This window comes from Lepidochelys kempii, unplaced genomic scaffold, assembly GCF_965140285.1.
Source record: "Lepidochelys kempii isolate rLepKem1 unplaced genomic scaffold, rLepKem1.hap1 scaffold_32, whole genome shotgun sequence".
In the NCBI taxonomy this organism is placed as follows: Eukaryota; Metazoa; Chordata; order Testudines; family Cheloniidae; genus Lepidochelys; species Lepidochelys kempii.
In genome coordinates, this window is record NW_027621934.1 from 1,256,170 (window position 1) to 1,544,527 (window position 288,358).

General features: G+C 49.8%; 1 long non-coding RNA gene across 1 annotated transcript; it reads right to left on the reverse strand.

Moving 5' to 3' along the window:
• Nucleotides 1-195,305: 195,305 nt before the first annotated feature.
• Nucleotides 195,306-196,550, reverse strand: LOC144930051 (uncharacterized). The gene is made up of 3 exons (XR_013635138.1): nucleotides 196,293-196,550; nucleotides 196,163-196,195; nucleotides 195,306-195,365 (listed from the first exon to the last, which is right to left on the reverse strand). It is a non-coding gene; the product is annotated as an uncharacterized LOC144930051 (long non-coding RNA).
• Nucleotides 196,551-288,358: the final 91,808 nt, after the last annotated feature.

A 288,358-nucleotide genomic window follows, 5' to 3' on the forward strand; every position in this document is an offset into this window, starting at 1 on the left:
GTCCCGAAGAACTTTAACCCTGAAGTGAGGGTGAAGCTAAAAGTGGCCGGTAGGAAGAAGCGACAATAAACTGAAATCAAGCAGTGCCTAGCTCCTGTTTATAGGATCCATGGGTTGGAACCCAGAGTTAGGGGCAGGCCCAGGTTCCCCTACCACCAACAGTGGCATAAGCCCCATGGAGGGGACAATGCTAATGGAGAGCTTGAACAAAGGGCAGAATGTAAAGGACCCAGAGTTGGGGCTGGAGACCCTAGTGAGGGCAATGGGACTGTTCTTGACTACCCCAGAAGGGTTCATTTGGACTTTGGGACTCAGCCAGAGGCCTGAGCCACAGAAGACTCACTGAGGACGGCTGGCAGGGTGCACCAGGGGTGAGAAAAGGACTGTGATACCATACCCAGCCACTAAGAGGCTCTCAAGAGGTGAGTGGATCCCTATTCTAGTGCCCAAAAGGAAAGCTCCATGTTTTGTAGACCTTTCTCATTTGTGAGGAATACTAAAGTAACAGTGTATTATGTGCCAAGTATCAGAGGGGTAGCCATATTTGTCTGTATCCTCAAGACTGGGGCTGTAGGAGGACTCCTTGTTGTTTTTAGTGTATGAGATGTCTGCTCAAATTCTATTCCCAATCTTAATGATCATATTGGGGCTAATGGACAGGTTGATTTTCTTTCAGCTAATGAGTGATCCCATGCTCAGGGAGAAGAAGTTCCTTAAGCCAGTCTTACACATCTTGGAAGAAAGGTCACATGATAGGAACAGCATTGTCCATCAGATGGCTGTAAGAGGCCTGGGAAATTTAGTCTATGGGGCGCCTGAGAAGGTAAGAAAGAATACTGACTAGAATGCAGCATAACTAGAGAAACCAAGGGAAATAGTTCTTCGGAGTTTACAGAGTTCTGCACACAATGCACTAGGCCAAATTCTGCTCTCTCACATACCCGAGTAACCTCTTTGCAGTCAATACAGAGCAAACTGGATAATTTGCTAAGCTGGGCATAAGCAAACAATCTGTGCACTTTAATCTGACCATGTGTAAATGTCTACATCTAGGAACAAAAAATGCAGGCCATACTTACAGGTTGAGAGACTCTATCCCAAGAAGCAATGATGCTGAAAACCACTTGAGTCATGGCAGAGAATCAGTTGAACATAAGGTGTCCCAATGCAAAGTTGTGGCCAAAAGGGCTGAAATGATCCTTAGAGGCATAAAGAGAGGAATCTTGAATAAGAGTAAAGAAGTTCTTTTCCCTCTGAATATGATGCTCATGTGAGCACTGCTGGAATGCTGTGTCCAGATCAGGTGTCCACAATTCAAGAAGGATGCTGATAAATTAGAGAGGTTTCAGAGAAGAGTCACAAGAATTCTCAAAGGATTGGAAAAGATACCTCTAGTGATAGACTCAAGGAGCTCAATCTATTTAGCTTTACAAAGAGAAGGTTAAGGAGTGACTTGAGGACAGTCTATAACTACTCACATGGGGAACACATTTTGAGAATGGGTTCTTCCCATTAGCACACAAAGGTATAAGAAGATTCAATGGGGGAAAATGAAGCTAAACTAATTCAGACTGGTAATAAGGCATTGATTTTTAATGGCAATTTTAATTTACCATTGGAACAATTTACCAAGGGTTGTAGTGGATTCTCTGTCACTAGCAATTTTAAAATCAAGATTGAACGTTTTTCAAAAAGATACACTCTAGTTCCAACAGAGACTATTTCAGGGAAGTTCAATGTTATGCAGGAGGTCAGACCGGATAATCACAAGGGTTCCTTTTGGCCTTGGAATCTAAGTAACTAGGAATCTAATAATAGGATGACACAGATGTATTATGGCACCAAGTTTGGCTTATTGTAGCTCGAGCCTGGTCTGAAATATAGCTATAGGTCTCTGGGGGGTGAGGGGGGAGATGAAATTCCCACAGCTTCATAACTGCTAAAGAAAACATATTAGAAGTGTGATCAGTGATAAGTGTTCTTTAATGTCGTATGTTTGTCCAGGTGAAAAAGCACAAGAAGTTTCTTATGGTCATACTGATCAGGGCCTTAAGTGACCCTTTCAGTTCTGAAGTCATTGGTGAGAGCATGAAAGCAGTGGCCAAAGCCCTGAAGGAGCTGAAAGAGAAGGACATAGATTCTTCCTTCAGAGACCTCACCCAACAGACCCGGACCTACTTTGACAACGTATGTGACCAGAACTCTCCAGCCCCAGTTCAACTGATCTTGATTAGACTCCATTTACTCCCTGGGCATTGCTCATGTCAGAGTGAAGAGATGTTTCGGCCCCAGGGAAGAGAGGTGTTTTATGGAGGAGGAGAACATTAGGAGGATGGGGATGACATCCCTGCTCCCACAGTCTCCCCCTTCTGTTCTTCTTTCTTGCCACTGAGAACCTCAAAGAAAGTCTGAATACTAGATTAGGTAGCTAGATAACCATGAAAAGGGGGTTCCAAGGTACAATAGAGAGCGTTGGGCCTGCTCTATACCATTTTTATGTGAGAGGGTTGGAATGATTCCGTTTTGCAGAGAATTTTGAGATTTCAAATTTTGCTTTTGTTCCTATTTGTGGGAATCCCTCTCCCCAAACTTCAAAACTCTTTGTGAAATAGAATTACTATTCTCAGCCGAGCTCTACTGAAAGCCTTGGGTCCGGGCAGTCTGTTCTCACACTACCCGGTGCTGGGAACCCAGGAAACTGTGGGAGCTAGAAGTGCCAGGGAGTTGCACATTTGAGAGCCAGGGTCCCAGACGCTGGGGGTTTGGAAGCCCACGATCCCAGTCAGCTTGCTAGATCGGCTTCCAGGGAGCTGAATGGGTGCACTGGCAAGACAGCAGGCAGGTTTCTAAGGACCCCTGCCTGGCTTCTGGAGGAATTTCATCAAAATGGAACTGTCGCTAAAATAGTTTGATGAATCAGCAAATTTGAATTAAAAATTAGTTCATGAAAGTGTTTCCGACTAGCTGTAGTTGGAATCCCTCGACTTTAGCGTAGAAGAGATGGCTGTGCGAGGTACGTGATGTGATTGTCCCTTAGTAACTAACTTGTGGGGCTTTCTTGGCTGTAGGAGGACGATGCTCTTTGTTTATTGTCCTTTGTCCTATTTGGCATCCTGGCCCGCCTGACAAAAAAAAAATGGAAGGGCTATTTTGCCGACCAGGTTAGACAGAGCTGGGTCACACTTCTGCTGCACCTGCAAGACCCGAACCCCAGGGTTTCAGTGGTAAGACCAAGAGTGACTTATTTACTAAGCCAAAGGAATCTTCCTCCCAATGCCAGGGGAGCTCTGCTATTCCTGCCTGCTGTGGAGGCCCAAATTCTCCCCTCAGTTCATTGCCCTCCTGCTGAGTCAGTTCCCGCCAGGTTGGTCCATGGCTGCCTCACCAGAATCCAGGATAGGTCATGGGTCTGAGCCCGACAGGTCTCTGTTCCTGTCTGTGTCTGCACCCCAGGCCCTTGCCTCCCCAGAACAGAAGAGACCTGGTGAAGCAGCTTTCATAGGTAGATCCGTTCCAAAAAGACATTGATGCTACCTCCAGGTTGCAGTGGAAGCTCTCCCCTCTATTAGTCATTCCTGCATGTTTTTTGCCAATTACATCCAGATGAATCCCTTTTTATCCTGGAATAGATGAGCAGTGAAGCAGATGAGTTCCCTTTGAATGACCATAGCACTCACTAGGGAACAATTAAATGGTGTGACACGCTTTCTTTTTTCAGGAATGCAGAGCTACGTTTCACCTCTGTATCCCGTTTTTGGGACTGAAGAGGCTCCAAACTGCAGTGAATGAACACCGTGATGGCACAGCCGAGCTGAAGCCTGAAGAGCTCCAGGTGGACATTTGCAGACACCTTGTGAGTGAGCTGTTGAAGTGTCTGAGATTCTTGACTGGAGTGGCGTGTGGTGGTGTAGAGGTGTGGGGGGGATGTGTGATGGGTAATGGAAATAACGGTCAGAGTGGGATATATGACTGAGGGTGACGGGAAATGTAAATCTGCCACAGATCCCCATTTTTCCGACGTCCATCCAGTCACCTGTTCTTTCTCTGATTTACCTGTGGCTCGTAAAAGCATGTGCTGGCAGTCAAAGGGCACTTCTAGCCAGAGAGAGCTCATGTGTCCCTGATTTCCTCTAGGCCAAAGAGAATGCCGCGCTGCTGGAGAACTTGTACAAAAGCACCATCACGTACTTCTGTAGCAGCTGGGAAGAGATCCGGGCAGTTGCAGCCAAGTTAGCTGGTGAGACATGATGCCCAGTGTCCCTTTTGGTATTCCCATTGAGGGAGAGAGAAAAAAATCCCACTGTGCAGCACTGAGCTGCCATTAATCTCTCTGTGCCTCAGCTTCCCATACATAAATGGGAATATCCCTACCTCTCCAGTGTGGTGGTCGGAGGAAATCATGACTTGCTATAAAGTGCTTCAGGATTGTTGCAGGGAAAGCATGGAGCAGTCATACTACGCTAGTGTCTTAGTCTAGTGGTCTGAGCAAAGGACTGGGGCCAGGTATAAGTGAGTTCTAAGCAGGGATCCCACAAGGTGACCGATAGGTGAGACTTAGGCCACAATGCCTGCCTGTCTCACCTGGGTATGCTTGGGAGAAGAGGGCATAGGGCCAAAGCGGAGGAACCTTTTGCCTCCTTGACAAGGTGGTGTGGCCAGGAATTTAGCTGACAAGCAGCAGTAACCGAAAGCACTGGTGCAAAGTGCATCAGCCACACAGCAAAGGACAAATTCACTCTTGCCCAGTAGAAAGTCAGCTTTAATTTTCCCTGAAGGAGGCAGCTGCAGAGGGTGTGATGTGAGTCCGTGCATCTCCTGGTTATCCTGGCAAGGCCCGCTCCGCAGCCAGTGCTATCCACTCTTTGGGCTTTATTGGCTCTCTGTGGGCTCCTCAGGTGAGGAGAAATTGTAGCCACTTTCTGCTACCCCAAATTTCCCACCAGCAATTTTTCTTCCAGTAGGTGCCCTGCATTGTTAGGATATAGATATTCAGGCCTGTCTGCAAAGGCCTGTACTTTAAGAATTTAGGTGTATTCTTATCACTTGGCTAGTTAGAGGTATAAAAGAAAGAATCAAAATCACTCTCTGCCGGTGTAAGGTCCTTCTCTTACTGTGACAGTCTGAGGCCCTGTTCTTAGGCTCAGGCCTTTGGCTAAGCAGCAGAGGCAGCCATAAGCTGGGAAGCGAACAGTCACATCCTCACATTCCAAACTAGTCACATTGAAATAAGGTGCTATTGGGCTGTTAGGCACTATCAGGACAGGATTGTATTCCTATCACCTCCAGAGAAAGGGAAGTGCCTAGAAAATGTAAAAGGAAACTTAGTTTGATAGCATCCTGTCTGGCAAGAACTCACTTATCAATAGCTGGGATGTGAAATCCTCACTTCTGTATTGTTTTGTCATTATAGTTCCCACTTTGCTGTTGTTTGTCTGTATAATCTCTGTCTGGTTCTGTGATTGTTTCTGTCTGCTGTATAATTAATTTTGCTGGGTGTAATCTAATTATTGTGGTGGGGTATAATTGGTTAGCTAATCATGTTACAATATGTTAGGATTGGTTAGTTAAATTTCAGTAGAATGATTGGTTAAGGTATAGCTAAGAATATTACTGTATAAATTAGGGGCAAACAGGAAGTAAGTTGGGATTCGAAAATGAGGAAAAAGGAACTTGTATTTAAGCTTGCTGGAAGTTCACCCCAATAAACATCGAATTGTTTGCACCTTCGGACTTCGGGTATTGTTGCTCTCTGTTCATGCGAGAAGGACCAGGGAAGTGGGAGAGTGAAGGAATAAGCTCTCTAACACTCCTGACTTTCAACCTGTCTGTCACATCTTGAATTTCACACATTGACCGATGAGAATGAACGGCTCTCAGGTGACCTACAGACCAACAGTTGTTCATAGGAATTACTCAGCAAGTATCTTAGATGACCTGGAACATTGGAGGAAATCATCAACTGCTAAGAGACAATTAATGGAGAAAAGCAGCAAGAGGAATCCCATACTTTGGATTGGTTGTGTCTTATTTCCCTGATTTGAAAAGAGACCAAAAGGACCTGAGTCTCCTCACTGTGGACAGCCCCCTGCTCGGCCAGTCAGCATTGAGACGCTGAGGGGAGGGAGGCTGAGAGGTCTCACCAGATGTCTCAAAGGATGGCCCTGGTCACCATCAGAGGGGATCACTCTCAGATCCGGACCCACCCCTTTGGGAGGACCTCCCAAAATGTGAGCAACCCCCCCTTCCAGGGGTAGGAAAGGAGAAAACTCCACAGAGGCTCCTCCTCACGCTCACAGACGGGAATCCTAATTCTCTCCCCATCCTCGAGAGGAGACCTGGAGAAGGAGACGTGCGGCTGCAAAGCCGGGGGGGGGTCTCCGAGACTGCCCTGGCCCTGCACCTCGGCCCTGCCCGGCTGATGTCGGGGTCTCTCGGCGAGGTCACCCCCTCCCCACCACCTTTGCCCAATGGGCTGAGTTCCTCCAAAAGGCCTTGGTGATGTCACTGCCCCACCCACCCTGCCCCTCCAAGCTGATGTCCTGCCCCTGCCCAGCCTCTTTGGAGGTTGGAGTTGTTGCCCCTGGATCTAGGGTTGCCAACTTTCGCACCCAACAAAACTGAACACCCTTGTGCCCCCCTTCGCCGAGGTCCCGGCCCGCTCACGGCATCGCCATCTCCCTCCCCTCCGTCGCTCCCTCTGCCCCACGCTCCCTCACTCGCTCATTGTCACCGCGCTGAGGAGGGCTGGGGAGGGCCCCTTTTCAACTGGGTGTTGTCGGGACGCACCTGGGAAGGAGGGCTGCCTGCCAAGCACCTTTAGGAGGAGGTATCCCTCCCTGTCAGAAAATCATCTCCCTCCCTCAGCTCAGTGATGGCCTGAATTGCCCCTTCTCCCGGCAGAGCCAGAGGATGGGAAGCCTCACTCATTGCCACACTCAGTGCTTCCGACACACACAGACTCACACACACATCTTGCAAGGAAACCTCCCCATGGAGCCACATGCACCTGTTGCTTCTCTGACCCCTGCTCTCCAGAATCCAATCCCAAGGAAAGCTTGTTGGGCCCAGAGCTGGCAGGGCGCCCGGTGCTGGAGCATTGAAGCTACCGTGACGGCACTCAGAGGAAAGATGCGGAGAGAGTGCAAGTTAAGAATTGGCCGGTCAGGTTTCCGGTCCCCTCCCAGGTCATTCCCTCACTCGAGCAAAGGGGCACATCTCAAGTCTCAGATGGCTCAGTCGAGCTGCATCGTTCTTGTTTCCACTCAGTCAGGTTTGAGGCCTGTTTCGCACCCTGTCTTTGAGAAGACAGTCAGAAACTACTCTCTGAAACAGCCAATGCAGGAGGACGTGTTATCACTCCTGCCCCAACACAGACAGACAAAGAGAGAAATGTTCTCGCTTTGAGGGTGGGACTCCCTGCCCTGGGCCAAAGACGAGCACCTCTCTTTGACCTTGGTCGCTCCTTCAGCTTTTCTTTCAGCAGGGAGCCCGAGAGCTCAGGTGCTGGAGCGCTGCATTGGTCAGTGAAGCTCGGTGAGCTCCAAGGTCACTCGGCTCTTCTACCAGCAAGTCAAAACACAGGCAGGATTTCCTCATTTGACAATACTGGGGTTGTCTGCGGGTCTGTCCACACTGCACACTGAGCCTGTCTCTATGTGGCCTGGGCTTGCTGACTTGTGTTGCCAAGCCGGAGTTTGAGCATCCAGACTGCAGGGGAAACTTCCGCAGGGTCAAATTGGCCAGCTGCTTTACCACTGGCCCTTATGGATATTCGGTCATCCCCATCCCAGAGACACAAATTGAGTCCATTTGAAATCATCATAGAATCATAGAATATCAGGGTTGGAAGGGACCCCAGAAGGTCATCTAGTCCAACCCCCTGCTCGAAGCAGGACCAATTCCCAGTTAAATCATCCCAGCCAGGGCTTTGTCAAGCCTGACCTTAAAAACCTCCAAGGAAGGAGATTCTACCACCTCCCTAGGTAACGCATTCCAGTGCTTCACCACCCTCTTAGTGAAAAAGTTTTTCCTAATATCCAATCTAAACCTCCCCCACTGCAACTTGAGACCATTACTCCTCGTTCTGTCATCTGCTACCATTGAGAACAGTCTAGAGCCATCCTCTTTGGAACCCCCTTTCAGGTAGTTGAAAGCAGCTATCAAATCCCCCCTCATTCTTCTCTTCTGCAGGCTAAACAATCCCAGCTCCCTCAGCCTCTCCTCATAACTCATGTGTTCCAGTCCCCTAATCATTTTTGTTGCCCTTCGCTGGACTCTCTCCAATTTATCCACATCCTTCTTGAAGTGTGGGGCCCAAAACTGGACACAGTACTCCAGATGAGGCCTCACCAATGTCGAATAGAGGGGAACGATCACGTCCCTCGATCTGCTCGCTATGCCCCTACTTATACATCCCAAAATGCCATTGGCCTTCTTGGCAACAAGGGCACACTGCTGACTCATATCCAGCTTCTCGTCCACTGTCACCCCTAGGTCCTTTTCCGCAGAACTGCTGCCTAGCCATTCGGTCCCTAGTCTGTAGCTGTGCATTGGGTTCTTCCGTCCTAAGTGCAGGACCCTGCACTTATCCTTATTGAACCTCATCCGATTTCTTTTGGCCCAATCCTCCAATTTGTCTAGGTCCTTCTGTATCCTATCCCTGCCCTCCAGCGTATCTACCACTCCTCCCAGTTTAGTATCATCCACAAATTTGCTGAGAGTGCAATCCACACCATCCTCCAGATCATTTATGAAGATATTGAACAAAGTAATGAGATGCCTTCTTCATTCTGGCAGGTGCAATTCTTATGGGCCCAACTGCCAGCAATCCTGGCCAAGTTTTGTGACAGGGATGGAAGGCGTGTCAAGGAGGCCATGCATAAAGCTGCAGACATCATCTACCTCCTCAACAGGGAAGGGCTTGGCTCCATCTCCCAGGACATTGCTGTCAGCCTTCGCCCCTTCATTGATGACGTAAGGCTTGGAACCCGCAGAAGAAGCCCATTCCCCCGCTCCAGCTGTCTGTGATGCCCTTGTCTCTCTCTCCCCATCCCCTTCCTCCCGCCCCTCAGGCCTGCCATGGAGCCTCCAAGGAGTGCCCCCGCCATGGGTGGGAAATCTCCTGCTGAGCCACCTCCCTGTCAGAGCTCTTCTCTCCAAAGCTCAGCCTCAGTGCCATGCTCCCAGCCCCTGCTGCAGCCTGGCCTGGGGGAGAGGGGGCCTGGCACTGGGCAGATGACCAGCTGTCTGGAGAACACAGGCCCCCAAAGAGGTGGAGATTCTCAGCAGGAAAGAGGTGGGTCGGGAATGGCCCGGCTCTCAGGGGCACCCAAGAGCCAAAGAAATGCTGTCTTTTGGAGCAGCCAGTCCCTGCCAGGCTCCAGCAGCTGCTTCTCCCCTTCCCCACACCAGTCTCCAGCAGCCTGCCCGCCCTCTCCCCTCATCTTCTCGGGTTCTAGGATTCTGTGCTCTCCAGACAGAAACTGCCTCTGGGACACCCTGGGCTGCACTGTCCCGCACAGGGTCTCAGGCCCTGCACAAGATGTCAATGGCGCTGGCCTGGTGGCCTCCCTGCTCCCGCCAGCCCAGGTCGTTCACACAGGGGGAACCGGAGCAGCGTGAGCATCACCACTCAGTGGCGTTCTGCTCTGATGCTGCCTGGCTTTAACCGGGGGTCCCCACCCCTGTGTGTCATTGCCAGGAGAAGGGCAGTGTGCGCTCAGCTGCCATTGTACTGCTTGGCAACGTGGTGAGCAGGGTGCAGGACCCCGACAAACCCTTCGTGCAGCAGGAAATCATCCACTGCTTGCTCCCCCTCCTGCTGCATCTTGAAGACCAGGAGGAGAGTGTGAAACTGGTAAGTGCCATGGTCATTATTGCCTGAAGAGCAAAGAGCCAGTATCTCCTGGGGCCCCCACTCCACTCATCGCCAGAGCCCCTTGCCCAAGCAGAGTCTTCTCCTCCCTGCTTCACTCCATGCTGGAGCCAAGTGCCTCATCCATCCTCACAGCACACAGCACAATTGGGAAGAAAAACCTTCTTCTAGGAAAGAGGTGGGGCATAGCGTAGCGGAGCCGGGAGTCCTGCTGCTGGCCCCGGCACGGCCCAGGGCCTGCGTCCCCCTGAAGTGCAGGGCCCCCCAAAGCACAGGGCCCTGGGCAACCACCCCAAACCATCCAAAGGACAGGACGGCTCTGGCTCTCTCCAGCCAACTCTCCCTTTCCTCTCCTCAGCACACTTCTGTGGAGAACAAATGACAGGAATCTCCACTGGCAGGAAAAGCAGGAGAACAAGGGACGGGGAAGGTTCCATGTCCCCCAGACTATCCCTCTCTCAGGGAGAACCCTCTTGGTCTCCTCTTCTCTTGCAGTCATGTAAACTGATGCTCTTCCGCTGCACAGTGTTCCTCAGGTGGGCTCCTTTGAAGACACTCTCCCACAGCTTGGCCTGGGATGGCTCCTCGCAGCTCTTGAAGTGTGTCTGGATCTGCTTGGTAGGTGAATTCCTTGTGCCTTGAGAGTGCTGAATGGGGACTTGAGGAAGAACTTTCTAACTCCACACCCTGAGTACCCATCCGCTTCGGTCGGGCTGCAGGACTCCGTTCCAGGGTCTCTGCGGCTCATTTCGGCAGGACCTACAATCCATTCACATTGTTGACATTTTTCTCCACAATTCTCCGACCTTCAAACTTTTGTCTTTTCAAAGGAAAGCTAAGGTTCTGGAGAACACAATAGGAACTTCAGAGGGGTGCTGCTCTGGTGTATGGGTTCATATTGGCGGTTGCCAGGGCCTGGCTATATGCTTTGGCTTTTCTGGACTATTTACTGTGGGAAGAACATGTCATTTGTATATTGTGCATTTCTTCCTTCTTTCTTCCTAGATGCAGAACAACGAGAGCCACATCCCCAAATTCCTGTTCCAGGCCTTACAGTACCTGGAAAGCTCACAGACAACAATAAGACATTCAGCAGCCCGATTCATTGGTAAGCAGAGCAAATTCACTTGATCTTTTCTCAATGCTTCCTTCAGAGCCCTTTTCTGGACGGCTGCTCTGTTCCCTCCAACAGCACCAGAATCCTAAAACGGGGTGTGTGTGTGTGAGTGTCTGTGTGTGTATGTGTCTGTGAATTAACATGTATTCCAAGATGAAGGGAGCAACTTAGCTGAATCGACTGCACCAACTTCCCTCGCCCACAACAATTCTTTGGCTGCGCCTAGGGGAAACCAGCAGGATGTGAATTCAGTCTCCTTTGGAAATCAGCCTCTCAGTAACTTCTGGGCCTCTGATGCTTTCTGGAATATGCTTTGTGAACAGATGTAAGGAATGTCTGGAATTTCCCAAAGGTGTCTTGGGAGAATGGCTGCATCATGAGCAGTTTTCAGGAAAGGATCTGAAAAGCCATGAGAGCCATTGTATTCATTGTTTGTCTAGGAAATACTATCCACCATTACTGTGATTTGTTGTCTGAAACCGTGAATGAAGATGGCATCTCCCGCCTGTATGAAGGTAAGGAAATACCTCTGTGTGTTTGGGCCTCTGTGGGAAGCACAGGGGTGCAGCACAGGGCCTGAACACAGCTTTGAATGTGTCCCTCTCAGTCTAAGGACAGCGTTGAAGGAAGAAGGATGGTCACGTGAGCTTTCATCGTGGTCCCACAATCTGTGTGTGGGAGCAGGGGAATTCCATCCCGAGCTCCTAGTGTAGACATAGCCTTAGAGCTGTGTGGGGAGACTGTCTTCATCAAGGTCAGAAAGTCTCTAAAGGAAGGCCTGACCCAACTGAAAAGGGCTGTTGGTATTAAGGATGATGATGATGATGATGACGATTCCCCTCTGTCGGGAAAGATTCATCACCTGCCCTCCCTGGAATGGAGTGATTGCAGGCCAGGGACCTTCACTCCGAGATTGGTTATCAGCTCCTAGGAAATCCCATGAGGGCACATGGGTAACACTTTTCCCTGTGAGCTCTTCAGGAATGAAGGCACAGGGCCACAAAGGATTTCAGGAGACGTTAGGAGCCGAAATCCCTTTGTGGATCTCGGCCTAAATGTTGTATGATTTAATGTGGCTGCCGCTGTCACTTTCCTGTTCCATCCAAAGAACAAGTGCCCCCAACCGTCTGTGTGTGCGGGTGTGTGGAGGAGTGTCTGCCAGCAGAGGGGGAAGTTAGGCAAGAATGGGGTCTCCTCTCTGTCCAGGGCTATTTTGGGAGGAGCGGAGTTGTTGTTCTTGTGCCCTTAGACTCTTGGGGAGCTAATAGCAGGGGGCAATGGCCATCGGAAGTGGAGGTTTCCTAGGTACCAGTCACATCAGCATCACGGGGTTTTCAACCCATTTCCTCTTGGTTTCAGCTTTTCACGAAGTGCCTTTGAAATCAGACAGGACCACGTGGTACATCCTCAACAGATATTATAAATGGTTGCAGAAGCTTGGAAATCTCGTGTCGGGTTCTGCATTTGACTAGGGAACCGGGACCGACACAGACGAGCTCTTTGTCCTGCTATGGTAAATACAACAGACGCTTCTCAGATTTTGGTGTCCCTGGCCTCTGTTTGCCAGAAGTTGGGAATGGGGGACAGGGTTCTGATGACTAGATGATTGCCTGTCCCTTCATTCCCTCTGGGGCACCTGGCACTGGGCACTGTCGGAAGACAGGGTACTGGGCTAGATGGACCTTTGTTGTGGCCTGTCTTATGTGCTTATGTTTGGAACCGGGGCTGAACAACGAGGTGGATATCAGCAGATGACCCAAAATTATGTCGATTAGTCGGGCCTAGAGAAGACTTGGAAGAAGCTCAAAGGGATCTAAGAAAGCCATGTCACTGGGCAGCACCATGGCAGATGAAAACCAGCGCTGACCAAGGCAGGGCCATACACATGGAAAGCAGTGAGGTGAACGACTCCTCCATATCGCTGGTGTCAGAGGCCAAAGCCCGGCTGGTTGGGCCCAGTGGTTGGAGCAGTGGCTCTGGGGCCTCGTGCTCAGAGTGGTGGAGGCCGAGCGGAGGGGAGCCAAGGGTTGGAGCCGGAGTCAGGAGTCAAGAGCAGGATTGGAACAGGCTGGGGAATAGGGCAAGGGCCGGATTAACAATCCCCGGACAATGGAAGCTGCGGGGAGGCAGAGCCTACAGGCAAGATCAGCCCCCGGGACAGAGGTTCCCGGTGTGGTGCTCGTCGTGGTGACATGGCTGGCGGGGATGAGGAATGGCAGCGTGCGGAGCCTCCTCACCCCCACCCCAGCCAGGCAGAGCCGGCCCGGCCGCAACGCAGCACTCAGGGGTTTAGTGGCTGCAGCCTGGGCCCCCCTTAGCCCTACTCCTTTCCTGAGTGCACCATTGCCCCACTTCTGCCCCATTCCCACACACTGGTACAGGGCAGAACCCCGGAGCTGATCTCTGAAATCTCTCTCACTAGAAGGAAGTCACTGCAAAGGCAGGACAACCCCACCTTTGGGCACCATGGAGGACATCTCATCCCACTGCACAGAGCCCTACATTCACACAGCTTCTCGCATGTGGTTCCCTCACTCATCAGAGCCAGGTGGAGAGAGGAGAAATTCTCCCAGACTCCCTTTTACCATTGCCAGCCCACAGGGTAGCAGAGGTTGCAGGGGGTTGGGTGCTCTCTTTAAGAAATGCCAGCTCTCAGGGAAGTTGCCAATGAGCATCAGCAAAGTGGGGTGGGGTTGTGCTGTGGAAAACTACCCTGCTTGAAGGTTTTGTTCTTCTCATTTGGGTTCCTGCCCTTTCTCTCTCTTCCAGACATCGAGAGGCCAACAGGAGCCAATTGAGCCCACCACTGATCCCATCTCTTGTGAGATGGCAAAGCAGCTTTGCATGGGAAGGAGGAGACAGAAGAGGCCGAGCAGCATGTGCCGGGCTGAACCAGCCACACAGAACCCCATAGTCTAGGTGGAGAAAGCCAAGCCCCTCCCCAGCCCTTCCGGACATGCTCCAACTGGAGCACCAGTGTGTAAGCGAGCAGCTCAGACCGATGAAAATGGAGAATGCACACTGTAGGCTCCAGTCCAGAAGCAGCTCAAGCCCCTGACTGCAGAGCTCTGAGGTGCCGAGACCCAGCCACGTCCCTGGGGGCCTGCAGACATGCAAGGGAGATCGGAGACTCTGGGAGTTTCCCACGCCGGGAACCCAGAGACCCCCAGCCCATGGCCTAGAGACATCTCCAAGGAAGTAACCTGGGAGAACTAGCCATTCTCATCCGCAGTGCTGGATCCCCACTGACTCAATGGCACTGAAGGGCAGCTATACTGACTCCGTCCGTTGGGCCACACAGCATTGAGAGAGAGAGTAGCCATATTGTCCATTGCCATCGGGCCACACGGGCGTAAGAGAGAGGATAGACATATGGACTCTAAGCGTTGAGCCACACAGCCCCGATGGAGAGGGCAGCTGCACGGACCCTGGTCGCTGGGCCACACAGCCCCGACGGAGCGGGCGGCCGCACGGACTCTGGTCGCTGGGCCACACAGCCCCGACGGAGAGGACGGCCGCACGGACTCTGGTCGCTGGGCCACACAGCCCCGACGGAGAGGGCGGCTGCACGGACTCTGGTCGCTGGGCCACACAGCCCTGACGGAGAGGGCGGCCGCACGGACTCTGGTCGCTGGGCCACACAGCCACGACGGAGAGGGCGGCCGCACGGACTCTGGTCGCTGGGCCACACAGCCCTGACGGAGAGGACGGCCGCACGGACTCTGGTCACTGGGCCACACAGCCCCGACGGAGAGGGTGGCCGCACGGACTCTGGTCGCTGGGCCACGCAGCCCCGACGGAGAGGACGGCCGCACGGACTCTGGTCGCTGGGCCACGCAGCACCGACGGAGAGGACGGCCGCACGGACTCTGGTCGCTGGGCCACGCAGCACCAACGGAGAGGACGGCCGCACGGACTCTGGTCGCTGGGCCACGCAGCCCCGACGGAGCGGGCGGCCGCACGGACTCTGGTCGCTGGGACACGCAGCCCCGATGGAGAGGGCGGCCGCACGGACTCTGGTCGCTGGGCCACACAGCCCCGACGGAGAGGGTGGCCGCACGGACTCTGGTCGCTGGGCCACACAGCCCCGACGGAGCGGGCGGCCGCACGGACTCTGGGTGTTGGGACACACACACTGCGTGGGAGGGCAGCCATTTTGACACTGGGCATTTGGCCAAACTACCCTGAGGCTTAAGGAAGTTATTTGCTGTCAGCCATGGGACCTCGCCCCTTCACTCCTCAGACATCGCTCATCTGTCACCATGAGACCGACCCCATGACAGAAGACATTTGGGGTCAAGATGCAAACAGGAGTAGAAGCAAGGAGTGGCATGTGACCCCTCTAAGAGATCCTCCCACTCCTTTACCAATCTGGGGGTGTTTTATCTCCATCCACCTGCCCCAGGAATGGATTTGAGCAATTGGGGAATGTTCTGGGGCAGAGTGACCCATCCGGAAGTGGGTCACGTGACCCTCCAAGAGCTCCTCCCACTTGGGGTGGCCTCAGCCCCTTAGGACCCACCAGAGAGGGGATTTCACCAAACAGGGTAAGTGCCATGGTGGGGCGACCTGCCCGCAAGAGGGGTCCATCACCCCTCCATGAAATCCCCGCATCGTCCTCTGCTAATCAGTCAGGGTTTCGCACACACGCTTTAGGCCATCCCAGAAGGGAAACGTAATGATCAGAATAGGCAGTGCCCAAAGGTCTAGGCCAGAAACCGCCGATCTCTGGAGCTCCATGTTTGGGAGGCTGGCAGCATCGTCCTGGAAGTCACAACACAACACTGCGGGGAAGAGCCCGTCTCGTTCCAAGGATGTCTTTTGAAGAAACCGTGGCCTAGACCTTCGGGCTATACCTGTTCTGGATTGGTACACGTTTCCCTTCTGAGATGGCCTAAGGTGGGAGTGAAACCCTCGCCAACTGCTAGAGGGTGGTGTGGGGACGTTTTAGAGGGACCACGGGATCCTGTTGCAGGCAGGTCACTCCACTGAAGCACTTCCCTTCTTTGGTCAAATCCCCTCTCGGGGTGGTCCTACGGGGCTGACGCCCATTTCATTTGGTAGAGGACACAGGGAGGAGTTCTCAGAGGGGATATACAACCCCCTTCTGCGTGGGTCACCCTGCCCCGCAACGTCCCCTGATTGGTCAAATCCAGTCTCCAGGTGTGTAAAATGCTGCTTGCCCCTGCCAAATTTTACTAAAAGAAAGGAAGAAAGGCATGTACCTTTTGGGTTATCTGTCAGGTGGCCATCTTGGACTTGGGAAAAGAATCTGGTGACCTTTAGCCATTTCCTCTATTAGTTTGGGTTGGGAAGCACACTCCCACGCACGGATTGAATCCGCGTAGATAGGGTCTAACATCCAGGCAGAGACGACGCAAAGAGGGATAGGGAGGGTTTTTAGTGAGGTCGACTCACCCGTTCCTGTGTCCATCATGGAGTCCCTCCCTGACGTCCAATGTCAAGAGAGCAGCAGCCGTCCATCGCTGTCCCTGCAAGAGAAGGGAGAGAGAACATCAACCTGACCTCCTGGGTGTAATTGTTTGGGAGACTGGAGCACTTCCAGAGTTCAAGTTTTGTTAATCCACCCCTTCTCTAGCCTAGCCTAGTCCTTTTCCCTCTCGTAAATAAAGTCTTGTTTGTGTGCTTACCACTGCCTGGCGTTATTTTCTTGTGCTAAGGCAAGTTCTGACAGACTGGCTTTACAAAGGGGATCATGTGGGAAGAATTTACTGTAAGATTCCCTGCATCTTCTGAATGGGGTTTGGGTTCTGCCCTTTTGAAAGGAAGGAAAAATCCTTCCAGGTGATCCTACGGGGCTGAAACCCACTGGGATTACTTAGAAATCTGTCCTCTTCACTACCATGTTTGTGACCCTCTGTGTCATAGGGAAGTAGCCCATGGCTCATTATGCATCTTTGGATTTAAAATGGACACGTGTGGTGTACAGATGAAGAAGGACAACTTTTCAAGTCCAGTGTGCACAGAAATGGGATGGACACTTCAAAGATTGAATACAATGCTTTGATCTTCCATCTGTTCATTAAAGAAAGACAAAGGTGCAGATTTGGGAGGCTCGGCACTGAGTTCCCCAGGATCATTCCTCTCCGCGTAATTCCCATGAGAAATCTCCTCTCAAGGAAGAGCCTGAGGAAGTGTGATCAGGGGAACTACCCAGAGCACCAGATAAATCAGGGCCCTGAGTTGAGAAAAACCAAGCCTTGGAAAGAGGCCCAAGCAGCTCAGCCGTCTTGTCCTCTGCCGTCTTGTGTGTGTGTCGCGTGTCGGTGTCGCGTGTGATTTCGGTGTCGTGTTGTCTGCCATCTTGTGTGTCGTGTGACGTGTCCTATGTCGTGTCGTGGGCGTGTGAGACGTCGTGTGTGTGTATGTGAGACATCGTGTGTCTCGGTGTCGGTGTCGTGGGCGTGTGAGACGTCGTGTGTCGTGTGTGTGTGTGTGTTGTGTTTCTTGGCGTGTGTGAGAGATGTCGTGTCCCGTGCGCGAGCACGTGAGTGTGTGTCGGCACGTATGAGAGCCGTCGTGTGCCGTGCTTGTGTGTGTCGGCGTGTGTGAGAGACGTGTTTCTGTGTGTGAGGCGTTGTGTGTCATGTGGTATTGTGTGTGTGTGAGACGTGGTTGTGTGTGTGTTTTCTTGAGTGTGTTGTTGGGGTGTGACGTGTTGTGTGTCAGTGTTGTGTGTGTGACAGGTTGTGTGTCGTGTTGTGCGTGTGCGACGTGCAGTGTACGCGTGACGTGCGGTTTACGTGCGACACGCAATGCGCAACGTGCCTGCAACACGCACTGTGTTGTGTGTGCGACGTGCAACGTGTCAGTGTCATGTGTGTGTGTGTCTCAATGTCATGTGTGCCATTTTGTGTCATGTGCCATTTTGTATCATGTGTCATGTGGTGTGTGTCATGTGTGTGTGACATGTAGTGTGTGTGTGCGTGTGACGTGTTGTGCGTGTGCATGTGCGTAGTGTGACATCTGCGTGACATGATACGTGAGACATGCAACAAACTGTGTGTGCGACTTTGTGTGTGTGTGACGTACGTGCAACGTGCTCTGTGTCATTCAGTGTGTGTGAGACGTGTTGTGGGTCATGTCGTGTGTCATGTTGAGTGTGGGACGTGTTGTGCATCATCTTGAGTGTGTGAGTGTGACGTGTTGTGGGTTGTGTTGTGTTGAGTGTGACATGTTGTGCGTCGTGTGTGTGATGTTTTGTGTGTGATGCTTTCCATGTCGTCTTGTGTGTGTGTCTGTGGTGCGTGTTATTTTTGTGTGTCGTGCTGTGTGCCGTTTTGTGTCATCGTGTGTGTGTGACGTGTGTGCGTCCGCGCCTTCGACGTATTGTGCGTGTCCGTGTGGGAAGTGCGAAGTGGGATGGGTCAACTTGCCACCCCCTTCCCCAACACCTTAGCCCCCTGTCGTAAACATGACCCTCCCCCCTCCCCAGGGTGCTACTGACACTAAAACGACCTAAAAGACCCCCGAATTATCACTCTTGGCTGCACCCCATTGCCACCCGCACTTCTATGCTGCTGCTGGCCAAACCCTCCCCCCAAAATCTAAACCCCACCCCGTACCCGGAACCCAACTGGAACCCTGACCCCATAACCTGCCCCCCAACTCGAAACCCCTGAACCAAAACTGGAGCCCAACCCTCACCCCAACCCGAACCTCCAGCTCTGAACCCAGCCCCCCGAAGCCTGACACCGCTTTAAGCCAGAGCCCAGTTCCCCATTCCCACCCTGGGCAACAACAGTGCAAACCACCCTCCTGCCCCCCGCCCAGGGATCCTGCTTCTTACCACCCCTTCTTTGGAAATGAACCTTTTCTTCACTTGCATCCCACACACCTTCATTCTCCTTTGAGGGGTTCTTTAGTGACAAGGGTCTACACAAGGCAACTCTTTGCTATCACAGCGTAACAGGACACAGAGACGTGAAAACGGTGCAAACAACATTCCACGAGTTTTCAGGAGGTTTAAACACCCAATACAGTTGAACATTGAACAATCGCTTTGATCTCTACTAACACACACATCCGTTGGCCTGAATACACTCTGACACAAGCTGCTCTTTCAGCGTCACGCCTTGTACAAACATTACTGCAACAGCGTGTAGGGCAGCATGACCCCCGGGGGTCTGTGAGCTGGTTTCAGGGCGTCCGCAGGACCCCGCAGCTTCGCCTCCCCGCCTGTTCCACCCACCGCCTGTGCTTCCCCGGAGGGATCTCCAGACTGTCAATGCTGCCCGGAGCTTCCCTTCCCTGCCAGGCCTGAGCAACCAGCGCTTGTAACCAGGCCACTCACAGCCTCCCCGCGGGGAGCGTATGGACACAAACCGGCTGGAGAGCAGTTAGGGCAGGAATCCCTGGAGACTCGGGGAGCATCTTCAGCGGATGAGGGTGACACACCCGACAGGAGCTGAATTTCCCACTCGGGTCTAAGTCGTGCAGCGTGGATGGGGCAGCGCGGTTGGGAGGCTCTGTTTGCTGCGGTGGATCCACTGGGGGTTGATGTCGTGGGGGTCGAGTGAAGACCCACTAAATTGACAGCAGAGCGCTCTCCGGTCGCTGTTGGGACTGTGCCGGGAACGGCAGGAGGAAGGGAAGTCGACCAAACAGCGTCTCCCGTCGACCCAGCCCAGTGTAGACACAGCAGGAAGTCGACTGAAGCGACGTCAAATCCAGCTCTGTTATTCACGCAGCGGGAGCAGCGTAACTTAGGACGACTTCCTGCGGTAGGATAGAGTCATAAATAGAAAGGGAAGGCTAACCACCTTTAAATCCCTCCTGGCCAGAGGAAAAAGCCTCTCACCTGTAAAGGGTTAAGAAGCTCGGATAACCTCGCTGGCACCTGACCAAAATGACCAATGAGGAAACAAGATTCTTTCAAAAGCTGGCGGGAGGGAGAAACAAAGGGTCTGGATCTGTCTGTGTGATGCTTTTGCCGGGGACAGAACAGGAATGGCGTCTTAGAACTTAGTAAGTAATCTAGCTAGATATGCGTTAGATTCTGATTCCTTTAAATGGGTGAGAAAATAAGCTGTGCTGGATGGAATTGATATTCCTGTTTTTGTATCTTTTTGTAACTTAAGGTTTTGCCTAGAGGGATTCTCGGTGTTTTGAATCTAATTACCCTGCAAGGTATCTACCATCCTGATTTTACTGAGGTGATTCTTTTTACTTTTTCTTCTATTAAAATTCTTCTTTTAAGAAACTGAATGCAAATTGATGAGGATTTTCACAAAACCTTCCCCAGGAAGGGGGGTGTGATGTTTTGGTGAGGATATTTGGGGGAAAGACGTTTCCAAACGGCTCTTTCCTAATAAAAAACCTGGTTAGACTTTTGGTGGTAGCAGCGAAAGTCCAAGGGCAAAAGGTAAAATAGTTTGTACCTTGGGGAAGTTTTAACCTAAGCTGGTAAAAGTAAGCTGAGAAGGTTTTCATGCAGGTCCCCACATCTGTACCCTAGCGTTCAGAGTGGGGAAGGAACCTTGGTCAAAGAGAGGTGCTCGTCTTTGGCCCAGGGCAGGGAGTCCCACCCTCAAAGCGAGAACATTTCTCTCTTTGTCTGTCTGTGTTGGGGCAGGAGTGATAACACGTCCTCCTGCATTGGCTGTTTCAGAGAGTAGTTTCTGACTGTCTTCTCAAAGACAGGGTGCGAAACAGGCCTCAAACCTGACTGAGTGGAAACAGAACGATGCAGCTCAACTGAGCCAGCTGAGAATTGAGATGTGCCCCTTTGCTCGAGTGAGGGAATGACCTGTGAGGGGACCGGAAACCTGACCGGCCAATTCTTAACTTGCATCTCTCCACATCTTTCCTCTGAGTGCCGTCACGGTAGCTTCAATGCTCCAGCACCGGGCGCCCTGCCAGCTCTGGGCCCGACAAGCTTTCCTTGGGATTGGATTCTGGAGAGCAGGGGGCAGGGAAGCAACAGGTGCATGTGGCTCCGTGGTGAGGTTTCCTTGCAAGATGTGTGTGTGAGTCTGTGTGTGTCGGAAGCACTGAGTGTGGCAATGAGTGAGGCTTCCAATCCTCTGGCTCTGCCGGGAGAAGGAGCAATTCAGGCCATCACTGAGCTGAGGGAGGGAGATGATTTTCTGACAGGGAGGGACGCCTCCTCCTAAAGGTGCTTGGCAGGCAGCCCTCCTTCCCAGGTGCGTCCCGACAACACCCAGTTGACAAGGGGCCCTCCCCAGCCCTCCTCAGCGCAGTGACAATGAGCGAGTGAGGGAGCGTGGGGGAGAGGGAGTGACGGAGGGGAGGGAGATGGCGTGAGCGGGCCAGGACCTCGGCGAAGGGGGGCACAAGGGTGTTCAGTTTTGTTGGGCGCGGAAGTTGGCAACTCAAGATCCAGGGGCAACAACTCCAACCTCCAAAGAGGCTGGGCAGGGGCAGGACATCAGCTTGGAGGGGAGGAGTGGGTGGGGCAGTGACATCACCAAGGCCTTTTGCAGGAACTCAGCCCATTGGGCAAAGGTGGTGGGGAGGGGGTGACCTCACCGAGAGACCCCGACATCAGCCGGGCAGGGCCGAGGTGCAGGGCTAGGGCAGTCTTGGAGACCCCCCCCCCTGGCTTTGCTGCCGCACGTCTCCTTCTCCAGGTCTCTCCTTGAGGACGGGGAGAGAATTAGGATTCCCGTCTGTGAGCGTGAGGAGGAGCCTCTGTGGAGTTTTCTCCTTTCCTACCCCTGGTTGTGCCAGAAAACGAACGTCCCTTGGACAAGGGCAGAGGCTCCGAGAGGTTTGGAACCTGTTGGGTCTGATGCACCTGCTGCAGGCAGAATTCTCGGCACAGAAAACACTGGCTTAAGGGGCAGAATTTGATTTCCTACCTCGGACTGTGACCCTTGGAATCACTGGGGACCTGGGGGTTTATCCTTTTTGGTTTCCCTTTTCCTCTTTTCTCCTATTCGCTTGCTTCTTTCCCCCCTTTTCCCTGCTTCCCTCCCTCGTCCAAGGAGGGGTGTGTGTGGAGTGTGGGTGAGGGCCAGGGGGTTGCTCTCATTGTGGGGGGTCCTCCCAAAGAGGTGGGTGTGGATCTGAGAGTGATCCCCTCTGGAGATGGTGATGGGGCAGAGGGTTGGGGTGCAGGGGGGGGTTAGGGCTCCATCTGGGGGTGTGGGGTTCAGGATGTGGTTGGGGATGAGGGGTTTGGGGTGCAGGTTGCCCCAGGCAGAGAGGACTCACCCCCACCCAAGCCCTCTCTCACCACAGCAGCTCAGGGCCAGGGCCGAGGCACCTCTCTCCTGGCCACAGCACTTCCTGTGGGGCTGGTTTGGGGCTGCGGGAGGGGACAGAATTTATTTTTCTGAAGTCAAATGGGGGTAGGGAAGGAGTTACGCTTCATTTTTTACCATGGAAACTGAGGTCCCGTCTAATCTCCAAGACGCTATGGAAATAAGACACCACATCACGTGGGGACCTCCCAAGAGCAGAGGGTGCGAGAACTCCAGCAACTGAGAGGGCAAGGGATTTACCATCAGATGGTTTCAAATGCTGCATTCGTCGGCTGACATTTAACAGCAACGCTCAGCTAACATCGTGGAGAAAGGAATTCTCTGCTAAGGATTCAAGGTGCCCCTTTGGCCAACTCCACCCCTTCCCTGAACGGAGTGTGCTCAGAACAACCACCCCCCCACACACACACACAAAGCAAGGGAGGGGCTTGCTTGGCTTGTTTTACCTTTTATTTGGCAGCAGCGTTTTCAAAAAGCATTTCCTGCCCCTGTTCCCCATGGGAAGGAAGCGGATGGTTGTGGGGAAGGGAACCTCAGCATGGTAGAGCTGGGATTTGGGGAGAGGCAGAGGGAGGGGAGTGGGTGAGGGGGTGAAGGGGCAGTTGCACGGGAGGGAGGCTAAAGGGGGTCAGGTGGGGCAGCTGGGTAAGGGGTTCGGGGGGAAGGCTGAAGGAGGGCAGTTGGTTGTAGGGGGGGAAGACTGAAAGGGCAGCTAGGGAGGAGCCTGGGATTGGGGGGAAGGTTGAGGGGACGATGAGGGGAGGGGGACTGGGGCAGTTGGGGGAGGCTGAAGGGAGTGATGGGGGGCTGAAGAGGTGATGGGAGGAAGGGGATATTTGGAAGGAGGCTGAAGGGGTGATGAGAGAAGGAGGCCTGGGGCAGAGAGACAGTTGTGGGGGCTGCTCATCCCCACGGAAGGGGAGGAGGAAGAGGAGCTGTCCTGGTATCAGAAGCTGTTTCTTTATTAGAACTTGGTACTTCCCTGTTCCTGAGCAGGGTCCTGGGATCAAAAGGTTTGACAGGGAACTAGAGAGATTCCTGGCGGCTTGGTCCATCGATGGCGATTAGCCAGGATGGGCAGGGATGGTGTCCCTAACCTCTGTTTGTCAGAAGCTGGGAATGGGGCGACAAGGGATGGATCCCGGCATGATTCCTGTCTGTTCATTCCCTCTGGGGCACCTGGCACTGGCCACTGTCGGCAGACGGACACTGGGCTAGATGGACCTTTGGTCTGACCCCGTCTGGCCGTTCTTTGCTCTTCTGTTCTTATCACCTGCTCAGTGACATCTGCAAGTTGCTGCCCTCACTCACCACCAGCGTCTGCTCCCTGCAACCAAAGGCAGGGAAAATCCCCCTGAAGGGGGGAAATTGGAGGGGAGGGCTGGGCAGAGGGACAAAACTGGGAGCGGATCAGGGGTTAAGACAGGGGGGCTGCCCTGCCAGATAGGCGCAGAAGAGAAAACCCCGAGATAGAGGGTGGCAGAGGGGATAACAGTTACCACAGTTGGGGTGAGCCATCAGCAGCCGTTCCAAAAGAGGGTGTGGTGGATGGTAGAAGGACTTGTCTTCCTCACTGGATGGTCCCTCTCAGCACCCCCTCCCCAGGGCTGTGGTGTTAAAGGCCCCAGGGGGCCCATTGCCCAGGGACCATAGCTCTTCTCTCGCTGACATGGTGGACTGAGCTGCCAGTGGAAACTTGATTCAGGGAAATAGTTTACACCCTCCCCCCAAGCCCCCTCATCCTAATGCAAACGGATATTTTGATAAGTGTTAACCCAGTTTCCAAGAATTCCTGGCCAGTTTCCGTCTCTATAACATGTCTGCTTGGAGCCTCATAGGAGCTCAAAATGTATCATATCTGCTGTTCTGATTGCCTGAATTGGTCTCCCTGTCCCGAAACCCCCTGGATTTCTGTCGTTCCACATCTTTTCATGATTGATTTCGAACAATGTTATTTGGATGACACTGTCCAGTAGAGCAGGAACCCACCAGAGAGGTCAGAATTAGAAAACCCCGGTGATCCAATCCCCGTGGCCCGAGTTCTTTCCTTATTTAGCCTCAGAGAACCAACTTCCACAGGAGTGCGGGAGAGAGCCCCACCACAGCACCGTGCTTCACACACTGACCTGAAACATGGGGACCCTGGTTCAATCCTTCCTCCCTTGCAGGCAGTGGGGGGTGATTCCTCTCATGTAAGTGCTTCAGGATTGATTCCTTGAGGACCTGCTCCATGAGGAGGCAAGTGATCAGGCACAGTCAGCATGGATTCACCAAGGGAAGGTCATGCCTGACGCATCTAATCGCCTTCTATGATGAGATTACTGGTTCTGTGGATGAAGGGAAAGCAGTGGATGTATTGTTTCTTGACTTTAGCAAAGCTTTTGACACGGTCTCCCACAGTATTCTTGTCACCAAGTTAAAGAACTATGGGCTGGATGAATGGACTATAAGGTGGGTAGAAAGTTGGCTAGATTGTCGGGCTAAAGGGGTAGTGATCAATGGCTCCATGTCTAGTTGGCAGCCGGTGTCAAGTGGAGTGCCCCAGGGGTCGGTCCTGGGGCTGGTTTTGTTCAATATCTTCATAAATGATCTGGAGGATGGTGTAGATTGCACTCTCAGCAAATTTGCGGATGACACTAAACTGGGAGGAGTGGTAGATACGCTGGAGGGCAGGGATAGGATACAGAGGGACCTAGACAAATTGGAGGATTGGGCCAAAAAAAATCTGATGAGGTTCAATAAGGATAAGTGCAGGGTCCTGCACTTAGGACGGAAGAGCCCAATGCACCGCTACAGACGAGGGACCGAATGGCTAGGCAGCAGTTGTGCAGAAAAGGACCTAGGGGTGACAGTGGATGAGAAGCTGGATGTAAGTCAGCAGTGTGCCCTTGTTGCCAAGAAGGCCAATGGCATTTTGGGATCTGTAAGTAGGGGCATAGCGAGCAGATCGAGGGACGTGATCGTTCCCCTCTATTCGACATTGGTGAGGCCTCATCTGGAGTCCTGTGTCCACTTTTGGGTCCTACACTACAAGAAGGATGTGGAAAAATTGGAGGGAGTCCAGCGAAGGGCAACAAAAATGATTAGGGGTCTGGAACACATGAGTTATGAGGAGAGGCTGAGGGAACTGGGATTGTTTAATCTGCGGAAGAGAAGAATGAGGGGGGATTTGATAGCTGCTTTCAACTACCTGAGAGGTGGTTCCAGAGAGGATGGTTCTAGACTATTCTCAGTGGTGGAAGAGGACAGGACAAGGAATAATGGTCTCAAGTTGCAGTGGGGGAGGTTTAGGTTGGATATTAGGAAAAACTTCTTCACTAGGAAGGTGGTGAAACACTGGAATGCGTTACCTAGGGACGTGGTGGAATCTCCTTCCTTAGAAGTTTTTAAGGTCTGGCTTGACAAAGCCCTGGCTGGGATGGTTTAATTGGGGATTGGTCCTGCTTTGAGCAGGGGGTTGGACTAGATGACCTCCTGAGGTCCCTTCCAACCCTGATATTCTATGATTCTATGCTCGCAGCACCAGCTCATGCTCAGGCCTCCCTGAGCCACAGATCGAGCCCAAAGGCAGGCTTGCCTCGGTGGCAGGACAGAGCAGAGGGCCCAAGGGGAGTGTCTGGGACTCCCTCTTCAGGCTGTTGCCCTGCCTGGGGAGTTGGCTCTTGGTGGGTGAAATCAAACTATCGAGCTCCCAGTCCCCATGGGGTGTGTGCCCTGGTGTGCAACACTCTGCCCTGAGGTTGGTACTCACGCCCCGAGCTACGCTCGGCAGCTGGACACAGCCCAGGTGAGTGCTGTGAGAGAAGGGTCGGGCTCGGACACCTCCCCCTCCTCAGTCTCTCCCATTCAAGGGCTTGGCTGGCTCCCTGCCCTGTGAGCTGGCTTTCGGGAGTTGTATTGTAAGGTCCCTGTGTGGCCCATGCGCCGTACGGGGAGTTTAGGCACCTAACTCCGCTGTGTGGATCCATGTTGTTCCTGTGATTTTCTAGCAGGTGAATCATTGAATGGGAGCTTCCTTGCTGGGCAATGGCTATTGATGGGCTGTTTCACACCTCACCCGGGGGTTGCTGACCTTCCTTGCTGGTACCTCTGGGGAAGCTAATTTTTGGCTGATCCCACAACTTACAGCATGTTTCAGTGAACACCGAACAATTCTTGTCATTTCATAAGCATTGAGGAGACACAGATCTAGACAGAGAGAAGAGTGACTTTTGACAGCTCCTCACCTTTCCCCTGATCCCTTGCATGGCCTGGTTTATGTGTAATATCACAATTCAAGACAAGATGAGGAATATGGGGGTTACAGGGCACCTAGAGAAGGAGGATTTGATGTTTGCATTTTGCATAATGAAAGAGAAGGGATAATCATGTATTAAATGGATTGATGTATGGTAGGATGTGACCATATTCTGCCCGCCACCCTTTCTGAGAGCAGGAAGGAACGGCCTCGTGGGCCATTGGTAAAGAAGCATCAGCCAGATTCTGATGTCTGAAGCTGATTTCAGGCAGGAATGGACCAGAACAGTCCTGGTCACCTTTTGTTTTAGGATAAGGTTTCATTATGATATTTGCTCTAAGGTCTTGTTTCTTATCTGCATTACAAATTAAGTTGTCTGCATTGGAAACTAAGTTGCCTAAGGTTCTTTTGTAATCCCTTTAGTAACCATATCATCCTTTCTAAAATGTTATCCTGTCTGAAAGTCTCCATCAAATTGTTTGGTGAGAGTGAGAAATGTGTGCATAGTTCAAAATAAAGGTGGAAAGCCATCACAAATGTCCAGATGGTCAAGAAGACATGAGAGACTTGGAAACAGCAGGAGACAATCAGAAAACATCCACTGTATCTGACGCTAAACATGTTAGCAGCATTGATGACCTCAGAGGCTAGGCAGGCTCCCTGAATGCAAGACAAAGAAGAGCTAAAGATGGGAAGCCAACAAAACCACCAAATGATAACAGCAGAAAACCCGGAGATTAAGCCCATTTAAGAACTAACGATTACAGAATGACACTGCAAAATCCGTAAACGAAAGTGGGAATTTACAAGTCTAAAGCTGGGGTGTTTTGCCATAAGACTCTGGGTTCCGACCTGCAAAGCCTCGGAGCATGGGATCGCGACCGACAAAGCCCAGCTCCTCGCTTGTGTTCAATCTAACTGGCCATTAGATTGACAAGAGCTACAGCAAACTGGTAACTGTAAGACCATCTGCAGGACGTGTGTGTGTGTGTGTGTGTGTGTGTATGATGAAATGTGTATGCTTACAGTTGTATTTTCAATAAATGCGTTGTATTGCCTTTTCCCCTGAAACGATCCCGTGTGCTTCTTATCAGCATAAGACGCTCCCCCAAGGTGTAGAGTGTCACAAACACATCTCATGACTCTGCCCCCAACAACTGGAATTAGGACATGAATGTGGGAGAAACAAGAAGAATTGTTTTAATGGTTTATTTACAGTAAGTGGAAAGCAGGAAAGTAGAAGGAGCTGAGAAGGAGCTTTCATAACGACAGCATAGGGCAAGGAGACCCAGAGATTTTGAGAACAGTTTTCTTAATGGCACTAAAGTGACAGAAATGGCCAGGAAGTAACCCAGGGAATTAAGGAATTACCATCTCACATGAATAAATCTCTCTGTCCCGCTCACTGTCCCGTTCCTTCTCCTTTTGCTTTGTTGTTGGTCCAGGAGTAGCTTTTTTTCCCCTGCTCAAGAGCATGATTGGCTGTCGGTTGCCCCATCCTCTTCTGGGAGCATATGCAGAGAACTAAAAAAGCTTTCAAAGACTGGGCTCTTTCCCTTTTGATTTTCCTTCCACTCTCTGTCGGCCTGTGTCTTTGCTGCCCTTTCGCTGCTGCTTCCAGGTGGTTGGTTTGAGGTCCATGGGGTCTGTGGTGTCCCGGTTTGGGTGGGTTATTGGAGGAGGGGGAGGACTAGTCTATGGCAACAGCCTGCGATTTGCCTTGCCTGCACGGCTTGCGCTTTTGCCTTCGCTTTTGGTTTTTGATTTTTTCCTTTCACTATCATCAGTTCATCTCTTCACCACATAACTGTCCAGAGCCTGGCTTGGAGCTGGAGGGAGGAGGAGAGAGACAAGAGAGAGATTTCAGCATCTCCAGGTAGGGACCATGGCTCCAGGAGATCCCAACCAACACTGTGGGGTTTTTAATTCATAGATATTAAGGTCAGAGGGGACCATTATGATCATCTAGTCTGACCTCCTGCACAACGCAAGCCACAGAATCTCACCCACCCACTCCTGCGAAAAACCTCTCACCTATGTCTGAGCCATTGAAGTCCTCAAATCATGATCTGAAGAGCTCAAGGAGCAGAGAATCCTCCAGCCAGTGACCCGTGACCCATGCTACAGAGGAAGGTGAAAAATGTCCAGGGCCTCTTCCAATCTGCCCTGCAGGAAAATTCCTTCCCGACCCCAATTGTGGCGACAGCTAAACCCTGAGCATTTGGGCAAGATTCACCAGCCAGATACCCAGGAAAGAATTCTCTGGAGTAACTCAGATCCCAGCCCATCTAACATCCCATCACAGGTATTGGGCCTATTAACCATGAATATTTACAGATCAATTAATTGCCAAAATCATGTTATCCCATCATCCCATCTCCTCCATAAACTTATCGAGTTTAATCTTAAAGCTAGATCGGTCTTTTGCCCCCACTGCTTCCCTTGGAAGGCTATTCCAAAACTTCACTACTCTGATGGTTAGAAACCTTCGTCTAATTTCAAGTCTAAACTTCCCAGTGACCAGTTTATAGCCATTTGTTCTTGTGTCCACATTGGTACTGAGCTTAAATTTTAATTCCTCTCCCTCTCCGGTATTTATCCCTCTGATATATTTATAGAGAGCAATCCTATCTCCCCTCAGCCTTCTTTTAGTTCGGCTAAACAATCAGGGCTCAGCTTCTCCCCCAGCACAAAGCCCTCACAAGCCTCGACACGTACACATAATCCCAATACACAACCAAATACCAACACCTTCTCCCCCACACCATTCACTGCTGTTGGTGGGTCTTGGAGAAACCCTGGTGCACCAGCGGGGGGGGGGTCTGACGGGGTGGGTGGGGTGGTGGGGGGCGGGGAGGGGGCCCAGCTGGGAGGTGGAGGGGTCTGTGTGGTGCGAGCTGTGGGAGGGTAGGGGATGGATTGGTGCTGTGGGAGGAGGAGAGGGGGGTTGTGGACAGGGGGCGATTGGGTTGTCGGGATGGGGACTGGGTCTGGGAGGGATGTGGCGGAGGGAGAGGCTATAGGGGACTTGGATCGGGGACTTGGGTCAATGGCATGGCCGTGGCTGTTGGGTTGGGTTGGGTTGGGTTGGGAGGGGCAGCACCATGGCCACCCCCAGGGGGACACAGCATGGCTGTGGGGAGCTGTAGGGAGGGGAGGGGTCTGTGGGGTGGGGTGGCTGCAGCCTGGCTTGGGGCGAGGAGGACAGTCGAGGGGGGACTGTGGAAGGGCTCAGCCATACTGGGGCCTGGGGGCTGGTGGGGAGGGGTAGTGGGGTGGCAGCCGGCCATGGCTGTGGTTCGCTCTTGGGGCATCTCAGGTGGGGGGCCCCAGTGGGGGACGGGGGGTCTGGCAGTGCCCCAGAGGAGAGAAGGGGAGACCTGCCCCACAGTGAGCTGCTCCCGGTGCAGCCCGTGTGGGGCAGGGGGGCCCAGGCTGCTCCCAGCGGGGGGCTGCGAGTCCCTGCCCCGGGCAGAGGGACGCTGCGGCAGCTCCCCGGGGTTGGGGGGCAGTGACACGTGGGGAGCAGGGGGGGAGCAGAAGGGGGGCCGGGGGCTCTGAACCGCTCTGCCCTGCCCTGAGCTCTGGAGAGCCCCCGGCCCCGCCCCTGCTGCCCCCCCACCCCACAGCCTCCGCTCCCGGCGCCACCGGCCCATGATCCGGGCAACGCGGGCAGGGGGCAGGGAGCAGGGGAGGGGTGGGGTAGAGGGCAGGGGAGTTCGGGGGGTGGTCAGGGGCTGGGGGACAGATGGGGTCGGGGCGGTGAGAGGCGGGGAACAGGGGCTTGAATGTGGGCAGGAGGTCCCGGGGCGGTCAGGGAGAAGGGGTGGTTGGATGGGGCAGAGGGTCCCGGGGGCAGGCAGGAAGGAGAGGGGGGTTGGATGGGGCGGTGGGGGGCTGTTAGGGGCGGGGGGATCTGGGGGCAGTCAGGGGACAGAGAGCGGGGGGGTTGATGGGGCAAGGGTCCTGGGGGGCCCCTCAGGGAACAGAGGGGTTGGATGGGGCCGGAGGCCTGGGGCGGCCGTCCGGGGGCGAGAAGCGGGGGTCAGATGGGGGTGGGGCCTGGGCCATGCCTTGCTGTTTGAGGAGGCCCAGCCTCCCCTATCTGTCCCTCCGTACAGTTTCTGAAACCCGATCCGGCATCAGGCCAAAGTTTGCGTGCCCCTGGCTTAGGGCCTGATTTATGCAAAGACCCATTGGGAGTGTGTGAACATTGCCCCATTTCTGAAACTGGAAACAACCCCCTGCACAGGGCTGGGAAAACAGAGCAGAGCACTGGAGCCTGAACCCCCTCGTCAGAGACTGCGATGAAATCCTCTCAGGCATTGGCATCCTGACAGCAGGAGTATCTGGCTGTGTGGACTCTCTCCTCCGGCCCTGAGCGACCAGCACCCCTAGCCAATGCCTGAGATGATGGGGCGTCCAGGATTTCCAGGTTTATGAATCTTGGGTAGCAGATAGAAGACCCCTGGTCGGGGTTCCAGGGGCGGGTCTGTGCAGATTTGTTCTTGTGCTTTTTCAGGGAGTTTCTTGAGCAGATCCTTTGTCTACAGCCAAGCTCTAAGATACAACCGCATTTGCTCCAATCCCTCAGACAGTGACAAACATCTCCAGGATCTCTATCAAGCATTCTTCAAACTACAATCCCCACCTGCTGAAAGGAAGAATACCCAGAAGTCACCGACTCCAGGACAGGCCCAAAAAAGAAAGGAACAGAACGCCACCAGCCATCAGCTTCAGCCCCCAACTAAAAGATCTCCAGCGCAGGATCAAGGATCTACAATCTATTCTGAAGGACGATCCCTCACTCTCACAGATCTTGGAAGACAGGCGAGTCCTCGCTTACGGACAGCCCCCCACACTGAAGCAAATACTCCCCAACAAACACACAACAAAAACACTAACCCAGGAACCTATCCTTGCAACAAACCCATTGCCAACTCTGTCCACATATCTAGTCTAGGGACACCATCCTCGGACCTAATCACATCAGCCACACCATCAAATGTGCCCAAATACATTTGTTAGTCTCTAAGGTGCCAGAAATACTCCTCGTTTTGTTTTTGTTTTTTTGCTGATACAGACTAACACTGCTCCCACTCTGAACTAAATGATTGCGTTTCTCCCCAAAATCGATCTAGAAGCACAAAGAACACCCTGGAGACCAGGCCTTTAAACGTTAGGAAACATCAGAGTTAAGGTGATGTGTATATACTTTGCGCAGTGCTGTTGTGCATGTGTGTTATGATATAGACTCACAAGTGTGGCCTTGGGGTCAATTCCCTGCCCCGCACAGCATCAATTTCCTCCAGACTCCCAAGGGAAGTGGTTCTTCCTCCATCCCTTGATGAGATGCCTTTCTCGAGTCTGCTTTGGTCCAAAACTCGCGACTGCATGACATGACAACACGACACACAGACAGACACAAACACACACGACACAGAACTTGTCAAGCACACAGAACACTACACAAAACACATCTCACAAACACACACCATGTCATATGACACTACAAACACAATAAAACACACACAATCTACACAACTCTAGTGACACACAAAATGACACACATGTCACACACACACAAAACGACACACACACACACAACATCTCACACACACACAAAACACGACACACAACCCGTCTCACACACAAACATAACATGACAAACAGAACACGACACACACCATGACACACCATGACACACCAGGACACCTCCTACGATACACTGCTCCGAGTGACGCTCTCAAACAGGTCCCCACAGCTCCCCAGCCACCCCCCACCGGGAGGCAGGTGTGAGAGGATTGTTCTCCCCAACTGACAGAGGGAGAAACGAAGGCTGAGAAAGGCGAAGGGCCTTGTCTTCCATCACACAACCTGTCGGGATAGAGTTGGGAACAGGACCCGGGTGTCCTGACTTTCAAACGAACCATCAGTCTGGAGTTTCACACACTGAAAGATCAGAATAAAGGGACCTGCAATGAGCTACAGACCAACAACCATTCACACTGATTCTTCAGCAGGTGTTTCAGAAGCACGAGAACACCAGCGAGAACCAGGAACGGCTCAGAGACAATCAGCAGCGAGAAGGAGAACAATTCACCAACCAGATGATTGGTTCTGGCTTATTTGCTGGGCCTTAAAGGAGAACAACAAAGTCCTGAATTTCCACCCTGCCACGAGACCCCCTGCTCAGCCAATCAGCGTGGAGACTCTGGCGGTGGCTGAGGGTTCCCCAGATGGCCCAGGGATGGCTCAGGTCACCGGTGAGGATCACTCTCAGAGCACACTTCCTGTCCCATCTCTTTGGGAGGCCTCCCACCATGAGGGCTACAGAGCAGCCCCCTCCTCGCCAGTGGACGGAGGAAAGCAGGAAAAGGGAAACCAAAGAAGACAAACCCCAAAGACTCGAAGGGACAAAGGCCTAGCTGGGGGAAAATTGTCCCACCTTAACCTCCTGTTTTCCGTGCCGAGAATTTGGCCAGCACCGGGCGGATCAGGCTGCCTCGGTACCAAACCTCTCTGGGGCTCTTCCCTCCTCCACAGGGACGTCTGTCTTCTCGCTCAACGAGCAGTGGGAAAGGAGAAAACTCCAGAGAGGCTCCACCTCGCGCTCACATACGGGACCCTGAATTCTCTCTCAGTCCTCAAGGAGACACCTCAAGAAGGAGACTCCCTGCAGCAAAGCCCCGGGGGTCTCTGAGATCCCCCTGCCCTGCAGCCTGTCCTCCCTGGCCGTTGTCGTGGACTCTCTGTGAGGTCACCGCCTCCCAACCGCCTTTCACCAATCAGCTGAGTGCTGCAAAAGGCCCTTGTGATGTCACTGCCACCCCCACTCCTGCCCTGCAGGGCTCATGTCCTGCCCCGAGCCAGCTCCTGTGCATGTTTGAGCTGCTCCCCCTGGGTCACCCCCACACACTCAGTGGTCGTGCAAGGGTTCACGCAGGCCACACGTGGAACCATCAGGGGATGCTCAATGTGCCGCACTTGGTTTTGCAGAGGTTTGGAGACTTGGAGGCCAGAAGAGACACATCTCATCTTGCCCCCTACACATCACAGGCCTCCTGCATGGCGCAGTAGCGAGTTTTGGACCAAAGCAGACTCCAGAAAGGCATCTCATCAAGGGATGGAGGAAGCACCACTTCCCTTGGGAGTCTGGAGGAAATTGATGCTGTGGGGGGCAGGGAATTGACCCCAAGGCCACACTTGTGAGTCTGTATCATAACACACATGCACAACAGCACTGCGCGAAATATGTACATGTCACCTTAACTCTGATGTTTCCTAACGTTTAAATGCCTGGCCTCCAGGGTTTTCTTTGTGCTTACAGATCTATTTTGGGGAGAGATGCAATCATTTAGCTCAGAGTGGGAGCCGTGTTAGTCTGTATCAGCAAAAAAAAAAAAAAACAACCAACCAACCAAACAAAAAAACAAAACGAGGAGTAGTTCTGGCACCTTAGAGACTAACAAATGTATTTGGGCACATTTGATGGTGTGGCTGATGTGATTAGGTCCGAGGATGGTGTCCCTAGACTAGATATCTGCAATGGGTTTGTTGCAAGGATAGGTTCCTGGGTTAGTGTTTTTGTTGTCTGGTTGCTGGTGAGTATTTGCTTCAGGTTGGGGGGCTGTCTGTAAGTGTGGACTGGCCTGTGAGATTGAGGGATCGTCCTTAAGAATAGATTGTAGATATTTGATCCTGCCCTGGAGATCTTTTGGTTGGGGGCTGAAGCTGATGGCTGGTGGCGTTCTGTTCCTTTCTTTGTTGGGCCTGTCCTGGAGTAGGTGACTTCTGGGTATTCTTCCTTTCAGCAGATGGGGATTGTAGTTTGAAGAATGCTGTCATAAATATAAAGGGGAGGGTAAACCCCTTTAAAATCCCTCCTGGCCAGAGGAAAAATCCTCTCACCTGTAAAGGGTTAAGAAGCTAAAGGTAACCTCGCTGGCACCTGACCAAAATGACCAATGAGGAGACAAGATACTTTCAAAAGCTGGGAGGAGGGAGAAAAACAAAGGGTCTGTGTCTGTCTGTATGCTGCTTTTGCCGGGGATAGAACAGGAATGGAGTCTTGGAATTTTTAGTAAGTAATCTAGCTAGGTATGTGTTAGATTATGATTTCTTTAAATGGCTGAGAAAGGAACTGTGCTGAATGGAATGACTATTCCTGTCTGTGTGTCCTTTTTGTAACTTAAGGTTTTGCCTAGAGGGATTCTCTATGTTTTGAATCTAATTACCCTGTAAGGTATCTACCATCCTGATTTTACAGAGGGGATTTCTTTACTTCTATTAAAAGTCTTCTTGTAAGAAAACTGAATGCTTTTTCATCATTCTCAGATCCAAGGGTTTGGGTCTGTGGTCACCTATGCAAATTGGTGAGGATTTTTACCAAACCTTTCCCAGGAAGTGGGGTGCAAGGGTTAGCAGGATTTTGGGGGGAAAGACGTGTCCAAACTACGTTTCCCAGTAAACCCAGTTAGAGTTTGGTGGTGGCAGTGGAGATCCAGGGACAAAGGATAAAATTAATTTGTACCTTGGGGAAGTTTTAACCTAAGTTGGTGAAAGTAAGCTTAGGAGGTTTTCATGCAGGTCCCCACATCTGTACCCTAGAGTTCAGAGTTGGGGAGGAACCTTGACAAATGCTTGATAGAGATCCTGTCGGTGTTTGTCTCTGTCTGAGGGATTGGAGCAAATGCGGTTGTATCTTAGAACTTGGCTGTCGACAACGGATCGTGTGATGTGGTCTGTATGAAAGCTGGAGGCATGTAGGTAAGTATAGTGGTCCAGGATAGGGTGGTGTTTATGTGACCATCACTTATGAGCACTCTAGTGTCCAGGAAGTGGGTGTCCTGTGTGGCCTCTCCTTCTGCCCCTCCACCCCCACCAACATGATACAGTTCTGTGGTGACTTGGAATCCGACTTTCCACGTCTCCGACAGAAGGAATATTTCCAACACACCTCTAAACAACACACTAATCCACAGAGACCTTCCTACCAACACGACAAAAAGAAGGATTCTGCCTGAAGGTTGAAACAGTAGACTGGACTTCAACTCGAGTGCTTCAGCCAACAAGCACGGGCTGAAGTGGTCGAAAAGCAGCATCACTTGGCCCAAAACCTCAGCCGTGCAGAACACAACACCGTCCACGGCCTCAGGAACAACTCTGACATCCGAATCAAAAAGGCTGACAAAGGAGGTGCTGTCGTCATCCTGGATAGGTTGGAATATGATCAAGAGGCTGCTCGGCAGCTCTCCAACTCCACATTCTCCAGCCCATTCCCCTCTGATCCCACTCAGGGTGACCAAGAGAAACTGCACCATCTGCTCAAGAAACTCCCTGAAAAAGCACAAGAACAAAACTGCACAGACCCGCCCCTGGAATCCCGACCAGGGGTCTTCTATCTGCTACCCAAGATCCATAAACCTGGAAATCCTGGACGCCCCGTCATCTCAGGCATTGGATAGGGGTGCTGGTCGCGCAGGGCCTGAGGAGAGAGTCGACACAGCCAGATACTCCTGCTGTCAGGATGCCAATGCCTGAGATGATTTCATGGCACTCTCTGACGAGGGGGTTCAGGCTCCAGTGCTCTGCTCTGTTTTCCCAGCCCTGTGCAGGGGGTTGTTTCCAGTTTCAGAAATGGGGCAATGTTCACACACTCCCAATGGGTCTTTGCATAAATTAGGCCCTAAGCCGGGGCAGGCAAAATTTGGCCTGATGCTGGATCGGGTTTCAGAAACTGTACGGAGGGACAGTTAGGGGAAGCTGGGCCTCCTCAAACAGCAGGGTATGGCCCGGCCCCCGCCCCCATCCGACCCCCACTTCTCGCCCCTGGACGGCCGCCCCAGGCCTCCGGCCCCATCCAACCCTTCTGTTCCCTGAGGGGCCCCCCAGGACCCTTGCCCCATCCACCCCCCCGTGCTCTCTGTCCCCTGACCACCCCTGGATTCCCCCACCCCTAATTGTCCCCCGCTGCCCCATCCATCCCCTCTTCTCCTTCCTGACTGCCCGCCCCCCCGCAACCCATGCAACCACCTTTTCTCCCTGACCGGCCAGAGACTCTCCATCCCAACTGACCCCTGCCCTAACTGCCCCCCATCGCCCCATCCAACCCCTCCTCTCCTTCCTGACTTGCCCCAGGACCCCTGCCCCATCCAACCACCCCTTGTCTCTGACCGCCCCGGGAGCTCTTTCCCCTGTTCAACCCCCTGTTCCCCGTTGTCTGATGGCCCCGAGCCCTATCCACCCCCCAGCTTCTGACCACCCCCCGAACTCCCGTGCCCTCTATCCCACCCCTCGCCCACTCCCTGCCTCCTTACCGTGTTGCCTGGAGCACCGGTGGCTGGGGGGTGGTAGCCATGGCCTGGTACCACCACACTACCCCTCCCCACAGCCCCATGGGGCTGCCTCCCCACAAGCCCCCAGGCCCCAGTGTGGCCGAGCCCCTCCACAATCCCCCACCGACTGTCCTCCTCGCCCCAACCCAGGGTGCAGCCACCCCACCCCACAGACCCCTCCCCTCCCTACAGCCCCCACAGCCATGCTGTGTCCCCCTGGGGGCAGGCATGGTGCTGCCCCTTCCTCCCTACCCAACAGCCACAGCCATGCCATTGACCCAAGTGCCCGATCCAAGTCCCCTATAGCCTCTCCCTCCCCCACATCCCTCCCAGACCCAGTCCCCATCCCTACAACCCAATCGCCCCCTGTCCACAACCCCCCTCTCCTCCTCCCACAGCACAAATCCATCCCCTACCCTCCCACAGTTCGCACCACACAGACCCCTCCACCTCCCAGCTGGGCCCCCTCCCCGACCCCCACCGCCCCACCCACCCCATCAGACACCCGCCCCCGCTGGTGCACCAGCGTTTCCCCAAGACCCACCAACGGCTGTGAATTAAAAACCCCATACTGTTTGTTGCGGCCTCCTGGAGCCGTGGTCCCTACCTGGAGATGCTGAAATCTCACTCTTGTCTCTCTCCTCCTGCCTCCGGCTCCGAGCCAGGCTCCGGGCAGTTATGTGGTGAAGAGATGAACTGATGATAGTGGAAGGAAAAAATCAAAAACCAAAAACGAAGGCAAAAGCGCAAGCCGGGAAGGCAAGGCAAATCACAAGCTGTTGCCATAGACTCGTCCTCCCCCTTCTCCAATAACCCACCCAAACCAGGACACCACAGACCCCATGGACCTCAAACCAACCACCTGGAAGCAGCAGCAAAAGGGCAGCAAGGGCACAGGCCGACAGAGAGTGGAAGGAAAATCAAAAGGGAAAGAGCCCAGTCTTTGAAAGCTTTTTTAGTTCTCTGCACATGCTCCCAGAAGAGGATGGGGCAACCGACAGCCAATCATGCTCTCAAGCAGGGAAAGAAAATCTACTCCTGGACCAACAACAAAGGAAAAGGAGAAGGAATGGGACAGTAAGCGGGACAGAGAGATTTATTCACATGAGATGGTAATTCATTAATTCCCTGGGTTACTTCCTGGCCATTTCTGTCACTTCAGTGCCATTAAGAAAACTGTTCTCAAAATCTCTGGGTCTCCTTGCCCTACACTGTGGTTATGAAAGGTCCTTCTCAGGTCCTTTTACTTTCCTGCTTTCCACTTACTGTAAATAAACCATTAAAACAATTCTTCTTGTTTCTCCCACATTCATGTCCTAATTCCAGTTGTTGGGGGCAGAGTCATGAGATGTGTTTGTGACACTCTACACCTTGGGGGAGCATCTTATGCTGATAAGAAGCACACGGGATCTTTTCAGGGGAAAAGGCAATATGCCACATTTATTGAAAATACAACTGTAAACATACGCATTTCATCACACACACACACACACACACACACACGTCCTGCAGATGGTTTTACAGTTACCAGTTTGCTGTAGCTCTTGTCAATCTACTGGCCAGTTAGATTGAACACAAGCGAGGAGCTGGGCTCTGTCGGTCGCGATCCCATGCTCCGAGGCTTTGCAGCACTGAACCCAGAGTCTTATGGCTAAACACCCCAGCTTTAGACTTGTAAATTCCCACTTTCGTCGATGGATTTTGCAATGTCATTCTGTAATCGTTAGTCCTTAAGTGGGGTTAGTCTCCGGGTTTTCCGCTGTTATCATTTGGTGGTTTTGTTGGCTTCCCATCCTTAGCTCTTCTTTGTCTTGCATTCAGGGTGCCTGCCTCGCCTCTGAGGTCATCAATGCTGCTAACATGTTTCGCGTCGGATACAGTGGATGTTTTCTGTTTGTCTCCTGCTGTTTCCAAGTCTCTCATGTCTTCTTGACCATCTGGACATTTGTGATGGCTTTCCACCTTTATTTTGAACTATGCACACATTTTTGACTCACACCAAACAATTTGATGGAGACTGTCAGACAGGATAACATTTTAGAAAGGATGATATGGTTTCTAAAGGGATTACAAAAGAACCTTAGGCAACTTAGTTTGCAATGCAGAGAAGAAACAAGACCTTAGAGCAAATACCATAATGAAACCGTATCCTAAAACAAAAGGTGACCAGGACTGTTCTGGTCCATTCCTGCCTGAAATCAGCTTCAGACATCAGAATCTGGCTGATGCCTCTTTACCAATGGCCCACGAGGCCGTTCCTTCCTGCTCTCAGAAAGGGTGGCGGGCAGAATATGATCACATCCTACCATACATCAATCCATTTAATACATGATTATCCCTTCTCTTTCATTATGCAAAATGCAAACATCAAATCCTCCTCCTCTAGGTGCCCTGTAACCCCCATATTCCTCATCTTGTCTTGAATTGTGATATTATACGTAAACCAGGCCATGCAAGGGATCAGGGGAAAGGTGAGGAGCTGTCAAAAGTCACTCTTCTCTCTGTCTAGATCTGTGTCTCCTCAATGCTTATGAAATGACAAGAATTGTTCGGTGTTCACTGAAACATGCTGTAAGTTGTGGGATCAGCCAAAAATTAGCTTCCCCAGAGATAAGGAAGGTCAGCAACCCCCGGGTGGGGTGTGAAACAGCTCATCAATAGCCATTGCCCAGCAAGGAGGCTCCCACTCAATGATTCACCTGCTAGAAAATCACAGGAACAACACGGATCCACACAGCGGAGTTAGGTGCCGAAACTCCCCGTACAATGCATGGGCCACACAGGCACCGTACAATACAACTCACGAAATCCAGCTCACAGGGCAGGGAGTCAGCCAAGCCCTTGAATGGGAGAGACTGAGGAGGGGGAGGTGTCCTAGCCCCACCCTTCTCTCACAGCACTCACCTGGGCTGTGTCCAGCTGCCTCGCGTAGCTCGGGGCGTGAGTACCAACCTCAGGGCAGAGTGTTACACACCAGGGCACACACCCCATGGGGACTGGGGGCTCGATAGTTTGATTTCCCCCACCAAGAGCCAACTCCCCAGGCAGGGCAACAGCCTGAAGAGGGAGTCCCAGACACTCCCCTTGGGCACTCTGCTCTGTCCTGCCACCGAGGCAAGCCTGCCTTTGGGCTCGATCTGTGGCTCAGGGAGGCCTGAGCAGGACCTGGTGCTGCCAGCATCACCCCCCACTGTCTGCAAGGGAGGAAGGATTGAACCAGGGTCCCCATGTTTCAGGTCAGTGTGTGAAGCACGGTGCTGTGGTGGGGCTCTCTCCCGCGCTCCTGTGGAAGTTGGTTCCCTGAGGCTAAATAAGGAAAGAGCTCGGGCCAGGGGGATTGGATCACCGGGGTTTCCTAATTCCGACCTCTCCGGTGGGTTCCTGCTCCACTGGACAGTGTCATCCAAAGAACATTGTTAGAAATCAATCATGAAAAGATGCGGAACGACAGAAATCCAGGGGGTTTTAGGACAGGGAGACCAATTCAGGCAATCAGAACAGCAGATATGACACATTTGGAGCTCCTATGAGGCTCCAAGCAGACGTTTTATAGATACGGAAACTGGCCAGGAATTCTTGGAAACTGGGTTAACACTTATCAAAGTATCCATTTGCGTTATGCTGAGGGGGTTTGGGGGGAGGGTGTAAACTATTTCCGTGAATCAAGTTTCCACTGGCAGCTCAGTCCACCATGTCAGCGAGAGAAGAGCTGCGGTATCCGGGCATTGAGCTCCCCGGGGCCTTTCACACCACATCCCTGGGGAGGGGGTGCTGAGATGGACCATCCAGTGGGGAACACAAGTCCTTCTACCATCCACCACACCCTCTTTTGGAACGGCTGCTGATGTGACCCCCCATCTGGGGTAACTGTTATCCCCTCTGCCACCCTCTATCTGGGGGTTTTCTCTTCTGCACCTATCTGGCAGGGCAGCTCCCCTGTCTGAAACCGTGATCCACTCCCAGTTTTGTCCCTCTGCCCATCCCTCCCTTCCAATTTCCCCCCTTCGGGGGGATTTTCCTTGCCTTTGGTTGCAGGGAGCAGATGCTGGTGATGAGTGAGTGAAGGGTTCATGTTTAGCTATTCCACCTGGAAGCAGGCGGGGCACACCCTGACTGTTTCGTAGAAGCAATGCACACATTGCTCTATCCAAGGACAAGGGCTAGATATGAACCATGAGAACTTGATTGTTTGGACAGCAACTGTGGGAGGCTTTCTTAGCCTGGGCTCAAGGCCTGAGAACCAGGATTGTAGTAGATAAAGGATGGTAACTAAGTATATTAATCAACGTCATACATTCCTTTGGGTAGCAGTGTGTAATGCTTAGGGGGAGACATATAATAAAAGGAGAAGGTGGAAGGCGGGGGGCAGAACAGCCCATCTCCGCTGACCAGCCTGTTTGCTTACATAAAGCTGTGTTCTGTCTGATCATTGAACCGCCACAAGTGAGGGCAGCAACTGTCACTGAGCATGTGATAAGAACAGAAGAGCAAAGATCGGCCAGATGGCGTCAGACCAAAGGTCCATCTAGCCCAGTGTCCGTCTGCCGACAGTGGCCAGTGCCAGGTGCCCCAGAGGGAATGAACAGACAGGAATCATGCCGGGATCCATCCCTTGTCACCCCTTTCCCAGCTTCTGACAAACAGAGGTTAGGGACACCATTCCTGCCCATCCTGGCTAATCGCCATCGATGGAGCAAGCCGCCAGGAATCTCTCTAGTTCCCTGTCGAACCTTTTGATCCCAGGACCCTGCTCAGGAACAGGGAAGTACCAAGTTCTAATAAAGAAGCTGGTTCCGATACAAGGGCAGCTCCTCTTCCTCCTCCCCTCCCGTGGGGATGAGCAACCCCACAACTGTCTCTCTGCCCCAGGCCTCCTTCTCCTCATCACCCCTTCAGCCTCCCTCCAAATATCCCCTTCCTCCCATCACCTTTTCAGCCCCCCATCACTCCATTCAGCCTCCCCCAACTGCCCCAGTTCCCCTCCCCTCATTCCCCCCGAAGGCTGAAGGAGGGCTGTTGTTTGTAGGTGGGAAGGCTGAAGGAGGGCAGTTGTTTGTAGGGGGGGAAGACCCAGCTGCCCACCTGATCCCCTTTAGCCTCCCTCCCCTGCAACTGCCCCTTCACCCCCCTCTGCCTCTCCCCAAATCCCAGCTCCACCATGCTGAGGTTCCCTTCCCCACAACCATGCACTTTCTTCCCATGGGGAACAGGGGCAGGAAATGCTTTTTGAAAAACCTGCTGCCAAATAAAAAGTAAAACAAGCCAAGCAAGCCCCTCCCTTGCTTTGTATGTGTGTGTGTGTGGGGGGGGGTTGTTCTCAGCACACTCTGTTCAGGGAAGGGGTGGAGTTGGCCAAAGGGGCACCTTGAATCCTTAGCAGAGAATTCCTTTCTCCACGATGTTAGCTAAGCGTTGCTGTTAAATGTCAGCCGAGGAATCCAGCATTTGAAACAATCTGACGGTAAATCCCTTGCCCTCTCAGTTGCTGGAGTTCTCGCACCCTCTGCTCTTGGGAGGTCCCCACGTGATGTGGTGTCTTATTTCCATAGCGTCCTGTAGATTAGATGGGACCTCAGTTTCCACGGTAAAAAATGAAGCGTAACTCCTTCCCTTCCCCCATTTGACTTAGGAAAAATAAATCCTGTCCCCTCCCGCAGCCCCAAACCAGCCCCACAGGAGGTGCTGCGGCCAGGAGAGAGGTGCCTCGCCCCTGGCCCTGAGCTGCTGTGGTAAGAGAGGGCTCGGGTGGGGGTGAGTCCTCTCTCCCTGGGGCAACCTGCACCCCAAACCCCTCATGCCCAACCACACCCTGAAGCCCACACCCCCAGCCGGAGCCCTAACCCCCACCCTCCACCCCAACCCTCTGCCCCATCACCATCTCCAGAGGGGATCACTCTCAGATCCACACCCACCTCTTTAGGAGGACCCCCGACAATGAGAGCAACGCCCCACACACACTCCACACACACCCCTCCTTGGATGGAGGAGGGAAGCAGGAAAAAGGGGGAAAAGAAACAAGAGAAGAGGAGAAAAGAGCAAAAGGGAAACCAAAAAGGATAAACCCCAAGGGCCCCAGTGATTCCAAGGGTCACAGTCCGAGGTAGGAAATCAAATTCTGCCCCTTAAGCCAGTGTTTTCTGTGCCGAGAATTCTGCCTGCAGCAGGTGCATCAGACCCAACAGGTTCCAAACCTCTCGGAGCCTCTGCCCTTGTCCAAGGGACGTTCGTTTTCTGGCACAATCAGGGGTAGGAAAGGAGAAAACTCCACAGAGGCTCCTCCTCATGCTCACAGACGTGAATCCTAATTCTCTCCCCATCCTCAAGGGGAGACCTGGAGAAGGAGACATGCGGCTGCAAAGCCGGGGGGGGGGCGGTCTCCGAGACTGCCCTGGCCCTGCACCTCGGCCCTGCCCGGCTGATGTTGGGGTCTCTCGGTGAGGTCACCCCCTCCCCACCACCTTTGCCCAATGGGCTGAGTTCCTGCAAAAGGCCTTGGTGATGTCACTGCCCCACCCACCCCTCCCTGTTGCGGTTCAATACAAGACAGGACACGGCTTTAGGCGAGCAAGCAGGCTGGATCTCCCCTGTCAGCTTTTCCACCTCTCTTTTATTTCTCTCCCCCCTGTGCATTACATACTCCGACTGCAAAAGGCATCAACAAAGGAAATAATATGACTTTGATTAATATTCTTATTCACCAGCCTCTATCTACTACAATCCTTGTTCTCAGGCCTTGAGCCCAGTCCAAGAAAGCTTCGCACGGATTATGTTCTCTGAGCGACTTCCCATGGTCCATGTCCTTGGACGGAGCAGTGTGTGCACCGCTCCTACACAACAGTCAGGGTGTGCCCTGAATGTTTGCAGGTGCATGAACTCGACATGAACCCTTCACCTCCCCTCCAAGCTGATGTCCTGCCCCTGCCCAGCCTCTTTGGAGGTTGGAGTTGTTGCCCCTGGATCTCGGGTTGCCAACTTTCGCACCCAACAAAACTGAACACCCTTGTGCCCCCCTTCGCCGAGGTCCCGGCCCGCTCACAGCATCGCCATCTCCCTCCCCTCCGTCGCTCCCTCTCCCCCACGCTCCCTCACTCGCTCATTGTCACCGCGCTGAGGAGGGCTGGGGAGGGCCCCTTTTCAACTGGGTGTTGTCGGGACGCACCTGGGAAGGAGGGCTGCCTGCCAAGCACCTTTAGGAGGAGGCGTCCCTCCCTGTCAGAAAATCATCTCCCTCCATCAGCTCAGTGATGGCCTGAATTGCCCCTTCTCCCGGCAGAGCCAGAGGATTGGAAGCCTCACTCATTGCCACACTCAGTGCTTCCGACACACACAGACTCACACACACATCTTGCAAGGAAACCTCACCACGGAGCCACATGCACCTGTTGCTTCCCTGCCCCCCTGCTCTCCAGAATCCAATCCCAAGGAAAGCTTGTCGGGCCCAGAGCTGGCAGGGCGCCCGGTGCTGGAGCATTGAAGCTACCGTGACGGCACTCAGAGGAAAGATGCGGAGAGAGTGCAAGTTAAGAATTGGCCGGTCAGGTTTCCGGTCCCCTCACAGGTCATTCCCTCACTCGAGCAAAGGGGCACATCTCAAGTCTCAGCTGGCTCAGTCGAGCGGCATCGTTCTTGTTTCCACTCAGTCAGGTTTGAGGCCTGTTTCGCACCCTGTCTTTGAGAAGACAGTCAGAAACTACTCTCTGAAACAGCCAATGCAGGAGGACGTGTTATCACTCCTGCCCCAACACAGACGGACAAAGAGAGAAATGTTCTCGCTTTGAGGGTGGGACTCCCTGCCCTGGGCCAAAGACGAGCACCTCTCTTTGACCTTGGTCACTCCTTCAGCTTTTCTTTCAGCAGGGAGCCCGAGAGCTCAGGTGCTGGAGCGCTGCGTTGGTCAGTGAAGCTCGGTGAGCTCCAATGTCACTCGGCTCTTCTACCAGCAAGTCAAAACACAGGAAGGATTTCCTCATTTGACAATACTGGGGCTGTCTGAGGGTCTGTCCACGCTGCACACTGAGCCTGTCTCTATGTGGCCTGGGCTTGCTGACTTGTGTTGCCAAGCCGGTGTTTGAGCATCCAGACTGCAGGGGAAAGTCAGGCCTCACACTGTGTCTATCTGTCAAGGCTCCTTCCCCACTCTGAACGCTGGGGTACAGATGTGGGGACCTGCATGAAAACCTTCTCAGCTTACTTTTACCCGCTTAGGTTAAAATGTCCCCAAGGTACAAACTATTTTACCTTTTGCCCTTGGACTTTCGCTGCTACCACCAAAATTCTAACTGGGTTTTTTATTAGGAAAGAGCCGTTTGGAAACGTCTTTCCCCAAAAAATTCTCACCAAAACATTGCTCCCCCCTTCCTGGGGAAGGTTTGGTAAAAATCCTCACCAATTTGCATCGGTGACCACAGACCCAGACCCTTGGATCTTAAGAACAACAAAAAAGCATTCGGTTTCTTAAAAGAAGAATTTCAATAGTAGAAAAAGTAAAAAGAATCACTTCTGTAAACTCAGGATGGTAAATACCTTACAGGTTAATTAGATTCAAAACATAGAGAATCCCTCGAGGCAAAACCTTAAGTTACAAAAAGACACAAAAACAGGAATATCCATTCCATTCAGCACAGCTCATTTTCTCACCCATTTAAAGGAATCAGAATCTAACGCATATCTAGCTTGATTACTTACTAAGTTCTAAGACGCCATTCCTGTTCTGTCCCTGGCAAAAGCATCACACAGACAGATCCAGACCCTTTGTTTCTCTCTCCCCCCAGCTTTTAAGTATCTTGTCTCCTCATTGGTCAATTTGGTCAGGTGCCAGCGAGGTTATCCGAGCTTCTTAACCCTTTAGAGGTGAGAGGATTTTTCCTCTGGCCAGGAGGGATTTAAAGGTGGTTAGCCTTCCCTTTCTATTTATGACTCTCTCCTACCGCAGGAAGTCGTCCTAAGTTACGCTGCTCCCGCTGCGTGAATAACAGAGCTGGATTTGACGTCGCTTCGGTCGACTTACTGCTGTGTCTACACTGGGCTGGGTCGACGGGAGAAGCTCTTCGGTCGACTTCCCTTCCTCCTGCCGTTCCCAGCGCAGTCCCAACGGCGACCGGAGAGCGCTCTGCTGTCAATTTAGTGGGTCTTCACTCGACCCCCACGACATCAACCCCCACTGGATCCACTGCAGCAAACAGAGCCTCCCAACCGTGCTGCCCCATCCACATGGCACGACTTAGACCCAAGTGGGAAATTCAGCTCCTGTGGGGTGTGTCACCCTCATCCGCTGAAGATGCTCCCCGAGTCTCCAGGGATTCCTGCCCTAACTGCTCTCCAGCCGGTTTGTGTCCATACGCTCCCCGCGGGGAGGCTGTGAGTGGCCTGGTTACAAGCGCTGGTTGCTCAGGCCTGGCAGGGAAGGGAAGCTCCGGGCAGCATTGACAGTCTGGAGATCCCTCCGGGGAAGCACAGGCAGTGGGTGGAACAGGCGGGGAGGCGAAGCTGCGGGGTCCTGCGGACGCCCTGAAACCAGCTCACAGACCCCCGGGGGTCACGCTTCCCTACACGCTGTTGGGAACACTGGGGCATGGCCACTAGGTAACTCGAGGGGATGGAAGACCACAAGTGTCGATGAAGCCCCCTCGCACTAGGCCCCTGTGTCCTTGCCCCACCCCCTCCTGCCTGGAGGTACTCACAGCAGCTCTGCGTGCTAGGCCCAAGTGTCCTTGGCCCCCCCACCTGGAGGCACACACAGCAGTTATGCTGAGAATCTGCAACAGTATGTTGCAGAGTCAGACTGCCTGAAACTAAGCAAGGCCAAACAGGGGAGATATGGAAGAACAATGCTGAATAAAGCAGCTTTATGTATAGTTTAACAAATGATACAGAGAATCAGGGAACTAGCTGGGAACTGGATTGGCTGGCTATATGGATACTTGGAGCAGCTTGCTATTGGATAAGTATGCTGGGAAAAAGGATGTATAAAAGCCTGTGTAACTTCCTGCTCTGTTGTGCAGGATTTGAGATTTTATTCTCCCTGTACCTTTTTGAAGCTTCAAATAAACTTTTCTGCTTCTCCACCCCGTTGTGATTATTGGGTGCAGCACACCGGGTAACGAACCAACTCAAGCTGTTGTTCAGCCTCTCGGCACTGGGTGCCGGCAACAGCTTTTGGCGTCCCTGGGTGGGCTCGAGGCTGCAATTTAGCCTTGCCCGGACCCCTCCTGGAGGTCGAGGATTGCGGCGAGAACCGACGCCCAGCGCGCACCGGTGAGTTCATCGGGGGCCTCAGAGGAGACGCGATTTGATCGACCCCAGAGGGCACAACGGTGCAACGCACTCATATAGTGGAGAAGCTGTTGTGGACCACGGTGAAGAACCGGTTCCTTGGACGTGGGGGAGGAGCAGCTGCAGGCCACGGTGAAGAACCGGTTCCTTGGATAAGGTAGGATCCTTTAAAATCCGGATTATATGCTCTGTTGGAACCTGGGGACGCCCAGAGTTACCCTGTAGGTATGGGACAGGGACAGAGCTCAGAGGTTAGGGCACGGTGTACGCCCCTAGAGTGCATTCTAGCAAACTGGAAGGTATTTGGTGCGGATCCGATGACTAAGAGCCAATTAAAACGATTCTGTACAGTTGACTGGCCTCAATATCAACTTGAGGACCAGGAGTGGTGGCCACCAGGAGGGTCAATTAATTACAACACGATCCTTCAGTTACTCCTGTTCTGTCAGAGAACAAGGAAATGGAATGAACATATGTATGCACATTTGTTTCTGACTTTATGTACTCGACCAGATATTTTACAGCGCTGTAATCTGACTCCAACTGGTTTGGTAGCAGCTAATGTTAGTCCCCAGACCCCCACCCCCACTGTAATGGCAGAGCCGGTGTCCCCTTCGGCCCCTACACCCACACCTTGTAAGTCCCCAATGGTTGGCCTATACCCCTTAATCACTGAAACTAAAGTCGCCCGGTCTGGATCAGACAGGCGTCCTGCCACAACTATGCAGGTTTATACTCATGTGCCCTTTAATCCTGTGGATTTGGCTGCTTTCAAAGCACAGGCAGGAGAGTTTTCCACCAACCCAAGCAGGTTTATATCAGTCTTTGAGGGGTGCCTCAGTAGTCACAAGCCGGACTGGGATGATTGTAACGTCCTCCTGCGAACCCTATTGTCTGAGGTTGAAAGACAACAGGTTGTGTCCAAGGCAAGGGAGGAGGCACAGAGACGGTACGACCGGGATCGTATTAATGTCCCTGACCCGGATGCACAAGTCCCCCGAGCAGACCCCAGGTGGGATCCAAATGATCATGGGGATATGACCCGCCTTACCTCCTATAAGGAGTTGCTTTTGCATGGACTCCGTCACTCGGCTGTCCGACATAATAATTGGGCAAAGCCATATGAAGTAATGCAGGATTTAAAAGAAAGCCCAGGGGCCTTTCTACAGCGTATTCGGGACACCATTCGACAGAACACTAATGCAGACCCCGATGATCAGGCAACTGAGTCAATTATTAAGGGAATTTTTACGAGCAGAGCAGCCCCTGATATTAAGAGAAAGTTACAGAAAAAGGAGGATTTAATGGGTATGACCATGGCACAAATTTTAGAGACTGCAAACCGAGCTTATAGTCTGAGAGAGACAGAGAAGGAGAGAAAGCAAGTGAGATTGATGGTAACAGCGGTACAGGCCGGCACTAAGAGAAGTGGCCGGGGAGGAAGGGGCCGTGGACGCGACCGTCCGGGCCTGCAGGAGAGACGACTGGGTCGCAACCAGTGTGCCCTGTGTCGACAGGAGGAACACTGGAAAAATGAGTGCCCAAAGAGGAAAGAAAAGGGGGGTGCCCCTATGATGGCGATGGTGGAGCAGGAATAGGGGTGTCAGGGGAGATGGACCACCCTACCCCCGGAACCCCGAGTAAAGATGCGGGTGGGAAGCTCAGAAATAGATTTTTTAGTGGACTCTGGAGCGGCCCGAACTGCCGTAAATCAGCCTCTTCAGTTGCCAGTAGCAGATTCCCTTACTGTGGTGAGAGGCACAGGCAGGGACACCAAGTGCCCAGTGTATGCCCCAGCGGAATGTGCTTTGGGAGACAGGACTATATCCCACAAGCTGGTATACCTCCCTGAGTGTCCAACACCTCTGCTGGGACAGGATCTACTTTGTCGCCTCGGTGCCACCCTGCATTTTACTGAGGACGAAATAACCCTTACCTTACCCCCTGAGAATGCCTGGATCATGACCCTTGCAGTTGAGCCCTCAGCCATGCAATCCCCAGAATGGAGCCCGTGGGAAGACCAGGTGTACCCCCTCGTGTGGGCATCAGGGATTCCAGGAAAGGCCACCCACCAGACCCCTATTACTATTCAGCTCATACCAGGGAAAGGCCCAGTGCAAGTAAAACAGTATCCAATCAAGAGGGAAGCCAGAGAAGGTTTACAGGAAACTATAGATCGATTCCTAATGTATGGTATTCTCCGGGAATGTCAGTCAGCCTGGAACACTCCCATTCTACCCGTACAGAAGCCTGATGGCACGTATCGGCTGGTACAGGACCTAAGGGCAGTCAATGAACGGGTTAAGACTCTGCACCCTCTTGTCCCTAACCCGTACACCTTATTGGCTTCTATAGGGGGACAGTATACCCATTTTTCAGTCCTTGATCTAAAAGATGCTTTCTTTACCATCCCAGTTGCCACCCCATCACAGGAGATCTTCTCCTTCGAGTGGGAGGACCGAAAAAGGGTTAAAAAGCAACTTTGCTGGACAGTGTTGGCCCAGGGATTTAAAAACTCTCCCACCCTTTTTGGCCAGGCTCTGGCCAGGGACCTACAGGAGTGGGATAATGAGGAGGCTCTCCTTCTGCAGTATGTAGATGATTTGTTAATTGCCACTGTGGGCCAAAAACCCTGTCTTAAAGCCACCGTGAGCCTCCTGAATTTTATTGGACTTCGGGGATATCGTGTAGCATGGAGTAAGGCTCAAATTGCCCTCCCAGAGGTACGGTACCTCGGGTTTCACATACGGCAAGGGGAGCGTCAGCTTTCAAGCGAAAAAAAGGAAGCTATCTGTCAAGTTCCTACCCCAAGTAACCGTAAGCGGCTCAGGGCATTTCTGGGTATGGCAGGCTTTTGCAGGATATGGATCACAGAGTTTGGACTGTGGGCTAAACCCCTGTACGACTGTGTAAAAGGAGCAGATCATGACCCCTTCTATTGGACCCCAGAGGCTGACAGGGCATTTAAAATCCTGAAAAGAAAATTGATGGAAGCCCCGGCTCTGGGCCTGCCAGATCTCTCTAAGCCGTTTCAGTTGTATGTACATGAACGAAGGGGGGTGGCCCTAGGAGTGCTTACACAGCTGTTAGGAGCATGGAAGCGTCCTGTGGCTTATTTTTCTAAGCAACTGGATCAGGTTGCAAAGGGTTGGCCGGCATGTTTCCGGGCGGTCGCAGCTACTGCCCTATTGCTTGAGGAAGCCGAGAAGCTAACATTGGGAGGGGTTATGCAAATCTATACTCCCCATATGGTCCGAGCCTTATTGGATGCAAAGGGAGGGCTTTGGCTCACCCAGGCTCGGATTGCTCGGTACCAGGCTAAGCTGTTAGAGAACTCTGAAGTCACCCTACAACCTTGCCCCTCCCTTAACCCAGCCATTCTCTTGCAGAAACAGAGGAACAGAAACATGACTGTTTAGAGATCATAGATGTCCAGTACTCCAGCCGTCCGGATTTAAAGGATGTACCCCTCCCAAATGCAGATTATGAGTGGTACACTGATGGTAGCAGTACTGTAATAGATGGGCAAAGGAGGGCGGGTTATGCTGTCGTGACCCTCCATAACACTGTGGAAGCTGAAGGTTTGCCTGCTGGGACCTCTGCCCAGCTTGCCGAACTAATAGCCCTGACCCGTGCACTTGAACTGTCAAAAGGAAAGCGGGTCAACATTTTTACTGATTCAAAGTATGCTTTTGGGGTGCTGCATGCTCATGCTGGCCTATGGAAGCAAAGGGGAATGCTGACAGCCCAAGGCTCCCCAGTCAAGTACGGGCCCCAAATCCTCCAGCTCCTAGAAGCCGTACAACTCTCCTCGGAAGTGGCGGTGGTACACTGTAAAGCCCATCAAAGGGAGGATCAAGATGTGGCCAGAGGTAACGCCCGGGCAGATAGAGAGGCTAAGCATGCTGCCACCCTGCCATCCCCTCAGGCTAAGAACGCCCATATGCATGCCCTTATCCCATCAGTAGGGGAGCTTCCAACCCCTCAGTACTCTGGGGAGGAGAGACAGCTAACTGACAAACTCGGTCTCTGGGAAAAGGAGGGATGGCTCCATTCCCCAGAAGGGAAGGTCCTCCTACCAAAGGGCCTAATCCGGCCAGTGCTGCAGAAACTACATCAAACCACTCATGCTGGCAGGGAAGCACTTATCCAGCTAATGGGAAAATACTTTATCACTTCCGGACTCCGACCCCTGGCTGCCCAGGTACAAGCGGACTGCTTAGTCTGCCAAAAGAATAATCCCCGACCGGGACATCCTGTGCCACCAGCTGCCCTAGAACCCACTCCGGGCCCCGGACAAGTGTGGCAAATAGACTTTACTGAGTTTCCCCGGACCCAAGGGTTCAAATATCTCCTTGTCTAAGTGGATCGGTTCAGCGGATGGCCGGAAGCCTTCCCATGCTGTAACTGCACTGCCAGAACAGTGGCCCTCAAGTTTGTTAAGGAGATCATTCCTCGCTTTAAACTCCCCCTGTGGTTGGAATCTGACAACGGGACACACTTCACGTCAAAAATCATCCAAAGCATCTCACATGCCTTACAGATCCCCTGGAAACTCCATACGCCCTGGAGACCGCAAGCCAGTGGGGTAGTGGAGCTTATCAATCAGACCCTTAAACGGCATCTCTCAAAAGTGTGCCAAGAAGCCTCACTGCGATGGCCTGATGCTTTGCCCCTCGTCCTACTCCATATCCGCGTTCTTCCAAAGGGTAGATTAGGGCTCAGTCCCTTTGAAATTATGTTTGGAAGGGCATGGCCTATGAATGGCACCCCGGTTCTGTCAGGGGAATGGGAGTTGGGTAATGTTTTTTTGTCACAGTATATGTGTTCCCTGCCTGCTGTTCTCTTGTCTCTTCACAGGTATACCAAGGATTCCCAGCCTCTCCCCTTGGACACTCCCGTCCACTCCTTACAGCCCGGTGACTCCGTGCTTGTTCGTACCTGGAAAGACTAGCCTCTCCAGGAAAAGTGGAAAGGACCCTGTACCGTCCTGCTGATCTACCATACAGCGGCAAAGGTCGAGGGACACAAGAACTGGATCCATCACTCTCGTCTGAAGGCAGTACCCGCCCCCTTGTCAGCAGAACAGTGGACCGTCCAACCTGCTGAGTTTCCCCTGCAGTCTGGATGCTCAAACACCGGCTTGGCAACACAAGTCAGGAAGCCCAGGCCACATAGAGACAGGCTCAGTGTGCAGCGTGGACAGACCCGCAGACAGCCCTAGTATTGTCAAATGAGGAAATCCTTCCTGTGTTTTGACTTGCTGGTAGAAGAGCCGAGTGACCTTGGAGCTCACCGAGCTTCACTGACCAACGCAGCGCTCCAGCACCTGAGCTCTCGGGCTCCCTGCTGAAAGAAAAGCTGAAGGAGCGACCAAGGTGAAAGAGAGGTGCTCGTCTTTGGCCCAGGGCAGGGAGTCCCACCCTCAAAGCGAGAACATTTCTCTCTTTGTCTGTCTGTGTTGGGGCAGGAGTGATAACACGTCCTCCTGCATTGGCTGTTTCAGAGAGTAGTTTCTGACTGTCTTCTCAAAGACAGGGTGCGAAACAGGCCTCAAACCTGACTGAGTGGAAACAAGAACGATGCAGCTCGACTGAGCCAGCTGAGAATTGAGATGTGCCCCTGTGCTCGAGTGAGGGAATGACCTGTGAGGGGACTGGAAACCTGACCGGCCAATTCTTAACTTGCATCTCTCCGCATCTTTCCTCTGAGTGCCATCACGGTAGCTTCAATGCTCCAGCACCGGGCGCCCGCCAGCTCTGGGCCCGACAAGCCCACAACGGCCTCACAGAGAGTAAAGTTACCATGAGCTTTGGGTTTAGGGAACCCCGGGGAGCAGACCAGGCTCCCTGCAGTGCAGGAATCACTTCATGGGGCGAGGGGTGCTGCGTGGAGTTTACAACATGGCCACTGCGGTCACTGTTGCAGGGAATGGGGTATTGCGGGACAGCTGCTGGAGGATGGTTAGGGTAGATGTAGGCCAATGCCATCTGGAGAGGTGGTTTTACGGCATCACCGTAAGGGAGCAATTACATTGGCCAAAGACAAATTTGAGTGCAGACATGGGCACAGCGAGGTGAATGCAAGGCAATGTATGCCAGCCTAACTGTGGTGTTGACAGGCCTAAGGGGCTTGGTTGCTTGAGGCACAGCTAGCCATGCCATGGTGTAGGGGCCATGACCAGCTGTTCTGCCCACACTTCCCTTGGGGAGGAGAGGCCTGGCCCATCCCTCCTCTCCTCTCTGCTCCCTCAGGACCGGCAGGAAACCCCAGCCAGACCCAATGGGAGGCGAGGGCAATAGAGCAATGACTGCAGCACTAGGAGAGCCTGGCAAAGAGCAGCCACCAGGGGCTGTCGCCAAGGGACCCACCGAGGGATGTCCCTGTATGGTAACAAACCCCAGAGCTGCAGGGCAAATCTTGCCTTGCCGACAGGCCCTGTCTCTCCCTCTTTCCCCCCTCCCCACACATGTCCCAGCCCCAGGTTCTGCATGGGCTGGACCTGGTCCCAGAGGAGTCAGTTATGGGGCCTTCGCGGCCAGATGGTCTATATCCTTATCCCATTGCTGGGCCAAGCCAGCATCTCTGCCCCCTGCCACCCTGCCCTCCCCACAACTGCTCCTGGCTGGGCTAGCTGCTGCTGGTTCCTTGGCCCCCCAGGGGCACCGTCAGCCTGGTCTTGGAGATACCCAAGCTCTGGAAACTCCAGTGACAGCTCCTGAGTCTAGCTGGGACCAGGAGCCAGCCAGGAGAGCTTGGGGCCAGCTGCCCCCAGTCTGCAGAGTGGGGCTGGCCATGTCCTGGGCTCCCCTGGTCTGAGGTGCTGGCCCCAAGGGCATCACAGTTACTTTGGTAAATGCACCCTGCTGCCCTGGTGAGAGAATTTTGGGAGAAGGAGGTGATTTTGTGGGGCCCCCTCTAGGGCTTTGGGTGCCTCCCCCAGCCATGTGCTGCAGGAGTAGCAGAGACCAGTGGCTGGTGCCAGGGCCTGTGCAGAGCAGCCGCTCTCTGATGGTGCGGGGAGGTGGCCTCTGCCTTCTCTGCGCCCATTTAACAGAACACTGAGGCACAGTGGGGGTCGGCCAAATCCTGTAGGGGATGAGGATGTGAGTGCTTTAAATGTCAGTGTTAGCCTCCAGGGCCTGGTCCCCACAACAGGCCCAATGGCCTCAACGATCAAACCTGGGGCCTCAAAAGAGGCAGCTCATTATGATTTTAAGGGGAGCTGAAAGGGTTGGGGTCTGCTCTGGGCGCTGCCTTAACGGGGAAGGGGGGCACTGAGTGCCCTGTATAGGCCACCCCACAGCCAGAGGTCGATTAAGGTTTCCTGGGGCCCTGGGCCAGAACAAGTGTGGGGCCCTTCCCCACCCCTTCTAACTGTGGTCCTGCCCCCATTCTGCCTGTGGCCCTGCCCATGGCCCCACCCCTTTCTGCCCCTTCCCCAGGGCCCTGCCCCTGTTCCAGACGGCCTCCCCCCACCCCCGCTTCCCCCATATTGGAGAAGCTGAGGCCGGGGCAGGCAGCAAGAGGTTTTCCAGCCCCGGGGCTGCAGCACGGGGCAGGCTCAGGGGGCACTCGGGGCTTCTCCGGCCCTCCCCCCACGGCTTCCGCCAGGGAGTGGGATCAGAATGTGGGGGCTTTCCTTGCCCGCCTGCCTGGCAACCCCCGGGCACAGGCTCAGTGGCTAATCTGCCATTGCCCCCGGCACTTCACCCTGGGTTGGGGATGAGACCTGCCCCCGGAGGTACCCGCTCTGCTGGTTCAGCCCTGGCAGGGTTTGGACTGGGAGCAGGATCTCTGAAGAGCTGCTTGCGATGAGGGGTGCTAGGGTCTTTGTGTGAAATCAGCTGTCGGGGGGGCTCAGCCCTGCAGGATGGGCACTTGTGTCCCAGAAGCCAGCACGACGAGCGGCACCGACAGGGTCCCACAGCAAAGGGGTGAATGTGCCCCTGAGACTGAGCTCCCCTCTCCGGGGCTGCCCCGGCAGGGCACTGGATGAAGATAGAGGCTCGAGGGCAGGATAGCCCTGCCCTTGCCCTGCCAGCGCTGCCGGCCCTCGGGGCTCAGGGGATTGGCTCAGGGCTGCCAAGCCACTAAACACACACCCCACCCCTCAGTTCCTGCTGTTTTGTTTCACTAGTGTTGGGGACCCTGGGGCATGGCCACTAGGTAACTCGAGGGGATGGAAGACCACGAGTGTCGATGAAGCCGCCTCGCACGAGGCCCAGGTGTCCTTGGCCCCCTCTCCCGCCTGGAGGCACTCGCAGCAGCTCTGCGTACTAGGCCCAAGTGTCCTTGGCCCCCCGGCCTGGAGGCACTCACAGCAGTTATGCTGAGGATCTGCAACAATATGTTGCAGAGTCAGACTGCCTGAAACTAAACAAGGCCAAACAGGGCAGATATGGAAGAACAATGCTGAATAAAGCAGCTTTATGTATAGGTTAACAAATGATACAGAGAACAAGGGAACTAGCTGGGAACTGGCTAGATGGATACTTAGGGTATGCTGGGAAAAAGGATGTATAAAAGCCTGTGTAACTTCCTGCTCTGTGTGCAGGATTTGAGATTCTATTCTCCCTGGATCTTTTTGCAGCTGCAAATAAACTTTTCTTCTTCTCCACCCCGTTGTGATTATTGGGTGTAGCACACCGGGTAGCGAACCAACCCCAGCTGTTGTTTAGCCTCTCGGCACTGCATGCCGGCAACAATAACAATTATCAAAAAGTGTCATGTTTTCTCCAGTGACGTGCTAACATATTTTGCCACCAGGATAAAGATGGAATAATTCTAATGAATTACCACAGATTTACATTGGTGTAACGGAAATTATGCATTCAATATCCTGTTTCAGGTTAGTAAAAATAAAAGAATGCTGTGGGTTTTGCGGACGTATACAAGATACAGATTTATAAAAACAACATAAAAACAGGTAGTTATGCTGGGGAAAGGGGAAGCTTTATTGAAGCTGGTGAGCATACCAGTTGTCCTTTATTCAGGATCAATGTAAAAACAATCAAGCTCTTTTGTGGAATAGATGGCTGACTTAATAGAAGTCACCATCAAGTAAAGCTGGAATAGGAGTTGAGCCATACAGTGGAAGGGGCTTTCACTAGGGTCTGAATGCAAATGCAGGGGGATGGGGTTCGGGGCGGGGGGGAGGAAGAGAGGGAGTGTGACACCGCAGAAGCACAAAGGAGCCCCAGAGAAGTATTTGTAGTGTGATCTCAGAAAAAGTTGAGAGAGAGAGAGAGAGCTTTAGGGTAAACTGCTGGATAGAAAGAGGCTTGGAATTGTGAGCCAAGAAACTATTCCTGCTGTCGTTAGGGAAATAGAACTTTGGGTACATTCTTTGTAAATAAGCAGGATTGTGTCAAAAAAATACCTGACTCCATCATCCATTTCCCCTCCTAATGGAAACAACTCACAAGACCCAAAATAGTCACTAATTGCTCAGGTCAAAAGGGATAACAATATTGTGAATTCTTTTGTTTTCCTGTTCTTAGATAAAGAATAGACCTGCTTCAGTAAAGAACCATAAACACTGAAAATACTGTTTTGTTCTCTCAGAGCTAGCTCTCAGTAGATCTAGAAAATAAGAGTGTTTGTTGTTACACAATCCTTAGAATTCAATTATTTGCACAAATCATTTTAATTTTTCTCTGATTAGGATTTAAAAATAAGCAATTAGATAGTCTGTATAGTGTTTAGGAAATTTGAAGGATTAAGATCAACATGTATTCTGTATACATGGCTTTACCATATATGTAACCTCACATCTACACTTGTAAGAGGACCACATTTCCTGAAGCAGTTTCAAACCACTTCAAGCTAGGACAGTTTTAAGCTACTTTATGTTTCAAATGTGAATGGTGTCCAGCTGTGTCAATTAATTTTTTTAAATTATGACCGTGATCTAAGATCCACATTTTCAGAATTTTCTTACATCATTCATATACTCGGATGAATAAGGCTGCTTTCCTGAACTGCGGTCCATATTTGGAACTGTCTTTATAGTTTAGACTCAAACACCCTTCTTGAACAGTTTGGAAGTTTTTCGATACTCCCTCTGGTAGATTTACTCTTCTTTATACAGATTTGGGCCCTAGTCGGGGAGCGACGTACTCATGTAACCGAGGAGCAGAGTTTGGCCCTAATATGGGTTCAGTGTCTCAGTTAGGCCTGTTTTTTTATCTTATCTATTGATATGGCATCCATCCCGAGAGTAGAAGAGCAGCTGTCCCATTTCAGACAAGATACATCAATACCTATATTGATTATTCACAATGGGGTTTTTATCTTTGTTGTACTGTTCCTTTTGAGAAATAAGAAAATAGAGTAAAAGTAAAATGTACTTTTTCTCCCAAATCTATGTGCCATTCCTGATCTTGATTGAACAGGAGAGAGCGTCTTCCCTCTGGATTAAGAATCCAGCTGAGACAACTACTCCAGCCCCACACATTCTACAAGGGAATCCAAAGTCAGAGCAGTGGCGTTCAGTGAAGGGGAGCTGCTCTCTTTGAACATCCTGATAGATGAAATAAAGGCTTGGGGGTCATCATTAAAAGTACCTTAAATGGGAGCTCAATCCCCAGAACTATGATTGCCGAACCAGAAAAAAACAAGAAAGTATGTCCTCTCAGGGATTGGCATATTCAAGTTTACAAGAGAGACGATAAAGACTGGCCATGACGTAGAAAAATCAAAATTCAAGTTTGCCAGTAAGAAAAGAGCCTGAGTAATAGTCAGTTAAAGAATGGAAGGGACCAGTTTACCCAGGAAGTTACAAGAGCCTTTATTAAAATGGACAGCTACATTTGTCCTTCTGTCTGCTTGCTTCTGGCAAAGGTTGACTCAGGAATAGAGGGGGAATCTCTTGGGGTCCAGCAATTCTGCTGGCTTGGGAAAGTGTACACTGCATCACCCACTCCTCCCTGTGTGAGACAATCTCTGGGCCTCTGTTTCGACAGTTCAAAACCCTTAAAAATATCTTTCTTTACAGCTCAATACAGAAATTGCCAGAACCTAGTCCTGTACTTTTTTCTTTAAAAACAAACAATGAAATGGGGATGTTTGCACGACAATTATATGAATCGATGTCTGTATTTTTATAACTTTAGTCGCCCAACAAATATATAAAAATCTGCATTAAAATAACAATTAGTAAGTTTGCAAAACTGAGCAATGGAAAGTTCGGAAATGCCAGGATTCAGGGAGTCTGAGAACTGTGCACGTGCTTTTTGACACAGTCTTTAATTGCACAATTGTACTATTTTTTTCCACAGGCCCCTCATTCAGTGACCATTGAAGTGTTGTTTGCTTTCAGACACTGTGTACATACTTCTGCAACGTGAACACATCAAGTCAGGTTCCAGGTCGCAGTCCTTCTCTTCCAGGGGCTCAGTAGCCAGGGCCCAGTATATCTAAAATATCAGGTAAATCCCTGGGATTAGGGTTGTGGCTGACAGGGCCTATTTCTCAGGCACCATGAAGTTTTCTACTCTAAGGATGAGGCTTGTCTGTGCAGTAGATAGAGCTTTCTCAGGGGACAATCTGTGACAGGAGAACACATTCCCATGTCATTCCGAGGATATTAGAAAGACAAGGTGGGTGAGGGATAGGGTGACCAGACAGTAATTATGAAAAATTGTGATGGGGGTGGGGTGGGATTGATAGGCGCCTAAATCCGGAATATCTGGACTGTCCCTATAAAATTAGGACATCTGGTCACCCTAGCTGAGGTAATATCTTCTGTTGGACCAACTTCTGTTGGTGAAAGAAATAACCATTCAAGGACCTGAAGGAGAACTCTGTGCAGTCCTTTCACCAACAGAAGTTAGTCCAATAAAAGATATTACCATGACAGATGTGAGTCATATTATTAATGTACTAGAGGAAGCAGCTCAGATACTTCATTGGTGAGAACAGTATAAAAACCCATATAGAATAAAGTGAAGGAGAAAGAGAGAGCCTCTTTCTGAGATTATCCTTTTCCTTCTCCCTAATGATCCTATTTGCTAACAAATATATACATTCTTAGTGCTGTTGTGGCTTTGTGCAGAAGTGTGAATTGTCTCAGTAAATTCTGATGTATTTTATCTTTTAGGCAAAGATATCAAAAACAGGGAATACAAACAACACATGTTATGCAAACCCACACCACTAGGTGGAAGCAGATATTTTGAGTTGTCATTAATTGAGAAATGCTTTCAAAAAGTGAAGTAATGTTCTTGGAATTCTGCTTTAAGCCACAAGGCACACAGCTAAGCAGAGTCATCTTTTGAGTGCTGGATCTTTAATTTTTTTTCCATAAGAGAACCTGCTTAAAATCCCATTAAGAAACTGTGTTCTCTTCACTCGCCTATTGATCTGTGCTATGATGGAAAAATATAATTGTCTGTCAAGAATGGCTTTTATTTGAAGCAGAGAGTTAGAAAACATGTGTGTAAAATGCTTTGAAGAAAAAAATCTCTCTAGAAATGCAAATTATTATTATTGTTGTTATTGGGTCAAATTTTACAGTAGGTATTTAGGCTCCTAGCTTCCACTGATTTCAGTGGAAGTTGGGAGTCTAAAGACCTTTGAGGAGCTGGGCCTCATACCCTACTCAGGCAAAACTTTGACTGACTTTAATTCAGCCTAGCCCTGCGTTGGGTTAAGCCTAATATCTTATTGTACATTGTACAGAAGCTTCTTGCTAGCAGGAGTCAATCTGCAGCTGTTTTTTCAGTAATGCTGTCAAGGTTCCTTCCCCACTCTGAACTCTAGGGTACAGATGTGGGGACCTGCATGAAAACCTCCGCTTACTTTTACCAGCATAGGTTAAAACTTCCCCAAGGTACAAATTAATTTGACCCTTTGCCCTTGGAATTTCCACTGTCACCACCAAACTTTAACTGGGTTTACTGGGAAACATTGTTTGGACACGTCTTTCCCCCCAAAATCCTCCCAACCCTTGCACCGCACTTCCTGGAGAAGGTGTGGTAAAATCCTCACCAATTTGCATAGGTGACCACAGACCCACACCCTTGGATCTTAGAACAATGAAAAAGCATTCAGTTTTCTTACAAGAAGACTTTTAATAGAAGTAAAGGAATCACCTCTGTAAAATCAGGATGGTAGATACCTTACAGGGTAATTAGATTCACAACATAGAGAATTCCTCTAGGCAAAACCTAAAGTTACAAAAAAGACACACAGACAAGAATAGTCATTCTATTCAGCACAGTTCCTTTCTCAGCCATTTAAAGAAATCATAATCTAACACATACCTAGCTAGATTACTTACTAAAAGTTCTAAGACTCCATTCCTATTCTGTCCCCAGCACAAGCAGTATACAGACAGACACAGACCCTTTGTTTTTTCTCCCTCCTCCCAGCTTTTGAAAGTATCTTGTCTCCTCATTGGTCATTTTGGTCAGGTGCCAACGAGGTTACCTTTAGCTTCTTAATCTTTTACAGGTGAGAGGATTTTTCCTCTGGCCAGGAGGGATTTTAAAGGGGTTTACCCTCCCCTTTATATTTATAACAAATGCATTTTCTGTATTTACCAGCTTTGTTTTCTTGCATCCTCAGTCATTTTGGGCCGTGTACAAAATGTGTCTAAATGGAATATTTATCATCCTCTCTGACGGTAATGTGTTTTAAGTGATGGTATATTATCAAGCTGCATTCAGTATGGGTTGATCTGTTGAACCTCATTAGTGAGAGAAGCGTATGAATTACGAGCCCAAGCAGGATCCAGCTGCTCATTGCTGCAGCTCAGCTTGCACTGCTGCAGAACACTATTTGTGTGTGTGCACAAGGCTTGTGTTGTGAAAACGTTGCCCCCTGTAAATACACTCAAAGTCAACCTATGATCCAGCTCTTGTGAAATGCAGCCAGTTAACATCACAGTGACCACGGGTGTAAAGCTGTGGCCTCCTCCTTTTGAGGGTCTACTGTTGCCCAAGCTCTAAGACAAGCTGAGGCAGTGTTTGGGTGATGATGTGCTAATTTATGAGCTCCTTGATGCCTGCACAGTGTTTGTCATGGCTTTGCCACACATACTGTTGTTCTGTTCTTGATCTTAATTTGTTCTGTGGCATTACATAGTTCACGGTGTTACTTGTCACATGCGTGAACACTCTTCCCATCACTGGTCCGTCCGTAGTGGACTTATATGTGGATGCCTTGCCCGGATGGTAACAGCTGCAATGAGCAAGCATTCTTACAATTACCTGTGCTCCTACCTGATGCTGCATTTTTGAAAGGCCTGACTTTATGGAGTTAAGTGTAGACAGTGAGGGGTGCAGAACACCAGCACAGAGACAGGCAAACTCTCTGTGCTGACCATGCCCTTAGCTTCTTGCAGAGTGGCCTGCTGTTTATGTACTAAAAATGGAGTAGGCCTCAATGGTGTGCCACTGTATACTTTCCATCTTGTGCAAATGTACGAGTCCCCACTTTACACAATGGCATGGAACAGGGGCTGATTCACATCAGACCCTGACTCAGGAAGAAAGTTCCCGAAATAGGTAGCACTATATTAGTTATCTGCTGGTACCTGGTCAAAGGGAGCTTTTTTGCTTGCTTTATTATCCTCTTGTCTGTTTGTTGTGCTGTTAATATGTGTTAATTAATGACAGTTAAGGACCATCTTGTTCTCTGTTTGTACAGTTCCTAGCGCAATGGGATCCTGGTTTGTGACTGGGACTGTGAGGCTGTACTGCAATACAAAGAATCACATGCTGATCTCCAGAAATATTTTTATACCGTGGCCATCCCCACTAGCTTAAGAGATTAGTCATGGAAAATGGAAGTATGTGAACCTGACATCTGCAGTTTAACTCAGTCCCCTTGTCTCCTGCACTGAGTGTTCTTTCTGCTCATTTCACACTCAATGGTAGGCATGCCCACAGAATAGGGTTATGAAGATGGGTCTCTGGGAGGGTTTGACTTCCTCTACCATGGGATGCTATTGCAGGAAGGAGGTTTGCTGGGAAGAGATGGGGTCCGTCTGACCAAGAAGGAGAAGAACCTCTTCATGCACTGACTCACCAACCTTAGGAGAAGAGCTTAAAACTAAGTTCAGAGGGGGCAGGTGAAAAAAGCCACCAGGTAAAAAAAGGTGGCCTTAATAGAGGACTAGCTGTGTGGGGAGAAGTAGATGTGGAAAATTGCAGTAGAATTATAGGAGAAACAAGAGGGAAATCCATGGGGGCATCTGCTTAACATCTTAGATGTCTGTACACACAAGCAAGGAGGAATAATAATGGGGAATAAACAGTAAGAACTGGGAGTTTTAGTACATAAATCTTAACTGAGCTTAACTGCATCACGGATACTTGATGGGATAACTCTCATGAGTGGACTATTGGTATAGAGGGCTATAGCTTGTTGAGGAAGGACAGGCAGGAAAAAAGAGAGGACATACTGCATTGTAAACCTGTTCTGAGGTCAGAAGGAGGTGAGAAGCAGACCAGTTGAAAGTCTCTGAGTAAAGATAAAAGAGGGAATAAACAGGGGTGAGGTCCTGGTAGGGATCTATTACAGACCTCCAAATCAGGAAGAGGAGGGAGAGGAGGCATTTCTAGAACAAACAACAGAAATATGCAAAACACAAATCCTGATCGTAATGGGGGACTTTACCTACCCAGACAGCTGCTGAAAAAGGAATATGGTAAAACCCCAAATTACCCAAGAAGTTCCTGGAATGTACTGGGGACAATGCTTTGTTTCAGAAAATGGAGGGAGTCAGCGGGGGGACAGCCATTTTAGACGTGATTCTGACCAGCAGGGGGATCTGGTGGTGAATGTGAAGGTGGAAGGTGATTTGGGTGAAAGGGATCATGAAGGACAGATTTCATGATTCTAAGGAGTGAGAATGACAGGAGAAGGGCTGCCAAAAGCTGACTTGAACATCCTCAGAGAACTGGTAGGTAGCGACCCCTGGGGAAAAAGTCGAAGGCCTAAAGGAGTTCAGGAAAGCTGGCAGTTTCTCCAGGAGACCATATTAAAGGCACAACTGCCAATGCAAAGGAAAGAGAGGAAGAACAGTAAGAGGCCAATGGCTCCATCAGAAGTTTTGTAATGACCTGAAAATCAAAAAGAAATCCTACAAAATGGGGAAACATGGACGAATTACTAAGGAGGAGTACAAAAGAATAGCATGTCCGTGTAAGGGCAAAATCAGAAAGGCTAAGGCACAAAATCTGTTATACATAGCAAAGGACACATGTAATTGGAATTCTTTTCCCATATGGTTTACTGCAAAGAGTGTCATCACTCTGAATGCTTTAAACATAACATAACATAATCTCCAAAATCAAGTGTGGGCTCTACGTATGGCCATACATATGACACCACACTGTATTAAACACAACAAAAAATAATTTAGTTGATTTGTTTGGCGGGACATGGAAATTAAGAATAAATTTCAATTCATTGTAATACAATATAAAAATCAATATTTGTAATGCAGTCCAATAAGATTTCATCAAGCTTTTTAATCAACCGAATTAAAAAGCAAAGGAAACCAACCACCCACACTCAAGTGTCACTGTGCATTCTCCAAGGCAGTTTCTTCTCTTTCTTTGTTCGGTGCTTTTCTTTTCTATCAATTCAACCAGGAGCAGATTTTCCAATAAAACCAATCTTGGAAAGTGTGGCAAACTGAGAGAGGGACGGAACCAAAATTCAAAATGATTTAGAGCGAATGAGAAATTCTACACTGGAGCAAATTTAGCCACCTATTGGACTGCGTACATGGATGGGCCCAGATATTGAAACGTATTTAGGTTCCTCACATCTATTGATTTCAGTGCGAGTTAGGAGCCTAAATACCTTTGAGGATCTTGTCCATGTCATCACAGCACCAACCTGGCCAGCAGCAGTTTATGTGCTATGCCACAGTCACAGGGATGTCATAATAGTGCTTGCATAATCTGAACTGGCTATCCTGGACAGGACAGGACAGCCTGAGAGGCCAGATGCTTATCAGTACTGGAGCTCTTTGGAGAAAGGACTGGAGGAAGTGTTGAGGAAAGATTAAAACATGAATAAATTTGTGAGTGAGCGGGAGGTAACCGACAGAGGTAAGGGTCAACATTGTATTCTCTATATCCATTCTATATTCACACACACACATTTAGAAAGCATAGGCATACAGATTAGCTATAATGTTCTCCATTTGTATGAGCAGAACCTCAGCTGCTGTAAACCAGTGTCCCTCTGTTGACTTCCTTGTAGCTGAGTTGATTTACACCAGTTGAGGAGTTGGCCTACAGCCTCTGGACTTGGAAACTTTCCTGAGAATCTGAGTTTCTAGGGAATGTTACGGGGGAGGTCTTCCTTCTTTTCTCCCAGTTGTTTTATGTTTGTTATGGGTCCTCATTTTGTGTCTTCTGCATCCATGGAGCCAACTCCATCAGAGACAGGGGAAATTAGAACAAAAAATGCAGAAGGACTTCTCCTCTAGCTGTCTAAATGAAGCTCTGCTAATATCTTAAATGGAAGAGAACAAAGCATGGGGTCACATTTCTTAGCAACACTAGTGCTCCTCATCCCACACAGATGGGCAGTGTAGGTTACAGTTATGATTCCGTTTGCATCTGGGTGTTACAACTGAAGGATGCAATTTGCATAACGGATGGGCAATCACCTAACCTCGAGCAGTCTTTCCTGGGAAGGGGAAATCTTGTTAGTTCCTCCTTCATGCTTGGAATGCTGTTACAATGGAGACAGATAAACACGGCATTTCAGATTTCTTGTGAAATATTAAGTTTCCTGGAGAATTTCTGCCCAGAGCGAAGAGATACATGGGAGATCAAATCCTGATTTTTTTAATACACCAGCTATTTCATTGTTTCCTAGAGTTTAAGGCCAGAAGGGACTATTAGATCATCTAGTCTGACTTCCTGTATTTCACAGGCCACTAAATTTCACCTAGCAACCCTACACTGAACCCCAAAACTTGTCTTGGACGAAAACATTTCAGTCTTTAGGAGACAAAACTGTTGTGTGCCATCGGCAGAGGACAGGAGAGACTGAGGTTCCACCAATGCCTGAGGCCCTTGCCATGGTCGAGAATTGATTAGGTCAGATATACTCAGATTATCCTAGCAGGTGATCAGTGCCCCATCCTCCCACTCAAAGGGCCCTGCCAATCCGACCAGGAGGAAATTCCTTCCCACCCACAACTCTGGAGATCAGTTGGGCATGTGAGCAGGACAGCTAAGGAAACGATTCCCTGAACCTTCTTAGAGCACTGGTCCACCCTACCAGGTGTCCCATCTCCTGCTATGGTCAATCCCTGATGCTTCAGATGAAGGTTGGAGGGACCCACCCCACCCCACTCACAGCATACACCTCGCCAATTGTGCATGGGGGTGGGGCGGGGGCAGGGGAATTCCTTTATGACCTCTACAGGCAACTGTACAGGGATAGCTCAGTGGGGTTTGAGCATTGGCCTGCTAAACCCAGGGTTGTGAGTTCAATCCTTGAGGGGGCCATTTAGGGATCTGGTCCAAAAGTTGGGGATTGGTCCTGCTTTGAGCAGGGGGTCGGACTAGATGATCTCCTGAGGTCCATTCCAACCCTGATATTCTATGAACTGGATGAACTCCATTCCATGAGTCTTCTCTGCAAGTATTTAAACTACCATAAAATAAGATTAAAGGCTTTCTTCAAAACAAGGGGCCTAAAGTTAGGCTTCTAAATTCATACTGAGGTCTACAACATTGGCCTGATTTTCAAGAGATACCAAGCCCCAAAAGTTCCCAGCATAGGCAATAGGTACATCTGGGTGTTCAGGATTTTTGAAAATGAGACTCTGACTAAGCAAAACTCTTAAGCATGTGCTTAGCTTTAGCTCTATTTCTTGGCTTAGAGTTAAATTATTACTCTGTATGCTATCAAAACTCATCAATTGACAGTAAAGAGGGAAAGGAAGATTATTTTACGTGGGGATCTACTTGAAAGGAGCAAATTTACTTCATTATGATTTCCCCCCAGGCACACTGGGTAGTTCAGCAAACAAACCTGGTCATGAGGAGGAAGGAAGAGGATTTCCAGGATTCCCAGGTCTACTTCTCTCAGTGTTTGGGCTCCTGCAGAATCTTTACTGGATAGTGAATTAAAGAGGCCAGCACTAATTTCTACTATCAGTGGTAACCAGCCAAATCCTTATATTTAATTTCAGGTGTTTATAATGAGGTTTTTTCCCTCCTGGCACATATGGATACCAAAATAAGGGCAAAATTGCCCTCAGGATTGCCTTTATAGCCGAGACCAAGCTGGCTATCGTTCTGACAGTTCTGCTTGAGAAACTGCAAAAGGATGAGGTAGGGCAGTTTCATGAAATTACATCCGCTTTCCAGGTGTCCACACCAAATTCTGCCTGACTTCATGGGGGTACAGGGGACTGCACGGGGGTAATTCAGTGTAGAACTTGGCCTGGCGCATCATCAGTAGAATCAGTATTCGCCCTTCTGTCCTCAGGCGTAAATTCATCATGCAAAATGCTGTTCTTACAGATCAGGATGATATAATGCTCTATAAAGAGAGCATTGTCCTTTTACACAAAGTGGAGTATATGGGCTGTAGACAGTAAAAGTACACGATCGGACTAGCAGTAATCTCTTCTAATAATACTTTGCCCTTCTTTGGCATCTTCATCCAAAAATCTCAAAGCACTTCCCTAATACTAATGAATTAAGACTCAAAGCACCCTTGTGAGAATGGGAAGCATTATCCCCATTTACGGATGACTTGTGTCACAGGGAATTAAGTAATTTGCTCAACACCACTTAGCAAGTTAGTCAAAGAATGTGAATAAAACCCAGGTGAACTGACTCCCTGCTCTAAATCCTAGCCAACACTCCTTTATAATGATGACATATTATTGAGATTATAGCATTGAAGGGACCCTTATCTATATAGTTTCTACTGGGGGAATTCTGCAACAAAAAATAAAAATGATGCGTACAATATTTTAGAAGTGCTGCAAAATTCTGCATATTTTGTTTGTCAAAATAATACAATATAATTACACCCGTTAACATTATTTTTGGTTATTTATTTCAAAATACCTGTCAGCAAGTATGTCTATATGAATACAGACAACAAAAATGATTCAGGAAATGTTTTTTGACAAACCAATTCCTTACTATGCATGTTAATAGAGAACTCTGAGTAATAATTCATTTAAACTCAATACAGAACCATATTTCTTGCACCCCTTAGGCTCAGTGCAAAGGCTTGGTAGAGTCAAGGGTAATGGAGGAGCTGAGGGAGAGGGAAGTAAATTGCTGGGAAGGAGCCTGGGTGTGAACTTGGAGCATTGCTGGGTATGGGTGGCAAAAGAATGGAACAGTTTTTTTGGGAGGGGCGGGGAAGAATTGTTAGGCAGCTCCCCCCATGCAGACCCTGTCTGACCCCTAACCTCTCCCATTCAGTAAGGCACATCTGCCCCTGGCTCCATGTGTTCCTGCACACTCATGGGTCCTTGCACCCCCTGTTCACATGTGTCCCTCCACCCCCACTCAGAAACCCACTCCCCCCATCCCCATGTGTGTTAGGGGGCTTATTCCCTCATCCACTTACTTCCCTGGTCCTTCTCGCATGAACAGAGAGCAACAATACCCGAAGTCCAAAGGTGCAAACAATTCAATGTTTATTGGGTGAACTTCCAGCAAGCATGATTCCAGTTTCCTTCCTTAGTGTCCCCCTTCCCAGCTCTGACACCACAGAGCCTTACAGCTGTGTCCCTGTTCCCATTCCTGCCCTTAGCCAAACATGATTCCAATTTCCCCACCCCCATTCCCTGTTCCCATTTCCCCCACCCACACACCCACCCCCTCACTTCCTGATTGACTGCTGACTATATAGTAAAACTCGAGTTTTGCTTACTTATACCTTAACCAATCATTTTCCTGAAATTTAACTAACCATTCCTAACATATTGTAACATGATTATTTAACCAATTATATCCCACCACCTTAATTAGTTTACACCCAGCAAAATTAATTATACGGCAGAGAGAAACAATCACAGAACCAGGCAGAGATTATACAGACAAACAATGGGGAAATGGGGACTACAGTGATAGAACAACACAGAAATGAGGATTTCACATCCCAGCTAGTGATAAGTGACTTCTTGCCAGACAGGATGCTATCAAACTAAGTTTCCTTTTACATCGTCTAGGCCCTTCCCTTTCTCTGGAGGCGATAGGCATTATCAGGACAGGATTGTGTTCCTAACAGCCCAATAGCACCTTCTTTCAATGTGACTAGTTGGGAATGTGAGGAGGTGACCTGTCACTTCCCAGCTTATGGCTGCCTCTGCTGCTTAGCCAAAGGCCTTAGCCTAAGCACAGGGCCTCAGACTGTCCCAGTAAGAGAAAGACCTTACACTGGCAGACAGTGATTTTGATTCTTTCTTTTATACCTCTATAACTAGCCAAGTGATAAGAATACACCTAAATGCTTAGATTATAGGCCTTTACAGACAGGCCTGAACATCTATATCCTAACAATGTGTCCCTGTACCCCCTCCCCCTGTCCCCATGTGTCTCTGTGCCCCCAGCCAACCACCCCCTGTCCTTATGTAGCTCTGCAACTCCTCCCTCATCACTATGGGGCCCTGAACCTCCCTCCTCCTCTAACTCTGTGCTTCCACTCCCATTCAGCCCCTGCCCCAGTCTGTCCTCCCTCACGAGCCCTTATGAGCCCCTGACTGACCCCACCCCAGCATCCCACACTGTCTGTCTCCCCATAGCCCCTGTCTACTGACCTGGCCTGCTGTGAAGAAGACAGGCTCTCTCTCTTCCTTCGCTGATAGGGAGTTGCTGCTTTGTTCTATTGCCACAGCACCCTTTGGTGGGCAAGAGATGGAACGGCAGCAGCATTTCAGCAGAAGCTTTTTACTGTGCAAAGAAATAAAAATATGCGGGGCTCATTAATTATGCATGTGTGCAGTAGTGCAGAATTCCCCCAGGAGGAATATTCAGACCCCTTTTTTCCATTGATTAATACTTGCATCCGACAAAGTCCATTTCTCTATTAAGGGCCAAGACAGAAGGCATTTTAGTTTCCATTAAAGTACTAGGAGGCCAACTGAACTGCTTGTCTTGGCCTCCGACTCCTTTAGTTATTTGAATTACTTGATTAATTATAAAAAGAAAAGGAGGACTTGTGGCACCTTAGAGACTAACTAATTTATTTGAGCATAAGCTTTCGTGAGCTACAGCTCACGTCATCGGATGCATTCAGTGGAAAATACAGTGAGGAGATTTATATACACACAGAACATGAAAAAATGGGAGTTATCATACTCACTGTAAGGAGAGTGATTAATTATGTTAATTCATTTGATTAATTACTTGAATTATGTAGTGCTTATGTATTGATAAGTTCTCAGAGACAATTTTCAATTAAAAAAATCCTCCTTACATTTAAAAATGAATGGAAGGGGCTTCTCCCCAGTGGAGCTGTCTGTTATGATTGCACTTTGCAGAAGCATGCCTTTTAAAGCAGAACCACTGGAACGTTTAGCCAATCAAGAGATCTGATGCAGGCCCTGTCTGATCCCCTAACCTCTCCCATTCAGAGATCTGATTGGCTTTGAACATTCCAACGTGGGTTATGACCTTGGCATGCAGGTCACACAGATGTCTAGACTCACAGGAGACCGAGATGGACAAGACCTATTGGATCATCCAGTCCATTTCCCGGCTAATGCAGGAGCATTCCCAGCAGCCATTTTCCACAGTTTTGGCCAAACTAATTTGAAAAGCCCCTAAGGACTGAACTTCCGCCTCTTTCCTAGGAAGACTATGTCATAACCTAATAGCCCTGTCTCACAGTTGGGGCATTTTTCCTGTTAGCAAAGTCTAAATTGAATGTCCTTTTTTAGCTTACTCCCGTTACTCCTACTTTTACCGAAATGTATTATCCTAAAAAATTCCTCTCCCTCCTTGGTGTTCACACGCTCCAGGTAGTTGTATGGTATTATTCTCTCTCCCTCCGAGTCATCCCTTGGCCGCATCGGACACAGACAGCTCTTTCCATCTGTCTGCAGATGTAGGGGTCTGCTCGAGCCCAACCTGAACTGGCCCCCGGCCCACTCACCTCACCCTGAGAGGCTGACTCATTTTCCATCCTGGTCCCAACCCTTCCCCCAGACCGGATCCTGCCTCTGCATCCTGCTCCTGGGGCTGGTGCAGCGGCCACTGTGAGCAGCAATGGCTCCATCCTCTGACACGGCCCCTGCTGCGCTGGGTCTGTGCTGCAGAGAGCGAGGGCGATGCTGTGACTCCTCGGCATCCTCGCTCCACAGCGCGGGCAGCGCAGGAAGGAGCTGGTGGCTGGCAGGAACACGCAGTCCCGGTTGTGCCGATCCCAGGGGCTAAAGGAGGAGAGCCGACCTGACCCCACCCCAAGAGGGCCCAGTTGTTTTCTCACCCAACCTGACCCGGACGCCTGTGGTCAGGTCCCCTAGGATTTGGGTCAGGTTGCAGGGCTCTATCCAGAAGTCACTTCTGCCAGCCCCCTGCATTCTTTTTTGCTCTCCCAGGAATGACTTCCCATTTGTTGATCTCTCTGGGAATGTGGTGCTAGAAAAGGCACTCCTCCAGCTGCAGTCACAGCTCAGCTGAACAGAGAGGAACTGTTGTCTTCCTGCTTTGTGCCATGAGCCCTGTGTGTAAAAGACCCAACCCACCTGGCTCTTTGTGGTAGCCATCACACCTTGCATATACCTGTTGACTTTGTTTTCCACTGTCACCCCCAGGGCACTTGTTGCTTCCCACTTTTCTCCCTCCCACTATGTCAGTTACTTCTACCTCCTCTCCAGAGGTGCTAGTTTGCAGTTTTCTGAAATGAATCTTGTTCTCACCTCAGGCTTTTCATTTCTCTGTGTCCTGCTTTATTTTTTGTCGGTCCCAACTGATCCTACAGCTCCTCTATAGTTAGTCTCATCTGTGAAGTTCTACACTGATGGGCCGCATAAAAGACACCTTCGCACGTGCTACTGTCCGTGTGGACCTCACGGCTGAGCTCATTGCCCCGGGGAGCTGCTGAGGACTCACTGCAGGAGTTGGGTATTTTCTATTCCACATTTGCAAATTCTGCCTGGAGCGGCTAGAGCAAGGGCAAGGTGCTCATTTTTATTGTTTGTGCTGAATAAATGAAACTAGAGAAGGGGGCAGTGAAGGGCGCTTCCTCTGGCTCTTGTCTCTCCAGGAAGATTAAACGATGTCACTTGCTCGGCTGCTTCTGAAGCGCTGCTGAATGCAGTGTGTGTGGAGGGCAGGGCATGTTTTACGCCAATTAAGCCGCCAATTAGGGCAGGGGCTTATTAGCCAAATTACTGTCTGGTCGGCAAGAAAAATTTTTCCCAATTCTTCTCCTTTATGTTTTGTCCCAAGCAAAGCAGAGTAGACATTTACTGTGCCCTGGAGAAAGTCTTACAGAGAGAAGGCTTCTGGAGAAAATAATAACACTAGCCTCCAACCACATGAGAGAGACTCAGGTAAGTTAGTTCTCCCGAGATACCAGTCAAAGGATCCAAAGCTTTAACTCATTCAAACTCTCTTTTGGGGGGATAAACTATATACTGAAAAGAAAATGTATTCTTCTGTTAGAGGTCCACACCTTCCTCCAGACCAAAGCCCAGGTCCTAGACAGCACTTGTGCACATGCATAAGATGGGACAATTCACATGCTGACAGTTACACATGTGCTTAAGTGCTTTGCAGGATCAGGACCTGAGACACATGATCTCAGACCCAGAGACAGGCCTATGGTGTCTTAAGGAGCAAGTCTTTCCTGAAGTCTACTCGGGATTTCATTATTGATACTGATTTTATGTGGAAGGTGCTCTGATACTGTACCGATAAGTGGCAGTATAAAGCCCCAAGACAGACAGAATCTGAGCTATCTCCAAAAGAAGCAGCATTGGATTTAGAATATAGTTTGCCAGCAGGAAAACCCATGGGAAAATCCCTCTCTTGTTCCAAAGGAAGTCAGCCTTCTTTTTGGGGACAGTTTATTCCAGGAAAGCTCTCGGAATATCTTGAAGCTGCCCAGTCTGTGTCTCACTTACCGCCTCAGGGAAGGGCAGGGAAAATATCATGTGACTGTGGTGACCAGTCACCCACCACAAGTAGCTAACAGTGAATAGGCTAACGAAGCAGCTTGCAAGCAACTCAAAGGCCGAAAACTGTTTAGCCAAGTGACTCGAGGAATATTTATGACGAATGACTCTACCCTCAGAAAGTTGGGTTGGTTCATTCACAACTTGTGCACAGAAATAAGGACTTGACTCATGTAAAGAACTCTGGCTAGTGCAACCGGCTTCAGTCACCTCAGTCTCTCTCTTTTGGTTTTTGTTTTTAGGAAGCAACAAATGAACTAAAAGTGGCAGCTAGCAACACCTTAGTGACTCTGGCACGCTGCTGTTTCAATGATGTCATGTGCGAGCTGCTGTATCGTCTGGAGCTGCCTGAAGAGTTTATTTTCATTACGTTGGGCAACCTGTCATCCGCCTATGGTACGGTCACTTCCCTCTTTTCTTTCAAGGTTATTGTTTTTCATTTAAGGACAGGGGATTGTCTCTCTACCTAAAAATGTTACCGCTAAACAGAGCTCTGTTTGAGTGTGTGTGTGTGTGTGTGTGTGTGTGTGTGTGTGTAGAAACACAAGATTAACTGCCGTTGCTAGTTCTGGCCTCCAGACCATGAGCCATCCAGCCGGAGGTGCAAGCTCTAACGTATGCCCCTGAGTGAAGTACCTTAAGGATGGGAATGAGTGGAAGATCAGGTCTAGTGGAGCTCTTCTCCACCCCACTTCCCATCCCGCCACAGTGCTCTCTCCCCTTACTCTGGGAGTGAGTGGGGCATGGGGCCCAGCTGTACACTTGTGGAGGATTCCCCTCTTCAGGGTGAACCCCCCACTGGCTTTCAATGGCTGCTTTAAAGCCATTCTGCTCTGCTTACGCAGCACCAATGGCCTCGGAACCCATAGCATCCTGCCCCACGGTGTTTCTACGTGTGTTGTCAGAAGGCAGAGAGCAGCTGATTGTCTGTCTTCCTTCTCTTCTGGCCTTTCTCTGCAGCTCTTGAGTGTATCCCTTTTGTGGGAATGATCCTGAACGTCATGATCTCCATGCTGGAGTTAGTCAAGGACAGCAGGATGAGACAAGCATTTTGTGGTGGTAAGTGCCAGCACTTCCTGTAGGTGCCCCAACTGGATATTTAGGGGGTCTTGGTACAGATTTAAGTGACTGACCAAGTTTGCAAACAGGCCCTGAACTGTGCTCCCTTCCCTGGATTGCACCAGGTGCTGCATTCCTTGGCCCCCGTGGCACTCAGTGAAGTTGAGAGTGCTCCTTCCTTTGCAGGAGGTGCTGAGCATTTGTAAGTTCAGGCCCTTTATGACTCACCCATATCGTTTAAAATAAACAGACACAAAGGCTGAAGCTGCCCCTCTGCCAGGAGGCTCCTGGGGGAGGAGGTGAAGGGAGCAGATTTCATTACTGTACATTTAAAAAACCCCTGTTTCCCACTCCTCCACCCATTCTCTCTCCTTAGTTTCTTCATCATCATCATCTCCTTTCACCCTATATCTCTGTCTTCTCTTCTTCTTCACTTCTCTCTTCCTTTGCTTTTCAGGTGATGCTCAGTAAGGGGTTAATCCTGTGCCCTTGAGGGAAATGGGAATTTTGCCATCCACTTCATGGAGAACAGGGTTGGGCCCTAATTCGTCTTAGCAAAGACACTAGATATACCTACTTTTAGGGCAAAGTGCTCCCCACTACCTTCAAATCCCAGTAAAGCCAGTGGCAGTTAGCGGTACTAAACATCTTTCAGATAAACTGTAACTCGAGATGAAATCATACAGCGTTCGGGTTGAATAAATAATAACTGCAGAGGACGCGAGTCTTCAAATGATGGTAATTGAAAAAAGATGGAGAGATGTACAAAGAAAAAAGCCTGTTAAGAAACAAGAAATGGAATGGGGGAAAGAGAAATAGCTCCAAATTTATATGGGATTTCAGCATCTAGTCCTGCACTGAGCAGTAGCTGCCATGGAATTGGAGTAAACAATAGGCCTGGGTGTCTTCTCTGAGAAAGCAACTTCTCCTCATTACTTCTATGTCCTTTTCACATTGCCTGTCCTCTCTCCTTCCGTGCAGTTCTGGAAAAATGCTCAAGGGCAGTAAATGGATATTTTACGAACTGGGGAAAGTGCCCATTCCCCAGAATGGGTGAATCACAATTCTGCAATACAATTCTTCCCTTATATTGTCATGTGACCAGCAACTGGCTGATCTGTGAGGAGCTGGAGGTGAGAATTGCTGGCTTTCTAAACCTTTAGTGTAAATTGTGATGTTACATTCTGTGTGTCTGGCACTCTTTGTGATGATGGCATTTAATGGTAGGTCCTTTTGGATGGAACAGATTGTCATGTAAAACATGGAAAACCCATACGTTTATAATGTCACCACATCATGGAAATTCTGTCTGTACCCAGTGTACATGGATTCTAGTTTTGTGCACCTAATGTGCAGATGAACCCGGGATAGTGGGCTAAATTAATTCCTGGTCTAAGTCCATTCAGCCCCAGTGGAGTTACAGCAGGGATGATTTGGACTCGAATGCACACTAATCTGGGGAAATATTTTACCTGATCTAGTTGTGAGGTGCATTAGAATATAATCCTGACACCAAACCTACGAGTCCTGGTTCTTTACCAGGAAATATTGGGATAGGACCATTCCGACAGTGGAACAAGGAAATTGCACTCATTAGAAGTAGAAAAGGTGTGCCTATTGGAAGTTATTGAATGAATTCGTAGGAACATAAATTCTGTGTCTCATGTATGCAGCTCAAGCAGGCCATCATCAAAGCCCTTGGTCCCATGATGAGCCTCCTGCTACACAAAAAGGAGCCGCAAAATCTGATATTTAAAGAGATCTCATGGCTCCTTGAGCAATATAAGGAGGAAATGGATGTTTTTCACGTCACCAAGGTGAGGTGCCGCTTGTGAAGGTAACTGTCTCTGTGTGTGCATGTGTGAACTGCAGGAGGAATTTGCTGCCAGTGGGGGTTCCTGGTCTAGATAGTGACTTGTTAGATAATAAATATGCACACAAGTTCTGGGTTTATACACATGGTGACCCAGGCCACAAGATTTGTAGGTAACTGCCTCTGATGAAAAGCATCCTCTGTTTCCTGGGGAGGAGGAGAAGGAGATAAAAAATAAAACACCTGCACAACAAGATACTCCCTCCTTGTGATTTCCCAAAACATCCTGTCAACTCTGTGTCTCTCTTTTAGATCATAAGCTCCTCAGAGCAGGGGCTACCATATGTTGTCTCTGGTCGGTACCAAGCCAACTGTCAACGGTTGAAAATTAATAAGGAGGCTTGAGGGTCATTGCTTTGCATTGCATAACTAGATAGATATAAAATCATTTCCTGTCTGTTTCATCTACCGTTCTATGCAGTGCTGTTGTAGCCATGTTGGTCCAAGATATTGGAGCGACAAGGTGGGTGTGATAATCTAATTGAAGATATTGTCTCACTCACCTTGTCTCTCTATTTCATCCACCCTCAGTACCACATGAGCGAGAAGTAAGGGGCCCAATTCTGTCTTCAGTGGGGCTACACAGTTGTAAATGAAGTCACGAGACAGCTATAACTTCTTGGTAGTGATATTTACTCACCGTCTATGTTGGTTGAAGATTTCTAGTACAGAATATGTGGTCACTTTGGGGGTTGAAATACCCATGATTTGGAGGGAACCAATGCATCATGGACTTGTTTGATAGCATCAGGTCACTACACAACTGTGTAAACATAGTAAGATATGTAGATGGCATCCGAGACATTCTGGAAGCTTCAAGCAGCAAAGGAGAAAAGTGTGTTAGATGCAGGAAGGAATTAGATTTTCACCTTTTTTTTAATCAATAACCTGACAGAGGACATAAAATCATCACTGATAAAGTTGGCAGATGAGATAAAAATGGGGGAGTGGTAGGGAGTGGTAAATAATGGAGAGGACAGCTCACGGATTCAGAGTGATCTAGATCACTTTGCAGACTGGGCACAAAGAAACAATATGCCTTTAAATATGGCTGAATGTAAATGTGTGTGTCTAGGCACAAGGGATTTTGGCCACACATACATGATGGGGGATGCTGTCCTGGGAAGCAGTGACTCTGAAAAAGATTTTAGGGGTCATGGGGCATAATCAGCTGAACATGAACTCATGCTGTGGCCAAAAAGCTAAAGCTGGGATACATCAAAAGGGGAATCTCAAGGAGGAGCACAGTGGTTATTTTACCTCTAAATCTGGCACTTGTCTGACGACTGTTGGAATCCTGTGTCCAGTTCTAGTGCCCACAATTCAAAAAGGGTGTTGATAAATTGACAGAAGAGCCAGAGTGATGAAAGGATTAGAAAATATGCCTTACAGAGGTAGAATCAAGGAAGTAAATCTATTTAGTTTAATACACAGAAAGTAAAAGGGTGTGTGATGGGGTGTAGCTACCCCACATTGGTTCAGCAGGGGTTAATCATGCTTTGTGTGCCGAGGAGGCCATGCCCCCTCATCTCTGCTCGGCATGCTTCAGCTGGACCCAGCATACAAAAGAGAGCCGCTCAGCTCAGGCTGGGATGGCTGCCGAAGGGAGCAGAGGCGCATTGCAGGCTCCTGCAGAGAGACTGCCAGTGCTCCAGGATTCAGAGGCCAGCCGGACTGTGGCTGCAACTGACCCCCAGCCACCCAGTGCCAGAGATGGAGGAGAGACCCCAGAATCCCTGAGACTCCCAGCTGCGGAAGAATGGGTGGGAAGCAGCCTAGGTGGACGAAGCATTGATCCAGTTGAGGTAGCGGGCTTGACTCAGCATGCTTTGGAAGGATCCCCGCTGAGTTGGTGGCAGATACCCCTGCGGCCTGGGCTGGGACCCTGTGGAATAGGTAGGACCCAGTAGAGAAGGGCTCACCACTAGGCAACACTTCCCTGCCTCAAAAGGTGGTTCTATCGATGCTGGCCACTAGGCCGCATTGCCCTGCAGCCAAGGGTGGGTCTATTGACTTTGGCCACTGGGCCGCACTGCCATCCCGAGAAGGGCAGCCCAAGTGACTCAGGCTGTTGGGCCGCGGACCCTCACCCAAGGGCTGCTGCACTGATCCCGACCATTATGCGATGCTGCCCTAGGAGCCCGGACTGCTGTGGTGACTAGGGAAACTAAGCCAGTTGGGCCACTCCAGATCTACTTCAATTCCTCCTCAACCTGATACCACCCTGACGGGGTGGACCTATCCTGTGACAGGGTGACTTAATTACAGTCTATAATATCTTACATGAGGGACTCCTATTATATAATGGGCTCTTCCATCTAGCAGAGAAAGGTGTCACTTGATCCAATGGCTAGAAACTGAAGCTAGACACTTTCAGACTGGAAATACGATGTACATTTTTAATGGTGAGATAATTAACCATAAGAGCCTTTTACCAAGGGCTGAGGTGGATTCTGACGATTTTTCAATCAGGATTGGTATGTTTTTCTAATTCTGCTCTGGGAATTATACTGGGCAAGGTCTATGGCCTGTGTCATACCGACCGGAGGTCAGACTAGATGATGGCAAGAATCCGGTCGGGCCTTGGCTTAGGCTGAGGAATGTGTATGATTAGGTCTCTCTCTCTCCACCCTCTCCTGAGACACACTGTTCTGCATCCTCCTACGAGCTAGAATACTTTCTTCTTCAGGAAGGCCCTGCAGTAGAAGCAACAACTCTCTTGGATGGTCTCCACAATGAGAGTCTCTGAACTATTCCCTCCCTCAGGAACAACCTGGTATTGTGCTGGCAAAACTTAGCCTGTTCTTTCTCTCTCATTGACAGGTAGTAGCCTCATCCCCTTATGAAAGAGAAGGACACGGATGTGCTGCCTTGCAGTTACTAAAGGCCCTGCACCAAACTATCCATGCAGCAGTGGGTGAGATGTGGGGAGTAGAGATCCCATCTCTGCTGCAGTACATTGGAGGTAAAGTGCTAGTTAGGAGGAGCGTGGTCCATGGAGAATAGAAGGTAAGCCAGAAAATGCAGCTTTGTATTGACGTGTGTTGTGCCGTTCCTGTTGCCGTACGTGGGAACAGTGGGGAATTGAAATGGGGCTTCTAGGCCCACACTTTTCCTTCCTCTGGATAACTGTGAACCACTGAGGCCAATTCAAACAGGGTAGAATCAGGCCAGGAAGGTTTCAGTTGAATGGAAATTTCACAGCAGTTTCCCCCACACCTTTGCTAGGTTATTTTTTGGGAAGGTCAATACGCATGAAGCTGGAGGTTAGTGAAAGGTTTTGGGGTTACATATAGAGTCTGATTTTGCAAATTGACTTTTTCTGAAAATTAAACCCCAGGTTTACTTTCAAGGGGGATTCGATTAAAAAACCCAGAGTTTGTCTTTCTGTAAGGAAACCTGAGCCATAAAAGCTAGGCTGGCCAAATTGGTGCCCTCGGGAGAATCTAGGTATTGTGGGCCTAATAATGTCTTTCACCCATTTTACAGTGGTATGACTCTATTGACGTCCATGTTAAAACCCTTCAGTCAGCGCAGGCTGCGTCTACACGACGGCGTTATGCCAGCAGAGCTGCAGTGACGTAGCTGCGCCTGTCTAGTCTCTGTGGAGTAGGACAGACCCTAAGCTCGATAGGTTTCTCATGAACGTCGAACCCCCCGATGGACAAGCGGGTTTGATATTCCAAAAAAGATTTAAAAAACTGAGCTGCATCTTCCCTCCTTGCTGCGGCTGTACAGAGTCCCCAGCACGACATTGTGCCGACATTAAAGAAGGCTAGGTTAGAGCTGGACACTCAGAAACAGGGCCAGATTCTCACTGATGTAAATCAGTATAATTCCATTGACTTCAGTGAAACTACACCGATTTACAGCCAGTTCGGATCAAGTCCAGAATCTCTTATTCTGCAGGAAAAGTTTGTATTCCTATTAAACCCAGCCTTCTGATGTGCTGAACAGTTTTGTGAGGTGCTCAGCACCCTCAGCTCCCATTCAAGTCAAGAGGAATTGGGAGTGCTCAGCATCTCACTCCTGGTGGGTTGACGGACCCTGAATGTAGACGGCTGTATGTAGACTGAGTAATTATTCACAGTGGATGCTAATCAATAGAGCAAAATTCTAATCAAGTGATTGCAAAGTCTCCAGGGGAGATTTGAGACAAGAAAAACAAACAAACAATAGGGGGTATTCTGTTTACAAGCGGACAATGGATGCTTGGAACTATATCTGGAGGTCCAGAGGTATCCTGCACCAGGTATCCTTCACCTATTGGACAAATTGCCAACTGGCTTGTCTTATGAATGGAGGATGACATTTGGTCTGGGTGTTTCCTGCTGGGAGAGAGATTTGGGGGAGCTATCCCTTGTGAGACAGGGGACTGTTTGGTTATTTAAGTTGAAGTTCTAGAAGTGTGTTAGGATTTTATTTTTATGTAACCATTTGTTTATATTAATTTTTCTTGCTGCTTCTCAAATCTCTGATCTTGGTGAATTAAACTCTACTTGTTTTCACTGTCAATGTATCGAAGTGTGTGAAATGGAGCGGTGATGCTGAGGTGAAACTGGTAAGGTGGTGTGCAGCAAACCTCTGAATTCTGTGAGTGTCCAGTGGAACAGGGGCTGGACATTCTGGGGATGCCCAGAGGGCTGGACGCTTGGAGTGTACCGATTCCTTATCTGTAGGAGGACAGTGGAGCCTGGATGGGGTGAGAAGGGTGTGCTTGTGTTTCCTGTGACTGGCAGAGTCAGGAGCTGACACTTGGCCGGCACAGAGAAGGCTTCCTCATGCTAAGGGCAGGTGGCAGTGAGGTACCTCACAACCCTGGGTACCCTCGAGAGGTGTCATAAAGGGTCCATAGCACTTCAGAGAATGTGCCTGGTCCTTCATAGTCCAGGGCCCTTTGTTCAAAGTTGACTAGACCCATCGTCCATTCACTCGAAAATCACTCCTCAATGGTCAGATGTCTTGGCTCCATCTCATTCTCCAATTCACTGTCCATCTGGGTTTGGGGACTGAGAGGAATCCTCAGGCAAAGGTTCAAGAACAAGAGGCAGAGGAAGTCTGGGTTGTCGATGTTTATAGTTCTCAATAGGGAAATAATCTTCCCATGACATCTGAATATTGGAAAGTTTACAACAGAACAACGAAGCAAAAACCAACCAAACAAACAAAACCCCAAACCCCACAACAACCCCCACATTCTTGCAATTAACCATCTGCTTTAACTCTGGTTTTACACTCAGTTCCTAAGAACATCTCTGGAGGTAATAGACGACAGTGCCTGGAGCAGCCAGATATCCCTTGAGTTGAGCTGGCAGATGGCTGGCTATGCCAGCCCCTCCAAAGAGAAGGTTTGTTCTCTGTTAAGGTTTAGTTTCTAGTTACTTTCCCCTGAAATTCTGATTGGAGGGCTGCATAAGGCTTCTCTCAAGGCTTCATTATTTGATATTTTATTCTGAGTGTAAAATTTGTTTGTACTTATTCCCTGCTCTCTTGCCCCCCCGCCCTTCCAATATTTGCTTGGACAGGCTGCTTGTCTGTACTGCATTGTTGGTTCTCTGGCTGGGCTAGACGATGGGATGTTTCTGCAGCATGGGTGCTTGGACTTGGCTATCTTGTTCCTTCCTGAGTGTTGCTGAGCTGGGTCTGTACTGACAGGCACGTTGTGTTCCTGATATCCCAGGGCTGGTCTCTTTCTTTCAGAGTTTCCTGTATAAGGCGCTAGGAACGTCCTTAGCAGCTTGTCAGGTCCTGGTCCATGTTAAATCACAGATTCATACACTTCTGATGACAGCAGATTATATGGAAGCCCCTGAGAGACAGGTGAGGCCTCTGTCTGTCTTCCCATTTTACCAAGTAATCCCTGAATGCTCCCTGTGGGGCTCAGCTCTGAGTTGGCCTGGGACAGATGCCATTTTGCTTCCTATCCTCTTGATTGCTATTTCACTCAGTGCCCGCTCCCCATGTGTCTCAGGCCTGATTGGCACTTTACACCACTTTGGGAGAAAGGAATGGACTCGTGGGATCTATCAGGCACCTGGTTCGATCCTAACCTGTATTTCTCTTGGGTGACAGGGAGTCGTTTCCATCCTCGCAGTCTGTGCTGCGAGCCACTTGGACCTCACCTTGAAGGCACTTCAGGAGTTTGGGGCTGCAATGAGCAAGGTTAAGATTTCTGGGTTTGTCAGCCGCCTGAAGGTAAAGGAGCCGGGGGTTCTCTCAAACTTCCTCTCCCTCTAAAGCAGGGGCAGCAGCCCCATCTGCTCCGGTCAGCTAACATTGTCCCCCAGTGTATGCGTTCTATGTGATGCCTGCCGTTAAGCAGAGAGGAGCACAATGCGGAGCTGGGGTTCTCTCAAATGATTTTTATCGTCTGATGTCTCATGGCTTGAGCACCCCTCCCATGCACAATGTGTGGGAACTACATCAGTTGCTTGCATGGAAAAGCATTGAAGATATTTTTAGCTGTTTTTTATTCCAGGGTAGTAGCTGGCAATGAGGAGGTGTTGCAAGCAACATGTGGCTTACCAACCCGCTTTAGGTAGACCACCAGTGGTCTATGGATGACAATTTGGGAACCTCTCATTTAGAGCAGTGATTCTCAACCTTTCCAGATTAGTGTCCCCCTTTCAGGAGTCTGATTCGTCTTGTGTACCCCAAATTTCACCTCACTTAAAAACTACTTGCTTACAAAATCAGGCATAAAATTATAAAAGTGTCCTAGCACATTATTCCTGAAAAAAGACTGCTTATTTTCCCATTTTTGCCCTAGAATTAGAAAATAAATCAACTGGAATCTAAATATTGTACCTGCATTTCAGTGGGCAGTATATAGAGTAGTCTAAAGAAGCCATTGTATGAAATTTGAGTCAGTAACTTTGCAAGTGCTTTCTTTGTCGTCTGCTGTAAAACTAGGCAAATATCTAGATGAGTTGATATACCCCCAGAAGACCCCTGCAGACCCTCAGGGGTACAGAAGTCCCCCTGGTTGAACACCACTGATCTAGAGGATAGAGCAGGAGACTAGGCCTCTGGGCTCCCGTTGCTGGCTCTGCCATTTACTCACTGTGCAGCCTTAGGCAAGACATTTAGCGCCTGATCTTGTACCCACCGGTGTCAATGACTAAGCTCCCGTGTACTCCACTGCTGTAGGTTCAGGCTTTTCGGCTCTCTGGGTCAGAGTTACCCAGTGGGAATGATGGCGACGGGGCGGCGAGGTCTGTGGGCTCCTGGTGCCCGGGCTCCAGCAGTATTCAAGGCTCAGGAGCCCGGCTCCACCAATGTTTGATTCATTCCAAGGCCAAAGGAATCAGAAGAACTTGTCTCTAGTGACGTTTCCTATTGTCTAGGACTGCAACCGTGGGACAAGAGGCAAGACTCGCCACACCCTGATGCTGACATACAGCAACGTGGCTGTCCATGCTCCAAAAGAGCAGCTTCTCTCCCGAGTAGAGGCAGACATCACAAGGAACGTCCTTCACCATTACAGAACCAGTTGTCAGGTAAGAGCTTTTGCGTGACAACTGTGAGGGGCATTACCCTGAAGTTATAGCATTGCCTCTGAGTTTACAGAGAGAGCGCTTGTATTTTCTAAAACTCTCCTTTGAGCAATCATTTGTCACATAACTCACATTTAAAACTGTAATGGATGGAGCGTGAGATGTCACACATTGTATCTCTTTTGTTGCTCTTCTTTGTGTTTTCTCTAGTTTTTCTATATTCTTCTGAAATTCTGTCGAGCACAGCTGCACAATAATTCAGATGCAGTCACACTCAGGCTATTCAGAATAACACTCTAACTCCCCTAATACGTACGTGTATCTAGCTCTATCTTTTTGCTACCCAAGAGAGAATGGTGCTAACTTGTATTTAGTTTCTTTGCTGTCACTCTGTTTCTTGGACTCACTACTTCCCTTACCTCTTCTCTGTTGTCTTGTTTGTCTGTGTGCTCATTATTTCTGTTCCCTAGGTGTCTGACTGCTGGTACTGACTCTCCTCTCAGTGCAACCTCGCCACCTCACTTTGCCATTCAATTCTGCCCTGTCTAAGTGAGAATCTCATTTAGCCTTTGTCAAAAAAGTTGATCACAGTTGAACCAAACGGACCTCTTCCAAAAGTTCACAAATGCAAATATTCCGTAGGATGGCCCCTGATCTTGACCTCTGCAAAACACCCCCTCTGGATACGTTTCCTGCCTTTTGGAAGATTTAACAATCATGATTTCTCTCTGCTCATTATTCACCAGCCAGGCCATTTTGAGGATGTGTGTTATGTGGGACTATAGACATCGCTAATAGCTGTTTTGCATTTTGTTTTTCAGGTGCTGGGCATCACTGTTACAAACAAGGTAAATTCTAAATAATCTGCCCTCAGCTCTTGCCTTTTCTATCCACAAGTTGCTTGTTTAAATTGCACAGAGCTTTATTTCCTTGCTACATCAAGCAGGAGTCCTGGTTGCTCTGGTGTAAGTGGCCCTGGATTTCTTTCATTAACCTGGGTTTTCTCTTCTTCTGAGGTGGATGCAGAGCCAGGGTCCTCTGCCTTCTGGGTCTGTGGACACCTCTCTCCTCTCCTGAGGCTAGATTTAATTCCTGATCTTTATCTTCTGGGCCCTGGTTCTTCTCTCTGTTTCTCATCCACATCCTCGTGTTTCTCCTTCTGGACTATGTAGGACATGCACCTAAAATTAACCCTCATCCAGGCTGTCACAGAGATTAGCTGTGCCATTTGGGAGACCAGAGACTCCCAGGAGTTCGAATTCTCTTACAAACCGGAGCTCCGTGGCTGCGTGCTGGTGCGTGAGGAGGAGCTTTGAGGACTGAAGTGCAGAGGAGTCTGTTGTAAGGTCGTAAGGCTGGTTTCCAGGTGGACGTTGTTTCATCCATTGGCTGTGACGGTACCACCGCAGTCTCATGAGCTACCTGCACGGCAGCCAGAATGCTGCTGGGTCCACTCTGAGCTCGGCAGGGATGCCGACCTCTTGTGGGCTGTAAGGGGCAGGAATGGCTTGTGTCTGGCGAGTTATCTTCTGTCCTCTGTATAGCCTGCAGATGGCCCTACGGTCCATTTCTGAGGCAGAGAGCCTGCCGAGCACGGGGTCTGTTTATTACAGACCTGGCATATGGCCCTGTCCAGGGTGTGAGAGGAAGGCCTCTCTGCCTTTCAAATCCATTTCCCATTTTTTTTATTTCCCTATTCATGCATTTCAGGACTTCATTAAAAAGGAACCACTGGATTCCCTGGCATCTCCAGTTTGCTACAAGGCAATTCTCGCCATTAGACATCTGAGGTAAGCTATTTTCTGCCATATTTCCTGGCACTGTGACGTCTTCTTTGTTAATTCATGAGTGTCAGTTTGGGAGCAGTTTGATGCCTGCAGGGTTTGGCTCACATGCTGCTCACCAGCAGAACTTTAGTTCTTGAGGGTTTGAACGTGTCCATTTGGAGGTTTGTGCTTGAAAGACACAAACTTGGCGGTTGTGGGGCATGCAGTACAATGCAGGAGAGTTCAGATGGGGAGGGAGGTGTCTGGCTAGCTGGCAGGGGGAAGGAAGCTTGTGGGTTTCTCTAAAAAGGGGACTTGAAGCTTTAGCTTTACTTCTAGATGAGGCAATACTTAATAGAGGTGCAAAGAGGTGCTCAGCTGCAAAGTGAGGGGTTGTTTGCATTTGGGGTTTTAGATTGGGACAATCTCCAGTCATTGGACACATTTCTTTTACTTGGAGGTGGTACTGAGTCTAATGCATGACTTTTCTCTCTCTCTTTCTTCTGTCAGCAAACTCAAACCGTCTTTGACCTCGGAGGCAAACCATGAGCTCCTTCATCAGTGTCTCAAAAGTTTGTTTTCCCTCCCTCCCTTAGAGAAGATGATGAAAGAGGAAGGTGAGACAGCAAAGGATGCTCTGCCTATACAGGTACATGACAACAATTCTCCTCAGGCACCATCCACTGTAGTTCAGCCCAGCAGGCACTGGGTGATGGCAGTCACACATGGCCTCCCTGGCAAGGTTATGGTTAGCTTTCCCCAGCCCCCAGTTCCCCCCCACACACACAAATTATCTGTGCTGAGCCTCACTCCTTCTCTTCTGGTTTCAGTCACTATACGTCGAGTCCTTGGAAGCCCTTGGCAAGCTAATGAAGACTTTGCTGGAGGAAGAACCAACCGCACACTGGTTCCAGGAAATGTTTCAAGTGAGTTGACCATTGAACCATGGTGGAGATTGTTGGTTTGTTTGTTGTGTTACTGCAGGGAAGAGTCAGAGATTTAGGGGGTCAAGCTTTAGTTGTGGAGGAATTTTCCACAATGGAGTGAATTGTCAGGGAAAAAGCACCAAATTCTTCCTGGGATAAGCAGGCATGTGCCCCGCTGAAATCCACAGAAGCTATGCCATTTTATGCCAGGGCTGGATTGGGACCAACTTCTTACAATGTAGTTGACACTACTTGGACCGGCAAGAAAATCACCACTGTAGTAGCCAAATCCAAGAGAACCAGTTGAAACTGATCACTTCTTCAAAGAGGAATTCATTCATATTGAGTTAAGCCCTGTGTATGGAAACTCATCCAGAGGAGACTTCCTGTTCCTCAGACATGAACAGAATATCTTGAAGAGCTGAGGGGTGGGGAGTTTGATGCACCTTCAGTATAAAAATGAAGTTCTAAAAGGAGCTGAGCTGGGGGGGATTTCTCTGCTCTTCTTCAAATTAATAAAAAGAAATGCTCCTCTCTGTCATTTGGCCACTCAACGTGGGAGAAGTTGCCCAGGAAACAGAACACAGCAGCAGACATCAAACAGCATGCAATGTGGTAGACAGCTCCCATCAGACAGTCTACAGGAGACATCACATACACGGGCCCAGATTCATCTCTCATGTAACTCCTTTGGCTTCAATCACTCAGAGGTGAATCTGGTCCCTGGGACTTCCATTAGACATGTAATTCCTTCGCTCCATGGAGGTCGGATGCTTTGGAGGGGGATTTTAGTGACAATTAAACCTGTTTAAGAGGAACTTTTGGGAGGGATTTTCTGGTACTAACTCTGTCCATTCCCCTGCTGTACCAACAGCTACTAGAAACATGGCTCAGTTCAGAGAAGGAGTGGGAGAGAGAAAGGGCCTTGCAGGCCACCATCCAGCTGCTGACTACCTATCAAGAGACAGTTCATAGCACAGTGAGCATAGCCTTACTCTGCCTTGAGCTGACTTCCCTGCTTATATCCGATCTGACACTTAACGCAAAGGCATGAAAAACGCTTCCAGGGCAGCAGCTGGGATCTCAAAGTGACTAAGATCCTTCTGCTTCCATAAGAGAGAGGTTTACACAACAATGCTGTGACCACACTCCGGGCAGATTGCAAGAAGTAGAGGGCAGACAATCCCCCAGCTGATGGCTTATTCTAGAATTACATTCACCAAGTCAACAGCAAAAGAGTTTCCATCCTAGTTAACAAAATGCCAAACACGGTCCCCTTTTGGCATTCCAGACCTAGGCTCCCATCTAAACAGCCCAGTCTAATATAGTGAGGGGTTACTGAAAACCTGATTCACCATATGTGAGGTTCACCCATCATAAAGGACCAGATGCTTATCCCCAGGTCAATGTGAATCTCAAGTCTTTCCCAAATAGCATGCTGTCAGCCAATCCTTAATAACTAAATGGAAGATTTCTTCTTAAAAGAAAGAAGAGAGTTACAAATGGTTAAAAGATCAATATCCATACAAGTGACTGTCAATGTTCATAGTTCAGGATCACAACAGTGATGGAATAAACTGCTGGCTTGTACAAGTCTCTCTGGAATCATCCCGCCAGATCAGACTCCAAAGGCAGCTTAGATGTAAAGTCTGTTAGTTTTTCCATGCATTTTCCAGGTTCTTTCAAATGATGATTTGGAAGCTCTCTGTCCTATGGCTTACACTTTCCCTGTTCAAAGTTTCAGCAGACCAGAGATGACAGGATGAGGCCCGAGCCTTCTCTTTTCTAGCTATTCTAGCAGGCTGACAAGCCTACCTCACAAAAATGGTTACAGCAGGACCTTCCCCTGAGAAAGAGTAGGCAATGCAGATCGCCTCCTGTACTTTGCTTTGAAGCTAATCTTCTATTTCCTGTGCATACACAGTAAACTAGTTACTCATTCGCATAAGGTGATTAGCCGTTCTTCCATTATAACACAGATAGTTAAGCTGAAGACAATGTAGAAATTATAAGTTTCCTGCAGTATCTTACATCTTTGATTTTAAGGTTAACTGAACACCTTGCATGCATAATGAAGACCTGAAAGGGAATGAGCATCTACAAGCTAATTTGGTTACATGGTGAAACTTCTAAGCCCGTATAGATCAACACAGACAAATACACTTAGCATCTATTGTTCATTTTTGAATGAGTTGATGATTGCTAGTCTAATCCATCTCTTTGAAATTCACATGCAAGTGAACTGTCTTGATACAGTGGAAGTGCCTCTTGTTAAGTTATTATGGGTCATACACAGGTTGCCTGGTCTGCCAGTGTCACAAATGCATTCTTGGTTCTTATGCTCCCAGGGTGGTAAAGGAAAATTTCTATTTAACCAGCTAAGAACATAAAACATAAGAATGGCTAACCTGCCTCCCGCAAAAGAATGGTTCATCTGGCCCAGTATCCTGTCTTCTGACTGCATTGTGTGAAGAAATTGGTTTGTTTTAAACCTGCTGCCTATTAATTTCATAGGGGGACCCCTTGGTCTTGTGTTAGGTGAAGGGCTAAATAACACTTCCTTATTGACTTTCTCTACACCAGTCATGATTTTATAGACCTCTAGCATATTCCCTCTTAGTCGTCTCTTTTCCAAGCTGAAACGTCACTCTTTTTTTAATCTCCCTTGGGTGAGAAGTTATCTCATAGGCCTAATTTTTGTTGCTCTTCTCCGTATTTCTTCCCATTCTAACACATCTTTTTTTGAGATGAGATGACCAAAACTGCACGCAGTATTCAAGGTGTGGGGGTCCTGTAGATTCATATCGTGGCATAATGATATTTGCTGTCTTCTTATTGATCCCTTTCCTAAGGGTTCCTAACATGTTAGCTTTTTTGACTGCATGTTGAGCGGATGCTTTCAGAGAACTGTACACAATGACTCTGAGGTCTCTTTCTTGAGTGATAACAGCTAATTTAGACCCCATCCATTTCTATGTACAATTGGGATTATGTTTTCCAATGTGCATTACCCAGTACAGTACAGGAATCAGGGGCACAATGTTACCAGATGTGCCTGTTACTTTGGGGTAGGCTCATTGATTAGGGTTACTCTTCTTGGGGGGTGGGGGGGGAGGGTCTGCAATTCTGTCAATGTGCTGCTTATGTCACTTGTGTGGAGCTCTACTCCTTCCTTCTGCAAGTCCCCTCCCAGTGGAGCTTCCCTGCAGGACCTCGGTGCCCCAGGGCTGGGTCCCTCCAGCCTAGAACTAGACGAACACGCGCGCACGCACGCACTAGCAGAGCGAGTCTGAGCGGACCAGGTCCATCGGCCCTCTCCAGCTGATCCTCTCATATGTCCCTGGACTCAGTGGGCTGGGTTAAGCAGCACTTTCAGCTGCTCCCCTCTTATGTGCCCCAAGTTTAACACGTCCCTGTCCCACTTTCACGTTACACTTGTACTGGTAATAACCCACTTCATGAGCAAACCCCACAGTATTTTTGGGCACTACCGGGACCGTTAGCTTAGGTAAAAGAAGGGTTGCTGCAGAGTAAATGGGGGAAGCGGAAAATACAGAGTAAAATTTGGAGAGAGAGAGAGAGAGAGAGAGAAGCAACCAGCTGAACCATAAAAGTTATTAATTGAATAATAGTGATAACTACACAAGGAGGGCTAAACAAACATAATGGTTACATTTGAAAGGTTAATAGCTGCGGAAGAAAAGAAAACGGAGGGGCGAGGGGGGGGGAATCTCACCCACTCCATGAGGCTTGAACTGGTCGGGGTTCCCAGGTGGTGTTGGTAGTTCAGGGTCCTGAGTTCTGGAGACAGGCAGAGCCCCCCGCACGATCAGTCAGGAGATGGAATCCCAGTGGAACTGATGCAGAGTTTGGGTCTATACATCAGAACCCTTCCTTGGGCATAGGTAGGGGGTTTTGTAGAGAAAATACAATGGTTCAAGGGAGAACTCTAGATTTGTTTATGGGTAAACTGATGACACAAGGGTTTTCTTTAGGCTAGACAATAGGAGCTGATCACTCTTTGCTATGGGTGGTGGTTTGTTCCAGGGAGCTCACAAGGCAACTAGGCTGCTTCAGTATTTTTGGAGAATAAAGATTTATTACTAGAATTGGTCTGATAATTGCTGAGCTAGGTGTGTGCAGGCATAGGTTCATTAGCATTTGGAGCAGGGATTCCCATGATGCAGTGCGTCCCTGCTTTTCTGGTCCCAGAGTTCAGTGCGGTTCTCTGTTCCTCATTCTTCATGCTAATTCCTATCCCATCTTTCATGCAGATGAGGCTAGGGGAGTTGTCTCTGTTCTTCATTCTGTATGCAAATGGAGATGTCTTAATCTTGTCACCCTTCTCAGGAGAGGTCTAGGTGTGTCTCCCAACACCCTTCATTGTTCTCTGCAAGCCTTTTCTCTGACGGGTTTTGGTTCAAACAGAGACTGGTGGGGGCGGGGGTGTCTTTCATGAGTCAGACGGGCTAGATACTGTGCCCTGGTTCCCCAAAAACACAGAGCTGACTGGTCTCAACAATAAGGATGGCAAGTGAAGTCTAGTCCAACTGGAGAACATTCATTCTTCGTTCTTCTTTCTTTTTTCATTAGACTCAGGGAACTTTTGATCGGTTTGGATCTCTGATTGGACTAATAGCACCATACAGCTGTGATTCGCTGGCCACGTCCCGTCAGTGGGTGGTTGACTGTATCAGCTGCCTTCTCTGTATACAAGGTGAGGAGACCATTAGCAGGTATAAGGAATTCTTCACCTTCTTTCACTATTGTAATGTCCATTTGTCTGCCTATCTAGTTCTTTCTGTCCTGTCTGTTGTCGCTTAGATAACCGAATAGTGGGCATCTTGTAAATACCTCATTAGAAGAGAAGATTCTGATGTGTAAAGAGCCTAGCACACTTTTGGGAACTGTATAACTAATAAATGATCTGCATACAGGTAGATAAGCGCTAAATTCCTTAGGGCTTGTCTACACAGGGACACTAAGGAAAGTTAATCCAAATGAACTAAAGGTGTACATTTAAAGTGCATGAGGTAAATGGCATTAAACACGTGTGTGGATGCTCTGATTCTGAATTAAAATGGGCCTTATTAATTGTAGTGAATTCCATGAATGAAACTAACCTGAATGAAGGCCATTTTAATTCTAAATAAGTGTGTCCCCATAGGTGTTTAATGAAGTTTAACTAATGCATTTTGAAAATGAATGGGGATTAGCTTTCTTGAATATCTCCATGGAGACAAGCCCTTGGTACTAAACATTTTCATTCTCTTGACCCTGCCACTGGCTGTACTGGAGGGGTTTCCTGGAATAATTCTGTAAACAAAAAGTTCTTCCAGCAGCCCTCTGTCATGAGCATTCAGAGCTATTGGAGTAAGAAGAGGCCATTTTTCCCCTTTGTGAAAGAGTAGGATATTCTTTTCACCTAATGGTTAGATGTTAAGGGATAGAGCTTGGTTATCCTTTAAGGCCATTTCCAATTAGGGTGACCAGACAGCAAATGTGAAACCTCGGGACAGGGGGTGGGGGATAATAGGAGTCTATATAAGAAAAAGACCCCAAAATGGGGACTGTCCCTATAAAATTGGGACCCCTGTTCACCCTATTTCCAATTATTATTAATCAGTCCTAAAAACAGTGTTGGTGATTCAGAAACAGAATAAGGGACTCCAACCTTTGAATGTACAACATAGTAATCCCAGCATTGTTTAGAAGTGACTGATGAGCCTGGGTTTCTTGCCGAAGTTTTTTGTCTATCCCCGTCTCTTTTACAAGGAGAGTTTGGTGGAGGGATTCACCTCTAAACTGGAACCTCTGATCTACCTGCATGAGTTGTACTTGAAAAGGAGCTTAGATGTAAATAGTGAGAGCAGAGAGACTACTGAAACCAGACACACACAGAAAGCTGCTCCAAGCTGAATACAGTGCTTGTTCAATCCTGGATCGTTCACAATAACATACCACTACTGTTAACGTTCAGACATTTTAGGGCGTAATCCCGACTCCATTACAGTCAACAGGAGTTTTGCCATTGACTTCAATGGGGCCAAGATTTTACACTATGCTGATGACAACATAGCACATGGATCCTCCCGTATGAAGATCCATGCAGTAGGGATTCAGTTTCCTTAATCGTGACAGTACTTTTTCTCCTTTTCTCCACTCCAGGCCAGTCCATAAACCTGGGCTCAGCAGAGGAGGAGCTGAGATGTCTCCGTGAAGCATTAACAGCTCCAGACCCCGAGGCTCTGTTTCAGGCATCTTCCAAAATGGCCAGGGTAACTGACTCAAAAATTGTGCGGATGTGCGAGTGACCGGGCACCGTTCATTTGACATTTGCTCTTTCATGATGCCTTTCCGTATTCGGAGCGAGCTGTGGGAGCGGGGCGTTGGTTGCTAGTAACCGGCAAGATGCTTTCATAGATGTGTGCTCTGAATGCCACGTAAAAACCAGATTCCACAGAACGTTGCAAGCCCATGAAAATGCGCACACGGATGCACACACATGTACCTATCCAGCAGGGCCGGCTCTTGCTTTTTCACTGATCCGGAGCAGTGAAGAACAAAAAATAATGACATAAAAGAGCCGCCATGCCACCCTAAGATTGGCCGGAACACCTCCCCTTGCAATCTGCCGCCCCAAGCACGAGCTTCCTCGGTGGGTGCCTGGAGCCGGCCCTGCCATCCAGCCGTGCAGGAGAAAAACTGTGTTAGTGGAACATCAAGCTGAGAAATCACCCAGGATTCATTCTGTCACCTTGTGGGTTTGCCTTCACTGATATTTGTGTGCACGCCTTTCTTGACTGACTTCTATATGCTGTAAAAAGATGCAGTGTATGCAAGAGACTACAGATGGGAAACTTACCTCCTGCATATCCAGTACAATGTTGTGCTAACCGTGCGACAGAGTCTTTGCCTCTAACCTGATATCATTAGTGTAGAATACAAAAAACGTAGTCTATAGACTAGAGAGAGAATTGTAATCCCAAATGGTGAGCTAGACAGGAGGCTAATTCACCATTTGCTGATGCAGGTATCTTTTTTTCCATTTTTAAAAGTGCTGGAGCCAAACATCATTGCGGTCTCTCCTGTTTTTGATTTGTTCCCAGGTTGTTAGTGAGTACTTGCCCTCAGAACAGGCCGCAGACTTTATTGAGGCCACATTGGGTGGTCTGCTGTCTGCTAGCCCCACCTGTGCCAAGGCAGCTGGACTGTGGATGAAGATCATCCTGAAGGAGTGTGGAGATGCCATGCTGGACAAGGTAAAACTGGGAACCTGAGAGCTTTTCTGCCTAAACTCTAGGCTTTTTGATCTTTGCCCTCATGTGTAAGGAACAAAAATCTTGCTGTTTCTCCCCCTCGGACATAGATTCCATCTCTGTTCCTACCCTAAGATAGGCAATGGCAGAATCAATAGCAGTAGACCGAGATAATCCAAGGGAAAAGGAAGATGGTTGGTTATTTATTGGTCTAGCTTGTTGCAACAGTATTCAGCCAAGAAAGGCTTGAGAAAACAGACTCTGGGGAAAATACAAGAAGACAGAATGACTGGCACTTGAAGGCCTCCAGGTATTAGGAGGCCTATGGCTAAGGGCTACATGGATTAAAAAGAGCACTGGGCTATTGCCACCCTCTTGCCAGGTTTCTGAACCTGGCCTCCAGCCCGAGCAGGAACAGCTCCACTTTTAGCCCCATGGTGCAAGCCCCACAGGCCCAGGTTGACCTGAGCTCTGAAACTCAGTGCCGTGGGATTTTTTTGCTGTGTAGACCTACCCTTTAAGAAGAGAAGGAGGGAGGGAGAAAACTCTAGTGTCTTTGGGATCCACTATTTATATGCCTTATTCTGGAGCCCAGTGCATTAGGGCTAGATGAAAGGAGCACTCCACAAATCTTCTAACAAGGCTGGTGAAAGGCCTCAGGACAGGGAACCCTCGCAGCAGAGCTGCCATGTTTGCACAGTGTTCTGAAGATGTGAAGGGCTAGGAATGAATATGAGAGGTAGTCCCCTGTTCATAGTCTCAGGCATTTACACACTGTCTTTAAAGCACTTGCATATTTTGTGCTTGTGGTTGTTGATGAGCTCTGCATTCTTCGAGGCAAATGGTCAGATTTGGCTGCTTAAATCACACCTGCAAAATCTGGGCAAGCAAAGCCGCCTTTCGTGCGTGTGAACTGGTTTCTGTAATGCATAGCTGGGCACCACCACATTAAATTACCTGGTATGTCTGTGTGTGTGTCAGGGTTAATTTTTACAGCCCTGTGTGGGCAATTTGTGTGGGTTCAAGTTACACAGACGTATTTGAACATTTGCTTCTCGAAGTGAGGCATTTCTAAAAGAGCAGCAAATGGCTAAATCAAGGTTTTGATTCTGTAGACTGAATGGAGAGAAAGAAAAAGGGACATTTCTTTCTGGTTTTGTTCCTTCCAGGTGCCAGATATCCTGGCTATACAATATCGCCACATGCCTGCTATCCAGGAGGGCAGCTTGAGGCAGTTCCTGGTGGAGGCAGCGTCCATTCTAGCTCACCATCACCAAGAGGCAGTGATCTCCAGCCTCCTCAGCAAACGTCTGCCGATGGACAGGTATATACCGCTACCTATTGCATTCATCTTGGTAAAACATGGATCCCACAGCTTCACTAGGAGATGTAGGGCTTCATTTAAGCAGCAGACAGTTTGGGATCATTCCTAAGGGTTAATAGCCTGGCTCTTTCTGCAGGAAGGTCCAAGAACATGTTAAGGTGGGGTGCGGAGAGAAATTAAGTGTCATTCTGTTTCCATTCATTAATAGCTGCTTTGACATCCTAAAGACCTATCTTTACTGGTATAACTGGAGTGTATTGTTGGAAACATCTACCTCTCTAGACACCTGAATTGAGCTCACTCTGGAAATGAGCAGTGGCTGTTGGGTTCCTGGTAGCATGACAGCTTCAAGTGCAAATCCCTGGCTGATTGCAAAGACGAGGGCCAATATTATCATCAGACCTCTGCTTGGTATCAGTGAGGGTGTGGCTGCTAGAGCAGAGTTGCCATCCTTGGTACTTAAAAATGGACAGGAAGCAGATCCATCATTTCGTTTAAAGATCCCTAACTGAGTTATCAGTTATCAGTACTGGAATCTAAGACCATAAGAACAGCTATACTGGGTCAGACCAAAAGGCCATCTAGCCCAGTAGTCTGTCTTGCGACCGTGACCAGTGCCACATGCCCCAGAGGAAATGAACACAACAGGTCATTGTCAAGTGATCCATCCCCTGTTGCCCAGTCCCAGCTTCTGGCAAACAGAGGGTAGGGACACCATTTGTGAAGGGGACATAGGATGGCCATGAATATTCGTTCTCATAGTTGTATGTCCGTCTAGTAGAAATCTGGCTTTTCTTTCATCCACTTGCCTTCCAAACCCTAGATCTTTAGGAGCCATATGCTCATGATTCCATATTGACTGGGAAGTGGAGAAAACAGGAAGTGAGGTTGGCGCTCTGTGTCCTGTCCTTCTGAACTCTAGTATTAATGGTTAGGCTGCAGGAAGACTAGGTCACTTAACTTAGTTCTGTAACTGGAAACTCAATATTTAAACACGAGGAGCGTTAAAGGAGGACGGGACTCCTAACTCTCTCATCATAGGCAAGGAGAACATTTGGTCTTTACTAAAATATGACACATTCAGTGTGAGCCACAAAAGTGTCCAGGGCTCACCTGTAACTTCTGTTAAACTGCAGGGACACCGCTGAGCTGTGGAGATCTCTGGGGCGGGGAGACCCCCCTTGCTGGACACTCAAGTCCTACGAGCCATAATAGAGAAGATAAAGACTCCAACAAGAACAGAAGGCAGCATCACCTCAGAGACAGAAATTGACAGACATTTGGCAGCTGCTGAACCTCTCTTAGTAAGTTAGATGACAGACACGTCTTTCAGGCTTTCCTGTGCCCTGTGACAATCCTGCTGATGGAAAGCGGGAAGTGTGGTATAATACTGCTATGTGGGCACTTCTCCTCTGATGGACTGTTTCCCTGAGTCCGGCTCTGCTGTCTGTGGAACAAATACGGCAGTTTTAGATACGTGACTGATTTACTTAATACTGTCTGGCCATTAGAAAGTCTTTGGACCAGGTTTCTCACAGTGCTTTGCAAATCTTCCTTTGGACTCCCAGCATGCCTTGGGAGGTCATACGCATTTGTACAGATGTGGGAAACTGAGCCACAAGTTAAGCAAGTTGCTCGCTGTCATTCAAGTTACCGGCAGAAGGGAGAATTTAGTACAGCCGATATCAGAAGGGGAGAGAGGGTGTGATGGTGTTGGGAAGAGGTCTCCTTTTTCACCATGCTCTCATTTCAGGCAACATGTGCCATCTTGGAGGTGGTGTCAGCCCTGCAGTCGATCAAAGCTGTGCGGGAACTGCTCCCGGAGTTGTTTCCTGTTCTCCTGCAGCAGGTCAGCCAAACCCTCGGACAAAAGCTGCCTTTGCCAAAGAGAAGCAGCCCGAGCCAATTCCGAAAAGGGCTACAACTTCCTGAGGGCAACCCTTGCCGGTCATTAGAAGGAAGGGAGAGAAACAAAGAGAATTCCAGTAGAGCTGTGTGACGCTCCCGAGGAGTTCCCAGGGTTACGAGGCACCTTACCATCACGTGCCCTTCGAGTGAGGAAGTCTTGTCTGTGCCTGCTGTGGGTCAGTTCCCTGAAATGACCAGGCTCTGGCAAAACAAACCCTGCTACCCAGGCCTCCTCAGACCTCAGTCTCTTTGTACAGGTTAATGACAGGCACACACCCACCCCCGAGTCCTCTGACCATTCCGTATCGTGTCCAGCCCTTTATCCACTGAACTCCCACAGGATGATCAGGCCTGCTGTTCCCAATGAAACAGTACACACTCATTTATTACTTCTACTTTAGACTCTGTACTCTATACTTTATTCCTTACACTCTGTACTGCAAAACACACAGCACTGAGATACATTTCTAGTGAAAACAAGCACCGAGATTATCAAAGAACAGAGATTCCAGTGACCGTGAGTAAGAATGCAAGCAAAAAATGGTTACATTTCAAATGAAATCATAACCTGCTCCTAGAAACTAAACTTAACTAAGCAGGTTAACCTCCTGTCTAAAGATGTTTCTCACCCAAAGTTCTCAACCAAGCCTGATCGCGACCCCTCTTTCATCAAGCAAACTCACTGTCCATCTACTTCCTAAGTGAAAGATGTCCCCCAAATAGACTAGAGCAAACCTTTGATGTGTACCCCAAAATTGGGTCCCCACCCCCTGTCTACTTCCTGCTACTTTTCTTTCTTTGAAGTTCTCACAGTCCTTCTCAACTGAATGTGAACCCTACATGCTTAATGTACATGTAAACAAACAGATGGATAAACATTTCTTGCCTGAAAGAAAACCCTTTTGTCACCTTTCCTGGTGACTAGCCCTGAGACACAGATCCTAAGAATGTAATTTTCAATGCATATCCATGACTCTTTACATAGCATCTGTACATGCGTTTCACAATGATATTGGTGACATGGGCTTTTATTTGAGATTCATGGGGCAATCTTTTCGTGAACTAGAATGTACGTACCAGGCCCCTCGGCACCCACTCTGTGCCCCTCGCCAGTTAACACTAAGATTCCTGAGTCCGCAGTTGACTTCAGCTCTGGTAGCACATTAATGTACATTTCCCACCACTCTCACAACATTATTAGTTTCTCTTCTTGTTGTGTTTCTTTATTCTGTGCCAACAAGGTGCTCAAATTACAGACTTCATGGTTTTATAATGTGTCTGAATTTTCCTAGGAAACCAGGATCTCAGCTCTGTTCACGGATGGGCAGCAGGTATCAAATAAACATAAGGAAGTACTACTTCACCCAACACACGGTCAACCTGTGGAACTCATTGCCAAGGGATGTTGTGAAGGCCAAAAGTATAACTGGGTTTAAAAAAAAAAGAATTAGATAAGTTCATGGAGGACAGGTCCATCAATGGCTATTAGGCAAGATGGTCAGGGATGCAACCCCAAACTCTGGGTGTTCCTAAGCCTCTGACCGCCTGTCCAGAAACTGAGACTGGACAACAGGGATTGGATCATTTCATGATTGCTCTGTTCTGTTCATTCCTGCTGAAGAAGATGGCATTGACCACTGTTGGAAGACAGTGTACTGGACTAGATGGACCATTGGACTGACCCAGTAAGGCTGATCTTATGTAGTGGCCGCAGTGGGTCAGGTTTTCAAGATGGGTGCCTCAGTTTTGTCCACAAAACTTGAATTTGTTCAGATGGATGGGTACCTAGCTATGTGATTGCTGGCGCTGCAGACACGAGTATATATTCTGCTCATGCTGTTGGCCCATGTGCAGGCCCCTTTTAGGTACCTATATGTGAGGGGGTGGTAGGCTGTGCCCCGGCCTCTTCCATGGACACAGACTGCTCCGAGTCCCTCCAAAGTGTTCTAGGGATGCCTGCTCCTGAGATCCTGGTGGTAAGGGCTCTGATGACTGTTTGACCCCAATGGATGATCTTAAGTCACCTTTACGCTTGACCTTTGTTTTCTTTCTCCTCCCTCTTGTCTATACTTCATGTCTAGGTTCCTCCAGCCCCTTTACATATATTTCCTCTTTACCTGGCCCTTCAGGTTTTATTTCCACCCTCCTGGGCCTCCATACCTGCCTTGGTGTCCCTGTTAGAAAGGGATTCCAGTCCATGCCCAGTAGAAGGCAGTGGGGCAATCCATCCACTACCCCTACATGTTTCTGCCTAAACTTCCCCTTAATTTTCAGTCACCTCTGCCATTGGGCAGAATTTATTGTCCCCATGGACCTGGTATTCAGTTTTGATCCTACCTCTGGGAAGTATCCAGTGGGGTTTCACTAACTCCTGCCTGATTAGCAAACAGGATGAAGCTGTGTCCATTAGTCCCTTTGGTGGCTCCTCCCTACCCAGACCGATATGGTAGGTACTTTCTTTTTTCTTCCCTGCCTGGGAGTCTTGTCCCAACCACAAAACTGGGCAAACCCACAGTCCATTTTCGGACAGTCTCTTTTTAGATGTCCTTCACGTCCATGACGGAAGCACACCGTAGGCCAAGCTCCCACTACAGTTCCTTGAGGCTCCTCCCTCTTCTTCTTGCTGCCCTTCCCATCTGTAGGCACTCTGGTCCTTCTCAAATCTAGTCCCTTAAACCACTGACTCACTCGGGGAATGTCCGCCTCTGCAAATTCCTCTCACTTTAACTGTGGGGTCCAGATGAACTGGCTGGCACCACAGAACCCATACTTGGGTATGCTCAGGGAGACTCTGAAGAAACTTCCAGAACCATGCAGTCCATGATCTCCCCCACGGTCTGAGTATCTGTCCTTACCAATGAGTGGCCCAATCTTTTAATTTCTGTCCAAATGCACAGAGGCATAATCCCTCAATCCATCTTTCAACTCTACATTTCTGGCAGTACTTTTCTGTGGACAGGCCCCACCTCGTCCAGCATGGCTGCCTTAATCATGTCCTAATCTCTTGCCTGCTCATCACTAAAAGCCCCAGATGTGCTTTCCCGGTTAAATAGGGTGTCAGTTGAAGGGCCCACATTGTTCTGTCCCTAGGAGGTCTCACTGCTCCTCCTTGAAGAGTCACCAAAAACACATGGGGGTTGTTCGCGGGTCCCATTTTACAGTCTGATCTCCTGTGCCTGGCTTCCATTTCCTGTCACGGGACTCACCAAACTTTGGAGGAGTTGTTGCCAGACCTGGGCTTGCTCCCGTATAAATTCCTGCTGACTCTTTTGCTGTTAAACCTACCGGGCGAGGAAAGGCTGTTTTTCTGCCTGGTGGGATTGTTGGAAGGTCTGTCGGGTCTTCTACACCAGTGGTCTCCAGACTGGGGTGTGCGGGATGATCCCGGGGGGTGCGCGGCAGCAGTAACGCCGCCAGACGGCACGCCGCCGTTTTTTTCCTTCGGCGGCAGCTCTGCATGCCCACGGCTGGTGCTCCCCTCTGGCGGCCCGCCTGAGGCAGGTCTTCCATCGGTGGCGCGTCTGCGGCAGGTCACCCTGGGGGTGCGAGAGCCAGAACGTTTGGAGATCACTGTTCTACACCAGCAGTTCTCAACCGGGCCGGTTTTAGGGGGTCTGCCAAGCAGGGTTGGCTTTAGACTAGCTGGGGCTCAGAGCAGAAAGCTGAAGCTTTGAGCCCAGCTGGGCTGGAGCCCTGAGGCCCAGCACCTGCACTAAAGCCCTGAGCCCCTGCACCCTGTGGGGTTAAAATCCGGAGCCAGGAGCCCCAAACTCTGATGTGTGGCAGGGCAGAGGCCTGGAACTGGGCCATCGAGTATTTCTGGCATGTTGAGGGTGGGGGGAGGCTCAGAAACAGAAAAGTTGAGAACCCCTGTTCTACACTTCTCTTTGCTCCTTCATCACCCGTTTCAGTGTTCCCTCCATCACCCGGACTGCCAAACCTCTACACCGGCTTCTCCAACAGGCTCTCCATTTGCACAGATAACAGGGAAATCCCTGATGAGCCCCCAGCTGTGACAGAGAGGGGTGTTGCACCCCCACATCTTCCACAAACACAGACCGTGTTGAGACTTTTTTGCTTGTAAACACCAACATATAGTCTATTTAATCCCCCTACCAATACATAGTACCTTTACATTGTATCTCAACTTTCTAAACTCTTCTTCAAAAGTCAGGTGGGGGGTAAGGTGTTTCCACTCAGAGACCTCACTTTGTCAGGCTCTCCTAGCTTTTTGTCTTTCTGTTTCTCTCACGGTGACCAGACAGCAAGTGTGAAAAATCAGGACGGGGATGGGGGTGGCGGGGGAGGGAAGAGGCACCTGTATAAGATAAAGCCCCAAATATCGGGACATCTGGTCACCCCAGTTTCTTTCTCTGTCTGTTCCCCTCAAAGGGCTCCTGCCCATGTCCTTTTATACAGTTTCCCTGTTAATGGAATGATTGGTTCCTTGACTCACTAGCCCCAGTCTGACCTCGGAATCAGGTACACCTCTGTCCAATTAGGCCTTCTGTGAGGAACCGAATTAGTACGAATAGTGACCAGAGTGCTGACTCAAGTGCAAACCCTCAGCACTCTGTCACCTCATATCTGGAGATATGACCCCAAAATGTCCATTAGTGATCACCACACTCTATGCACCCTGTTTTTTGGGTCCTGATCATGTATCTTTTCCATATCACTGTACCCTGCTAGTGCCCATACTCCTTGCAGAAAGAGAAAAAGGACTGCAAAATTTTGTCCCTAGCAAAACTAGTCCTATGAGATGTATGAGACTGAAACTTACCTCCCAGGATCAAGTCCTTCCAGGGACACTGGTGTCCAGGACATTGCCAATGGGTGAACTGCTGATTGAACAGCAGACCTGAGAAGTAATCGGGGCTTCCCGACTCTCTGTTCAAGCTGCACCTTCCTCCTGATTGCTGCAGTTCTGTGCCTCTCTTTCCCCACGCTTTCTATCAAAGCATTAGAGTCTGTGCTTTCCAAGGGTGGGAATGAGAGACTGGTGAGAGCGCTCAGGAAGCAGAGGACTTGGATTCTTCTGGAAAACCCCAAGACTCACCATGAGGGAGTGTGTCTGCTGGTGAGGTAAGAGATCTAGGAGGCATCATTTTATCCTTGGGAATGAGTAGCCAATAGAGTGGCTGAGAGGGAACCTCCCGTTTATAGCTTTGTGGGTGGGGGTGGGGGTGTCCTGGGTGGAAACACACAGCTCCCACTCCTAGATATCCGAGCTGTATGCTCAGAGCAGCTGAGTTTTTGAAGTGTGCAATCTATCCCATGAGCGGTTTCTTTTGTCTTCCAGTCTTCTGCTAAGATCTGGACTCATAACACCTGAGATCATACAGAGCCTCCTCCCCTGGGTGAATTCCCCCTCAGAAAACCACCACGTCACCAGCACAGCTTTCCTTGCCCAGGTAAGACACAGGGCTCTGAAAAGCAGTTTCACCATTAGACTCTTGTCTGCCTTTCTTTCGGGAGTTGTACAGTTCAGTTCGTAGGAGTAATTGTCATTTTAGACAGTAGAATAGGTCTTCCTTTATATGGAAACCTCACCAGGAACTTCACAACACCTTTCTGAGTCCTTCTCTCTCTGTGGTTTTTATTGTCGTCATTGCCTATACTAGCCACGCAACCACTGGTGCGGGTGGAGAGAGATACGGACAGAGTTTGGATGACTGGACCTATTCTGCCAAGTCCTAGTGCTGGTCCTAACCAACAGCTCCTGATTTTGGTTTTGCTCAGCAGATCTTCTGAATGAACCTAGTGTCCTAAAACTACCAACCAAGCAACCTACAGCTACATTAATGTCTATCTTAGGTTCTCATTACTCTAGTATCTGAGTACCTCCAAACTCTTTAATGTCTGTATCCCCACCACACTCCTGCAAGGTAGGGAAGCACTATGTTTCCTATTTTACAGGCAGGGAACTGATGCAGAGAAGGGCTAAGTGACTTGCCCAAGGTCACACAGGAAGTCTTTGAGGGAGCAGGAAATGGAACCTGGGTCTCCTAAGTCCGAGGCTAGTGTGGGGATACCTGCTGGAGCATCCTCCCTTTCCACAGCCTTCCTCCAACATCCGCATCATATTTCCCACTTATGCTAAGCAACTATCTTTTGGGGCTCATCCGGTTCTAAGAAAAACAACCTCTCTGTGCCTGTGATGGGCTGTACCTGGGCTTTGAGGCTCCTTACAAGAGGCCCCGTGGTCCTACTACACCCTGCCCCAGGAAAAGAGCCCCCAGTCTGGGTCTGTCTAGAGAGGCCTCATGAAAGCAGCCAATCCGAGCCCATGAGGCTCGGCTAAAAGGAGCTGAAGGGCTTTAGCAGGTCAGTTCCTGGCAGGAACTGGAGGGGCAAGAAAGGGCGCTGCTCTCTGGCCACAGAAATTCAGGGGACAGCCAGAGTTTGATTCTGGCAGCCTTTACTTAAGCTGGGTTTTCAGGAAGAGAGTCCCGAAGAACTTTAACCCTGAGGTGAGGGTGAAGCTAAAAGTGGCCGGTAGGAAGAAGCGACAATGACCTGAAATCAAGCAGTGGCTAGCTCCTGTTTATAGGATCCATGGGTTGGAACCCAGAGTTAGGGGCAGGCCCAGGTTCCCCTACCACCAACAGTGGCATAAGCCCCATGGAGGGGACAATGCTAATGGAGAGCTTGAACAAAGGGCAGAATGTAAAGGACCCAGAGTTGGGGCTGGAGACCCTAGTGAGGGCAATGGGACTGTTCTTGACTACCCCAGAAGGGTTCATTTGGACTTTGGGACTCAGCCAGAGGCCTGAGCCACAGAAGACGCACTGAGGACGGCTGGCAGGGTGCACCAGGGGTGAGAAAAGGACTGTGATACCATACCCAGCCACTGAGAGGCTCTCAAGAGGTGAGTGGATCCCTATTCTAGTGCCCAAAAGGAAAGCTCCATGTTTTGTAGACCTTTCTCATTTGTGTGGAATACTAAAGTTACAGTGTATTATGTGCCAAGTGTCAGAGGGGTAGCCATATTTGTCTGTATCCTCAAGACTGGGGCTGTAGGAGGACTCCTTGTTGTTTTCAGTGTATGAGATGTCTGCTCAGATTCTATTCCCAATCTTAATGATCACATTGGGGCTAATGGACAGGTTGATTTTCTTTCAGCTAATGAGTGATCCCATGCTCAGGGAGAAGAAGTTCCTTAAGCCAGTCTTACACATCTTGGAAGAAAGGTCACATGACAGGAACAGCATTGTCCATCAGATGGCTGTAAGAGGCCTGGGAAATTTAGTCTATGGGGCGCCTAAGAAGGTAAGAGAGAATACTGACGAGAATGCAGCATAACGAGAGAAACCAAGGGAAATAGTTGTTCGGAGTTTACAGAGGCTGCACACAATGCACTAGGCCAAATTCTGCTCTCTCACATACCCGAGTAACCTCTTTGCAGTCAATACAGAGCAAGCTGGATCCTTTGCTAAGCTGGGCATAAGCAAACAATCTGTGCACTTTAATATGACCATGTGTAAATGTCTCCATCTAGGAACAAAAAAAAATGCAGGCCATACTTACAGGATGAGAGACTCTATCCCAAGAAGCAATGATGCTGAAAACCACTTGAGTCATGGCAGAGAATCAGTTGAACATAAGGTGTCCCAATGCGAAGTTGTGGCCAAAAGGGCTGAAATGTTCCTTAGAGGCATAAAGAGAGGAATCTTGAATAAGAGTAAAGAAGTTCTTTTCCCTCTGAATATGATGCTCATGTGAGCACTGCTGGAATGCTGTGTCCAGATCAGGTGTCCACAATTCAAGAAGGATGCTGATAAATTAGAGAGGTTTCAGAGAAGAGTCACAAGAATTCTCAAAGGATTGGAAAATATACCTCTAGTGATAGACTCAAGGAGCTCAATCTATTTAGCTTTACAAAGAGAGGGTTAAGGAGTGACTTGAGGACAGTCTATAACTACTCACATGGGGAACACATTTTGAGAATGGGTTCTTCCCATTAGCACACAAAGGTATAAGAAGATTCAATGGGGGAAAATGAAGCTAAACTAATTCAGACTGGTAATAAGGCATTGATTTTTAATGGCAATTTTAATTTACCATTGGAACAATTTACCAAGGGTTGTAGTGGATTCTCTGTCACTAGCAACTTTAAAATCAAGATTGAACGTTTTTCGAAAAGATACACTCTAGTTCCAACAGAGACTATTTCAGGGAAGTTCAATGTTATGCAGGAGGTCAGACCGGATAATCACAAGGGTTCCTTTTGGCCTTGGAATCTAAGTAACTAGGAATCTAATAATAGGATGCCACAGGTGTATTATGGCACCAAGTTTGGCTTATTGTAGCTCGAGCCTGGTCTGAAATATAGCTATAGGTCTCTGGGGGGTGGGAGGGGGAGATGAAATTCCCACAGCTTCATAACTGCTAAAGAAAACGTATTAGAAGTGTGATCAGTGATAAGTGTTCTTTAATGTCGTATGTTTGTCCAGGTGAAAAAGCACAAGAAGTTTCTTATGGTCATACTGATCAGGGCCTTAAGTGACCCTTTCAGTTCTGAAGTCATTGGTGAGAGCATGAAAGCAGTGGCCTAAGTCCTGAAGGAGCTGAAAGAGAAGGACATAGATTTTTCCTTCAGAGACCTCACCCAACAGATCCGGACCTACTTTGACAACGTATGTGACCAGAACTCTCCAGCCCCAGTTCAACCGATCTTGATTAGACTCCATTTACTCCCTGGGCATTGCTCATGTCAGAGTGAAGAGATGTTTCGGCCCCAGGGAAGAGAGGTGTTTTATGGAGGAGGAGAAAATTAGGAGGATGGGGATGACATCCCTGCTCCCACAGTCTCCCCCTTCTGTTCTTCTTTCTTGCCACTGAGAACCTCAAAGAAAGTCTGAATACTAGATTAGGTAGCTAGATAACCATGGGGGGTTCCAAGGTACAATAGAGAGCGTTGCGGGGCCTGCTCTATACCATTTTTATGTGAGAGGGTTGGAATGATTCCATTTTGCAGAGAATTTTGAGATTTCAAATTTTGCTTTTGTTCCTATTTGTGGAAATCCCTCTCCCCAAACTTCAAAACTCTTTGTGAAATAGAATTACTATTCTCAACCGAGCTCTACTGAAAGCCTTGGGTCCGGGCAGTCTGTTCTCACACTACCCGGTGCTGGGAACCCAGGAAACTGTGGGAGCTAGAAGTGCCAGGGAGTTGCAAATTTGAGAGCCAGGGTCCCAGACGCTGGGGGTTTGGAAGCCCACGATCCCAGTCTGCTTGCTAGATCGGCTTCCAAGGAGCTGAATGGGTGCACTGGCAAGACAGCAGGCCGGTTTCTAAGGACCCCCGCCTGGCTTCTGGAGGAATTTCATCAAAATGGAACTGTCGCTAAAATAGTTTGATGAATCAGCAAATTCGAATAAAAAATTAGTTCATGAAAGTGTTTCCGACTAGCTGTAGTTGGAATCCCTCGACTTTAGCATAGAAGAGATGGCTGTGCGAGGTACGTGATGTGATTGTCCCTTAGTAACTAACTTGTGGGGCTTTCTTGGCTGTAGGAGGATGATGCTCTTTGTTTATTGTCCTTTGTCCTATTTGGCATCCTGGCCCGCCTGACAAAAAAAAAATGGAAGCGCTATTTCGCCGAGCAGGTTAGACAGAGCTGGGTCACACTTCTGCTGCACCTGCAAGACCCGAACCCCAGGGTTTCAGTGGTAAGACCAAGAGTGACTTATTTACTAAGCCAAAGAAATCTTCCTCCCAATGCCAGGGGAGCTCTGCTATTCCTGCCTGCTGTGGAGGCCCAAATTCTCCCCTCAGTTCATTGCCCTCCTGCTGAGTCAGTTCCCGCCAGGTTGGTCCATGGCTGCCTCACCAGAATCCAGGATAGGTCATGGGTCTGAGCCCGACAGGTCTCTGTTCCTGTCTGTGTCTGCACCCCAGGCCCTTGCCTCCCCAGAACAGAAGAGAGACCTGGTGAAGCAGCTTTCATAGGTAGATCCGTTCCAAAAAGACATTGATGCTACCTCCAGGTTGCAGTGGAAGCTCTCCCCTCTATTAGTCATTCCTGCATGTTTTCTGCCAATTACATCCAGATGAATCCCTTTTTATCCTGGAATAGATGAGCAGTCAAGCAGATGAGTTCCCTTTGAATGACCATAGCACTCACTAGGGAACAATTAAATGGTGTGACACGCTTTCTTTTTTCAGGAATGCAGAGCTACGTTTCACCTCTGTGTCCCGTTTTCGGGACTGAAGAGGCTCCAAACTGCAGTGAATGAACACCGTGATGGCACAGCCGAGCTGAAGCCTGAAGAGCTCCAGGTGGACATTTGCAGACACCTTGTGAGTGAGCTGTTGAAGTGTCTGAGATTCTTGACTGGAGTGGCGTGTGGTGGTGTAGAGGTGTGGGGGGGATGTGTGATAGGTAATGGAAATAACGGTCAGAGTGGGATATATGACTGAGGGTGACGGGAAATGTAAATCTGCCACAGATCCCCATTTTTCCCACGTCCATCCAGTCACCTGTTCTTTTTCTGATTTACCTGTGGCTCATAAAAGCATGTGCTGGCAGTCAAAGGGCACTTCTAGCCAGAGAGAGCTCATGTGTCCCTGATTTCCTCTAGGCCAAAGAGAATGCCGAGCTGCTGGAGAACTTGTACAAAAGCACCATCACGTACTTCTGTAGCAGCTGGGAAGAGATCCGGGCAGTTGCAGCCAAGTTAGCTGGTGAGAGATGATGCCCAGTGTCCCTTTTGGTATTCCCATTGAGGGAGAGAGAAAAAAATCCCACTGTGCAGCACTGAGCTGCCATTAATCTCTCTGTGCCTCAGCTTCCCATACATAAATGGGAATATCCCTACCTCTCCAGTGTGGTGGTCGGAGGAAATCATGACTTGCTATAAAGTGCTTTGGGATTGTTGCAGGGAAAGCATGGTGCAGTCATTTAGTAGTAGAGGCTGGGGGACACTGTCTCGTAGGGCATGTTTACACTTGGAACTGGGGGTCTAATTCCCAGCTTGATGAGACATACCCGCACTAGCCCTGAGTGCTAAAAATAGAGAGTAGCTGCGATGGCAGGAGCAGCAGGAGGTTTAACCACCCCAAATATGATCCCATCCAAACCCCAAAGTCGCTTCTCCAGGTGGCTAGCTCCTCCCACTGCTCGTGCTGCTTTAGCTACATTCTAATTTTAGCATGCGAGCGCCGTCCGAGCTAGAGTGGGCCTGTCCCATTGAACTGGGAGTGATCCCCCTCGCTCAAAGTGCAGACCCACCCACAGTGCTGCTCAGTGCTCTTCATTACTACTTCATCATTGGGAGGCATGCAGCCCACCTGCCCTCAGCGCCTGCTGTTTCTGGTTCCTGGCCACACCACCTTGTCAAGGAGGCAAAAGGTTCCTCCGCTTTGGCCCTGTGCCCTCTTCTCCCAAGCATACCCAGGTGAGACAGGCAGGCATTGTGGCCTAAATCTCACCTATCGGTCACCTTGTGGGATCCCTGCTTAGAACTCACTTATTCCTGGCCCCAGGCATTTGCTCAGACCACTAGACCAAGACACTAGCGTAGTATGTCAGCATACTGACAGCAGTGGCAAGAGGAACACAGACTCTTTAAAGCAAATGGGTTTTGTGTAAACATTCTTTAAAAAAAAAGTCTCTCATTCTCTTCAGTGTGGACTCTAAACTGCACTAACATCCTCTTGCCCACAACTCACCCTTAGGCCCACAGTAGGAGAGGCCAAAGACCTGTCTAGGGGCTGCTAATATCACTTTGCACTCAACAAGGGAAGGTTTTATTGTTGTTGTTTGTTTTCCATTGTGTATTTAGGCATCATCCTGGAACACACAGACAGGCAGCGTATGAAATGGCTGGACCTGGAACACCTGCCGATGGGTAAGTGATAAATACAGCTGAAGTTCTGCCCATGCGTGAGTTCTAAAGGAATTTAGCTGACAAGCAGCAGTAACTGATACCACTGGTGCAAAGTGCATCAGCCACACAGCAAAGGACAAATTCACTCTTGCCCAGTAGAAAGTCAGCTTTAATTTCCCCTGAAGGAGGCAGCTGCAGGGGGTGTGATGTGAGTCCGTGCATCTCCTGGTTGTCCTGGCAAGGCCCCCTCCGCAGCCAGTGCTATACACTCTTTGGGCTTTATTGGCTCTCTGTGGACTCCCCAGGTGAGGAGAAATTGTAACCACTTTCTGCTACCCCAAATTTCCCACCAGCAATTTTTCTTCCAGTAGGTGCCCTGCATCCTGCACAAACCAGCTTGGACCTGGCCTCTGTTCAATTCCAGGGTTATTGGAGCTCAGACTGTGGCTCCTGAATAGAGATGGAAAATAAACTTAAAAGTGGAAGCTATTGAAACAATGGACCTTCTTCCATTTACAGCAGAGTGGATGACTTTCTGGTCGAGTCAGGGCCTCCCCGCTTGTTGGGAGCATGGAAGGGAGCCAATGGAGGAAAATAAAGCTTTCTTTGTATAGGAGAGCTTCTGTAGTGTGGTATTCAGAGGTAATAAGTCTCCAGCTATTTCAGGCACAAGTGACAATATGAAAAGTGAAGCATATTCATCTCTCACGTATTTTCCATCCCAATAGAAGGACTGAGCCCAGTTTCACATTCTACCATGTGATCATTCTGCTCTGGTATTTCAAGATTCTGTGATCACGCTTAGCTGTGATTTGACAGTCTGTACACTAACATGTTGTCTTCTGTCATTTCAGCTCTCCAGGTCCTCAAGAAAGACCCAAGTCCCTCTGTCCAGCTGGTGGCAACTGATGTCATAAGTGTCCTCTGTCCTGGCGGAGTGCTTGGGGAATGAAGCGGAACGGAGACAAACAGAACAAGGCACTCCAGTAGTATAAGGGCCCTACTAGGCTAGGGCAACTGGGCTCAGTTTAAAAAACCTGCAAGCTCCCTGTCTGTTTCTTTCATCACTTCCCATTCTTGCTCCCAAAGAGTCCTCACTACAAAACCAAGTTGTTTCAGATAGTCGGTCTTGAGCTGCGTCTTGTAATAAAGAAACCCAAAAGTTGTCCCCGTCATAGGGTTTTGTGCTCTTTCACAATGACAGGTGGCACAACCGTGGAAAAGAGCACCCGTTAAACTCTAAGGCTGTGTGTACCCTGTCAACACTGGCATAACCGTCTAAAGAGTAGGAGCCTACCTGTAGTTCCCCACCCTGTAAAGCATGCCCTATTTGTATAGTTTCTTTGTGAGAGGTATACAACAGCCACTGAATAGATGGAGTCGAATATCTTTTTCTGCCTGTGATCATTGTCTGGAGGGAGAAGAGCTACCGTGTTAGGCTCCAGAAACATAAACCTGTACATAGCCATGCAGGCAGATGCCAGTGTTATGTACCAGAATGGATCTATACACAGTTTTATCTCGGTGAATTTACCAGGTTCTCTCTCTATTAGATCTCCCTTCTCCATCATTTTCATCATCTCTTTTCTGTATAGGATACAAGGCTGTCTCAAAATTTTGACATCCTGCTGACAGTAATACGTGAGCTCTTTCTGCAAGTCAAACGTCTCCTACCTGTGGGCCTGCTACCAGTCGAGAAGCTCTGCTTTTTCCCTGGGCATCATACTTTCTACACCATAGTGCTCCACACCGGGCATAGGCCCCACGTCATTTTGATTTTCTAAAGTGTTCAAAAAATGTGGAAAATACCCTTTGCACCCTTCAAACCCCATCACCTGCGGGAGCTTACCAAGCTTCATGGGCAAGAAGTTTAAAGAGTCTATAAAACGAATGCCCAGGGCCTTAACTTCCACACACATTAGTTTACTACCCTGAGTGATCAGTTCTAGGCACATCTTTTCCTTCAGTAACTGTCTAATGATGAAGTATGCATCGTAACCTTTGGAATTGTGCACCTGGAATGTGTAGACCCGGAACTCTTTGCCAATAAAGGTCTGAACAAACATAGAAAGACACTCATCACCCTTAAATTCCCAGGACTTTTCCGGCTTGAGGGACATAGCAAAAATGTAATTGGGAGTGTGCAACCCAGTCTCCTGTGTGTATTCAGAATCATAACAAATACACTTTTCTGAGGATTCGGGCTTTCTAAGGCTGTCCATAAAACCGAGGTGACCGTCTACATCACCAGCGATCAAACCCTGACCGTGCTTACAGCGCCTCCCTTTACACCTGTGCCGCTTGTCCACGTAAGACTGACCCTTATCGCACAACATTTTAGACAGGCATTCAGCTTGTTCTGTCGATGCCCAGTCGATGTGTCTGTCTAAACGCTCTCTGGTCTGACAATACAGTCTACAGCGAGGACACCTCAGCTGCACGTCCACGTGTCTGAGCAGGTTACGCTCAAGCAGAGGCAGCAGCTGGACCTGCAAGAGTGGCCGTGACTGTGCACCGGGGGGCAGAACTCACCATAATTTTTTGCTCCGAACAACTTTTTCCCAACCAGAACCCCCTAGTAATGCTCATCATGCAACAGGATGAAATAAGTCTTGGGGTAAACTGCCCCCCCCCCGTTTTAAAAAAGCCCCTTTCGCCGCATACAGCACCACCTCTATGTTGACTCCTAAATGCTGTTCAGACATTGCTACGTCACTGAGCTTACTCTTCTTTTGATCTGACCAGCCCAGTTTCTCATGCAACTTTCTCGCCCCCGCTAACGATTCCGCGTCCGTAAGTTTATGGTCGGACATGACGGCCAAGAGCCCACGCGCAAAACACAGATGGGTACCCGTGTAAGTCAGGTCTACTAAACATTGTCTCTTTTCTATGGATGATTTGACTACTGAGGATAGAATTTAAAACTCTACGAGCGGCCCCACCCCTGTTTTTTTACAACTGTCACAACGAGGTGCAATGTCCCATTGGCATGCAACTCTATTGCTCTGTGGCAGCTTTGAGGTCTGATTGAAGAAATCCTCAGCAGACAGCTCATCCCTAGTTCTTCAGACCGAAAACAACGGGTTAGTTAAATTACGGCTCTCTAAATGTAACTGAACATAATCATCAGGGCCTACCCTACCATTAACGTCATCGAGAACTAACTGTATCCCTCTGTGTATGGCTTCAACAACCTGCTGAGCTGAATTTATTCGCTCAAGATTGACAAAATGAAATTCCTCACAATACACCGCCCCCCCCCCAAATCTAGGTAATTCACGTTGCCAACTTCTCACTCTCTCCATACACACCTCTGCATTTTCAGGGTTACTTGGGGGTTCCTCTACGGGACCATCAGCGGCATCTTCTACGTCAGATGCTGTTTGAGAGTCAGACTCCGAGGCACTTCCGTGAGGGTCATTGGGAGGAGATGGGGACCCATCATTCTAGAGAGCCCTCTGGGGAATTTTCTAAACCAGACTCTGTGTGAGAGTCTGATTCCACCTCCCCATTTTCAGACATGCCAGTTTGAGAGCCTCCAGTCGAGGGCATCTCTTTTTGTCCCCCCTCCCCATTACCTCTTTAGCCCTTATTAAAATTTTTACAGTGACCCTGGCCTGGAACTTTTTGGCAGCCATTTGTTTGTCCACCAAGCGCCGTCCCCCCTTTTGTTTACACCTGAGCTGATGTGTATCCTTGAGGGTGCCCCTCTACGTAAAAGAATAAATGGACACAAATCAGATGTCAAGAATTATAACATTCACAAACCAGTCGGAGAACACTTCAATCTCTCTGGTCACGCAATCACAGACATGAAGGTCGCTATCTTAAAACAAAAAAACTTCAAATCCAGACTCCAGCGAGAAACTGCTGAATTGGAATTCATTTGCAAATTGGATACTATTAATTTAGGCTTAAATAGAGACTGGGAGTGGCTAAGTCATTATGCAAGGTAGCCTATTTCCTCTTGTTTTTTCCTACCCCCCCCCCCCAGATGTTCTGGTTTAACTTGGATTTAAACTTGGAGAGTGGTCAGTTTGGATGAGCTATTACCAGCAGGAGAGTGAGTTTGTGTGTGTATGGGGGTGAGGGGGATGTGAGAAAACCTGGATTTGTGCTGGAAATGGCCCACCTTAATTATGCACATTGTAGGGAGAATGGTCACTTTGGATGAGCTATTACCAGCAGGATAGTGAGTTTGTGTGTGTGGTTTTTGGGAGGGGGGTGAGGGGGTGAGAGAACCTGGATTTGTGCAGGAAATGGCCCAACTTTATTATCATGCACATTGTGTAAAGAGTTGTCACTTTGGATGGGCTATCACCAGCAGGAGAGTGAATTTGTGTGTGGGGGGGGTGGAGGGTGAGAAAACCTGGATTTGTGCTGGAAATGGCCCACCTGATGATCACTTTAGATAAGCTATTACCAGCTGGACAATGGGGTGGGAGGAGGTATTTTTTTCATATTCTCTGAGTATATATAAAGTCTGCTGCAGTTTCCACGGCATGCATCTGATGAAGTGAGCTGTAGCTCACGAAAGCTCATGCTCAAATAAATTGGTTAGTCTCTAAGGTGCCACAAGTACTCCTTTTCTTTTTCCACAACTAGTCATCCTGCGCAGAGCCAAAAATTGAAGTATTTTTCAAAAAGTCACCCAACAAAGCTTTTGCTTTGTTGATGTGCTTTCCAGCCCTCCTTTCTTTCCAACCCTGAAGATACACCGTTCACCGGTATTCTGAACGAAGCATCAGAATTTCCCCAAACCTTTTTAGAATACCGTTCTTTTAGAACCCCCGAGGATACAGCCTCCCTCAGTCTTCTGAACGAAGCATCATAGGTGGGCGTTTTCACTGGTGTGGAGGTGGCCACTGAGGAACTGGAGTTGTGTTTGCGTGGTTGGTTTTTACCAGAGTCTTTTGTTTTGTCCTTGGGTTTGACGTATTTGAGGTTTGGACTGCCCTGATGCTTCATCTGCACTCTTGTGCTGTTTTGTGTTGTTAAAGGTCTCAAAGCAGATTTCTGGTTCTTTGGCTGGTCTGGTGGAGGTGTCCCTGTAGCTCTGAGTACAGCATTGTCAGGAGAACTGCACATTCCCGATTAGGGGGGAAGGAACATATTACAAAACTTAACTTTACCATCTTTCTCACCCACACCGATGTATTTACTTAAAATACAAAACCTCATAACCTCGCAAACACAATATATTTACTGGGCTTCATCCATCCAGCTGGTGAATTTTTCTTTTCAGCTGTCTCTTTTCTTTTTCTTTTAAGCTTGTTTACCCTCTGGTCTAAGGGTCTCTCATGTTTTGACCGTACTGTGGAGCAGACAATATGATGATGATGATTGATGATTATTATTATTATAAATCACATGAAACTGTCTTGTAAACTTAAAAATAAAATATTCATTAGGGTGTTTTTCTATTTAAAAAGTCAGAGCTTTAAAATAAAATAATCCATTTCAGGCTGTACAACAAACAGGAGTTTTGAGTTTATTTCTACCACTTTAAAACAAAAAACAACAAACCCGCAAACATTTTTTTTAAATGCACCTCATTTTGCAAAATAAAAACCAAACTGCTTTTAAAATCAACTTTTAAAATCCAGTTTAAAACACATTTTGCACAGTAAAAAACCACCCTGTTAGTTTGAAACACACCATTACCATCAGTTTGCAGCCATATACTTTAAAAAAAAACCTAGCTATGTTTTTTTACACAGAGAGAGAGTGAGAGAGAGGGTAAACACATTTTGCATCAAAATACTTTTCAATAAACCCACATGCATTTAAAAGCCAATTGCAGAAAGTTACGCCCCCCCCCCACCCGACCCCCATGTGTGTTTGGGCCTTTGGATTAAAGAACAAGCAAAAATGTTAGTTAGTATTACCCCCAAATCCCTATCCAACCTGTGTAATACCTGAAGTTATTAAGCAAAACTACAGATAAAATGGTTTTTACCTTGGCCCGGTGATGAAATACAGTTTAAACTGACTGGTTCCATGCTAAACAGATCACACTGCAAGAAACATAGGCACCATTATTTACTAACACAGCATGGCCAACGAGTGATATAATAGAATATATATTTTCAGAGTTAAAAACAGGGAGCATGGCTCCTCTTGCAGTCCAGCAGCCATTCAAGAGAGTTTCTGTTGAAAGAGTCTCTCCAAAATACCTGAGGTTTTTACACCATCCTAAGCCTTTGTTTCAAACAGACTTCAAAATAGGAGCTAGCAGGTTGATTTGATCGCTACTCTCAAGTAATAGCTACTTAAGGACGTTAGGCACCCCACCCTAACATTCCCTTTTGTGATCTGGGGTGGGGGAATTTGTTATACCAATAAAATAAAAACCAGCAGGATCTTATTAAAGGGGAAAAGGCAAAATGCCACATTTATTGTGAATACAGAAAGAATCATAGTAAGCAGTTAGTTATAGCTACAACATTCCATTCAATTTCATATTTATTCACACATTCATTCATACACACACACACAGAGGTTCTGCAAGGTTGTTATCATAGTTACCAGCCTTAGAGTTGCTCATGCCAAGCCACTGGCCAGGTGGCCTGGACACGAGGAGGGAGCAGGGCCTTGTCTGATGCACATCTGACGCTCCTGGAAGTTGGTTTGCAGAATCAGACCCCAAAGGTTTCTGTTTCTAGAGTCCATTTTTATAGGAATTTATTCCTATGCCAGCCTATGGGAATTGCTTCATCATGCTGTTGCTGAATCAATCAGCAGATGGCACATTCCTGACGGCTCCGTCTTGTTCTTCGGTTCTCCCATCCTTGAGGCTGTTGGGTGGATTCCAGTCTGCCCTCCGGGGGTCCTCTGGTTGACGCCTTCTTCGGCCGATGGACACTGGATTCTTAGGCTGGCACTTCCCTATCATTCAGTTATTATCCACACCAAGCATCCATCCACATACATCCTCTATCTCTATTTTAAAGCACAATTGTTAACAAAGCCAGATAAATACGACAAAAGGGCGGGGAGTCTCTGTGTGCTGTTTCTGTTGTTACAAAGTGTTGCTTTGAGAACAGACTCTGTCTAGGATGTACTAACAGAATTAGCAGCTTGCAACTTTCACACGGAGAGGGAGAGAAACAGTACCAAAAACCAAGAGACCTCTTAATTAGTAATACCCTGGAATTTAAACTATGGGGAATCAAACTCATTTGTGATTTTAATACAGAACTTCTTTAGTATGATCCAACAAATTAAGCTGTCTGCACAACCGAGCTGCTTTTGGCCACATTTTTTTTCCTTTTAGTTAAAATACATTTTTCTGTAGGGCCTTCTTACAGCATTAAACAGTAAATCACCAATCCGTAATGTAACTGTACGCATTTCCAAGTGGCGACCCTTTGCAGATCTCAGTAAATGTCTTTGGGGCTTGTTTTTTAAACATGTTTCTTTCATGCTTAGAGTTTGGGGTGGGGGGTTGAAATAAAATGGTTGTATCACAACCATAATAAGCACCCACAGCTTTTAAATGTTTGTCTTTCGAGCAAATGCTTGTTCTAAAGCACGGTGAAGATTTGTGAACCCGTCAAACATTTCAGTTTTGGGTTAGACCCGTGTGTGTGTGTATGTGTGTGTGGTGGGATTTTTTGGTTGGTTGTTTTGGGTTTTTTGGGTAAATATAGTATTTTAAACTTTTAATGGCTTTGAATTGCTAGAAAGAGTGACCCATAGCATTTGAACAACTCCTGGGTCATATGTAAACTGTCCAGTAGAGTTCTGCCAGTTCCTGGGTCATTTTCACTGTCCAATAGTGCTCTACCAACTTGGAGGTTGGAGTTCTACCAACCTCCAGGGATTATATTTAAACTGCCCAATAGCATCTGCGAATTCCTGCGGTTTTATTTCATTTCATATTAATCCAAACTCACCCACCCACCTCCCTTACTAGGGGTGCACACCCATCACATTTATCCCTATAGCAACAAGGGTAAGGAATCACAGTTACCTTCACTATTCAGTGGGGGTGTGGTTAAAACCATTCAGTTCAACAGGATGAGTCAACTCTATTGTACTCAGACACATGTCTGAACCATCCCTGTTTTGTTTTCCTGTTGTAAGCAGAGTCGGGATGAGCTCTACCCTGACATCTGGTGGTGAGTTGTGGAAAAGGACTTCAGGAGCTGATCTCCTTTGCACAGACACTCTCACCCCGCCTAGCATGAGCCCACAGAAGCCCAAATGGTCACTTTGGCGGCTGTGGGATCCCCAGTGTCTCTGTTATTGGGGCAGGAAAAATAAAGTGTCGTTATCCTGATTATGTGAATCAAGGACAGTAGAACTGTCCTTGGCCTTTTATGACGGAGGGACTCGCCATCAACTAAATAGCACTCGCTAGGCAAGGGACAAGGATTCCAAAACCCAGGGAATTGAGAGAGTTTGAGGATGGAGGTTTGTGCCTAGTGGTGTGAGCCCCTTTCTGAGGGCCCCAAACACCAATTGCACCTTCTCTCCATTGTGTAATACCAGAGGTAATTTTGATTCTAGTAGGAGTTTGGTTACAGACTGCAGAGCTGAATTCGCTTTGGGTTCATGGTGCCCCAGCTCTGAGGCCCCCTACTCCTTAACACAGTATTCAGTGATTTCAACTTGTCGTAGGGGAACTTCAGTGCCCCACTGGTGGGGGCTTGACCCGGTTTTGCATTGTGTTACTGGAATGGAACTCCTAGAAACTGAACCTAGCCCCTGTTGTTGCCAACTCTGATGGGCAGAACACATTTTTAGGATTTGTTCCCCTCCCACTTCACAGCTTTTTGCTGTAAATGGGTCTCTTTTACACAAAGACACAAGACCTAGGTTCTCACAAACCATTTTTTTTTAATTTAAAAGTCATACAGCTTCTTGAAAACAAACCCAGATGCTCCATTAAAACTTTTAGCTCACTTAAGGGCCAGAGACCTTCTAACAGAAACACAGATAATCACAAAGCCCTTTCCATTCGATTTTTTAAAATGTACAGCGACCAAGTTTTATATTGCATGTTTGTCCCCTCATCATTCTCTCAATTAATCCTTTTAGATTTCTTACAAATAGTCTTTTTCTTAAGCAGGGTTCTGTCACTTTTCGTGTGGACCAGACGGTCAATGTAACGCAGTAAGCAGGCATCTGCCGGTTTGGACATTTTCTTTAAAACACGGTCAGGGTCTCCACTGAATTGCACAGCATTTCTCAAGGTCACCGCTTGCGCTAAATCTTCTTGGGTTAGGCACAGACGTTGCATAACATAACCTATGGCAATAACAGTGTTCAATAAGCTTTCCAAACACAGCTCAGCACACAGGCCCCAGAGCTTGCAGTTTCTATCCATTGAAGTCCAAGTCACACAGTCATGGTGCCGTTGGGCTGGGGCATCTATGACACAGCCCTCACCATTTTCAAAAAACTTTTCCCTAAGACAGTGATGAAGAACAGCATAAACAGCAATGCGTACAATAGTCCGCATAACATCTTTATGCTCGTAACGTGGCATTGGCTCAGCGAGTTCCATGCCAAGCCTCCTCCTAAACTCCTCATAGCCGTCCTCCTCGGAGTCATCTTCAACAATTTCTAGCAGCATTGAGCAAAAACAAGGTGGGCCTGGTTCACCTTCGCTGTTTGATGCAATGCTGTCCAGGGCCTCCGGGTCCTCTAGAAAGGCATCGTCAAGCTGTCGAGAGATTTTCAGACAAGAAACAAGGGTAAGTTCCCACTGCTTGTTTTTAGATTTACACAACCCCTGGTTCCTAACCCCATTACACCCAATCATCGACCGTCGCTTCTTAATCATTCATGTACCTGAGCTACGTCTTTTCCATTCACCTTGTCTGCCAGTGCCTCCCCCACGCCATGATCGCCTTCCTCCTCCAGGGTGGCGGATGACGAGAGGCCACCATGCTCATGGGGGTGTCTCATGAGCAGTTGGGCTTCGGGTTCGGATTCTGGAAGATCCATCAATGGCTGGGCCAAAGGAATCCCCTTGGCTTCTCTCTCATCCTCTTCAGAACTGTCGCTGCTGTAGCGCGTTCTCCACACAACTCCAAAGGTCCTCGGGGCTAAAACAAAGTCTGAAGTTCTCACAGGTGTGGTAAAGGAGTCCACGTTTCCTATCAGCCTTTCCACAATTTCTAAAACACGTCTTCTTGGTAAGAGATGGCCTCCTCTGCCCAGCACTGGGACTTATGAGGTGATGGTGCTGCACTCTGATTGGCAGAGGGTATTGGAAGGAGTCCTTAGAGGGGTCACACGACGCTCTTCTGCGTGGTTGACCCCGTCCCAGAACCCTCCCTATTTTGGTCGAATCTCCTTTCGGGGCTGTCCTCCATGGCCAAAACCCATCACGATTGGTAGAGGGTGGTTGGAGGAGTTCTTAGAGGGGTCACACGAGCCGCTTCCTGACGGGTCACCCCACCCCAGAATTCCCCCCATTGGACAAATCTCCTCTCAGGGTGGTCCCCAGCGGCTGAAACCCCTCCTGATTGGTAGAGAGCAGTAGGAGGAGTTCTTAGAGGGGTCACACAAACCCCGGAACTCCTCCTGATTGGTCAAATCTTCTCTCGAGGCGTTCCTGTCGGGGCAAAATCCATCCTGATCAGCAGAGGACAGTGGGAGGAGTTCTTACAGGGGTCACATGACACACCTTGCTTCCGGACATGTGTCCGCCTTGGACCCCAGAAGTAATACTCCCATGAGGTGGAACTTCCAGTGACCTGTGTGCAGGGCTTATGGGGCCAAGGGGTGGGGTTAACGTTTGATTGATGGTAGGGCCCTTATACTACTCGCTCCCGCTACCCAAAATTGGAACAAGAGAGACGAAAATACTGGAGAGAAAGAAAGGAATGTTTTAAATGTTTTAAATCCTTGTACTGTGCTGTAAATTCTTTCCCCCAAATTAATTAAAACCATTAAATTGTATTTTTTATTTTTCTATTTTTGTTGTTGTTTTATAACACGATACAGCAAATATAATACTGGCCAATATTCTACTTTTATAAATAGAATACAACAACCATAGCACTGGCCCGTATTAGCCATTCTCCTACTGCTCAGATGCTGTAAGGGAGAGAAGGATCAGGCCCTGAAAAGTAGGCTGGGTTGATATTTTATGACTCAAAGTGTTTTTATTACACATCAAGACATCTAGTCATTCTGACGGACGTGCAGCCTCTGGACAAGCTTAGTGATAAGCATGTACATTACACTGCTTGCTCAGGGGTCATTACTATAGAAAGAGCCAAGTACTGGCCCAGATCCTCAAATACACCTGAGCTTTAGACTCTGGGTTGTTCTAAATTATGCTGTCTTCTTCTAACAGCCATTGCTGTACGGGAGATTGCTGTAGCACTGGGGTTGGCAATGTTTGGCACGCAGCCCCCCATGGTAAGCCCCCTGGCGGGCCAGGCCAGTTTGTTTACCTGCTGCATCCTCAGGTTTGGCCGATCACGGATCCCACTAGCCGCGGTTCCCCACTGCAGGCCAATGTGGGCTGCAGGAAGCCGTGGCCAGGACATCCCTCATCCCGCACTGCTTCCCGCAGTAAAACAGAGGTTTATTACACGACAGGAACATGGTCTAACACAGAGCTTGTAGGTGCAGAGAACCGGACCCCTCAGTTGGGTCCATTTTTGGGGGGGGGTGCAGTGAGCCAGACAACCACGTCTGCCCTTCACTCCATGTCCCAGCCAGCCCACAACTGAAACTCCCCCCAGCCCCTCCTCCTCTGGGCTTTGTCCCTGTCCCCGGCCAGGAGGGCACCCGATTCCTTTGTTCTCCAACCCTTTAGCTCTCACCTTGCAGAGGGGAAGGGCCCATGGCATCAGGTGCCAGGAAACAGGGTGTCGGCCATTCTCTGTATCCAGACCCCTGCACACACCGGCCCTCCAGAGCTCTGCAATGATCATACACCCTTACCCCACCCCCTAGATCCTTAAGAATTGCATAGGGGAAACTGAGGCACCCCCACACTATTCAGAGGAAACATTAAGAACAGTCCCACTTCATCACAGCAGCCTGGAGCTCCTCTGACCTTTCCCCAGCCCTGCTTCACTCCCACTACCCTTTCTGCAGACAGCCAGGCCCTACGTCCTCCAAGCCTGGACAGAGCCTTTCTGAATGCCTGGCTCCCAGCCTTTTCATACAGGTCAGCTGTGACCTGCTTGGGGCATGGCCGCCTCTATGGCTCTTTCCCCAATCAGCCGAGGCTCGCTGCTTCCCTAGCAGCAGCAGCCCTCTGGCACTCTCAGCCCTCTGACAGGGCTGATTTCAAGCATTGCCCAGGGACTCCGTGACAACTTCTCCCCCTCTTTCAAGATCAAACTGAGCGGGGTCACTTTAGCCAGTGACCTGGGGAAGTTTGAAGCCACCAACGTTCCCATGGATGCCAGAAAAACAGAGGTTTATTAGATGACAGGAACATGGTCTAACACAGAGCTTGCAGGTGCAGAGAACAGGACCCCTCAGCTGGGTCCATTTTGGGGGGCAGTGAGCGAGACAACCACGTCTGCCCTTCACTCCATGTCCCACCCAGCCCACAACTGAAACTCCCTCCAGCCCCTCCTCCTCTGGGCTTTGTCCCTTTCCCCGGCCAGGAGGGCACCTGATTCCTTTGTTCTCCAACCCTTTAGCTCTCACCTTGCAGGGGGGAAGGGCCCAGGCCATCAGTTGCCAGGAAACAGGGTGTCGGCCATTCTCTGTGTCCAGACCCCTACACACACATGCCCTCTAGGGCTCTGCCATGATCATACACCCTTACCTCACCACCTAGATACTTAAGAACTGCCTAGGGGAAACTGAGGCATCCCCACATTACTCAGAGGAAACATTAAGAACATTCCCACTTCGTTACACACTCTCAACAAATTTGCGGATGATACTAAACTGGGAGGAGAGGGAGATAAGCTGGAGGACAGGGGTAGGATACAGAGGGACCTAGACAAGTTAGACGATTGGGCCAAAAGAAATCTGATGAGGTTCAATAAGGATAAGTGCAGAGTCCTGCACTTAGGACGGAAGAACCCAATGCACAGCTACAGACTAGGGACCGAATGGCTAGGCAGCAGTTCTGCGGACAAGGACCTAGGGGTGACAGTGGACGAAACGCTGGATATGAGTCAACAGTTTGCCCTTGTTGCCAAGAAGGCCAATGGCATTTTGGGATGTATAAGTAGGGGCATTGCCAGCAGATCGAGGGATGTGATCGTCCCCCTCTATTCGACATTGGTGAGGCCTCATCTGGAGTACTGTGTCCAGTTTTGGGCCCCACACTACAAGAAGGATGTGGATAAATTGGAGATAGTCCAGCGAAGGGCAAAAAAATGATTAAGGGTCTGGAACACATGAGTTATGTGGAGAGGCTGAGGGAACTGGGATTGTTTAGTCTGCAGAAGAGACGAATGAGGGGGGATTGGATAGCTGCTTTCAACTACCTGAGAGGTGGTTCCAGAGAGGATGGTTCTAGACTGTTCTCAGTGGTAAAAGAGGACAGGACAAGGAGTAATGGTCTCAAGTTGCAGTGGGGGAGGTTTAGGTTGGATATTAGGAAAAACTTTTTCACTAGGAGGGTGGTGAAACACTGGAATGCGTTGCCTAGGGAGGTGGTAGAATCTCCTTCCTTAGAAGTTTTTAAGGTCAGGCTTGACAAAGCCCTGGCTGGGATGATTTAATTGGGGATTGGTCCTGCTTTGAGCAGGGGGTTGGACTAGATGACCTCCTGAGGTCCCTTCCAACCCTGATATTCTATGATTCTATGAATATGCCTGGAATATGCTTTATGCTAAATTCCCCATGTAACATATCATTAGAAAGCTTAAAATCTACTAAGTGTGTACTACTAGGGGCAGATCGGGGGCATCCCAGGTGCTGGGGGAGGAGGCCCGGGACCCCACTCGTGCTGGGGAGGGGGCTGCAGTGCGCAGCCTAGGAGTGGGACCCCTGCTGGTCCTGGGGGGTGGGCACAGTTCCCATTGGCCAGGAACCTCAGCCAATGGGAGCTGTGGGAGGCACGGCCTGCAGGCACGGGCAGAGTGGTGTGGAGACCCCCCCTCAAACCCCTCTGCCACCTAGGAGCTGCAGGGCTATGCCGGTGGGAGCTGGGGAGCCCCCCATCCCGAGGTAAGCCGCCCCGCATCCCTCAACCCCCTGACCCAGCCCCCTCCCACACTCCTGTCAAGGTTCCTTCCCCACTCTGAATTCTAGGGTACAGATGTGGGGACCTGTATGAAAACCTCCTCAGCTTACTTTTACCAGCTTAGGTTAAAACTTCCCCAAGGTACAAACTATTTTACCCTTTTGCCCCTGAACTTCCACTGCCACCACCAAACTTTATCTGGGTTCCTGAGAAAAAGTAGTTTGGACACATCTTTCCCCCCCAGATCCTCCCAACCCTTGCACCCGCCTTCCTGGGGAAGGTTTGGTAAAAATCCTCACCAATTTGCATAGGTAACCAAAGACCCAAACCCTTGGATCTTAGAACAATGAAAAAGCATTCAGTTTTCTTACAAGAAGACTTTTAATAGAAGTAAAAAGAATCACCTCTGTAAAATCAGGATGGTAGATATCTTAAAGGGTAATTAGATTCAAACATAGAGAATCCCTCTACGCAAAACCTTAAGTTACAAAAGAGACGCACAGACAGGAATAGTCATTCTATTCAGCACAGCTATTTTCTCGGCCATTTAAAGAAATCATAATCTAACACCTACCGAGCTAGATTACTTACTAAGTTCTAAGACTCCATTCCTGTTCTGTCTCCGGCAAAAGCATCACACAGACAGACACAGACCCTTTGTTTTTCTCCCTCCTCCCAGCTTTTGAAAGTACCTTGTCTCCTCATTGGTCATTTTGGTCAGGTGCCAGCGAGGTTACCTTTAGCTTCTTAACCCTTTACAGGTGAGAGGATTTTTCCTCTGGCCAGGTGGGATTTTAAAGGGGATAATGCTTCCCTTTATATTTATGACAACTCGCTACTGTGCCATGCAGGAGGCCTGTGATGTGTAGGGGGCCAGATGAGATGATCTAAGAGTCTCTTCTGGCCTTCAAGTCTCCAAATCTCTGCAAAACCGAGTGCGGCACATTGAGCATCCTCTGATGGTTCCACGTGTGGCCTGCGTGAACCCTTGCATGACCACTGAGTGTGTGGGGGTGACCCAGGGGGAGCAGCTCAAACACACACAGGAGCCGGCTCGGGGCAGGACATGAGCCCTGCAGGGCAGGGGTGGGGGTGGCAGTGACATCACAAGGGCCTTTTGCAGCACTCAGCTGATTGGTGAAAGACGGTTGGGAGGCGGTGACCTCACAGAGAGTCCACGACAACGGCCAGGGAGGACAGGCTGCAGGGCAGGGGGATCTCAGAGACCCCCGGGGCTTTGCTGCAGGGAGTCTCCTTCTGGAGGTGTCTCCTTGAGGACTGAGAGAGAATTCAGGGTCTCGTATGTGAGCGCGAGGTGGAGCCTCTCTGGAGTTTTCTCCTTTCCCACTGCTCATTGAGCGAGAAGACAGACGTCCCTGTGGAGAAGGGAAGAGCCCCAGAGAGGTTTGGTACCGAGGCAGCCTGATCCACCCGGTGCTGGCCAAATTCTCGGCACGGAAAACAGGAGGTTAAGGTGGGACAATTTTCCCCCAGCTAGGCCTTTGTCCCTTCGAGTCCTTGGGATTTGTCTTTTTTGGTTTTCCTATTTCTGCTTCCCTCCGTCCAGTGGCGAGGAGGGGGCTGCTCTGTCGCCCTCATGGTGGGAGGCCTCCCAAAGAGATGGGACAGGAAGCGTGCTCTGAGAGTGATCCTCACCGGTGACCTGAGCCATCCCTGGGCCATCTGGGGAACCCTCAGCCCACCGCCAGAGTCTCCACGCTGATTGGCTGAGCAGGGGGTCTCGTGGCAGGGAGGAGACTCAGGACTTTGTTGTTCTCGTTTAAGGCCCAGCAAATAAGCCAGAACCAATCATCTGCTTGGTGAATTGTTCTCCTTCTCACTGCTGATTGTCTCTGAGCCGTTCCTGGTTCTCGCTGGTGTTCTCCTGCTTCTAAAACACTTGCTGAAGAATCAGTGTGAATGGTTGTTGGTCTGTAGCTCATTGCAGGCCCCTTTATTCTGGTCATTCAGTGTGTGAAACTCCAGACTCATGGTTCGTTTGAAAGTCAGGACACCCGGGTCCTGTTCCCAACTCTGTCCCGACAGGTTGTGTGATGGAAGACAAGGCCCTTCACCTTTCTCAGCCTTTGTTTCTCCCTCTGTCAGTTGGGGAGAACAATCCTCTCACACCTGCCTCCCGGTGGGGGGAGGCTGGGGAGCTGTGGGGACCTGTTTGAGAGCGTCACTCGGAGCAGTGTATCGTAGGAGGTGTCCTGTCGGGTTGAGTCATTCCAGAGGATGATGTCGAGCAGCAGAACCCCGTTTTCCCAACCTGGCATGACACAGCTTTGCATGGGAACCGAACCAAGGGCACACACAGGTCCAGAAGCCGGCAATTTCTCCTTTGGCCGCTAGATGGCGATGCAGGCTCCCACTTCCCCCTTCTCCTGGTCAACGCAATGGGGGTTAGTCTCCCCAAAAAGAACGCCCTTCTCGCATTGAACGTTCCTTGACGTGCACCCTGTGGACTGTCGGGATACGTGTCCAGAAGTTGCAGGGCTTGTTTCATGGTATACACAACGACAATCTTTCTTCCTTTTTAGACGTAACGACCTTTTTGGTCAAGATCCTTGATTATTCGGGGACTTATCCCGGAAGACCCAAAGTATTTGGGACATAAGACTTGTCTGGAAGGGCGCACAGGGCTAAATTGTTTTTGGCCATAGCAGGTGCCTTGTCGCAAGAATGACGTCCATCCCCCTTCCAAATATGCCCCAAATGAGCTGTTACCAGAATTGCCCTTTACCTTGGGGTACGCCCATTTGTTAGGGTTACTCTTCTGGTGGGGGGAGATTCTGCAATTCTGTCAATGTGCTTCTTTTGTCACTTGTGTTTTCCTATGGATCGCTACTCCTTCCTTCTGCAAGTTCCCTCCCAATGGAGCTACCCTGCAGGACCTCGGTTCCCCAGGGCTGGGGTCTTCCAGCCCCCAAATGTGATGAACACGAACAGACACACAGGCACACACACATGAACATAGCATGTCCGAGAGGACTGGGTCATCAGCACTCGCAAGCTGACCCCTGATATGTCCCGGGACTCAGTGGGCTGGATCGAACTGCAATTTAATGCTGGTCCCCTCCTATGTCCTTGGACTCAGCAGGCTGGGCTGAGCAACACCTTCATCTGCCACCCTCCTCTGCCCCCAGGTTCAGCACCTCCCTATCCCCGCCTTCACCCCACAACCGTTCTGCTAGTAACCCACTTGCTGAGCAAACCCCCGAGGACTTTTGGGGCTGCAGGGATCTTTAGCTTGAGTACAAGGAGCGTTGCTGCAGAGTGCATGGAGAAGTCAAAAACACCCATGGAGGTGGGGTGGGGGGCTAGCAAACTATAACTGATCACAGGAGGCAGGGTCAGGAGGCTATACCTAGAGAGAGACAGAGGCACAGAAAGAGACAGATGGATCTCAGCACTCCTTGAAGCTGGAATCGATCAGGGTTCCCAGGTGGCCTTGGTCGCTGAGGGACCGGAGCGCTGGAGCCAGGCAGAGCCCCCAGCACAATCAGTCAGGAAAAGCGAATGAGGAGGACTTGTGGCACCTTAGAGACGAACCAATTTATCTCAGCATAAGCTTTCATGGGCTAAAGCCCACTTCATCAGATGCATGCAGGGGAAATACAGCAGGAAGATATAGATATATCGATACAGGGAAGACGAGAAAATGGGGGTTGCCATAGCAACTCTTAACGAGACCAATCGATGAAGGTGGGCTGTTAGCAGCAGGAGAAACAGAATTTTGTTGTGATAATCAGGCTAATCTGGGGGGACTAAAACTGCAGGGCAGAGAGACCAGTCAGTGTTGGGGGGTCCCGATCCAGTCCCCCATCTTCTAGCCACCCACCCCCTTAAGGCTGCCATTGCTGGGAGCCCCCTCCATCTGCAACTTCAACTTGTAAAGATTGTAGATAAAACCTGTACAGCTGTGTGCCTTTGGGCAAAAACTTACACACAGGTACATGAAATCCATGCAAAAGGAACCACAGTGGGTAAAACCAGGGAACAAAAGCCTGAGCAGCCAAAACCCAGCTAGCTGTTGCTCCCACGAAGAGGGAACTGTTCCAATATCTCGTCCTTCACATTTCTCATCGGAACTACCAGGGGCCGATTGAAAAGTGTGAAAATATTTTTTCAGAGAAAAAACATCCACAACTTGATTCCAATTTATTGACAGCATCATTGTTCGTACTGGCCTGGCTTGCCTTCTCTGGCAGAAGAGAGGCCGACAGACGCGGATGAGGACCACCAGCTGTGCCCCCACAAGACTGGCCTCTGGGCCCATCCTCCAGATATCTGAGACCCACATCCTTCCCCAGAGCAACCGCCTGCAAAGTGGACCAGACCCACATCCCTCCCCAGAGTGACCATCCGTGACCTGGACAGCGCCCCCAGCTCAGCCAGGAAGGAGAACTCTTGAAACTTTCTTTGGCTTTTCATCTCCCTGTTCTTCCCCTCATTGTTGGGGGCTGAAAATACCTGGCCGTGGGAAGCGAAGAGGCAGGCCCTGGATTCTACCTCTCGGGAGCCCACAGCTCACCCCCAGAGGGTCGCCGACGGTCTGGTGAGACGCTAGAAGGGCCATTTGCAAGTGCTTCAATTTTCCAGCTCGATTTGGCTGTTGGTTTCTGGCCCAAAATGCGGAGGCCTGACAGCGTCAGCACTGGGCAAATGTGGCTCGTTGCTGGAAGAGTCTGATTCTCCCGTCGTCTTCTCCCTTCCGAGGGATCCTCCGCGTCTCTCAGCAGCTCCTGGGGTCCCCAGCCGCTGTCCCCCCAGCCTGGTGGCAGACTGACGGCAGGGCAAGAAAGCGGACGCCGAACCCTCTTTGCTGTTGGCCTCCGGGACATCGCAATCAGCTTGTGCAGAAACACACACAGACCCCACCCGGAGCACATCGCACGTCACACACACAACACGTCCTGCGTCGCACATCACACACACAAAACATTGCATGTCGCACACACACAACACGCCTCATGTTGCACGTTGCACGTCGCACACGCAAACAGAAGACATCGCACCCCACACTTCACATGTGCGTCTTCTTGTTTGCCGTGTTGAGTGTGTGTGTGATGTTGTGTTTTTGGTGTCATGTGACATGGTGTGTGTGTGTGTGTCTGTGTGTGTGTGTGTGTGATGTGTTTTGTGTAGTCTTGGGTGTGTCGTGTTGTGTGTCATGTTGTATGTGTTTATGCCTATCTGTGTCATGTGTTGTGTGTCGTGTTGTGTGTTTGTATGTGTGTGACGTGGTGTGTGTGTGTGGTGTGTTTGTGGTGTCATGTGGCGTGTGGGGGTGTGTGTCTGACATTTTGTATGTCATGTTGTGTGTGTTTGTGTCTGTGTGACGTGTTGTGTATTGTGTTGTGTGTGTGTGATGTGTTGTGTTTCATGTTGTGCGTGTGAGAGACCTGTTTGTGTGTGTGTGATGTTTTGTGTTTGTGACGCATTGTGTGTTTGTGCGATGTGCGACGTGTTGTGTGTGTGATGTGCGACGTGCAACATGTGTGTGCGACATGCAACGTTTTTGTGTGTAACGTGCGACACGCGACGTGTTGTGTGTTCAAAGTGTGGCGTGCAATGTGTGACGTGTGCCATGCTGAGTGTGCATGCGACGTGTGACGCGTTGTGTGTCCGACATTCAACGTGTTGTGTGTGTGACGTGCGATGCGCGATGTGTTGTGTGTGCAGGTGTGATGTGCAACATGTGACGTGCGATGTTTTGTGTGTGTCCGTACGATGTGCGACGTGCGATGTGTTGTATGTGTGACGTGTTGTGTGTCATGTTGTGTGTTACATGTTGTGTTGTGTGTGTCTGTGTGAGACGGGTTCTGTGTCATCTTGTGTGTGTGTGAGAGAAGTGTTTGTGTTTGTGATATGTTGTGTGTCACGTGTGTGTTTGTGTGTGACGTGTTTCTGTGTGTGTGTCGTGCGACTTGCATACATGTGTGCATGTGATGTGTTCTGTGTATCCGTGCAACGTGCGACGTGTTGTGTGGGACATACGATTTGTTTCTGTGTGTGTTGTATTGTGTGTGTGTCATGTTGTGTTATATGTGTGTGTGTGACGGGTTGTGTGTCGTGTGTGTGTCATGTGTGGTCTAGAGTGTTGTATGGATTGTGTGTGGTTGTGTGTTTGTGGTGACATGTGATGTGGTGTGTGGGTGTGGGTGTGTGAGACGTGTGTTGTGTGTGTGTGTGACGTACTGTGTGTGTGTCTTTGTGGTGTGGTGTGTGTGTGATGTGTTGTGTGTGATGTGTGTTTGTGTTGTATTGTGGGCCGTTTTGTGTCATGTTCAGTGTGTGTATGGTGTTGTGTGTGTGGTGTCATGTTACGTGTTTTGTATGAAGTGTGTGTCATGTTGTGTGTCGTCTTGTGTGTGTTGGTGTGTGTGTGACGTGTTGTGTGTGTGAGACGCGTTGTGTGACGTGTTGTGTGTGTGTGAGACGTGCTGTGTGTCGTGTTGTGTGTCTTTCTGTATGTGTGACATGTGTGTAGTTTTTTCTGTCTGGGTGATGTGGTGTGTGTCGTGTTGTGCGTGTGTGAGATGCGTTTGTGAGTGTGAGGTGAAAGGTGCTGTGCGTGCGACGCGCAAGGTGTTGTGTCTGACCGTGCTGTGTGCCATGTGCATCATGCAACAGGCGGCGTGTTGTGTGTGTGTGTGTGCGACGTGCAATGCTTTGTGTGTGTGCGTGCTACATGCAACATGCTGTGCGTGTGACGTGCGACGTGTGTGTGAGACGTGCTACACGTGACATGTTGTGCGTGCGGCATACAATGTGTTGTGTCTGTGTGTGCGACACACACCACATCACACACAACACGTCTCATGACACCACAACCACACAACACACACTCAACATAACACACAAAACGTCACACAACACAACACACAACATGTCACACAACACTACACACACACACACACAACACGAAACACAACACAGCACACACACACTGAACACAAGACTCTGGCCGACACACAGCACACGCACAAGACATCACACACACACAGACGTGTCTCACACACACACGTGGGCAAACGTGGCTGGTTGCTGTCAGGGTCTGCGTCTCCCTGCGGGTCCAGGGGCCTGGCTGCAGCTCCCGCCCCAGCCCTCCCCCCGGGGGCGTTGGCTGCTGCCCCTTCCCGTGTCCCGGCCCCTCCGGCCTGGGCGTGTGGCTGGTGGCTGGGCTGTGGAAACGCCTGTGGGATGCGGCTTCCTTCGAGTTCCCAAAGGGTTGGTTGGACTCGGGCCCGAGTCTCCTTTCCCGTGCGAGAGATCCCGGCGTCACCTTTCCACCACGTCCTTGCCAAGGCTCCCTGCGCAGCTGAGCCGGGAGGGTTTTCTCACCTGTGTTTTTCTCCACCATCCTGCCTGCAGAGGGAGAGCTGCATTCGGGTCTCACTGTGGTGGGTTGGTCAAGGGGTCGGATTCTCACTCGGGGCGGGAGAGAGTGCGGAGAAGTCCTTGGAAAGGTGAAGTCGGGGGCAGGACTTTTCAGGTGCCTGTTTTTGTGGGGGTTTGTTGAATGTTGTTTTTTGCTGAAATGGAAGGAAAGGTTGTTGGCTTTTCGGCCTGAAGGCTTGTTCTGTCCAGCAGCCCAAACTGCCAGCCTCGTTTCACCACTTTAATGTTGGACAGTGTTGCCGGCACCCAGTGCCAAGAGGCTAAATAACAGCTGGGGTTGGTTCGCTACCCGGTGTGTGTCACCCAATAATCACAATGGGGTGAAGAAGCAGAAAAGTTTATTTGCAGCTGCAAAAAGGTCCCAAGGACACCTGGGCCAAGTGCGAGGGGGCTTCATCAACACTCGTGGTCTTCCATCCCCTCGAGTTACCTAGTGGCCATGCCCCAGTGTCCCCAACAACTCCCTCCTTTGAGAACACTCAACAGCCTTGGCTCTGAGTTTTCTCACTTGGGCTACTTATTTCTTTACAATAGGACTTTGCATAAGCACTTTGTGATAGCCCTGAAGAGAATGACTTATTAACTTTTGCAAAAGGGCCCTGACACATGAGACTGCACAGCATAATACCAGTAATACAAGCAATACAGGAAAGAGAATTTTCAATAACAGACTAAATAAACCACCCAGCCAAGACGACAAATCCCAGCCTGAAAACAAGGTTTGCAACCAATCGCTCTCGGGGGCAGTATAGGCAACCTGTGCTCTGGCTCGGGCCTGGGCCTCAGCCTGTACCACCTTTTCATAGATCTCATAACTGCTATCATTGATATATACACAACATCGGGGCCCGACGAGGGCACAAACCCCTCCTTGGGATGCCAAGAGATAGTCCAAAGCCAGCCTGGTTTGGAGGGAAAACGTCCTGAGCTGCTGTACCTCTTTATTTAATGTTTTTACTGCTGATCCTAAATCACTAACTGAGTCCTCTGACTCTAAGGCCACCTTCTCAAGTACCATTTGCAGCCTTACAGTATAGCGGCCTATGCCTGCCATGGCTGGTCCGGTAAACAGTGGCGCTATTCCCAGTACAGAGCACCCTACCAGCTTCTCGGTTGTGAGGGGATTCTTCATCTTGCCCTCCAATGCCGTAGTCAGTCGCCGCAGGGTCTTTTCTCGTGACTCAACAGAGGTGTCTCGGGCATTTCTAATCTTTCCTTTGGGCAGCGTGGCAGTTATGGAAAGATGAGGAACTCCATGAGCTATATAACAGCTACCTGTCCAGTTGGCTGGCAGCACCTTGTAAGCCTTTCGGCCACATACAAAATAGTGACTCTGTAGGGCCCAGTAAAGACTGTTTCTTAAGGGGATTCCTGGGATATTTAAGGCTGCTTTGGCTGCTTTTCCAAACAGTTCATATGCCCCTAAGGGGGCATCCCATCCTCCTGATTGGGTACAAGTGGGGGCATTTCTAATTGTGCCGTTCAAATTACACTCAACAAAGGGACCACTACAAACCCACCATTGGCTTGCTACATTGGAGATATTAACTGGATGGCAAGTTACATTTCCAAACCTTTCTTTTGTGGTAAGATTATTTGTAAGAGTTTCCCTAAAAGGGGAGGAACCATTACACCCACACTGCTGGCCTCCCTTTTTGGTCTTTATCCAGTACCCATCAGCCCGCTGTGTAATAACAGAGGAGCTTTTTCCCACAGGACGCCCATAGTGATCAGATTGGCTTCAGGTAAAACATAACACTCCCTCAGTGAGTACTGCAACTGAATACTCCTGGTCCTGATAGGTGGCCTGCTGTAAAGAGGTCTTGTTCCAGAACGGCGAGTCCGTTCTTTCCTGCTCTTTGGTGGCGGTTAATTCTGCTAGGGTCAAGGGCAGCATGTCAAGGGGCATTCCCGTTTTGGGGGACAGTGGAGCCGGAGCACATACCCAGCAATCAGTCTGGTTTATTAAATTAGCAACATGGTGCGCAAGCAAAACAAAGGAGTTATGCTCCCGATATGCACAGTTTGGAAATACCAATACAGAGAATAACAATGTTACCCAATTAATTATCACCAGAGTCTTCCCAACCCAGGGTCTCCAGTACCTGGGTGGGCCCATTTTAGCATTAAGGTGCCCGCTATTTGTGTCTTTTAAACAGTAGCTTCAGCCCGAGATCGTCACTAGATGAGGAGTCAGCAGGTTGGACGGTCCACTGTTCTGCTGACGAGGGGGCGGGTACTGCCTTCAGACGAGAGTGATGGATCCGGTTCTTGTGTCCCTCGGTCTTTGCCGCTGTATGGGAGACCAGCAGGACGGTATAGAGTCCTTTCCACTTTTCCTGGAGAGGCTCGTCTTTCCAGGTACAAACAAGCACGGAGTCACCGGGCTGTAAGGAGTGGACGGGAGTGCCCAAGGGTAGAGGCTGGGAATCCTTGGTATACCTGTGAAGAGACAAGAGAACAGCAGACAGGGAACACATATACTGAGACAAAAAACCATTACCCAGCTCCCATTCCCCTAACAGAACCGGGGTGCCATTCATAGGCCATGCCCTTCCAAACATAATTTCAAAGGGACTGAGCCCTAATCTACCCTTTGGGAGAACGCGGATACGGAGTAGGACGAGGGGCAAAGCATCAGGCCATCGCAGTGAGGCTTCTTGGCACACTTTTGAGAGATGCCGTTTAAGGGTCTGATTGGTACGCTCCACTACCCCACTGGCTTGCGGTCTCCAGGGCGTATGGAGTTTCCAGGGGATCTGTAAGGCATGTGAGATGCTTTAGATGATTTTTGACGTGAAGTGTGTCCCGTTGTCAGATTCCATCCACAGGGGGAGTCCAAAGCGAGGAATGATCTCCTTAACAAACTTGAGGGCCACTGTTCTGGCAGTGCAGTTACGGCATGGGAAGGTTTCTGGCCATCCGCTGAACCGATCCACTAAGACAAGGAGATATTTGAACCCTTGGGTCCGGGGAAACTCAGTAAAGTCTATTTGCCACACTTGTCCGGGGCCCGGAGTGGGTTCTAGGGCAGCTGGTGGCACAGGATGTCCCGGTCAGGGGTTATTCTTTTGGCAGACTAAGCAGTCCGCTTGTACCTGGGCAGCCAGGGGTCGGAGTCCGGAAGTGATAAAGTATTTTCCCATTAGCTGGATAAGTGCTTCCCTGCCAGCATGAGTGGTTTGATGTAGTTTCTGCAACACCAGCCGGATCAGGCCCTTTGGTAAGAGGACCTTCCCTTCCGGGGAATGGAGCCATCCCTCCTTTTCCCGGAGACCGAGTTTGTCGGTTAGCTGTCTCTCCTCCCCAGAGTACTGAGGGGTTGGAAGCTCCCCTCCTGATGGGATAAGGGCATGCATATGGGCGTTCTCAGCCTGAGGGGATGGCAGGGTGGCAGCATGCTTAGCCTCTCTATCTGCCCGGGCGTTACCTCTGGCCACATTTTGATCCTCCCTTTGATGGGCTTTACAGTGTACCACCGCCACTTCCGAGGGAAGTTGTACGCCTTCTAGGAGCCGGAGGATTTGGGGCCCGTACTTGACTGGGGAGCCTTGGGCTGTCAGCATTCCCCTTTGCTTCCATAGGCCAGCATGAGCATGCAGCACCCCAAAAGCATACTTTGAATCAGTAAAAATGTTGACCCGCTTTCCTTTTGACAGTTCAAGTTCACGGGTCAGGGCTATTAGTTCGGCAAGCTGGGCAGAGGTCCCAGCAGGCAAACCTTCAGCTTCCACAGTGTCGTGGAGGGTCACGACAGCATAACCCGCCCTCCTTTGCCCATCTATTACAGTACTGCTACCATCAGTGTACCACTCATAATCTGCATTTGGGAGGGGTGCATCCTTTAAATCCGGACGGCTGGAGTACTGGGCATCTATGATCTCTAAACAGTCATGTTCCTGTTCCTCTGTTTCTGGCAAGAGGGTGGCTGGGTTAAGGGAGGGGCAAGGCTGTAAGGTGACTTCAGAGTTCTCTAACAGCTTAGCCTGGTACCGAGCAATCCGAGCCTGGGTGAGCCAAAGCCCTCCCTTTGCAGCCAATAAGGCTCGGACCATATGGGGAGTATAGATTTGCATAACCCCTCCCAATGTTAGCTTCTCGGCTTCCTCAAGCACTAGGGCAGTAGCTGCGACCGCCCATAAACATGCCGGCCAATCCTTTGCAACCTGATCCAGTTGCTTAGAAAAATAAGCCAGGGGATGTCTCCATGCTCCTAACAGCTGTGTAAGCACTCCTAGGGCCACCCCCTTTCGTTCATGTACATACAACTGAAACGGCTTAGAGAGATCCGGCAGGCCCAGAGCCGGGGCTTCCATCAATTTTCTTTTCAGGATTTTAAATGCCCTGTCAGCCTCTGGGGTCCAATAGAAGGGGTCATGATCTGCTCCTTTTACACTGTCATACAGGGGTTTAGCCCACAGTCCAAACTCTGGGATCCATATCCTGCAAAAGCCTGCCATACCCAGAAATGCCCTGAGCCACTTACGATTACTTGGGGTAGGAACTTGACAGATAGCTTCCTTTCTTTTCTTTTTTTTTTGCTTGAAAGCTGTCGCTCCCCTTGCCTTAGCTGTAACCTGATTCCTCTTCACCTCAGACAACAGGGTTCTCAGGAGGATATTACAGTCATCTCAATCTGGCTTGTGACTACCGAGGCACCCCTCAAAGACTGAAATAAACCAGCTTGGGTTCATGGAGAATTCCCCAGCCTGTGTTTTAAAAGCTGCTAGGTCTATTGGATTGAATGGCACATGGGTGTAAACTTGCATAGTGGTAGCCTGACGTCCGTCTGCCCCTGGGCAAGCCACAACAGTCTTGGTAAGCAAAGGATAGAGTCCCACTGAGGGGGCAATCTCTGTAACCCGAGGCATCCTACCCTTATAAGGTGGGGGTGTGGGGGCCGAACCAGCGCTGCCATTACAGTGGGGGTGGGGGTCTGGGGACTAACATTAGCTACTACCGAACCAGTCGGAGTCAAATTACAGCTCTGCAGAATTACAGCTCTGTTCTGTTTCTTAAAGCCATAAATGTTTGTGCATACAAATGTTCATTCCATTTACCCATTCACTGACAAAACAAAACTAATTGGAGGATCATGTTGTAATTAACTGACCCTCCTGGTGGCCACCACTCCTGGTCCTCTGGTTGATATTGAGGCCAGTCAACTGTACAGAATCGTTTTAATTGGCTCTTAGTCATCGGATCCGCACCAAATACCTTCCAGTTTGCTAGAATGCACTCTAGGGGCATACACCATGCCCTCACCCCCGAGCTCTGTCCCTGTCCCATACCTACAGGGTAACTCTGGGTGTCCCCAGGTTCCAACAGAGCATACAATCCGGATTTCAAAAGGTTCCTACCTTATCCAAGGGATCAGTTCCTCACCGTCGTCCGCAGCTGCTCCTCCCCTATGTCCAAGGGACCGGTTCCTCACCATCACCCACAGCTGCTTCTCCACTATATGAGTGCGTTGCACCGTTGTGCCCTCCGGGGTTGATCAAATTGCGTCTCCTCCGAGGCCCCCGATGAACTCACTGGTGTGTGCTGGGCGTCGGTTCTCGCCGCAATCCTTGACCTCCAGGAGGGGTCCGGGCAAGGCTAAATAGCAGCCTCGTCGCCCACCCAGGGAAGCCAAAAGTTGTTACTAGCACCCAGTGCCGAGAGGCAAAACAACAGCAGGGGTTGGTTCGCTACACGGTGTGCTTCACCCAATAATCACAACGGGGTGGAGAAGCGGAAAAAGGTCCAGGGGTAATAGAATCTCCAATCCTGCACCCACAGCAGGAAGTTACACAGGCTTTTATACATCCTTTCTTCAGCGTACTTATCCAATAGCAAGCTGCCCTAAGTATCCATCTAGCCAGCCAATCCAGTTCCCAGCTAGTTCCCTGGTTCTCTGTATCATTTGTTAACTTATACATAAAGCTGCTTGATTCAGCATTGTTCTTCCATATCTGCCCTGTTTGGCCTTGTTTAGTTTCAGGCAGTCTGACTCCGCAGCATATTGTTGCAGATCCTCAGCATAACTGCTGTGAGTGTCTCCAGGCCGGGGGGCCAAGGACACTTGGACCTACTACGCAGAGCTGCTGCGAGTGCCTCCAGGCGGGAGTGGGGGCCAAGGATACCTGGGCCTCGTGCGAGGGGGCTTCATCGACACTCGTGGTCTTCCATCCCCTCGAGTTACCTAGTGGCCATGCCCCAGGGTCCCCAACACTAGTGAAACAAAACTGCAGGAACTGAGGGGTGGGGTGTGTGTTTTGTGGCTTGGCAGCCCTGAGCCAATCCCCTGAGCCCGGAGGGCCGGCAGCGCTGGTAGGGCAAGGGCAGGGCTATCCTGCCCTCGAGCCTCTATCTTCATCCAGTGCCCTGCCGGGGCAGCCCCGGAGAGGGGAGCTCAGTCTCAGGGGCACATTCACCCCTTTGCTGTGGGACCCTGTCGGTGCCGCTCGTCGTGCTGGCTTCTGGGACACAAGTGCCCATCCTGCAGGGCTGAGCCCCCCGACAGCTGATTTCACACAAAGACCCTAGCACCCCTCATGGCAAGCAGCTCTTCAGAGATCCCGCTCCCAGTCCAAACCCTGCCAGGGCTGAACCAGCAGAGCGGGTATCTCCGGGGGCAGGTCTCATCCCCAACGCAGGGTGAAGTGCCGGGGGCAATGGCAGATTAGCCACTGAGCCTGTGCCCGGGGGTTGCCAGGCAGGCAGGGCAAGGAAAGCCCCCACATTCTGATCCCACTCCCTGGCGGAAGCCGTGGGGGGAGGGCCGGAGAAGCCCCGAGTGCCCCCTGAGCCTGCCCCGTGCTGCAGCCCCGGGGCTGGAAAACCTCTTGCTGCCTGCCCCGGCCTCAGCTTCTCCAATATGGGGGAAGCGGGGGTGGGGGGAGTCCGTCTGAAACAGGGGCAGGGCCCTGGGGAAGGGGCAGAAATGGGAGGGGCCACGGGCAGGGAGGCAGAATGGGGGCAGGACCACAGTTGGAAGGGGTGGGGAAGGGCCCCGCACTTGTTCTGGCCCAGGGCCCCAGGAAACCTTAATCGGCCTCTGGCTGTGGGGTGGCCCATACAGGGCACTCAGTGCCCCGCTTCCCCGTTAAGGCAGGGCCCAGAGCAGACCCAAACCCTTTCAGCTCCCCTTAAAATCATAATGAGCTGCCTCTTTTGAGGCCCCAGGTTTGATCGTGGAGGCCATTGGGCCTGTTGTGGGGACCAGGCCCTGGAGGCGAACACTGACATTTAAAGCACTCACATCCTCATCCCCTACAGGATTTGGCCGACCCCCACCGTGCCTCAGTGTTCTGTTAAATGGGCGCAGAGAAGGCAGAGGCCACCTCCCCGCTCCATCAGAGAGCGGCTGCTCTGCACAGGCCCTGGCACCAGCCACTGGTCTCTGCTCCTCCTGCAGCACGTGGCTGGGGGAGGCACCCAAAGCCCTAGAGGGGGCCCCACAAAATCACCTCCTTCTCCCAAAATTCTCTCACCAGGGCAGCAGGGTGCATTTACCAAAGTAACTGTGATGCCCTTGGGGCCAGCACCTCAGAACAGGGGAGCCCAGGACATGGCCAGCCCCACTCTGCAGCCTGGGGGCAGCTGGCCCCAAGCTCTCCTGGCTGGCTCCTGGTCCCAGCTAGACTCAGGAGCTGTCACTGGAGTTTCCAGAGCTTGGGTATCTCCAAGGCCAGGCTGACGGTGCCCTTGGGGGGCCGAGGAACCACCAGCAGCTAGCCCAGCCAGGAGCAGTTGTGGGGAGGGCAGGGTGGCAGGGGGCAGAGGTGCTGGCTTGGCCCAGCAATGGGATAAGGACATAGACCATCTGGCCGCAGAGGCCCCATAACTGACTCCTCTGGGACCAGGTCCAGCCCGTGCAGAGCCTGGGGCTGGGACATGTGTGGGGAGGGGGGAAAGGGGGAGAGACAGGGCCTCTCGGCAAGGCAAGATTTGCCCTGCAGTTCTGGGGTTTGTCACCATACAGGGACATCCCTCGGTGGGTCCCTTGGCGACAGACCCTGGTGGCTGCTCTTTGCCAGGCTCTCCTAGTGCTGCAGTCATTGCTCTATTGCCCTCGTCTCCTATGGGGTCTGGCTGGGTTTCCTGCCGGTCCTGAGGGAGCAGCGAGGAGAGGAGGGACGGGCCAGGCCTCTCCTCCCCAAGGGTAGTGTGGGCAGAACAGCTGGTCGTGGCCCCTACACCATGGCATGGCTAGCTGTGCCTCGAGCAACCAAGCCCCTTAGGCCTGTCAGCACCACAGTTCGGCTGGCATACATTGCCTTGCATTGACCTCGCTGTGCCCAGGTCTACACTCAAATTTCTCTTTGGCCAATGTAATTGCTCCCTTACGGTGATGCAGTAAAACCACCTCTCCAGATGGCATTGGCCTACATCTACCCTAACCATCCTCCAGCAGCTGTCCCGCAATACCCCATTCCCTGCAACAGTGACCACAGTGGCCATGTTGCAAACTCCACGCAGCACCCCTCGCCCCATGAAGTGATTCCTGCACTGCAGGGAGCCTGGTCTGCTCCCCGGGGTTCCCTAAACCCAAAGCTCATGGTAACTTTACTCTCTGTGAGGCCGTTGTGACGTTGCACTCATATGCTTTATGAAAATATGCTTATGAACAGGAATATAACATGCCTGGAATATGCTTTATGCTAAATGCCCCATGTAACATATCATTAGGAAGCTTAAAATCTACTAAGTGTGTACTACTAGGGGCAGATTGGGGGCATCCCAGGTGCTGGGGGAGGAGGCCCGGGACCCCACTCGTGCTGGGGAGGGGGCTGCAGTGCGCAGCCTGGGAGTGGGACCCCTGCTGGTCCTGGGGGGTGGGCACAGTTCCCATTGGCCAGGAACCTCTGCCAATGGGAGCTGCGGGGGGCACGGCCTGCAGGCATGGGCAGAGTGGTGTGGAGACACCCCCCCTCCAACCCCTCTGCCACCTAGGAGCTGCAGGGCTATGCCGGTGGGAGCTGGGGAGCCCCCCATCCCGAGGTAAGCCACCCCGCATCCCTCAACCCCCTGACCCAGCCCCCTCCCACACTCCTGTCAAGGTTTCTTCCCCAGTCTGAATTCTAGGGTACAGATGTGGGGACCTGCATGAAAACCTCCTAAGCTTACTTTTACCAGCTTAGGTTAAAACTTCCCCAAGGTACAAACTATTTTACCCTTTTGCCCCTGAACTTCCACTGCCACCAACAACTTTATCTGGGTTCCTGAGAAAACGTAGTTTGGACACGTCTTTCCCCCGCAAATCCTCCCAACGCTTGCACCCCACTTCCTGGGGAAGGTTTGGTAAAAATCCTCACCAATTTGCAGAGGTGACCACAGACCCAAACCCTTGGATCTGAGAACAATGAAAAAGCATTCCGTTTCCTTACAAGAAGACTTTTAATAGAAGTAAAAAGGAATCACCTCTGTAAAATCAGGATGGTAGATATCTTACAGGGTAATTAGATTCAAACATAGAGAATCCCTCTATGCAAAACCTTAAATTACAAAAAAGACACACAGACAGGAATAGTCATTCTATTCAGCACAGTTCCTTTCTCAGCCATTTAAAGAAATCATAATCTAACACCTATCTAGCTAGATTACTTACTAAGTTCTAAGACTCCATTCCTGTTCTGTCTCCGGCAAAAGTATCATACAGACAGACACAGACCCTTTGTTTTTCTCCCTCCTCCCAGCTTTTGAAAGTATCTTGTCTCCTCATTGGTCATTTTGGTCAGGTGCCAGCGAGGTTACCTCTATCTTCTTAACCCTTTACAGGTGAGAGGATTTTTCCTCTGGCCAGGAGGGATTTTAAAGGGGTTTACCCTTCCCTTTATATTTATGACAACTCGCGACTGCGCCATACAGGAGGCCTGTGATGTGTAGGGGGCCAGATGAGATGATCTAAGAGTCTCTTCTGGCCTTCAAGTCTCCAAACCTCTGCAAAACCGAGTGCGGCACATTGAGCATCCTCTGATGGTTCCATGTGTGGCCTGTGTGAACCCTTGCACGACCACTGAGTGTGTGGGGGTGACCCAGGGGGAGCAGCTCAAACACGCACAGGAGCCGGCTTGGGGCAGGACATGAGCCCTGCAGGGCAGGGGTGGGGGTGGCAGTGACATCACAAGGGCCTTTTGCAGCACTCAGCTGATTGGTGAAAGGCAGTTGGGAGGCGGTGACCTCACAGAGAGTCCACGACAATGGCCAGGGAGGACAGGCTGCAGGGCAGGGGGATCTCAGAGACCCCCGGGGCTTTGCTGCAGGGAGTCTCCTTCTGGAGGTGTCTCCTTGAGGACTGAGAGAGAATTCAGGGTCTCGTATGTGAGCGCGAGGTGGAGCCTCTCTGGAGTTTTCTCCTTTCCCACTGCTCATTGAGCGAGAAGACAGACGTCCCTGTGGAGAAGGGAAGAGCCCCAGAGAGGTTTGGTACCGAGGTAGCCTGATCCACCCGGTGCTGGCCAAATTCTCGGCACGGAAAACAGGAGATTAAGGTGGGACAATTTTCCCCCAGTTAGGCCTTTGTCCCTTCGAGTCCTTGGGGTTTGACTTTTTTGGTTTCCCTTTTCCTGCTTCCCTCCCTCCACTGGCAAGGAGGGGGTACTCTGTAGCCCTCATGGTGGGAGGCCTCCCAAAGAGATGGGACAGGAAGCGTGCTCTGAGAGTGATCCTCACCGGTGACCTGAGCCATCCCTGGGCCATCTGGGGAACCCTCAGCCCACCGCCGGAGTCTCCAAGCTGATTGGCTGAGCAGGGGGTCTCGTGGCAGGAAGGAGACTCAGGACTTTGTTGTTCTCCTTTAAGGCCCAGCAAATAAGCCAGAACCAATCATCTGCTTGGTGAATTGTTCTCCTTCTCGCTGCTGATTGTCTCTGAGCCGTTCCTGGTTCTCGCTGGTGTTCTCGTGCTTCTAAAACACTTGCTGAAGAATCAGTGTGAATGGTTGTTGGTCTGTAGCTCATTGCAGGTCCCTTTATTCTGATCATTCAGTATGTGAAACTCCAGACTGATGGTTCATTTGAAAGTCAGGAGACCCGGGTCCTGTTCCCAACTCTATCCCGACAGGTTGTGTGATGGAAGACAAGGCCCTTCACCTTTCTCAGCCTTTGTTTCTCCCTCTGTCAGTTGGGGAGAACAATCCTCTCACACCTGCCTCCCGGTGGGGGGAGGCTGGGGAGCTGTGGGGACCTATTTGAGAGCGTCACTCGGAGCAGTGCATAGTAGGAAGTGTCCTTTCGGGTTGAGTCATTCCAGAGGATGATGTCGTGCAGCAGAACCCCATTTTCCCAATCTGGTGTGACACAGCTTTGCATGTGAACCGAACCAAGGGCGCACACAGGTCCAGAAGCCGGTGATTTCTCCTTTGGCCACTAGATGGCGCTGCAGGCTCCCACTTCCCCCTTCTCCTGGTCAGCGCAATGGGGGTTAGTCTCCCCAAAAAGAACGCCCGTCTCGCTTTGAACGTTCCTTGATGTGCCCCCTATGGACTGTCGGGATACGTGTCCAGAAGTTGCAGGGCTTGTTTCATGGTGTACACAACGACAATCTTTCTTCCTTTTTAGACGTGACGACCTTTTTGGTCAAGATCCTTGATTATTCGGGGACTTATCCCGGAAGACCCAAACTATATGGGACATAAGACTTGTCTGGAAGGGCACACAGGGCTAAATTGTTTTTGGCCATAGCAGGTGCCTTGTCGCAAGAATGACGTCCATCCCCCTTCCAAACATGCCCCAAATGAGCTGTTACCAGAATTGCCCTTTACCTTGGGGTACGCCCATTTGTTAGGATTACTCTTCTGGTGGGGGGAGATTCTGCAATTCTGTCAATGTGCTGCTTTTGTCACTTGTGTTTTCCTATGGATCGCTACTCCTTCCTTCTGCAAGATCCCTCCCAATGGAGCTACCCTGCAGGACCTTGGTTCCCCAGGGCTGGGGTCTTCCAGCCCCCAAATGTGATGAACATGAATAGACACACAGGCACACACAAATGAACATAGCATGTCACAGAGGACTGGGTCATTAGCACTCGCAAGCTGACCCCTGATGTGTCCCGGGACTCAGTGGGCTGGATCGAACAGCAATTTAAAGCTGGTCCCCTCCTATGTCCTTGGACTCAGCGGGCTGGGCTGAGCAACACCTTCATCTGCCACCCTCCTCTGCCCCCAGGTTCAGCACCTCCCTATCCCCGCCTTCACCCCACAACCATTCTGCTCGTAACCCACTTGCTGAGCAAACCCCCGAGGATTTTTGGGGCTGCAGGGATCTTTAGCTTGGGTACAAGGAGCGTTGCAGCAGAGTGAATAGAGAAGCCAAAAACACCCACGGAGGTGGGGTGGAGGGCTAGCAAACTATAACTGATCACAGGAGGCAGGGTCAGGAGGCTATTCCTAGAGAGAGACAGAGGCACAGAAAGAGACAGATGGATCTCAGCACTCCTTGAAGCTGGAATCGATCAGGGTTCCCAGGTGGCCTTGGTCGCTGAGGGACCGGAGCGCTGGAGCCAGGCAGAGCCCCCAGCACAATCAGTCAGGAAAAGCGAATGAGGAGGACTTGTGGCACCTTAGAGACGAACCAATTTATCTGAGCATAAGCTTTCTTGGGCTAAAGCCCACTTCATCAGATGCATGCAGGGGAAAATACAGCAGGAAGAATTATTTCAGAGTAACAGCCGTGTTAGTCTGTATTCGCAAAGAGAAAAGGAGTACTTGTGGCACCTTAGAGACTAACCAATTTATTTGAGCATAAGCTTTCGTGAGCTACAGCTCACTTCATCGGATGCATACTGTGGAAACTGCAGAAGACATTATATACACAGAGACCATGAAACAATACCTCCTCCCACCCCACTCTCCTGCTGGTAATTGCTTATCTAAAGTGATCACTCTCCTTACAATGTGAATGATAATCAAGTTGGGCCATTTCCAGCACAAATCCAGGTTTTCTCACCCTCCGTCCCCCCACACACAAACTCACTCTCCTGCTGGTAATAGCCCATCCAAAGTGACCACTCTCTTTACAATGTGGATAATCAAGGTGGGCCATTTCCAGCACAAATCCAGGTTTTCTCACCCCCCCACACCTTCCAAAAACCACACACACAAACTCACTCTCCTGCTGGTAATAACTTATCCAAAGTGAACACTACATTGTAAGGAGAGTGATCACTTTAGATAAGCTATTACCAGCAGGAGAGTGGGGTGGGAGGCGGTATTGTTTCATGGTCTCTGTGTATATAATGTCTTCTGCAGTTTCCACAGTATGCATCCGATGAAGTGAGCTGTAGCTCACGAAAGCTTATGCTCAAATAAATTGGTTAGTCTCTAAGGGGCCACAAGTACTCCTTTTCTTTTCAAGTAATCACAGTGGGTTTCAGCCCCGTAGGATCACCTGGAAGGATTTTTCCTTCCTTTCAAAAGGGCAGAACCCAAACCCCATTCAGAAGATACAGGGAATCTTACAGTAAATTCTTCCCACATGGTCCCCTTTCTAAAGCCAGTCTGTCAGAGCTTGCCTTAGCACAAGGAAATAACGCCAGGCAGTGGTAAGCACACAAACAAGACTTTATTTACGAGAGGGAAAAGGACTAGGCTAGGCTAGAGAAGGGGGGGATTAACAAAACTTTAACTCTGGAAGTGCTCCAGTCTCCCAAACAATTACACCCAGGAGGTCATGTGGATGTTGTCTCTCCCTTCTCTTTCAGGGACAGCGATGGACGGCTGCTGCTCTCTTGACATTGGACATCAGGGAGGGACTCCATGATGGACACAGGAATGGGTGAGTAGACCTAACTAAAAACCCTCCCTATCCCTCTTTGCGTCGTCTCTGCCTGGATGTTAGACCCTATCTACGCGGATTCAATCCGTGCGTGGGAGTGTGCTTCCCGACCCAAACTAATATAGGAAATGACTAAAGGTCACCAGATTCTTTTCCCAAGTCCAAGATGGCCACCTGACAGATAACCCAAAAGGTACATGCCTTTCTTCCCTTCTTTTAGGAAAATTTGGCAGGGGCAAGCAGCATTTTACACACCCGGAGACTGGATTTGACCAATCAGGGGACATTGCGGGGCAGGGTGACCCACACAGAAGGGGGTTGTATATCCCCTCTGAGAACTCCTCCCTGTGTCCTCTACCAATTGAAGTGGGCATCAGCCCTGTAGGACCGCCCCGAGAGGGGATTTGACCAAAGAAGGGAAGTGCTGCAGTGGAGCGACCTGCCTGCAACAGGATCCTGTGGTCCCTCTAAAACGTCCCCACACCACCCTCTAGCAGTTGGTGAGGGTTTCACTCCCACCTTAGGCTTTCTCAGAAGCGAAATGTGTACCAATCCAGAACAGGTATAGCCCGAAGGTTTAGGCCACGGTTTCTTCAAAAGACATCCTTGGAACGAGACGGGCTCTTGCCCGCAGTGTTGTGTTGCGACTTCCAGGACGATGCTGCCAGCCTCGCAAACATGGAGCTCCAGAGATCGGCGGCTTGTGGCCTAGACCTTCGGGCACTGCCTATTCTGATCATTACGTTTCCCTTCTGGGATGGCCTAAAGCTTGTGTGTGAAACCCTGACTGATTAGCAGAGGACGGTGCGGGGATTTCATGGAGGGGTGATGGACCCCTCTTGAGGGCAGGTCACCCCACCACAGTACTTAACCTGTTTGGTGAAATCCCCTCTCTGGTGGGTCCTAAGGGGCTGAGGCCACCCCAAGTGGGAGGAGCTCTGGGAGGGTCACGTGACCCACTTCCGGATGGGTCACTCTGCCCCAGAACATTCCCCAATTGCTCAAATCCATTCCTGAGGCAGGTGGATGGAGATAAAACACCCCCAGATTGGTAAAGGAGTGGGAGGATCTCTTAGAGGGGTCACATGCCACTCCTTGCTTCTACTCCTGTTTGCCTCTTGACCCCAAATGTCTTCTGTCATGGGGTCGGTCTCATGGTGACAGATGAGCGATGTCTGAGGAGTGAAGGGGCGAGGTCCCATGGTTGACATTAAATAACTGCCCTAAGCCTCAGGGTAGTTTGGCCAAATGCCCAGTGTCAAAATGGCTGCCCTCCCACACAGTGTGTGTGTCCCAAGACCCAGAGTCCGTGCGGCCGCCCGCTCCGTCGGGGCTGTGTGGCCCAGCGACCAGAGTCCGTGCGGCCGCCCGCTCCGTCGGGGCTCTGTGGCCCAGCGACCAGAGTCCGTGCAGCTGCCCTCTCCGTCGGGGCTGTGTGGCCCAGCGACCAGAGTCCGTGCGGCCGCCCTCTCCGTAGGGGCTGTGTGGCCCAGCGACCAGAGTCCGTGCGGCCGCCCGCTCCGTCGGGGCTGTGTGGCTCAACGCTTAGAGTCCATATGTCTCTCCTGTCTCTTACGCCCCTGTGGCCCGATAGCAACGGACAATATGGCTACTCTCTCCCTCAATGCTGTGTGGCCCAACGGCCGGAGTCAGTGTAGCTGCCCTTCACTGCAGGGCTGTTTGGCTGAGAGTTCAGAGGCAAGATGGTTGCCCCTCCTCTTGGGGCTGTGCAGTCTAGTGGGTCAATGGGGACGTGGGCAGCCACCAAAGGATGGATGGCAGCCAGGGCAGGTGGACCCAGGCCCTCGTTACTCCACCGGCTCCTTGCCCAGAGCCTCGTCCGTGGCCAATGGTTTGGGTCTGTGGTCACCAAGGGTTTGGGTCTGTGGTCACCTATGCAAATTGGTGAGGATTTTTACCAAACCTTCCCTTTATCTTGTCTCCTCACTGGTCATTTGGGTCAGGGGCCAGCGAGGTTACCTTAGCTTCTTAACCTTTAAGAGGTGAAAGGGTTTTTCCTCTGGCCAGGAGGGATTTCAAGGTGGTTAGCCTTCCCTTTATATTTATGACAGTCCACAGGGGGCACGTCAAGGAACGTTCAAAGCGAGACGGGCGTTCTTTTTGGGGAGACTAACCCCCATTGCGCTGACCAGGAGAAGGGGGAAGTGGGAGCCTGCAGCGCCATCTAGTGGCCAAAGGAGAAATCGCCGGCTTCTGGACCTGTGTGCAGGGTTAGTTTGGTTCACATGCAAAGCTGTGTAATGCGAGGTTGGGAAAACGGGGTTCTGCTGCACGACATCATCCTCTGGAATGACTCAACCGAATAGGACACCTCCTACCATACACTGCTCCGAGTCACACTCTCAAACAGGTCCCCACAGCTCCCCAGCCTCCCCCCACCGGGAGGCAGGTGTGAGAGGATTGTTCTCCCCAACTGACAGAGGGAGAAACGAAGGCTGAGAAAGGCAAAGGGCCTTGTCTTCCATCACACAACCTGTCGGGATACAGTTCGGAACAGGACCCGGGTGTCCTGACTTTCAAACAAACCATCAGTCTGGAGTTTCACACACTGAAAGATCAGAATAAAGGGACCTGCAATGAGCTACAGACCAACAACCATTCACACTGATTCTTCAGCAAGTGTTTTAGAAGCACGAGAACACCAGCGAGAACCAGGAACGGCTCAGAGACAATCAATTCACCAAGCAGATGATTGGTTCTGGCTTATTTGCTGCGCCTTAAAAGAGAACAACAAAGTCCTGAATCTCCTCCCTGCCACTAGACCCCCCCTGTCAGCCAATCAGCAGCGAGACTCTGGCGGTGGGCTGAGGGTTCCCCAGATGGCCCAGGGATGGCGCAGGTCACCGGTGAGGATCACTCTCAGAGCACGCTTCCTGTCCCATCTCTTTGGGAGGCCTCCCACCATGAGGGCTACAGAGCAGCCCCCTCCTCACCAGTGGAGGGAGGGAAGCAGGAAAAGGGAAACCAAAAAAGACAAACCCCAAGGACTCAAAGGCTGCCTAGGTACTAAACCTCTCTGGGGCTCTTACCTTCTCCACAGGGACGTCTGTCTTCTCGCTCAATTAGCAGTGGGAAAGGAGAAAACGCTAGAGAGGCTCTACCTCGCGCTCACATAAAATCATAGAATATCAGGGTTGGAAGGGACCTCTGGATGCCATCTAGTCCAACACCCTGCCCAGAGCAGGACCAATCCCAACTAAATCATCCCAGCCAGGGCTTTGTCAAGCCTGACCTTAAAAACTTCCAAGGAAGGGGATTCCACCACCTCCCTAGGGAACGCATTCCAGTGTTTCACAACCCTCCCAGTGAAAAAAATTTTCCTAAATCTCCCCCACTGCAACTTGAGACCATTATTCCTCGTTCTGTCATCTGCTATCACTGAGAATAGTCTAGATCCATCCTCTTTGGATCCACCTTTCAGGGAGTTAAAAGCAACTATCAAATCCCCCCTCATTCTTCTCTTCCGTAGACTAAACAATCCCAGCTCCCTCAGCCTCTCCTCGTAAGTCATGTGTTCCAGACCCCTAATCATTTTTGTTGCCCTCCACTGGACGTTTTCCAATTTCTCCACATCCTTCTTGTAGTGTGGGGCCCAAAACTGGACACAGTACTCCAGATGAGGCCTCACCAATGTCGAATAGAGGGGAACGATAACGTCCCTCGATCTGCTGGCAATGCCCCTAATTATACACCCCAAAATGCCATTGGCCTTCTTGGCAACAAAGGCACACTGTTGACTCATATCCAGCTTCTCGTCCACTGTCACCCTGAGGTCCTTCTGTGCAGAACTGCTGCATAGCCATTCGGTCCCTAGTCTGTCGCGGTGCATTGGATTCTTCTGTCCTAAGTGCAGGACTCTGCACTTGTCCTTGTTGAACCTCATCAGATTTCTTTTGGCCCAATCCTCCAATTTATCTAGGTCCCTCTGTATCCTATCCCTACTCTCCAGCATATCTACCACTCCTCCCAGTTTAGTGTCATCCGCAAACTTGCTGAGAGCGCAATCCACACCATCCTCCAGATCATTTATGAAAATATTGAACAAAACCGGCCCCAGGACCAACCCTTGGGGCACTCCACTAGATACCAGCTGCCAACTAGACATGGAGCCATTGAACAGTTCCCGTTGAGCCCGACAATCTAGCCAACTTTCTACCCACCTTGTAGTGCATCTATCCAGCCCATACTTCCTTAACTTGCTGACAAGAATACCATGGGAGACCGTGTCAAAAGCTTTGCTAAAGTCAAGGAACAACACGTCCACTGCTTTCCCTTCATCCACAGAACCAATTATCTCATCATAGAAGGCAATTAGATAAGTCAGGCATGACTTGACCTTGGTGAATCCATGCTGACTGTTCCTGATCACTTTCCTCTCCTCTAAGTGCTTCAGAATTGATTCCTTGAGGACCTGCTCCATGATTTTTCCGGGGACTGAGGTGAGGCTGACTGGCCTGTAGTTCCCAGGATCCTCCTTCTTCCCTTTTTAAAAGATTGGCACTATATTAGCCTTTTTCCAGTCTTCTGGGACTTTCCCCGATCGCCATGAGTTTTCAAAGGTAATGGCCAATGGCTCTGCAATCACATCCGCCAATTCCTTTAGCAATCTCGGATGCAACGCATCCGGCCCCATGGACTTGTGCACGTCCAGTTTTTCTAAATAGTCCCGAACCACTTCTTCCTTCACAGAGGGCTGGCTACCTCCTCCCCATGCTGTGCTGCCCAGTGCAGTAGTCTGGGAGCTGACCTTGTTCGTGAAGACAGAGGCAAAAAAATCATTTAGTACATTAGCTTTTTCCACATCCTCTGTCACTAGATTGCCTCCCTCATTCAGTAAGGGGCCCACAATTTCCTTGGCTTTCTTCTTATTGCCAACATACGTGAAGAAACCCTTCTTGGTACTCTTAACATCCCTCGCTAGCTGAAACTCCAGGTGTGATTTAGCCTTCCTGATTTCATTCCTACATGCCCGAGCAATATTTATATACTCATCCCTGGTCATTTGTCCAATCTTCCACTTCCTGTACGCCTCTTTTTTGTGTTTAAGATCAGCAAGGATTTCACTGTTAAGCCAAGCTGGTCGCCTGCCATATTTACTATTCTTTCTACACATCGGGATGGTTTGTCCCTGTGACCTCAATAATGATTCTTTAAAATACAGCTCTCCTGGACTCCTTTCCCCCTCATGTTATTCTCCCAGGGGATCCTGCCCATCAGTTCCCAGAGGGAGTCAAAGTCTGCTTTTCTGAAGTCAAGGGTCCGTATTCTGCTGCTTACCTTTCTTCCTTGTGTCAGGATCCTGAACTTGACCATCTCATGGTCACTGCCTCCCAGGTTCCCATCCACTTTTGCTTCCCCTACTAATTCTTCACGGTTTGTGAGCGGCAGGTCAAGAAGAGCTCAGCCCTTAGTTGGTTCCTCCAGCACTTGCACCAGGAAATTGTCCCCAACAATTTCCAAAAACTTCCTGGATTGTCTGTGCACCGCTGTATTGCTCGCCCAGCAGATATCAGACATATATGACCCTGAATTCTCTCTCAGTCCTCAAGGAGACACCTCCAGAAGGAGACTCCCTGCAGCAAAGCCCCGGGGGTCTCTGAGATCCCCCTGCCCTGCAGCCTGTCCTCCCTGGCCGTTGTCGTGGACTCTCTGTGAGGTCACCGCCTCCCAACCTCCTTTCCCCAATCAGCTGAGTGCTGCAAAAGGCCCTTGTGATGTCACTGCCACCCCCACCCCTGCCCTGCAGGGCTCATGTCCTGCCCTGAGCCGGCTGTTAGCCGACGGCCAAGGATGTTTGGTGAGGTGCCAGCTATGCCCGTTTATACCATCCGTGACTTTAACCGCTAGGGCGCACTGTCCCTTCGCGGCGGGCAGCCCGGGCTAGGCTGACGGATGCCCCAAGGTCCTAACCACCCGTGACTTTAACTGCTAGAGCTCAGAGCTCCTTCGCAGCGGGCAGTCAATACTGACTGACAGGTGCCCCAATGGCAGCACTAAGAGCCTCTCCACACCCGTGACTTTAACTGCTAGAGCTCAGAGCTCCTTCGCAGCGGGCAGCCAGGATTGACTGACAGGTGCCCCAAGAGTTTGCCCCGTGGAGGCGGCACAACTCAACGCTAGGCTCTTAGTACTCTCACCTAATGGCCAGGCTTTAGAGCCAAAACGGCTGAGGTTCTTTAATTGTGTTGGCTGCTTTACAGTAAACCAGAGAAAACAAGTCAGGCTTATGCACAAATGGTTACCAAAATTTATTAAGCTAGATTCTAATCATGTGGTTACAAAATTGCTAGTGCCTACTTATTTAAATGTAGAGATGTTACACACACAAACAAGTTACAAAACTGAAGCCACAATCCCAAAGAAAGAAAACAAAGTATAGAGCTCTATTTCAAAATATGTGTACACTAAAGATAGGAGATCAGGTGTGGGTGCTTCTTACCCTCCTTGCATCTCTCGATTCCAGCGGTGCCAAGCCAGGATCGGTCACTCAATTCCGCGGAAAGACGAATAAGGGACAAGGCGTAGGGACCCTCTTAGCTGCAGAAGCCTTGGGAGGCTGTCACTTATCTGACCAGCAGACAGATAGTGAAAAGCACTCAAAAATCATGGTGCTGTAGGTCCCCTACTTATACCTCTGTACTCCTTTATTTTCTTTCTCCTTTCTTATGCCAAATTGAGGCTGGTCTGTCTGGGTGACGCCAGCTTTCGCAAGAGTAGTTTACTCTTGCAAGGGAGAGAAACAATAAGTTTTGACTACTGGACATTTCTTTTATCAGGGTAAATATTTTCCCACCTCGGATGTTGGGGTGTGTGCATCACGCTATTTAGTAGGGGCTAAGAGCCATGTCTGTCACAGGGCCTCTGCCTGCTGTGAGCTTAATCCTTGTATCTGTTCCCAGAGGCACATTGTAGCAGCACACCTGTGCTTTTACAGCTTCAAAGGCTGTGCTGGAATATATGTTAAGTGCCCTGTTCCGGCTTCCTCCTGTGTTTCCAGCAATGCTGGTCTGAGATGGGGGGGCTGGCTGTCTGGCTACATTCCACCCCCTGATGCACCACACTACATCCCAGATTGCAAGGTGGCGGTGATGCCAGCACCTCTTGCCCTCCTTGGGGAAATCTAGAAATACCCAACAACCAAATTAGAGGATGAGGGTTCGCGGAATTGGGTAGGATCCCTTTTTAGCTCTAGGTATCTGATTTGCGTGGAGGAAAGAGCAGTTTGAATCAAACGCTTCATAATACATAAAGTTACACAAAAAACAATTACAATAATTAAAATGATTAAAACAGTATTTACAACCGAATGTAAAAACGGGGAGAGGGAAAATCCCAAGTGTTGAGCTAACCATTGCATCCATGAGGTTTGTCCATTCTCAGCCACTGCATGTAAAATTTTAACTGCACCTTTAATAGCAACCACATCTTGCTCTATTTGCCCTGAATGATTTACATAAAAACAACAAGATTGGTTGATGACAGCACACACTCCTCCTTGCTGGGCTAGGGTAGCGTCTAGTGCTATTCTGTTCTGAAGAGCATATTGGGCCACAGACTGAAGTTGTTCATTTAAAAGCCCTAATGCATCAGCAGTATGATTCAGAGCAATTTCCAATTGTCCAGAAACGTTTGCTATTGCCATCTCGAGCTCAGTTATACCTAACCAAGGTATAAGTGCACATGTAAATCGGTGAAAACCAGAGGGCCGTTCAATCAGGGGGTTGTAGGTGAACTTTCGTTTGGATCGGTGTATAAAACTTCCCAGATTTGTTAGTCTGGGGGCATCAACATGAGGGTGTACTGTTAGTCCCTCGGGTACTGCATGTCCCAGTGAACACCTTCCAGTCCAACCTACAGGTAGATATTTATATGCCTTGTCCCCACAAATAAAGAACAAGCCAGGTTCTTTACTAAGACTAGGTGAATAAGGTCCTCTGTGCCACCTGCCCCCCTCAGGTTTAGGTATGGGTTGGTGATATGGAACACAATATCCCATCTTAATGTTAGTACAGGGCAAAACTATTAACAAATCTTCTAAAATTTGATCTGAGCGAAAAAGTCCATTTTCATTACACTGATCTAATAAGGAGTTAATAGATTTGATTAGCAATGGGTTATAAATGTGTCCGGAACTGGGAATAAAGAACAGTGATTGGTCATACCAATCTCTGCTTTCAGGGTATCTACTCATATTCAGGGGAACAATTGTGGCATTATATATGCTAAAAAGGGGTCTATGTTCAAGTGTGCCATTGATGGGACCTTTCCAACATTTTAAAGTCCTTTTGTCGTTCATGGGTGGGTAGGTAGTCCAACCCCCACTTTTCTGATCAAATACAATTGTATGGGCACATTGCTGCTTATCTAGACTACCCATTTGTATGTCACCCTGAGTTTCAAAACAAATAGGGTATACTTCTTTAGATGATCCCGTTACATATTCCACAGGCCGTCCCCAAACAGTGCGATGCCATTGTCCCCCCTCCCCCGAGTCATTGCGAGGGTTGTTGGTGTACCATGCTGGTCCCCACTGAAAGATGTCGCTTTTGTTCCACCAATCATTTAGGCTGAGTGGTACAAATTCAAGTCCCAGTCCATTGGTTGAATCCAGCAAGGTGCACATCCAGCAATTTGTAGCACCAGCAGCTGAGGCGATGGTTTGGATTGCTCCCCGAAGAGGATGTTCTGGTATTGCCAAGGTGACTGGAGCCAACAGAAGGATCATGAGGGCTTGCAGGAACATATCTCTGGTGGGTCGTGTTCTAGCTAAAAAACTTATTTTAACACTAAAAGCAAAAATTACACCTGCTATTATAAGTAATGGCAAATATATCAACAGTCCATAGTAGTCTCTAGTGATCAAACAGGTCTGCTGCATGGTCCATTTTGCTGACAGGTTAGCTGGCAGGTTGCTCGGAACCATGGGACCATTCCTGCAATAAATCACATGGTCAGCCGGTCTTGGATGCGATCCAAGCCTCTGTAATGGTTATTAGCCTTTTATCAGCATTTAAGGTACTCCATACACCTTTCTCTTTATAGGCATGCAAAACGCAGGTAAAGGTTCCCAGGGCTGGGTGTTTAATCACAACAGTGTCTCCGGGAGCATACTTGGAACTGTGCAGTGGTGTTCTGGCAGGGGAGATAGCTTTCCCTGTAGGGAAGAATCCCCTGTTGATTGGACTTCCTGTAGGAGTCTGTCTGTTGTTTAATCTCTGCACCACTTCGTCCAGTCTGTCTCCCCATGTGCCATCAGTAGGCTTCAAGTGATTCTTTAGCAACCCATTCCAGCGCTCGACCATGCCATTAGATTGAGGTCGATATGGAAGGTGGAAGGTCCATTGGACTCCATGGTTAAGGGTCCATTCCCTTACAAGTTTATTCTTAAAATGCGAACCATTATCTGAATGGATTTCTTGAGGCATTGGGACAATTGCTGTTAAGCGGTTTAGTCCCATAACTGTGGACAACCCTGTTGCCAATCGGGTTGGATATGCAAAACCAATCCCTGAAACAATTTCTACGCCAGTCAAGATGTATTTCCACCTCTGCCTTGTAGTGGGCAGTGGTCCGACATAGTCGACCTGCCAGGTTGCCCATAGTGTTTTTCCATCTCTTAGCCTGGCAAACCTTTGTCCTTCTGCTATATGTTTTCTAGTCTCAGCACAAATAGTGCAGGCTTGCACCAGGTCTCTAGCCTGTCTGTGGGTGATAGGCCACCCCCTGATATGTGCTTGCCGCACTAACTCATCACTTCCCGTGTGTCCTAAATTATCATGTAACCATGAATATAAGCGTTCCCATTCTACTTGTGTGGTAAAGAGCTGGGCAGCTGCATCGGCTAAATCGTTTAACTGTGCAGCTGGGGTATTATTCCTCTGATGAGCTGAGACATGTCCTATAGACAGGGGTTGTTGCAGGGCATGCTGATATAACCACTGCCAGTATTCCAGTCCCCAGACTGGTTTACCTCCTATTTCCCAGTGGTTATTTTTCCAGTTAGTGATCCACTGCGTGGCACCTGCCCATACCGCATAGGAGTCCGTATATACTGCGGTGGCTCCTGCTTCACAGGCCAGTTTAATGGCAGCCAGTTCTGCAAGTTGTGCTGACCCATCAATTTCAGCAGTTAGGGGTGCTGCAGAGGGGTCTGCAGGCACTGCTGCAGCTTTTCCCTTCCATTTGCCTTTGACCAGCCTGGCACTGCCATCAGTGAACCATACTCCCTCAGGCTTAGAAGGATCAAATGGGGCAGCATCCTTAATGGGAGACTGCTGTGGAGGCAGGCGGTATTCATCAGGCATTCCTACTTTCCATAGGGATTCCTGAATCATAGTGGGGTTTTGTGCAGTGTCTGCACTCCCTACCCTGTGGTGTATGTAAAGTGCCCATCTTTGGATAGTCATCTTTTGTGCTACACCAGGTGGTAACTCTTTCCCTTCCAATATAGGTGTAATGATTGGAAGAGGAGTGTGAATTGTGATGTCCTTATCCTGAGTTAATTCCTCAGTTTCTCTCAAGGCTGTGTAAGCTGCCAGAAGCACCTTCTCATAAGGTGTGTAGTTAGCCTGTGACCCTTGCCATGACTTGGAACCAAACTGAATTGGTCGTCTGGGAGCAGTGTTACTGTCTTGCCAGAGAGCATAAGACATTCCAGTGGCTCCCACAGTTAGGTACAAATGGAGTGGGGCTTCAGGATGTATGGGACCCAGAGCCTGATAGGTGTGTATCTCCCCTATCAGTTGCCTGAGGGCTTCCTCATGGGCAGGAGCCCATTCCCAGGCAGCACTTTTCTTTAACAAATTGTACAATGGTCTGGCTATAATGGCAAAGCCAGGTACATGTTTTCTCCAAAACCCCAGGGTTCCCAAAATCTGTCTCAATTGATCTTTACTTTCAGGGGAGGGTGCCTGATTTAGCTCTTGCACAGTGTCATTAGGCACAGACCTCCGACCTCCCATCCATACAGTACTTAAGAATTTTATCTCTTGGGAGGGACCTTGGCATTTCTCAGCTGGTAACTCTAAATTAAGGGCTTCTAGTGCTCCTTTGATTTGATTCATAGCCTCCTGTACCTCTTCTGAGGTTTTCCCACCTATTAAGATGTCATCAATGTATTGCACAGTTTGTACATTGGGTGGCAGTATAAGGTCATCTAGGACCTTTGCCAGTGCCCCATGGCAAATAGTGGGTGAGTGTTTAAACCCTTGTGGCCGTCGGCTAACACCAACCTCTCTGGGGCTCTTCCCTTCTCCACAGGGACGTCTGTCTTCTCGCTCAATGAGCAGTGGGAAAGGAGAAAACTTCAGAGAGGCTCCACCTCGCGCTCACATACGAGACCCTGAATTCTCTCTCAGTCCTCAAGGAGACACCTCCAGAAGGAGACTCCCTGCAGCAAAGCCCCGGGGGTCTCTGAGATCCCCCTGCCCTGCAGCCTGTCCTCCCTGGCCGTTGTCGTGGACTCTCTGTGAGGTCACCGCCTCCCAACCGCCTTTCACCAATCAGCTGAGTGCTGCAAAAGGCCCTTGGGATGTCACGGCCACCCCCACCCCTGCCCTGCAGGGCTCATGTCCTGGCCCGAGCCGGCTCCTGTGCGTGTTTGAGCTGCTCCCCCTGGGTCACCCCCACACACTCAGTGGTCGTGCAAGGGTTCACGCAGGCCACCCGTGGAACCATCAGAGGATGCTCAATGCGCCGCACTCGGTTTTGCAGAGATTTGGAGACTTGAAGGCCAGAAGAGACTCTAAGATCATCTCATCTGGCCCCCTACATATCACAGGCCTCCTGCATGGCGCAGTAGCGAGTTTTGGACCAAAGCAGACTCCAGAAAGGCATCTCATCAAGGGAGGGAGGAAGCACCACTTCCCTTGGGAGTCTGGAGGAAACTGATGCTGTGGGGGGCAGCTCTCCAACTCCACATTCTCCAGCCCATTCCCCTCTGATCCCACTCAGGGTGACCAAGAGAAACTGCACCATCTGCTCAAGAAACTCCCTGAAAAAGCACAAGAACAAATCTGCACAGACCCGCCCCTGGAACCCCGACCAGGGATCTTCTATCTGCTACCCAAGATCCATAAACCCGGAAATCCTGGACACCTCGTCATCTCAGGCATTGGCTAGGGGTGCTGGTCGCTCAGGGCCGGAGGAGAGAGTCGACACAGCCAGATACTCCTGCTGTCAGGATGCCAATGCCTGAGAGGATTTCATCGCAGTCTCTGACGAGGGGGTTCAGGCTCCAGTGCTCTGCTCTGTTTTCCCAGCCCTGTGCAGGGGGTTGTTTCCAGTTTCAGAAATGGGGCAATGTTCACACACTCCCAATGGGTCTTTGCATAAATCAGGTCCTAAGCCAGGGGCAGGCAAACTTTGGCCTGATGCCAGATCGGGTTTCAGAAATTGTATGGAGGCACAGTTAGGGGAGGCTGGGCCTCCTCAAACAGCAAGGCATGGCCCGGCCCCCGCCCCCATCCGACCCCCGCTTCTTGCCTCCTGACGGCCGCCCCGGGCCTCCGGCCCCATCCATCCCCTCTGTTCTCTGAGGGGCCCCAGATCCCCCAGCCCGTAACACCCCCCACCGCCCCATCCAACCCCCCGCTTCTTCCTGCCTGCTCCCCAGGACCCCTGCCCCATCCAACCGCCCCTTCTCCCTGACCGCCCCGGGACCTCCTGCCCTCAGTCAACCCCCTGTTCCCCATCCTCTGACCGCCCCGACCAGCCCCAATGCCCCAGTGTTGCAGAGCCCCTCCACAATCCCCCCCTCCCCTACCGTCCTCCTCTCCCCAAGCCAGGCTGCAGCTGCCCCACCCTACAGACCCCTCCCCTCCCTACAGCCCCCCACAGCCAAGCTGTGTCCCCCTGGGGGCAGCCATGGTGCTGCCCCTCCCAACCCAACCCAACAGCCACAGCCATGCCATTGACCCAAGTCCTCGATCCAACTACCCTATAGACTCTCCCTCCCCCACATCCCTCCCAGACCCAGTCCCCATCCCGACAACCCAATCGCCCCCGTCCACAACTCCCTCTCCTCCTCCCACAGCACCAATCAATCCCCTACCCTCCCACAGCTCCCACCACACAGACCCCTCCACATCCCAGCTGGGCCCCCTCCCTGCCCCCCGCCACCCCACCCACCCCTTCAGACACCCGCCCCCGCTGGTGCACCAGGGTTTCACCAAGACCCACCAACAGCTGTGAATGGTGTGGGGGAGAAGGTGTTGGTATTTGGTTGTGTGTTGGTATTGTGTGTACGTGTCGAGGCTTGTGGGGGCTTTGTGCTGGGGGAGAAGCTGAACCCTGATTCGGGGCCGGGGCTTCTCTGACTCGGGGTCCTATGAAGGGAGCCAGCCAGTCAGGCTGTGGCACAGGAGCCAGCAAACAGGGCTGTAAACAGGGGAGTCTGAGGGGGAGTTTGTCTTGTGGTGCTTGTCTGGGGTTTGTTGTTGCTGTGGGGGGTGGGTGTTTCCCAGGTGAACAGGATTTAGGTGGGAAGGCGATGACAGACATGGAGGCAGCAGTGGAAGGGACTCGTGTCGTGGAAGACACAATGGAGATGACTGGCTGTGGAAGCTGCCGTATGTCCATGATCCTGGAGGGGGGACCTGGTAAGAGTTTTGTCTGCATGAAATGTCGTCTCCTGGAGCTGATGGAGGAGAAGATCTGAGGTTTGGAGAAGCACATGGAAAGTCTGGTTGAGTTTAGAAAGGGGTTTGAGCAGATGATGGAGCAAAGACATGAGGTATCTGAAGGGAAAAGCTCAGACTTGCATATGGAAGCAGGACTGAGGAATTCTGAGGGGAGACTGCTGGGTGAGGGAAGTGGTCAGTGAAAGCATGTGACTAAAAAAAAACCAGGCAGAGGAAAAGACGGGCTAGTGAAGGAGAAATAGAGTTCAGGAATAGTTTTTGAGAGTTGGAAAATGAAGAAGGGGCTCAACAGGTAGTCACTGAAGGTGGAGGGGCAAGGAGGAAGAGAAGAGTGGCTAGTCCTATAGGAAAAGGGGAAGAGTCAATGGAGACTACACCAAATATGAGCCGCAGGAGGATACAGGATGGGTTGAAGAGGATTACAAGGGAGAATAGGAATGGAAAGAACTTGCAGCCAGAGGGAACAGGGGATAGACTGGAGAATAGCATTGTCACCAGGGAAAGGCAGGGCTACGTGATCGGGGACTCTTTACTGAGAAGACTAGACAGGCCTGTAACCAGAGCTGATCCAGAGAATAGAAGGGTGTGCTGTCTTCCAGGTGCTAAGATACGGGATGTAGATCTGAGGTTGAAAAGGATCCTAAAGGGAACGGGAAAGAATCCCCTAATTATCCTTCATGTGGGAACAAATGATACAGCTAGATTCTCGCTGGAAAGGATTAAGGGAGACTGTGCTTGGCTGGGGAAGACGCTAAAGGAAATCGAGGCTCAGGTGATCTGTGGTGGGATTTTGCCTATTCCTGGAGAAGGTCAACAAAGGCGTGACAAGATTATGACTATCAACAGATGGCTCAGGCAGTGGTGCTAGAAGGCGGGCTTTGGGATGAATGGCCACTGGGAGGCATTCCTGGACAGAGGACAGTTCTCTCGGGATGGACTTCATCTGAGTAGGGAAGGAAATAGACTTCTAGGATGGAGGCTGGCACAACTGATTAAGGGAGCTTTCATCTAGGAATCTGGGGGAGATGGTTGGTTAGGGGATGTCCAGGTAATCTCCACGCCGGATTTTAGCCTTGAGAGGGAAGAAAAGAAAGTAAGAAAGGATACAGCCGTGGGTAGGGGAATGGCTATAAGGAGGAAGGTCAGTGTGGACACCAGTCTAGTAGGTTCTGCTGGCTGTGGAATGACCGTGCCTCATTGGGTAAAGAACGTGAGCGAGGCCAAACAGCAAAAATGAAGATGTTTGTACACCAATGCGAGGAGCCTAGGTAACAAAATGGAGGAACTAGAGGTACTGGTGCAGGAAGTGAAACCAGATATTCTCGGGATAACAGAAACAGGGTGGAATAGTCGTCATGACTGGACTACGGGTGTTGAAGGGTATGTGCTGTTTAGGAAAGACCGAAATAAAGGTCAAGGTGGTGGAGTAGCATTGTCTATCAATGAGGAGGTCGAATGTAAAGAAATCAGCGATGGAATGGATAAGACAGAGTCCGTCTGGGCAAAAATGACATTGGGGAAGAAAACGACTCGAGCCTCCCCTGGGATAGTGCTTGGAGTCTGCTAGAGACCGCCGGGATCTCATGTGGATATGGATCGAGCCCTCTTTAATGTTTTTAATGAAGTAAATACTCATGGAAACTGCGTGATCATGGGAGACGTCGCATGCGCTCACAACACGACACACAACCCGTCACACACACACACAAATCACACACAACACATCACACACTGAACAAAACACTCAAGACAACACACACACAACCACGTCTCACACACACACGACACACAACGTCTCACACACAGAGACACGTCTCTCACACACGCCGACACACACACGCAAGGCACACGACGGCTCTCACACACGTCCACACACACACACACGACACGAGGTCGCACACACGCCGACACAAACTCACACGCCGACACACGACGTCTCTCACAGATGCCGTCACAAACACACACGCCAACACACGACGTCTCACACACACACATCGACAGACACAGACCACACACATGCCGACACACGATACTGACACACATGAAACCGACACACACCATAGACGACGACTGACACACACACACACAAGACACACAATGTCTCACACACACACAATTTCTCTCACATACGCCCACACATGCCCACACAACACACGCAGAACACACACACACACACACGACACACGCGACACGACACGCCCACACACCACACACAACACAACACACGCCCACGCCAAAAGACACACACCACACACAACACACACCCACTCCCACACACGCCCACACACACACCCGCCCACACCCACTGACACACACACCCGCCGACTCACGACGACTCACACACAGAGAGACGGCAAACACACTGACACACACGACGTCTCACACGCCCACGACACGTCACACGACACACAAGACGACAGAGGACACGACACCGAAATCACACCCCGGAGACGACCCTCCGCGGGGGCGAGAGCGGAGCGGGGCCGGTCGGGGGAACTCGGTCTCTGGGCGGCGCGTGGGGCCGGTGTGGGCGGGAGGGAAGAGGGCGGCAGGGCCGAGGGCGAGATTCCCAGCCCCCATCGAGCGCTGTGGAGCGAGGGCTCCGGCTCGGCTCTCGCAGCGGCTCTGGCGAGGAATGGTGCCGGAGCTCTCGCCGGAGGGGAACGCGGCAGGAGGGGCCTGAGCCGCTTGGGCCTCTTTCCAAGGAGGCGGAACCAGGCCTCTGCTCTCTGCCCGCTGCAGACCCGGCTGCCAGGTCGGCGCTGCCAGTTCCTCGTCCGCACTCGCCGTCTTCTCGTGTGTTCGCCAACTCGCTCTCTCTCCTCTGCTCTCCGGGTGCCGTCTCCCTTGGTAGGACCCGGGTAGGTGTGCATTCCCACAGGCGAGGTCTCGGGAGCCATGGAGACGTCGGAGCGGACGAAAATCATGCAGGGCAGTAGAAAGGCTGCTGAAAGTACCTGAAGAGACAAAGGGAATGAGAAGGGGGGAGTCCAGACTAAGACAGGAGTCTAGTCTGTAAAGAGAAACAACGGGAAGTCTAAGCTACAGAAACTCTTCAAGTTGCCAAAAGACATTTAGGATGGGAAATGACTTCTTGAATCCAGTCTCTTGAAGAATTTAGGCTTAGTATGTGTGTGTATTTGTATTTGCTGAGTAATCTGCCTTCTTCTGTTTGATATCCCTTATAATCACTGGAAATCTACCTTTTCTAGTGAAACTATTTGTTGTTTATTATTATTATTATTATTATTAAACTCAGTTTGTGCAACGGGTGCTCCGGGAGGAAATGATTTGTGTGTTACTCCAAGGGGCTGCCCGGTGTCACTGTTGCTCCATTAGGGAAATGCTTTGTGCTATACCTGGTTTAGCCACCCACTGTCACTGTTGGTCCAGGAGGGAAATGATTTGAGCATGACCTGAATTGGCCACACACATCACTATTGCTCCGGGGGGGGGATTGTTTGTGTGTTACTCCTGAGTGGCCACGTTGTGTCACTCTTCCTCCATGAGGGGAATGCTTTGTGCATTACCCTGTGTGGCCACCCAAGACAACACACACATCACACACAAAACATCACACACACAAAACACGACAGACGACACTCACACACACACACACAACACGACACCGACACACACAGAGAGAACACGTCACACATACAGAAACACGTCTCTCACACACACACAACACAGGACACCGACACACACAAACAACATGACACACAAATAAAATGACACACAAAACAGCACACAACACAACACACAAAAATCACACACAATACACGACACCGACACATACACACACACGAGGTGAGGCACAAAACGGCAGACAACGTGACACAGAAATCACACACGACCCCGACACCCACACACAATACAACACACAACACCTCACATGACACACAAAACGGCACACGTGACACACACACAACACGATGCACAAAACATCGCACACAAAATATCACACACCCACACACAATACGACACACACACAGACAACACGACACAAGACACACAAAACGGCACACGACACGAGACACAAAAATCTCACACAACACGACACCGAGACACACCACATGCCCACAAAATGGCACACAAACGACACACACCGTCACATGCACACAACACGGCATACAACATGGCACACACACACTCAACATGGACCACAACACGCACACATAAACACATCTCACACACACAAAAAGACACACAAGTCACACACACAACACGACACACGACACATGCAACACGACACACACAACACGTCACACAGCAGAAGGTTTCATCGAGGAGGAGGATGTCCCGGTGTTGGGAACACTGGGGCATGGCCACTAGGTAACTCGAGGGGATGGAAGACCACGAGTGTCGATGAAGCCCCCTCGCACTAGGCCCCGGTGTCCTTGCCCCCCCCCCCCGCCTGGAGGCACTCGCAGCAGCTCTGCGTACTAGGCCCAAGTGTCCTTGCCCCCCCCGCCTGGAGGCACTCGCAGCAGTTATGCTGAGAATCTGCAACAGTATGTTGCAGAGTCAGACTGCCTGAAACTAAACAAGGCCGAACAGGGCAGATATGGAAGAACAATGCTGAATAAAGCAGCTTTATGTATGGGTTAACAAATGATACAGAGAACAAGGGAACTAGCTGGGAACTGGATTGGCTGGCTAGATGGATACTTGGAGCAGCTTGCTATTGGATAAGTATGCTGGAAAAAAGGATGTATAAAAGCCTGTGTAACTTCCTGCTCTGTTGTGCAGGATCTGAGATTTTATTCTCCCTGTACCTTTTTGCAGCTGCAAATAAACTTTTCTGCTTCTCCACCCCGTTGTGATTATTGGGTGTAGCACACCGGGTAACGAACCACTCCAGCTGTTGTTCAGCCTCTCGGCACTGGGTGCCGGCAACAGCTTTTGGCGTCCCTGGGTGGGCTCGAGGCTGCAATTTAGCCTTGCCCGGACCCCTCCTGGAGGTCGAGGATTGCGGCGAGAACCGACGCCCAGCGCGCACCGGTGAGTTCATCGGGGGCCTCGGAGGAGACGCGATTTGATCGACCCCAGAGGGCACAACGGTGCAACGCACTCATATAGTGGAGAAGCTGTTGTGGACGGCGGTGAAGAACCGGTCCCTTAGACGTGGGGGAGGAGCAGCTGCAGGACGGCAGGGAAGAACCGGTCCCTTGGATAAGGTAGGATCCTTTTAAAATCCGGATTATATGCTCTGTTGGAACCTGGGGACGCCCAGAGTTACCCTGTAGGTATGGGACAGGGACAGAGCTCAGAGGTTAGGGCACGGTGTATGCCCCTAGTGTGCATTCTAGCAAACTGGAAGGTATTTGGTGCGGATCCGATGACTAAGAGCCAATTAAAACGATTCTGTACAGTTGACTGGCCTCAATATCAACTAGAGGACCAGGAGTGGTGGCCACCAGGAGGGTCAATTAATTACAACACGATCCTTCAGTTACTCCTGTTCTGTCAGAGAACAAGGAAATGGAATGAACATATGTATGCGCATTTGTTTCTGACTTTATGTACTCGACCAGATATTTTACAGCGCTGTAATCTGACTCCAACTGGATCGGTAGCAGCTAATGTTAGTCCCCAGACCCCCACCCCCACTGTAATGGCAGAGCCGGTGTCCCCTTCGGCCCCTACACCCACACCTTGTAAGTCCCCAATGGTTGGCCTATACCCCTTAATCACTGAAACTAAAGTCGCCCGGTCTGGATCAGACAGGCGTCCTGCCACAACTATGCAGGTTTATACTCATTTGCCCTTTAATCCTGTGGATTTGGCTGCTTTCAAAGCACAGGCAGGAGAGTTTTCCACCAACCCAAGCAGGTTTATATCAGTCTTTGAGGGGTGCCTCAGTAGTCACAAGCCGGACTGGGATGATTATAACGTCCTCCTGCGAACCCTATTGTCTGAGGTTGAAAGACAACAGGTTGTGTCCAAGGCAAGGGAGGAGGCACAGAGACGGTACGACCGGGATCGTATTAATGTCCCTGACCCGGATGCACAAGTCCCCCGAGCAGACCCCAGGTGGGATCCAAATGATCATGGGGATATGACCCGCCTTACCTCCTATAAGGAGTTGCTTTTGCATGGACTCCGTCACTCGGCTGTCCGACATAATAATTGGGCAAAGCCATATGAAGTAATGCAGGATTTAAAAGAAAGCCCAGGGGCCTTTCTACAGCGTATTCGGGACACCATTCAACAGAACACTAATGCAGACCCCGATGATCAGGCAACTGAGTCAATTATTAAGGGAATTTTTACGAGCAGAGCAGCCCCTGATATTAAGAGAAAGTTACAGAAAAAGGAGGATTTAATGGGTATGACCATGGCACAAATTTTAGAGACTGCAAACCGAGCTTATAGTCTGAGAGAGACAGAGAAGGAGAGAAAGCAAGTGAGATTGATGGTAACAGCGGTACAGGCCGGCACTAAGAGAAGTGGCCGGGGAGGAAGGGGCCGTGGACGCGACCGTCCGGGCCTGCAGGAGAGATGACTGGGTCGCAACCAGTGTGCCCTGTGTCGACAGGAGGGACACTGGAAAAATGAGTGCCCAAAGAGGAAAGAAAAGGGGGATGCCCCTATGATGGCGATGGCGGAGCAGGAATTGGGGTGTCAAGGGAGACCGACCACCCTACCCCCGGAACCCCGAGTAAAGATGCGGGTGGGAAGCTCAGAAATAGATTTTTTAGTGGACTCTGGAGCGGCCCGAACTGCCATAAATCAGCCTCTTCAGTTGCCAGTAGCAGATTCCCTTACCATGGTGGGAGCCACAGGCAGGGACACCAAGTGCCCAGTGTATGCCCCAGCGGAATGCGCTTTGGGAGACAGGACTATATCCCACAAGCTGGTATACCTCCCTGAGTGTCCAACACCTCTGCTGGGACGGGATCTACTTTGTCGCCTCGGTGCCACCCTGCATTTTACTGAGGACGAAATAACCCTTACCTTACCCCCTGAGAATGCCTGGATCATGACCCTTGCAGTTGAGCCCGCAGCCATGCAATCCCCAGAATGGAGCCCGTGGGAAGACCAGGTGTACCCCCTCGTGTGGGCATCAGGGATTCCAGGAAAGGCCACCCACCAGACCCCTATTACTATTCAGCTCATACCAGGGAAAGGCCCAGTGCAAGTAAAACAGTATCCAATCAAGAGGGAAGCCAGAGAAGGTTTACAGGAAACTATAGATCGATTCCTAATGTATGGTATTCTCTGGGAATGTCAGTCAGCCTGGAACACTCCCATTCTACCCGTACAGAAGCCTGATGGCACGTATCGGCTGGTACAAGACCTAAGGGCAGTCAATGAAGGTGTTAAGACTCTGCACCCTCTTGTCCCTAACCCGTATACCTTATTGGCTTCTATAAGGGACAGTATACCCACTTTTCAGTCCTTGATCTGAAAGATGCTTTCTTTACCATCCCAGTTGCCACCCCGTCACAGGAGATCTTCTCCTTCGAGTGGGAGGACCGAAACAGGGTTAAAAAGCAACTTTGCTGGACAGTGTTGGCCCAAGGATTTAAAAACTCCCCCACCCTCTTTGGCCAGGCTCTGGCCAGGGACGTAGAGGAGTGGGATAATGAGGAGGCCCTCCTTCTGCAGTATGTAAATGATTTGTTAATTGCCACTGTGGGCCAAACCCCCTGCCTTAAAGCCACCGTAAGCCTCCTGAATTTTATTGGACTCCGGGGATATCGGGTAGCACGGAGTAAGGCTCAAATTGCCCTCCCAGAGGTACAGTACCTCTGGTTTCACATACGGCAAGCGGAGCGTCAGCTTTCAAGCGAAAGAAAGGAAGCTATCTGTCAAGTTCCTACCCCAAGTAACTGTAAGCGGCTCAGGGCATTTCTGGGTATGGCAGGCTTTTGCAGGATATGGATCCCAGAGTTTGGACTGTGGGCTAAACCTCTGTACGACTGTGTAAAAGGAGCAGATCATGACCCCTTCTATTGGACCCCAGAGGCTGACAGGGCATTTAAAATCCTGAAAAGAAAATTGATGGAAGCCCCGGCTCTGGGCCTGCCAGATCTCTCTAAGCCTCAGTTGTATGTACATAAACGAAAGGGGCTGGCCCTAGGAGTGCTCACACAGCTGTTAGGAGCATGGAGACATCCTGTGGCTTATTTTTCTAAGCAACTGGATCAGGTTGCAAAGGGTTGGCCGGCATGTTTATGGGCGGTCGCAGCTACTGCCCTAGTGCTTGAGGAAGCGGAGAAGCTAACATTGGGAGGGGTTATGCAAATCTATACTCCCCATATGGTCTGAGCCTTATTGGCTGCAAAGGGAGGGCTTTGGCTGACCCAGGCTCGGATTGCTCGGTACCAGGCTAAGCTGTTAGAGAACTCTGAAGTCACCTTACAGCCTTGCCCCTCCCTTAACCCAGCCACCCTCTTGCCAGAAACAGAGGAACAGAAACATGACTGTTTAGAGATCATAGATGCCCAGTACTCCAGCCGTCCGGATTTAAAGGATGCACCCCTCCCAAATGCAGATTATGAGTGGTACACTGATGGTAGCAGTACTGTAATAGATGGGCAAAGGAGGGCGGGTTATGCTGTTGTGACCCTCCATGACACTGTGGAAGCTGAAGGTTTGCCTGCTGGGACCTCTGCCCAGCTTGCCGAACTAATAGCCCTGACACGTGCACTTGAACTGTCAAAAGGAAAGCAGGTCAACATTTTTACTGATTCAAAGTATGCTTTTGGGGTGCTGCATGCTCATGCTGGCCTGTGGAAGCAAAGGGGAATGCTGACAGCCCAAGGCTCCCCAGTCAAGTACGGGCCCCAAATCCTCCGGCTCCTAGAAGCTGTACAACTTCCCTCGGAAGTGGCGGTGGTACACTGTAAAGCCCATCAAAGGGAAGATCAAGATGTGGCCAGAGGTAACGCCCGGGCAGATAGAGAGGCTAAGCATGCTGCCACCCTGCCATCCCCTCAGGCTGAGAACGCCCATATGCATGCCCTTAGCCCATCAGGAGGGGAGCTTCCAACCCCTCAGTACTCTGGGGAGGAGAGACAGCTAACTCACAAACTCGGTCTCCTGGAAAAGGAGGGATGGCTCCATTCCCTGGAAGGGAAGGTCCTCCTACCAAAGGGCCTGATCCGGCCGGTGCTGCAGAAACTACATCAAACCACTCATGCTGGCAGGGAGGCACTTATCCAACTAATGGGAAAATACTTTATCACTTCCGGACTCCGACCCCTGGCTGCCCAGGTACAAGCGGACTGCTTAGTCTGCCAAAAGAATAACCCCCGACCGGGACAACCTGTGCCACCAGTTGCCCTGGAACCCACTCCGGACCCCGGACAAGTGGGGCAAATAGACTTTACTGAGTTTCCCCGGACCCAAGGGTTCAAATATCTCCTTGTTATAGTGGATCGGTTCAGCGGATGGCCAGAAGCCTTCCCATGCCGTAACTGCACTGCCAGGACAGTGGCCCTCAAGTTTGTTAAGGAGATCATTCCTCGCTTTGGACTCCCCCTATGGATGGAATCTGACAACGGGACAAATTTCACGTCAAAAATCATCCAAAGCATCTCACATGCCTTACTGGTCCCCTGGAAACTCCATATGCCCTGGAGACCGCAAGCCAGTGGGGTAGTGGAGCGGACCAACCAGACCCTTAAACGGCATCTCTCAAAAGTGTGCCAAGAAACCTCACTGTGATGGCCTGATGCTTTGCCCCTCGTCCTACTCCGTATCCACATTCTCCCAAAGGGTAGATTAGGGCTTAGTCCCTTTGAAATTATGTTTGGAAGGGCATGGCCTATGAATGGCAGCCTGGTTCTGTCAGGGGAATGGGAGTTGGGGAATGGTTTTTTGTCACAGTATATGTGTTCCCTGTCTGCTGTTCTCTTGTCTCTTCACAGGTATACCAAGGATTCCCAGCCTCTCCCCTTGGACACTCCAGTCCACTCCTTACAGCCGGTGACTCCGTGCTTGTTCGTACCTGGAAAGACAAGCCTCTCCAGGAAAAGTGGAAAGGACCCTGTACCGTCCTGCTGATCTCCCATACAGCGGCAAAGATCGAGGGACACAAGAACTGGATCCATCACTCTCGTCTGAAGGCAGTACCCGCCCCCTCGTCAGCAGAACAGTGGACCGTCCAACCTGCTGACTCTTCATCTCGTGACGATCTCGGGCTAAAGCTACTGTTTAAAAGACACAAATAGCGGGCACCTTAATGCTAAAATAGGCCCACCCAGGTACTGGAGACCCTGGCTTGGGAAGACTCTGGTGATAATTAATTGGGAAACATTGTTATTCTCTGTATTGGTATTTCCAAACTGTGCATATCGGGAGCATAACTCCTTTGTTTCGCTTGCACACCATGGTGCTACTTTAACAAACCAGACTGATTGCTGGGTATGTGCTCCGGCTCCACTGTCCCCCAAAACGGGAATGCCCCTTGACATGCTGCCCCTGACCCTAGCAAAATTAGCCGCTACCAAAGAGCAGGAAAGAACGGACTCGCCGTTCTGGAACAAGACCTCTTTACAGCAAGCCACCTCTCAGGACCAGGAGTATTCAGTTGCAGTACTCACTGAGGGAGTGTTATGTTTTACCCGAAGCCAATCTGATCACTATGGGCGTCCTGTGGAAAAAAGCTCCTGTGTTATTTACACAGTGGGCTGATGGGTATTGGATAAAGACCAAGAAGGGAGGCCAGCAGTGTGGGTGTAATGGTTCCTCCCCTTTTAGGGAAACTCTTACAAATAATCTTACCTCAAAAGAGGGGTTTGGAAATATAACTTGCCGTCCAGTTAATATCCCCAATGTAGCAAGCCAATGGTGGGTTTGTAGTGGTCCCTATGGCGAGTGTAATTTGAACGGCACAATTATAAACGCCCCCACTTGTACCCAATCAGGAGGATGGGATGCCCCCTTAGGGGCACATGAACTGTTTGGAAAAGCAGCCAAAGCAGCCTTAAATATCCCAGGAATCCCCTTAAGAAACAGTCCTTACTGGTCCCACAGGGTCACTATTTTGTAAGTGGCCGAAAGGCTTACAAGGTGCTGCCGGCCAACTGGACAGGTCGCTGTTATATAGCTCGTGGAGTTCCTCATCTTTCCATAACTGCCACACTGCCCAAAGGAAAGATTAGAAATGCCCGAGACACCTCTGTTGAGTCATGAGAAAAGACTCTGCGGCGACTGACTATGGCATTGGAGGGCACTATGAAGAATCCCCTCACAACCGAGAAGCTGGTAGGGTGCTCTGTACTGGGAATAACGCCACTGTTTACCGGGCCAGCCATGGCAGGCATAGGCCGCTATACTCTAAGGATGCAAATGGTACTTGAGAAAGTGGCCTTTGAGTTAGAGGACTCGGTTAGTGATTTAGGATCAGCAGTAAAAACGTTAAATAAAGAGGTACAGCAGCTCAGGACGTTTTCCCTCCAAAACAGGCTGGCTTTGGACTATCTCTTGGCATCCCAAGGAGGGGTTTGTGCCCCCGTCGGGCCCCGCTGTTGTGTATATGTAAATGATAGCAGTTATGAGATCTAAGAAAAGGTGGTACAGGCTGAGGCCCAGGCCCGAGCCGGAGCACAGGTAGCCTATACTGCCCCCGAGAGCGATTGGTTGCAAACCTTGTTTTCAGGCTGGGGTTTGTCGTTTTGGCTTGGTGGTTTATTTAGCCTGTTATTGAGACTTCTCTTTCCTGTATTGCTTGTATTAATGGTATTATGCTGTGCAGTATCATGTGTGCCGGCAACTGGGTGCCGGCAACACGTCCTTCCAGACAAGTCTCATGTCCCAAATACTTTGGGTCTTCGGGATAAGTCCCTGAATAATCAAGGATCTTGACCAAAAATGGAGTTACGTCTAAAAAAGAAGAAAGATTGTCATTATGTAGACCATGAAACAAACCCTGCAACTTTTGGACACGTATCCCGACAGTCCACAGGGGGCACATCAAGGAACATTCAAAACGAGAAGGGCGGTTTTTTTGGGGAGACTAACCCCCATTGCGCTGACCAGGAGAAGGGGGAAGTGGGAGCCTGCAGCGCCATCTAGCAGCCAAAGGAGAAATTGCCGGCTTCTGGACCTGTGTGCGCCCTTGATTCGGTTCACATGCAAAGCTGTGTCACGCCAGGTTGGGAAAACGGGGTTCTGCTGCACGACATCATCCTCTGGAATGATTCAAACCGACAGGACACCTCCTACGATACACTGCTCCGAGTGACACTCTCAAACAGGTCCCCACAGCTCCCCAGCCTCCCCCCACCGGGAGGCAGGTGTGAGAGGATTGTTCTCCCCGACTGACAGAGGGAGAAACAAAGGCTGAGAAAGGCGAAGGGCCTTGTCTTCCATCACACAACCTGTCGGGATAGAGTTGGGAACAGGATCTGGCTGTCCTGACTTTCAGTCTGGAGTTTCACACACTGAATGATCAGAATAAAGTGACCTGGAATGAATTACAGACCAACAACCATTCACAGCGATTATTTAGCAAGTGTTTTAGAAGCACGAGAACACCAGCGAGAACCAGGAACGGATCAGAGACAATCAGCAGCTAGAAGGAGAACAATTCACCGAGCAGATGATTGGTTCTGGCTTATTTCCTGGGCCTTAAAGGAGAACAACAAAGTCCTGAGTCTCCTTCCTGCCACGAGACCCCCTGCTCAGCCAATCAGTGTGGAGACTCTGGCGGTGGGCTGAGGGTTCCCCAGATGGCCCAGGGATGGCTCAGGTCACTGGTGAGGATCACTCTCAGAGCACGGTTCCTGTCCCATCTCTTTGGGAGGCCTCCCACCATGAGGGCTACAGAGCAGCCCCCTCCTCGCCAGTGGAGGGAGAGAAGCAGGAAAAGAGAAACCAAAAAAGTCAAACCCCAAAGACTCGAAGGGACAAAGGCCTAGCTGGGGGAAAATTGTCCCACCTTAACCTCCTGTTTTCCATGTCGAGAATTTGGCCAGCACCGGGCGGATCAGGCTGCCTCGGTACCAAACCTCTCTGGGGCTCTTCCCTTCTCCACAGGGACATCTGTCTTCTCGCTCAATGAGCAGTGGGAAAGGAGAAAACTCCAGAGAGGCTCCACCTCGCGCTCACATACGAGACCCTGAATTCTCTCTCAGTCCTCAAGGAGACACCTCAAGAAGGAGACTCCCTGCAGCAAAGCCCCAGGGGTCTCTGAGATCCCCCTGCCCTGCAGCCTGTCCTCCCTGGCCGTTGTCGTGGACTCTCTGTGAGGTCACCGCCTCCCAACCTCCTTTCACCAATCAGCTGAGTGCTGCAAAAGGCCCTTGTGATGTCACTGCCACCCCCACCCCGGCCCTGCAGGGCTCATGTCCTGCCCCGAGCCGGCTCCTGTGCATGTTTGAGCTGCTCCCCCTGGGTCACCCCCACACACTCAGTGGTCGTGCAAGGGTTCACGCAGGCCACACGTGGAACCATCAGAGGATGCTCAATGTGCCGCACTCGGTTTTGCAGAGATTTGGAGACGTGAAGGCCAGAAGAGACTCTTAGATCATCTCATCTGGCCCCCTACACATCACAGACCTCCTGCATGGCGCAGTCGCGAGTTGTCATAAATATAAAGGGAAGGGTAAACCCCTTTAAAATCCCTCCTGGCCAGAGGAAAAATCCTCTCACCTGTAAAGGGTTAAGAAGCTCAAGGTAACCTCACTGGCACCTTACCAAAATGACCAATGAGGAGACAAGATACTTTCAAAAGCTGGGAGGAGGGAGAAAAACAAAGGGTCTGTGTCTGTCTGTGTGACGCTTTTGCCGGAGACAGAACAGGAATGGAGTCTTAGAATTTAGTAAGTAATCTAGCTAGGTAGGTGTTAGATTATGATTTCTTTAAATGGCTGAGAAAGGAACTGTGCTGAATAGAATGACTATTCTTGTCTGTGTGTCTTTTTTGTAACTTAAGGTTTTGCATAGAGGGATTCTCTATGTTTGAATCTAATTACCCTGTAAGATATCTACCATCCTGATTTTACAGAGGTGATTCCTTTTTACTTCTATTAAAAGTCTTCTTGTAAGAAAACTGAATGCTTTTTCATTGTTCTCAGATCCAAGGGTTTGGGTCTGTGGTCACCTATGCAAATTGGTGAGGATTTTACCAAACCTTCTCCAGGAAGTACGGTGCAAGGGTTGGGAGGATTTTGCGGGGAAAGACGTGTCCAAACGACGTTTCCCAGTAAACCCAGTTAAAGTCTGGTAGTGGCAGTGGAAGTTCAGGGGCAAAAGGGTAAAATAGTTTGTACCTTGGGGAAGTTTTAACCTAAGCTGGTAAAAGTAAGCAGAGGTTTTCATGCAGGTCCCCACATCTGTACCCTAGAGTTCAGAGTGGGGAAGGAACCTGACAGCATTACTGAAAAAACAGCTGCAGATTGACTCCTGCTAGCAAGAAGCTTCTGTACAATGTACAGTAAGATATTGGGCTTAACCCAACGCAGGGCTAGGCTGAATTAAAGTCAGTCAAAGTTTTGTCTGAGTAGGGTATGAGGCCCAGCTCCTCAAAGGTCTTTAGACTCCTAACTTCCACTGAAATCAGTGGAAGCTAGGAGCCTAAACACCTACTGTAGAATTTGACCCAATAACAACAATAATAATAATTTGCATTTCTAGAGAGATTTTCTTCTTCAAAGCATTTTACACACATGTGTTCTAACTCTCTGCTTCAAATAAAACCCATTATTGACAGACAATTATATTTTTCCATCACAGCACAGATCAATAGGCGAGTGAAGAGAACACAGTTTATTAATGGGATTTTAAGCAGGTTCTCAGATGGAAAAAAAAATTAAAGATCCAGCACTCAAAAGATGACTATGCTTAGCTGTGTGCCTTGTGGCTTAAAGCAGAATTCCAAGAACATTACTTTGCTTTTTGAAAGCATTTCTCAATTAATGACAACTCAAAATATCCGCTTCCACCTAGTGGTGTGGGTTTGCATAACATGTGTTGTTTGTATTCCCTGTTTTCGATATCTTTGCCTAAAAGATAAAATACATCAGAATCTACTGAGACAATTCACACTTCTGCACAAAGCCACAACAGCACTAAGAATGTATATATTTGTTAGCATATAGGATCATTAGGGAGAAGGAAAAGGATAATCTCAGAAAGAGGCTCTCTCTTTCTCCTTCACTTTATTCTATATAGGTTTTTATACTGTTCTCACCAATGAAGTATCTGAGCAGCTTCCTCTAGTACATTAATAATATGACTCACATCTGTCATGGTAATATCTTTTATTGGACTAACTTCTGTTGGTGAAAGGACTGCACAGAGTTCTCCTTCAGGTCCTTGAATGGTTATTTCTTTCACCAACAGAAGTTGGTCCAACAGAAGATATTACCTCAGCTAGGGTGACCAGATGTCCTAATTTTATAGGGACAGTCCAGATAGTCGGGATTTAGGCGCCTATCAATCCCACCCCACCCCCATCACAATTTTTCATACTTACTGTCTGGTCACCCTATCCCTCACCCACCTTGTCTTTCTAATATCCTCAGAATGACATGGGAATGTGTTCTCCTGTCACAGATTGTCCCCTGAGAAAGCTCTATCTACTGCACAGACAAGCCTCATCCTTAGAGTAGAAAACTTCATGGTGCCTGAGAAATAGGCCCTGTCAGCCACAACCCTAATCCCAGGGATTTACCTGATATTTTAGATATACTGGGCCCTGGCTACTGAGCCCCTGGAAGAGAAGGACTGCGACCTGAAACCTGACTTGATGTGTTCACATGGCAGAAGTATGTACACAGTGTCTGAAAGCAAACAACACTTCAATGGTCACTGAATGAGGGGCCTGTGGAAAAAAATAGTACAATTGTGCAATTAAAGACTGTGTCAAAATGCACGTGCACAGTACTCAGACTCCCTGAATCCTGGCATTTCCGAACTTTCCATTGCTCAGTTTTGCAAACTTACTAATTGTTATTTTAATGCAGATTTTTATATATTTGTTGGGCGACTAAAGATATAAAAATACAGACATCGATTCATATCATTGTCATGCAAACATCCCCATTTCATTGTTTGTTTTTAAAGAAAAAAGTACAGGACTAGGTTCTGGCAATTTCTGTATTGAGCTGTAAAGAAAGATATTTTTAAGGGTTTTGAACTGTCGAAACAGAGGCCCAGAGATTGTCTCACACAGGGAGGAGTGGGTGATGCAGTGTACACTTTCCCAAGCCATCAGAATTGCTGGACCCCAAGAGATTCCTCCTCTATTCCTGAGTCAACCTTTGCCAGAAGCAAGCAGACAGAAGGACAAATGTAACTGTCCATTTTAATAAAGGCTCTTGTAACTTCCTGGGTATACTGGTCCCTTCCATTCTTTAGCTGACTATTACTCAGGCTCTTTTCTTACTGGCAAACTTGAATTTTGATTTTTCTACGTCATGGCCAGTCTTTATCGTCTCTCTTGTAAACTTGAATATGCCAATCCCTGAGAGGACATACTTTCTTGTTTTTTTCTGGTTCGGCAATCATAGTTCTGGGGATTGAGCTCCCATTTAAGGTACTTTTAATGATGACCCCCAGGCCTTTATTTCATCTATCAGGATGTTCAAAGAGAGCAGCTCCCCTTCACTGAACGTCACTGCTCTGACTTTGGATTCCCTTGTAGAATGTGTGGGGCTGGAGTAGTTGTCTCAGCTGGATTCTTAATCCAGAGGGAAGACGCTCTCTCCTGTTCAATCAAGATCAGGAATGGCACATAGATTTGGGAGAAAAAGTACATTTTACTTTTACTCTATTTTCTTATTTCTCAAAAGGAACAGTACAACAAAGATAAAAACCCCATTGTGAATAATCAATATAGGTATTGATGTATCTTGTCTGAAATGGGACAGCTGCTCTTCTACTCTCGGGATGGATGCCATATCAATAGATAAGATAAAAAGACAGGCCTAACTGAGAGACTGAACCCATATTAGGGCCAAATTCTGCTCCTCGGTTACATGAGTACGTCACTCCCCGACTAGGGCCCAAATCTGTGTAAAGAAGAGTAAATCTGGTCCCGAGGGAGTATCGAACAACTTCCAAACTGTTTAAGAAGGGTGTTTGAGTCTAAACTATAAAGACAGTTCCAAATATGGACCGCAGTTCAGGAAAGCAGCCTTATTCATCCGAGCATATGAATGATGTAAGAAAATTCTGAAAATGTGGATCTTAGATCATGGTCATAATTTAAAAAAATTAATTGACACAGCTGGACACCATTCACATTTGAAACAGAAAGTAGCTTAAAACTGTCCTAGCTTGAAGTGGTTTGAAACTGCTTCAGGAAATGTGGTCCTCTTACAAGTGTAGATGTGAGGTTACATATATGGTAAAGCCATGTATACAGAATACATGCAGATTTTAATCCTACAAATTCCCTAAACACTATACAGAATATCTAATTGCTTATTTTTAAATCCTAATCAGAGAAAAATTAAAATGATTTGTGCAAATAATTGAATTCTAAGGATTGTGTAACAACAAACACTCTTATTTTCTAGATCTATTGAGAGCTAGCTCTGAGAGAACAAAAAAGTATTTTCAGCGTTTATGGTTCTTTACTGAAGCAGGTCTATTCTTTATCTAAGAACAGGAAAACAAAAGAATTCACAATATTGTTATCCCTTTTGACCTGAGCAATTAGTGACTATTTTGGGTCTTGCGAGTTGTTTCGATTAGGGGGAGAAATGGATGATGGAGTCAGGTACTTTTTTGACACAATCCTGCTTATTTACAAAGAATGTACCCAAAGTTCTATTTCCCTAACGACAGCAGGAATAGTTTCTTGGCTCACAATTCCAAGCCTCTTTCTATCCAGCAGTCTACCCTAAAGCTCTCCCTCTCTCTCTCTCTCTCTCTCTCAACTTTTTCTGAGATCACACTACAAAAACTTCTCTGGGGCTCCTTTGTGCTTCTGCGGTGTCACGCTTCCTCTCTTCCTCCCCCCGCCCCGAATCCCATCCTCCTGCATTTGCATTCAGACCCTAGTGAAAGCCCCTTCCACTGTATGGCTCAACTCCTATTCCAGCTTTACTTGATGGTGACTTCTATTAAGTCAGCCATCTATTCCACAAAAGAGCTTGATTGTTTTTACATTGATCCTGAATAAAGGACAACTGGTATGCTCACCAGCTTCAATAAGGCTTCCCCTTTCCCCAGCATAACTACCTGTTTTTATGTTGTTTTTATAAATCTGTATCTTGTACACGTCCGCAAAGCCCACAGCATTCTTTTATTTTTACTAACCTGAAACAGGATATTGAATGCATAATTTCCGTTACACCAATGTAAATCTGTGGTAATTCATTAGAATTATTCCATCTTTATCCTGGTGGCAAAATATGTTAGCACGTCACTAGAGAAAACATGACACTTTTTGATAATTGTTATTGTTGACGGCATGCAGTGCCAAGAGGCTAAACAAGAGCTGGGGTTGGTTCGCTACCCGGTGTGCGACACCCAATAATCACAACGGGGTGGAGAAGAAGAAAAGTTTATTTGCAGCTGCAAAAAGATCCAGGGAGAATAGAATCTCAAATCCTGCACACAGAGCAGGAAGTTACACAGGCTTTTATACATCCTTTTTCCCAGCATACACTAAGTATCCATCTAGCCAGTTCCCAGCTAGTTCCCTTGTTCTCTGTATCATTTGTTAACCTATACATAAAGCTGCTTTATTCAGCATTGTTCTTCCATATCTGCCCTGTTTGGCCTTGTTTAGTTTCAGGCAGTCTGACTCTGCAACATATTGTTGCAGATCCTCAGCATAACTGCTGCGAGTGCCTCCAGGCCGGGGGTCCAAGGACACTTGGGCCTAGTACGCAGAGCTGCTGCGAGTGCCTCCAGGCGGGAGGGGGGCCAAGGACACTTGGACCTAGTGTGAGGGGGCTTCATCGACACTCGTGGTCTTCCATCCCCTCGAGTTACCTAGTGGCCATGCCCCAGGGTCCCCAACACTAGTGAAACAAAACTGCAGGAACTGAGGGGTGGGGTGTGTGTTTAGTGGCTTGGCAGCCCTGAGCCAATCCCCTGAGCCCCGAGGGCCGGCAGCGCTGGCAGGGCAAGGGCAGGGCTATCCTGCCCTCAAGCCTCTATCTTCATCCAGTGCCCTGCCGGGGCAGCCCCGGAGAGGGGAGCTCAGTCTCAGGGGCACATTCACCCCTTTGCTGTGGGACCCTGTCGGTGCCGCTCATCGTGCTGGCTTCTGGGACACAAGTGCCCATCCTGCAGGGCTGAGCCCCCCCGACAGCTGATTTCACACAAAGACCCTAGCACCCCTCATGGCAAGCAGCTCTTCAGAGATCCCGCTCCCAGTCCAAACCCTGCCAGGGCTGAACCAGCAGAGCGGGTACCTCCGGGGGCAGGTCTCATCCCCAACCCAGGGTGAAGTGCCGGGGGCAATGGCAGATTAGCCACTGAGCCTGTGCCCGGGGTTTGCCAGGCAGGCAGGGCAAGGAAAGCCCCCACATTCTGATCCCACTCCCTGGCGGAAGCCGTGGGGGGAGGGCCGGAGAAGCCCCGAGTGCCCCCTGAGCCCGCCCCGTGCTGCAGCCCCGGGGCTGGAAAACCTCTTGCTGCCTGCCCCGGCCTCAGCTTCTCCAATATGGGGCAAGCGGGGGTGGGGGGAGGCCGTCTGGAACAGGGGCAGGGCCCTGGGGAAGGGGCAGAAAGGGGTGGGGCCCTGGGCAGGGCCACAGGCAGAATGGGGGCAGGACCACAGTTAGAAGGGGTGGGGAAGGGCCCCGCACTTGTTCTGGCCCAGGGCCCCAGGAAACCTTAATCGACCTCTGGCTGTGGGGTGGCCCATACAGGGCACTCAGTGCCCCCCTTCCCCGTTAAGGCAGGGCCCAGAGCAGACCCCAACCCTTTCAGCTCCCCTTAAAATCATAATGAGCTGCCTCTTTTGAGGCCCCAGGTTTGATCATGGAGGCCATTGGGCCTGTTGTGGGGACCAGGCCCTGGAGGCTAACACTGACATTTAAAGCACTCACATCCTCATCCCCTACAGGATTTGGCCGACCCCCACCGTGCCTCAGTGTTCTGTTAAATGGGCACAGAGAAGGCAGAGGCCACCTCCCCGCTACATCAGAGAGCGGCTGCTCTGCACAGGCCCTGGCACCAGCCACTGGTCTCTGCTACTCCTGCAGCACATGGCTGGGGGAGGCACCCAAAGCCCTAGAGGGGGCCCCACAAAATCACCTCCTTCTCCCAAAATTCTCTCACCAGGGCAGCAGGGTGCATTTACCAAAGTAACTGTGATGCCCTTGGGGCCAGCACCTCAGACCAGGGGAGCCCAGGACATGGCCAGCCCCACTCTGCAGACTGGGGGCAGCTGGCCCCAAGCTCTCCTGGCTGGCTCCTGGTCCCAGCTAGACTCAGAAGCTGTCACTGGAGTTTCCAGAGCTTGGGTATCTCCAAGGCCAGGCTGACGGTGCCCCTGGGGAGCCGAGGAACCAGCAGCAGCTAGCCCAGCCAGGAGCAGTTGTGGGGAGGGCAGGGTGCAGAGATGCTGGCTTGGCCCAGCAATGGGATAAGGACATAGACCATCTGGCCGCAGAGGCCCCATAACTGACTCCTCTGGGACCAGGTCCAGCCCATGCAGAGCCTGGGGCTGGGACATGTGTGGGGAGGGGTGAAAGAGGGAGAGACAGGGCCTCTCGGCAAGGCAAGATTTGCCCTGCAGTTCTGGCGTTTGTCACCATACAGGGACATCCCTCGGTGGGTCCCTTGGCGACAGCCCCTGGTGGCTCCTCTTTGCCAGGCTCTCCTAGTGCTGCAGTCATTGCTCTATTGCCCTCGCCTCCCATTGGGTCTGGCTGGGTTTCCTGCCGGTCCTGTGGGAGCAGAGAGGAGAGGAGGGACGGGCCAGGCCTCTCCTCCCGAAGGGTAGTGTGGGCAGAACAGCTGGTCGTGGCCCTACACCATGGCATGGCTAGCTGTGCCTCAAGCAACCAAGCCCCTTAGGCCTGTCAACACCACAGTTCGGCTGGCATACATTGCCTTGCATTCACCTCGCTGTGCCCAGCTCTGCACTCAAATTTGTCTTTGGCCAATGTAATTGCTCCCTTACGGTGATGCAGTAAAACCACCTCTCCAGATGGCATTGGCCTACATCTACCTAACCATCCTCCAGCAGCTGTCCCGCAATACCCCATTCCCTGCAACAGTGACCGCAGTGGCCATGTTGCAAACTCCACGCAGCACCCCTCGCCCCATGAAGTGATTCCTGCACTGCAGGGAGCATGGTCTGCTCCCCGGGGTTCCCTAAACCCAAAGTTCATGGTAACTTTACTCTCTGTGAGGCCGTTGTGACGTTGCACTCATATGCTTTATGAAAATATGCTTATGAACAGGAATATAACATGCCTGGAATATGCTTTATGCAAAATGCCCCATGTAACATATCATTAGAAAGCTTAAAATCTACTAAGTGTGTACTACTAGGGGCAGATCGGGGGCATCCCAGGTGCTGGGGGAGGAGGCCCGGGACCCCACTGGTGCTGGGGGAGGGGGCTGCAGTGCGCAGCGTGGGAGTGGGACCCCTGCTGGTCCTGGGGGGTGGGCACAGTTCCCATTGGCCAGGAACCTCAGCCAATGGGAGCTGCGGGGGGCAGGGCCTGCAGGCACAGGCAGAGTGGTGTGGAGACACCCCCGCCCCTCTAACCCCTCTGCCACCTAGGAGCTGCAGAGCTATGCCGGTGGGAGCTGGGGAGCCCCCCATCCCGAGGTAAGCCACCCCGCATCCCTCAACCCCCTGCCCCAGCCCCCTCCACACTCCTGTCAAGGTTTCTTCCCCACTCTGAATTCTAGGGTACAGATGTGGGGACCTGCATGAAAACCTCCTAAGCTTACTTTTACCAGCTTAGGTTAAAACTTCCCCAAGGTACAAACTATTTTACCCTTTTGCCCCTGAACTTCCACTGCCACCACCAAACTTTATCTGGGTTCCTGAGAAAACGTAGTTTGGACACGTCTTTCCCCCACAAATCCTCCCAACGCTTGCACCCCACTTCCTGGGGAAGGTTTGGTAAAAATCCTCACCAATTTGCATAGGTGACCACAGACCCAAACCCTTGGATCTGAGAACAGTGAAAAAGCATTCAGTTTTCTTACAAGAAGACTTTTAATAGAAGTAAAAAGGAATCACCTCTGTAAAATCAGGATGGTAGATATCTTACAGGGTAATTAGATTCAAACATAGAGAATCCCTCTAGGCAAAACCTTAAGTTACAAAAAAGACACACAGACAGGAATAGTTACCTTTAGCTTCTTAACCCTTTACAGGTGAGAGGATTTTTCCTCTGGCCAGGAGGGATTTTAAAGGGGTTTACCCTTCCCTTTATATTTATGACAACTCGCGACTGCGCCATGCAGGAGGCCTGTGATGTGTAGGGGGCCAGATGAGATGATCTAAGAGTCTCTTCTGGCCTTCAAGTCTCCAAATCTCTGCAAAACCGAGTGCGGCACATTGAGCATCCTCTGATGGTTCCACGTGTGGCCTGCGTGAACCCTTGCACGACCACTGAGTGTGTGGGGGTGACCCAGGGGGAGCAGCTCAAACATGCACAGGAGCTGGCTCAGGGCAGGACATGAGCCCTGCAGGGCAGGGGTGGGGGTGGCAGTGACATCACAAGGGCCTTTTTCAGCACTCAGCTGATTGGTGAAAGGAGGTTGGGAGGCAGTGACCTCACAGAGAGTCCACGACAATGGCCAGGGAGGACAGGCTGCAGGGCAGGGGGATCTCAGAGACCCCCGGGGCTTTGCTGCAGGGAGTCTCCTTCTTGAGGTGTCTCTTTGAGGACTGAGAGAGAATTCAGGGTCTCGTATGTGAGCGCGAGGTGGAGCCTCTCTGGCGTTTTCTCTTTTCCCACTGCTCATTGAGTGAGAAGACAGACGTCCCAGTGGAGAAGCTAAGAGCCCCAGAGAAGTTTGGTACCTAGGCAGCCTGATCCACCCGGTGCTGGCCAAATTCTCGGCATGGAAAACAGGAGGTTAAGGTGGGACAATTTTCCCCCAGCAAGGCCTTTGTCCCTTCGAGTCCTTGGGGTTTGTCTTTTTTGGTTTTCCTTTTTCTGCTTCCCTCCGTCCACTGGCGAGGAGGGGGCTGCTCTGTAGCCCTCATGGTGGGAGGCCTCCCAAAGAGATGGGACAGAAAGCGTGCTCTGAGAGTGATCCTCACCGGTGACCTGGGCCATCTGGGGAACCCTCAGCCCACTGCCAGAGTCTCAATGCTGATTGGCTGAGCAGGGGGTCTCGTGGCAGGGAGGAAATTCAGGACTTTGTTGTTCTCATTTAAGGCCCAGCAAATAAGCCAGAACCAATCATCTGCTTGGTAAATTGTTCTCCTTCTCGCTGCTGATTGTCTCTGAGCCGTTCCTGGTTCTCACTGGTGTTCTCGTGCTTCTAAAACACTTGCTGAAGAATCAGTGTGAATGGTTGTTGGTCTGTAGCTCATTGCAGGTCCCTTTATTCTGATCATTCAGTGTGTGAAACTCCAGACTGATCATAGAATCATAGAATATCAGGGTTGGAAGGGACCTCAGGAGGTCATCTAGTCCAAACACCTGCTCAAAGCAGGACCTATCCCCAACTAAATCATCCCAGCCAGGGCTTTGTCAAGCCTGACCTTAAAGACTTCTGAGGCAGGAGATTCAACCACCTCCCTAGGTAACGCATTCCAGTGTTTCACCACCCTCCTAGTGAAAAAGTTTTTCCTAATATCCAACCTAAACCTCCCCCACTGCAACTTGAGACCATTACTCCTCGTTCTGTCATCTGCTACCACTGAGAACAGTCTAGATCCATCCTCTTTGGACCCCCCTGGCAGGTAGTTGAAAACAGCTATCAAATCCCCCCTCCTTCTTCTCTTCCGCAGACTAAACAATCCCAGTTCCCTCAGCCTCTCCTCATAAGTCATGTGTTCCAGTCCCCTAATCATTTTTGTTGCCCTCCGCTGGACTCTTTCCAATGTTTACACACCCTTCTTGTAGTATGGGGCCCAAAACTGGTCACAGTACTCCAGATGAGGCCTCACCAGTGTCGAATAGAGGGGAACGATCACGTCCCTCGATCTGCTGGCAATGCCCCTACTTATACATCCCAAAATGCCATTGGTCTTCTTGGCAACAAGGGCACACTGTTGACTCATATCCAGCTTCTAGTCCACTGTAACCCCTAGGTCCTTTTCTGCAGAACTGCTGCCTAGCCATTCAGTCCTTAGTCTGTAGCAGTGTATGGGATTCTACCGTCCTAAGTACAGGACTCTGCACTTGTCCTTGTTGAACCTCATCAGATTTCTATTGGCCCAATCGTCTAATTTGTCTAGGGACCTCTGTATGCTATCCCTTCCCTCCAGTGTATCTACCTCTCCTCCCAGTTTAGTGTCATCTGCAAACTTGCTGAGGGTGCAATCCATGCCATCGTCCAGATCATTAGTGAAGATATTAAACAAAACTGGCCCCAAAGTATTTGGGACATAAGACTTGTCTGGAAGGGCGCACAGGGCTAAAGTGTTTTTTGCCATAGCAGGTGACTTGTCCCAAGAATGACGTCCATCCCCCTTCCAAACAAGCCCCAAATGAGCTGTTACCAGAATTGCCCTTTACCTTGAGGTACGCCCATTTGTTAGGGTTACTCTTCTGGTGGGGGGAGATTCTGCAATTCTGTCAATGTGCTGCTTTTGTCACTTGTGTTTTCCTATGGATTGCTACTCCTTCCTTCTGCAAGTTCCCTCCCAATGGAGCTACCCTGCAGGACCTCGGTTCCCCAGGGCTGGGGTCTTCCAGCCTCCAGATGTGATGAACATGAACAGACACACAGGCACACACACATGAACATAGCATGTCAGAGAGGACTGGGTCATCAGCACTCGCAAGCTGACCCCTGATGTGTCCCGGGACTCAGTGGGCTGGATCGAACAGCAATTTAATGCTGGTCCCCTCCTATGTCCTTGGACTCAGTGGGCTGGGCTGAGCAACACCTTAATCTGCCACCCCCATAATATAAGAACTAGGGGCACCAAATGAAATTAATGGGCAGCAGGTTTAAAACAAATAAAAGGAAGTTCTTCTTCACTCAGCGCACAGTCAACCTGTGGAACTCCTTGCCTGAGGAGGTTGTGAAGGCTAGGACTATAACAGGGTTTAAAAGAGAACTGGATAATTTCATGGAGGTTAAGTCCATTAATGGCTATTAGCCAGGATGGGTAAGGAATGGTGTCCTTATCCTCTGTTTGTCAGAGAGTGGAGCTGGATGGCAGGAGAGAGATCACTTGATCATTACCTGTTAGATTCTCTCCCTCTGGGGCACCTGGCATTGGCCACTGTCGGTAGACAGGATACTGGGCTGGATGGACCTTTGGACTGACCCAGTATGGCCATTCTTATGTTCTTATGTTCTTGTGTTTTCAAACAACAGGTCTTGGTTTTGTTTTGGTGTTTCTCCTACCTGACCACATTTTCATCAGCACCCTTTGGGAGCTCCCCTTCTTAGGGTGGCTAAAAATCACAACTAAAATTTTTATTTAAATTATGACATTTAAATATAGGTTTTTTTTGAAAATTTACATCAAATTTCTAATCTACATATTGCTAGTTCTTCTCTTCCATTTTATGGTCTTAAATTGTGAAAGTGGATATTTTCTACTTGTTTGTTTTTTTCGTTTCCTAAGTGTTAATAAGATTTTGGATTTTATGTCGATATTTTTCTACTAAGAAGTTTCACACTAAAAATGCTCATCTGTGCTGAAAAAGACAAGCCCAAGGCCTCATTAATATCCCCTAGTATGAGACTATAGAGACGCAGAATTGAAAATCAAGAAGCCTGTGCTCTGCGCCTCCTAGGTCAAGAGCTTTGAGATCTACTAGTGAAAAGCGACATGGAAGAGCGAGAGGATTTCTGGCCAGGACACTGTACTTCCACAAGTAAAGAGCTGAAATGCTTCAACCATCAGGATTTGCAGTTTGAAGTCAATAGGACTTGTGCCCTGAGCATTCTCGAAAACCCCTCTCTTAGGTGGCTAAAGGCAGGCTGAAGAGCCTAATTTTGGGCTCCACTTTTTGGAAACTTTGGCCGGTATAAAAAAATTGCTATTGTAAATTACTGAGAGTTTAAATAACTTTTTATTGTTAAAACAAAATTGTTTTACTGTTGAAGTGACAGATTTTATGCCACCACATGACAAGTTCTTAATAAAAATACACGGAGTCCCTGACGCTGCAAACGCTCACTGAACTTTAAACCATGGGACTGTTTCTATGAGTAAAGTTCTGTGTCTGTTTAAGTGTCTGCAGGACCCGGGAATTAATTTTCAGTATTTGGATTTGTGCATATAGCAAATTTATAAATCATGAGACCCAGTGGCTGGGAGGTGTGGGGGCTGCGGGCTCTGGGATTGGGCTGGGGATGAGGAGTTTGGGGTGCAGACAGGGCAGGATTAATGCAGGGGTCTAGGGGCTGCAGCCATGGCTAAGGGGGACTCCGCAAAAAGATCTCCAGGCTGCCAGAAGTGCAGATCTTTTGGTGGGGCCCCCTTAGCCCGGGACCCTGGACTGCGGCCACTGACGTCCCTGCGTCCGGCCCTTCCTAGCGGGGAGCAGGGAGGTGGCTTCGTGCACGGCTGTCCCTCCCCCACCGTGCTGGGCTGGAGCTGGAGCTGTGAGCGCCTGGAAGCTCCGCCCACCCGCTGCCCTGACCTGCAGGCTCCACCCCCACAGCTCCCATTGGCCGGGAACCGCAGCCAATGGGATCTGTGGGGGCGGTGCCTGCAGGCAGACGCAGGACAGCACAAGGAGCAACCTTCTCCCCCGGGGCCGCAGCCAGGGACATCCGTGCCGTGCCGGCAGCTGCAGGGTCACTCCGGGAGGAGCAGCGCAGGCCCAGGGCAGGCAAGGAGCCTGCCTCAACCCCAGTGCGCCCCCAAATGGGAGCTGCCCCAGGCAAGCACCCCGCACCTCACGCCCCAGCCCTGAGCCCCCTCCTGCACCCTAACTCCCTCCTAGACCCCCACTCCCACCCCAAACTCCTGCCTGAGCCCCCTCCCGCACCCTAACTCTCTCCCAGACCCCCACTCTCACCCCAACCTCCTGCCCTGAGCCCCCTCCTGCACCCTAACTCTCTCCTAGACCCCCACTCCCACCCCAACCTCCTGCCCTGAGCCCCCTCCCGCACCCTAACTCACTCCCAGACCCCACCCCACCCCAAACTCCTGCCCTGAGCCCCCTCCTGCACCCTAACTTCCTTTCAAACCCCATACCCCCACCCCAACCTCCTGCCCTGAGCCCCCTCCCGCACCCTAACTCTCTCCCAGACCCCCACCCCAACCTCCTGCCCTGAGCCCCCTCCCGCACCCTAACTCTCTCCCAGACCCCCACTCTCACCCCAACCTCCTGCCCTGAGCCCCCTCCCGCACCCTAACTCACTCCCAGACCCCACCCCACCCCAACCTCCTGCCCTGAGCCCCCTCCCGCACCCTAACTCTCTCCCAGACCCCCACCCCAACCTCCTGCCCTGAGCCCCCCCCACACCCTAACTCCCTCCCAGACCCTACCCCCACCCCATCCTTCTGCCTGAGCCCCCTCCCACACCCTAACTCCCTCCCAGACCCCCACCCCCATCTCCTGCCCTGAGCCCCCTCCCGCACCCTAACTCCCTCCCAGACCCCCACCCCTACCCCAACACCCCTGCCTTGAACCCCCTCCCACACCCTAACTCTCTCCCAGAGCTCCACCCCCACCCAAACCTCCTGCCCTGAGCCCCCTCCTGCACCCTAACTCCCTCCCAGAGACCACCCAACCACAACCTCCTTCCTGAGCCCCCTCCCACACCCTATCTCCCCCCAGACCCCACCCCAACCTCCTGCCTTGAGCCCCCTCCCACATTCCAAACCCCTGATCCCCAGCCCTGCCCCAGAGCCCGCACCCCCAGTCGGCCCCCTCACCACCTTCCGCACCCACCCCCCTGCCTCAACCTGCAGCCCCTCCTGCGCTCTGAACCCTGCATTTTTCACCACAGCCTGGAGCCTGGGGGCCACAGAATCGAATAGCCCTGGGCCCAAAGAGGCTGCGGTGGGGCTCGGGCTAGAGGACTCCCCCAAGCCCTCTCTCCAGCAGCAGCACGGTGCTCTGGGGGAAGGGGCCTCTCTCCCTTTCCGGGCGCTGGCAAGAGGGAGCTCTGGGGGAAGGGGCTTCTCTCCCCCCACGGGCAGCAGCGAGCTCCGGGGCCAGGAGAGGGGCCTGTGGCAGCCCTTCCTCCCCAGCTGGCTCCCCTCCCATCTCCAGGCCCCTGCTGCGTGGCCCTTCATCGCTGGTGTGTGAGTGCGTGGCTGAGAGGGAACTTAGACTCCAACCCCCTGCTCGAAGGAGGGCCAAGCCCAACTAAATCATCCCAGCCAGGGCTTGGTCAAGCCGGGCCTTAAACACCTCGAAGGAGGGAGATTCCACCACCTCCCGAGGGAACCCATCCCAGTGCTTCACCACCCTCCTAGTGAACTAGTGTTTCCTAACATCCAACCTCGACCTCCCCCACTGCAACTGGAGACCATTGCTCCTTGTTCTGTCATCTGCCACCACTGAGAACAGGCGAGCTCCGTCCTCTTCAGGTCGTTGAAGGCTGCTCTCAAATCCCCCCTCACTCTTCTCTTCTGCAGACTAAATAAGCCCAGTTCCCTCAGCCTCTCCTTATAAATCATGTGCTCCAGCCCCCTAATCATTTTCATTGCCCTCTGTTGGACTCTCTCCAATTTGTCCACATCCTTTCTGTAGTGGGGGGCCCAAAACTGGACACAGTACTCCAGGTGTGGCCTCACCAGTGCCAAAGAGAGGGGAAGAATCATTTCCCTCGATCTGCTGGCAATGCCCCTACTAATGCAGCCCAATAGGCCGTTAGCCTCTTGCTGTTAGCCTTCATGTCCAGCTTCTCGTCCACTGTAACCCCAGGTCCTTTTCTGCAGAACTGCTGCTTAGCCAGTCAGTCCCCAGCCTGTAGCGGTGCATGGGATTCTTCCGTCCTAAGTGCAGGACTCTGCACTTGTCCTTGTTGAACCTCATCAGATTTCTTTTGGCCCAGTCCCCAGCCTGTAGCGGTGCATGGATTCTTCCGTCCTAAGTGGAGGACTCTGCACTGGTCCTTGTTGAACATCATCAGATTTCTTTTGGCCCAGTCCTCCAGTTTGTCTATCCAGCATAGGGGTAGGGTCCCACTTTTCATTTCTACTTGATAGCACGTTATTTAATAAAATGGATACATTCAGGAGCAATAATGGTCTCCATGAGGTTTGAAATGCAATGTCCTGAGCTTGGCCTTGGGGTGACGGTTTATTTGTGACTTTTCTGCTGTGAAGGAGGAGGAATAACATGGGTCTGGATTTCTCAGATTCATTCATCTGCAGAGGGGAAGAATGTGAGAATGGGCCTTCATCGGGTGAGATGGGACCTTCAGGGAAGTCTCTTGATGTGTTTCTTTTAAATTACAGAGTCTAGCAGGGCTCTGCTGTTTATTCCCTGCAGGTATCATGCATTCCTAGATCTGGAAGGTTTAGCTCAGTGGTTCTGAACCCGCGCACAGCTGTGGCTCATGTGACATCCTCAGGGGCATTCAGGTAGTATCTGTGTTGTGTGGATGCAGCCCAAATAAGGAGGGGCTCAGGATTGGGGCAGACGTTTGGAGTGCTGGGCGTGAAGGCTCTGGGGTGGGGTTGGGGCTGAGGGGTTTGGGGTGCAGGAAGTTCCCTCAGGACTGGTGCAGAGGGTTGGGGTACGGGGAGTGAGGGTTCCTGCTAGGGGTGCAGGCTCTGGGGTGGAGCCAGGGATGAGAGGTACAGGCTGCAGTGGGGAGTGAGGAGTCCCCCCAGCCCTCTCTCTGTGCAGCAGCCCGGGGCCAAGGGAGAGGCACCTCTCCCCGCCTGCACGGCCTTGATAGCCTGCTGCACAGCCGCGCGGCTTAGAGGGAACTTAGGTAGCTGCCAGGCAGCATGCAGGAAACACCACTGAGTGGTGCGATCCCCACAGTCATTGATACAAACAGGCTGCTCCAGGTGTCACGGCAGTCACAAAGCCAGACAGCTTTGGACGGGTTGGGAGACACCCCCAGTGATGCCCTGGATGTATGGCTGGCAGAGGAGGAGGAGGAAATTGGGCAGTTACCTCTGCATGACATTTTCCTGGAGTGGCTTCCCTGGGTGGAGTGCCACGTCTGGGCTTGGCCGACTTGCATGGGCTGGTGGGGCAGGAGAGTGCTGCAGAGCTGGGAGGAACGGCTGTGGGAACCGGACGTGGGGAGGTTGAAGTGTAGGTTCCTGGAGACCTGTGCAGCGCTCAGCCCGGAGCTGCAGGGGTGGAGTCCTGACACGAGAGCTCCCCTCGGCCCCAAGAGGCATGTTACACAGCCCTTCAGGCCAGCCCTTGATGCGGTTGCACCACTCAGGGTGTGACAAGGGTTCTCTCTGTCCCAGAATCTTTCCACCCCGAATGTCTTCCCATTATCCACCCCTTCAGCTCCCACGAGAGGTCAGCTGTGTGTGTGAGCCCAAGAGAGTATAATAGCACATGTATCCCGGTGCCTTGTCTGGGAGCCCCTCCGTCACTGTCCCGAGGAGTTGGCTGGGAGTCTGCTTTCCTCCAAATGTTCAGTCAGGTAGTTCACGCTCTGAGGTTGAGCTACAGGTTTCCTGTCAGCCCCAGAGGCACAAGGAGGTGGCATTCCCTCTGGCTGGGCTCTCACTGAGTTAACCCATTGAGCATTTCGCCCACTTAGGCCCTGGTTTTCTGCAGACATTACAGGTCAGGTCTCTGAGAGCCCTTGGATGAGGTGTCCCTGCATCAGCCGCTCCCCCCACTTTGGGTTTATCTGAGTCTCACTTCTGGGGTGCCCCCATCGGTTCCCTTTCCCAGTCCCCTTTGAGTCTCTCTCGATACCCAGAGCGACTGTCCACAAACTCTTCTGCCAACCCGCCTGCACTATGCAGAGCCTGAGGCTTCTTGTCTGCTAACCATCTTTTAAGCTAGTGGGGACAGAGCTCATAGAGTTGTTCCAAACCAGCCCGATTATACAAATCCTCCAGGGTAGTGACACCTGCACCCTTACCTCATTTGTGGAGATACTCTCCCCTCAGAATGGTGGCTTCTATATATGTCACACCCGGGGTCTTCTGCACACCCCAAGACCTTTTCCTATAACCCCAGGTGCCAAGTCATACTTAATCAGTAAAGCCTTTTTGAACCGTTCATAGCCACCACTATCAACTCCATCCATTCGGCTGTATGCCTCCGTACCTTTAGGGCCAAGGAAGGGAGTGAGACTGCAGAGTTGTCTGCAGGATCAACCAGGTTCAAATCACATGCCTTCTCAAAGGCTATGAGGTAGGCATCCATATCCCCCCTCCTCATCTGGAGCAACCATTTAGGGTCTAGGCTCCCTGTGGACTTGGCATCCCAGGGTCTTACCCCACTTTCCCCTCTGTGGGTCCTCTTGCCCCTCCACTTCTCTGGCTGTAGTTCATGCTTTTCCTGCTTCTCCTCATGTTCTGCCAGCTCCTTCGCCTTCAGCTGCAGCTCCCACCTCTTCTAATCTATCAAAGGGGACCTGAATCACGAGGGCACCCTGCTGGGCGGGGAACTGGCTCTTGGGGGCATCCTGCTGCCGCCTCTGTTGCTCTCAGGCCTCACTGGAAAACCCACCTGGGTCTGGAACCTGTTTCTTGGCCCTTTCATCTGTCTCCAGAAGGCTTAGCCCTCTCCCTGGACAGGGTTTGTCATGCTCTTCCTAGGGAGGTGGCCTAACCAGCGCCGAACGAGGGCCGAGGTTATATGCCATTTTCTTGTTGTTTCCTTTGACTACCCTTGTTTTACTGCTGCAAGTCACTTATTACAAAATACTACTGGTGCATTCAGCATCCCACTGATCCCATCCAACTGTCCTGGATCCACGGGATCAGTTCTACACCCCCAGCTTTGGAACAGGCTCTAGGAGGAACCCCGTCAGTCTACCAGACCCCCCAGGGGCCCACTCGGCCTGCAGGATAAGCAACACCGCTTCACGGCCTCCTTCGACTGGACCTTTAGCACTGCTGGGTCACAGTGGGATTTCTGTTCAGCAAGTCCTACTGTGATAGACTACGTCCTGGTAGAGACTTGTCCGCTCCTCAGGGATTAATGCACCTCAGCCAGCATTTGCAGTGACACTCACATCATGTTGTCACAACAGTCGGGTCTATTAATCAACTGGACTCAGCATAGGACGTCCTTAGGTTGCACAGAGAACTGAAGGTTAAAGCACCGTTCAGGTCCATTCTGGCTAGCCCAGAGCCCAGCCACGTTGTAGTGAACCCCATTGCTCAAGTTCTGTCTGTCTCTCAATCTGACCTTCTTGGTCAGACTCCAGGGGAAAGCCCGACTCCTTCCAGCAACGAGCTTTGATCCCCCACCTCACACCTTTCCCACCTTTGTTCTCGAGCTGGGGGATGTTGCTCAGCTTCCCTGTTGTGAAGTGGGGAAATCCATCTCCTCTGGGTCATTGGTTGCTAGGCAACAATGTCTTGGTGATGGGCTTTGCCATTGTCTTCACACTGGGGCTTGCCTCAGTCCGTCTTTTCCCAATGACCCATTTAGTCTCAGCTAGGTAACATGTCTCTCAGCCTGCCCTGAGCGCAAACAATCCTCTGTCTCCCACTGGCATCAATGCAACATATAGGGGCCATGTAAATAGTACAGAACATTCCCGCTGCGTGATACAGCTCTCTGGTCAGACTGAGCGCTCCGGGGCAGGGACCTGTCTGTGCTCTTTGTCTGTAGAGCTCCTAGCATTGCAGGGCCCCGATCCTGGCTGGGGCCTCCAGGCACTGCTGTGCTGTAAACAAACAATACCAGTAATGGACTGATAATAACATGCAAAGGCTTGACCAAAGCTGTCCAACCTTTACCGAGAGCCTTTCCACAGCATTCACCGTGGGGAGGAATACAAGGGTGGGAATTACACACACACCCACCCTCCAGAGTTTGTCCAGCTGTACTCGGAGATGGGTTGGGTGGCTGCACTGGACTGGTGCCCAGGAGAGGCTGCACAGTCCTGGGGGTAGGGGCTGCTTGTGGCCAGGTGGTATTAGAGCACATGGCCATGGTGAAGGGGCAGATCTGGGAGGGAACCTGTCCTGGTTACAGGGCTACGTGCACCTCTGGCCCCTCTCTGGGCTCTCTGAGTGAACCCGTCCAGTCTCCGGGCTTGTGATGGCATGGTGAAGGGTACTATACAGTTCAGCCACTAGGCGGCGCTGTGTGTAACAGGCCTTATATAAGCCGACCTCCGCCATGCCGGGCCGAGCGTGAAAGGATCTTGTGGCCGGCGCCTCTGTGGTGTCTCTCTGAGCCGGAGGCTCTGTAGCCAGGCCAGCTCTAGTCCTGGAGCCTGACCTGCTGGTAGCAGCCCTGGAGCCTGCCATCTCCCAGGGGTACATGACAGGCCTTGTACCTGTGTGTCCATGTGTATATATATCTGCCCACTTGAATGGTTTCAGAGTAACAGCCGTGTTAGTCTATATTCGCAAAAAGAAAAGGAGGACTTGTGGCACCTTAGAGACTAACCAATTTATTTGAGCATGAGCTTTCCTGAGCTACAGCTCACTTCATCGGATGCATACTGTGGAAACTGCAGAAGACATTATATACACAGAGACCATGAAACAATACCACCTCCCACCCCACTCTCCTGCTGGTAATAGCTTATCCAAAGTGACCACTCTCCTTACAATGTGTATGATAATCAAGGTGGGCCATTTCCAGCACAAATCCAGGTTTTCTCACCCCCCCCATCCCCATACACACACAAACTCACTCTCCTGCTGGTAATAGTTCATCCAAAGTGACCACTCGCCCTACAATGTGCATGATAATCAAGGTGGGCCATTTCCAGCACAAATCCAGGTTTTTTCACCCCCCACCCACACACACAAAAACTCACTCTCCTGCTGGTAATAGCTCATCCAAATTGCCCACTCTCCTTACAATGTGTATGATAATCAAGGTGGGCCATTTCCAGCATAAATCCAAGTTTAACCAGAACGGGGGCGGGGGGTAGGAAAAAACAAGGGGAAATAGGCTACCTTGCATAATGACTTAGCCACTCCCAGTCTCTATTTAAGCCTAAATTAATAGTATCCAATTTGCAAATGAATTCCAATTCAGCAGTTTCTCGCTGGAGTCTGGATTTGAAGTTTTTTTTGTTTTAAGATAGTGACCTTCATGTCTGTAATCACGTGACCAGAGAGATTGAAGTGTTCTCCGACTGGTTTGTGAATGTTATAATTCTTGACATCTGATTTGTGTCCATTTACTCTTTTACGTAGAGACTGTCCAGTTTGACCAATGTACATGGCAGATGGGCATTGCTGGCACATGATGGCATATATCACATTGGTGGTTGTGCAGGTGAACAAGCCTCTGATAGTGTGGCTGATGTGATTAGGCCCTGTGATGGTGTCCCCTGAATAGATATGTGGGCACAGTTGGCAACGGGCTTTGTTGCAAGGATAGGTTCCTGGGTTAGTGGTTCTGTTGTGTGGTATGTGGGACTGGGAGACTGGGAGTGGCTAAGTCATTATGCAAGGTAGCCTATTTCCCTTTGTTTTTTCCTACCCCCCCCCCCCAGATGTTCTGGTTAAACTTGGATTTATGCTGGAAATGGCCCACCTTGATTATCATGCACATTGTAGGGAGAGTGGTCACTTTGGATGAACTATTACCAGCAGGAGAGTGAGTTTGTGTGTGTGGTTTTTGGAAAAAAAAAGGGGGGGGGAGGTGAGAAAACCTGGATTTGTGCTGGAAATGGTCCACCTTGATTATCATACACATTGTAAGGAGAGTGATCACTTTAGAGAAGCTATTACCAGCCTGAGAGTGGGGTGAGGAGGTATTATTTCATGGTCTCTGTGTATATAATGTCTTCTGCAGTGTCCACAGTATGCATCCGATGAAGTGAGCTGTAGCTCACGAAAGCTTATGCTGAAATAAATTGGTTAGTCTCTAAGGTGCCACAAGTACTCCTTTTCTTTTTGTCCACTTGAAGTTTCCACTTCATGCATCTGGGTTCCAGATGGGTGGGTTCCAGCCCATGAAAGCTTCTGCCCAAATAAATTTGTTAGTCTTTAAGGCGCCACAGGATTCCTCATTGTTTTTGCTGAAACAGACTAACATGGCTATCCCCCTCAAACATGTTTAATAGTGAGGGTAATTAACTATTGGCACCATTTACCCAGGGTTGTGGTGGATTTTCCATCACTGACCATTTTTAAATCAAGAGTGGATGATTTTTAAAAAAAAATATCTGCTCTAGTTCGAGCAGGAATTATTGTGGGGCAGGTCCCTGGCCTGTGTTACACAGGAGTCCAGACAAGCTGATCACAACAGTCCCTTCTGGCCTTGGAATCTGTGAACCTGTGAAAACAATGATCAAATCCAGGGCACAACTGAGACTGACTCCATAAGTCGGTGGGTTAACAATGATGTTGGTTTGGGTCATCAGCTCCTTAAATCATCCAATTAATAGAGGAGATGATCAGATCCTGCAGCTAACGTAAGAAAGCACTGCTTTCCTTTCATCCTGCAGCAGGAGATGGGAGAAGGCGGCTGTTTTGATTTAAGGAAATCCTGTTGAGACCCCAGAGACACTGGAGCCGAGGTGGGTGGGGGTGGCGAAGGCTAGCGGCCCCTCAAGGGCAGTATTATGAGGCTGGGGAAGTATTATGAGATTGATCTAGTTTTTGCCCCCATGCTTTGTTCCGCTCAGGCTGGGTAGGCCTCCATGGCTTCGGCATGTAAGAGTCTAGTCTCCTGTGGGCTGCAATAGTTTGGTTTAATCTTCGATGTTGGGCTTGATGTGAGCGTGCTGGGTGTGTTGGTCGCCTGTGATATAGAGGAGGTCTGACTGGATGATCTCATGGTCCCTTCTGGCCTAAAACTCTACATGTAGCTGGTGTAGGACATACCAGTCATTTTGGGTTTAGGCTAAGCCTTCCTGGATGCTGTGAACCCCATGATCAACATTCATCCAGAGAACCGGAGCTCCCTCCATTCCTCTGACTCCATTTCTTTCACCAGTAATGTCACAGAACACGGTTACTGGTTAGGAATCTGCTTTCTTGGAGCCTTTTATCCAGTTTGGACAATGTGATGTTTTGGGACAGGGTTTGACACATGTTCTTACCCCTTCCACTTATCAATGATGATCAGTTGATAAATTACAGTACTAAGAATCAGGAAACATTCATTGATTATGTGCAATTACAGGTGTTAATTAGAGCTGAACAAAAGTTTTCATTCAAAAAATATCTTGAGGAAATTTGGCCGGTTTACAAAAAGAGATTTTTTTGTGAAAACATTTGGATTTTCTTGAGAGTTTTTTTTTTTTTTTGCATTATTACAAAATTTTCAACTTAAACCTTTTATTTGGGCGGAGGGGTCCTATGATGTATTGTTTATTGGGTTCTGTTCTATTCTATGTAGCTTCTTACACCACACTCATCAACATAATATCAGGATTTCTTCTGCTTTGCCAATTTTGAGCCCTCAGCTTAGTCAAATGGCAGGATTTTCAAAACTGAAAATATTCATTCTGGAAAATTCCAAGTTTTGAGAAGAATAAAAAAATAATGGAAAATATTTAAAAATGAAAAATTAGTCCATTTCGGAAAACAACAGAACAAAAAACGTCTTTGACCAGTGAGAGGTGCTATCCCCACAATGTGACCCAGAAGAAAAGGTGGAGCTGCCCAGTGAAAGAGCTGGTGAAAGTGTAGATTGGGGCCTCCATACCAGGATGATAAAATGACATCAGGCCCCGCTCATAGTCCAGATACACTCCGATCTTCCCAGGGCTCCCAGTCAGGGGCAGGAGGGTTTCTGGGGAGGTGCGAGCCCGGTAATGGCTCCCACACTGCTCCACGGCCCAGATCCTCTCCTCAGGAGAAAAGCAGATCCAGCCCTTCCTCCTGACAGATTCTTTGGCCACCCCCACAGCCCAGGTCCTACCACCTCCGACCTCTACCTCCCAGTAGCGTTTCCCCGAGGCAAACCCTTCCGAGCCCAGCACGCAGGTTTCACTGTCAAATCTCTCAGGGTTGTCAGGCATGTCCTGCTGCAGGCCCCTCCATTTCACAGATCGCCGATTCTCAGAGACCTTGAGGCTGGGATGAGCCGTGTCCGGATCCAGACTCACCATCGCTGCAGAGATGGGGCAGAGCATCAGGGGCAGAGCGCAGCCCATCTGCATAGGTGCTGACTCCGTGGGTGCTACAGGGCTGGAGCATGCACGGGGAATAATTAGTGGGTGCTGTGCACCCACCGGCAGCCAAGCTCTCCCCCTACCTCACCTCACCTAACCTCTGCCTCCTCCCCTGAGCACGCTGTGTCCCTGCTTCCCCTAGCTCCCAGTGCTTGCAGCCACAAAACAGCTGTTTCGCAGCGTAACAAGCTCTGGGAGGGAGGGGGGAGGAGCAGGAACATGGCGCACTCAGGGGAGGAGGCGGAGCCAGGGAGGGAATTTGGGGAAGGAGTCCAATAGGGGCAGGGAGGGGGAGGAGTTGAGGCGGGGACTTTGGGGAAGGGGTTGGAATGGGGGCGGGGCAGGGGTGGAGTTAGGGCAGGGCTGGGGGTAGAGGAGGGGTCGAGCACCCACGGGCACCAGCAGAAGTTGGTGCCTATGCCCATCGAGGCTGTTTCCCATCCTCCCGCCAGCTCTGTCTTGGCAAGGACACTCTCTGATTTCCCGCCTCTAACTCCCAGGGATCTGCTTCTCTGCATTTCACTGCAGCTCTCCTCCTAGACAATAGGGGCAAATAGTTCCCCTGGAAGAGCTGGAGATGCCTCTAGCTCCCATTGGGCCTGTCTGTAACCTCTACAGAGGCCCCAATAAGGAACGAGCTCAGGTGTTACACACACGGACATCATTTCTACCATTAAAAGAACTCAGTAGTCACCTACCACAAAATCTGTGCTCTGGGGCTGCTACCACGTCTCCACAGCTAAGACAGCACCTGAGTTTCCAATCTACACCTGAGTTGGGAGCCCTCTATTCTAATACCCACAAAGTCGTATCAGACTCAAATTTGGTAGATTTGGTCCAGGTCTGAGGTAGAATTTTTCTACCATATTTGAACTGAATTAGCCAAAGGGCTACTGACTGACAACTCCATAAAAACAGAGATTTCACCAGTCCAAAAAGCATTAAGACAATTACCCGCAGCCAGTTAAGGTAATTTACACAGTTTCCTAGAACCCTTCTAGTTCATGAAGTTAATTAATAACAACACAACACATGAGAATTCACCATATGTGTCCAGTAAAACCCCAACTCTGAACCATAATTACCAATGGCTGCGAGCACCTACCCCCCTGAATTGACAGCAGGTAAGTTCCCGGCCTTAGGAGCACTCTGACTTATTGCAATTATACTGGAGAGCTCGGGACTCCATACTTAAGTGTGAGCATTTGTTTTATGCAAGTAAACTGGGGACGAATCTGGCATTTTCATTGACCATACTGCTCTTTCCCTGTGATTTCTGGCATGTGCGCATCTGCTGGGCAGCAGAGTGGTGCAGGGAGTCTGACATTAAAATACCAGCTTCACTTACCTGCATTTTTGCTGACTTTACTCCAGCCTGAAATCAAACACACCAAGAGGTGAGCACTCCCCGGAGCACAGACTGCCGGCAAAGGACACAATGTCATCTGGGGTGGGGGAAAGGGGACACATGGCACTTACCAAGTTCGGCCAGGGATTTCTCTGCAAACAGAGAGACATAGGTATGCAGTCAGTTCTACAACAGCTCCTGGGTTAGGGAATGTGCCTTTAAAGGACCACTTTGCCCCTCTCGACTGTGCTCTCTGCTGCCCTCTTTCTGCCCAGGTCTCCTGGCCTGAGCTCCATCCTCATAGAGCTCTTAGTGGCTTTGGGCTCTGTCGATTACACCCCCCTTCTTGGCATCTGACCCTCGCTGGGCTCCTATGGCCCTGCCCTAGCTGGGCTCACCTGTCGTGTAGTGTCCGCACTCCCCATGTGCCAGGCAGCTCGGAGAGGTGCTAGGCCCTGATAACATGGCAGTGAGGGTTTAATGAGCTAACCCTTGGCCCTGGACACTGGATCTCAGCTCATGGGCCCAGCAACATGAGCTGGCTCCTTCTCACTGAGTTTGTGCCTCAAAGTTTCAGAGAGTGCTAGGAGACTTTGGGACTGCGCTGAGCCCCTGTTTCCAGGGCATCAGAATCCCCCCCACCCCTCCATTCCTTTAAATTCAGTAGCAAAAAGGTACGTGGGCCCAGGCAGACCCACCAGTTTTGGATATGGACATTCCCCTGTGTGCAGATTTTAAAGGAAGGGGCTGAAATCAGGCTTATCATGGAAACTGAGCAGCAACCTTATCTATGGAGCAGTTACCCCACTCGATGATTAGTCAGAGCTCCCCATCCGTTTGATTCCCAGAGCCTCTCCTAACAGATAGTGCAGAGACAAAAGCCAAAGTCTGTCTGACTATGTACAGTGAGAAAAACTTGTTCAAGCCTCCGGAGAGCCCAGACATTTACCTCTCTCGTTCTCCAGCTCAGCGCGCAGAATCTCTGGAAGAGAAAAGGAAGAAAGAGGCGAGGTTTCATCTTGTTGCATTAGCTGGGTTATTCCTACTGTTATTTCAGGGAACTTGTCCCAGGAACTTACCTCTCTCTTTCTCCAGTTCAGATCGCAGGTTTTCTAAAGAAAGAAGAGTGAAAGAGGTGAGATTCTGGGGGGCAATGGTCCCCTCTCATACTAGCAAAGAGCTGCCATTGTATAGAACATCATAGATTCACAGAGTTCAGGGCCAGAAGGGTTGTAGTCTGACCTCCTGTACATCACAGACCTTAGACCCTCACTCAGTCACCGCTGTACCAGGCCTAAGGTGACAGTTCAGTCACGGGTATTTTTAGAGAAAGTTGTGGACAGGTCATGGGCAATAAACCAAAAAATTCCCCACCTGTGACCAGTTCATGATTTATACCATAAGTCCCCCTAAGTAAATCTCAGCGGGGCTGCTGCTGGAGGGGGAGCAGGGCCATTGGCACCAGCTGCCAGGGGCCACTGAGCAGCAGCTGCTTCAGCCGCCCGAGGGACCACTGCTCAGGCGCTCTCTGGGGCCAGCCCCACCGGCTGCTGGTCAGGTGGTCCCCGGGGCCAGCTGCCCTGGGCCATTCCAGCAGTGGCTGGCAGTCAGTGCAGCTGGCCGTGGGGCTGTCGGATCAACTGGCTGACCTGATTTGGAAAAAGACGTTGAAAAACTGGAAAGGATGCAGAAAAGAGCCACAAAAATTATTTGAGGGCTGGACAAAATGCCTGACAGCGAGAGACTGACTTATAATAACGGGATTATTCACACACGTAAAGTTAAGCCTGTAGCTAGCTGAACTGGGGCCCTGAGCTCTCTGGGCCTCAGTTCCCTGAGTGTAAAGCGGGATAAGAAAGGGTTCCTCGCCTTGTGCGGTAACTGCAGTTCTTCGAGGTGTGTGTTACTCCATGCTCTGTGTACTCACAGCCCGGCGCCTCACATCGGAGATTTCAGGTCGCCGTTTCTGTTCGGCCCACACATCCGCTCTCCCCATCTCGTGCTCCGCATTAGGTCAATGTAGCGCTGTGCAGACAAACTGCCCCCGGTTCCTTCTCCACCACAGAGCTCATAGGTCAGAGCTGCAGAGCAGAGGGGAAGGGGGGCGAGTAGTGCAGCACCCACAGGGACACATCTCAGAGAGCGACAGGCACGGCACCAGGTGAGGGACCCTTTCTCCTTCTTGCAGCAGTGGCTCTGTGGGCGTCTCGGCGACTCGGCAGCCGTACCCGTGACGGAGGGGTGGGGTTTCAGAGTCGAGTCTAGTCCTGAGCATCAGACACTGGAATAAAATATAGCAGAGGATGCAGGGGTGCCGGAACTGGGGGGATCAAGGGGCCAGGCCCTCCCCCCACTTTTTGCCAGCTGTAAAGGCAAGTGACGGTGGGGAGAGGAGTGAGAAGCAGGCGGGGTCTTGGGGGGAAGAGGGAGTGATGCTGGGGTTTGGGGGAAGGGTCGGTGCAAGGTCAGGGGCTTGGGGAGAAGAGGTAGTGTGAGGTCAGGGCCTTGGGGGCAATGGGTGGCGTGCGCACAGGGAGAAAGGGGCGGGGCCTCAGGCAGGGCATGGCATGTGGGGTGCAGCCACAGTTCAGGTGCCTGTGGGCCCCCACACACTTCTAAGGGGCCTCTGCTGAGATGTGGGTGACTGCAGGATGTTCAGCAAATGTGTGAGCAGATGTCCATGTTTCTGCTCTGCACGTGTCTGTGATCGGAACATTCCTGAGCAAGGCTGTGCAAGTGGAGAGAGATCTCCTGGGGTGAGTTTGAACCGTACAGGAAGGTGGAATGCCTTAAGTGTGATAGCAATGGGTAATGCAGTCTGATATCCATCTCGAGAGTCTTTGTTTAGCGATTGAGGCTCCCTTAGATCTGTCTGCAATGGAGAGAAGTAGTCTGCGAGATTTTCTGAAGGGCTTAATCCTCACCAAATAAAAGGACTCTCCCGACATTCAGAGTGTGTGGGGTCACCTCCCTTTTATCCTGGTGTGGTTTTGGAAAAAAGTCGGGAGATGGATTAAACCGGTTTATGTGGAACTGTGAAGATATTTTCAGTAGGAATGTGGGGTACAGTCATAATGTAACCTTATTTTTGAAAACAACTGTAAACGGGGTATACCAATAGAGCCCCTATCTCTCCCACTCTCCGTGCAGACATAATGGCCACTAGGATTATAGTTTCCATAGAGAGGTGTAGAAGAGAGCAGGAGGCCATGGGTTCGAAGGGAAGTCTTGTAAGAAACTGAAGGACTTGGTTGAGGTCTCATGACAGTGTAGAGCATCTGATTGTGAAGACTGCAAAGAGCTACAAAAGGATCTCACAAAACTGGGTGACTGGGCAACAAAATGGCAGATTAAATTTTGATAAATGTTGATAAATGAAAAGTAATGCACATTGGAAAACATAATCCTAACTATACATGTACAATGATGGGGTCTAAATTAGCTGTTGCCACTCAAGAAAGAGATATTGGAGTCATTGTGGAGTTTTCTGAAATCATCCACTCAGTGTGCAGTGGCAGTCAAAAAAGCAAACAGAATGTTGGGAATCATCAAGAAAGGGATCGATAATATGACAGAAAATATCATATCGCCTCTATATAAATCCATGGTTCAGCCACACCTTGAATACTGTGTGCAGATGTGGTCGCCCCACCTCAAAAAAACACATTGGAATTGGAAAAGGTTCAGAAAAGGGCAACAAAAATGATTAGGCGTATAGAACGGCTTCCATATGAGGAGAGATTAATAAGACTGGGACTTTTCAGCTTGGAAAAGAGGCAACTAAGGGGGGATATGATAGAGGGCTATGAAATCATGAGTGGTATAGAGAAAGTAAATAAGGAAGTGTTATTTACTCCTTCTCATAATACAAGAACAAGGGGCCACCAAATGAAATTAATAGGTAGCGGATTTAAGACAAACACAAGAAAGTATTTTTTCATGCAAAGCACTGTCAACCTCCGGCACTCCTTACCAGAGGGTGTTGTGAAGGCCAAGACTATAACGGGGTTCAAAAGGGAGCTAGATAGATTCATGGTGGCTAGGTCCATCAATAGCTATTAGCCAGGATGGGCAGAAATGGTGTCCCAAGCCTCTGTTTGCCAGAAGCTGGGATTGGGTGACAGGGCATGGATCACTTGAGGATAACCTGCCTGTTCATTCCCTTTGGGGCACCTGCCATTGGCCACTGTCAGAAGGCAGGATACTGGGCTAGATCGACCTTTGGTCTGACCCAGTATGGCTGTTCTTATGCTCTTATGTTCACACCACCATCTCAGCAGCTCACCTCTTGGGCACACAGAACACTCCTGCGGACACTCTCAGCAGGAAGTTTTCCCAGGATCACAAATGAGAAATAGACCTTTCCATTCTCCACAGCATATTTCTACGTTGGGGAGTCCCAGAGATAGACTTATTCCCCACAGCCAGAAACAAGAAGTGCTCCCAGTTCTGCTCCGGAGCTGTCCTGGGTCATCACTCTCTCGGAGATGCCTTTCTCCTACATTGGAACACAGGTCTCCTCTATGCCTTTCCTCCAATTCCTGTAATGTCAAAGGTCTTGCTTGAGGAAAGAAACGAAAGGGCCAGGGTTATACTTGTAGACCCCTTGTGGCCATGACAAACGTGATTCCCATGCCGTACTCAACTGGCGATTTGCATGCCAATCACTCACCAGCTGTTCCTCATCTCCCCTCTCAGGATACTGGCAAGGTCCATCACCCCAATTGACAGGTTCTCCAACTCAATGCTTCCAACGCTTAGAAATGACCTGCTCTGAGTATGTAAAGACCATGTCTACTCAATAGTGGGAGAGATTCCAGCTCTGGTGTGACTGGAAACATGTTACCCCTACATCCTCTCCACTACCACTTGTGGTAGATTGCATCCTAGAACTGAAAATGTCAGGGTTATCGCTATGCTCCCTGGAAGTGCATCTCGCTGCCATCACCCCCTTCCATCGTAAGATGACAACAAGATGATGTCTCAGGGCATGAGTAAACCTTGCCACAAATAAGAACATAAGAACGGCCAGACTGGGTCAGACCAAAGGTCCATCAAGCCCAGTATCCTGTCCTCCGACAGTGGCCAAAGGCAGGTGCCCCAAAGACCTCTATCATATCCCCCCTTAGTCACCTCTTTTCCAAGCTGCAAAGTCCCAGCCTGATTAATCTCTCCTCATATGGAAGCCGTTCTATCGGGTGGTGAATGCACCAGGTCCAGAGTTTCACTGCCTTGGTACAAAGGGAAGGTGAGCGTGCTCTTCCCTAGCAATTTATGGAAAACATACATGCAGTGTTCTCTATCATAATCTTAATATGCTTGCCCTAGTCAGTGGGAGGAAATGTGAACAAGTTTCCTGACTGCTCTGAGTTCCGGTAAGTAGATATGCAATGTGGATTCGAAGGGGAACCATTTGCCTTGACTAATGTTGGTGTCCAGGAGGGCTCCCCATCCCAATAGATATGCATCTGTTGTTATTATTAACGTTGGGGGTGGTTGAGTGAAGGGAACTCCTGAGCAGACATTGTGAGTGTCTTTCCACCAGTTGAGGGAGTTTTTGACTGTTGAGGGCATCAATAGAAGTTTGTTTATACTGTGTGTGCTTGGTATGTGCTGAACCACCACTGAAGCCTGTACATGTGGAGTCTCATGTGATTTATTACAAAGGTGCCTGCCACCATGTGTCCCGGTAGTTGAAGACTATTTCTGACCAAGGTTTGAGGGTTGGCCTGTCCTGTTGAGATTAAGTTGTCTCAGGTGTTGAACCTGCATAAGGGGAGGAAGGCTTTGGCCTCTGCTCCATCTTGGAAGGCCCCTATAAATTCCAGATGTTATACTGGAGTTAATATGGTCTTTTGGATGTCTACTTTTAGAGCCAGTTGGAGGAATAGGTCCATAGTCTTTTGTGGGGGCGTCAAGGAATCATCAAAGGAGCATGCCTTGAGCAGGCAATCATCCAGATTCAGGGATATTATCACTCTTTGTTTGCGAAGGAGCACCACAACCATAGAAAGGACCTTTGAGAACACTCTGGGTGCAGACAATGAAAGTGGTCTTGTGCCAGAGTGAATACTTCTGTGCATCGCGATATGGAAGTAAGCATCTTGTAGGTCAAGGGTCGAGAACCAGTCCCCATGGTCCAGAGATGGGATTATTGCTGCCAAAGTCACCTTCTTGAAGCGTTGTATCTTTACAAATCTGTGGAGTGATCTTAGATCCAGAATGTGTCTCCAATCACCATTCTTTTTCAGAATCTGGAAGTACTTGGAGTTGAAGCCCTTCCCGCTGTGTTGAGTAGGAACTGGTTCTACAGAACCTAGGTTCAGAAGATAGCTTGTTTCCTGATGTAAAAGCTGCTCATGAGAAGGGTTCCTGAGGAGGGTCAGGGGAGAGCGGTAAGCAGGAGTGAGGGAGGTAAAATGGATCAAATATTCTGTGGAGATGATCTGCAAAACCCACTTGGTCCCAGTTTTGATGAAAAAGAGTAAGGCAGTTGCCAAAGCTGCGGTGATGTTTGTGTTTTTGCAGCAAATTAAAATGGGGGTGGTAACTTGGGTCCTTAAACAACACATCAAAAATTGTGCATAGATGTAGATGGCTGTGATGTTGATGACTGTGGGGGAGTTGATCTTCGCTTTTGTATTCATTGTGTTTTCTGTTGGGGTTCATAATGCCTCTGAGGAGGAGAAAATTGATCAGGCCGGGATCTCTGTGTCATCTGTGATTTATTATATCTTCTTTTTTGTGCAGGTGCATAAATTCTCAGTGAATGCAAAGTGGCTCTAGAGTCTTTTAGTATGTGGAGGGATTCATCCATTTTCTCTGCAAATGATTTGGATCCTTCAAATGGAAGGTCCTCCACAGTAGACAGGAGTTCCCTTGGAAAGCCAGAAAGGTGAAGCCAGGAAGCTCCGCATGCCCACTGCTGTTGAGATGAAGCAAGCAGCTGTGTCAGCGGTGTTTAGAGAGGGGCCTGCAACAATGTCCTGGCAAGAAACTGACCCTCAGTTGTGATCACCTGAAACTAATGGGAGTTGGTCAATGAAGGTGTTTAAAGTAGAATAATTGATATGGTTGTATTTTGCCATAAGAGCTTGGTAATTAGCAATCTTAAATTGCAGGGTCACCTAAGAATATGATTTTCAAGTTGTTTTAAGTTCTCTCATAGGGTGTTGATTTAGCATGGTGCTTTCTGCCATGTTCATTTACAGCATCGATTACAAGGGATTTTAGGAATGGGTGGGAAAATAAAAAATCCGAGTCTTTAGAGGGAACATAATATTTTTATCTGCTCTCTTGTATGTGGGATGTACTGTGCCACATAGTCTTTGCTGGGTCCAGCGATACCTTGTTAATAGTGAGTGCAATACAGGCTGATGATGAAGGGTGTAGGATGTCGAACAGCTTGAGTTGCAACACCTTGACTTCTTCCAGTGGAATTAGTAGAGAATCCACTTCTCTCTTGATGAAATCTTGAAATGGTTTGAAGTCGTTTGCCAGAGTTGGTGGGGGAGGCATAACAGCTTCATCAGGAGAGGATGAAGAGATGTTAGTCACTGGAGTAATCCCTTTGTCTCATCTCACTGCCTGTTCTCCTCCTGTGGATCAGGAGACCTAGACAGAGAAGCAGTAGGAGATTGCCTTCTCCTATCCTGATGAGCAACACTAGGGGCCCTCAAGAATTGGGGTCTATAGGCCAGTATGGCCACTGGGGTGGTGCAAAGGGCATTGAGGGGTGCACCCAAGCGTGTCCATACCAACTGTGTGGGTCATGTCTCTCATGGTGGTAAGCTGGTTCTGCAGAGGTTTCTGGGTGATTTGCTCCCTGGTAGTGGGACAGAGAGCCTTCCAAGGAGACTGAGGAGAATCTGTCATCCTCCTCCTCCTCCTCGTCACTTGGAAGAGGTGGAGCTGTCATGGAAGCTGTGGGAGACTCCATTGGTACTGCATGTATGTCTGGGCACTGAGATGTGGTCAGCACCAAGAATGTGTCGGTGCTGAACCAGGGCGACTCAGGCATCTCTGAAACCAGCAAGTCTTTAGGCAAATGAAATTCCTGTGATACCAGAATAGCAGATGGCGCCGTTGAGGTAAGCTGAGCAGACGTGGCTCATGTAGAAGGAGCTGACAGTAGTGGGAGTCTTCTGCACTCCGATAAATGGCCGGTAGTGTTGTTCTGGTCTTCTGAAGAGCCGAAGCACTTGGTATCGAGGCCCTAGAACGCTCTATCGGAGATGAGCTAGAGGAGCTGGTTCTCTCTCTACCACCCCTTTCCCCCCAGTGGTACCAAACTCCCATAGCCTGTGCCCCTTGGGTTTTTAGGCTTACTGGTGGTACCAGTAGCGGAGGAGCCAGTCGTCTCGTGGGTACCCCGTTGTAGATCAGTCAGTACCAGGGTGGTTGATCTTGTTAGGGATCATTTCTTTGTGGTAGATTCTCTACCCAATGACTTGTAGCCTGCTTTTTTGTGGCTTTTTGAGAGGAATCCAAAAATTTCCTCTTCCAAGCTGCCATAGTGTGTTGAGCCGAGGAAGTAGATGGAATCGGCCACTTTGGGAACTCTTGTACGGGGGGGTGTGTCCCAGGGCCAGGGTCAGAGGCTGATCCGACTGAACTTTCCATCATTAGTAGTCATAGTTTTAGTTAAAGGTTATTCCTAGCTTTTAATTTCAGGCAGAAAGTACACTCTTAAGGCATGTGTGACTCTCCAAGACAGCAAATGCAGTAGGAATGTACATCACTGACTGGAATTGGTTCTCAGGAGGAGAAACAACACTTAAACCTGGAAGAGCCAGGCATACCCTGTCCAGGTTTCACTTCCCCAGAGGGAGGAGGCAAGAAAGAACTCAGGACAGGGAGTTCGCTAGCCTTATAACAAAATAAAGAGGGGGGATTATTTTATTGTTCCTTTTTTTTTTTTTTGAAAAAAGGAAACAGAAGGGGTGTATGAACACTAACTGACTGAAATGCAATGAACGAACACTAATCACTCAAAACAGAAAGTAAAATATAGATGAGGTATTCTCAACTCGGGGGCTGCTGAGGCCCTATCTCAGGTCAAGGTGGTTGAGAAGGAGCTGAGGGCAGTTTGCCCGTGCAATGCTCTATAGCCCTAATGCAAGGCCCGAGACAGGGACAGCATCTGTGGGGGCTGAATAGACACTGCTATCTAAAATCTCCGATCTGAGGCATAGGGGGCACAAATACACCTTCAGAGAAGTACCCACAGGATCCTACTCGAAGAAGAATGATAATTCCTTCCTCCCACCCTTTGTCTTATCTATTTAGCCCTTCAGGTCTTCTGTCATGTGTCTCTGCATGGTCCAGCACAGCGGGGCCTCCAGTTCTCTTGTAACATCACCCATAATAATGTAACTCTGCTCAACTCACAAAAGGGCAAACCGCAGCGATTAGAAAATACGGAGCGGTGCAGAGACCTTCCTTCCTGCTGACAGTGAACCAGAGTCAAGAACATGTTGAACTAGATTTGATTCTTTGCAATTAGATGTGAAACCCACTGGCAGGGTGAGTTAAAAGTCCCCCTGTGAGTCCATCCACAGAGAATACAAGATGTTACAGCCCCTAGCAGCGGTGAACTGCACCTTTCAGAGGATCTGGCCTGAGCCAGTTGGAACCCGTTGTTGTCACGCAGAGGCTCATGTCACGCAGTGCTGACTGTGGGGTGCCGGAGACTGTGTTCAGAGGACAAGCTATTGTCGTAAGTGTGAGGGGGCTCCTGGTCCTACTTGAAGGCTCTGGGGACCCTGTAGGGAAGTGTCAGTGTGCGATCTGAGGCCTGAGAACACAGGAATGGCCAGATCAGTGGTCCAGCTAGTCCATTGTCCTGTCTTCCAACAGTGGTCAGCGCCAGAGGCTTTAGAGGGAATGAAGGGAACAGGCCAATTATCAAGTGATCCATCCCCTGTCAAGTCCCAGCTTCTGGCAGTCAGAGGTTTAGGGACACCCAGAGCATGGGGTTGAATCCCTGACCATCCTGGCCATTGATGGACCTGTCCTCCAGGAACTTATCTAGTTCTCTTTTGAATCCAGGTCTATTTTTGGCCTTCACAGCATCCCCTGGCAACAAATTCCACAGGTTGCCTCCGTATTGTTCGAAGAAGTGCTTCCTTTTATTTGAGTTAAACCTACTGCCTAATAATTTTACCAGGTAACCCCTGGTTCTTGTGGTGTGTGAAAGGGTAAATAACCCTTCCTTAATCGCTCTCTCTAAACCACTGATGATTTTATAGAATTCTATGCCCTCCCCGCGTCCTCATCTCTTCTCTAAACTGAACAATCCCAGCCTTATTTGTCTCTCCTCCTAGGAAAGCTGTGCTGCATCCCTAGTCATTTTTTGTTGTCCTTTTCCCAGTCTAATATATTTTTTGAGATGGGGTGACCAGATCTGCACACAGTATTCAAGGTGCGGGCGTACCAGAGATTTATATAGTGGCAGTATAATATTTTCTGTCTTATTACCAATCCCTTTCCCAATTATTCTGTTCACTTTTTTGGCTGCTGCTGCACATTGAGTGGATGTTTTCGGAGAATTATCCACAATGACTCCACGATCTTTTTCCTGGGGGGTAACAGCTAATACAAACTCCATCATTTTGTATGTGTAGTTAAGATTATGCTTTCCAATGTGCATTACTTTGCATTTATCAACACCAAATTTCATCTGACATTTTGTTGCCCAGTCAGCCCGTTTTGTGAGATCCCTTTGTAATTCTTTCCAGGAAGCTTTGGACTTAACTCTCTTGAGTAATTTTGTAACATCTGCAAATTTTGTCCCTTCACTGTTTACATCTCCAGCAGCCAGTGTGCAAAGAGCCGGCCTAGACAAGGAGGGGAAGAGTTGTGCTGCTCTGCCTTAAACTCACAGACTTTATGGCCAGAAGGGACCATCATGATCATCTAGTCTGACCTCCTGCACATCGCAGGCCACAGAACCTCACTCACCCACCCCTGTAACAGACCCAGAACCTCTGGCTGAATTACTGAAGTCCTCAGATCATGATTTTATAGAGTTCAGGTCACAAAGACTCCGCCATTTACACCAGTTTAAACCTGCAAGTGACCCATGCCCCATGCTGCAGAGAAAAGGGAAAAAACCCACCAAAAAACAAAAAAATCCTTGGGTCTCTGCCAATCCGACCCAGGGGAAAAGTCCTTCCTGACCCCAAATATGGTGATCAGTTAGACCCTGAGCCAGCTTTGTGTCTTCCTGTTTTGGGGTCTTGTTGTAGTAATTGGTCCTGCAAATTTACCCTAATTATGAGCTCAACTGTGAGGCAGGAGTGAAAGCTCACAAAATGTCACAATAATCTGTAACAATGAATGTGGAAGGGAAAGGGTGAAAAGGGGAGGGAGACAGACTGAATTAGACCAAACAAAAATGCCTCCTGATAGAACTCAAAGACTGTGTTACAATCATGCCTGGTAAACAAGAGAAGTGTGGGATCAGAAATCAATGAAACAAAAGTTAGGCCTAAATGGTGGACAAAATAATGAGCGGACGGGCTAGTCCCCCCCTCACTCCATTTTGGGGTTCTTAAAAATTTTTTTTAGCAGGAATATATTTGAAGAGATGCAGGGTACTGCTATTCTGGCTGAAAGAAGGGGAAGGAGTGAGCTTCACCATCATGGCTGCCACTCCTCCCTCCCCTGGAAGCCCAGGCCTTCTTCATCCTAATCCTGAGAGATGTCCTGACCAGACCAGGCCAGAGAGAGGGACCAAGAAGGAAATGCCACGTCCACCAGCTCTGGCTGACTCCTGAACACCACCTGAAATGTGATGTCTGCCCCCACCAATGCGTCCTTTTCCTGCTCTATATTATTTCTTCTCCTTCCAGTCTCTCTCCTTTTTCTTTCTGTCTAAGAAGAATCTGGCTTAGCTGGCCAAGAATGCTTATATTGCAGCACTGCTGTGATCCTGCGACCAAAGAGGCAGCTAAAAGCTATGCCCCAAACAGCCCAGTGCTGGTGTGATTTTTCCAGAGTGGCTGATCAGAATATGGGCTGGCTTGTGTTTCTCCACAGTGAGGCTGCCAGCGAGAGGTAGCACCAGAACAGAAGCTGCATTTTCTCTCTTTGCTACTCTTCTTTCTCGCTGTTTGAAAGAGGTGCCGGCATCAAAGGAAAGGCGCATCACACGCTGGAGAGAGGCAAAGGTGGGACAACTGGGGTGACTCTTGACTCTGCAGCCAGGGAGAGGAGGAACTGACTCCCTCCCAGGGTCACACAGCATATTGTCGAAAAACTTCTTTATTGTGAATGATGATTTACAGTTTAATATATTCCTAAGAGAGTATTTGATGTTACTTTCTATTCTATCATTATTCCATACTTTCTATTATGGCTCCATGTCTAGTTGGCAGCCGGTATCTAGTGGAGTGCCCCAAGGGTCGGTCCTGGGGCCAGTTTTGTTCAATATCTTCATTAATGATCTGGAGGATGGTGTGGATTGCACCCTCAGCAAATTTGCAGATGACACTAAACTGGGAGGAGTGGTAGATACCCTGGAGGGTAGGGATAGGATACAGAGGGCCCAAGACAAATTAGAGGATTGGGCCAAAAGAAATCTGATGAGGTTCAACAAGGACAAGTGCAGAGTCCTGCACTTAGGACGGAAGAATCCCATGCACCGCTATAGACTAGGGACCGAATGGGTAGGCAGCAGTTCTTCAGAAAAGGACCTAGGGTTACAGTGGATGAGAAGCTGGATATGAGTCAGCAGTGTGCCCTTGTTACCAAGAAGGCCAATGGCATTTTGGGATGTATAAGTAGGGGCATTGCTAGCAGATGGAGGGACGCAATCGTTCCCCTCTATTCGAAATTGGTGAGGCCTCATCTGGAGTACTGTGTCCAGTTTTGGGCCCAACACTACAAGAAGGATGTGGATAAATTGGAAAGAGTCCAACGGAGGGCAACAAAAATGATTAGGGGACTGGAGCACATGACTTATGAGGAAAGGCTGAGGGAACGGGGATTGTTTAGTCTGCGGAAGAGAAGAATGAGGGGGGATTTGATAGCTGCTTTCAACTACCTGAAAGGGGGTTCCAAAGAGGATGGGTCTAGACTGTTCTCAGTGGTAGCGGATGACAGAACAAGGAGTAATGGTCTCAAGTTGCAGTGGGGGAGGTTTAGGTTGGATATTAGGAAAACCTTTTTCACTAGGAGGGTGGTGAAACACTGGAATGCGTTCCCTAGGGAGGTGGTGGAATCTCCTTCCTTAGAAGTTTTTAAGGTCAGGCTTGACAAAGCCCTGGCTGGGATGATTTAGTTGGGGATCGGTCCTGCTTTGAGCAGGAGGTTGGACTAGATGACCTCCTGAGGACCCTTCCAAACCTGATATTCTATGATTCTGTGATTCCACGGACACCATCATAGGACCTAATCACATCAGCCACACCATCATGAGCTTGTTCTCCTGCACATCTATCAATGTGATGTTTGCCATCATGTGCCAGCAATGCCCCTCTGCCATCTACATTGGCCAAACCGGACAATCTCTATGCAAAAGAATAAATGGACACAAATCAGATGTCAAGAATTATAACATTCAAAAACCAGTCAGAGAACACTTCAACCTCCCTGGTCACTCAATTTCAGATCTAAAAGTCGCAATTCTCCAATAAAAATACTTCAAAAACAGACTCCAACCAGAAACTGCAGAATTGGAATTAATTTGCAAACTGGACACTGTTAAATTAGGCTTGAATAAGGACTGGGAGTAGGTGGGTTATTACACAAAGTAAAAACTATTTCCCCATGCTAAGTTCCCCACTGCTGTTACTCACACCTTCCTGTCAACTCTTTGAAATGGGCCATCCTGATTTTCACAACAAAAGGTTTTTTTCCTCTTGCTGACAATACCCCACCTTAATTGATTCCTCTGTTAGAGTTGATATGTCAACACCCAATTTTTCATGTTCTCTGTGTATATATATCTTCTGACTGTGGATGCATCCAATGAAGTGGGTTTTAGCCCACGAAAGCTTATGCCCAAATACATTTCTTAGTCTCTAAGGTGCCACAAGTACTCCTCGTTTTGTTTTGTTTTTTGCTGATACAGACTAACACGGCTCCCACTCTGAACTAAATGATTGCATCTCTCCCCACAATAGATCTGGAAGCACAAAGAACACCCTGGAGACCAGGCCTTTAAACGTTAAGAAAAATCAGAGTTAAGGTGACGTGTACGTACTTCCTTCGCAGTGCTGTTGTGCATATGTGTTATGATACAGACTCACAAGTGTGGCCTTGGGGTCAATTCCCTGCCCCCCACAGCATCAATTTCCTCCAGACTCCCAAGGGAAATGGTGCTTCCTCCGTCCCTTGATGAGATGCCTTTCTGGAGTCTGCTTTGGTCCAAAACTCGCTACTGCGCCATGCAGGAGGCCTGTGATGTGTAGGGGGGCCAGATGAGATGATCTAAGAGTCTCTTCTGGCCTTCAAGTCTCCAAATCTCTGCAAAACCGAGTGCGGCACATTGAGCATCCTCTGATGGTTCCACGTGTGGCCTGCGTGAACCCTTGCACGACCACTGAGTGTGTGGGGGTGACCCAGGGGGAGCAGCTCAAACACGCACAGGAGCCGGCTCGGGGCAGGACATGAGCCCTGCAGGGCAGGGGTGGGGGTGGCAGTGACATCACAAGGGCCTTTTGCAGCACTCAGCTGATTGGTGAAAGGAGGTTGGGAGGCGGTGACCTCACAGAGAGTCCACGACAACGGCCAGGGAGGACAGGCTGCAGGGCAGGGGGATCTCAGAGACCCCCGGGGCTTTGCTGCAGGGAGTCTCCTTCTGGAGGTGTCTCCTTGAGGACTGAGAGAGAATTCAGGGACTCGTATGTGAGCGCGAGGTGGAGCCTCTCTGGAGTTTTCTCCTTTCCCACTGCTCATTGAGCGAGAAGACAGACGTCCCTGTGGAGGAGGGAAGAGCCCCAAAGAGGTTTGGTACCGAGGCAGCCTGATCCGCCCGGTGCTGGCCAAATTCTCAGCACGGAAAACAGGAGGTTAAGGTTGGACAATTTTCCCCCAGCCAGGCCTTTGTCCCTTCGAGTCCTTGGGGTTTGTCTTTTTTGGATTTCCTTTTCCTGCTGCCCTCCGTCCACTGGCGAGGAGGGAGCTGCTCTGTCGCCCTCATGGTGGGAGGCCTCCCAAAGAGATGGGACAGGAAGCGGTTTGAGAGTGATCCTCACCGGTGACCTGAGCCATCCTTGGGCCATCTGGGGAACCCTCAGCCCACCGCCAGAGTCTCCACGCTGATTGGCTGAGCAGGGGGTCTCGTGGCAGGGAGGGGACTCAGGACTTTGTTCTTCTCCTTTAAGGCCCAGCAAATAAGCCAGAACCACTCATCTGCTTGATGAATTGTTCTCCTTCTCGCTGCTGATTGTCTCTGAACCGTTCCTGGTTCTCGCTGGTGTTCTTCTGCTTCTGAAACACTTGCTGAAGAATCGGTGTGAATGGTTGTTGGTCTACAGCTCATTGCAGGTCCCTTTATTCTGATCATTCAGTGGGTGAAACTCCAAACTGATCATAGAATCATAGAATATCAGGGTTGGAAGGGAACTCAGGAGGTCATCTAGCCCAACCCCCTGCTCAAAGCAGGACCTATCCCCAACTAAATCATCCCAGCCAGGGCTTTGTCAAGCTTGACCTTAAAGACTTTTATCAAAGGAGATTCTACCACCTCCCTCGGTAATGCATTCCAGTGTTTCACTACCCTCCTAGTGAAAAAGTTTTTCCTAATATCCAACCTAAACCTCCCCCACTGCAACTTGAGACCATTACTTCTCGTTCTGTCATCTGCTACCACTGAGAACAGTCTAGATCCATCCTCTTTGGACCCCCCTGGCAGGTAGTTGAAAACAGCTATCAAATCCCCCCTCCTTCTTCTCTTCCGCAGACTAAACAATCCCAGTTCCCTCATCCTGTCCTCATAAGTCATGTGTTCCAGTCCCCTAATCATTTTTGTTGCCCTCTGCTGTACTCTTTCCAATTTTTACACACCCTTCTTGTAGTGTGGGGCCCAAAACTGGACACAGTACTCCAGATGAGGCCTCACCAGTGTTGAATAGAGGGGAACGATCACGTCCCTCGATCTGCTGGCAATGCCCCTACTTATACATCCCAAAATGCCACTGTCCTTCCTGGCAACAAGGGCACACTGTTGACTCAGATCCACCTTCTCGTCCACTGTAACCCCTAGGTCCTTTTCTGAAGAACTGCTGCCTACCCATTCGGTCCCTAGTCTCTAGCGGTGCATGGGATTCTACCGTCCTAAGTGCAGGACTCTGCACTTGTCGTTGTTCAAGCTCATCAGATTTCTTTTGGCCCAATCCTCCAATTTGTCTAGGGCCCTCTGTATTGTATCCCTACCCTCCAGTGTATCTACCTCTCCTCCCAGTTTAGTGTCATCTGCAAACTTGCTGAGGGTGCAGTCCACGCCATCCTCCAGATCATTAATGAAGATATTAAACAAAACTGTCCCCAAAGTATTTGGGACCCAAAGTATTTGGGGCATAAGACTTGTCTGGAAGGGCGCACAGGGCTAAAGTGTTTTTTGCCATAGCAGGTGACTTGTCCCAAGAATGATGTCAATCCCCCTTCCAAAGAAGCCCCAAAGGAGCTGGTACCAGAATTGCCCTTTACCTTGGGGTACGCCCATTTGTTAGGGTTACTCTTCTGGTGGGGGGAGATTCTGCAATTCTGTCAATGTGCTGCTTTTGTCACTTGTGTTTTCCTATGGAGCGCTACTCCTTCCTTCTGCAAGTTCCCTCCCAATGGAGCTACCCTGCAGGACCTCGGTTCCCCAGGGCTGGGGTCTTCCAGCCCCCAGATGTGATGAACATGAACAGACACACAGGCAAACACACATGAACATAGCATGTCAGAGAGGACTGCGTCATCAGCACTCGCAAGCTGACCCCTGATGTGTCCCGGGACTCAGTGGGCTGGATCGAACAGCAATTTAAAGCCGGTCCCCTCATATGTCCTTGGACTCAGCTGGCTGGGCTGAGCAACACCTTAATCTGCCACCCCCTATGCCCCAGGTTCAGCACTTCCCTATCCCCACCTTCACCCCACAACCATTCTTCTAGTAACCCACTTGCTGAGCAAATCCCCGAGGACTTTTGGGGCTGCAGGGATCTTTAGCTTGGGTACAAGGAGCGTTGCTGCAGAGTGAATGGAGAAGCCAAAACCACCCATGGAGGTGGGGTGGGAGGGGGTAGCAAACTATAACTGATCACATGAGGCAGGGTCAGGAGGCTATACCTAGAGAGAGACAGAGGCAAAGAAAGAGACAGATGGATCTCAGCACTTCTCAAAGCTGGAATCTATGAGGGTTCCCAGGTGGCCTTGGTTGCTGAGGGACCAGAGTGCTGGAGCCAGGCCGATCCCCCAGCACAATCAGTCAGGAAAAGCGAATGAGGAGGACTTGTGGCACCTTAGAGATGAACCAATTTATCTGAGCATAAACTTTCATGGGCTAAAGCCCACTTCATCAGATGCATGCAGGGGAAAATACAGCAGGAAGATATAGATATAGATATATTGATACAGAGAAGACGAGAAAATATGGGTTGCCATACCAACCCTTAACGAGACCAATCGATGAAGGTGGGCTGTTAGCAGCAGGAGAAAAAAACACTTTTTTTGTGATACCTTAATCGATTGGTCTCGTTAAGAGTTAGAATGGCAACCCCCATTTTCTCATGTTCTCTGTGTATATATATCTATATATCTTCCTGCTGTATTTTCCACTGCATGCGTCTGATGAAGTGGGCTTTAGCCCATGAAAGCTTATGCTCAAAAAAATCTGTTCGTCTCTAAGGTGCCACAAGTCCTCCTCGTTCTTTCTGCTGAAACAGACTAACACGGCTATCACTCTGAAGCCTCACCAAAGGCTCTTACGTAAATTAAGTTGTCATGGGATAAGAGGGAAGACCCTTTCATGGATTGAGAACTGGTTAAAAGACAGGGAACAAAGGGTAGGAATAAATGGTAAATTTCCAGAATGGAGAGGGGTAACCAGTGGTGTTCCCCACGGGTCAGTCCTAGGACCAATCCTATTCAACTTATTCATAAACGATCTGGAGAAAGGGGTAAACAGTGAGGTGGCAAAGTTTGCAGGTGATACTAAACTGCTCAAGATAGTTAAGACCAAAGCAGACTGTGACGAACTTCGAAAAGATCTCACAAAACTAAGTGATTGGGCAACAAAATGGCAAATGAAATGTAATGTGGATAAATGTAAAGTAACGCACATTGGAAAAAATAACCCCAACTATACCTACAATATGATGGGGGGCTAATTTAGCTTCAACTAATCAGGAGAAAGATCTTGGAGTCATCGTGGATAATTCTCTGAAGACGTCCACGCAGTGCGCAGCGGCAGTCAAAAAAGTAAACAGGATGTTAGGAATAATTAAAAAAGGGATAGAGAATAAGACGGAGAATGTCTTATTGCCCTTATATAAATCCATGGTACGTCCACATCTTGAATACTGCGTACAGATGTGGACCCCTCATCTCAAAAAAGATATACTGGCAGTAGAAAAAGTTCAGAAAAGGACAACTAAAATGATTAGGAGTTTGGAACAGGTGTCATATGAGGAGAGATTAAAGAGGCTAGGACTTTCTGTCTTGGAAAAGAGGAGACTAAGGGGGGATATGATAGAGGTCTATAAAATCATGAGTGGTGTGGAGAAGGTGAATAAGGAAAAGTTATTTTCTTGTTCCCATAATATAAGAACTAGGGGCCACCAAATGAAATTAATGGGCAGCAGGTTTAAAACAAATAAAAGGAAGTTCTTCTTCACTCAGCGCACAGTCAACCTGTGGAACTCCTTGCCTGAGGAGGTTGTGAAGGCTAGGACTATAACAGGGTTTAAAAGAGAACTGGATAATTTCATGGAGGTTAAGTCCATTAATGGCTATTAGCCAGGATGGCTAAGGACTGGTGTCCCTATCCTCTGTTTGTCAGAGAGTGGATGGCAGGAGAGAGATCACTTGACCATTACCTGATAGGTTCACTCCCTCTGGGGCACCTGGCATTGGCCACTGTCGGTAGACAGGATACTGGGCTGGATGGACCTTTGGACTGACCCAGTATGGCCATTCTTATGTTCTTATGTTCTTGTGTTTTCAAACAACAGGTCTTGGTTTTGTTTTGGTGTTTCTCCTACCTGACCACATTTTCATCAGCACCCTTTGGGAGCTCCCCTTCTTAGGGTGGCTAAAAATCACAACTAAAATTTTTATTTAACTTATGACATTTAAATATAGGGTTTTTTTGAAAATTTACATCAAATTTCTTATCTACATATTGCTAGTTCTTCTCTTCCATTTTATGATCTTAAATTGTCAAAGTGGATGTTTTCTACTTGTTTGTTTTTTTTGTTTCCTAAGTGTTGATAAGATTTTGGATTTTATGTCAATATTTTTCGACTAAGAAGTTTCACACTTAAAATGCTCATCTGTGCTGAAAAAGACAAGCCCAAGGCCTCATTAATATCCCCTAGTATGAGACTATACAGATGCAGAATTGAAAATCAAGAAGCCTGTGCTCTGCGCCTCCTTGGTCAAGAGCTTTGAGATCTACTAGTGAAGGGTTCACGCAGGGGTTCACGCAAGGGTTCACGCAGGCCACACGTGGAACCATCAGAGGATGCTCAATGTGCCGCACACGGTTTAGCAGAGGTTCGGAGACTTGAAGGCCAGAAGAGATTCTTAGATCATCTCATCTGGCCCCCCAACACATCACAGGCCTCCTGCATGGCGCAGTCGCGAGTTGTCATAAATATAAAGGGAAGGGTAAACCCCTTTAAAATCCCTCCTGGCCAGAGGAAAAATCCTCCCACCTGTAAAGGGTTAAGAAGCTAAAGGTAACCTCACTGGCACCTGACCAAAATGACCAATGAGGAAACAAGATACTTTCAAAAGCTGGGAGGAGGGATAAAAACAAAGGGTCTGTGTCTGTCTGTGTGATGCTTTTGCCGGAGACAGAACAGGAATGGAGTCTTAGAACTTAGTAAGTAATCAAGCTAGGTATGTGTTAGATTATGATTTCTTTAAATGGCTGAGAAAATAGCTGTGCTGAATAGAATGCATCCCTCCTCTTGGGGCTGTGCAGTCTAGTGGGTCAATGGGGACGTGGGCAGCCACCAAAGGATGGATGGCAGCCAGGGCAGGTGGACCCAGGCCCTCGTTACTCCACCGGCTCCTCGCCCAGGGCCTCGTCCATGGCCAATGGGTTTGCCATTGAGTCAGTGGGGATCCAGCACTGCGGATGACAATGGCTAGTTCACCCAGGTTACTTCCTTGGAGATGTCTCTAGGCCATGGGCTGGGGGTCTCTGGGTTCCCGGCGTGGGAAACTCCCAGAGCCTCCGATCTCCCTTGCATGTCTGCAGGCTCCCGGGGATGTGGCTGGGTCTTGGCTCCTCAGAGCTCTGCAGTCAGGGGCTTGAGCTGCTTCTGGACTGGAGCCTACAGTGTGCATCCTCCATTTTCAGCGGTCTGCCTAGCGTGAGCTGAGCTGCTCCCTTACACACTGGTGCTCCAGTTGGAGCGTGTCCGGCAGGGCTGGAGAGGGGCTTGGCTTTCTCCACCTAGACTATGGGGTTCTGTGTGGCTGGGACAGCCCGGCACATGCTGCTGGGCCTCTTCTGTCTCCTCCTTCCCATGCAAAGCTGCTTTGCCATCTCACAAGAGATGGGATCAGTGGTGGGCTCAGCTTATAATGAATAATTTATCATTAATTTTTTCCCCAGATGATACATTTGGAGGGGGAAGGGAGGACTGTGACAATACATCTGAAAGCCATCCTCTACCTGAAGCAGCATGCGCTCCCACCATGCATGGTCCAGGGAATTCTCTGTGTTTCCTATAAAGCAGGAGGCAAAACAATAGTGTTACCTAGATTAGCAAGAAGAGTCATCCCAGGTATCTCCTTTGCAATCAGTCCTTCTAAAACTCCTGGTCTGCCAAGCTGTAACATACCTGGGCTTTCAAGGTGAAATGGGACTGTACCTATTGGGTTCTGGGAGAGCCACCCCACTCCTGTCCTGAGGGGCTTAAAACAGCCCTGGGCGAGGGCTGTAGGAGGGAAAGAGATGAGAGGTTTTTCGCAGGAGTGGGTGGGTGAGATTCTGTGGCCTGCATTGTGCAGGAGGTCAGACTAGATGATCATAATGGTCTCTTCTGACCTTGATATCTATGAATCTATGAACGGGATTAACAACAGCTGGGCTGATGAGGAAAGCAGCCACAGCTGTAGCCAGGGTAATCAGGGCCCAGCTGGCCCTTATAAGAGGGCCATGGGCCACTAGGAGAAGGTCTTTCTCTCTAGTTTTGAAGGGAGTGGGGCCTGCCTGCAGAAAGGGTAATGGGAATGAGGGCGGGCTGGGGAAAGGCCAGAGGAGCAGGGAAGCTCTAGGCTGGCAACTCCCCAGGTTATCGGGCCTGGTCCAAGGCCCATAGGGGTACTGGGTTGCAGGGAAAGGCAGCAGACCCAAACCCCCTTGCCTGTGGTGACTGGCTCTTACACTGCAATCTGCCCCAGGGTGCAGGGGCTTGATGATGATGATGGGCAGTAGCCCAGACTGAGGCAAGGTGGGGATTAGAGGGTTGGGCATTCTCCAGAGAAGGGAGACCCATAGAGACTGAGGGGGTACTGCCAGGGGGCAGCACCCTGGGTAAAAAGGGCACCGGGGTCTGAGAGGGACACGGGCCTGCAGAGGGTGCTCTGTGCTGGAAAGAGCTAATTCCCAGATGGCCAGCAGGAGGCGCTGCAGGGGTGAGTCGTTGCGCCGTCACAGGGACCTGCGCCAACGTTCTTTGTTGGACCAACAGCAAGTGTCCTGTCTCAGAGGAGCAGCCGTGTCAGCCTGTATCCGCAAAAAGAAAAGGAGGACGTGTGGCACCTTAGAGACTAAGACATTTATTTGAGCGTAAGCTTTTGTGAGCTACAGCTCACTTCGTCAGATGTTACGTACCCTGCTGGCATTTTTATTCAGCGTCCGTCAACCCGCCAGGAGTGAGACGCTGAGCACTCCCAATTCCTCTTGACTTGAATGGGAACTGAGGGTGCTGAGCACCTCACAAAACTGTTCAGCACATCAGAAGGCTGGGTTTAACAGGAATACAAACTTTTCCTGCAGAACAAGAGATTCTGGACTTGATCCGAACTGGATGTAAATCGGTGTAGCTTCACTGAAGTCAATGGAATTATACTGATTTACATCAGTGAGAATCGGGCCCTGTTTCTGAGTGTCCAGCTCTAACCAAGCCTTCTTTAATCTCGGCACAGTGTTGTGCTGGGGACTCTGTACAGCCGCAGCAAGGAGGGAAGATGCAGCTCAGTTTTTTAAATCTTTTTTGGAATATCAAACCCGCTTGTCCATTGGGGGGTTCGACGTTCATGAGAAACCTATCGGGCTTAGGGTCTGTCCTGCTCCACAGAGACTAGACAGGCGCAGCTACGTCACTGCAGCTCTGCGGGCATAACGCCGTCGTGTAGACGCAGCCTGCGCTGACTGAAGGGTTTTAACATGGACGTCAATAGATTCATACCGCTGTAAAATGGGTGAAAGACATTATTAGGCCCACAATACCTAGATTCTCCCTAGGGCACCCACTTGGCCAACCTAGCTTTTATGTATCAGGTTTCCTTACAGAAAGACAAACTCTGGGTTTTTTAATCGAATCCCCCTTGAAAGTAAACATGGGGTTTAATTTTCAGAAAAAGTGTGTTTGCAAAATCAGACTATATGTAACCCCAAAACCTTTCACTAACCTCCAGCTTCATGCGTATTGACCTTCCCAAAAAATAACCTAGCAAAGGTGTGGGGGAAACTGCTGTGAAATTTCCATTCAGCTGAAACCTTCCTGGCCTGATTCTGCCCTGTTTGAATTGGCCTCAGTGGTTCACAGTTATCCAGAGGAAGGAAAAGTGTGGGCCTAGAAGCCCCATTTCAATTCCCCACTGTTCCCACGTACGGCAACAGGAACGGCACAACACACGTCAATACGAAGCTGCATTTTCTGGCTTCCCTTCTATTCTCCATGGACCACGCTCCTCCAAACTAGCACTTTACCTTCAATGTACTGCAGCAGAGATGGGATCTTTACTCCCCACATCACACCCACTGCTGCATGGATAGTTTGGTGCAGGGCCTTTAGTAACCGCAAGGCAGCACATCCGTGTCCTTCTCTTTCATAAGGGGATGAGGCTACTACCTGTCAATGAGAGAGAAAGAACAGGCTAAGTTTTGTCAGCACAATACCAGGTTGTTCCTGAGGGAGGGAATAGTTCAGAGACTCTCATTGTGGAGACCATCCAAGAGAGTTGTTGCTTCTACTGCAAGGCCTTCCTGAAGAAGAAAGCATTCTAGCTCGTAGGAGGATGCAGAACAGTGTGTCTCAGGAGAGGGTGGAGAGAGAAAGACCCAATCATACACATTCCTCAGCCTAAGTCAAGCATCTAGCTACAAAACCAATTTGTATAGTTAACTGTCCCATTCCACAGAAAACCTATTCTCATGGTCTACTCATCAGGAGTCACGCCAGCAGCCCCTGGGGTGTAGGGAGTTGCACTAGGGAAAGAAACAGAATAGCGTTAATTATGCCAGGTTTGCAGAGAGTCCTGCTGATGTTCTTCACCTATCCATTTCCAACATGCCCACCAATGTTGAATACAGCTGATAATAATTTGCATTTCCATACTGCTTTCAGTCTGAGCATCTCAAAATGCTCTACAAACATGTATGAATTCCACCTCACAGCACCTCTGTGAGGTTGGCATGAATTACTCCTTCATTTCACAAGTGGGGAAGCTGAGAGAGAAAGATCAAGAAAGATTTCCCCAAGGTCACATCAGAATTTTGGTGGCGAGCTGGGAACAGAACCCACATTTCCTAGCTCCCTCCCATGGCCGGGTTGTAATCACAAGACCATCCCTCATTCATTCTGGCCTCCTGATTGCAGATGAGAGAACTGGAGCAGACTGAACCTGTTCATTTCATAGTGCCTGGAGAGAAGAAATGAAAGAGTTTCTGTTATAAACCCCGTCCACTGTAGTCGAGACAGCAGCTGCTTCTCCTTCCTGCTGCCTTTTTTCAGCCAGTTCCCTCAGGCATCTGCAGAGAGGCTTCAAAGTACCCGTGTACTGAGCTGTCACCACAGACCCCAGCAGCCTTGGCAAAGACACCTGCAGAGAAGAGCGAGACTGCTCAGTACGGCGCTATTTCCGTTCCCCCACCTCCAGTGTCCTGCTGTCTGAATCCCTCCCTGTCACGTAGCTTCTCCTTCGATTCCTCACGGACCCTTCCCTAACCTATCACCTCATCTCTCTCTCCCCATTAGCTCACTCTACCTGTCCGGTGCCCCCTCACTCTGTCTTTTAAAGACACTATCTTGTCTGGTGAGCAACTGGGCTCTCACCCAGAGATGAATCCTCTTTCCCAGCATTAGAGCATTACGGAGATATTTAGATAGTACCATAAGCTTACCCAGAACTTGACAGACCTATATAAGGCACAGTCCCAGCCCCAATATCTGTTCAAATCTAGGATCACCAACTCTACATTTCAGAAGTATTCATGGGGGATCTAAGGGGAAGTTGCACTCAGACAGTGGAAAGAATTAAGAGACAATCTCTGCAACATGATTCCTTCCAGTTAAGTTGCTTTATATCTTTTCTCTAATGTGAACCGCTTACTCCATGATGAAGGGGTCACATCATCCCTGACATGAATTTGACATGCTGATCCTCCATTATGCTGACTGTGCAGAAAGCTTCCTTGTGGAGGGGTACAAGGAACGTAAGGAAGAACGTCCCTATTTCAAGAAGCAGTAGCAAGAGGTCACTTACTTGGGTCATTCCATTGACTGAGGTGTCCAGACATTGCAGGATGTCAATGCACAGGGTTTGGATCGTGCTTTCTTCCTGAACATCCTGGGTGAGAAGTGTTGTACCCTGCTGTGAGATAGCTACATAGAACTTATTCGCTAGTAGTTAGACACTGGCAATAGAACCAGTGGCCTTCTCTTCCAAAGCCATCTTGAGCATTGACCTCTGCCTGCTTTTATCCTGCACTGGAAGTGCACAAACGTCTGAAGGGAAGAGAATGATAGAAACTCCGAACTGGTGGGTCAGATCCCAGGCTTAGGAAAACCCTAAAATGAAGGGAATGATTCACTGAACACAGAAGAGTTCCCCCAACAGTGTTCAATTTCTTAAAATTTGAAAAACTGTTTCATCTTTTGATCTCTGAGGAAAAACATTCCGATTCTGCCCAGGGGAAATAAATATGCAGAACCAGGGGGATCTGATGCCCCAACCAGCTTGGTCATTCTGTGTGTAGTGAGTGTGATTCTATCAATGGGCCTAATTCTCTACTGATTTCAGTTTAAAGGAGACCAAAACTGGCCTGATGAGAAAAAGCAGCCTTCTTTAAGGTGTGTGTGTGTGTGTGTGTGTGTGTGTGTTTGCCACAAGCTCCAACTTTGTAGAAAAGGGGCCAGGCAGAGCTAAGATCTTCAGCAGCTTACTGTCAAGTTGAACTGTTTACGTTCATACATATCATGGATTCAGTCTTGGAGCACAGAGTGTCTGGAGCCCGGGGCTGTGTCCATGGATAGAAATACGGATTGAAGATATATTTAAACTAGTCCATGTAGAGTAGAGCATGTAGTAAGTGAAAGATGCAGCAAGCTTTTCCAGGCTCCTGAGACAGTCTGTGATGCAGCCTGCATAACCTGAGTGTTTTGCTGATCGTTTAGGTCTGCTTTGACAGCCACAGAACTGGGCATCGTTCTGTTTTCTGGAGAGTCTATTTAAAACAAAAAGACATGCTTCCTTGTACAAGAACATGTCCCTGAAAAATGGTGTTTTCTGACTGTTCAATGATGCGTCAGAGGTTGGAGCCGCACAGATAACTCTGTTGGATGGAAATACCCAGTGTGAGATTCTGGTCTCTGTTACACTAGTATAAACCCAGAGTAACACCACTCAAGGCAGTGGAGTTACCCTGACTTTACGCCAATATAACGGATCTGACTCTGGCTCTGTTCAGTCAGTCCCGCTGTCCTAGAGTCAAAACTCCCACTGAAGTCAAGGGGAGCAATCAGCAGGCAAGAATGGTAGGACCGAGTCCTAAGTGTTAAGAACTCTCCTTACCAGTTTGCTGGTGGACACACTGAACTCGCTGAAAACATATGCTACCAGATCCCATGCTGCACAATTCTCCACCCTTCCTGAACTGAGCAGTGTCCTGATGAAATGAAGAGCTGCCTTCCTCACCTGCAAGGGTAGAGATTACACACAGGACTTCTTGTTAGCCCTTCTGCCTGAAATAGGAGCTAGGATATGATATGAGAGTCCTTATGCTTTTGATTTTGTCTCCTTGGATTAGAAACATGGATACATTTAACACCGGCAGGAGAATGACATGCCTTCTCTTTTCTGCAGTCTCTCATCTGGATCTGAATGAAAGCTCCACCCAGATATCCATTCATCCCATAACACTGAAAAAATTGAAATAGTTCACTGTTCCACCCACAATCTTACCGTAGCATTCTGATCACTGAGAGTGGATTTTGCTGCCTTCACAATTAGAAGCTTTTTAACTCTTGTCTCAGACACTGAAAGATAAGGAGAGGTGTACAGTCGTTCCTTGTTCCACACACACTCACTTTCCAGGAATTAATCCTGGATTTCAAAGGGCCCTAGTTAAGAATAGTACCAAGCGTCTCTCCTCTACAGAATCAGTGCGGAAAACATAGGACCTGATTCTGGTCTCAGTTGCACCAGTGTAAATCTAAAATAATTTCATTTCTCTAAATAGTGCCCTCCTACTACCATGATGGAAATATTACAAAGCTGTTTGATAGACTGAGGTGACTGAAGTTAATCTGTGTTTACACCGGCATAACAGGACTCAGAATCTAGTCTATAGTGTATAATACTTACGATTCTCGAGTCAGGAGTACTATTCTATTTTTATCTGATTATTGTTAACATGCATTAGCACCAAGTTGACTTCTGTATTTGAAGTTGAAAAAGACCTTGACAAATATCTTGGGCTACATTCAGCACTTAGTTGAACCTGTTGATTTCCATGTGTGGCCACCTGGGAGTAACTTAGGGCCGCATTTGGTCCCTTAGTGGATCCCCAAACCACTGGTGACCGTGTGTTCTAGAGCCTCTGTGCCCCAGCTGCAGAGGTGATGAGTCTGCTGCAGCCCTGCCGTGCCTACACAGCCTTGGTTCTTTAGCTCAGTCTCTAGTAGCTCAAGCTTTTAGCTCTGGATGTCCTCAACTCAACCCTCAGCATGTCGGCCAAGAGGGCAGCTGGCACAGCGGCTCCTGTGTTACTTACAGTCAGCACCAACAATAGCACTCAGGAGATCTAAAGACGCCACAGGAACGGCCTCATGCTCAATCTCCAGCTGCTCGTGTAGAAATGCCAGCAGGTCATCAGGAGAAGAACGGGCTGCAAGGGAAGAAATCACATCCTCACTGTCTGCAGAACTCTTCTTCTTACCGTACCTCACAAAGGTAAGGAAGTTACAAAGAAACCACTGTGTCACTCAGAGTCTCTTCCCCTTACCTAGCAGAAGTACACAATGGAAGAGCTCTTGGTGGTTTTCGATGCTGAGCTGCTTAGCTGGAGAACAGATCTGTGGGAAGAAGGGAAATGGTCAAAGAAAAACTAATCAGAAGCAATAGAAAAGAAAAATGTTCAATTAATTTCTAAACTTCCACTTCCTGCTTGTCCAACGAGAGGTCTGAACCCCAGGGAGATGGTCCTGCATGCACAGCGAGACTCAAAGACAATGACCAATACATTAGATAAGAGAAGCTGAAGTGTTTTGAGCAGCAGAGCTGACCTAATCAAGACACAGCCACAGTTTTGACTTTACAACTCTGACTCCCCCTGGTAATCGGCTTATGGTGAAATTGCTTTACAAACTGAGCTGGATAGTAGCTAAGAAAATGAGACCGCTCCCTGCTTACTCTTGAGCCTGCAGAAATCAGTAAGGCATGAGGAGGTCCCGAGGCTCTGCACGATCATTCCATCCATTTTTTAGTGTTAATATGCTTCAGATCTGCTGTGCCTAAGCTCAAGGGATCCAAGTAAAACCACCCCTCACCTGGTTGTGCAGAGCACTGCAGATGGCTTGAAACTTTCCTTTAGGTAGAGGGATCTTATATTCACCAGAGACCTCCAAGAGCTGGCTCAGACTCTGCAACAGAGGGCGAAAGTCAGATGGTGGAAAGTCACACAAAGGAGCCATATGTAGTGACTGAAGCAGATTCAGGGGATTCCTAGATTCCAAGGCCCGACCGGATTCTTGCCATCATCTAGTCTGATCTCCGGTCGGTATGACACAGGCCATAGACCTTGCCCAGAATAATTCCCAGAGCAGAGCTTTTAGAAAAACATACCAATCCTGATTGAAAAATCGTCAGAATCCGCCTCAGCCCTTGGTAAATGGCTCTAATGGTTAATTATCTCACCATTAAAAATGTACATCGTATTTCCGGTCTGAAAGTGTCTAGCTTCAGTTTCTAGCCATTGGATCAAGTGACACCTTTCTCTGCTAGATGGAAGAGCCCATTATATAATAGGAGTCCCTCATGTAAGATATTATAGACTGTAATTAAGTCACCCTGTCACAGGATAGGTCCACCCCGTCAGGGTGGTATCAGGCTGAGGAGGAATTGAAGTAGATCTGGAGCGGCCCAACTGGCCTAGTCTCCCTAGCCACCACAGCAGTCCGGGCTCCTAGGGCAGCATCGCCTAATGGTCGGGATCAGTGCAGCAGCCCTTGGGTGAGGGTCCACGGCCCAACAGCCTGAGTCACTTGGGCTGCCCTTCTAGGGATGGCAGTGCGGCCCAGTGGCGAAAGTCAATAGACCCACCCTTGGCTGCAGGGCAATGCGGCCTAGTGGCCAGAGTCGATAGAACCACCTTTTGCGGCAGGGAAGTGTTGCCTAGTGGTGAGCCCTTCTCCACTGGGTCGTACCTATTCCACAGGGTCCCAGCCCAGGCCGCAGGGGTATCTGCCACCAACTCAGCGGGGATCCTTCCAAAGCATGCTGAGTCAAGCCCGCTACCTCAACTGGATCAATGCTTCGTCCACCGAGGCTGCTTCCCACCCGTTCTTCCTCAACTGGGAGTCTCAGGGATTCTGGGGTCTCTCCTCCATCTCTGGCATTGGGTGGCTGGGGGTCAGTTGCAGCCACAATCCGGCTGGCCTCTGAATCCTGGAGCACTGGCAGTCTCTCTGCAGGAGCCTGCAATGCGCCTCTGCTCCCTTCGGCAGCCATCCCAGCCTGAGCTGAGCGGCTCTCTTTTGTATCCTGGGTCCAGCTGAAGCATGCCGAGCAGAGATGAGGGGGCATGGCCTCCTCGGCCCACAAAGCATGATTAACCCCTGCTGAACCAATGCGGGGTAGGTAAACCCCATCACACACCCTTTTACTTTCTGTGTATTAAACTAAATAGATTTACTTCCTTGATTCTACCTCTGTAAGGCATATTTTCTAATCCTTTCATCACTCTGGCTCTTCTGTCAATTTATCAACACCCTTTTTGAATTGTGGGCACTAGAACTGGACACAGGATTCCAACAGTCGTCAGACAAGTGCCAGATTTAGAGGTAAAATAACCACTGTGCTCCTCCTTGAGATTCCCCTTTTGGTGCACCCCAGCTTTAGCTTTTTGGCCACAGCATGAGTTCATGTTCAGCTGATTATGCCCCATGACCCCCAAAATCTTTTTCAGATTCACTGCTTCCCAGGACAGCATCCCCCATCATGTATGTGTGGCCTAAATCCCTTGTGCCTAGACGCATACATTTACACTCAGCCGTATTTAAAGGCATATTGTTTCTTTGCGCCCAGTTTGCTAAGTGATCTAGATCACTCTGAATCCGTGAACTGTCCTCTCCATTATTTACCACTCCCTACCACTCCCCCATTTTTATCTCATCTGCCAACTTTATCAGTGATGATTTTATGTCCTCTGCCAGGTTATTGATTAAAAAAAAGGGGAAAATCTAATTCCTTCCTGCATCTAACACACTTTTCTCCTTTGCTGCTTGAAGCTTCCAGAATGTCTCGGATGCCATCTACATATCTTACTATGTTTACACAGTTGTGTAGTGACCTGATGCTATCAAACAAGTCCATGATGCATTGGTTCCCTCCAAATCATGGGTATTTCAACCCCCAAAGTGACCACATATTCTGTACTAGAAAGCTTCAACCAACATAGACGGTGAGTAAATATCACTACCACGAAGTTATAGCTGTCTCATGACTTCATTTACAACTGTGCAGCCCCACTGAAGACAGAATAGGGCCCCTTACTTCTCGCTCATGTGGTACTGAGGGTGGATGAAATAGAGAGACAAGGTGAGTGAGACAATATCTTCAATTAGATTATCACACCCACCTTGTCGCTCCAATATCTTGGACCAACATGGCTACAACAGCACTGCATAGAACGGTAGATGAAACAGACAGGCAATGATTTTATATCTATCTAGTAATGCAATGCAAAGCAATGACCCTCAAGCCTCCTTATTAATTTTCAACCGTTGACAGTTGGCTTGGTACCGACCAGAGACAACATATGGTAGCCCCTGCTCTGAGGAGCTTATGATCTAAAAGAGAGACACAGAGTTGACAGGATGTTTTGGGAAATCACAAGGAGGGAGTATCTTGTTGTGCAGGTTTTTTATTTTTTATCTCCTTCTCCTCCTCCCCAGGAAACAGAGGATGCTTTTCATCAGAGGCAGTTCCCTACATATCTTGTTGCCTGGGTCACCATGTGTATAAACCCAGAACTTGTGTGCATACTTATTATCTAACAAGTCACTATCTAGACCAGGAACCCCCACTGGCAGCAAATTCCTCCTGCAGTTCACACATGCACACACAGAGACAGTTACCTTCATGAGCGGCACCTCACCTTGGTGACGTGCAAAACATCCATTTCCTCCTTATATTGCTCAAGGAGCCATGAGATCTCTTTAAATATCGGATTTTTCGGCTCCTTTCTGTGTAGCAGGAGGCTCAACATGGGACCAAGGGCTTTGATGATGGCCTGCTTGAGCTGCATAGATGAGACACAGAATTTATGTTCCTACGAATTCATTCAATAACTTCCAATAGGCACACCTTTTCTACTTCTAATGAGTGCAATTTCCCTTGTTCCACTGTCGGAACGGTCCTATCCCAATATTTCCTGGTAAAGAACCAGGACTCGTAGGGTTGGTGTCAGGATTATATTCTAATGCACCTCACAAGTAGACCAGGTAAAATATTTCCCCAGATTAGTATGCATTCGAGGCCAACTCATCCCTGCTGTAACTCCACTGGGGCTGAATGGACTTAGACCAGGAATTAATTTAGCCCACTATCCCGGGTTCATCTGCACATTAGGTGCACAAAACTAGAATCCATGTACACTGGGTACAGACCGAATTTCCATGATGTGGTGACATTATAAACATATGGGTTTTCGATGTTTTACATGACAATCTGTTCCATCCAAAAGGACCTACCATTAAATGCCATCATCACAAAGAGTGCCAGACACACAGAATGTAACATCACAATTTCCGCTAAATGTTTAGAAAGCCAGCAATTCTCACCTCCAGCTCCTCACAGATCAGCCAGTTGCTGGTCACATGACAATATAAGGGAAGAATTGTATTGCAGAATTGTGATTCACCCATTCTGGGGAATGGGCACTTTCCCCAGTTCGTAAAATATCCATTTACTGCCCTTGAGCATTTTTCCAGAACTGCACGGAAGGAGAGAAGATAGGCAATGTGAAAAGGACATAGAAGTAATGAGGAGAAATTGCTTTCTCAGAGAAGACACCCAGGCCTATCGTTTACTCCAATTCCATGGCAGCTACTGCTCAATGCAGGACTAGATACTGAAATACCATATCAATTCGGAGCTATTTCTCTTTCCCCCATTCCATTTCTTGTTTCTTAACAGGCTTTTTTCTTTGTACATCTCTCCATCTTTTTTCCATTTCCATCATTTAAAGACTCACGTCCTCTGCAGTTATTATTTATTCAACCTGAACGCTGTATGATTTCATCTTGAGTTACAGTTTGTCTGAAAGATGTTTCGTGCCCCTAACTGTTATTGGCTTTCCTGGGATTTGAAGGTAGTGGGGAGCACTTTGCCCTAAAAGTAGGTGTATCTAGTGTCTTTGCTAAGACGAATTAGGGTCCAATCCTGTTCTCCATGAAGTGGATGGAAAAATTCCCATTTCCCTCAAGGGAACAGGATTAACCCCTTACTGAGCATCACCTGAAAAGCAAAGGAATAGAGAAGTGGAGAAGAAGAGAAGACAGAGAAAGAGGGTGAAAGGAGATGATGATGATGAAGAAACTAAGGAGAGAGAATGGGTGGAGAAGTGGGAAACAGGGGATTTTTAAATGTACAGTAATGAAATCTCCTCCCTTCACCTCCTCCCCCAGGACCCTCCTGGCAGAGGGGCAGCTTCAGCCTTTGTGTCTGTTTATTTTAAACGATATGCGTGAGTCATACAGGGCCTGAACTTACAAATGCTCAGCACCTCCTGCAAAGTAAGGAGCACTCTCAACTTCACTGAGTGCCATGGGGGCCAAGGAACGCAGCACCTGGTGCAATCCAGGGAAGGGAGCACAGTTCAGGGCCTGTTTGCAAACTTGGTCAGTCACTTAAATCTGTACCAAGACCCCCTAAATATCCAGTTGGGGCACCTACAGGAAGTGCTGGCACTTACCACCACAAAATGCTTGTCTCATCCTGCTGTCCTTGACTAACTCCAGCATGGAGATCATGACGTTCAGGATCATTCCCACAAAAGGGATACACTCAAGAGCTGCAGAGAAAGGCCAGAAGAGAAGGAAGACAGACAATCAGCTGCTCTCTGCCTTCTGACAACACACTTAGAAACACCGTGGGGCAGGATGCTATGGGTTCCGAGGCCATTGGTGCTGCGTAAGCAGAGCAGAATGGCTTTAAAGCAGCCATTGAAAGCCAGTGGGGGGTTCACCCTGAAGAGGGGAATCCTCTACAAGTGTACAGCTGGGCCCCATGCCCAACTCACTCCCAGAGTAAGGGGAGAGAGCACTGGGGCGGGATGGGAAGTGGGGTGGAGAAGAGCTCCACTAGACCTGATCTTCCACTCATTCCCATCCTTAAGGTACTTCACTCAGGGGCATAAGTTAGAGCTTGCACCTCCGGCTGGATGGCTCATGGTCTGGAGGCCAGAACTAGCAACGGCAGTTAATCTTGTGTTTCTGCACACACACTCAAACAGAGCTCTGTTTAGCGGTAACATTTTTAGGTAGAGAGACAATCCCCTGTCCTTAAATGAAAAACAATAACCTTGAAAGAAAAGAGGGAAGTGACCATACCATAGGCGGATGACAGGTTGCCCAACGTAATGAAAATAAACTCTTCAGGCAGCTCCAGACAATACAGCAGCTCGCACATGACATCATTGAAATAGCAGCGTGCCAGAGTCACTAAGGTGTTGCTAGCTGCCACTTTTAGTTCATTTGTTGCTTCCTAAAAACAAAAACCAAAAGAGAGAGACTGAGGTGACTGAAGCCGGTTGCACTAGCCAGAGTTCTTTACATGAGTCAAGTCCTTATTTCTGTGCACAAGTTGTGAATGAACCAACCCAACTTTCTGAGGGTAGAGTCATTCGTCATAAATATTCCTCGAGTCACTTGGCTAAACAGTTTTCGGCCTTTGAGTTGCTTGCAAGCTGCTTCGTTAGCCTATTCACTGTTAGCTACTTGTGGTGGGTGACTGGTCACCACAGTCACATGATATTTTCCCTGCCCTTCCCTGAGGCGGTAAGTGAGACACAGACTGGGCAGCTTCAAGATATTCCGAGAGCTTTCCTGGAATAAACTGTCCCCAAAAAGGAGGCTGACTTCCTTTGGAACAAGAGAGGGATTTTCCCATGGGTTTTCCTGCTGGCAAACTATATTCTAAATCCAATGCTGCTTCTTTTGGAGATAGCTCAGAATCTGTCTGTCTTGGGGCTTTATACTGCCACTTATCCCTACAGTATCAGAGTGCCTTCCACATAAAATCAGTATCAATAATGAAATCCTGAGTAGACTTTGGGAAAGACTTGCTCCTTAAGACACCATAGGCCGGTCTCTGGGTCTGAGATCATGTGTCTCAGGTCCTGATCCTGCAAAGCACTTAAGCACATGTGTAACTGTCAGCATGTGAGTTGTCCCATCTTATGCATGTGCACAAGTGCTGTCTAGGACCTGGGCTTTGGTCTGGAGGAAGGTGTGGACCTCTAACAGAAGAATACATTTTCATTTTAGTATATAGTTTATCCCCCAAAAAGAGAGTTTGAAGAGTTAAAGCGTTGGATCCTTTGACTGGTATCTCGGTAGAACTAACTTACCTGAGTCTCTCTCACGTGGTTGGAGGCTAGTGTTATTATTTTCTCCAGAAGCCTTCTCTCCAGGCCCTGGGTGTCCTGCTGTAAGACTTTCTCCAGGGCCCAGTAAATGTCAACTCTGCTTTGCTGGGGACAAAACATAAAGGAGAAGAATTGGGAAAAGTTTTTGTTGCCGACCAGACAGTAATTTGGCTAATAAGCCCCTGCTTTAATTGGCGGCTTAATTGGCGTAAAACGTGCCCTGCCCTCCACACACACCGCATTCAGCAGCGCTTCAGAAGCAGCCGAGCAAGTGACATCGTTTAATCTTCCTGGAGAGACAAGAGCCAGAAGAAGCGCCCTTCACTGCCACCTTCTTTAATTTCATTTATTCAGCACAAACAATAAAAATGAGCACCTTGCCCTTGCTCTAGCCGCTCAAGGCAGAATTTGCAAATGTGGAATAGAAAATACCCAACTCCTGCAGTAAGTCCTCAGCAGCTCCCAGGGGCAATGAGCTCAGCCGTGAGGTCCATACGGACAGTAGCACGCGCGAAGGTGTCTTTTATGCGGCCCATCAGTGTAGAACTTCACAGATGAGACTAACTATGGAGGAGTTGTAGGATCAGTTGGGACCGAGAAAAAATAAAGTGGGACACAGAGAAATGAAAAGCCTGAGGAGAGAACAAGATTCATTTCAGAAAACTGCAAACTAGCACCTCTGGAAAGGACATAGAAGTAACTGACATAGTGGGAGGGAGAAAAGTGGGAAGCAACAAGTGCCCTGGGGGTGACAGTGGAAAACAAAGTCAACAGGTATATGCAAGGTGTGATGGCTACCACAAAGAGCCAGGTGGGTTGGGTCTTTTACACACAGGGCTCATGGCACAAAGCAGGAAGTCAACAGTTCCTGTCTGTTCAGCTGAGCTGTGACTGCTTCTGGAGGAGTGCCTTTTCTAGCACCACATTCCCAGAGAGATCAACAAATGGGAAGTCATTCCTGGGAGAGCAAAAAAGAATGCAGGGGGCTGGCAGAAGTGACTTCTGGATAGAGCCCTGCAACCTGACCCAAATCCTAGGGGACCGGACCACAGGCGTCCAGGTCAGGTTGGGTGAGAAAACAACTGGACCCTCTTGGGGTGGGGTCCTCCTTTAGCCCCTGGGATCGGCACAACCGTGACTGCGTGTTCCTGCCAGCCACCACCTCCTTCCTGCACTGCACACGCTGTGGAGCGAGGATGCCGAGGAGTCACAGCATCGCCCTCTCTCTCTGCAGCGCAGACCCAGCGCAGCAGGGGCCGTGTCAGAGGATGGAGCCATTGCTGCTCACAGTGGCCGCTGCACCAGCCCCAGGAGCAGGATGCAGCGGCAGGATCCGGTCTGGGGGGAAGGGTTGGGACCAGGATGGAAAATGATTCAGCCTCTCAGGGTGAGGTGAGTGGGCCGGGGGCCAGTTCAGGTTGGGCTCGAGCAGACCCCTACATCTGCAGACAGACGGAAAGAGCTGTCTGTGTCCGATGCGGCCAAGGGATGACTCGGAGGGAGAGAGGATAATACCATACAACTACCTGGAGGGTGTGAACACCAAGGAGGGAGAGGAATTTTTTAGGATAATACATTTCGGTAAAAGTAGGAGTAATGGGAGTAAGCTAAAAAAGGACATTCAATTTAGACTTTGCTAACAGGAAAAATGCCCCAACTGTGAGACAGGGCTATTAGGTTATGACATAGTCTTCCTTGGAAAGAGGCGGAAGTTCAGTCCTTAGGGGCTTTTCAAATTAGTTTGGCCAAAGCAGTGGAAAATGGCTGCTGGGAATGCTCCTGCATTAGCAGGGAAATGGACTGGATGATCCAATAGGTCTTTTCCGTCTCGGTCTCCTGTGAGTCTAGACATCTGTGTGACCTGCATGCCAAGGTCATAACCCACGTTGGAATGTTCAAAGCCAATCAGATCTCTGAATGGGAGAGGTTAGGGGTCAGACGGGGTCTGCATCAGATCTCTTGATTGGCTAAACGTTCCAGTGGTTCTGCTTTAAAAGGCATGCTTCTGCAAAGTGCAATCATAACAGACAGCTCCGCTGGGGAGAAGCCCCTTCCATTCATTTTTAAATGTAAGGAGGATTTTTTTAATTGAAAATTGTCACTGAGAACTTATCAATACATAAGCACTACATAATTCAAGTAATTCATCAAATGAATTAACATGATTAATCACTCTCCTTACAGTGAGTATGATAACTCCCATTTTTTCATGTTCTGTGTGTATATAAATCTCCTCACTGTATTTTCCACTGAATGCATCCAATGAAGTGAGCTGTAGCTCACGAAAGCTTATGCTCAAATAAATTGGTTAGTCTCTAAGGTGCCACAAGTCCTCCTTTTCTTTTTATAATTAATCAAGTAATTCAAATAATTAAAGGAGTCGGAGGCCAAGACAAGCAGTTCAGTTGGCCTCCTAGTACTTTAATGGAAACTAAAATGCCTTCTGTCTTGGCCCTTAATAGAGAAATGGACTTTGTCGGATGCAAGTGTTAATCAATGGAAAAAAAGGGGTCTGAATATTCCTCCTGGGGGAATTCTGCACTACTGCACACATGCATAATTAATGAGCCCCGCATATTTTTATTTTTTTGCACAGTAAAAAGCTTCTGCTGAAATGCACCTGCCGTTCCATCTCTTGCCCACCAAAGGGTGCTGTGGCAATAGAACAAAGCAGCAACTCCCTATCAGTGAAGGAAGAGAGAGAGCCTGTCTTCTTCACAGCAGGCCAGGTCAGCAGACAGGGGCTATGGGGAGACAGACAGTGTGGGATGCTGGGGTGGGGTCAGTCAGGGGCTCATAAGGGCTAGTGGGGGAGGACAGACTGGGGCAGGGGCTGAATGGGAGTGGAGGCACAGAGTTAGAGGAGGAGGGAGGTTCAGGGCCCCATAGTGATGGGGGAGGAGGTGCAGAGCTACATAAGGACAGGGGGTGGTTGGCTGGGGGCACAGAGACACATGGGGACAGGGGGAGGGGGTACAGGGACACATTGTTAGGATATAGATGTTCAGGCCTGTCTGTAAAGGCCTATAATCTAAGCATTTAGGTGTATTCTTATCACTTGGCTAGTTATAGAGGTATAAAAGAAAGAATCAAAATCACTGTCTGCCAGTGTAAGGTCTTTCTCTTACTGTGACAGTCTGAGGCCCTGTGCTTAGGCTAAGGCCTTTGGCTAAGCAGCAGAGGCAGCCATAAGCTGGGAAGTGACAGGTCACCTCCTCACATTCCCAACTAGTCACATTGAAATAAGGTGCTATTGGGCTGTTAGGAACACAATCCTGTCCTGATAATGCCTATCGCCTCCAGAGAAAGGGAAGGGCCTAGACGATGTAAAAGGAAACTTAGTTTGATAGCATCCTGTCTGGCAAGAACTCACTTATCAATAGCTGGGATGTGAAATCCTCATTTCTGTGTTTGTTCTATCACTGTAGTCCCCATTTCCCCATTGTTTGTCTGTATAATCTCTGCCTGGTTCTGTGATTGTTTCTCTCTGCTGTATAATAAATTTTGCTAGGTGTAAACTAATTAAGGTGGTGGGATATAATTGGTTAAATAATCCTGTTACAATATGTTAGGAATGGTTAGTTAAATTTCAGGAAAATGATTGGTTAAGGTATAAGTAAGCAAAACTCGAGTTTTACTATATAGTCTGCAGTCAATCAGGAAGTGAGGGGGTGGGTGTGTGGGTGGGGGAAATGGGAACAGGGAATGGGGGTGGGGAAATTGGAATCATGTTTGGCTAAGGGCAGGAATGGGAACAGGGACACAGCTGTAAGGCTCTGTGGTGTCAGAGCTGGGAAGGGGGACACTGAGGAAGGAAACTGGAATCATGCTTGCTGGAAGTTCACCCAATAAACATCGAATTGTTTGCACCTTTGGACTTCGGGTATTGTTGCTCTCTGTTCATGCGAGAAGGACAAGGGAAGTAAGTGGGTGAAGGAATAAGCCCCCTAACACACATGGGGATGGGGGGAGTGGGTTTCTGAGTGGGGGTGGAGGGACACATGTGAACAGGGGGTGCAAGGACCCATGGGTGTGCAGGAACACATGGAGCCAGGGGCAGATGTGCCTTACTGAATGGGAGAGGTTAGGGGTCAGACAGGGTCTGCATGGGGGGAGCTGCCTAACAATTCCTCTCCGCCCCTCCCAAAAAAACTGTTCCATACTTTTCCCACCCACACCCAGCAACGCTCCAAGTTCACACCCAGGCTCCTTCCCAGCAATTTACTTCCTTCTTCCTCAGCTCCTCCATTACCCTTGACTCTACCAAGCCTTTGCACTGCGCCTAAGGGGTGCAAGAAATATGGTTCTGTATTGAGTTTAAATGAATTATTACTCAGAGTTCTCTATTAACATGCATAGTAAGGAATTGGTTTGTCAAAAAACATTTCCTGAATCCTTTTTGTTGTCTGTATTCATACAGACATACTTGCTGACAGGTATTTTGAAATAAATAACCAAAAATAATGTTAACGGGTGTAATTATATTGTATTATTTTGACAAACAAAATATGCACAATTTTGCAGCACTTCTAAAATATTGTACGCATCATTTTTATTTTTTTGTTGCAGAGTTCCCCCAATAGAAACTATATAGATAAGGGTCCCTTCAATGCTATAATCTCAATAATATGTCATCATAATAAAGGAGTGTTGGCTAGGATTTAGAGCAGGGAGTCAGTTCACCTGGGTTTTATTCACATTCTTTGACTAACTTGCTAAGTGGTGTTGAGAAAATTACTTAATTCCCTGTGACACAAGTCATCCGTAAATGGGGATAATGCTTCCCATTCTCACAAGGGTGCTATGAGTCTTAATTCATTAGTATTAGGGAAGTGCTTTGAGATTTTTGGACGAAGATGCCAAAGAAGGGCAAAGTATTATTAGAAGAGATTACTGCTAGTCCGATCGTGTACTTTTCTGTCTACAGCCCATGTACTCCACTGTGTGTAAAAGGACAATGCTCTCTTTATAGAGCATTATATCATCCTGATCTGTAAGAACAGCATTTTGCATGATGAATTGACGCCTGAGGACAGAAGGGGGAATACTGATTCTACTGATGGTGTGCCAGGCCAAGTTCTACACTGAATTACCCCCGTGCAGTCCCCTGTACCCCCATGAAGTCAGGCAGAATTTGGTGTGGACACCTGGAAAGCGGATGTAATTTCATGAAACTGCCCTACCTCATCCTTTTGCAGTTTCTCAAGCAGAACTGTCAGAAAGATAGCCAGCTTGGTCTCGGCTATAAAGGTAATCCTGAGGGCAATTTTGCCCTTATCTTGGTCATCCATATGTGCCAGGAGGGAAACAACCTCATTATAAACACCTGAAATTAAATATAAGGATTCGGCTGGTTACCACTGATAGTAGAAATTGGTGCTGGCCTCTTTAATTCACTATCCAGTAAAGATTCTGCAGGAGCCCAAACACTGTGAGAAGTAGACCTGGGAATCCTGGAAATCCTCTTCCTTCCTCCTCATGACCAGGTTAGTGTGCTTGGGGGGAAATCATAATGAAGCAAATTTGCTCCTTTCAAGTAGATCCACACGTAAAATAATCTTCCTTTCCCTCTTTACTGTCAATTGATGAGTTTTGATAGCATACAGAGTAATAATTTAACTCTAAGCCAAGAAATAGAGCTAAAGTTAAGCACATGCTTAAGAGTTTTGCTTAGTCAGAGCCTCATTTTCAAAAATCCTGAGCACCCAGATGTATCTATTGCCTATGCTGGGAACTTTTGGGGCTCGGTATCTCTTGAAAATCAGACCAATGTTGTAGACCCCAGTATGAATTTAGAAGCCTAACTTTAGGCCCCTTGTTTTGAAGAAAGCCTTTAATCTTATTTTATGGTAGTTTAAATACTTGCAGAGAAGACTCATGGAACGGAGTTCATCCAGTTCATAGAATATCAGGGTTGGAAGGGACCTCAGGAGATCATCTATTCCGACCCCCTGCTCAAAGCAGGACCAATCTCCAACTTTTGGACCAGATCCCTAAATGGCCCCCTCAAGGATTGAACTCACAACCCTGGGTTTAGCAGGCCAATGCTCAAACCCCACTGAGCTATCCCTCCCCCCTGTACAGTTGCCTGTAGAGGTCATAAAGGAATTCCCCCGCCCCCCCACCCCCATGCACAATTGGTGAGGTGAGAGTGGGGTGGGGTGGGGTGGGGTGGGTCCCTCCAACCTTCATCTGAAGCATCAGGGATTGACCATAGCAGGAGATGGGACACCTGGTAGGGTGGACCAGTGCTCTAAGATGGTTCAGAGAATCTGTTTCCTTAGCTGTCCTGCTCACACGCTCAGGGTCCAACTGATCTCCAGAGTTGTGGGTGGGAAGGAATTTCCCCCTGGTTGGATTGGCAGGGACCTTTGAGTGGGAGGATGGGGCACTGATCACCTGCTAGGATAATCTGAGTATATCTGACCTAATCAATTCTCGACCATGGCAAGGGCCTCAGGCATTGGTGGAACCTCAGTCTCTCCTGTCCTCTGCCGATGGCACACAACAGTTTTATCTCCTAAAGACTGAAATGTTTTCATCCAAGACAAGTTTTGGGGTTCAGTGTAGGGTTGCTAGGTGAAATTTAGTGACCTGTGAAATACAGGAAGTCAGACTAGATGATCTAATGGTCCCTTCTGGCCTTAAACTCTAGGAAACAATGAAATAGCTGGCGTATTAAAAAAATCAGGATTTGATCTCCCATGTATCTCTTCGCTCTGGGCAGAAATTCTCCAGGAGACTTAATATTTCACAAGAAATCTGAAATGCTGTGTTTATCTGTCTCCATTGTAACAGCTTTCCAAGCATGAAGGAGGAACTAACAAGATTTCCCCTTCCCAGGAAAGACAGCTTGAGGTTAGGTGATTGTCCATCCGCTATGCAAATTGCATCCTTCAGTTGTAACACCCAGATGCAAACGGAATCATAACTGTAACCTACACTGCCCATCTGTGTGGGATGAGGAGCACTAGTGTTGCTAAGAAATGTGACCCCATGCTTTGTTCTCTTCCATTTCAGATATTAGCAGAGCTTCATTTAGACAGCTAGAGGAGAAGTCCTTCTGCATTTTTTGTTCTAATTTCCCCTATCTCTGATGGAGTTGGCTCCATGGATGCAGAAGACATAAAGTGAGGACCCATAACAAACATAAAACAACTGGGAGAAAAGAAGGAAGACCTCCCCCGTAACATTCCCTAGAAACTCAGATTCTCAAGAAAGTTTCCAAGTCCAGAGGCTGTAGGCCAACTCCTCAACTGGTGTAAATCAACACAGCTACAAGGAAGTCAACAAAGGGACACTTGTTTACAGCAGCTGAGGTTCTGCTCATACAAATGGAGAACATTACAGCTAATCTGTATGCCTATGCTTTCTAAATGTGTGTGTGTGAATATAGAATGGATATAGAGAATACAATGCTGACCCTTACCTCTGTCGGTTACCTCCCGCTCACTCACAAATTTATTCATGTTTTAATCTTTCCTCAACACTTCCTCCAGTCCTTTCTCCAAAGAGCTCCAGTACTGATAGGCCGCTGGCCTCTCAGGCTGTCCTGTCCTGTCCAGGATAGCCAGTTCAGATTATGCAAGCACTATTATGACATCCCTGTGACTGTGGCATAGCACATAAACTGCTGCTGGCCAGGTCGGTGCTGTGATGACATGGACAAGATCCTCAAAGGTATTTAGGCTCCTAACTCGCACTGAAATCAATAGATGTGAGGAACCTAAATACGTTTCAATATCTGGGCCCATCCATGTATGCAGTCCAATAGGTGGCTAAATTTGCTCCAGTGTAGAATTTCTCATTCGCTCTAAATCATTTTGAATTTTGGTTCCGTCCCTCTCTCAGTTTGCCACACTTTCCAAGATTGGTTTTATCGGAAAATCTGCTCCTGGTTGAATTGATAGAAAATAAAAGCACCGAACAAAGAAAGAGAAGAAACTGGCCTTGGAGAATGCACAGTGACACTTGAGTGTGGGTGGTTGGTTTCCTTTGCTTTTTAATTCGGTTGATTAAAAAGCTTGATGAAATCTTATTGGACTGTATTAGAATCATAGAATATCAGGGTTGGAAGGGACCCCAGAAGGTCATCTAGTCCAACCCCCTGCTCGAAGCAGGACCAATTCCCAGTTAAATCATCCCAGCCAGGGCTTTGTCAAGCCTGACCTTAAAAACCTCGAAGGAAGGAGATTCTACCACCTCCCTAGGTAACTCATTCCAGTGTTTCACCACCCTCATAGTGAAAAAGTTTTTCCTAATATCCAATCTAAACCTCCCCCACTGCAACTTGAGACCATTACTCCTCGTTCTGTCATCTGCTACCATTGAGAACAGTCTAGAGCCATCCTCTTTGGAACCCCCTTTCAGGTAGTTGAAAGCAGCTATCAAATCCCCCCTCATTCTTCTCTTCTGCAGGCTAAACAATCCCAGCTCCCTCAGCTCCTCCTCATAAGTCATGTGTTCTAGACCCCTAATCATTTTTGTTGCCCTCCGCTGGACTCTTTCCAATTTATCCACATCCTTCTTGTAGTGTAGGGCCCAAAACTGGACACAGTACTCCAGATGAGGCCTCACCAATGTCGAATAGAGGGGAACGATCACATCCCTCGATCTGCTCGCTATGCCCCTACTTATACATCCCAAAATGCCATTGGCCTTCTTGGCAACAAGGGTACACTGCTGACTCATATCCAGCTTCTCATCCACTGTCACCCCTAGGTCCTTTTCCGCAGAACTGCTGCCTAGCCATTCGGCCCCTAGTCTGTAGCGGTGCATTGGATTCTTCCGTCCTAAGTGCAGGACCCTGCACTTATCCTTATTGAACCTCATCAGATTTCTTTTGGCCCAATCCTCCAATTTGTCTAGGTCCTTCTGTATCCTATCCCTCCCCTCCAGCGTATCTACCACTCCTCCCAGTTTAGTATCATCCGCAAATTTGCTGAGAGTGCAATCCACACCATCCTCCAGATCATTTATGAAGATATTGAACAAAACCAGCCCCAGGACCGACCCCTGGGGCACTCCACTTGACACCGGCTGCCAACTAGACATGGAGCCATTGATCACTACCCATTGAGCCCGACAATCTAGCCAGCTTTCTACCCACCTTATAGTGCATTCATCCAGCCCATACTTCCTTAACTTGCTGACAAGAATACTGTGGGAGACCGTGTCAAAAGCTTTGCTAAAGTCAAGAAACAATACATCCACTGCTTTCCCTTCATCCACAGAACCAGTAATCTCATCATAAAAGGCAATTAGATTAGTCAGGAATTACGAATATTGATTTTGATATTGTTTTACAATGAATTGAAATTTATTCTTCATTTCCATGTCCCGCCAAACAAATCAACTAAATTATTTTTTGTTGTATTTAATAGAGTGTGGTGTCGTATTTATGGCCATAGGTAGAGCCCACACTTGATTTTGGAGATTATGTTGCCTTTAAAGCATTCAGAGTGATGACACTCTTTGCAGTAAACCATGTGGAAAAAGAATTCCAATTACATGTGTCCTTTGCTATGTATAACTGATTTTGTGCCTTACCCTTTCTGAATTTGCCCTTACACGGACATGCTATTCTTTTGTACTCCTCCTTAGTAATTCGTCCATGTTACCCCATTTTGTAGGATTTCTTTTTGATTTTCAGGTCATTACAAAACTTCTGATGGAGCCATTGGCCTCTTACTGTTCTTCCTCTCTTTCCTTTGCATTGGCAGTTGTGCCTTTAATATTGTCTCCTGGAGAAACTGCCAGCTTTCCTGAACTCCTTTAGGCCTTCGACATTTTCCCCAAGGGTCGCTACCTACCGATTCTCTGAGGATGTTCAAGTCTGCTTTTGGCAGCCCTTCTCCTGTCATTCTCACTCCTTCGAATCATGAAATCTGTCCTTCATGATCCCTTTCACCCAAATCACCTTCCACCTTCACATTCACCACCAGATCCTCCCTGCTGGTCAGAATCACGTCTAAAATGTCTGTCCCCCCGCTGACTCCCTCCATTTTCTGAAACAAAGCATTGTCCCCAGTACATTCCAGGAACTTCTTGGGTAATTTGGGGTTTTACCATATTCCTTTTTCAGCAGCTGTCTGGGTAGGTAAAGTCCCCCATTACGATCAGGATTTGTGTTTTGCATATTTCTGTTGTTTGTTCTAGAAATGCCTCATCTCCTTCCTCTTCCTGATTTGGTGGTCTGTAATAGACCCCTACCAGGACCTCACCCCTCTTTTATCTTTACTCAGAGACTTTCAGCTGGTCTGCTTCTCACCTTCTTCTGGACCTCAGAACCGGTTTACAATGCAATATGTCCTCTCTTTTTTTTCCTGCCTGTCCTTCCTCAACAAGCTATAGCCCTCTATACCAATAGTCCAGTCATGAGAGTTATCCCATCAAGTATCCGTGATGCAGTTAAGCTCAGTTAAGATTTATGTACTAAAACTCCCAGTTCTTACTGTTTATTCCCCATTATTATTCCTCCTTGCTTGTGTGTACAGACATCTAAGATGTTAAGCAGATGCCCCCATGGATTTCCCTCTTGCTTGTGTGTACAGACATCTAAGATGTTAAGCAGATGCCCCCATGGGATTTCCCCATGGACTTCCATTTTCCGTGACTAATCTCTTAAGCTAGTGGGGATGGCCACGGTATAAAAATATTTCTGGAGATCAGCATGTGATTATTTGTATTGCAGTACAGCCTCACAGTCCCAGTCACAAACCAGGATCCCATTGTGCTAGGAACTGTACAAACAGAGAACAAGATGGTCCTTAACTGTCATTAATTAACACATATTAACAGCACAACAAACAGACAAGAGGATAATAAAGCAAGCAAAAAAGCCCCCTTTGACCAGGTACCAGCAGATAACTAATATAGTGCTACCTATTTCGGGAACTTTCTTCCTGAGTCAGGGTCTGATGTGACTCAGCCCCTGTTCCATGCCATTGTGTAAAGTGGGGACTCGTACATTTGCACAAGATGGAAAGTATACAGTGGCACACAGTTGAGGCCTACTCCATTTTTAGTGCATAAACAGCAGGCCACTCTGCAAGAAGCTAAGGGCATGGTCAGCACAGAGAGTTTGCCTGTCTCTGTGCTGGTGTTCTGCACCCCTCACTGTCTACACCCGGCTCCATAAAGTCAGGCCTTTCAAAAATGCAGCATCAGGTAGGAGCACAGGTAATTGTAATAATGCTTGCTCATTGCAGCTGTTAACATGCGGGCAAGGCATCCACATATAAGTCCACTACGGATGGACCAGTGATGGGAAGAGTGTTCATGCATGTGACAAGTAACACCATGAACTATGTAATGCCACAGAACAAATTAAGATCAAGAACAGAACAGTATGTGTGGCAAAGCCATGACAAACACTGTGCAGGCATCAAGGAGCTCATAAATTAGCACATCATCACCCAAACACTGCCTCAGCTTGTCTTAGAGCTTGGGCAACAGTAGACCCTCAAAAGGAGGAGGCCACAGCTTTACACCCGTGGTCACTGTGATGTTAACTGGCTGCATTTGACAAGAGCTGGATCATAGGTTGACTTTGAGTGTATTTACAGGGGGCAAGGTTTTCACAACACAAGCCTTGTGCACACACACAAATAGTGTTCTGCAGCAGTGCAAGCTGAGCTGCAGCAATGAGCAGCGGGATCCTGCTTGGGCTCGTAATTCATACACTTCTCTCACAAATGAGGATCAACAGATCAACCCATACTGAATGCAGCTTGACAATATACCATCACTTAAAACACATTACAGTCAGAGAGGATGATAAATATTCCATTTAGACACATTTTGTACAAGGCCCAAAATGACTGAGGATGCAAGAAAACAAAGCTGGTAAATACAGAAAATGCATTTGTCATAAATATAAAGGGAAGGGTAAACCCCTTTAAAATCCCTCCTGGCCAGAGGAAAAATCCTCTCACCTGTAAAGGGTTAAGAAGCTAAAGGTAACCTCGTTGGCACCTGACCAAAATGACCAATGAGGAGACAAGATACTTTCAAAAGCTGGGAGGAGGGAGAAAAAACAAAGGGTCTGTGTCTGTCTGTATACTGCTTGTGCTGGGGACAGAATAGGAATGGAGTCTTAGAACTTTTAGTAAGTAATCTAGCTAGGTATGTGTTAGATTATGATTTCTTTAAATGGCTGAGAAAGGAACTGTGCTGAATAGAATGACTATTCTTGTCTGTGTGTCTTTTTTGTAACTTAAGGTTTTGCCTAGTACATTAATGATATGACTCACATCCGTCATGGTCATATATTTTATTGGACTAACTTCTGTTGGTGAAAGGACTGCACAGAGTTCTCCTTCAGGTCCTTGAATGGTTATTTCTTTCACCAACAGAAGTTGGTCCAACAGAAGATATTACCTCAGCTAGGGTGACCAGATGTCCTAATTTTATAGGGACAGTCCAGATATTCGGGGTTTAGGGGACTATCAATCCCACCCCACCCCCATCACAATTTTTCATACTTACTATCTGGTCACCCTATCCCTCACCCACCTTGTCTCTCTAATATCCTCGGAATGACATGGGAGTGTGTTCTCCTGTCACAGACTGTCCCCTGAGAAAGCTCTATCTACTGCACAGACAAGCCTCATCCTTAGAGTACAAAACTTCATGGTGCCTGAGAAATAGGCCCTGTCAGCCACAACCCTAATCCCAGGAATTTACCTGATATTTTAGATATACTGGGCCCTGGCTACTGAGCCGCTGGAAGAGAAGGACTGCGACCTGGAACCTGACTTGATGTGTTCACGTTGCAGAAGTATGTACACAGTGTCTGAAAGCAAACAACACTTCAATGGTCACTGAATGAGGGGCCTGTGGAAAAAAATAGTACAATTGTGCAATTAAAGACTGTGTCAAAATGCACGTGCACAGTACTCAGACTCCCTGAATCCTGGCATTTCCGAACTTTCCATTGCTCAGTTTTGCAAACTTACTAATTGTTATTTTAATGCAGATTTTTATATATTTGTTGGGCGTCTAAAGATATAAAGATACAGACATCGATTCATATCATTGTCGTGCAAACATCCCCATTTCATTGTTTGTTTTTAAAGAAAAAAGTACAGGACTAGGTTCTGGCAATTTCTGTATTGAGCTGTAAAGAAAGATATTTTTAAGGGTTTTGAACTGTTGAAACAGAGGCCCAGAGATTGTCTCACACAGGGAGGAGTGGGTGATGCAGTGCACACTTTCCCAAGCCAGCAGAATTGCTGGACCCCAAGAGATTCCCCCTCTATTCCTGAGTCAACCTTTGCCAGAAGCAAGCAGACAGAAGGACAAAAGTAGCTCTCCATTTTAATAAAGGCTCTTGTAACTTCCTGGGTAAACTGGTCCCTTCCATTCTTTAGCTGACTATTACTCAGGCTCTTTTCTTACTGGCAAACTTGAATTTTGATTTTTCTACGTTATGGCCAGTCTTTATCGTCTCTCTTGTAAACTTGAATGTGCCAATCCCTGAGAGGACATACTTTCTTGTTTTTTCCTGATTCGGCAACCATAGCTCTGGGGATTGAGCTCCCATTTAAGGTACTTTTAATGATGATCCCCAGTCCTTTATTTCATCTATCAGGATGTTCAAAGAGAGGTGCTACCCTTCACTGAATGCCACTGCTCTAACTTTGGATTCCCTTGTAGAATGTGTGGGGCTGGGGTCGTTGTCTCAGCTGGATTCTTAATCCAGAGGAAAGACGCTCTCTCCTGTTCAATCAAGATCAGGAATGGCACATAGATATGGGAGAAAAAGTACATTTTACTTTTACTCTATTTCTTATTTCTCAGAAGGAACAGTACAACAAAGATAAAAACCCCATTGTGAATAATCAATATAGGTATTGATGTATCTTGTCTGAAATGGGACAGCTGCTTTTCTACTCTCGGGATGGATGCCATATCAATAGATAAGATAAAAAGACAGGCCTAACTGAGAGACTGAACCCATATTAGGGCCAAATTCTGCTCCTCAGTTACATGAGTATGTCGCTCCCCGACTAGGGAACAAATCTGTGTAAAGAAGATTAAATCTGGTCCCGAGGGAGTATCGAACAACTTCCAAACTGTTTAAGAAGCGTGGTTGAGTCTAAACTATAAAGACAGTTCCAAATATGGACTGCAGTTCAGGAAAGCAACCTTATTCATCCGAGCATATGAATGATGTAAGAAAATTCTGAAAATGTGGATCTTAGATCATGGTCATAATTTAAAAAAATTAATTGACACAGCTGGACACCATTCACATTTGAAATATAAAGTAGCTTATAACTGTCCTAGCTTGAAGTGGTTTGAAACTGCTTCAGGAAATGTGGTCCTCTTACAAGTGTAGATGTGAGGTTGCATATATGGTAAAGCCATGTATACAGAATACATGCTGATTTTAATCCTACAAATTTCCTAAACACTATACAGACTATCTAATTGCTTATTTTTAAATCCTAATCAGAGAAAAATTAAAATGATTTGTGCAAATAATTGAATTCTAAGGATTGTGTAACAACAAACACTCTTATTTTCTAGATCTACTGAGAGCTAGCTCTGAGAGAACAAAACAGTATTTTCAGTGTTTATGGTTATTTACTGAAGCAGGTCTATTCTTTATCTAAGAACAGGAAAACAAAAGAATTCACAATATTGTTATCCCTTTTGACCTGAGCAATTAGTGACTATTTTGGGTCTTGTGAGTGTTTCCATTAGGGGGAGAAATGGATCATGGAGTCAGGTATTTTTTTGACACAATCCTGCTTATTTACAAAGAATGTACCCAAAGTTCTATTTCCCTAACGACAGCAGGAATAGTTTCTTGGCTCACAATTCCAAGCCTCTTTCTATCCAGCAGTCTACCCTAAAGCTCTCTCTCTCTCTCTCAACTTTTTCTGAGATCACACTACAAATACTTCTCTGGGGCTCCTTTGTGCTTCTGCGGTGTCACACTCCCTCTCTTCCTCCCCCCCGCCCCGAACCCCATCCCCCTGCATTTGCATTCAGACCCTAGTGAAAGCCCCTTCCACTGTATGGCTCAACTCCTATTCCAGCTTTACTTGATGGTGACTTCTACTAAGTCAGCCATCTATTCCACAAAAGAGCTTGATTGTTTTACATTGATCCTGAATAAAGGACAACTGGTATGCCCACCAGCTTCAATAAGGCTTCCCCTTTCCCCAGCGTAACTACCTGTTTTCATGTTGTTTTTATAAATCTGTATCTTGTACACGTCCGCAAAACCCACAGCATTCTTTTATTTTTACTAACCTGAAACGGGATATTGAATGCATAATTTCCGTTACACCAATGTAAATCTGTGGTAATTCATTAGAATTATTCCATATTGATCCTGGTGGCAAAATATGTTAGCATGTCACTAGAGAAAACATGACACTTTTTGATAATTGTTATTGTTGCCGGCACGCAGTGCCGAGAGGCTAAACAACAGCTGGGGTTGGTTCGATACCCGGTGTGCTACACCCACTAATCACAACGGGGTGGAGAAGCAGAAAAGTTTATTTGCAGCTGCAAAAAGATCCAGGGAGAATAGAATCTCAAATCCTGCACACAGAGCAGGAAGTTACACAGGCTTTTATACATCCTTTTCCCCAGCATACCTATCCAATAGCAAGCTGTCCTAAGTATCCATATAGCCAGCCAATCCAGTTCCCTGTTAGTTCCCTTGTTCTCTGTATCATTTGTTAAGCTATACATAAAGCTGCTTTATTCAGCATTGTTCTTCCATATCTGCCTTGTTTGGCCTTGTTTAGTTTCAGGCAGTCTGACTCTGCAACATATTGTTGCAGATCCTCAACATAACTGCTGCGAGTGCCTCCAGGCGGGGGGGCCAAGGACACTTGGGCCTAGTGCGAGGGGGCTTCATCGACACTCGTGGTCTTCCATCCCCTCGAGTTACCTAGTGGCCATGCCCCACTGTCCCCAACAACTCCCTGCTTTGAGAACACTCAACAGCCTTGGCTCTGAGTTTTCTCACTTGGGCTACTTATTTCTTTACAATAGGACTTTGCATAAGCACTTTGTGATAGCCCTGAAGAGAATGACTTATTAACTTTTGCAAAAGGGCCCTAACACATGTGTTGGGAACACTGGGGCATGGCCACTAGGTAACTCGAAGGGATGGAAGACCACAAGTGTTGATGAAGCCCCCTCGCACTAGGCCCCGGTGTCCTTGCCCCCCCCTCCTGCCTGGAGGCACTCACAGCAGCTCTGCGTACTAGGCCGAAGTGTCCTTGCCCCCCCAGCCTGGAGGCACACACAGCAGTTATGCTGAGAATCTGCAACACTATGTTGCAGAGTCAGACTGCCTGAAACTAAGCAAAGCCAAACAGGGGAGATATGGAAGAACAATGCTGAATATGTATAGTTTAACAAATGATACAGAGAATCAGGGAACTAGCTGGGAACTGGATTGGCTGGCTATATGGATACTTGGAGCAGCTTGCTATTGGTTAAGTATGCTGGAAAAAAGGATGTATAAAAGCCTGTGTAACTTCCTGCTCTGTTGTACAGGATTTGAGATTCAAATCTCCCTGTACCTTTTTGAAGCTTCAAATAAACTTTTCTGCTTCTCCACCCCGTTGTGATTATTGGGTGTAGCTCACCGGGTAATGAACCAACTCAAGCTGTTGTTCAGCCTCTCGGCACTGGGTGCCGGCAACAGCTTTTGGCGTCCCTGGGTGGGCTCGAGACTGCAATTTAGAATCATAGAATCATAGAATCATAGAATATCAGGGTTGGAAGGGACCCCAGAAGGTCATCTAGTCCAACCCCCTGCTCAAAGCAGGACCAATTCCCAGTTAAATCATCCCAGCCAGGGCTTTGTCAAACCTGACCTTAAAAACCTCGAAGGAAGGAGATTCTACCACCTCCCTAGGTAACGCATTCCAGTGTTTCACCACCCTCTTAGTGAAAAAGTTTTTCCTAATATCCAATCTAAACCTCCCCCACTGCAACTTGAGACCATTACTCCTCGTTCTGTCATCTGCTACCATTGAGAACAGTCTAGAGCCATCCTCTTTGGAACCCCCTTTCAGGTAGTTGAAAGCAGCTATCAAATCCCCCCTCATTCTTCTCTTCTGCAGGCTAAACAATCCCAGCTCCCTCAGCCTCTCCTCATAACTCATGTGTTCCAGTCCCCTAATCATTTTTGTTGCCCTTCGCTGGACTCTCTCCAATTTATCCACATCCTTCTTGAAGTGTGGGGCCCAAAACTGGACACAGTACTCCAGATGAGGCCTCACCAATGTCGAATAGAGGGGAACGATCACGTCCCTCGATCTGCTCGCTATGCCCCTACTTATACATCCCAAAATGCCATTGGCCTTCTTGGCAACAAGGGCACACTGCTGACTCATATCCAGCTTCTCGTCCACTGTCACCCCTAGGTCCTTTTCCGCAGAACTGCTGCCTAGCCATTCGGTCCCTAATCTGTAGCTGTGCATTGGGTTCTTCCGTCCTAAGTGCAGGACCCTGCACTTATCCTTATTGAACCTCATCAGATTCCTTTTAGCCTTGCCCGGACCCCTCCTGGAGGTCAAGGATTGGGGCGAGAACCGACGCCCAGCGCGCACCGGTGAGTTCATCGGGGGCCTCGGAGGAGACGCGATTTGATCGACCCCAGAGGGCACAACGGTGCAACGCACTCATATAGTGGAGAAGCTGTTGTGGACCACGGTGAAGAACCGGTCCCTTAGACGTGGGGGAGGAGCAGCTGCAGACCACGGTGAAGAACCGGTCCCTTGGATAAGGTAGGATCCTTTAAAATCCGGATTATATGCTCTGTTGGAACCTGGGGACGCCCAGAGTTACCCTGTAGGTATGGGACAGGGACAGAGCTCAGAGGTTAGGGCACGGTGTACGCCCCTAGAGTGCATTCTAGCAAACTGGAAGGTATTTGGTGCAGTTCCGATGACTAAGAGCCAATTAAAACGATTCTGTACAGTTGACTGGCCTCAATATCAACTAGAGGACCAGGAGTGGTGGCCACCAGGAGGGTCAATTAATTACAACACGATCCTTCAGTTACTCCTGTTCTGTCAGAGAACAAGGAAATGGAATGAACATATGTATGCGCATTTGTTTCTGACTTTATGTACTCGACCAGATATTTTACAGCGCTGTAATCTGACTCCAACTGGTTCGGTAGCAGCTAATGTTAGTCCCCAGACCCCCACCCGCACTGTAATGGCAGAGCCGGTGTCCCCTTCGGCCCCTACACCCACACCTTGTAAGTCCCCAATGGTTGGCCTATACCCCTTAATCACTGAAACTAAAGTCGCCCGGTCTGGATCAGACAGGCGTCCTGCCACAACTATGCAGGTTTATACTCATGTGCCCTTTAATCCTGTGGATTTGGCTGCTTTCAAAGCACAGGCAGGAGAGTTTTCCACCAACCCAAGCAGGTTTATATCAGTCTTTGAGGGGTGCCTCAGTAGTCACAAGCCGGACTGGGATGACTGTAACGTCCTCCTGCGAACCCTATTGTCTGAGGTTGAAAGACAACAGGTTGTGTCCAAGGCAAGGGAGGAGGCACAGAGACGGTACGACCGGGATCGTATTAATGTCCCTGACCCGGATGCACAAGTCCCCCGAGCAGACCCCAGGTGGGATCCAAATGATCATGGGGATATGACCCGCCTTACCTCCTATAAGGAGTTGCTTTTGCATGGACTCCGTCACATAATAATTGGGCAAAGCCATATGAAGTAATGCAGGATTTAAAAGAAAGCCCAGGGGCTTTTCTACAGCGTATTCGGGACACCATTCGACAGAATACTAATGCAGACCCCGATGATCAGGCAACTGAGTCAATTATTAAGGGAATTTTTATGAGCAGAGCAGCCCCTGATATTAAGAGAAAGTTACAGAAAAAGGAGGATTTAATGGGTATGACCATGGCACAAATTTTAGAGACTGCAAACCGAGCTTATAGTCTGAGAGAGACAGAGAAGGAGAGAAAGCAAGTGAGATTGATGGTAACAGCGGTACAGGCCGGCACTAAGAGAAGTGGCCGGGGAGGAAGGGGCCGTGGATGCGACCGTCCGGGCCTGCAGGAGAGACGACTGGGTCGCAACCAGTGTGCCCTGTGTCGACAGGAGGGACACTGGAAAAATGAGTGCCCAAAGAGGAAAGAAAAGGGGGGTGCCCCTATGATGGCGATGGTGGAGCAGGAATAGGGGTGTCAGGGGAGACGGACCACCCTACCCCCGGAACCCCGAGTAAAGATGCGGGTGGGAAGCTCAGAAATAGATTTTTTAGTGGACTCTGGAGCGGCCCGAACTGCCGTAAATCAGCCTCTTCAGTTGCCAGTAGCAGATTCCCTTACTGTGGTGGGAGCCACAGGCAGGGACACCAAGTGCCCAGTGTATGCCCCAGCGGAATGCGCTTTGGGAGACAGGACTATATCCCACAAGCTGGTATACCTCCCTGAGTGTCCAATGCCTCTGCTGGGACGGGATCTACTTTGTCGCCTCGGTGCCACCCTGCATTTTACTGAGGACGAAATAACCCTTACCTTACCCCCTGAGAATGCCTGGATCATGACCCCTGCAGTTGAGCCCTCAGCCATGCAAGCCCCAGAATGGAGCCCGTGGGAAGACCAGGTGTACCCCCTCGTGTGGGCATCAGGGATTCCAGGAAAGGCCACCCACCAGACCCCTATTACTATTCAGCTCATACCAGGGAAAGGCCCAGTGCAAGTAAAACAGTATCCAATCAAGAGGGAAGCCAGAGAAGGTTTACAGGAAACTATAGATCGATTCCTAATGTATGGTATTCTCCGGGAATGTCAGTCAGCCTGGAACACTCCCATTCTACCCGTACAGAAGCCTGATGGCACGTATCGGCTGGTACAGGACCTAAGGGCAGTCAATGAACGGGTTAAGACTCTGCACCCTCTTGTCCCTAACCCGTACACCTTATTGGCTTCTATAGGGGGACAGTATACCCATTTTTCAGTCCTTGATCTGAAAGATGCTTTCTTTACCATCCCAGTTGCCACCCCATCACAGGAGATCTTCTCCTTCGAGTGGGAGGACTGAAAAAGGGTTAAAAAGCAACTTTGCTGGACAGTGTTGGCCCAGGGATTTAAAAACTCTCCCACCCTTTTTGGCCAGGCTCTGGCCAGGGACCTACAGGAGTGGGATAATGAGGAGGCTCTCCTTCTGCAGTATGTAGATGATTTGTTAATTGCCACTGTGGGCCAAAAACCCTGTCTTAAAGCCACCGTGAGCCTCCTGAATTTTATTGGACTCCGGGGATATCGTGTAGCACGGAGTAAGGCTCAAATTGCCCTCCCAGAGGTACGGTACCTCGGGTTTCACATACGGCAAGGGGAGCATCAGCTTTCAAGCGAAAGAAAGGAAGCTATCTGTCAAGTTCCTACCCCAAGTAACCGTAAGCGTCTCAGGGCATTTCTGGGTATGGCAGGCTTTTGCAGGCTACGGATCCCAGAGTTTGGACTGTGGGCTAAACCCCTGTACGACTGTGTAAAAGGAGCAGATCATGACACCTTCTATTGGACCCCAGAGGCTGACAGGGCATTTAAAATCCTGAAAAGAAAATTGATGGAAGCCCCGGCTCTGGGCCTGCCAGATCTCTCTAAGCCGTTTCAGTTGTATGTACATGAACGAAGGGGGGTGGCGCTAGGAGTGCTTACACAGCTGTTAGGAGCATGGAGACGTCCCGTGGCTTATTTTTCTAAGCAACTGGATCAGGTTGCAAAGGGTTGGCCGGCATGTTTATGGGCGGTCGCAGCTACTGCCCTAGTGCTTGAGGAAGCGGAGAAGCTAACATTGGGAGGGGTTATGCAAATCTATACTCCCCATATGGTCCGAGCCTTATTGGATGCAAAGGGAGGGCTTTGGCTCACCCAGGCTCGGATTGCTCGGTACCAGGTTAAGCTGTTAGAGAACTCTGAAGTCACCTTACAGCCTTGCCCCTCCCTTAACCCAGCCACTCTCTTGCCAGAAACAGAGGAACAGAAACATGACTGTTTAGAGATCATAGATGTCCAGTACTCCAGCCGTCCGGATTTAAAGGATGTACCTCTCCCAAGTGCAGATTATGAGTGGTGCACTGATGGTAGCAGTACTGTAATAGATGGGCAAAGGAGGGCGGGTTATGCTGTTGTGACCCTCCATGACACTGTGGAAGCTGAAGGTTTGCCTGCTGGGACCTCTGCCCAGCTTGCCGAACTAATAGCCCTGACCCGTGCACTTGAACTGTCAAAAGGAAAGCGGGTCAACATTTTTACTGATTCAAAGTATGCTTTTGGTGTGCTGCATGCTCATGCTGGCCTATGGAAGCAAAGGGGAATGCTGACAGCCCAAGGCTCCCCAGTCAAGTACGGGCCCCAAATCCTCCGGCTCCTAGAAGCTGTACAACTCCCCTCGGAAGTGGCGGAGGTACACTGTAAAGCCCATCAAAGGGAAGATCAAGATGTGGCCAGAGGTAACGCCCGGGCAGATAGAGAGGCTAAGCATGCTGCCACCCTGCCATCCCCTCAGGCTGAGAACGCCCATATGCATGCCCTTATCCCATCAGTAGGGGAGCTTCCAACCCCTCAGTACTCTGGGGAGGAGAGACAGCTAACCAACAAACTCGGTCTCTGGGAAAAGGAGGGATGGCTCCATTCCCCAGAAGGGAAGGTCCTCTTACCAAAGGGCCTAATCCGGCCAGTGTTGCAGAAACTACATCAAACCACTCATGCTGGCAGGGAAGCACTTATCCAGCTAATGGGAAAATACTTTATCACTTCCGGACTCCGACCCCTGGCTGCCCAGGTACAAGCGGACTGCTTAGTCTGCCAAAAGAATAACCCCCGACCGGGACATCCTGTGCCACCAGCTGCCCTGGAACCCACTCCGGGCCCCGGACAAGTGTGGCAAATGGACTTTACTGAGTTTCCCTGGACCCAAGGGTTCAAATATCTGCTTGTTATAGTGGATCGGTTCAGCGGACAGCCAGAAGCCTTCCCATGCCGTAACTGCACTGCCAGGACAGTGGCCCTCAAGTTTGTTAAGGAGATCATTCCTCGCTTTGGACTCCCCCTGTGGATGGAATCTGACAATGGGACACACTTCACGTCAAAAATCATTCAAAGCATCTCACATGCCTTACAGATCCCCTGGAAACTCCATACGCCCTGGAGACCGCAAGCCAGTGGGGTAGTGGAGCGGACCAATCAGACCCTTAAACGGCATCTCTCAAAAGTGTGCCAAGAAGCCTCACTGCGATGGCCTGATGCTTTGCCCCTCGTCCTACTCCGTATCCGCGTTCTCCGAAAGGGTAGATTAGGGCTCAGTCCCTTTGAAATTATGTTTGGAAGGGCATGGCCCATGAATGGCACCCCGGTTCTGTCAGGGGAATGGGAGTTGGGTAATGTTTTTTTGTCACAGTATATGTGTTCCCTGTCTGCTGTTCTCTTGTCTCTTCACAGGTATACCAAGGATTCCCAGCCTCTCCCCTTGGACTCTCCCGTCCACTCCTTACAGCCCGGTGACTCTGTGCTTGTTCGCACCTGGAAAGACGAGCCTCTCCAGGAAAAGTGGAAAGGACCCTATACCATCCTGCTGATCTCCCATACAGCGGCAAAGATCGAGGGACACAAGAACTGGATCCATCACTCTCGTCTGAAGGCAGTACCTGCCCCCTCGTCAGCAGAACAGTGGACCGTCCAACCTGCTGACTCCTCATCTAGTGACGATCTCGGGCTAAAGCTACTGTTTAAAAGACACAAATAGCGGGCACCTTCATGCTAAAATGGGCCCACCCAGGTACTGGAGACCCTGGGTTGGGAAGACTCTGGTAATAATTAATTGGGTAACATTGTTATTCTTTGTATTGGTATTTCCAAATTGTGCATATCGGAAGCATAACTCCTTTGTTTTGCTTGCGCACCATGTTGCTACTTTAACAAACCAGACTGACTGTTGGGTGTGTGCTCCAACTCCACTGTCCCCCAAAACGGGAATGCCCCTTGACATGCTGCCCTTGACCCTAGCAGAATTAGCCGCCACCAAAGAGCAGGAAAGAACGGACTCGCCGTTCTGGAACAAGACCTCTTTACAGCAAGCCACCTCTCAGGACCAGGAGTATTCAGTTGCAGTACTCACTGAGGGAGTGTTATGTTTTACCCGAAACCAATCTGATCACTATGGGCGTCCTGTGGAAAAAAGCTCCTGTGTTATTTACACAGTGTGCTGATGGGTATTGGATAAAGACCAAGAGGGGAGGCCAGCAGTGTGGGTGTAATGGTTCCTCCCCTTTTAGGGAAACTCTTACAAATAATCTTACCTCAAAAGAGGGGTTTGGAAATATAACTTGCCGTCCAGTTAATATCCCCAATGTAGCAAGCCAATGGTGGGTTTGTAGTGGTCCCTATGGCGAGTGTAATTTGAACAGCACAATTAGAAATGCCCCCACTTGTACCCAATCAGGAGGATGGGATGCCCCCCCTAGGGGCATATGAACTGTTTGGAAAAGCAGCCAAAGCAGCCTTAAATATCCCAGGAATCCCCTTAAGAAACAGTCCTTATTGGGCCCTACAGGGTCACTATTTTGTATGTGGCCGAAAGGCTTACAAGGTGCTGCCAGCCAACTGGACAGGTAGCTGTTATATAGCTCATGGAGTTCCTCATCTTTCCATAACTGCCACACTGCCCAAAGGAAAGATTAGAAATGCCCGAGACACCTCTGTTGAGTCACGAGAAAAGACCCTGCGGCGACTGACTAAGGCATTGGTGGGCAATATGAAGAATCCCCTCACAACCGAGAAGCTGGTAGGGTGCTCTGTACTGGGAATAGCGCCACTGTTTACCGGGCCAGCCCTGGCTTGCATAGGCCGCTATACTGTAAGGCTGCAGATGGTACTTGAGAAAGTGGCCTTAGAGTTAGAGGACTCGGTTAGTGATTTAGGGTCAGCAGTCAAAACATTAAATGAAGAGGTACAGCAGCTCAGGACGTTTTCCCTCCAAAACAGGCTGGCTTTGGACTATCTCTTGGCATCCCAAGGAGGGGTTTGTACCCTTATCGGGCCCCGATGTTCCGTATATGTCAATGATAGCAGTTATGAGATCTATGAAAAGGTGGTACAGGCTGAAGCCCATGCCCGAGCCGGAGCACAGGTTGCCTATACTGCCCCAGAGAACGATTGGTTGCAAACCTTGTTTTCAGGCTGGGGTTTGTCGTCTTGGCTTGGTGGTTTATTTAGCCTGCTATTGAAACTTCTCTTTCCTGTACTGCTTGTATTACTGGTATTATGCTGTGCAGTATCATGTGTCAGGGCCCTTTTGCAAAAGTTAATAAGTCATTCTCTTCAGGGCTATCACAAAGTGCTTATGCAAAGTCCTATTGTAAAGAAATAAGTAGCCCAAGTGAGAAAACTCAGAGCCAAGGCTGTTGAGTGTTCTCAAAGGGGGGAGTTGTTGGGAACACTGGGGCATGGCCACTAGGTAACTCGAGGGGATGGAAGACCACAAGTGTCGATGAAGCCCCCTCGCACTAGGCCCCTGCGTCCTTGCCCCCCCCACTCCTGCCTGGAGGCACTCGCAGCAGCTCTGCGTGCTAGGCCCAAGTGTCCTTGCCCCCCCCCCCCACCTGGAGGCACACACAGCAGTTATGCTGAGAATCTGCAACAGTATGTTGCAGAGTCAGACTGCCTGAAACTAAGCAAGGCCAAACAGGGGAGATATGGAAGAACAATGCTGAATAAAGCAGCTTTATGTATAGTTTAACAAATGATACAGAGAATCAGGGAACTAGCTGGGAATTGGATTGGCTGGCTATATGGATAGTTGGAGCAGCTTGCTATTGGATAAGTATGCTGGGAAAAAGGATGTATAAAAGTCTGTGTAACTTCCTGCTCTGTTGTGCAGGATTTGAGATTTTATTCTCCCTGTACCTTTTTGAAGCTTCAAATAAACTTTTCTGCTTCTCCACCCCGTTGTGATTATTGGGTGTAGCACACCGGGTAACGAACCAACTCAAGCTGTTGTTCAGCCTCTCGGCACTGGGTGCCGGCAACAGCTTTTGGCGTCCCTGGGTGGGCTCGAGGCTGCAATTTAGCCTTGCCCGGACCCCTCCTGGAGGTCGAGGATTGCGGCGAGAACCGACGCCCAGCGCGCACCGGTGAGTTCATCGGGGGCCTCGGAGGAGACGCGATTTGATCGACCCCAGAGGGCACAACGGTGCAACGCACTCATATAGTGGAGAAGCTGTTGTGGACCACGGTGAAGAACCGGTCCCTTGGATAAGGTAGGATCCTTTAAAATCCGGATTATATGCTCTGTTGGAACCTGGGGACGCCCAGAGTTACCCTGTAGGTATGGGACAGGGACAGAGCTCAGAGGTTAGGGCACGGTGTACGCCCCTAGAGTGCATTCTCGCAAACTGGAAGGTATTTGGTGCGGATCCGATGACTAAGAGCCAATTAAAACGCTTCTGTACAGTTGACTGGCCTCAATATCAACTCGAGGACCAGGAGTGGTGGCCACCAGGAGGGTCAATTAATTACAACACGATCCTTCAGTTACTCCTGTTCTGTCAGAGAACAAGGAAATGGAATGAACATATGTATGCGCATTTGTTTCTGACTTTATGTACTCGACCAGATATTTTACAGCGCTGTAATCTGACTCCAACTGGTTTGGTAGCAGCTAATGTTAGTCCCCAGACTCCCCACCCCCACTGTAATGGCAGAGCCGGTGTCCCCTTCGGCCCCTACACCCACACCTTGTAAGTCCCCAATGGTTGGCCTATACCCCTTAATCACTGAAACTAAAGTCGCCCGGTCTGGATCAGACAGGCGTCCTGCCACAACTATGCAGGTTTATACTCATGTGCCCTTTAATCCTGTGGATTTGGCTGCTTTCAAAGGAGGAGAGTTTTCCACCAACCCAAGCAGGTTTATATCAGTCTTCGAGGGGTGCCTCAGTAGTCACAAGCCGGACTGGGATGATTGTAACGTCCTCCTGCGAACCCTATTGTCTGAGGTTGAAAGACAACAGGTTGTGTCCAAGGCAAGGGAGGAGGCACAGAGACGGTACGACCGGGATCGTATTAATGTCCCTGACCCGGATGCACAAGTCCCCCGAGCAGACCCCAGGTGGGATCCAAATGATCATGGGGATATGACCCGCCTTACCTCCTATAAGGAGTTGCTTTTGCATGGACTCCGTCACTCGGCTGTCCGACATAATAATTGGGCAAAGCCATATGAAGTAATGCAGGATTTAAAAGAAAGCCCAGGGGCCTTTCTACAGCGTATTCGGGACACCATTCGACAGAACACTAATGCAGACCCCGATGATCAGGCAACTGAGTCAATTATTAAGGGAATTTTTACGAGCAGAGCAGCCCCTGATATTAAGAGAAAGTTACAGAAAAAGGAGGATTTAATGGGTATGACCATGGCACAAATTTTAGAGACTGCAAACCGAGCTTATAGTCTGAGAGAGACAGAGAAGGAGAGAAAGCAAGTGAGATTGATGGTAACAGCGGTACAGGCCGGCACTAAGATAAGTGGCCGGGGAGGAAGGGGCCATGGACGCGACCGTCCGGGCCTGCAGGAGAGACGATTGGGTCGCAACCAGTGTGCCCTGTGTCGACAGGAGGGACACTAAAAAAATAAGTACCCAAAAAAAAAAAAGGGGGGTGCCCCTATAATGGCAATAGTGGAGCAAAAATAGGGGTGTCAGGGGAGACGGACCACCCTACCCCCGGAACCCCGAGTAAAGATGCGGGTGGGAAGCTCAGAAATAGATTTTTTAGTGGACTCTGGAGCGGCCCGAACTGCCGTAAATCAGCCTCTTCAGTTGCCAGTAGCAGATTCCCTTACTGTGGTGGGAGCCACAGGCAGGGACACCAAGTGCCCAGTGTATGCCCCAGCGGAATGTGCTTTGGGAGACAGGACTATATCCCACAAGCTGGTATACCTCCCTGAGTGTCCAACACCTCTGCTGGGACGGGATCTACTTTGTCGCCTCGGTGCCACCCTGCATTTTACTGAGGACGAAATAACCCTTACCTTACCCCCTGAGAATGCCTGGATCATGACCCTTGCAGTTGAGCCCTCAGCCATGCAAGCCCCAGAATGGAGTCCGTGGGAAGACCAGGTGTACCCCCTCGTGTGGGCATCAGGAATCCCAGGAAAGGCCTCCCACCAGACCCCTATTACTATTCAGCTCATACCAGGGAAAGGCCCAGTGCAAGTAAAACAGTATCCAATCAAGAGGGAAGCCAGAGAAGGTTTACAGGAAACTATAGATCGATTCCTAATGTATGGTATTCTCCGGGAATGTCAGTCAGCCTGGAACACTCCCATTCTACCCGTACAGAAGCCTGATGGCACGTATCGGCTGGTACAGGACCTAAGGGCAGTCAATGAACGGGTTAAGACTCTGCACCCTCTTGTCCCTAACCCGTACACCTTATTGGCTTCTATAGGGGGACAGTATACCCATTTTTCAGTCCTTGATCTGAAAGATGCTTTCTTTACCATCCCAGTTGCCACCCCATCACAGGAGATCTTCTCCTTCGAGTGGGAGGACCGAAAAAGGGTTAAAAAGCAACTTTGCTGGACAGTGTTGGCCCAGGGATTTAAAAACTCTCCCACCCTTTTTGGCCAGGCTCTGGCCAGGGACCTACAGGAGTGGGATAATGAGGAGGCTCTCCTTCTGCAGTATGTAGATGATTTGTTAATTGCCACTGTGGGCCAAAAACCCTGTCTTAAAGCCACCGTGAGCCTCCTGAATTTTATTGGACTTCGGGGATATCGTGTAGCACGGAGTAAGGCTCAAATTGCCCTCCCAGAGGTACGGTACCTCGGGTTTCACATACGGCAAGGGGAGCGTCAGCTTTCAAGCGAAAGAAAGGAAGCTATCTGTCAAGTTCCTACCCCAAGTAACCGTAAGCGGCTCAGGGCATTTCTGGGTATGGCAGGCTTTTGCAGGATATGGATCCCAGAGTTTGGACTGTGGGCTAAACCCCTGTACGACTGTGTAAAAGGAGCAGATCATGACCCCTTCTATTGGACCCCAGAGGCTGACAGGGCAGTTAAAATCCTGAAAAGAAAATTGATGGAAGCCCCGGCTCTGGGCCTGCCAGATCTCTCTAAGCCGTTTCAGTTGTATGTACATGAACGAAGGGGGGTGGCCCTAGGAGTGCTTACACAGCTGTTAGGAGCCTGGAAGCGTCCTGTGGCTTATTTTTCTAAGCAATTGGATCAGGTTGCAAAGGATTAGCCGGCATGTTTATGGGCGGTCGCAGCTACTGCCCTAGTGCTTGAGGAAGCGGAGAAGCTAACATTGGGAGGGGTTATGCAAATCTATACTCCCCATATGGTCTGGATGCAAAGGGAGGGCTTTGGCTCACCCAGGCTCGGATTGCTCCGTACCAGGCTAAGCTGTTAGAGAACTCTGAAGTCACCCTACAGCCTTGCCCCTCCCTTAACCCAGCCACTCTCTTGCCAGAAACAGAGGAACAGGGACATGACTGTTTAGAGATCATAGATGTCCAGTACTCCAGCCGTCCGGATTTAAAGGATGTACCTCTCCCAAATGCAGATTATGAGTGGTACACTGATGGTAGCAGTACTGTAATAGATGGGCAAAGGAGGGCGGGTTATACTGTTGTGACCCTCCATGACACTGTGGAAGCTGAAGGTTTGCCTGCTGGGACCTCTGCCCAGCTTGCCGAACTAATAGCCCTGACCCGTGCACTTGAACTGTCAAAAGGAAAGCGGGTCAACATTTTTACTGATTCAAAGTATGCTTTTGGTGTGCTGCGTGCTCATGCTGGCCTATGGAAGCAAAGGGGAATGCTGACAGCCCAAGGCTCCCCAGTCAAGTACGGGCCCCAAATCCTCCAGCTCCTAGAAGCTGTACAACTTCCCTTGGAAGTGGCGGTGGTACACTGTAAAGCCCATGAAAGGGAGGATCAAGATGTGGCCAGAGGTAACACCCGGGCAGATAGAGAGGCTAAGCATGCTGCCACCCTGCCATCCCCTCAGACTGAGAACGCCCATATGCATGCCCTTAGCCCATCAGTAGGGGAGCTTCCAACCCCTCAGTACTCTGGGGAGGAGAGACAGCTAACTGACAAACTCGGTCTCTGGGAAAAGGAGGGATGGCTCCATTCCCCAGAAGGGAAGGTCCTCCTACCAAAGGGCCTGATCCGGCTAGTGCTGCAGAAACTACATCAAACCACTCATGCTGGCAGGGAAGCACTTATCCAGCTAATGGGAAAATACTTTATCACTTCCGGACTCCGACCCCTGGCTGCCCAGGTACAAGCGGACTGCTTAGTCTGCCAAAAGAATAACCCCCGACCGGGACATCCTGTGCCACCAGCTGCCCTAGAACCCACTCCGGGCCCCGGACAAGTGTGGCAAATAGACTTTACTGAGTTTCCCCGGACCCAAGGGTTCAAATATCTCCTTGTCATAGTGGATCGGTTCAGCGGATGGCCGGAAGCCTTCCCCTGCCGTAATTGCACTGCCAGGACAGTGGCCCTCAAGTTTGTTAAGGAGATCATTCCTCGCTTTGGACTCCCCCTGTGGATGGAATCTGACAACGGGACACACTTCACGTCAAAAATCATCCAAAGCATCTCACATGCCTTACAGATCCCCTGGAAACTCCATACGCCCTGGAGACCGCAAGCCAGTGGGGTAGTGGAGCGGACCAATCAGACCCTTAAACGGCATCTCTCAAAAGTGTGCCAAGAAGCCTCACTGCGATGGCCTGATGCTTTGCCCCTCGTCCTACTCCATATCCGCGTTCTTCCAAAAGGTAGATTAGGGCTCAGTCCCTTTGAAATTATGTTTGGAAGGGCATGGCCTATGAATGGCACCCCGGTTCTGTCAGGGGAATGGGAGTTGGGTAATGTTTTTTTGTCACAGTATATGTGTTCCCTGTCTGCTGTTCTCTTGTCTCTTCACAGGTATACCAAGGATTCCCAGCCTCTCCCCTTGGACTCTCCTGTCCACTCCTTACAGCCCAGTGACTCCGTGCTTGTTCGTACCTGGAAAGACGAGCCTCTCCAGGAAAAGTGGAAAGGACCCTGTACCGTCCTGCTGATCTCCCATTCAGCGGCAAAGGTCGAGGGACACATGAACTGGATCCATCCCTCTCATCTGAAGGCAGTACCCGCCCCCTCGTCAGCAGAACCGTGGACCGTCCAACCTGCTGATTCCTCATCTAGTGACGATCTCGGGCTAAAGCTACTGTTTAAAAGACACAAATAGCGGGCATCTTAACGCTAAAATGGGCCCACGCAGGTACTGGAGACGCTGGCTTGGGAAGACTCTGGTGATAATTAATTGGGTAACATTGTTATTCTCTGTATTGGTATTTCCAAACTGTGCATATCGGGAGCATAACTCCTTTTTTTCGCTTGCGCACCATGTTGCTACTTCAACAAACCAGACTGATTGCTGGGTATGTGCTCCGGCTCCACTGCCCCCCAAAACGGGAATGCCCCTTGACATGCTGCCCTTGACCCTAGCAGAATTAGCCGCCACCAAAGAGCAGGAAAGAACGGACTCGCCGTTCTGGAACAAGACCTCTTTACAGCAAGCCACCTATCAGGACCAGGAGTATTCAGTTGCAGTACTCACTGAGGGAGTGTTATGTTTTACCCGAAGCCAATCTGATCACTATGGGCGTCCTGTGGGAAACAGCTCCTGTGTTATTTACACAGTGGGCTGATGGGTATTGGATAAAGACCAAGAGGGGAGGCCAGCAGTGTGGGTGTAATGGTTCCTCGCCTTTTAGGGAAACACTTACAAATAATCTTACCACAAAAAGGGGTTTGGAAATGTAACTTGCCGTCCAGTTAATATCCCCAATGTAGCAAGCCAATGGTGGGTTTGTAGTGGTCCCTATGGCGAGTGTAATTTGAATGGCACAATTACAAACGCTCCCACTTGTACCCAATCAGGAGGATGGGATGCCCCCTTAGGGGCACATGAACTGTTTGGAAAAGCAGCCAAAGCAGCCTTAAATATCCCAGGAATCCCCTTAAGAAACAGTCCTTACTGGGCCCTACAGGGTCACTATTTTGTATGTGGCCGAAAGGCTTACAAGGTGCTGCCAGCCAACTGGACAGGTAGCTGTTATATAGTTCGTGGAGTTCCTCATCTTTCCATAACTGCCACGCTGCCCAAAGGAAAGATTAGAAATGCCCGAGACACCTCTGTTGAGTCATGAGAAAAGACCCTGCGGCGACTGACTACGGCATTGGAGGGCAATATAAAAAATCCCCTCACAACCGAGAAGCTGGTAGGGTGCTCTGTACTGGGAATAGCGCCACTGTTTACCGGGCCAGCCATGGCAGGCATAGGCCGCTATACTGTAAGGCTGCAAATGGTACTTGAGAAAGTGGCCTTAGAGTTAGAGGACTTGGTTAGTGATTTAGGATCAGCAGTAAAAACATTAAATAAAGAGGTACAGCAGCTCAGGACGTTTTCCCTCCAAAACAGGCTGGCTTTGGACTACCTCTTGACATCCCAAGGAGGGGTCTGTGCCCTCGTCAGGCCCCGTGCCCTAGTCGGGCCCCGATGTTCCGTATATGTCAATAATAGCAGTTATGGGATCTATGAAAAGGTGGTACAGGCTGAGGCCCAGGCCCGAGCCGGAGCACAGGTAGCCTATACTGCCCCCGAGAGCGATTGGTTGCAAACCTTGTTTTCAGGCTGGGGTTTGTCGTTTTGGCTTGGTGGTTTATTTAGCCTGTTATTGAGACTTCTCTTTCCTGTATTGCTTGTATTAATGGTATTATGCTGTGCAGTATCATGTGTCTCAGCACTGGGTGCCAGCAACATGCCCTTCCAGACAAGTCTTATGTCCCAATTACTTTGGGTCTTCAGGGATAAGTCCCCGATTAATCAAGGATCTTGACCAAAAATGGAGTCAAGTCTAAAAGAGAAGAAAGATTGTCATTGTGTAGACCATGAAACAAGCCCTGCAACTTTTGCACACGTATCCCAACAGTCCACAGGGTGCACATCAAGGAACATTCAAAACGAGAAGGGCGTTTTTTTGGGGGAGACTAACCCCCATTGCGCTGACCAGGACAAGGGGGAAGTGGGAGCCTGCAGTGCCATCTAGCAACCAAAGGAGAAATTGCCGGCTTCTGGACCTGTGTGCACCGTTGGTTTGGTTCACATGCAAAGCTGTGTCAGGCCAGCTTGGGAAAACGGGGTTCTGCTGCACAACATCATCCTCTGGAATGACTCAGCCCGATAGGACACCTCCTACAATACACTGCTCCGAGTGGCACTCTCAAACAGGTCCCCACAGCTCCCCAGCCTCCCCCCCACCGGGAGGCAGGTGTGAGAAGATTGTTCTCCCCAACTGACAGAGGAAGAAACAAAGGCTGAGAAAGGCGAAGGGCCTTATCTTCCATCACAAAACCTGTCGGGATAGACTTGGGAACAGGATCTGGGTGTCCTGACTTTCAGTCTGGAGTTTCACACACTGAATGATCAGAATAAAGTGACCTGAAATGAATTACAGACCAACAACCATTCACAGCGATTCTTCAGCAAGTGTTTTAGAAACACGAGAACACCAGCGAGAACCAGGAACGGCTCAGAGACAATCAGCAACGAGAAGGAGAACAATTCACCAAGCAGATGATTGGTTCTGGCTTATTTGCTGGGCCTTACAAGAGAACAACAAAGTCCTGAATCTCCTCCCTGCCACTAGACCCCCTGCTCAGCCAATCAGCGTGGAGACTCTGGCGGTGGGCTGAGGGTTCCCCAGATGGCCCAGGGATGGCTCAGGTCACCGGTGAGGATCACTCTCAGAGCACGCTTCCTGTCCCATCTCTTTGGGAGGCCTCCCACCATGAGGGCTACAGAGCAGCCCCCTCCTCGCCAGTGGAGGGAGGGAAGCAGGAAAAGAGAAACCAAAAAAGACAAACCCCAAAGACTCGAAGGGACAAAGGCCTAGCTGGGGGAAAATTTTCCCACCTTAACCTCCTGTTTTCCGTGCCGAGAATTTGGCCAGCACCGGGTGGATCTGTTGGATCATATTAAAGAAGTTCTGTATTAAAATCACAAATGAGTTTGATTCCCCAGAGTTTCAATTCCAGGGTATTACTAATTAAGAGGTCTCTTGGTTTTTGGTGCTGTTTCTCTCCCTCTCTGTGTGAAACTTGCAAGCTGCTAATTGTGTTCGTACATTCTAAGACAGAGTCTGTTCTCAAAGCAATTCACACAGAGAGACTCAAAGCAATACTCGAACAACAGAAACAGCACCCAGAGACTCCCCGCCCTTTTGTTGTATTAACAATTGTGATTAAAATAGAGATAGAGGAAGTATGTGGATGGATGCTTGGTGTGGATAATAACTGAATGATCAGGGAGGTGCCAGCCTAAGAATCCAGTGTCCATCGGCTGAAGAAGGCGTCAAGTGGAAATAACCAGAGGACCCCCCCGGAGGGCAGACTGGAATCCACCCAACAGCCTCAAGAATGGGAGAACCAAAGAACAAGATAACATCTTGGAGCCGTCAGGAATGTGCTATCTGCTGATTGATTCAGCAACAGCATGATGAAGCAATTCCCATAGACTGGCATAGGAAGAAATTCCTATAAAAATAGACTCTAAAAAGTGAGAACTTTGGGGTCTGATTCTGCAAACCAACTTCCAGGAGCATCAGATGAGCATCTGACAAGGCCCTGCTCCCTCCTCATGTCCAGGCCACCTGGCCAGTGACTTGGCATGAGCAACTCTAAGGCTGGTAACTATGATAACAACCTTGCAGAACCTGTGTGTGTGGGTGTGTATGTGTGTGGGTGTGTGTTTGTATGAATGAATGTGTGAATAAATATGAGATTGAATGGAATGTTATAGCTATAACTAACTGCTTACTATGATTCTTTCTGTATTCACAATAAATGTGGTATTTTGCCTTTTTCCCTTTAATAAGATCCTGCTGGTTTTTATTTTATTGGTACAACATTTTGGTGGAGAATTGCGAAAGGGGGAATATTGGTAAAAAACCTCAGTTATTGTAAATATTGGTGTGCACACCGCCAGCTCTAGTGAGCTAGGCATTTCTATTAGGTTAAACCAGACCTGCTGGCCTCCGAGAAGGTAGCAGGGGACCTGCTGGCCTCCGAGAAGGTAGCAGGAAAAACAGATTAAACCAGACCTGCTGGCCTCCGAGAAGGTAGCAGGGGACCTGCTGGCCTCCGAGAAGGTAGCAGGGAAAACAGATTAAACTAGACCTGCTGGCCTCCGGGAAGGTAGCAGGGGACCTGCTGGCCTCCGAGAAGGTAGCAGGGAAGAACAGGTTAACCGGACCTGCTGGCCTCCGAGAAGGTAGCAGGGAGAAATAGGTTAACCAGACCTGCTGGCCTCCGAGAAGGTAGCAGGGAGAAATAGGTTAACTGGACCTGCTGGCCTCTGGGAAGGTAGCAGGGGACCTGCTGACCTCCGGGAAGGTAGCAGGGGAAAAACGCATAGATGTCTTTCCCCCCAAATCCTCCCAACCCTTGCACCCAACTTCCTGGGGAAGGTTTGGTAAAAATCTTCACCAATTTGCATAGGTGACCACAGACCCAAATCCTTGGATCTTAGAACAATGAAAAAGCATTCAGTTTTCTTACAAGAAGACTTTTAATAGAAGTAAAAAGAATCACCTCTGTAAAATCAGGATGGTAGATATCTTACAGGGTAATTAGATTCAAACATAGAGAATCCCTCTAGGCAAAACCTTAAGTTACAAAAAAGACACACAGACAGGAATAGTCATTCTATTCAGCACAGCTCTTTTCTCAGCCATTTAAAGAAATCATAATCTAACACCTACCTAGCTAGATTACTAACTAAGTTCTAAGACTCCATTCCTGTTCTGTCTCCGCCAAAAACATCACACAGACAGACACAGACCCTTTGTTTCTCCCTCCTCCCAGCTTTTGAAAGTACCTTGTCTCCTCATTGGTCATTTTGGTCAGGTGCCAGTGAGGTTACCTTTAGCTTCTTAACCCTTTACAGGTGAGAGGATTTTTCCTCTGGCCAGGAGGGATTTTAAAGGGGTTTACCCTTCCCTTTATATTTATGACAACTCGCGACTGCGCCAAACAGGAGGCCTGTGATGTGTAGGGGGCCAGATGAGATGATCTAAGAGTCTCTTCTGGCCTTCAAGTCTCCAAATCTCTGCAAAACCGAGTGCGGCACATTGAGCATCCTCTGATGGTTTCACGGGTGGCCTGCGAGAACCCTTGCACGACCACTGAGTGTGTGGGGGTGACCCAGGGGGAGCAGCTCAAACACGCAGAGGAGCCGGCTCGGGGCAGGACATGAGCCCTGCAGGGCAGGGGTGGGGGTGGCAGTGACATCACAAGGGCCTTTTGCAGCACTCAGCTGATTGGTGAAAGGCGGTTGGGAGGTGGTGACCTCACAGAGAGTCCACGACAACGGCCAGGGAGGACAGGCTGCAGGGCAGGGGGATCTCAGAGACCCCCGGGGCTTTGCTGCAGGGAGTCTCCTTCTGGAGGTGTCTCCTTGAGGACTGAGAGAGAATTCAGGGTCTCGTGTGTGAGCGCGAGGTGGAGCCTCTCTGGAGTTTTCTCCTTTCCCACTGCTCATTGAGCGAGAAGACAGACGTCCCTGTGGAGAAGGGAAGAGCCCCAGAGAGGTTTGGTACCGAGGGAGCCTGATCCGCCCGGTGCTGGCCAAATTCTCGGCACGGAAAACAGGAGGTTAAGGTGGGACAATTTTCCCCCAGCTAGGCCTTTGTCCCTTCGAGTCCTTGGGGTTTGTCTTTTTTGGTTTCCCTTTTCCTGCTTCCCTCCCTCCACTGGCGAGGAGGGGGCTGCTCTGTAGCCCTCATGGTGGGAGGCCTCCCAAAGAGATGGGACAGGAAGCGTGCTCTGAGAGTGATCCTCACCGGTGACCTGAGCCATCCCTGGGCCATCTTGGGAACCCTCAGCCCACCGCCAGAGTCTCCACGCTGATTGGCTGAGCAGGGGGTCTCGTGGCAGGGAGGAGATTCAGGACTTTGTTGTTCTCGTTTAAGGCCCAGGAAATAAGCCAGAACCAATCATCTGCTTGGTGAATTGTTCTCCTTCTCACTGCTGATTGTCTCTGATCCGTTCCTGGTTCTCGCTGGTGTTCTTGTGCTTCTAAAAGACTTGCTGAAGAATCACTGCGAATGGTTGTTGGTCTGTAGCTCATTGCAGGTCACTGTATTCTGATCATTCAGTGTGTGAAACTCCAGACTGATCACAGAATCATAGAATATCAGGGTTGGAAGGGACCTCAGGAGGTCATCTAGCGCAACCCCCTGCTCAAAGCAGGACCTATTCCCAACTAAATGATCCTAGCCAGGGCTTTGTCAAGCTTGACCTTAAAGACTTCTAAGGAAGGAGATTCTACCACCTCCCTAGGTAACGCATTCCAGTGTTTCACCACCCTCCTAGTGAAAAAGTTTTTCCTAATATCCAACCTAAACCTCCCCCACTGCAACTTGAGACCATTACTCCTCGTTCTGTCATCTGCTACCACTGAGAACAGTCTAGATCCATCCTCTTTGGACCCCCCGGCAGGTAGTTGAAAACAGCTATCAAATCCCCCCTCCTTCTTCTCTTCCGCAGACTAAACAATCCCAGTTCCCTCAGCCTCTCCTCATAACTCATGTGTTCCAGTCCCCTAATCATTTTTGTTGCCCTCCGCTGGACTCTTTCCAATTTTTACACACCCTTCTTGTAGTGTGGGGCCCAAAACTGGACACAGTACTCCAGATGAGGCCTCACCAGTGTTGAATAGAGGGGAACGATCACATCCCTCAATCTGCTGGCAATGCCCCTACTTGTACATCCCAAAATGCCATTGGCCTTCTTGGCAACAAGGGCACACTGTTGACTCAGATCCAGCTTCTCGTCCACTGTAACCCCTAGGTCCTTTTCTGAAGAACTGCTGCCTAGCCATTCGGTCCCTAGTCTCTAGCGGTGCATGGGATTCTACCGTCCTAAGTGTAGGACTCTGCACTTGTCGTTGTTGAACCTCATCAGATTTCTTTTGGCCCAATCCTCCAATTTGTCTAGGGCCCTCTGTATCGTATCCCTACCCTGCAGTGTATCTACCTCTCCTCCCAGTTTAGTGTCATCTGCAAACTTGCTGAGGGTGCAGTCCATGCCATCCTCCAGATCATTAATGAAGATATTAAACAAAACTGGCCCCAAAGTATTTGGGACCCAAAGTATTTGGGGCATAAGACTTGTCTGGAAGGGCGCACAGGGCTAAAGTGTTTTTTGCCATAGCAAGTGACTTGTCCCAAGAATGACGTCAATCCCCCTTCCAAAGAAGCCCCAAATGAGCTGTTACCAGAATTGCCCTTTACCTTGGGGTACGCCCATTTGTTAGGGTTACTCTTCTGGTGGGGGGGAGATTCTGCAATTCTGTGAATGTGCTGCTTTTGTCACTTGTGTTTTCCCATGGATCGCTACTCCTTCCTTCTGCAAGTTCCCTCCCAATGGAGCTACCCTGCAGGACCTTGGTTCCCCAGGGCTGGGGTCTTCCAGCCCCCAGATGTGATGAACATGAACAGACACACAGGCACACACACATGAACATAGCATGTCAGAGAGGACTGGGTCATCAGCACTCGCAAGCTGACCCCTGATGTGTCCCGGGACTCAGTGGGCTGCATTGAACAGCAATTTAAAGCTGGTCCCCTCCTATGTCCTTGGACTCAGCTGGCTGGGCTGAGCAACACCTTAATCTGCCACCCCCCTATGCCCCCGGTTCAGCACATCCCTATCCCCGCCTTCACCCCATAACCGTTCTGCTCGTAACCCACTTGCTGAGCAAACCCCTGAGGACTTTTGGGGCTGCAGGGATCTTTAGCTTGGGTACAAGGAGCGTTGCTGCAGAGTGAATGGAGAAGCCAAAACCACCCATGGAGGTGGGGTGGGGGGGCTAGCAAACTATAACTGATCAACATGAGGCAGGGTCAGGAGAGACAGAGGCACAGAAAGAGACAGATGGATCTCAGCACTCCTTGAAGCTGGAATCGATCAGGGTTCCCAGGTGGCCTTGGTCCCTGAGGGACCAGAGTGCTGGAGCCAGGCAGAGCCCCCAGCACAATCAGTCAATCAGTGGAAAATACAGCAGGAAGATATAGATATAGATATATCGATACAGAGAAGACAAGAAAATGGAGGTTGCCCTACCAACTCTTAACGAGACCAATCGATGAAGGTGGGCTGTTAGCAGCAGGAGAAAAAAAACACTTTTGTTGTGATACCTTAATCGATTGGTCTCGTTCAGGGTTAGAATGGCAACCCCCATTTTCTCATGTTCTCTGTGTATATATATCTATATATCTTCCTGCTGTATTTTCCCCTGCATGCGTCTGATGAAGTGGGCTTTAGCCCATGAAAGCTTATGCTGAAATAAATTGGTTCGTCTCTTAGGTGCCACAAGTCCTCCTCGTTCTTTCTGCTGAAACAGACTAACACGACTATCACTCTGAAGCCGCACCAAAGGCTCTTACGTAAATTAAGTTGTCATGGGATAAGAGGGAAGATCCTTTCATGGATTGAGAACTGGTTAAAAGACAGGGAACAAAGGGTAGGAATAAATGGTAAATTTCCAGAATGGAGAGGGGTAACCAGTGGTGTTCCCCACGGGTCATCCTAGGACCAATCCTATTCAACTTATTCATAAACAATCTGGAGAAAGGGGTAAACAGTGAGGTGGCAAAGTTTGCAGGTGATACTAAACTGCTCAAGATAGTTAAGACCAAAGCAGACTGTGACGAACTTCGAAAAGATCTCACAAAACTAAGTGATTGGGCAACAAAATGACAAATGAAATGTAATGTGGCTAAATGTAAAGTAATGCACATTGGAAAAAATAACCCCAACTATACATACAATATGATGGGGGCTAATTTAGCTACAACTAATCAGGAGAAAGATCTTGGAGACATCGTGGATAATTCTCTGAAGACGTCCACGCAGTGCGCAGCGGCAGTCAAAAAAGCAAACGGGATGTTAGGAATAATTAAAAAAGGGATAGAGAATAAGACGGAGAATATCTTATTGCCCTTATATAAATGCATGGTATGTCCACGTCTTGAATACTGCGTACAGATGTGGACCCCTCATCTCAAAAAAGATATACTGGCAGTAGAAAAAGTTCAGAAAAGGACAACTAAAATGATTAGGAGTTTGGAACTGGTCTCGTATGAGGAGAGATTAAAGAGGCTAGGACTTTCTGTCTTGGAAAAGAGGAGACTAAGGGGGGATATGATAGAGGTCTATAAAATCATGAGTGGTGTGGAGAAGGTGAATAAGGAAAAGTTATTTACTTGTTCCCATAATATAAGAACTAGGGGCCACCAAATGAAATTAATGGGTAGCAGGTTTAAAACAAATAAAAGGAAGTTCTTCTTCACTCAGCGCACAGTCAACCTATGGAACTCCTTGCCTGAGGAGGTTGTGAAGGCTAGGACTATAACAGGGTTTAAAAGAGAACTGGATAATTTCATGGAGGTTAAGTCCATTAATGGCTATTAGCCAGGATGGGTAAGGACTGGTGTCCCTATCCTCTGTTTGTCAGAGAGTGGAGCTGGATGGCAGGAGAGAGATCACTTGATCATTACCTGTTAGGTTCACTCCCTCTGGGGCACCTGGTATTGGCCACTGTCGGTAGACAGGATACTGGGCGGGATGGACCTTTGGTCTGACCCAGTATGGCCATTCTTATGTTCTTGTGTTTTCAAACAACAGGTCTTGGTTTTGTTTTGGTGTTTCTCCTACTTGACCACATTTTCATCAGCACCCTTTGGGAGCTCCCCTTCTTAGGGTGGCTAAAAATCACAACTAAAATTGTTATTTAAATTATGACATTTAAATATAGGTTTTTTTTGAAAATTTACATCAAATTTCTTATCTACATATTGCTAATTCTTCTCTTCCATTTTATGGTCTGAAATTGTCAAAGTGGATGTTTTCTACTTGTTTGTTTTTTTCGTTTCCTAAGGGTTAATAAGATTTTGGATTTTATGTCGATATTTTTCTACTAAGAAGTTTCACACTTAAAATGCTCATCTGTGCTGAAAAAGACAAGCCCAAGGCCTCATTAATATCCCCTAGTATGAGACTATACAGACGCAGAACTGAAAATCAAGAAGCCTGTGCTCTGCGCCTCCTTGGTCAAGAGCTTTGAGATCCGCTAGTGAAAAGCGACATGGAAGAGCGGGAGGATTTCTGGCCGGGACACTGTACTTCCACAGGTAAAGAGCTGAAATGCTTCAACCATCAGGATTTGCAGGTTGAACTCAATAGGACTTGTGCCCCAAGCATGCTTGAAAACCCCTCCCTTAGGTGGCTAAAGGCAGGCTGAAGAGCCTAATTTTGGGCTCCACTTTTTCGAAATTTTGGCCTGTATAAAAAAATGTCTATTGTAAATTACTGAGACTTTAAATAACAAAATTGTTTCACTGTTGAAGTGACAGATTTTATGCCACTGCATGACAAGTTCTTAATAAAAATACACGGAGTCCCTGACGCTGCAAACGCTCACTGAACTTTAAACCACGGGACTGTTTCTAGAGTAAAGTTCTGTGTCTGTTTAAGTGTCTGCAGGATCCGGGAATTAATTTTCACTATTTGGATTTTTGCATACAGCAATTTTATAAATCATGAGACCCAGTGGCTGGGAGGTGTGGGGGCTGCGGGCTCTGGGGTGGGGCTGGGGATGAGGAGTTTGGGGTGCAGACAGGGCAGGATTAATGCAGGGGCTCTAGGGGCTGCAGCCTGGGCTAAGGGGGACTCCGCAAAAAGATCTCCAGGCTGCCAGAAGTGCAGATCTTTTGGTGGGGCCCCCTTAGCCCGGGACCCTGGACTGCGGCCACTAACGTCCCTGCGTCCGGCCCTTCCTAGCGGGGAGCAGGGAGGCGGCTTCGTGCACGGCTGTCCCTCCCCCACCGTGCTGGGCTGGAGCTGGAGCTGTGAGTGTCTGGAAGCTCCGCCCACCCGCTGCCCTCGCCTGCAGGCTCCACCCCCTCAGCTCCCATTGGCCGGGAACTGCAGCCAATGGGATCTGTGGGGGCGGTGCTTGCAGGCAGACGCAGGGCAGCACAAGGAGCAACCTTCCCCCCCCCCGGGGCCGCAGCCAGGGACATCCGTGCCGTGCCGGCAGCTGCAGGGTCGCTCCGGGAGGAGCAGCGCAGGGCCAGGGCAGGCAAGGAGCCTGCCTCAACCCCAGTGCGCCCCCAAATGGGAGCTGCCCCAGGCAAGCACCCCGCACCTCACGCCCCAGCCCTGAGCCCCCTCCTGCACCCTAACTCCCTTTCAAACCCCATATCTCCACCCCAACCTCCTGCCCTGAGCCCCCTCCTGCACCCTAACTCCCTCCCAGACCCCCACTCCCACCCCAACCTCCTGCCCTGAGCCCCCTCCTGCACCCTAACTCCCTCCCAGACCCCCACTCCCACCCCAACCTCCTGCCCTGAGCCCCCTCCTGCACCCTACTCTCTCCCAGACCCCCACCCCAACCCCCTGCCCTGAGCCCCCTCCCACATCCTAACTCTCTCCCAGACCCCCACTCCCACCCCAAACTCCTGCCCTGAGCACCCTCTGCACCCTAACTCTCTCCCAGACCCCCACCCCAACCTCCTGCCCTGAGCCCCCTCCTGCACCCTAACTCCCTCCCAGACCCCCACCTCTACCCCACCACTCCTGCCTTGAACCCCCTCCCACACCCTAACTCTCTCCCAGAACCCCACCCCAACCTCCTCCCCTGAGCTCCCTCCTGCACCCTAACTCCCTCCCAGACCCCACCCCACCCCAACCTCCTGCCCTGAGCCCCCTCCCACATTCCAAACCCCTGATCCCCAGCCCTGCCCCAGAGCCCGCACCCCCAGTCGGCCCCCTCACCACCTCTGCACCCACCCCCCTGCCTCAACCTGCAGCCCCTCTTGCGCTCTGAACCCTGCATTTTTCACCACAGCCTGGAGCCTGGGAGCCACAAAATCGAATAGCCCTGGGCCCAAAGAGGCTGCACGGGGGCTCGGGACAGAGGACTCCCCCAAGCCCTCTCCCCACCAGCAGCACGGTGCTCCAGGGAGAAGGGGCCTCTCTCCCTTTCCGGGCGCTGGCAAGAGGGAGCTCTGGGGGAAGGGGCCTCTCTCCCCCCACGGGCAGCAGCGAGCTCCGGGGCCAGGAGAGCGGCCTGTGGCAGCCCTTCCTCCCCAGCTGGCTCCCCTCCCATCTACCCCTCTCCTCTCCAGGCCCCTGCTGCGTGGCCCTTCATCGCTGGTGTGCGAGCGCGCGGCTGAGAGGGAACTTAGACTCCAACCCCCTGCTCGAAGCAGGGCCAAGCCCAACTAAATCATCCCAGCCAGGGCTTGGTCAAGCCGGGCCTTAAACACCTCGAAGGAGGGAGATTCCACCACCTCCCGAGGGAACCCATCCCAGTGCTTCACCACGCTCCTAGTGAACTAGTGTTTCCTAACATCCAACCTCGACCTCCCCCACTGCAACTGGAGACCATTGCTCCTTGTTCTGTCCTCTGCCACCACTGAGAACAGCCGAACTCCATCCTCTTCAGGTCGTTGAAGGCTTCTCTCAAATCCCCCCTCACTCTTCTCTTCTGCAGACTAAATAAGCCCAGTTCCTTCAGCCTCTCCTCATAAATCATGTGCTCCATCCCCCTAATCATTTTCATTGCCCTCTGTTGGACTCTCTCCAATTTGTCCACATCCTTTCTGTAGTGGGGGGCCCAAAACTGGACACAGTACTCCAGGTGTGTCCTCACCAGTGCCAAAGAGAGGGGAAGAATCATTTCTCTCGATCTGCTGGCAATGCTCCTACTAATGCAGCCCAATAGGCCGTTAGCCTCTTGCTGTTAGCCTTCATGTCAAGCTTCTCGTCCACTGTAATCCCCAGGTCCTTTTCCGCAGAACTGCTGCTCAGCCAGTCGGTCCCTAGTCCGTAGCGGTGCATGGGATTCTTCCGTCCTAAATGCAGGACTCTGCACTTGTCCTTGTTGAACCTCATCAGATTTCTTTTGGCCCAGTCCTCCAGTTTGTCTATCCAGCATAGGGGTAGGATCCAACTTTTCATTTCTACTTAATAGCACGTTATTTAATAAAATGGATACATTCAGGAGCAGTAATGGTCTCGATGAGGTTTGAAATGCAATGTCCTGAGCTTGGCCTTGGGGTGACGGTTTATTTGTGACGTTTCTGCTGTGAAGGAGGAGGAATAACATGGGTCTGGATTTCTCAGATTCATTCATCTGCAGAGGGGAAGAATGTGAGAATGGACCTTCATGGGGTGAGATGAGACCTTCAGGGAAGTCTCTTGACGTGTTTCTTTTAAATTACAGAGTCTAGCAGGGCTCTGCTGTTTACTCCCTGCAGGTATCATGCATTCCTAAATCTGGAAGGTTAGCTCAGTGGTTCTGAACCCGTGGCTTCTGGGCCACTTGCAGCCCAATCAGCACACAGCTGTGGCTCATGTGACATCCTCAGGGGCATTCAGGTAGTATCTGTGTTGTGTGGATGCAGCCCACATAAGGAGGGGGCTCAGGACTGGGGCAGTGTGTTGGAGTGCTGGGGGAGAGGGCTCCAGCTGAGGGGTGGGCTCTGGGGTGGGGTTGGGGCTGAGGGGTTTGGGGTGCAGGAGGGGGCTCAGGACTGGGGCAGAAGGTTGGAGTCTTGGGGGAGAGGACTCCTGGTGGGGGTGCAGGGTCTGGGGTGGATCCAGGGATGAGACGTACAGGCTGCAGCGGGGAGTGAGGAGTCCCCCCAGCCCTCTCTCTGTGCAGCAGCCCGGGGCCAAGGGAGAGGCACCTCTCCCCGCCTGCACGGCCTTGATAGCCTGCTGCACAGCCGCGCAGCTTAGAGGGAACTTAGGTAGCTGCCAGGCAGCATGAAGGAAACACCACTGCGTGGTGCGATCCCCACAGTCATTGATACAAACAGGCTGCTCCAGGTGTCACGGCAGTCACACAGCCAGACAGCTTTGGACAGGTTGGGAGGCACCCCCAGTGATGCCCTGGATGTATGGCTGGAGGAGGAGGAGGAGGAAATTGGGCAGTTACCTCTGCATGACATTTTCCTGGAGTGGCTTCCCTGGGTGGAGTGCCACGTCTGGGCTTGGCCGACTAGCATGGGCTGGTGGGGCAGGATCGAGCTGCAGAGCTGGGAGGAACGGCTGTGGGAACCGGACGTGGGGAGGTTGAAGTGTAGGTTCCTGGAGACCTGTGCAGCGCTCAGCCCGGAGCTGCAGGGGTGGAGTCCTGCCACGAGAGTTCCCCTCAGCCCCAAGAAGCATGTGGCCAGGGCCAGTCTTAGGGCAGGGCAGTGTGGGGCCCTGCCGAGAGTGCTGTAGCCAGGGGGCACCGTGGTGCAGAGGCTGCCTGCGGGGTGCAGCCTGGCTTGGCAAGAGCGTCTGCTTCCCTGCTCCTGAGAAGAGCCCCCCTGCTCCCCACCCCCAGGGTGTCCCTCCAAGTCTGGCTCCATGTTCTGCCCCTGCCCTCTGCCCCTGCGAGCCAGGTCTCCCTGTGACGCTGCACTCCGTATTCTGTACGGAAATGTGCTCACGAGTCTGAATATGATGTAACTGGAATATGCTTTATGCAAACTGCCTCTTGTGACAGATCATTGAAAAAGTTCTAATCAACTGAATGAGTTCATCTTATTTGTATGCATGTGTCATTTCCATGTCTGAAGTTAGAAATATGAGGAATAAACATGGATTACTAATGTCGTCAGACGAAGGGAGGGCCGTTAATGGTATTTCAGGAACCGGATGGCTCCAGTTAACTAGAACTAGTTGTGAATGGTTTTGTTTTCCTGTAAGCCTTCCTGCGGATGTGTGGGCTAGCCCATAAAGTGTGGAGACTGGGGTCTCACAGGGACATGTGACCATGTCACCTGATACTGGAATCCATCTTAAACCAGGTACTTTTCCATAAGGAACTGGGAGGGTCAAGCTGAAATAAGGACTGCCGCCTTTTGCCAAATCTATATAAGGGGGTGAAACAGGAGGGAAGCTGCGGCCAGTCAGCAGAAAGCCCCTGCTCACCATCCAGGATGTCTGCTGGAACTAACATAAACTAAACAGGGGGAAGGATTGGGACCGGACTAGAAATGCGTCCAGTCTGTGAAAAAAAGCTCATTGGAACATCTTTGAGGGTGAGATATTGCATGGAGCCATTTTCTTAGTGTATTAGGTTTAGCCTTGTGTTTGTTTTATTTTACTTAGTAACTTACTTTGTTCTGTCTGTTATCTCTTAAAAACACTGAAATCCAACCTTTTATACTTAATAAAATCACTTTTGTTCATTAATAATCCGTGTAAGTCATTGGTCCCTGGGGGGAGAGCAGTGTGTGCAGATCTCTCTTTACAAGGAGAAAGAGGGCGAATAATATGAACTCACACTGTGTACAACTTATGCAGGGTGAGAGGAGTTTATCTGGGGTTCAGGCTCCCGGGAAGGCGCTGCACTGGGTGCTGGGGCAAGACCCTGTTCACTGAGCCGCCCCAGGGCTGAGTGAATCTCCGTGTGTGTATTCGGCAGAGGGTGTGGGCCTATCTCTGGGTCTGTGCTGGAGGGGGCCTGCAGGGTCTGGCTCAGCAAGGCAGAGTCAAGGGGTGCCCAGGCTGGCAGAAGGGTTAGGCTCTGTGGTAGCTCAGGACATCAAGTGACAGTCCCAAGGGGGGCTCTACAAGTGAACCCGCCACACTCCCCTTCCCCTCCCACCACCACCCCAGATGGTCCCAGCCCTGCCGTTCCTCTTTCCATGGGCCCAATGGAAGATGAATGGGGCCAGCCAACGGGAGCAGGAAGTTGCCAGACTCTTCTCGGTTGGGAAGCGAGGGGAAGGGAAGGGACAGGACTGGGAACTAAAACTGCAGGGCAGAGAGACAGTAAGTCTTAGGGGGTCCCGATCCAGTTCCCCAGCTTCTAGCCCACACCCGCTCCCAGGGGTCCTCTCCCTGTGCCCCAGCTCACACCCACCCAGCTTCCAGAGGCCCCCCTGTGCCTCTAGGTCCCAGCCCACCCAACTCCCAGGAGGCCCCTCTCTGTGCCCCCAGAGCCAGGGGGACTCCTCCCTATACCCTGAGCTCCCAGCCCCCGGCCATGTCCACACAGCTCCCAGGAGGCCCCTTCCCTCTGCCCCACAGGTCCAAGCCTCCCAGTTCTCAGCCTCCTGCTGCAATTCTCCCCAGTTTTCAGGGTCCCCTGCTGCAGGCCACACTCTGACCCGACGGGTCCCCATGCTCCCCAGCTCTCAGGGGCTCCCCCTTTTTCTTTCTCAGCCCAAAGGGACAGGCTCGTGCAGGGGGTTGGGGAGATTTCAGGAGTCAACCTTCCACCCTCACCACCCACCCTAGCTCCCTCCATTGCGCTGGAGCGTGTTAACCGCCCCCCCCCCCCATCACCCCCTGCTCTGTGCCGGGGGAGGGGCACTTGAACATTGGTGATGCTCAGCATTGGGGTGGGAGAAATCTGCCCTTCTGGAGCCCGCATGTCACTGCCCCCTCCCGGTATCCCCACACCAGTGTGAGTCTATCCAGCCACGTCCGGTTCCTTCCCCCCCGTTCTGGGGCTCTCAGGTCACCGTGCGCCCCGGCCACCACAGCCCTCTGGTGCCCTCCTGTCACAGCGCCCCCCTTGGGCTGCGACCCTCTGGGCTCTGGCAGCGGAGCTGGATGCGGGGCTGAGTGGGAGAGGTTGGGAGGTGCAGGAGAGGGACGCCTGCCCCAGAGCCCCCTCGCCCTGTCGGAGTGCGGCCGAACGCCTGCTCCATCGTCTTGGCTGTCCTGCTCAGCGACCAGACGAGGGGTCCCTGGGGCACTGGCTGGGGGAGTCAACGTGACCGCTGTGGGGTTTCCCCTGGGGCCCGTCACCGTGGCATCCAGACGTGAGTCACTGCGGGGCAAGACCGGCCCTCCGGGTGGGTGCCGTGGTCAGGGAGGTGCTGTGGTTAAGAGGCAAGAAGCAGGGTGGGCCTGGAGTGCGAGGTCACGGAAGGGAGTTGGGGCAATGGGGGGGTAGAGGCAGGGTGGGCTGTGGGGAGAAGGGGAGCCTTGGCAGGCATCTACGGACAGGGGTGCCAAAATACAGGTTTGCCCAGGGTGCTGTTCCCCTAAGGATGGCCCTGCACGTGGCCAGCGCCAGGCGGGAGCTCCCCACATGCGAGGGGCTCAGGCGTGTAGCTAACCAGTGCAGTGCAGCGGGATCGACGGCTGGGGACGCGTGTGCTGCTCCAGAGGGGTGCTGCTCGGCGGGGCGTGATGCTTGGCCCTGCACAGGAAGTTCCTGATGGCTTTGCATGTCTGAGGATCCTGAGTGGCATTGTGGGACTCATGTGCCTAATCCTTGCCCCCCGCACCAGCTCTTACAGCTGATCAAAGGCCTGGGCTATTTCTTCATGGTGCTGCAAGGCCTGGTTGGTCGCCCTGGCAAGGTCACCGGTATTCACGTGGGGTGGCCTGGACAGGTCGGTGGTGACAGGAGCTTCCGCTTTGTTTTCTGCAATGAAGATGGGAACCTTTCTTCCCAAGGCGAGTGTGGACACTCAGGTGTTTGTGGTTCCTCCTGTGGTTCTGAGAGACCCACCTCACCCTCTGCTTCCCTGGCGCAGGAACCTTTCACCGGAGAGGAGACAGCAGCTCTGGACTATACGCTGGGGAGCTGCAGATGGACAGCTCTGTGCCAGGTGCTTCAGGGAGATCCGCGCCGATGGGTGGGTGGCGGATGGGGAGAGATTTTCTGGAACAGGCAGAGAAGATGCCACTGTGTAACACCCGAAACAGGAAAGGAAATAGGGGCGTGAAGGTGCCGTGAATCCACCAAGGTGGAAGGGTGGGAAATGAATGTGCTGTAAGCAAAGAAATGACTGAAATATGTTGCAGTTTTGATTTTCTTAGGAATTGATGCTCTGGGGAACGTTACATATTGAAGGAAATATTCCAGACTGACTTTTTTTAGTAGAGTTGGACACTTAAAAATAATAACACCAATTGATTAAAAAAATTAACAAATAACATAGTGCAGAAAGAGCCAGATTAACTCTCCTGTGGGCTATTAGATGTTGTGGGGCTCCTGGAGGCTTGGAGTAGAAGAGCGGGCTCAGGGCCAGGGCAGGGGATGGGAGTGTGGGAGGGGGGGCAGCTCCAGCGGGTGGGGTGGGCTCCGGGGTGGGGCCAGGGACGGGACAGGGGTTGAGGTGCAGCAGGAGGTTTGGCGTGCGGTATCTGGGAGGGAGTTTGGGTGTTCTCGTATTGGAGGATTTTACCTTGAGGTGTGTTCCAGAGAGGCAGGGAAGGGTCTTGTTCAGAAAGGCAATGGGTAAACCAGGAAGATTGGTACCGTTGCTATTTAGGAAGATGGTGCCCCCAGAGCTGGTGCAGGGGTGGAGGGGAAACACCCCCTGTCCTGCCAGCCATTGCCGTGCGTGTCATGCCAAAATTCAGCGCCGTCCGCCCCTTAGAGAAGAGAATTGAACACCCGAAGCACAAGCAACCCTGCCAAATTAATGGACTTTTGCAATATTTGGTCTGAACCCAAGAGGTTAACGATGTCGCCACAAATGCCTTGTCTCTATGCATCATGAAATGTCTCTGTAGCCTCCTCTGGGCTAGTTGCCTCCCATGAGAGTGATTGCTTGAAGCTGTAAAGGGAGCTAAAGGCTCAGGGCACAGATCACCCTGTGAGCCAAAGGACGTTGTTGTTTTTCCTCTTTCCCTAGCTGCTGTTACGATAAACATGCCGGCTCTGCCCTGTGCTGGAGGTTTAACCCGCAAGGTGCTGCCCCCTTGCCCAGCGGAAGGAGGTCTGTTGTTCATGGGAGATGGCAGATCCGTGTCCAACTCCCTTCTTTGCCAAGCTGATCCAGCTCATTCCTCCATTCAGTCCCACGACACTGAACACAGTTAATGGCAGCTGGGGGCCCTGCAGATGCATGTGGACTTGAAATCTCCGGCACCCACCACACAAACAACGGCCCTGTCTCTTAGTCCCGCCGTGTGTCTGCGTATTATGGCACCCAGGGGCTATTGCCAGCCCCCGGCACCACATCATGAGCGCCAGGAGATGGACAAAGGTGACGGGCAGCACCTTGGGAGAGGCAGACCCCGCTCTGTGAGGATTTGCTGTCTGAAGTCCAGGAGATGGGGACGGGTGGGTGGGATGTAGCAAATGCTGACAGCAGAGCAAAAGGGAGGATCTCGTGCCAGTATCTGCTACTGGTAGCAAATGGTGCCAGGGAGCAGTCTTGGGACGAGCCTCGTAGGAGCCCATCCCTCGTGCTGCTCAGCAGATCAGAGGTTGAACTTCCTGGGTCAGAAGCCACCCCTGCTGCCTTTATTGCCCTGGTTTTCAACCCATTTCCCCTTGTGGGCCGTATACAGTATTACCTGTATGGCCCGGGGATGTCACATGGGTCGCCGTCGTGTGTAGACTGGGCCACAAGCAGCCCACGGGCTGCGGGTTGAGAACTTCTGCTTTAATGGGAGCCAGGAACCGGGCTGAGCCGCTGCTGCTCCCCCGTGGGGTGTGAGCAGGGAGCGCCCTTCCCGAGCGCCCCTCTGTGCCCTGCCGGGGGGAGGTTCTCCGGGCGGGGGCTGGAACCAGCCCCTCGGGCAGCCCCAGGCTCTGCCAACACCATCTCCTGAGCTGCAGACTCCAGGTGAGGGGAGAGACGTTTGGGAAAGAGCTGGGGCTGGGCAGGAAAGTGACTCTGCACCAATGGCCCCACCTCACCTCAGCTCTGCTCCCCGGCAGGGGTCTGCCAGTCCCAAAGCTGCTGCCCTCCCTGACACCCCCAGGGTCTTACCCAACCCCTCCTTCCTGGACAGGAGAGTCTGCTGCGCCAGATTTATAATCAGGGATGTGGGGAACCCAGGATATCTGCAGCGTGACAAGGTGAAGGAGAGAGGATGTGGGAGGGATGGCCCTGAGTTGGGGAGCTGTGGGGTTATGGGAGAGCCAGGAAGTAACCAAGGAGGTGATGTCGTCATCATGAACAGGTTGGATTCTGAACAGGAGGCCACTAGACAACAAACACATTTTACAGGCCACTATCCTCTGATCCCACTGAGGAGTACCAAAAGAGACTACACCATCTGCTCAAGAAACTCCCTACAGATACACAGGAACAAATCCACACAGACACACCCCTAGAGCCCCGACCAGGGGTATTCTATCTGCTTCCCAAGATCCATAAACCTGGAAATCCTGGACGCCCCATCATCTCAGGCATTGGCACCCTGACAGCAGGATTGTCTGGCTATGTAGACTCCCTCCTCAGGCCCTACGCTACCAGCACTCCCAGCTACCTTCGAGACACCACTGACTTCCTGAGGAAACTACAGTCCATCGGTGATCTTCCTGAAAACACCATCCTGGCCACTATGGATGTCGAAGCCTCCACACCATCATTCCACACAAAGATGGACGAGAAGCCATCAGGAACAGTATCTCCGATAATGTCACGGCAAGCCTGGTGGCTGAACTTTGTAACTTTGTCGTCACTCATAACAATTTCACATTTGGGAACGATTTGTCCCTTCAAACCAGCGGCGCTGCGATGGGTACCCGCATGGCCCCAGAGGATGCCAACATTTTTATGGCTGACTTAGAACAACGCTTCCTCAGCTCTCGTCCCCTAACGCCCCTACTCTACTTGCGCTACATTGAGGATGTCATCATATGGACCCACAGGAAGGAGGCCCTTGAAGAATTCTTGGATGCAGTAGAGCACGGCGGAGTGGCACACTCGCCTCCATACTCCAGACCCCCGGCGGGTCAGAAGCTCCCAGAATTGCAGCCTTTTGTATGCGCTGCAGGGTGCTCTGTCCCGAAGAGGAAGAGTTACAAAGGTGTCTAGAGGCTTTTGTAACTCGGACACAGCCCAGATGTTGACAGGCAGGAGGGAACCTGGGACCTCTGGAGCTTAGTGCAGGAGCCTCGACCACAGGAGCAAAAAGCCAAGAGGCTGTTAGCTAAGGCTCTAGAGCAGACTCCTTTTCTCTGTGTCTCCAAGTGGTCCTGGTGCCACGAGATGGGCCAGAACCCCACAGCCAGGAGATATGTGGGTTCCCCCGACCAGGGCAGGGATGGGCCTGGTCTGGTTTTCAGCCGTGCCTGTATGCCATGGAAAGTGCATCAGAATCGGGCATCTGAGTCAGGCACTTCTGCCAGTCCCACAAAGCACCTTTGGACTTCTTTAGGTGCCTAAACCCCTTTGTCAAAGCGGGCCTCGTTCAAGCGACCCAGATAAAGACTGGCTGGAGTTGATCACCCTTGACGAGTGTTTTTTTTCAGCCCCTGGGAGATATTCCTACACACAGCAAGGGATGCTTTCCATGAGCACGGCCACACAGCACCATTACCATCGTCATATGGGAGCTGCTTGTTAATGAGGGGCTGGGAGTGTGCTCTTCTTCCTGCTCTTCTGGGCTTCCTTTTTCCCACTTCCCCTTCGTGTCAGACGGCTCCTTCTTCGTCCCTGCAGCAGAAAGAAACATTCTTAACATTTTGCTTTTCCATGTCTTCCCCCTGGTTTACAGAGGATGGAAGTTGGGCCCAGAGCCCTGAAGTGAATTGCCCAGGGTCAGACTGAAGGTTGTTGGCAGAGCTCAGCAGAGAACTCTGCTCTCCTGACTCCTAGCTGGAGGCTTTAACCACACGAGGCTTCCTCTTCCCTCGGGGCCAGTTTCTTTTCAATGGTGTCCTCTACTCTTCCCCTCCCCTTGCACCCCTTTCCTGTCAGTGATGGGCACCTGGCCTCCTTTTGCATTGAACCCCCCAAGAAGGAATGACTCAGCTCTGGTACGGTTCCCAGCTGTGACCTGCTGAGACCTCTGGAGCATTTTCTTGAGGAAAGGGACCCAATCCAGGAGAAAATAAAGGATTTCCTCCAACGTCCAGCCTCTCTCTTCTCCTTCCAGCCTGGAACAATGTTAGTAGTCCCCACCCCACTGTGCCAGATCCCCAGAGGGGGGTGACCTGACATTGTCCGCTCTCCCCACCTCAGCCATGGACCTCTGCCACCCTCTATATGGATTCCAGAGCCGGAGGTACCCATCACTGTCCCATGAGATGGCCCTGATGTCGAGGCTTGTCGAGTGACTGGTGTGAGTGTTCCTCACATGCTCCTCGCGAACCATGTGGATTGAACCATCTCACCTGTAAGATCCGCTTTGACTTTGTCTGTCGTCTCCTGCAGCTTCACCTCCTCTGCCTCCACCTGGGTCTCCGCTGCTTTCTTCTGCAGGGACAAGTGTGTCCACCTTCTTGGAGAGGAAGCTGTTCTCTCCTCACTGCTCTCTGCCATCGAGTTGTTAGATTGGCAACAGACACAGAATCTTTTCATGATGATCCATGAGCATTTTCTTCCCTGGGGCTTCTCTGGCAAGGCCTTTTCTTCGGGGCTGAGGCCAGAGCATGCCTCAATGGCTGCAGGTTGGACGAGCACTTTGTGCACATGGATCTCTCTGTGCTCCCGAGAGGTGAGTCTTTGGAAAAAGGAACGAAGCCTGAAATAGAAAGAAGGAGGAAATGGGTTTTTCTGTCCTTCTCGAAAGGAAGGGAATTAGTTTGCCCAGGATTCCCAGATCCACGAGAGTGGTCTTTTGAAGCCATCTGCTCCTCTAATAGCCAGGACTGGTTGCTGCAACCAAGAAGATATGCAACACAAGACCGCCCAGACTGGGTCAAACCAAAGGGCCATTTAGCCCAGTACGCTGTCTTGTGACAGTAGCCAGTGCTGAGTGCCCCAGAAGGAATGAATAGGGAATCATTAAGCGATCCATTCCTGTTGCTCATTCCTGGCACCTGGCAAACAGAGGCTAGGGATAGAAAGAGCAAAAGGTCAGTTTCTAGGTTCTTTGCCTGGGCCTAGTTGCAAAAATGCTTCCTTCTTAACCCCACTCCTTTGTGCCCAGAATGTTGGGACTCTGGGAACAGATCAGGCCAAGCTGCAAACCAAGAAAGCTCTGTTCCCAGAGAAGCCAGGAAAAGGAAGAAAAGATTGTCATCTCGAGGGTTTGAGGGTCTGGAAGGATGAATTAGCAGCTGCAAATATGTTGACTTCTTCTCAACTATTTGAAAATCTGGAATGTATTAGCATGGGGGAAAGAATCAGTCAACTTGAAATGAAGAATGACCCATATTATTTCCAACATCCAGTCAGAAGTTAGGCCTCCAAAACAAGGACAAAGAAATCACAGCGAGACCCATGACAAATGTAGGCGACAGTTGATTGAAACCCCTTTCCTGGAAAGGAATTGTGGGGCGGGGGGGATCGACACATCTCTTTTCTCTAGCCCAAGGGGTAGAGTAGAATTTGTAGAGAGTTTTGAGATCTATCGCCATGAGATTCTTTCTGAGAGAACTACCAAGATGACAGCCAGGGGATGGGAGTGGAGCTGTATGACTTTCAGTATCTTAAGATTAATTTCTTCTGCATTATTTGAGCTCATTTATGTACATTTCAATCATGTAAATTCTGAGATCGATATTCTCTCAATACACATATCTTTGGGAGTCATGACAGGAGACAATGGGTTTCTATTCCCAACTTGAAGGCAAGGAGTGCATTAGGGGCAACTCCAAGGGAAAGACTATTGATGGAGATCTCAATCTAAATTCTACACGAGTTTTGTTATCTTCCCTTTTGGTTCTATCCCTGGAAATTCCCCCCGACTAGTCTGCTGAAAGATAAAATCACCTAAATCTGCCTCCAAAGAACCTGACAGGCTGAAGCAGGAGGAGACCTGAGAGATGGCCACTTTCAAATCAAAAGGGAACGCTGAGACCTGCCTGTTGCCACGCCCACCCCCACCCGTCCCGAGGAGAAGGAGGCACCGACCTGTCGTGTGCGATCTAATGAGCAGGGAAAGAATCTCGGAATTACCTTCTGTAAAAACTCATCCTTTTGTTCCTCAAACACCTGTGGAAATAGCTGATTCAAGAAGTTGCTGACAGAGGGATGGTCCGCGTCTCTCAGCAGCTCCTTGGGTCACCAGCCGTTGTCAACCAAGCCAGTTGGCAGACTGACGGCAGGGCAAGAATGCTGACGCCGAACACTCTTTGCTGTTGGCCTCCGTGACATCACAATCAGCTTGTGCATAAACACACACAGACCCCACCCAGAGAGACACACCCCCACTGAGCAACTCCCCACTCTCCTTCCCAGCACTTCCTGCCCACCCCAGAACAGCTGTTTCATGGAATTGAGGATGCTCCGGGAGGGTCGGTTCGGGGCGGGGACATGGCATACTTGGGGCAGTGCATGGGATTCTTCTCTCCTCAGTGCAGGGCTCAGCACTTGTTCTTGCTGAACCTCATCAGATTTCTTTTGGCCCAATCCTCTAATTTGTCTGGGTCACTCTGAACCCTATCCCGACCCTCCAGCGTATCTCCCTCTCCCCCCAGCTTAGTGTCATGTGCAAACTTGCTGAGGGTGCAATCCATCCCATCCTCCAGATCATGCACGAAGATGGTGAAGAAAACCGGCCCCAGAGTGACCCGTGGGGAAGCGGGGGAGGGGGTGGAGGAGAGGAGGCAGACGGTGAGTGGCAGGGACCCCACAGAGGGGGGTGCAGTGGAGGAGAGGGGGAAATCATCCAGGCAGCGGTGGGCAGTGTGGCCTGGGAGAAGGGGCGAGGCAGATACAGGAAGAGATGGAGCACAGGCGGGGAACTGGGGCCCAGGCACCCGGGGCCTGGTCATCGTTGGCACCAGGAGAGGAGAGAGAGAGAGATAGAGACAGAGACAGAGTGTGTGTGATGGCCAACATACCAGAGGAGAGACAGAGAAAAACATGGTAGGATAGCAAGGAACTCACCTCCTGGAGTCATCTGTGATGAAGCGGGACTTCATGTTTCCTCTGAATTGTGTGGGGGTGCCTCAGTTTCCCCTATGCAGTTCTTAAGTTTCTAGGGGGTGGGGTAAGGGTGTATGATCGTTGCAGAGCTCTGGAGGGCAGGTGTGTGCAGGGGTCTGGACACAGAGAATGGCCGACACCCTCTTTCCTGGCACCTGATGCCCTGGGCCCTTCCCCCCTGCAAGGTGAGAGCTAAAGGGTTGGAGAACAAAGGCATCGGGTGCCCTCCTGGCCGGGGACAGGGACAAAGCCCAGAGGAGGAGGGGCTGGGGGGAGTTTCAGTTGGGGGCTGGCTGGAGACATGGAGTGAAGGGCAGACGGGGTTGTCTGGCTCACTGCCCCCCCCCAAAATGGACCCGGCTGAGGGGTCCTGTTCTCTGCACCTACAAGCTCTGTGTTAGACCATGTTCCTGTCGTCTAATAAACCTCTGTTTTCCTGGCTGGCTGAGAGTCCCGTCTGACTGCGGAGTTGGGGGCAGGACCCTCTGCCCCCCCCCAGGACCCCGCCTGGGCGGACTGGCTGTGGGAAGCGCAGGGAGGGGCAGAGGAGGTGAAGGCTCCGAGGTCAGAGCCAGGAAGGTGGAGCCGGGGGAGCTGTGTGTCCTGCAGACAGGCTGCTCCCCGAGAGGAGACTTCCCCAGAGTCCTGCCTGGCTTCCTGGGGAGCAGTCCCAGAGCATCGCCCGGGGACCCCGGGACATCCTCCTCCTCGATGAAACCTTCTGCTGGGTGCCGTGTTGTGTGTGTCGTGTTGCATGTGTCGTGTGACGTGTTGTGTGGGTGACTTGTGTGTCGTTTTGTGTGTGTGAGACGTATTTATGTGTGCGTGTTGTGGTCCATGTTGAGTGTGTGTGTGCCATGTTGTATGCTGTGTTGTGTGCATGTGACGGTGTGTGCCGTGTTGTGTGCCGTTTTGAGTGCATGTTGTGTGTGTCGGTGTCATGTGTTGTGTGAGATTTTTGTGTCTCGTGTTGTGTGCTATTTTGTGTGTCTTGTGTCGTGTTGTCTGTGTGTGTGTCATGTGTGTGGGTGTGTGATATTTTGTGAGCTATGTTTTGTGCATCGTGTTGTGTGTGTGTGTCATGTGTGCTGTTTTGTGTGTCATGTGAGGTGTTGTGTGTTGTATTGTGTGTGGGTGTTGGTGTCATGTGTGATTTCTGTGTCACGTTGTCTGCCGTTTTGTGCCTCGTCTCGTGTGTGTGTGTGTGTGTGTCGGTGTCGTGTGTTGTGTGTGATTTTTGTGTGTCGTGTTGTGTGCTGTTTTGTGTGTCATTTTATTTGTGTGTCATGTTGTTTGTGTGTGTCGGTGTCGTGTTGTGTGTGTGTGTGTGTGTCAGTGTTGTCTGTCGTGTTTTGTGTGTGTGATGTTTTGTGTGTGATGTGTGTGTTGTCTTGCGTGGCCACACAGGGTTAGACAAAAAGCATTCCCCTCCTGGAGGAAGAGTGACACAACGTGGCCACTCAGGAGTAACACACAAACAATCCCCCCCCGCCCCTCCGGAGCAACAGTGATGTGTGTGGCCAATTCAGGTCATGCACAAACCATTTCCCTCCTGGAGCAACAGTGACCCCGGGTGGCCCCTCAGGGTACTGCACAAACCATTTCCATCGTGGAGAAAGAGTGACACCAGGTGGCCAATCCAGATAATGCACAAACCATTTCCCTCACAGAGCAACAGTGACACCGGGTGGCTAATCCAGGTACTGCACAAAGCATTTCCCTCATGGAGCAACAGTGACACTCGGTGGCCACTCTGGGTAATGCACAAATAATTTCCCTAACGGAGCAACAGTGACACCAGGTGGCCAGTCAGTGTAATGCACAAATCATTTCCCTCCTGGCCCAACAGTGACAGTGGGTGGCCAATTCAGGTCATGCTCAAATCATTTCCCTCATGGAGCAAGAGTGACACCGGGCGGCCCCTTGGAGTAACACACAAATCATTTCTTCACGGAGCACCCGTTGCACAAACTGAGTTTAATAATAATACTAATAAACAAAAAATAGTTTCACTAGAAAAGGCAGATTTTCAGTGATTATAAGGGATAGCAAACAGAAGAAGGCAGATTACTCAGCAAATACAAATACACACACGTACTAAGCCTAAGATCTTAAAGAGACTGGATTCAAGAAGTCATTTCCCATCCTAAATGTCTTTTGGCAACTTGAAGAGTTTCTGTAGCTTAGACTTCCCGTTGTTTCTCTTTACAGACTAGACTCCTGTCTTAGTCTGGACTCCCCCCTTCTCATTCCCTTTGTCTCTTCAGGTACTTTCAGCAGCCTTTCTACTGCCCTGCATGATCTTCGTCCGCTCCGATGTCTCCATGGCTCCCGAGACCTCACCTGTGGGAATGCACACCTACCCGTGTCCTACCAAGGGAGACGGCACCAGGAGAGCAGAGGGGAGAGAGCGAGTTGGCGAACACACGAGAAGACGGCGAGTGCGGACGAGGAACTGGAAGCGCCGACCTGGCAGCCGGGTCTGCAGCGGGCAGAGAGCGGAGGCCTGGTTCCGCCTCCTTGGAAAGAGGCCCAAGCGGCTCAGGCCCCTCCTGCCGCGTTCCCCTCCGGCGAGAGCTCCGGCACCATTCCTCGCCAGAGCCGCGGCGAGAGCCGAGCCGGAGCCCTCGCTCCACAGCGCTCGACGGGGGCTGGGAATCTCGCCCTCGGCCCTGCCGCCCTCTTCCCTCCCGCCCACACCGGCCCCACGCGCCGCCCAAGACCAAGTTCCCCCGACCGTCCCCGCTCCGCTCTCGCCCCCGCGGGGGGTCGTCTCCGGGGTGTGATTTCGGTGTCGTGTCCTCTGCCGTCTTGTGTGTCGTATGTCGTGTGAGACGTCGTGTGTCTCGGTGTCGTGTGTGAGACATCATGTGTCATGTGCCGTGTGTGTGTGTGTGAATGTGTGTTGACGTGTGTGAGAGACGTGTTTGTGTGTGTGACGTAGTGTGTCATGTGGTGTCGTGTGTGTGTGAGACATGGTTGTGTGTGTGTTGTCTTGAGTGTTTTGTTGAGTGTGTAACATGTTGTGTGTCAGTGTTGTGTGTGATTTTTGTGTGTGTAACGGGTTGTGTGTCGTGTTGTGAGTGTGTGACGTGCCGTGTACGCCTGACGTGCCATTTACGTGCGACGCGCACTGTGTTGAGTGAGCGACGTGTGACACGCTGTCTACAACGTGTGGCAGGCTGTGTGCGATGTGTTGTGTGTATAACATGCAACGTGCGGTCTACAACCTGCGACGTGCGATGCACGAGCAACGCTCGACGTGCTGTGTGCTACGTGTTGTGCGTGTGACATGTAAAGTGCGACGTGCTGTGTGTTCCACATGCAACGTGTCAGTATCATGTGTGTGTGTCAGTGTCGTGTGCCATTTTGTGTCATGTGTCATGTTGTGTGCGTCGTGTCTGTGACATGTAGTGTGTGCGTGCGTGCAACGTGTTGTGTGTGTTCATGTGCGTAGTGCGACACGTGCGTGACATGATACGTGCGATATGTGGCAAACTGTGTGTGCGACGTGTGTGTGTTTTGTACGTGCAACGTGCTGTGTGTCATTGAGTGTGTGTGAGACATGTTGAGGGTCGTGTTGAGTGTGTGAGTGTGATGTGTTGTGGGTCGTGTTGTGTTGAGTGTGTGTGACATGTTTGGGGTCGTGTGTGTGATGTTTTGTGTGTGATGCTTTCCATGTCGTGTGGTGTGTGTGTTTGTGTCATGTGTTATATTTGTGTGTCGTGTTGTGTGTCATTTTGTGTCATCGTGTGTGTGTGACGTGTGTGCG